Here is a 243,793-nt window from a genome sequence, read left to right as displayed (position 1 = left end):
CAGGTACCATATACACACACATGTATAAATCAGCAATGTACAGCAAACTTGTACACATTATAAAATAGAAAACACTATTCAGAACATGACCTACCCCTTGCATCACATTTCATACTGGGGAGACCTGACGTTCGCGATCTCCCCCATCTGCAAGCGGGGCCAATCACAACACGCCTTATTGTCATCGGAATTGAACCACCCAATAAGAATGCTTGAACATTAAATACACCTTTCTTTCGAGGCAAGTGGAAACATAACCACCCTGTTACAGTGGCAACCCGAATCTCACGATTTATAGCTGGCTAAACTAACATCCTTCCTAGACGCGGTTATCTAGGGAAGTGACCGTTTGGAGTTTTAATTAATCGAAGGACGACTAGTGCCCAGTGGCCTCGATAACGAGCACAGCAGTGGAGGATATCTTGAAAAGGTTAGCACCGGAATACAGTGGCCAACACACACACTAGCTGGGGGGCTAAGTCAGCACAAGACAAGGAAGCCCGATGTCCTCCAATAAAGGGGATAGGTAGCGGAGAGCTGTCACTGTGGCCGGCCCGTTCATTTGGCAGAATTAGGCGGCAAATTGACGAGGGTGGCATTTTCTGAGCCAAACTCACCAAGTCCGGTCTGGTTAACAACACATAAAACATAATTCTGCTAAAAAACAATGACAATTTCTCTCAACCCAGTGCCTTATGGGCTTTTTATGTGAGTGCTGATGCCGCCCTGTGATAAACAGTTCCCACTTTGTCAAAGGGAGGGGCACAAAATATTTTGCTTGTCCATTCCCAGCTCGCCTCTCCAGGGTGCTGTTGGAGAGACGCATAGTTGGGGCGCTCCACCAAAGTTCGGTCAAAAAATATATATAAAAAATAAATAATGTAGCAGATATAGGATATGGTAGAAATAGTATGTGGCCTTTTCTGTAGCCTACAGGCTGGAGATAAAATGTATGGCAATGTAATGAGACGGACACCTTTTACATCATGCAGGTTTCTCCGATCAAATAGCCAAACTTAAATTACGGCCAATTAAATAAATCATGCGCTGTCATGTCAACGGCGACATATCCTAAAAACAGGACATGGGAAGACGCAATCCGAAAAATGGGAGCAGTCAACTTGCTTGATACTACTAAAATAACTTTGCGAGAAGAAATAATGGACAATGAGTGTCTGGTGTACGGTTTTATATGAACCACGCACACTTCCTCCCACGCTGTCACGTCAACGGCGTGACTATTGTTATTATTACCCGATATAATCAATACTTTCAACCGTACTGACGTCTGAAATGTATGAAGTAGAACTTCTTGCATCACCACTTTCCTAAGAAACCCGATGGAGGATGTTTTTCTTTACCGTTTATTGGCGTGGCTTAGAAGGAAGTAACGCGATCTGGCTTGCCCCTCCCCGCTGAGGTTAACCTCTATTTCGCCTTGACAATACTGCTATATTTTCCAGCTGCAAGGGTGTCCAGAAGGATATTTTCTTCCTTCTCACACCCAATGTATTTGGAGGATCTTGTGAAACAGCTTCTCGCGGTTTCCTATAGCTTTATTGAACTGATGAGTAGGCCTACCAAAGAAACACCTCACAGCTACATAGTTCTCATCGGGCGTGTGTGTATGAATGACTTGACCAGAAGCTCTGAATACGGCGTGACAAGAACAACCTGTTGACCGGTGAGGCATACTTTTTTTTGTCTTACATGCTTTCACTTATTGGTGCCTTGTTGAGTTCCGTTTTGAATGGTCAAGTAAAATAATACATGCAAATGTACTTGTATATTTTACAGGATTGACTTTTATATTTCTGAGGCCGTGTCCGAAATGTATTGTCTACTACTCACTCAAACTACATCGCCAACTGTGCTGTGCCCAGTTTCCCGATAGCGATATCATTTAGGTTTACGAGTGTTTTAACGATGCAGCTTTCCTACAGCAGCCGAAGATGTAGGCCTAACATGCGTTTCTCAAAACACCACGTAGAAAGAACGGTCGCTAGGTGCGTGGTTGGAGCAGATGTCAATAGTGATAGGATCGCAACAAGAGCACTCGTATCCGCTTTCTCAATTTAAATATTTCCTTAACCATATAATTCGTTCACAATACTGACAACTAATCAGCTGCTATAGATTAATAGGCCAACTACGGCTGCAAATAGAGGGGTTTATTCCGTTTGCCCAATGAAAATGCACTAAATCGCCGATTTTGGCACATTGAGGAACTGAGAAGTGGTCTGTGGTCACCACCTGCAGAATCACTCCTTTTTTGGGGGTGTCTTGCTAATTGCCTATAATTTCCACCTTTTGTCTATTCCATTTGCACAACAGCATGTGAAATTTATTGTCAATCAGTGTTGCTTCCTAAGTGGACAGTTTGATTTCACAGAAGTGTGATTGACTTGGAGTTGCATTGTGTTGTTTAAGTGTTCCCTTTATTTTTTTGAGCAGTGTATAACACACATACATGAATTATTAATTTTGTTTGACTGTCCTGACTTGAAGTTTGTTCTATAGAGAGTATTTGACTCTAGCCACAAAATGTAAGGAAAATAGAGGAGGGCGGGGATTGGTGATGTCTGTCTCCTGGCCTCTAGGCCTACACTCCCTGCCCGCCCGCCTGCCTGCCCTCTCCCAACCTGACTCACAGTCCCACCAGAGGACGGGTCCGGGTGGATGGGTAACCACCACCTAGCCCCCTACATATCCAGAGCCCAAACTCAATGTTTTATGCCTTCTACCCGCCTGCCTGTGCCCACTCACACTCCGTGTATGGCCTCTGGCCCGCCTGCGTGCACCTGGTAACCCATAAGTAAAGAAGGAGGATGGTGGAGGAAGACGCCTTCCATCCCCGACAAAAGCTTGGATCGAGGGCTGACTTTCAATAGATCGCAGCGAGTGAGCTGCTCTGCTATGTACGAAACCTTAACCCAGAATCAGGTAGTCTACGAGTGATTTAGCACCAGGTTCCCTACAAACATGTGGTGCGCATCAGGAGAGGGGCAGCAACTCATCCGGCCGCACCCCAACTCTGTCACGAACGGCTCTACTCACCTGCCAAAAGAGGCAGACTATCCTGGGCCAACCGAAGATCCGCGGCGCTAAGGTATCGTTACGTTTAGGGGAGATTCTGACTTAGACTTAGGCTGCTTCTGTCCGTTTTATGGGTCCACAGAAACTCAATGGGTGTTGATGGTACTACCCACATCAGATGTAGGCCTCCCTCCCCAGACAAGCTGGAGATACCTCTCCTCACTTCGTAGGGCATGAGCCAGATCCATGCGTTGCCCTGTCACTGCGGGGACAATGGGTTTAGTCTCCACCTCGAGTCTAGTGAGCGTAGAGGAGACCTCCCCAAATACAATGTGTGGTGTCCCACACAGGCAAGCCTGAGGCCTGGTAGTGTCAGCTAATGGTAAGACACATGTCATCTCCACTACATGCTCCAAGGAGCGTGGAGGAGAGCTCCCACATAGAATGTGTAAAGTCCCGCACCCCGGTGAACCTGAGACCTGGCAGTGTCCATACCCGCTAGGCACATTCCATCTCCATTTAGTGCTCCACTGTTAGCGGGTCCAGCCAAAGCCAGCTTTCGATTCAAACCTTCGGTTTAGAGTTGGCTAAGTTTTTATTTATTTTTATTTAACCTTTTATTTAACTAGGAAAGTCGTGTTCAAACGTTTCACCACATAGTACACTTTCATCAGCCGTCTCCCAGGACTTAATTCTTCTAGCTGCAGCCCGGTGTCGGTACACTTATGACAACAGCCAGCTCAAGTGCAGGGCGTGAAATTCAAAAGATATTTTTTTGAAATATTTAACTTTCACACATTAACAAGTCCAATACAGCAAATGAAAGGTACACATCTTGTGAATCCAGCCAACATGTCCGATTTTTAAAATGTTTTACAGCGAAAACAGCACGTATATTTATGTTAGCTCACCACCAAATACAAAAAAGCATTTTTCACAGCACAGGTAGCATGCACAAAACCAACCAAACTAACCAAGAACCAACCAAACTAACCAACAAACAACTTCATCAGATGACAGTCTTATAACATGTTATTCAATAAATCTGTTTTGTTCGAAAAATGTGCATATTTCAGGTATAAATCATAGTTTACATTGCAGCTACAATCAGAAATTGCACCGAAAGCAGCCAGAATAATTAGACACCAACGTCAAATACCTAAATACTCATCATAAAACATTTCTGAGAAATACATAGTGTACAGCAAATGAAAGACAAGCATCTTGTGAATCCAGCCAATATTTCCGATTTCTTAAGTGTTTTACAGCGAAAACACAATATAGCGTTATATTAGCTTACCACAATAGCCAGAAACACAAGCCATTTACCCGCAGCAAAAGTTAGCGATCGTAACAAACCAGCAAAATATATATAATTTTTGACTAGCCTTGATAAGCTTCATCAGATGACAGTCCTATAACATCAGATTATACAATACACTTCTTTTTTGTTCGAAAATGTGCATATTTAGAGCTGAAATACGTGGTTATACATTGTGCTAACGTAGCATCTTTTTCCTAGAATGTCCGGATATTTTTATGACACTCACCTATTCTGACCAAATAACTATTCATATACTTTACTAAAAAATACATGTTGTATAGGAAATGATAGATACATTAGTTCTTAATGAAATCGCCGTGTTAGAATTCTAAAAATAACTTCATTACCACATCCAGCTTACGTTATAACGAGAGAGAGCCCAAACCTGGGCGCAAAATAATTGTCAACATATTCCGACAGATATATGAAATATCATCATAAAATGGGTCCTACTTTTGATGATCTTCCATCAGAATGTTGTACAAGGGTGTCCTTTGTCCAGAACAATCGTTGTTTGGTTTTAGAACGGCCTTCTTCCCTCTCAAATTAGCAAGCTAACTAGCCAAGTGGCGCGTAGCTCTCCATCTTCACCATACCCAGAGAACGCAAGACGCCTAAACTCCCGAAAATATTTCAATAATCTGATGAAACTATATTGAAAAAACAACATACTTTACGATGATATGATCACATTTATCAAATAAAATCAAAGCCGGAGATATAACACGTCTATAACGATTGCTTTTCAGAAGCCATTACCGGTGACCTCTATGCGCTTCCTGGACAGAGGAATTCTGGGGTCATGTCATTCCAAGAGCTCTCTTTTCACCATAGAAACACCTAGAAACCCCATTTCACCTCTCACAGCCTTTGGGACATCTAGTGGAAGGCGTATGAAGTGCATGTATACTCATACATATCAAGCACATTTATAGGCAGATCCTAGAACAGAGCATCGATTTCAGATTTTTCACTTTCTGACAGGAAGTTTGCTGCAAAAGGAGTTCTGTTTTACTCACAGATATAATTCAAACGGTTTTAGAAACTAGAGTGTTTTCTATCCAATAGTAATAATAATATGCATATTGTACGAGCAAAAATTGAGTACGAGGCCGTTTGAAATGGGCACCTTTTATCCGGCTACTCAATACTGCCTCTGCAGCCATAAGAAGTTTTAACCCCCACAGCCAAAGCCAGGGATGCGTTCGAACCATTATTCTCAGATTTACAAGAGCAGAAAATCATTGAGTCTGGTGGAACCGCCCTCACATTTTCATGCTTGACCGAAAGCCCTATATTCCAGGACCGACTGCCACCTTCCGTAAACAATCAACAGCCGTCACCATCTGCAGCTAACTCCTGTTTGGTTTGCATCGTTAGCGACACCTGAAAACAGGTGACATACAGGGAGGGATTGGAAGAGAATGAGGTAGCCCTCTAGCAGTTATCTCCCTTACCCCCTGTACTAACATGCTAGAGACAGTATGTATCCTAGCTGTTGGAGAGACTCCCTCAAACAAGTGACACACAGAGTAGAGGTTGGAAGAGCCCTCCAAGGGCTACGGTACTATTTATCCCGAAGTTATGGATCTGACTTTGCTGTCTTCCCTTACCTCCCCTGTCTTAACCTATCCGAGGTAGTCACTCTCAGCCGGACCAGGGTTTCGTTCGACCTGAAGGCACCTTTTGCTCCAGTTTGTTGTTATGTTAGGGCCACCTGCAAGCAGGTGACACAATGTATGGTTTGGGGTCGCCCGTATTCAACTTCACATTATTTTGAGAAGCAATGTCCTGGGCTAAGGACTCCATAAGAGTCATAGTTACTCCTGCTGTTTACCCGCGCTTCATTGAATTTCTTCACTTTGACATTTAGAGCACTGGGCAGAAATCACATTGCGTCAACACCCACCTTGGACCTTCGATGCTTTGTTTTAATTAAACAGTCGGATTCCCCTGGTCCGTAACAGTCCTAGGTCAGCTGCTATGCGCCGCGCGAACGGGGCCGGCGTGTGCCATAGCTGGGGAGATCCACGAGAAGGGGCAGGGCGCGTGTCCAGAGTCGCCGCCAACCGCCAGACCCCACCGGTCCGCCGACGGACACCACCCTGACAAACCGATGCACACAGCCCCTTGCGAGACCACGAGATTGGCCGCACAACGAACTTCCAATGGTGGCGAAGGAGTGACCCCTTCGGGCGAACCCATTCCAGGGCGCCCTGCCCTTCACAAAGAAAAGAGAACTCTCCCCGGGGCTCCCGCCAGCTTCTCCGGGATCGGTTGCGTTTCTGCACTGGACACCTCACGGCGCCCGTCTCCGCCAGTCCGTGGACATTCTGAAAGTAGTTTGAGGTCAGTAGGTCACATGACCAAGGAGCTATTGAAATTCGAATGTTAAAAAAAAAAAAAATTGTACTTTGGTTACGCTCCCTAATTCAACTAGGAAAACAAAATGCTGCTTTCTTCTCCACATGTTTATTATCTTTGTAAAGCGAATTCAAATCGTGAAAATAAGTCCTGTGCAATGTTGTGCGCAATTTTTCCAACATCATGACACTTATTTGGAGTCTGTGGCTCAAGTGGTTTGAGGGCTATTAAGATTTGAAAGCGTGAATATCCGTCGACTAGCCAACCTGAAACTGTCTTTACCTCTTTGTTTGAAAAGTACAGAAGTACATTCATTTCCAATGGAACGCTGCTTTTGCCTTGCAACATTGCGTTGCAGAGGCAGTTGCAGTGCGTTCTGTGTAGTGCATACGTTGGATTTATCGAACATATGCCTCAACTGTATGCTTGACAGAAGTGGTATCAGAAGGTGAAATGTTGAACAAATATCCAGATATCTGCCAACCATTTTGCGAAACAACACTGTCGGTGTGATCGATGTGTACGTGTCTTATACCACTGTTTGCCCTCCTGTGTCACTTACACCTCTGCTAAACATAGAAGGAAGATGTTTATCTGTCTCTGACCTCCGAAAACTTCATTGTTGAATATAAAGCCTAAAAAGTTTGCAATGTTATAAACAAGCGAAGCAAGGATGCATTTAAAAAAACAAAGTAAAACCAAGATGTATGAATTATATGATAGCTAGTTAGATTATTAGGCTAAATATTGACATCACTTTCATGTATGTTCAATCGATAGACCTACCTAGTATTAAGCCATTAGGCTACATCAGTTGCTTCAATATTTGTATTTATTAGGCCAGCTATAGGCTACTATTATCTAAAAGCGCACACATTTCACAGTAGCCTAACCGATAATCTACAGGGCAACATATTAGATCTATGGCAACGTCGCTTCACTTGCTACTTCATGGTTAGTTATTTTAATTGTAGAATCTGTAGGCCTACTTGACGCTCAATTCCCGCCTTTCATTAGGCTACAATGATTTGAGCAATTGCGAAATAACCTGTTTTTAGGTCACATTGATATTTTCTATAGCAAAAGAGGGAACGAGCGACTCCGGCTTTACTTGTTTTTGGTCAAAGTTTACACACACTGAATTATGCACAATTTTACATACTCAAACATTGTATACACAATAGTATGGAAAATACGTAACACGTGGCAAACACACCGTATAATACAAACACTTAAATGCATAATAGGCTACACAACATTTATTCTCTTGATGGGAAAACTGTATTGTGTAAAAAAATACTTTTTGAATAGCCATAGATCATTTAAGAGCTACAGCGAGCTCTTTAGCCTATATTCTAGAATAATTTTCAGCAAAAGAAAATATCAATGTGACCTAAAACCGGGCCTAGGTTGGTAAAGCAAGAGGGTATGAGATCACTTTTTTTTTAAGTATACCTCACCCACCATTGTCAAAAAAATATATCCAACAGGTTGTGCTGAAATAAACTTGAACACAATCCTGAGGTAGCCAGGTAGATGTTTCCTCATTGTTTCTATTTCCAATCAGAATTTGCACACAAGGTCCAACTGAAATTTGACCTCCGCTTTTAACCTAACCCCTCCAAAATATGTATGTAGTGTGTGTGTGTTTTGGAGAGGTGTGGGGGGGCTGCCACACTGGGTGCCTGGGGAGCTGTTGTCGTGGGGAGTTAAGTGCCTTGCTTAAGGGCACAATGGCATCTAGGATTTGATACCAGCAACCCTCCGGTTGCCAGCTCACTTACTGCCAGAACCGTCAGACACTGAATTCGTCCAGGATTGCCTATAACTGCTAGGCTACCTGCCGCTCCTGGGTATTAGCTCTTTATCGCTTTTGAGAGAGTTGTCTTTCGGGACAGGATGAGGGCAAATATATTAAGTGTTAAATATAATATACGTGTTTAATCTGCACCAGCTTATTTTCTTTTACTTTGTCTGTACACAAGCTGTTTAACAATTAAACAAAATTCTTAATTTAGTTGCATTTCTTTGTGTGAATGTAATAATGTTTTTATTTTGCTCTTTACAGGAGCCAAAATGCTGTCTAGTACATTCCTTACTGGACCTTTGCGTATCATCTTGGTGGGGATCCTTGGTCTAGGAGGATTTCTGACGCTGTTTGTAATGTACTATCAATCAGCTCCATCTCAGATCTGCCCTCCCCAACCTGCTTTGCCACGTCATTACTCAAAGCCACCTGAGAACAGTTCCTTGTCTAAGAAGCAGCCAGAACCAGACAAGCCCATCATGCTGTTGTGGTTCTGGCCTGAAAGCCGCAGGTTTGATTTTAGCGATTGCACCACTTTCTTCAACATTGATGGCTGCCAACTGACAGATGACCGGTCTCTGTACAACAAGGCAGACGGGGTGCTCATCTTTCACAAATCCATCAACCACGATTTATCCAACTTGCCTCCATCACCTCGACCACCATTCCAGAAGTGGATCTGGTACCATGTGGAATCACCTACAAACACAATTAGGATACCTGGTCTAGAGAACCTTTTCAACTTGACCTTGAGTTATAGGGAAGACGCAGACATCCCTGTACGTTGGCGCTTAACTGCAAGGAAAGGCCAGGGTGAGGACTTTGTGCTGCCCAAGAAGGATAAATTAGTTTGCTGGATTGTGAGTAACAATAACCCTGCAACTGGAACAGCAGTAAGGGATAACTATTACAGAGAACTTGTCAAACATATTAAGGTGGATCTCTTTGGAAAAGCCTTTGCAAGATTCTTGAGATATGAGGACTACTACTCAACACTCTCCAGCTGTAAGTTCTACCTCTCCTTTGAGAACTCAGTCCACAGAGACTACATCACTGAGAAGCTTAACGGACCACTTGCAGCAGGAACTGTGCCAGTAGTATTGGGCCCACCGAGACAGAACTATGAGGACTTTGTCCCGGGAGATTCCTTCATCCATGTTAATGACTTTCCCAATGCAAAAGCCCTGGCTGAATTCCTCCTGAAGTTGGACAAGGATGAGGAGGCATATCTTCGCTACTTTCAGTGGCATAAACACTTTTCAGCTCAGCGACATCTGGTTCAACTGAGTCAAGAGTTCATCCAAGCTATTTGTTATGCCTGTGACCATGTAGGAAAACATAAGGAGTACAGGGTTGTTCACGATATTTACAAATGGCATTTTGGTTAATCAGTCACTTACACCGTCTTCCGTGTATGTCTATTACCACCATATTATCCTGTCAATGTACCATGTTCCAAGGTGGAATTTGGTCACAACCAGCAACCCACCATAGCAATGTTCTCACAGTGCCTTTATGACCTATTATCTGTGTACACACTACCTGTAGGAGAAGTGTACCTGGATGTCGACCGGTTGTAGCTAGGTTAAGTGCCCGTTGTAAAACTATGACACCCGGAACCATTCAAAATCTTATGCAACAACAACCTCTGCGTTCTTTCCTGTTTGAAATACTACTTGATTGTTTTATATCTTTTACATGTTTTTTTTGAGCTGAAATAATTATGTAATAAAGTGATCAATGCAATTAAAATTGTCCATGAAATGAGACAGTTACACATCATAGAGACTTGAAACTGAGTCTGGCTTGAAGAGCAGCTGCAGTGTACTGTAAAACATCCTATAAATGCTATGCCTCTTTTTCTAGGTTGTGAAGGTTGGTACCCCTGGAGGGAAATGGTGTTTGTGTTAAATGTAATATATATATATATATCATTTATTTTAACTAGGCAAGTCAGTTAAGAACACATTCTTATTTACAATGACTGCCTTCTGGGGAACAGTGGGTTAACTGCCTTGTTCAGGGGCAGAACAACAGATTTTTACCTTGTCAGCTCGGGGATTCGATCCAGCAACCTTTCGGTTACTGAAGGTGTTTTTATCTCAATGTCTTGTAATTTCTGGTTAACAATTTACCTTTTACAGCAGTAGGCTAAATCAGGGTCAAAGAGTGATTATTGGTAGTCTTAAACAAATCTACTTTGAAACAAAAGTATATACACCTCACATGGTTATGGGCTTTAAAATATTAATATCATTCCACCCATGAGGGAAATTTGGCCATTTGACTGCAGGAAAGGCCTTGCTGTGATTTGTTTCTATTAGAATGTTTTCATAAAAAAATAAACAGCGTCTTAGCAAAGAGCAGTGATGTAAAGTACTTAAGTAGAAATACTTTAAAGTACTACTTAAATCGTTTTGGGGGGGTATCTGTACTTTACTATTTATATTTTTGACTACTTTTACTTCACTACATTCCTAAAGAAAATAATGTACTTTTTTCCCCCCCTGAAACTCAAAAGTACTCGTTGCATTTTGAATGGCTAGCATGACAGAAATGGTCCAGTTCACGCACTTATCAAGAGAACATCCCTGGTCATCCCTAAATTATGTCTGTGTTGGAGTGTGCCCCTGGTTATTCATAAATTTAAAAAATAAATGGTGAATTTTAAAAAATGGTGCCATCTGATTTGTTTAATATAGGGAATTTGAAATGATTTATACATTTACTTTCAATATTTAAGTATTTTAGCAATTACATTTACTTTTGATACTTAAGTATATTTAAAACCAAATACTTTCATATTTTTACTCAAGTAGTATTTCACTGGGTGACTTTTACTTGAGTAATTTTTTATTAAGGTATCTTTACTTTGACTCAAGTATGACTATTTGGAACTTTTTCCACCACTGGCAAAGAGCAATTTCTCAATAAGTAATTTTGCTGGGAGTGGGGAAGGCAAAACTGAAAACTATCTGCTATTGGCAGAGCGGGTTGGAACCCTTGGAACCCATTATACGTGCCCCCAACCGATTTGTATTTTTTTCAGTTTATTTGCATTTGTCTTATTTTTTTAAACTTATTTTGTACATAATGTTGGCGCTACCGTCTCTTATGACCGAAAATAACTTCGGGACATCAGGACTGCGATTACTCACCACGGACAGGCAGAATCCTTTTTTTCCTTTAACGAATCTGACGATGCCGACGCGAACGAAATACTGCTTTCTTGGGGACAGGCCCAGATCCCCGTGATTTGCGTGAAGAGGCGGAGAAAAAGGGCCCGGGCTGCCTTCTGAGAATTCATAGGCGATCAAATAAACCCCCACTTCCTTCCATTCTACTAGCAAACGTGCAATCTTTGGACAATAAAATAGATGACCTATGCGGAAGATTAAACTACAAACAGGACATTCAAAACTGTAATATCTTAGAGTTTTCATCTGTATTTTTTTGTAGATGTTTTACATACCACCACAGTCAGAGGCTGGCACTAAAACAGCATTGAATGAGCTGTATTCCACCATAAGCAAACAAGAAAACGCTCACCCAGAGGCGGCGCTCCTAGTAGCCGGGGACAATAATGAAGGGAAACTTAAATCCGTTTTACAAAATTTCTATCCGCATGTTAAATGTGCAACCAGAGGGGAAAAAAACTCTGGACCACCTTTAGTACACACACAGAGATGCATACAAAGCTCTCCCTCGCCCTCCATTTGGCAAATCTGACCATAATTCTATCCTCCTGATTCCTTCAAGCAGGAAGCACCAGTGACTAGATCAATAAAAAAAGTGGTCAGATGAAGCAGATGCTAAGCTACATAACTGTTTTGCTAGCACAGACTGGAATATGTTCCAGGATTCCTCCGATGGCATTGAGGAGTACACCACATCAATCATTGGCTTCATCAATAAGTGCATTGATGACGTCGTCCCCACAGTGACCGTATGTACATACCCCAACCAGAAGCAATGGATTACAGGCAACATCCGCACTGAGCTAAAGGGTAGAGCTGCCGTATTCAAGGAGCGGGACTCTAACCCGGAAGCTATAAGAAATCCCGCTATGCCCTCCGACGAACACTCAAACAGGCAGAGGGTCAATACAGGACTAAGATCAAATCTTACCACATCGGCTCTGATGCTCATCGGATGTGGCAGAGCTTGCAAACCATTACAGACTACAAATGGAAGCACAGCCACGAGCTGCCCAGTGACATGAGCCTACCAGACGAGCTAAACTAATTCTATGCTCGTTTCGAGGCAAATGACACTGAAACATGCATGAGAGCACCAGCTGTTCTGGAAGACTGCGTGATCACACTCCGCAGCCGATGTAAAACCTTTAAACAGGTCAACGTTCACAAGGCCGCAGGGCCAGACGGACTACCAGGACGTGTACTACGAGCATGCGCTTACCAACTAGCAAGTGTCTTTACTGACATTTTCAACCTCTCCCTGTCTGAGTCTGTAATACCAACATGTTGTAAGCAGACCACCATAGTGCCAGTGCCCAAGAACACTAAGGTAACCTGCCTAAACGACTACCTACCCGTAGCACTCACGTCTGTTGCCATGAAGTGCTTTGAAAGGCTGGTCATGGCTCACATCAACACTATTATCCCAGAAACCCTAGACCCAATCCAATTTGCATACCGCCCCAACAGATCCACAGATGATGCAATCGCTATTGCATTCCACACTGCCCTTTCCCACCTGGACAAAAGGAACACCTATGTGAGAATGCGATTCATTGACAACAGCTCAGCGTTCAACACCACAGTGCCCTCAAAGCTCATCAATAAGCTAAGGACCCTGGAACTCAACACCTCCCTCTGCAACTGGATCCTGGACATCCTGACGGGCCGCCCCCAGGTGGTAAGGCTAGGTAACAATACATCCGCCACGCTGATCCTCAACACGGGCCCCTCCTGTACTCCCTGTTCACTCATGACTGCACGGCCGGGCACGACTCCAACACCATCATTAAGTTTGCCGATGACACAACAGTGGTAGGGCTGATCACGGACAACGACGAGACAGTCTACAGGGAGGAGGTCAGAGATCTGGCCATGTGGTGCCAGGACAACAAGCTCTCCCTCAACGTGATCAAGACAAAGCAGATGATTGTGGACTACAGGAAAAAGAGGACCGAGCACTCCCCAATTATCATCGACAGGGCTGCAGTGGAGCAGGTTGAGAGCTTCAAGTTCCTTGGTGTCCACATAACTAACATGGTCCAAACGCACCAAAACATTCGTGAAGCGGGCACAACAAAACCTTTTACCCCTCAGGAGACTGAAAAGATTTGGCATGGGTCCTCAGATCCTAAAAATGTTCTACAGCTGCACCATCGAGAGCATCCTGACTGGTTGCATCACCGCCTGGTATGGCAACTGCTCGGCCTCCGACCGCAAGGCACTACAGAGGGTAGTGTGAACAGCCCAGTACATCACTGGGGCCAAGCTTCCTGCCATCCAGGACCTCTATACCAGGCTGTGTCAGAGGAAGGCCCTAAAAATTGTCAGACTCCAGCCACCCTTGTCATAGACTGTTCTCTCTGCTACCGCTCGGCAAGCAGTACCGGAGCACCAAGTCTAGGTCCAAGAGGCTTCTAAACAGCTTCTACCCCCAAGCCGTAAGACTCCTGAACACCTAATCAAATGGCTACCCAGACTATTTGCATTGCCCCCCCCCCCCCCCCCTTTACACGCTGCTTCTCTTTGTTGTTATCATCTATGCATAGTCACTTTAATAACTTTACCTACATGTACATATTACATCAAATAACTGGTGCCCCCGCACATTGATTCTGTACCGGTACCCCCCTGTATATAGTCTCGCTATTGCTATTTTACTGCTGCTCTTTAATTACTTGTTACTTTTTATTTCTTATTCTTATCCTATTTTTTTAACTGCATTGTTGGTTAGGGGCTCGTAAGTAAGTATTTCTCTGTAAGGTCTACACTACACCTGTTGAATTCGGCGCATATGACTAATACAATTTTATTTGATTCTTATTGGTCTTAACTAATTTACCACCTTGTGATGTCACCAGGCAGACAAACTCCATCCCACCAAAACAGGCTGATATTTCAGGCGGTCTTTTCAAACAGCTCTTACACTGAAAGGGCTTTATCATGGTCTAAATGTCAGTATCATTTCATGAAAATAAAGGAGAGCCGCACACTAGGAGCTCAGATGCAAAAATGCAATGTCCAACGTTTTGACAGCCAAGCTGTTTTCATCAGGCTATGATCAAACACTGCGCTATGACTCGTTTATATAGTGTCAAAAGACACAGGTGTCTGTAATCATGGCCAAGTGTGGCCTAATATCATTGGTTAATTATCAAATATTAAAATGGCATACAAAGAACAGCATACAAAAAAACAAATGGATAGCATACGATCGTAGATTCATTTTAGACTACACAAGCTTACAAACAATTACAATGGCAAAGTCACAATCACAAGAATGGCTTCAGATCAAAGTCTACGTTGAGACCAAAGGGAACAAGGATCTTTAAGTTAAAGATCCAGGCAGCCTCTCGTTTTAACAATAAATGATCAAGGTCACCCCCTCTCCTAGGGAGGGTGACATGTTCGATGCCAATATAACGCAGAGACGAAATCGAGTGGTTTGCTTCCAAAAAGTGTGCCGCAACTGGGTAAGTCAAGTTTTTGCACCTAATGGTGCTACGATGCTCTGAGATACGTACTTTTAATTCACGCTTTGTTTTACCCACATAATTTTTACCACAATGACAAGTTATAAGATAAATAACTGCCTTAGTGGAGCACGTGATAACACCTTTGATTGGGATCTGTTTCCCTGTTTGTGGGTGTTTGAAGGATCTACATTTATAAGTGCCATTGCATTGAGCACAGCCATTACTTGTAATTTCCATCCAGTAGGGGCGCAAATAGAGGTTGTTCAGGAATATCTTGGGGTGGTAAATCAGAGTGTACCAATTGGTCTCTGAGGCACTTATAAATGTAGATCCTTCAAACAGTAATTTATTTCACCTAACCAGGTAGGCCAGTTGAGAACAAGTTCTCATTTACAACTGCGACATGGCCAGATAAAGCAAAGCAGTGCGACACTAACAACAACACAGTTACACATGGAATAAACAAACATACAGTCAATAACACAATAGAAAAAGTCTATATACAGTGTGTACAAATTAGGTAAGATTAGGGAGGTAAGGCAATAAATAGGCCGTAGTGGCGAAGTAATTACAATTTAGCAATTAAACACTGGAGTGATAGATGTGCAGAAGATGAATGTGCAAGTAGGGATACTGGGGTGCAAAGGAGCAAAATAATAATAATAATATGGGGATGAGGTAGTTGATAGAATGTCTCCAGAACTGGTTTGACAACAACATTATTTGAGTTAAACAATTATTGAATAATGATGGACAACTATATGATTATCCAGAATTTATTAGAACACACAATGTTACAATGTGAGTATCAAATTGTTGTTAGAGCTGTCCCTGAAGGTGCTATTCTTCTTTTAGGAGAATATAACAGTACTCCAAGTGCAACTGTTGAGGATTTTGTAGCCTCAATACAACTAGAAGGAATTTACATTTTAAACTATAAATGTAATAACATGTATATAAGGAAACTATGTCAATATGTTACTATTCCCTCTGCTAAAATGTACTGGAATGCAGCCCTAGGACAAGTGAACTGGAATGCAGCCCTAGGACAAGTGAACTGGAATGCAGCCCTAGGACAAGTGAACTGGAATGCAGCCCTAGGACAAGTGAACTGGAATGCAGCCCTAGGACAAGTGAACTGGAATGCAGCCCTAGGACAAGTGAACTGGAATGCAGCCCTAGGACAAGTGAACTGGAATGCAGCCCTAGGACAAGTGAACTGGAACAAAGTTTCGTTGTTATCTGGTAAATATTGTATATCTAATAAGGTGAAAGAAGTATCATACAAACTCATTCATAGAATCTACCCTGCAAAGACCTTTATTATACAAAGATTTAAAATAGCTATTGATAACAAATGTGTATTTTATGATTGTGACCCAGAGACTCTTGACCATTTATTTTGGGACTGCTCTTATGTCAGAAGATTTTGGAGTGAGTTAGAAAATGTCATTTTAAAAGAAATGACTATTAATGTTAATTTGAAAGACTCTGATATTATGTTTTATTTTGAACCAAATGATATGGACCCTGATTTAACTTTCATTGTTAATTTGTTTATCTTTCATGGAAGATTCTTTGTCCATAAAAGGAAGTGGGCAGAGAACAAACCCCTCTTCACATTATTTAAGATAGAATTGAAATATTATTTTGAAATGATCAGTAAATGTAAAAACAAAAAAGCAATAAGCACCATAAAAGTATTTAACAAATTGAAAATGAATCTTGATATATAATACCCCTGTCTGTTAGGTTTATGTACTCTTGTTTGTATATTTCTGTTTTTTTTTGTATTTGTTGTGTTCAAAATAAAAATAAATATTTAAAAAAGTTGAAGAAAGAATGTCTGTTACTTCCTGATGTTGCACACAGCGTTCAGCCAGGGTAAACAGACTGCTACAACCTGATTGGCTGAACGTGAGGCAGTAACATTAGCCAGTGTACTCTAGCATGGTGGTGTAAATTGTTTTATTAAGACAGTACTCATATTTGTACTTTTTTTTGATGTAAAAATTTATGAAAACAAATTAACTTTTTTGTGGCGCAGTCCGCTAATAACAATGGTCTCATAGTTGGTTGTGAGTTTTAATCCCACATGGGCTGCATATCTTTTTTTTCTTCTTTTAACCCTTTATTTACAATATTCATCCCGTGCAAACACGCTGTTTTAATTCTGAAAAGTGAAAACATACCTGTGAGAAGGGTCGCCCTGGTAGTAGCTTTTTTATACAGTACTTAAAACCAATTTATGCTTTAATTAGACCATTGGAAAAAACACTGCAATGCGGGTTGGATTGAATTTCTAGGCGATGATTGCACTTCTCTTCCTAACAAAATACCGCAAAATATTTTGGGGAAGCGCCCAGCAAGTGGGAATAGATGTCAGGAACTCGGCGCCATATCACTGTGAGCTAACTGTTCAGAGCCATAATTGCATGCGATGCACATCATTTTATTATCAGAATATGCCAGTGGACGTCTGGTAAGTATTGCTTTAGTGAGAAAGTGTTTCATCTACATTTACCCACCGCAAAATGAATATTTTTGCACAATTTCTTCCACCCACAACATCTCACCTGAATGCATTTTTTTATACATTTGAAGGGGTTGGGCAAAGGCTGAAATTGGGGTTGAGGGTTAGTTACCGTTTTTAAGAAGAGAGATTATCGAAATAGGCGGGGTTTATGGTTTTTATGTACGAGCCGGACGCGGGGGGACAAGAGTGAGAGACGCAATGACAAACGACGTAAAAGGATAATAGCGCCGTCCAACGGTTGGTTGGGCCAAGTAAAGGTATATAGTCAGAGACCCCCGGAAAGTTCTAGTAGGCCCCTCTGGAATCCTATAGGTCCCTTCGTTGATTGCTGATCTAAAATACTTGGAGAATCTCTTGAAGAAAAACTGAAGTTCCTTCAGGAAAAATAAAGGTATTCTATTAAATAGGTTTACGCTACCTTCTCTGCCAAATGATAATTGCGTCGGAACTTCCAACACTGTAGCTACTGAATGTATCCCAGGTATCTGTCATTCTCAACTTGAATTTAAACCAAATTCATGATATTCTCCTCGCTCAACACTTCTGACCGTGGAGCTTTTTATACACACATTTATAGTTAAATATATCCAGTGTTCTAGGATACAATTTCTCACAGTAGGACAGTAGACTGGCTTCCATGCCCCCAACGGTTTAACGGCGCGGCGTAGTACAGTCCGTCCCTCCGTCTGACTCGCAGTTTTGCCGCATCGTTTCTTACAAGCAGGTCCCACGATTATCTTTCTCCGCTCTGTAACTCTCCTACTACACACGTTTCAACAGCAGGAAACAGCCTCCCAATCCTGTCTCAGACTATTGAAGACGGAGAAAAATGCGGTGACGAGGAAAGCTGAAAAAACAGCTACAACAGTATTTATCGGGCGGTAGGCTACGTGGTCGTGGGAATATATATCAAGGTGGGTGGTTGATTACAAGATAATACAGTGTTTGTGTTTGCCTGATTCCAATAGCTCGCAAGGTGATTTTTTGTGTGCAGCGAATAGACACTGAGATAGTATGTGTATTTCTTGTCTTGTTATTGTATCCCTCTCGAGTGTCTAGTCTGCCTTTACAGAACCGAGTCTATGCCATTGGTAACTGGTGATACTGTATATCACAGGGATTATTTTATTCAGGATCCGCTGTGTAATGTCTGTAAATGTTCAGAGTTTTGCATTAGCCTTATTACCATGCCTTACAAGTATTAGACACTAGTATTCAGAAGGTATTTTTTTCTGCAAGAACACACACACACACACACACACACACATCAGTCCAGAAAACTAAGCAGCTGCCTTTCCATTGATCAGGCTGTCCTAATCAATTTAACAACCTATTAATTCCACATTAAACCCTGGGGACTGTCAGGTTTTCTCTCTCTCATCGCCTACTTGTGTTATTAATCTAATGCTACACTGGACATGGGGAGTCAGGCATGATGATGGTGAACATCCTGCAGGGATATGCACATATAGCAGCAGTCATCCCTGCTCAATTACCTTGCAGCATTTTAAGTATGAGTCATTGCTCCCATCACTTGAGAAAAAAAAAGAAAAACATTGTTTTCCACTGTAGTCAGGGTACCCACACTATTAAAGGGGAATTTAGTAGTGTTAACCATATTTGTATTAAAATATTAATGGTCTGAGCTTTCTCTGTACTTCTAGGTGTATTATGCCCTATCCAATCTGTGGTGGACCTAAGAGAGAGCACCAGAGGGGAGAGTGAGGGGTGCTGGGAAGCACACTCACACTGCTTCCTCCTTGCACCTGCTGCATCATGGGTAACGTCGGTGGAAAGGACGGCCATGGCCCTACAGGTTCCCTACATGAACGTACACATACACACACACCGGTTACATAATTAGTCTCACACATGAATGCTTGCCTTACAGTCATTGTCACATTTCATTATATTAGACTTTCTGACAGTAACTATGTTTAGAACATTCTGTTCCTGATTCCCACAGACACAGGACGTTGTGTTCCTGATTAAATGACTTCATTACCCCTTAACTGCTTTCTCCAACATTCCAATGTGTGTTTGTGTGAGTGAATGAAAGAGCATCTGTCTACAATATTTCCTTTCATGCTGTTTGTACGCTTATACAATTTGTGAATTATCTTCATCCATCCTCTTCTCGATCTGTCTAGCTGGGTTTCTCAGTTCTTTTCTGTTGTTATTGCTGGCTAGATGTTGAACGTCATGCATCCTACCTGCATCGTCTTCTCTTTTTCTGACACGCATCCCTCTCCTATCCACCTGTTTAAAACCCTGGCCATTCCTATCCTTTCTAGCTGTTTTCAGTATGCAGGAAACAGACTCAGAGTGGGGTGAGAATATCTCACTGGATAGTGTGTGTGCACCGCTAGTCACATGCAACACATCTGATAGCGTAATGAGGAGTCTGCAGAATTCTGCTGCCCAATGCAAGGACAGGGGGAGGGGGAACATGAGACGCTATAGGCTGGCCAAGCACACATCTTTATGGACCTGTGTGTGTGTCTGTGTGAATGCGCACTAGAGAATAAACATAGTGTATGGGTTTCCCATGTTAATCAATTGGCTGCTAGCAGGAAATTGATGCTGCATCTAGATTCAGTGAGGTAGTTTGTCTCTCTATATGGCCACTCAGAGATGAGTGTATGTGTATGTCTATGTGCCAAGGCGTTGACAGGCTCTGCAGTGTCCGTCAGCAGCCATCCTCCCAGAGGCGCAGCCAACTGGCATCCTCCCAGAGGCGCAGCCAACTGGCATCTTCCCAGAGGCGCAGCCAACTGGCATCTTCCCAGAGGCGCAGCCAACTGGCATCCTCCAAGGGGCGCAGCCAACTGGCATCCTCCAAGGGGCGCAGCCAACTGGCATCCTCCAAGGGGCGCAGCCAACTGGCATCCTCCAAGGGGCGCAGCCAACTGGCATCCTCCAAGGGGCGCAGCCAACTGGCATCCTCCAAGGGGCGCAGCCAACTGGCATCGTCCAAGGGGCGCAGCCAACTGTGGTCTTCTTCTGTATTGTTTTTATAGATAGTTAAATAGCTTAGGACAGCAGTTCTCTCTCGCTTTTCTGTTCATCTTCATCTCTCCTCTTCCCTCCATCTCTTCCTTACCCTATATCATCTTTCTCTAATCCTTCCCTCTTTCTCTCCACTCCCTTGGTCTCTCTCCAGGGTCTCATTTAGATCTGTTCCAAACTCCTCCCTCTTCCCTCTCTGATTCTGACCTGGCTCCAGCCGCGGCTCAGCTGCTGCAGCAGGGGACACCGTCCTCCGGGGCCACCCGGGGCATCGTCTGCCAGGGTGGAGCCTCCCCCATTTCCAAATGGAGACACACACTGTCCGTCCCCCCAGAATGTGCCGTGATTAGCGTGGAAAGCAGTGTGTCTCCGCAGGGGACTGGGATTGAGATGGAAGGTGGAAGGCAGACAGTACGGTGCTCTAACAGCCACACCAGCAGCCCTGTGTCTCCAGGCCAGCAGCCTCAGTTTGAGGGTAGCCCTTTGGAGCATAGCTGGCAGGAGCGGGACAGTGGGATGGAGCCCCATGCAAGGCCAGAGCGAGCTGGGGAGGAGATGGCCCTGGCACTGTTTAGCCTTTTGGAACATCACAGGTCTGCACTGGAGCTCAGTCCGGGCCTGGACGCACCAGCAGGAGCAGCCGGTAAGGACTCTGCATCTGTGTGGCCATAGCAACCCAATCGGTTCATAATAGTTTATGTTTGTCTTTTCTCTACTGAACAGAGTGTGCGTGCAGGTTCTTACAGTATGAACAGTGCCTTCAGAAAGTATTCATACCCCTCGTCTTATTCCACATTTTGTTAAAGCCGAATTGAAATTGATTTTAAAAAAAAGATATATATAATCCAACTACACACAGTATCCCATAATGACAAAGGGAAAACATGTTTTTAGAAAGGTTTGCAAATGTATTGAAAATTAAATGCAGAAATAGCTAATCACCCCCTGAGTCAACTTTGTATAAACACGTTTGGCAGCTATTTACAGCTGTGAGTCGTTCTGGGTAAGTCTCTAAGAGCTTTCCACACCTGGATTGTGCAACATTTGCCCATTTATTATTTTCAAAGTTCTTTAAGCTCTGTCAAATTGGTTGTTGATCAATGCTAGACATCCATTTTCAGGTCTTGCATGGATTTTAAAGTATACTGAACACAAATATAAATGCTAAATGTTGTGTTGGTTCCATGTTTCATGAGCTGAAATATAAGATCCCAGAAATGTTCCATATGCACAAAAAGTGTATTTCTCTCAGAAACATGGGAACAGCTCTGGTGGACATTCCTGCATTCATCATGCCAATTGCATGCTCCCTCTAAACTTAAGACATCTGTGGCATTGTGTTGTGTGACAAAACTGCACATTTTAAAGTGGCCTTTTATTGTCCCCAGCACAAGGTGAATCTGTGTAATGATCATGCTGTTTAATCAGCTTCTTGGCATGCCAGACCTGTCAGGTGGATGGATTATCTTTGCAAAGGAAAAATGCTCACAAACAGGGATGTAAACAAATTTGTGCACAAAATTTGAGAGGAAGAAGCATTTTGTATGTATGGAACATTTCTGGGATCTTTTATTTCAGCTCATAAAATATGGGACCAACACTTTACATGTTGCCTTTATATTTTTGTTCAGTGTACAATGTTGTTGAACCAACCTCAGTTTTCTCCTATCACAGCCATTAAAGTCTGTAACTGTTTTAAAGTCACCATTGGCCTCCCTGAAATCCACGAGCAGTTTCCTTCCTCTCTGGCAACTGAGTTAAGGATGCCTGTATCTTTGTAGTAACTGGGTGTATTGATACACCATCCAAAGTGTAATTAATAACTTCACCATGCTCAAAGGGATATTCGATGTCTGCCTTTTATTTTTACCCATCTACCAATAGGTGCCCTTTGAGAGTCATTGGAAAACCTCCCTGGTCTTTGTGGTTGAATCTGTGTTTGAAATTCCCTGCTCCACTGAGGGACCTTACAGATAATTGTATGTGTGGGGTACAGAGATGTAGTCATTCAAAAATAATGTTAACCACTGTTATTGCACACAGAGTGAGTCCATGCAACTTATGTGACTTGTTAAGCACATTTCTACTCCTGAACGTATTTATGCTGACCATAAAAATTGAATACTTATTGAATACTTATTGACTCAATACATTTCAGCTCTTCATTTTTTTTATTCATTTGTAAAAATGTCATAAAACATAATTCAACCTTGACATTTTGGGGTATTGTGTGTAGGCCAGTGACAACACATCTTCATTTAATCCCTTTTGAATTCAAGAGTCAAGGGGTGTCAATACATCCTTAAGTTTACTGTATGTTTGTGTGTCAGAGCTGCTGAGGCTGTTGCTGGTGGAGAGAGAGGAGCTGGTCGAGGAGGTGCGCAATTTGAAGGACACACTGAGGGTGAGGCAGACGTTCCTCCTTCTCTTCCCAACTGCATTCCCTACCTCTCTCCCACTGCATTCCCTCCCTCTCTCTCGGTCACGGCCGACGGGAATAGAGGAGGACATTTTAAGACCACACACAAATCCATCCCTATTACTTTGATGTGGATCGCTTTTTCCCTTCTCTACCCTGTACTGTACTATGTGAGATATTTTAGACTTCACACTGTTTATCACTGGCTCATGTAGACTAGTTGTTGCACCATGTTTGCAGATGGTGGAGGCCAACAGCCATACATATTCTGTAACAGAACATCTTAGGAAAAAAAGTCAAAGCCCCATCACATTTTTGAACCACTGATAAGGTTGCTTAGGTTAGCAGGAATATTGAGAAACCCTGCCTTCCACAAACCCTGCAACTAGCCTGAACATTGCACTTACTGCCTGAATGAAATGGAAATATTTGTGCTAACCTAAGCACGCTTATCAGTGGTTAAAAATGTGATGCACTTTGACTTTATTTCTAAGATGTTCTGTTAGAGAATATGTATCGCTATTGGCCTCCATCTGCAAACATGGTACAACAACTAGTCTACATGAGCCAGTGATGAGCAGTGTGAAGGCCCTGCCATATGGAAGTTTGTCCCTCTATCTCTATATTACTGTTAACTGTACACAAGGAACATTGCAGGCATTCCTGGCATATCTTGTTTATGCGTTCACCTGAATTGGGTTGGCTAGTTTAGCTAAAACAGACTCTGAACTTGGTAACCTATTGATCTTTTTTTTTTACTTGACTAAAGCAAAGTCCCTGCTTGTCAGACATGTTTTCTGTAGACTGTATCAACAGCACTATAGATTTTCTGAGACAGTGACAGATGTATGCATGTCTTTCTGCTGGCCTGGATGTAAACTGATACATCTACTTCTCACCTGCGAGTTCCCCTGTCTCTTCTTTATGATTATGTTTTTCTGATGCAATGAGTTAACGCACTCTCTTATATTCTGATGTATGGTTCTGGTTTGAGTGTACAGGATCTTTAACTCTCTTTCTCTCTCTCTCTGGCAGACTGAGCGAGCTGAGTGGCTCCAGTTCCAGTGTGATCTACAGGTGGCAGTGTCTGTGGCCGACCGGCTGCGCGTGGAAGCGGAAGAGACTCTAGGCACGCTCAGAGAGAGCCATGGGAATGTGGCGGGCCAGCTGGACCAGGCCCAGTGCAGACAGCAGGACACGGACAGGGAGCTGGAGAGCCTGAGAGCTGAACACAGAGAGGCCTGTCACAGATTGTCTGCTCTCACCATGGAGCACCAACAGACTAGGGCTGAGCTGGACACACGGAGACACACGCTCAGGGAGAGCGAGAGGGACTCACTGAGGGAAAGAGAGAAGGACTCACACAGAGAGATAGAGGGAAGAGACACGGAGGAGAGGCCGGAGGGAGAAGACACTAGTGAAGACATAAGCACGATGGAGGCACTGGATGGGAAGAAAAGAGAGGATTCAGAAAGAGAAGTGGAAGGAGAGAAAAGGGTGAAGAGTGAGGGAGAGGATGTTAACATGGGAGGGCAGTTTCCAAAGGAGCTTGTTAGAGGAGGGGAGAACTTGCTCAAAGTGAAGGGGGTGGCGGCGGCATACCTACGGAATTTGGCAGCTGGGGAGAAGGGGTGTGGCTTGAGAGATTCACCGAGGATTGTGGTGATGTCAGAGCGTTCCAGGTGAGTGCCTCAACATGCATTTTAGGGGTGGACCATCTGTTTGTTGTTATCTGGAGCATGTAAGCTAGCCAGCCTGTGTCTCTAGGAGCAACCTTTGACCTTGTTGCGCAAGGCCATGCTATAGACACACATATCCTACATTTTTCTGTGGCAACTAACTGTGGCCTATCTTATCTGTTCCAGGAGCCTCTCTCGACTTCCCCTGCCCACTGACTCTCTCCCTGCACAGAATGGTAGCTCCCAGACCACTACCAGTACAACACTGCCTCTCTGCAAGGTAACACTAATATTCAACCAACAAGTTTGTTTTTGAAATGCTATCAGAAAGCCTGAACTTGAAATTCAAGGGTCCATTTTGGGATCAGTCATGCATGTATGCAGTATGTCCTGTCTGTCTCTTCTCTCTATCTCTTACTAGAAAGAAGAGCCAGCCAAAGGGAAAAGGATGGACCGCATACTGCAACGACAGGACAGCTGGTCCAGCTTCTATACAAGTGTGTGTCAATTCATTAACTACAGTGCCTTCAGAATGTATTCATACCCCTTGACTTATTCCACATTTAGTTGTTACAGCCTGAATTAAAAAAAAAAAAATCTCAACCATCTTTTTTTAGAAATGTTTGCAAATGTATTGAAAATGAAATACAGAAATATCTCATTTATATACACTACCGTTCAAAAGTTTGGGGTCACTTAGAAATGTCCTTGTTTTTGAAAGAAAAGCTCATTTTTGGACCATTCAAATAACATCAAACTGATCAGAAATACAGTTTGGATATTGTTAATGTTGTAAATGACTATTGTAGCTGGAAACGGCTGATTTTTAATGGAATATCTACATAGACGTACAGAGGCCCATTATCAGCAACCATCACTCCTGTGTTCCAATAGCACGTTGTTTTAGCTAATCCAAGTTTATGATTTTAAAAGGCTAATTGATCATTAGAAAACCCTTTTGCAATTATGTTAGCACAGCTGAAAACTGTTGTCCTGATTAAAGAAGCAATAAAACTGGCCTTTAGATTAGTTGAGTATCTGGAGGATCAGCATTTGTGGGTTTGATTACAGGCTCAATATGGCCAGAAACAAATAACTTCTGATACTCGTCAGTCTATTCTTGTTCTGAGAAATGAAGGTTATTCCATGCGAAAAATTGGCAAGAAACTGAAGATCTTGTACAACGCTGTGTACTTCTCCCTTCACAGAACAGCGCAAACTGGCTCTAACCAGAATAGAAATTAGGAGCGGGAGGCCCGGTGCACAACTGAGCAAGAGGACAAGTACATTAGTGTCTAGTTTGAGAAACGGATGCCTCACAAGTCCTCAACTGGCAGCTTCATTAAATAGTACCCGCAAAACACCAGTCTCAATGTCAACAGTGAAGAGGTGACTCTGGGATGCTGGCCTTCGAGGCAGAGTTGCAAAGAAAAAGCCATATCTCAGACTGGCCAATAAAAATAAAAGATTAAGATGGGCTAAATAACAGACATCGGACAGAGGAACTCTGCCTAGAAGGCCAGCATCCGGGATGCTGGCCTCTTGCTCAGTTGTGCACTGGGGCCTCCCACTCCTAATTTCTATTCTGGTTAGAGCCAGTTTGTTAAAGACTCCGAGCATAAGGCAAAAGATTTTGATATAATGAGACAAATTTAAGCTTGAATGCAAAGCGATATGTCTGGAGAAAACCAGGCACAGCTCATCACCTGTCTAACATCATCCCTGCCGTGGAGACTGGTAAGGATAGAGGGAACAATGAATGGATCCAAATACAGGCAAATCCTAGATGAGAACCTGCTTCAGAGTGCAAATAACTTTACATCTTTGCCCCAGTCTATGTTCCAACAGGACAATGACCCAAAGCATACAGCCAAAGAAATGCTGGAATGTCTTCAGAACAAGAATGTCAAAGTCCTTGAGTGGCCCAGCGAAAGCCCAGACTTGAATCCCATTGAAAATCTGTGGAAAGACTTGAAGATAGCTGTTCACCGCTCCCCATATAATTTACCAGAACTAAAAAAAATCTGCACACAAGAATGGGAGAAAATCCCCAAATCCAGATGTGCAAATCTGATCCAGACATACCCAAGATGACTCAAAGCTGTAATCGCCACCAAAAGTGCTTCTACAAAGTATTGACTCAAAGGTGTAAATACTTATGGGTGGCAGATAGCCTAGCGGTTAAGAGCGTTGGGCCAGTAACCGAAAGGTACCCGAGCCAACTAGGTGAAGAATCTGTTTATGTGCCCTTGAGCGAGGCACTTAACCCAAATTGCGCCTGTAAGTCACTCTGGATAAGTGTCTGCTAAATCCCTAAAATGTAAATGAGGTATTTATTTTTCAATACATTTGCATTATGGTGTATTGTGTGGAGATAAAAAAAAAAATACTTAATCCATTTTGAATTACGGCTGTAACACAACAAAATAAGACAAGGGGTATGAATACTTTCTGAAGGCACTGTATATGAGTTAATCCACAACTGCTTTCTTTTTACCTAGACAGTTGTACAATGAATGCAATCAACTGAAATGTGTCTTCCGCATTAAAGTTACCGTGCTCTTGACTAATTGCTCATGTCTGGCAGAAAAACAGGAGGAGGACCAGAACGCAGACCCATTGTTCAGGTGAGTAGACAGGCCCTCTAGAGATACTTAAGAAATATGCCCAAATAAAGCCTTCTATCTACATAACGTTTGTCTGCTATCCACCTTCCAGACCTCAGGATGGTTTCAGCATGCTGCTGCGACGTCATGGAGGCTCCAGGCGGAACTCACTCCTGCGTTGGTGTCAAAGCCGCACCCAGGGCTATAAGGTCAGAAGTGGCAAGGTTTTCTAGAATAACTCAAGCTTAACATTCATATTTTTAAAACATCGTTCTGTATTCTGACCCATACAAACCTTAGATTTATTTTTTTAATTTTTTTACAGAATATTGAGATCACCAACTTCAGTAGCAGTTGGGAGGATGGTCTGGCTTTCTGTGCTGTGTACCACACCTATCTGCCCACACACATCCCCTACAGTAGTCTCAGCACAGGAGACAAGGTAAGAGGAATGCATACCCATTCACATACAGCACATATTGTTATATTGACCCTACAGTTAAGTCCTAAACTTGTTCTGTGCAGAGCGAGAACCTGGATCTAGCCTTCCAGACAGGGGAGAGTGTTGGAATCCCAGCCACTTTGGTGAGACCCACATTTAAACTAACTGGGCTAACTACTGGGAATTTCACCTGCATATTACTCGTACTAACACGTCACCATGAACATGGAACACAGCTGTTGGGAAAATACGGTAGGGAGCTTGACTTGTGACTAAAATGTAAGGTGTCACTGATGTTTGCATTTGTGATTGGGGCCTTGCGTAGTACTCCTCAGTGGGCACCTTTGCATGAGAATAGAGTTTGTCCATGATGGAGAGTATGGAGTTATTATTCTTCAACATAGTGTTTGTGTTTGCTTGACAGACCGTGGAGGAGATGCTGAGACCAGGTGGGCCCGACTGGCAGAGGGTCCTGGGGTATGTTGAAAACATGTTTCGTCACTTTGAGATGTAAGGTAATTTCCCTTCTGGGTTCCATACCAAACACTACGTCTAACTGGTCTGCCACCACCAGTCTGCTTATTTTTGTTGCATCATGAACTGGACTCTGAGTGATATACCACTAGGGGGATTAGGACTACTGTTGGAACGGAATTCTGCTTCAGCCTCACTCTTTGTGAAAAGAGGCTCCTGCTGCTGGCCATTGGTTGTAGGTGCACTGTGGATGGAGCTACTGTGAACTGGGTCGATCTTGATTTCAGAAAGCGCTGACCATGGGGGTTTTGGGCTGAGAGCTGTTTTTTTTTGGTAAATACAAAGTGATTGCACTGAATGAGGAGCCATTGGAAATGACCACAAGGAGCACCATAAATTAGGAAATTGTGGATATGGGAAGGATGTTACTATTTGCACCAGGAAAAATTAACAATGACTTCAAGTTCATCACTTAGGGTTCTACTGCTGTTCACTCTGTTGTGCACTTATTTGGATGCCTTTAAATTTTTATCAACAATATGAAGTCTGTCACAAGTTTTTAACTGGAAGATTTGAATGTTATAGACACGCTCTCCCCATGTATCTGATTTTATACCCTTAGAAAACTCTATCCCGTTGTGATATTAATGTAGCCAGAAGTAGTATTTTAATGTCTGTATACACCCCAATTCAAAGCAGAAAAAAGGTCCGGACAACTTGAATGAGTTCATTCAATGGCATTGTGTGCATCACAAATGCGATCAACCAAGAGTGACTGCCTTTGAAAAATGTGTGTACTGTGCTGTCTAGCTAGTAATATTTTTAATGTATGTTTTGTTTGTAAAAAAATTTAAGTAAATGTTTTAAATGTAGTATGCAAACAGAAGTGCCATAGGGTGGACTATCCAACAGAGGGACTTGTCTCCTGTTATGGAGTATGGGAATGAACTGTGTCATGAGGTTTTGTCTGATAATAGGAGCAACAATGAGGCCATATAAGTACTGGATCCTACAATGTTTGCTTGTCTTTGTGATTGAGGGAGAATGTGAGAAATAAGAGTGATGTATTGTATGTGTCTCAAGTATAAATTGAGACACAGGGGCCCTCCCTAAACAGTTTTACTGTGACAATGGTAATGTACGAGAATGATAAATGACTAACAGTTGCCAAAGCGTTACTGCCATAATAAAGGTTGTTTTAATCTGTTTGTGTTGCTGTTATCTTTAATAAAAATCTCAAATTTGAGTTTTATATTAATACAATTTATCTAGCTGTGACAACTGAGATTGACATTTTATACAATAGCAGTATTGTACTTGATTGCACGTACTTGATGAAAGTACAGTAACATTTTGTAGATGTCCCTTCTGGAAAAACAAGGCGGTCCACAATAAAATAGTTTGCTAGGAGGCTGGGATTGCACCACCTATGGGTGGAGTGGACAGGGGAGGCAGGAGAAGAGACCCCAGTTTGACTGATATGGCTGCTATCTCTGCATCCTGAGTTTCATACATCTTCACCAGACGGGCAAATTTAAGAACACCTGAAAAATAGCTAAAACAAGCAATGACTACTATGATTGACCACCATGATTTCACAAATACACTGAACAAATATATAAATGCAACATGTAAAGAGTTGGTTTCATGAGCTGAAATAAAAGATCCCAGAAATGTTCCATACGCACAAAAAGCTTATTTCTCTCAGTATGACACAAATTTTACACCCCTCTTAGTGAGCATTTCTCCTTTGCCAAGATAATCCATCCACCTGACAGGTGTGGCATATCAAGAAGCAGATTAAATGGCATCATCATTACACAGGTGCACCTTGTGCTGGGGACAAAAGGACACTCTAAAATGAGCAGTTGTCACACAACACAATGCCACAAGTTGAGGGCAATTGACATGCTGACTGCAGGAATTTCCACCTGCGCATACTCAAACATGTCACCCATTGAGCATGTTTTCATACTCTGGATTGACGTGTTAGTGTGTTCCCGCAAATACCCAGCATCTTCGCACAGCCATTGAAGAGGAGTGGGACAACATTTCACAGGTCACAATCAACAGCCTTATCAACTCAAGGCGAAGGAGGTGTCGAGCTGCATGACGCAAATGGTGGTCACACCAGATATTTACCGGTTTTCTGATCCACGACCCCTACCATTTTTTAAGAAGATATCTGTGACCAACATATGAAATCCATAGATTAGGGCCTTATGAATATATTTCAATTGACTGATTTCCTTATATGAATTAACTCAGTAAATCATAGAAATTGCTGCATTTATATTTTTTTCCAGTATAGGTCAAACTGAACATGACGCAAAAAGATAGCATTCAGTCTTCACACAAAACAATGCCACTGACAAGTGACAATAGATTGTCTATCTCTACCCTTTCATTCTGTATGGAACTGGTTTCACAAAGTGGCTTCCCTCACCCTCTCCCTCATTGAAGCCATAAACCTTGATGACCTCCTGTTGGATCTGGGTGGCCATGGGGAGCACCAGCTATCGCATCTTGACCATGTTGTTGGCGCTCTCCCGTGCCTCCTCCATCCGCGCTGAATTCTCTGGCACAGAGAAGGCTTGGATGACCTCACTCAGCACCACTGCAACACAAGCAGTTTGAAGAGATCTGTGCCACTACTGGGCATTAGTAATAAGACAAAAGTATGTGACAACTGTTCTTACATCTGGCCTGCTCAACAGTGAGGGTGGGTTGCTGGGCTGGGGCTGTCCATTCTGTGTCAGGAAAAAATTGGGATATTAGAGAGAATATTGCAAAGAATAATGTGAATCAGATTAAAATACTTAGCTAGCTGACTTCTGCTTTTTTATGTAGTGTGTCAGTGACTCTAATACTTTCCTGTGTCCATTTCTTATACAAACATAAAGGGACATATCTAAAAGGGCATATTGATCTAGCTATATATTTACCTTTATTCGATTAATCCAGAACTATGGATGGAGAATTTTGACATGAGTAGGATTGTAGCTAAATTAGCTAGCTAGCTGAGCAGAGATAACTACTGTACACGTTGAATTATAATCTATAATGCTCTGGAATGCGCAATTAAATACCTAAATAATCAGTCAATTGTACATTTGGTTACTTACAACATATAAATTGAATAAAGACAAACCGTCTACCAAGAAAAGCAAGTTTGGCTTGTCAACCGGATGATGGGGTTGACGATTTACGACCCAATCTACGTCGTTACGTACGCCTAGCTGAACCGGAAAGTAAACAAACTGAAGTGAAACAGATTTGTTAAGGAAAATCTTTTCATACTTCCTGTGACAGTGAATTCAATTATTACCATAACACTATTTAGACAAGATTTCCGCGGTTGAGAAGACGCGATTTCACTCGAACAATCTTTTTGGGACCTCTCAAAAAAATCTAGCGAACTGTCGTGCACGCGTTGCCACGCATTATTTCATTGCTGCATGACTCAGAATCTGTACACATATGGAGCAAAAGCTTGCGGAGTTCAGGGCCCGAAGAAGGGCTGATGTGGCCGCTAGGAAGAGCGAATCTTTTCAAAAACAACCCATAAACTCATCGGACAATGGCAGCACTTTGAAGTTGGACAGTTGCCAGTCATCAACAGCTGATCCAGACACACAGGAGTTGACAGATAGTCCAATCTCTGCTGTCCATCAGGCTACAAGGACTAAACATTGGGGGGTAGGCTAAAAATCTACTCAAAATACTAGGGGCTGGTTACCCTACACTGTTTAGGCCTAGTCCTGGACTAATAAACACTTTCTTTGGAGACTCATTGACCATGCTTGTTAAAGGTTGATTCCATTTTGTCAATGTTAGCTACTGTAACTTCATTTAACCCCCCCCCCCCCCCATTTTTTTAGGATGACTGGCTGCTGGAGAGCACTCTGGGTCAATGGCTTGGTTCAAAGCGACTGGCTTTCACAAATCTGACTTTGCTGAAGGTGTTGCTTTGGCTGGTTCTACTTGGGCTGTTCGCGGAACTGGAATTCGGGTTGCCTTTCTTCCTAATCTCCCTCTTCTACTGGCTGTATGAGGGGCTGCGGAGCCCAACTGCACGCCAACCTGGAGAAATGAGTGCTTACTCAGTGTTCAACCCAGACTGTCAGCCTCTCCTGGGTGCACTTACAGCTGAGCAGCTAGAGGGAGAGATGGGCTACAGACCACTGGCCAACAGATGAAACCCTTCAAGACACTCAAACAACTGACTTTAATCTGAAATGGAATAGCTACTGTACTTTAAGCTTCCCATTGTACTAAAAAGGAACTGGCAACGTATTTCTTTGAATGAAGCACATTGCTGGTATTGATTTTGAAGTCAAATGGAGCCTATTCCATACTACAAGATCATTCACCACAAGTGCATATTGATGATGCTGGGAAAGCACCATCCGCTTGTAAAATTGTATTACTGTAGTAGGACCTGCTTTTTACTATTTTGGTCTTAAAACATGTAATAGTCATCTGTATGCAGATGACACTTATGTATGCCATTGCAAACTGTTGACCAGGCTAGAGCTGCAATGTGACTTTGTTGCCTTACATAAAGCCCTGGTTGGTTTAAAACTTGTACTTAATGTGGGCAAGACTAAATATGTGTTCTCTAATTCTAGCAAAAAAAAATCAGATGAACTACATATTTATTCATTGGATTGTTCTCCCATTGATCGGGTTCCTGCCTATAAATATCTGGGCATTCGGATTGACAAAGATCTAATGTAAAAAAATATATTTATAAACTTATGGGTGAGCTAATTAAAAAGCTGAGATTTAAAGTGGGCTTTTTTTTTTTGAAATACAGTGCATTTCAGAAAGTATTCAGACCCCTTGACTTTTTCCACATTTTGTTATGTTACAGCCTTAACTAAATCCCCCCCCCCCTCCAACTACACACAATACCCCATAATGACAAAGCAAAAACTGTTACTTTTACAAATTTTTACAAAATAAAAAATGATCAGATTTACACAAGTATTCAGACCCTTTACTCTGTACTTTATTGAAGCACCTTTGGCAGCGATTACAGCCTTGAGTCTTCTTGGGTATGAGGCTACAAGCTTGGCACACCTGTATTTGGGGAGTTAATCCCATTCTTCTCTGCAGATCCTATCAAGCTCTGTCAGGTTAGATGGTTGCTGCACAACTATTTTCAGGTCTCTAAAGAGATGTTAGATCGGGTTCAAGTCCGGGCTCTGGCTGGGCCACTCAAGGACATTCAGAGACTTGTCCTGAAGCCACTCCTGCATTGTCAAATCTAATTTTATTGGTCAAATATTTAGCAGGTGTTGCGAAATGCTTGTGTTCCTAGCTCCAACAGTGCAGTAGTATCTAACAATTCACAACAATACACACATGTAAAAGAATGGAATTAAGAAATATATAAATATTAGATTGAGCAATGTCGGAGTGGCATTGACTAAAATACAGTAGAATAGAAAACAGTATATTATCTTCAAAGCGGGCAAAGAAGGTGTTTAGCTTGTCCGGAAGCAAGACGTCGGTGTCCGTGACGTGACTGGTTTTGCCTTTGTAGTCCGTGATTGTCTGTATCCCGAGAGAGACATGTTTCTGTGAAACAGAGTATGCCACAATCCCTGATGTCTCTCTAGGAGGAAATCCTTGCCCTGAGCTTGTCTACTTTATTATCCAGAGACTGAACATTAGCGAGTAATATACTCGGAAGCGTGGATGATGTGCATGTCTCCTGAGTCGGACTAGAAGTCCATTCCGAATACCTCTTCTCCACCGGCGGGGTTTTGGAGCAATTACTCTGGGGGGGTATGAACAAAGGATCCAATTCTGGAAAGTCGTATTCCTGGTCGTAATGCTGGTGAGTTACCACCGCTCTGATATCCAAAAGTTATTTCCGGCTGTCTGTAATAACACAAACATTTTCTGGGCTAATAATGTAAGAAATAACACAAAATAACAAAATACTGCAAAGTTGCTTAGGAGCTAGAAGCAGAGCTGCTATATCTGTCGGCGCCATCTGTCTTGGCTGTGTGCTTAGGGTCGTTGTCCTTTTAGACAAAGGTTCACCTTCCGGGGTCCGGAGCGTTCTGGAGCAGGTTTTCATCAAGATTACTCTGTACTTTGAACCATTCATCTTTCCCTTGATCCTGACTAGTCTCCCAGACCTGCCGCTGAAAAAAATCCCCACAGCATGATGCTGCCACCACCATGCTTCAACGTAGGGATGGTGCCAGGTTTCCTCCAGACATGACGCTTGGCATTCAGGCCAAAGAGTTCAATCTTGGTTTCATCAGACCAGAGAATCTTGTTTCTCATGGTCTGAGAGTCCTTTAGAAGCCTTTTGGCTAACTCCAATCAGGCTGTCATGTGCCTTTTACTGAGGAGTGGCTTCCGTTTGGCCACTCTACCAAAAAGGCCTGATTGGTGGAGTGCTGCAGAGATGGTTATCCCATCTCCACAGAGGAACTCTAGAGCTCTGTCAGAGTGACCATCGGGTTCTTGGTCACCTCCCTGACCAAGGCCCTTCTCCCCCGATTGATCAGTTTGGCCGTGCTGCCAGCTCAAGGGAGAGTCTTGGTGGTTCCAAACTTCTTCCATTTAAGAATGATGGAGGCCACTATGTTCTTAGGGACCTTCAATGCTGCAGACATTTTTTGGTACCCTTCCCCAGATCTGTGCCTCAACACAATCCTGTCTCGGAGCTCTACAGACAATTCCTTTGACCTTATGGCTTGGTTTTTGCTCGGACATGCACTGTCAACTGTGGGACCTTTATATAGACAGGTGTGTGGCTTTCCAAATCATGTCCAATCAACTGAATTTACCACAGGTGGACTCAAGGATGATCAATGGAAACAGGATGCACCTGAGCTCAATTTTGAGTCTCACAGCAAAGGGTCTGAATACTTATGTTAATAAGGTATTTGTTTATTTTTAATACATTTGCAAAAATTTCGAAAAACCTGTTTTCGCTTTGTCATTATGGGGTATTGTGTGTAGATTGATGAGGAAAAAATGCCATTTAGTCCCTTTTAGAATAAAGCTGTAAAACGAGCTTTTTGGTCTTAATTTAAGGTTAGGCATAAGGTTAGCAGTGGTTAAAGTTTGTAACTAGTGACGACCCTGAGTTATCGGTTGAGTCAAGTTTATTTCCCTGCGCTTTACGACACAACAGACGTCATTACTTACGCCCGAACCGGAACAGGAAGTAAACAACCCGGGGTTAGTTATAAATACCTTTGCCGAAGTAGAACAACATATTTTAAGATCTGTTTAACGGATTTCTCACATCACTCTTTGTGACAGTGAAACTTTGAATTATATCAATGCATTGAAAGCACCTTATATAACATTTCCGCTTTTGATTAGATTACGTTTCACACAATCGAGAGGCAATTTGCTAGAACAAAGTGACGTCTCAAATCAGTCTAGCTAGCTAGTTCGCTAGCTATCAGTGCTTGATACCGGTCGTGCACAGTGCATACATTGTCACACAGTCTTTCATTTCTGCATGAGTATGAATCAGAAGTTGTTAGCATTAGCAAAAGCTTGCAAAGTTCAGAGCCCCGTACAAGGGCTTGTGAGATGCAGCCCATAACAACACCTGGCAGTGGAAGCACTTTGAAGTCAGCCAGTTGGGAGTCAACAGCTGATAAAGACGCACAGGAGTTGACAAAATATCAGATGCCTGCTGTACCTCAGGCTACAGGGACTTTACAGTGTGGGGTAGGCTAAACACAAAAAAACGACAACTTCAGGCACTGAGGTAGCGTCATGGCATAGATCGTTTATTTCAATTCCACCCCTCAATGTTAGCTAACTCGTGATTCTCTTCACTTTTTTAGGATGACTGTCTGCTGGACTGCATTCTGGGTCGAAGGCTTGGTTCAAGGCAACTTGGTTTTGCAAACCGGACTTTGCTGAAGGTGTTGCTTTGGCTGGTTCTGCTTGGGCTGTTCGCTGAGCTGGCCTTCGGGTTGCCTTTCTTCCTAATCTCCCTCTTCTACTGGCTCTACCAGGGGCTGCGGAGCCCAGCTAAACGTCAACCTGGAGAACTGAGCGCTTACTCAGTATTCAACCCTGACTGTCAGCCTCTCATGGGCACCCTCACAGCAGAGCAGTTGGACTGTGAAATGGGAATACTTCAGCTAACCATGTAAAGGAATAGCTACAGATTGTAACACCAGATAATGTGATTTAAAACCCCCAAATTGGTATCCATTATACTGGGAGTTACAGGTTGGTACTATTTGGTGTTACACTGAATTTTCAACCAACCTTTGATGCTGCCTTCGGCCTCGATTCGTGGAAACGGGAGTCTCATAAAATGACCTTGTCTAGTTGCAGGGTGTCCGTTTGAATTTCTAAAATACTTGTATTGTTTTGCTCTATGAAGTAATCCAACAATGTGTACGCCGCCATCTTGTCTATTTCAAGTTCTCTCATTGATCAAGACCGGCGTCTGTCATGACATGCAGCACTTTGGGGTGGATCAATGAGAGAAGACTTGAAATAGACAAGATGACAACATACACATATAGTTGGATTACTTAATGGAGCAAAAAAATATTTATTTTAATAACAGTGCATTTTCTTAACTCAAAGGGACCCCACCCCCTGCAACTGGACAAGGACATTTTGACTCTTCCACGAATCGAGGACAAATACAGTATCGCCAAGCTAAATTGGTCTTAAATTCTGTGCTACACCAAACAGTACCTAACCTGTAACTCCCAGTATAATGGATACTACATTTTTTGGGTTAAATCACATTTTCTGGTGTTATAATATGTAGCTAGTTAAGGAACTTTTTGAAATGTGAGCGAGTTGTGATTTTTCTGTTAAAATTATCTTATGATGCTTGGATGCACCTCAACTCTTTCAATGAACGAAACACTAGTATTGGTTGTGATTTAAAACTGCTTGTTAATTCCATAAAAATGTCTACATCTCACTAGTTGGATTTTTTTATATTTTATTTGTGTTACTTGAGTGAAACCACACAGGGTTACACAAACACCCAAAAAATACTGAGAAGTTGTCCATCATTTGATGTCACAGAGCAAGGCAACACCACGTAAGATCCAGTGATCGGGTGACTGCACCGTGCGTATCACAACCCCTGTGATGTAGGTGAGGTCTGTGCGCCGAGGCTTCTTGTAGACGGGGCAGATGTAGAACTTGGGGTCCTTGGGGGCGGTGGAGTTGATGGCGAACATGTGAATAACAGGCAGGGGGCAGAACAACACCTTGGGAGTGGCTTCGATGAGACGGCAGTTCCTTCTGTCCCAGCCGGCCCCGTCCAGGTACAAACCGTAGACGTAGACCCCCTCCTGAGAGACAGAGAATGATGGATGGTAAAGAGGGAAAGCTGTATCTTGTACATGTGTTGTCAATGATAGTATTTTGCATGAGGCTACTTACAGCAGGAGAAGCAGTGATCTCCTCCTTGCTCTGCTTCAGCACATCATTATGCAGGGTGACTGTGTCCAGAGCCCAGCCCTTGTGAGCCCTGGTTACCTCCTGCCTCATGGCAGTCAGGAAACCTATAGCCATACAGAGGGTGCAAACATAAAGAGATAGGATTATAATGACATATCTAACAAATGTAATCGATGAAGACATGACAAGCTAATTTATGCTGAACTGTATTTTGAATATTACAAGTAAATTGAACTTACCCTGCAAGTTTGATCAGTTAGCCTAATTCACGGTTTGAACGAGACTCACCCTGAGGGTTGAAGAAGCCAGTCATCCAGAAGGTCTTGGGTCTGCCTTCAAACACCCAGCTGTAGAACTGTGTGTTCCTCTCCAGCAGCTCGGTGAACCAGAAGCCCAGAGTGGACGACTCCCACGAGATCTTCTTCCACATGTTGGGGATGCGTGCATCAAACATGTTGTCCAGGGCGTCACGCAGGTTCTAGGAGGTAAAACATGAATATGACATTGAATATTTAAGCATCAAAATAACACACAATTTCATACATTGTTATTACAGATTTATAAGCTATAAACCTCTAAATATTAATTTGAAATATAACACAATTAAAGTGTTAACATGTAATATAGTCGTAATACATTATAGTGGTCATTCTAGCCAGCTCTCTTACTTCGCTCATGATGATGGTACCGTCGATGGCGAGTTTGAGGTCGACCAGACTGGTGCGCACCACTCCGATGATCCGCTGCATGCGATCCACCTCTTGGCGTAGGAAGATGTTCATGGAGTTCAAGGCACCCATCTTCACCAGCCTGGCTTTCACCTACAGTACACATCACAATATAAGTTGTTGTGTGAGCATACAGTGTATTCGCTCATTACAGCCAAGGGCTGGTTTCCCAAAAGCATCTTAAGGCTAAGTCCATCATTAGAACCATATGGGGTGTTCAGTAAGTGGAAAACATTTTGAAACAGGGAGTTATTACTGTAATTTGTACAATGAGAACATAGATTTGTATTATTCGTTGCAAAACATTTTGCTACATTGTGTTCCTGTCCTTCATAAACAGAGTGAGCACTGACCTCATGGGGTACGTAGTTGGGGGGCAACTTCTCCAGCATGTCCTCTGCCAGTCTGTAGACAATGGACTCTCTGGTCTCCCCTGCTCCTCCTCCACTTTCCTTGGGCTGGATGTTGGTGATGGTGTCCAGCACCTCAGCAGACGTGTTGGTCTGATATCTGAACAAGAATCAGTATATAATATGAATGTATTCATATTGAGTATTAAGACTAACACACAGCATAGAAATGATAAGAGAGAAGCGTTGTGATGATCAACGGTGTCTTACGTAATGTCTGCGTTGGGATGCAGACCAAAGACCTGAGGTGTGTCCAGTGCAGGCAGGGTGGCGATGTACTCCATGTACTGCTCCACTGTCTTACACACAGGCACTTTGTATCCAGTGTAGAAGCAGAACGTCGGCTCAAAGATCTTGTCATTGAACCACACCTGTTGGGGAACACATGATGCTTAGAACACAAAGTCTGTGCTTCCCACATGATTACCCACATGTACAACAGATTTATCAAGACAGTTGCGTTAACTGAAAAGGAAAATGTCATTACCCGAGAGAAACAGTTGAGCAGCCGCTTGTCGTAGTCATCAGTGACCCTTCCTCCATACTGCACCTCCCCTAACATGTAACGCACCGTGACCCATGAGACACCCTGGAGAAAAACGTTACGTGTAGGTCTGTGAGCACACTATAGTCACTGTAGCTTCAGATAGACCTAGACTATTTTGATAGTACCTTCTTGGGGCTGCATTCATCCAAGTGGTTCTGGACAAACTGCACACTGGCTGTGAAGTCGGCCGAGTTGAACTCATACGGGATGTTCCAACCCAGGGGCCCGAATTTACGACGTTCCTACAACAGAGTAACAGACCAGGCAAAATCAGTAAATTACATTAAATACAGTATATATCTTGAAATATGAATGTATCAAGACAGTGGGCTGAGTCTGTACCTGCACCACAGTGTGTAGGAAGGCTACGTTGTAAAGCATGGGTTTCCACATGGGCAGGTTGCAGATTTCCAGCTGATCCTGAGAGATTCCGGCAAACGTACGCTTCAAGCCAGCCCGCACCCCCTGGGGGGGATCATTGGTGAACTTGATAGAGGACTGGAAGAAAGAAAATAATCATGTCAGTAAATATTTATTCTTAGACATAAGGGATGTGATTAGGACAATATAGCAATTCTGGATTTTGGCTAGGGGATAGGTCCGTTTCACATGGAGAATGTAATATTGTTGGGGAGATTACTGGTCTTGTCTGTGTAGGTGTATACAGGGCCTTTACCTGTAACAAGGTGATGGAGAAGCGGTCGTGGGGCTCGGTGGTGATCCACACTCTGAAGCTGTCGTGCATGGTCTCCACTGTGGTGACGGTCTCCAGCAGCTCATCCATGAACTCCAGGCCCAGATGGCAGTTCTGGAGCAGGACCCAGCCACCCTTGTGTGTACACACACAAACACTTTTAGCTATGTGAAAACATTTGTATATGCTGTATACTACATTTATTTACAAAGAGTTGAATGTCAGAAGCCCTCACTTGTGTCATTGACATCTGTAAGAGCCTTCTTGCATGGATCTCCTGACCTTGGCCCATTGATATCGCTCTGAACTCTGCAACAAATAAACACAATATCACAATGACAGTATTGTCAGTGACTTGTTAGTGATTCATTCAGGGTGATAGGCATAGGGCTAACCTAGCCGGAGTTTCTTGGCCAGAGCGTCGATCTGGTTGGTGGGATCAGAGCCCATAGAGAGGAAGCAGATGAGGGGGGTGCGGGTGTCGCTCTCCTCCCAGGTACTCTCCAGGTTCAGGATGACAGGCTCAGCGAACCTCATGCCCATCGAGTCTCCAACGTACTTCCTGGCCTGGGACAGGGTGCGGTCAGGGCACCATGATCTGTGAGGAGAGTACAACCAAACCTGGGTTCGAACCTGAATGCGCTAGCCACAACCTCAAGAGAGATCTGTTTATAACAGGCTTGTAAGAGGCCTACAAAGGACTTAGTAAAAAAAAAAATACGTGTAAAATATTGATGTTGAGAAGCAGGAGCTCACCTGATGAGCAGTAGTTTATGGAAGACATCCAAGGAGTCGTTGTATCCATCAGGAATCACACCATCCTCAGGGTTGTCCATGTCAAACCACACCTTCCAGCCCTTCTCATTACGAGACACCTATAAGATGAATAGAGAAGTAAAGTCAATGCAGTGTACTCCTCAGACAAAGCTGTGACCATTGCTAATGATAGAATTAATAAAGGGTACTGTAGTGTTCAGCCCCACCTGGTTCATGATCTCAGTGAACTGTGACAGTTTGCTGAGTTCCACCAAGTTGAGCCAGGTCAGATCCAGGATCCAACGGAACGGCTTGGAAGGACACGCCTTCAGGTCTAAAGCAGCACCCCCTATAACACACAGAGAACATTACATATGTACTACTACTAAACCATTACTTTTTTCCTACACTGCTACCTATACAGAGATCTGTTAACTAGGATCAGTAGTGAGGATCTGATACCTTTGATGAGGATCTGGAACTCGTTCTGCTTGACGTTGTTCTTCTGCAGGTCGATCTTGAGCGCCAACAGCAGGGTGAAGATGAACTTGTGGTTTTCGTAAAGCCCTCGGACCGTGTAGCGGAACACCTCGAAGGACAGGTACTCGATGATGTTAGCAATACGCTTCTGAGTGAGAGGAGACTTGTCTGACCTGCATGAGGAAAAAACAAACAATAAAAGGTTCAAATCTAGAGGTTGTTCTTTTATACATTTATAAACGCTGTTGTGTATTTAGATTTAGGCCTATGCCATTTGTCAGGCTCATCTTTTTCCGTTTGTATGGACCAAGGGTCTCTAACAGGTCGATCACAAGCTACCAGTAGCTCCCAGCCCACCTATGAGTAGCTCGGCAAACAATTCTGAAAGTACAAGCAATTTTCGAGTGTTCCACCACAAACGGTCATAAAAAAAATAGCACAAATATCAGACAGTAGCTGGGAGCTTGCGGTGCCTATCTAATCAACGCAGCATTGTCATTATCCCACCCTTGGTTAACCACTATTGGCTAAAAAGCCAAACCTAACACAATATCTGCCAATTACTTTCAGCAATACTGCCACTGTCTGTCTGTGTGATGTGTGCATATGTCAATCACTCCGTGTGTTGCCAGTTGATGTGATAACCGTCTTCTGGGTTGACTGAAATACTTTCCCCAAAACATTCTCAATTAAATGCTAACTGCAAAGTAGGCTTACCTGGCAGAAGTACACTGAGTATACAAAACATTAAGAACACCTGCTCTTTCCACGACATAGACTGATCATGTGAAAGTTATGATCCCTTATTGATGTCACTTGCTAAATCCACTTCAATCAGTATAAATGAAGGGGAGGAGACAAGTTAAAGAAGGATTTTTGAGACAATTGAGACATGGATTGTGTATGTGTGTCATTTAGAGGGTGAATGGGCAAGACAAAAGATTTAAGTGCCTTTGAACTGAGTATGGTAGTAGGTGCCAGGTGGACCGGTTTGTGTCAAACCTGCATGAACAAGTGTAATTTTTGAAAGTGAAAAACAAAACAAAATCAAAAACCAGGAAAAAATTTAACTGATAACATAATTTGGGGAAAGAAAAGCAGAGTTGCTTATGAACCCTTATTTTACCAGGTATATTGGGAGAAAACATAGTGCACTGCTTTCTCTTGTACACTAAGGACCTGGGAAAGAGTTACAGGGGAGAGGAGAAGAGAAGAATGTGCCTATTTGAAAGCTAGAAGAAAAAGAGTAGCTCGCGACATGTTTTATTTCTTAAAAGTAGCTCTCTTGCTAGAAAAGGTTGGAGACCCCTGGTATGGACTGATATAATGTGAGTGTACACAAACTTGATCAAAAAAATTATTAAAGGGTAAACAAGTGGGTGAATTTGCTATGTGTTCTGTGTACTGAGGGATTTGATCAGGAAAATTTGGATTTTGGGATAGGTCCATTTCTAATATATTTGTATGAAGGATAAATATCTGAAAAGCAGGAATTCCTGATTAATCAGGAAAAATCCCATCCCTGGTACTGACTTGGCCATTGAGAGGTCAAAGATCTTGAGGAACTGTGCCAGGGAGGTCTGGTACATGACGTTGACCATGCTCATCTCAGTGATGAGGAAGTAGAGGATGCTGCCACGCGAGGCAGCCGGCCGGTACTCCTCTGAAGCCGTGTTGATCTTCACCTCCGTCTCGGCTGCCACGTGCAGCTTCTCGCTCACCTCGGCCGCCGTCAGCTTGGTTACCGACAGGATGCCAATCATGGACTCGTCATCCACCAGGGAACCTTGACACACACAGATGCACGCATGCACCCACACATAGACAGAAACACACAGAAAGACACATAAACACAGACAGACACCACACACACAAACATGCAGATTGAGCAGTCTGAGTATCTGAAACATTACCCAAACATCAGATGTAACACTTAATATGATTTGTTTATCCTAGGAGTCAATACCCTTGGTGGAGCTGAGCTTGTACAGCAGGTTATCCTCCAACTCCTTCATCTTCCTCTTATTGGCCGTCACATCCTCCATTAGCTTGACTCTCTCTGCCTCCAGCTCCTGTTACAGTACCATCAGAGCATCCATGTAACGTATTGCCGACAACACCAAAACCAATGCCTCTGAAGTCCTGAGGGAAAATGTTCACATAGGTTTTACAAAGGGGTTATGAATGGTTTATAAAGTGTTAATGAAGGCTTACGTATTTCTCGGTGAGGATGACTCGGCCCAGCAGCTGGTTCTCCAGACCCTTCATGGTGACAGTGAAGTCTATAATGGAGGTCTTGGCGCTGACCTCGGGCGTGTACGCCGGGTTAGGCAGCTTGGTGGTGATGTAGAGCTGGAAGCCATCCATCACGTCGGTCTCCTTGTCTCCCACTTTCACCTACAACCAATGAGCACAGGTTTGAATGGGAGCTTAATTTCCCAATTAGCTTGGCATCCAAACGGATTTCGCTACATTTCATGGTGAACTGATCTGAGAGCTGTGGTATGTACCTTATAGGTGGAGCCGGACTTGATGAAGTTTTTCTCCAGCACGTTGTCCAGGGCGGGGTCCAGATCCTCTCGGACGTCCTCGATGAGCAGCGGTCGTCCCATCGACAGACTGTCCTCCAGGTGGGTACGGAAGTACTTGTGGTTGAGGGACGTGACCTGCAAGAGATATCATGGTCGTGTTCAGTAGGGGAAAACAAAATGGTGTGTTCCTATTGGATACATTCATGTAGTACCTCCCAGTTTCATTCTGTTTTAAAACACTTTCTACCTACTAAACATGGCCAGTCATGAGTTCTTGGGAATAAAATGGGTTTGTTTGTAAGAGTGTGAATGTGAGAAGTGAGTGGCTTACCTGCAGATCATTGGCTTTTTCTTTCTTTTTAATCCACGCCTTGCCCTGGGTCTGAGGGTCGATGAGGAGAGGGAACCTCGTAGCCTTGGTCACGATGATGCCGTTCTGCACTGACAAGTCGTCTCCAGGCAGTCCCTGTAGGTTCCACTCGCTTATCTGACACACAGAAAAGGAAAGGATGTTTCAGTGTGGTGCTTTGGGGCATAACAAAACACATTTCGTACAACTTCTAGTTCAGTGAAATGGATACTAAGAACCACTTTGGAAATAATTAATATTAATATTTTAACGTGTTATCCTCTGGGATTCAAATGCAAATTTTGTCGATGCCTGTTTTGTTTGCAACTCAAAAGGAAAATTAAATTCACTACTGCGTTCATGATCTTTTCTTACAGTAGGGGGGTCCACCAGCATAGAGATAATATTGAGGTTATCAGTGAAAGGGATTTTCCTCTTGCGGAGCTCTGCTTCCCAGATGTCCTTTAGGAGCATGTTGCGGAAGTTCTGGTTGAAGGGTCCACAGTACGACAGGAAGCCAGTGAGCTGGAGGACATCCCCTACGAGTCTATCCAAGAGACGACAACAGATGGTCAAGGGTCACATTGAAAAGCCTCTGATGGAAAGAACTGAGCATTGATATTGTCTGTAGTTTATTGTATTACATTGCATGAAATCTTTGTACATAGTAACAATGACTTCAGTCAAAACACTGAAAGTAAAGAAACTTGATGCTATCCCTCTCTTATCTGTAACCTGCCTGTTGATCTGTGATTTAAACTGTTTGCTCTGCTCTGTCCAGCGCACTTTCTCTCCACTAAGCCCATCAATGAGTGCTGACGCTGCCACCATTTTATTCCTGCACATCTCTGCATCGTCCAGCAAATCCTGTAAAGCATCACAAAATCAACTATTTGAACTACATTCTATTCTGCTATTCTATCTATATATTTATATTTATTTTGCAATATTCCTAATTTAAGAATACATTATTTTTTAAGGATTGGACCTCACCTGTTTCTCTTTCATAGCAGCATCGAACTTGGCCTGTACTTTGTCCAACTCGGCCTGTTTCTCATCCAGCTGAGACTGAGCACTTGCTAGCTCGGAATTGGCTATTGACAGTCTGCCCTCTTGAATAATCAAGTTAGCCTGTCCACACACGTGGAGAAAAACTACTGTTCACAATGCTTATCAAAAGGAAAAGGGGGATACCTAGTCAGTTGTACAACTGAATGAATTCAACTGAAATGTGTCTTCCACATTTAACCCAACCCCTCTGAATCAGAAAGGTGCGGGTGTCACGGCCGTGAAAAGAAGAGGACCAAGGTGCAGCGTGGTGAACGTACATACTTTTAATAGTAGATGTCGCCAACAAAACAATAAACAATACCAAAACAAACCGTGACGCTTAAGGCTAAGTGCCATCAAACAACGTTAACTTCCCACAAAGACAGGTGGAAAAAAGAGATACCTGAGTATGGTTCTCAATCAGAGACAATGATAAACAGCTGCCTCTGATTGAGAACCACACCCGGCCAAACACAAAGAAATAGAAAACATAGAAATAAAGAATGCCCACCCTAGTCACGTGACAGCGGGGGACTGCCTTAATCGACATCCGTCATCGGTGCCCAGTGAACAGTGGGTTAAACTGCCTAGCTCAGTGGCAGAACGACAGATTTTTACCTTGTCAGCTCGGGGATTCAATCCAGCAGGTCCATTTCGGTTACTGGCCCAACACTCCAATATATCGGATCACACACACACACAAATAGTGTTCCCATGCTACTTCATGGAGGGTAGAATCATTCAGCTTATGTTCCCCGTACCTTGAGTGGCAGCACTTCCTTGTTGATGCCGAAGAAGGTGGCCATGGCGGAGGTCCAGGAGAGCAGGCCTGCCACGTTGCCGCACACTTTCTTGGCACACTCAAACGTGTAGTCCTCCATCTGGAAGTAGGGCTGCAGTAGCTCCACCATCTCCTCGTTGATGCTGTCCTTGGGGAACTGCTGCAGTGACGCCATGAAACCACTGGCGCTCATCAGCTACAAAGGCAAATTTAAAGAAAATACAGAAGGCCGGCAATTGAAGTAACACAAAGGACACAGCTCATAAGCTAAAGCACATAGAGGGGGAGGGGGGCTTTGGCCAAAACCAAGACATTAGCTACAACAAACCAAACCAAGAAATGAGCTACAACAAACCAAACCAAGAAATGAACTACAACAAACCAAACCAAGAAATGAGCTACAACAAACCAAACCAATACATTAGCTACAACAAACCAAACAATGGCATTAGCTACAACAAACCAAACCAATACATTAGCTACAACAAACCAAACCAATACATTAGCTACAACAAACCAAACAAGGGCATTAGCTACAACAAACCAAACCAAGACATTAGCTACAACAAACCAAACCAAGAAATGAGCTACAACAAACCAAACCAAGAAATGAGCTACAACAAACCAAACCAATACATTAGCTACAACAAACCAAACCAATACATTAGCTACAACAAACCAAACCAATACATTAGCTACAACAAACCAAACCAGGGCATTAGCTACAACAAACCAAACCGAGACATTAGCTACAACAAATCAAAGCAAGACATTAGCTACAACAAACCAAACCAATACAATAGCTACTACAAACCAAACCAATACATTAGCTACAACAAACCAAACCAAGACAGCTCTAATAAACCAAACCAAGACGGCTACAACAAACCAAACCAAGACATTAGCTACAACAAACCAAACAATTAGCTACAACAAATCAAATCAATATACAGAGACGGGACTGGGAATGTAAATGTAACGTCTGAGTGATTATCTGATGGTTTGATGTGGTGTATAGTGTAAAATCTTGGTAAAAATAATATTCTTCTCCGAGGACAATATATCAAGGCCTCTTCTATTCTATTTTGTTGTACTATTATAACCAGAGTCATACATAGAGAGATGTAGAGATCTATGAGTCTGGTAGAGTCTAGAATGGAGGCTTTCTGACCTTGAGTGCCTCTCCCCAGGAGGGCTTGTGGCAGGGCCTCTCTGGGTCCATGGTGATGGTGTCCAGCTTCTTCTGGAAGAGCAGCACACAGCAGTCCATGATCCTCATGATGAGGTGGGGAGGTTTGGCCAGCTTCCTCACCGTGGCTACGTCAGCCGCTTTAATGGTCTAAGGAGAATATATAACAGAGTTGAGATCATTAGGGAATGTAACAGAAAACATTTTGCAAAAGGAAAAAGGTTGCGGTAGTACTATCCCTATTTCAGTCCTTTTTCTTCTGTTTTGTTACCTACTGAACATGACCCGAAATGACAAGAAACAATTTCAAATGGCCCAAAATATATATATTTTTTGTTTTTCAAATGGATCTTTTCATGTACAGTAAGACTCACATTCAGAGCGGCCTCTGCCTCCTCTAAAGCCGGTTTAGCTGCTTTCAGCTTGACCTCTGCAAAGGCTTTCTCCTTCTCAATGCCCTCCACAATCTTCAGGGCTCTGTCCTTTACAATCTGGACCTCAGCCTTTACGATGGTGGCTGCTTCAGCGCTTACTGTCACCTCTGCCAGCACCTGTACAGACAAGACAACAAATCAGCAGGCAAACTTTACATGCATGTATTCTGTGAATGGATGTGAAAGGGTGATTCCTACATAGAAATATAATGAAATTCTATTTTTATGGTTTCTATTTTATTTCCCATTTACCTTGTCTGCTTTGATGGAGGCTAGAGCCAGCTCTTTCTCCTTAACAACCAGGTCTTTGGACAGCTGAGCCACAGACTCGCTAGCCTCCAACAGTTTGGTCAGACCTGCAATACAAAGCATTTACACAACACTGCAATCTGACAAGAAATCCCAACATTTATTTTCTTTACAATATAATAAGCAGTTAGTTCGAAGTTCATCATTATGCCTTAGCTAGTAGCCACTCAATTGGATTTCCATACCAACATTCATGCGCTCAGCCAGTGTGTTGATAAAGTTGTAATTTTCACTGTATACCGTCTTGTATCCATTGATGAAAGACAGGTAGGATTTAGGGGTCACATGAGTTCTTCTTCGGAACCTGGGGTGGAAAAATTAAAACACACACGGCGGTTATTCCGGCAGGCTTGGGTATAAGAAATGGATGCCATTTATCTGGCATGTACATTCTTGTCATTTATAAATATAAATGTGGATTTAAGACTAGATTTGCATTTGAGTTCCCAACTTCAGTCAACTACAATACCTGTCAAAGTAGCTCTCGCAGGTGACGGACACTTTATCATGGTATATGCCCATGGTCTGTACCACCGCGGCTTTGACCTCGGGGGAGCACACCATGTGGAAGTCAGAGAGGAAGTACTGGGACACGGCCACTAAAGCCTCGCTGGGCCAGGGAGTGAACCAGTCCATAGTACAGCCTGAGATCAGACCTGGGAACTTCAGGGAGCGCGAACGGAACTTCTCACCAACCTGTCAGGGGAAATAAAGGGATGGATGGATGAATACGAACAAATGTAATTTCACTCTGCCCTCAACGGCTGATGCCAGCAAACCTCTCTATGGAACTACTCTGGAATACTACATAACAAACTCCTGAATTCTTGAGAGACAATCATGGAGGTGGTGTTTTTATGTTTCCGGTATTACTAAATCATACCGGAGAGAAGCAAAGAACCACGTGCAGGTTCTTCCTGGCTCGGGAGATAAAGTAGTCGTACAGGTTGTCGAAGGTGGGCGGGACGCGAGGCAACTCTTTCTTCATTACACCAATGAGGTTCTGAGTGATCTCGTCCAGCTCGTCACGAGCAAACAGGTTGGACACCTGCACACAACAAGCATAATAATTAAGAATGAAGAATTGCACATTTTCTTTTACTAGAGTAGCTTTAGAATAATGATAGATAACATTAGAGTAACTTGATTACAGGGGAAAATAATAAAGGAAAATATATTTCAAAAATATATGTATATATACAGTACCAGTCAAACGTTTGGACACCTACTCATTCCAAGGGTTTTTTCTTATTTATTTTTTTACTATTTTCTACATTGTAGAATAATGGTGAAGACATCAACACAATGAAATAACACATATGGAACCATATAGTAACCAAAAAAATGTTAAACAAATCAAAATGTATTTTAGATTCTTCAAAGTAGCCACCCTTTGCCTTGATAACAGCTTTGAACACTCTTGGCATTCTCTCAACCAGCTTCATGTGGAATGCTTTTCCAACAGTCTTGAAGGAGTTCCCACATATGCTGAGCACTTGTTGGCTGCTTTTCCTTCACTCTGCGGTCCAACTCATCCCAAACCATCTCAATTTGGTTGAGGTCGGGTGATTGTCGAGGCCAGGTCATCTGATGAAGCACTCCATCACTCTCCTTCTTGGTCAAATAGCCCTTACGCAGCCTGAAGGTGTGTTGGGTCATTGTCCTGTTGAAAAACAAATTATAGTCCCACTAAGCGCAAACCAGATGGGATGGAATATCGCTGCAGAATGCTGTGGTAGCCATGCTTGTTAAGTTTGCCTTGAATTCTAAATAATTCACTGACAGTGTCACCAGCAAAGCACCCCCACACCCCCACACTACCTCCTCCATGCGGAAATCATCCGTTCACCTACTCTGCGTCTCACAAAGTCACAGCGGTTGGAACCAAAAGTCTCAAATTTGGACTCATCAGACCAAAGCACATATTTCCACCGGTCTAATGTCCATTGCTTGTGTTTCTTGGCCCAAGCAAGTCTCTTCTTCTTATTGGTGTCCTTTAGTAGTGGTTTATTTGCAGCAATTCGACCATGAACGCCTGATTCATGCAGTCTCCTCTGCACAGTTGATGTTGAGATGTGTCTGTTACTTGAGCTCTGTGAAGCATTTATTTGGGCTGCAATTTCTGAGGCTAGTAACTCTAATGAACTTATCCTCTGCAGCAGAGGTAACTCTGGGTCTTCCTTTCCTGTGGCAATCCTCATGAGAGCCAGTTTCATCATAGCGCTTGATGGTTTCTGCGACTGCACTTGAAGAAACTTTAAATGTTTTTGACATTTTCCGGATTGACTGACCTTCATGTCTTTTCTCTCTTTTCTCTTTTCTCTCACATTAACAAGGCACACCTGTTAATTGAAATTCATTGCTTGTGCTTCTACACCTGCATTGCTTGCTGTTTGGGGTTTTAGGCTGGGTTTCTGTACAGCACTTTGTGACATCAGCTGATGTAAGAAGGGCTTTATAAATACCTTTGATTGATTGATTCCAGGTGACTACCTCATGAAGCTGGTTGAGAGAATGCCAAGAGTGTGCAAAGCTGTCATCAAGGCAAAGGGTGGCTACTTTGAAGAATCTCAAATATAAAATATAGTTTGATTTGTTTAACACTTTTTTGGTTACTACATGATTCCATATGTGTTATTTCATAGTGTTGATGTCTTCACTATTATTCTGCAATGTAGAAAATATAAAAATAAAGAACAACCCTGGAATGAGTAGGTGTGTCCAAACTTTTGACTGGTATTGTATATATACTGTATATATTTACCCCAAAATATATGGGGGATTGGAAATGATGCAGACAATTACATTGATGGAAGCTACAATCTATCTGCATTATTAAAGCTGATCTACCCCCTAAGAAATTGCAAAAAAATAAAAATAAATTGATCACCTCCCCAGATGAGAGCACGTTATTGAGGTACTCCAGGAAGGCCTCATCCTTGATCTCGTTGTCTGTGAAGATAAAGGTGATGCCTTTGCCGTCTGCCCCGGCTGTTCTGTAAAGGACCTTCAGGTCGTCCATCAGGTTGCTGATGTTGTACGTCCTAGTAGGAAACAGGGGCATTAGGGACCAATTCTCAGCTGGACTCCCATTATCTCCTTAGTATATGGAGCATCAATTAATTACTATTATACTTCAGACAGGAATATAAATACATGTTCAATACCATACAGCCGGTTTTGAGACTGACTTGCCTAATTTAAATGCCTGTGCAACCAGAGGGAAAATAACTCTGGAGCACCTATACTCCACACATAGAGATGCATACAAAGCTCTCCCTCGCCCTCCATTTTGAAAATCTGACCATAATTCTATCCTCCTGTTACCTGCTTACAAGCAAAAATTAAAGCAGGAAGCACCAGTGACTAGATCAATAAAAAAGTGGTCAGATGAAGCAGATGCTAAACCTCAGGACTGTTTTGCTAGCACAGACTGGAATATGTTCTGGGATTCCTCCAATGGCATTGAAGAGTACACCACATCTGTCATTGGCTTCATCAATAAGTGCATCGATGACGTCGTCCCCGCAGTGACCATACGTACATACCCCAACCAGAAACCATGAATTACAGGCAGCATCCGCACTGAGCTAAAGGCTAGAGCTGCCCCTTTCAAGGAGCGGGACTCTAACCCGGAAGCTTATAAGAAATCCCGCTATGCTCTCCGACGAACCATCAAACAGGCAAAGCGTCAATACAGGACTAAGATTGAGTCGTACTACATCGGCTCTGACGCTCGTCGGATGTGGCAGGGCCTGCAAACCATTACAGACTACAAAGGGAAGCACAGCCGAGAGCTGCCCAGTGACACGAGCCTACTGGACGAGCTAAACTACTTCTATGCTCGGTTCGAGGCAAATAACACTGAAACATACATGAGAGCACCAGCTGTATCGGGAAGACTGTGTGATCACGCTCTCCGCAGCCGATGTGAGTAAGACCTTTAGACAGGTCAACATTCACAAGGCCGCATGGTGTCTTCACTGACATTTTCAACCTCTCCCTGTCTGAGTCTGTAATACCAACATGTTTCAAGCAGACCACCATAGTTCCTGTGCAAAAGAACACTAAGGTAACCTGCCTAAATGACTACTGACCCGTAGCACTCACGTCTGTAGCCATGAAGTGCTTTGAAAGGCTGGTCATGGCTCACATCAACACCATCATGCCAGAAACCCTAGACCCACTCCAATTTGCATACCGCCCCAACAGATCCACAGATGATACAGTCTCTATTGCACTCCACACTGCCCTTTCCCACCTGGACAAAAGGAACACCTATGTGAGAATGCTATTCATTGACTACTGCTCAGCGTTCAACACCATTGTGCCCTCAAAGCTCATCAATAAGCTAAGGACCCTGGGACTAAACACCTCCCTCTGCAACTGGATCCTGGACTTCCTGACAGGCTGCCCCCAGCTGGTAAGGGTAGGTAACAACACATCCGCCACGCTGATCCCCAACACAGGGGCCCCTCAGGGGTGTGTGCTCAGCCCCCTCCTGTACTCCCTGTTCACTCATGACTGCAGTGCCAGGCACGACTCCAACACCATCATTAAATTTGGCGATGACACAACAGTGGTAGGCCTGATCACCAACAACAACGAGACAGCTTATAGGGAGGAGGTCAGGGACAACAACCTCTCCCTCAACGTGATCAAGACAAAGGAGATGATTGTGGACTACAGGAAAAAGAGGACCTTCTCATCGTCGGGGTTGCAGTGGAGCAGGTTGAGAGCTTCAAGTTCCTTGGTGTCCACATCACCAACAAACTAACATGGTCCAAGCACACCATGACAGTCGTGAATCGGGCACGACAAAACCTATTCCCCCTCAGGAGACTGAAAAGATTTGGCATGACTGGTTGCATCACTGCCTGGTATGGCAACTCCTCGGCCTCAGACCGCAAGGCACTACAGAGGGTAGTGCGAATGGCCCAGTACATCACTGGGGCCAAGCTTCCTGCCATCCATGTTGTCATCTATGCATAGTCACTTTAATTAACTCTACCTACATGTACCTACTACCTCAACTAACCGGTGCCCCTGCACATTGACTCTGTAACCAGCACCACCCTGTATATATTGTTTTTTTTACTGCTCCTCTTTAATTACTTATTGCTTTTATCTCTTATTCTTATCCATATTTTTTTTAACTGCACTGTCGGTTAGGGGCTCGTAAGTAAGCATTTCACTGTAAGGTCTACCTACACCTGTTTTATTTGGGCACATGTGACTAATAAAATTTGATTTGATTTGCATAACACTAATTGCTGCCCTTACTATGCTACTTTCATATTTTCCAAATCCTTTGCTCACATAGAATTAGGAATTAGAATAAAATGTATTTCACAAAAAATCCTGCATAAGTAAAAACAGGAAAGGCATCACCTATGCCTCTAATGTCATTCATTCCAATTAGACTGGTTTGGATTTCCTTTACCACAATGAAGGCAATTATAATTTTATTCTGGAACTTTGAGGTTTTATGACATTGCCCCTTTAGTAATATAATAGGATCTCTATGATCCATCGTGACCTACTTTACCTAACTGTTATTGACAAACAACCACATAACCCCTCGTACTTACCTGGTCAGGGTGATCTGGAATATACTGTATCCGGCTATAAAGGAAGCCAGTCGGGTGAGACTCTGTTTTCCTGATCCTCCCACTCCCACTAGCAAAGCGTTGCCGCAGTCTGTCCGGATGATACGTGAGATCTGTGGGGGGACCACAGGATAGATAAAGATTCTCACCTTATCTAAAGATGTTGTTACAAAACCTTATTTTAATTAAACAAATGTTCGAAAAACAGATGACAGAGTAATATTGAGTGATTATGAATAACATGGCAGTCAGGATGTTAGTTTAACCTTGATGAGATGAGTCATGGCATCTGTAAAGAACACAAGGTCCAGACTGGCCCCTCTAACATTCTCATTGTACTGGCTCTGATAGATAATCAGCTTCTCACACAGGAACTCAAAACTGGGCACCTAATGATGAAACATTACTTTGGTTAGATACACATTTTGCAAATGGATGAAATCTAAACCTTCAGGGGTTGCTTCCCGAAACACCGATTATGCCTAGTACTGGACTGAAAAGCATGCAGGAAATACTGTATATTTTCAGTCCAGGATTTGGCTTAATCTGTGTCCAGGAAACCAGCCCTTATGTCTAGTTTGAACAACATAAGACTACAATGTGCCTTGGCTCTTTACCAGTTCGTAAACTTTGGGGGCGTCCAAACAGATGTCATCTGCCTCATCTCCCGTGGGCTCGAGAGCCTCTCTCAGAAAGTCCACAAAGTAGGGGTCAGGGTGGAGGTCAGGGACCAGGCTGGGGTCCACGTGATCCTGGATCACCCTGGATATGGCCTTCTCAAACCACACCTTGTCCTCAAAGCAGACAAACCTGCAGCACAGGGACACAATGACCACCATTGGTTTCATTCTCATGGACTGTCAGTCATCCATCTATGAATTTGAGAATGGTTACGTCCAGGGGTGCAGTGCTTTCGTCCGCCAATTCTCACAAAAGTGCTTGTTTACTAAAGTTAGATCTCAAATTAGTAACCAAATATAATTGCAGAGTATAATGTTACAGTTAGACCAAAACACCACCTAATATCTTATGAGATTTTTGGATGATTAGCTGAATGGTAAAGAAATGTTTATCATTCGGCCAAACTCAACAGCTCACCAATAAACACATATATAAAAACAATATCTAAAGAAATCCACTCACACTCACTCCTAGAGTATACAATAAAGTATAAGCAGATCCTGTGCAAGTCAATGGAGAGTGAGGCCTGTTCGCCACTGACTTGCACAGGGCTTTACAGCGCAACCATTTCACTCGCATATGCGCCTAAACATTTTGCTGTGCGACCTGGAATTTTAATTTAGAATCACCTTGAAAAATGAAAGACTCTATCTTTATTACCTGAAATATTTTTTACATTTTGCTCCTTGTAAAAAAGGTCAGCATGCAGCTCTGTTGCATTGGATTTGCTTATACTGTATAATATGCTCTAGGAGTTACTGTTGTTATATATATATATAATAATATATAATATATATATTGGTCCAGACAATGACTAAGATTTTTGAACATGTTTAAGATCTGAGAAAGAGTTTTGGACCACTCTTATCAATGCGGAGCTGCTTTAACTTAGCACATTAGTGGGTTTTCGAGCATGAACTGCAACATTTCAATCGGGTTTAGGTCTGGACTTTGACTAGGCCATTCAAAAACGTTAAATGTGTTGCTTTTCAGACATTCTGATCTTGACTTGCTTGACTTTATGGATGAGATGGGTCCCGTTATGTCGGGCGAAAACCAAACACTGCATTCCGCAGTAAGATCCTCATACCAACGGTCAAGCATGGTGGTGGTAATGTGATGGTTTGGGGATGCTTTGCTGCCTCAGGACCTGGACGACTTGCCATCATTGAAGGAACCATGAATTATTCAGGAGAATGTCAGGCCATCCGTCTGTGAGCTGAAGCGCAGCTGGGTCATGCAGCAAGACAATGATCCAAAACACACAAGCAAGTCTACATCAGAATGGCAGAAAAAACACAAATGTAAAGTCCAAACCTACAGTTGAAGTCGGAAGTTTACATACACCTTAACCAAATACATTTAAACTCATTTTTTCACAATTCCTGACATTTAATCCTAGTAAAAATTGTCTTAGGATCACCACTTTATTTTAAGAATGTGAAATGTCAGAATAATAGGAGAGAGAATGATTTATTTCAGCTTTTATTTCTTTAATCACATTCCCAGTGGGTCAGAAGTTAACATGCACTCAATTAGTATTTGGTAGCATTGCCTTTAAAATGTTTAACTTGGGTCAAACGTTTCGGGTAGCCTTCTACAAGCTTCCCACAATAAGTTGGGTGAATTTTGGCCCATTCCTCCTGACAGAGCTGGTGTAACTGTCAGGTTTGTAGGCCTCCTTGCTCGCACATACTTTTTCAGCTCTGCCCACACATTTTCTATAGGATTGAGGTCAGGGCTTTGTGATGGTCACTCCAATACCTTGACTTTGTTGTCCTTAAGCCATTTTGCCACAACTTTGGAAGTATGCTTGGGGTCATTATACATTTGGAAGACCCATTTGCAACCAAGCTTTAACTTCCTGACTGATGTCTTGAGATGTTGCTTCAATATATCCACATAATTATCCTGCCTCATGATGGCTTCTATTTTGTGAAGTGCACCAGTCCCTCCTGCAGCAAAGCACCCCCACAACATGATGCTGCCATCCCAGTGCTTCACGGTTGGGATGGTGTTCTTCGGCTTGCAAGCCTCCCCCTATTTCCTCAAACATAACGATGGTCATTACGGCCAAACAGTTCTATTTTTGTTTCATCAGACCAGAGGACATTTCTCCAAAAAGTACGATCTTTGTCCCCATGTGCAGTTGCAAACCGTAGTCTGGCATTTTATAATGGCGGTTTTGGAGCAGTGGCTTCTTCCTTGCTGAGCGGCCTTTCAGGTTATTTCGATATAGGACTCATTTTACTGTGGATATATATACTTTTGTACCTGTTTCCTCCAGCATCTTCACAAGGTGCTTTCTGTTGTTCTGGGATTGATTTGCACTTTTCGCACCAAAGTACGTTCATCTCTAGGAGACAGAATGCGTCTCCTTCCTGAGCGGTATGATGGCTGCGTGGTCCCATGGTGTTTATACTTGCGTACTATTGTTTGTACAGATGAACGTGGTACCTTCAGGTGTTTGGAAATTGCTCCCAAGGATGAACCAGACTTGTTTTTCTGAGGTTTTGGCTGATTTCTTTTGATTTTCCCATGATGTCAAGCAAAGAGGCCCTGAGTTTTAAGGTAGGCCTTGAAATACACCCACAGGTACACCTCCAATTGACTCAAATTATGTCAATTAGCCTAACAGAAGCTTCTAAAGCCAAGACATAATTTTCTGGAATTTTCCAAGCTGTTTAAAGGCACAGTCAACTTAGTGTATGTAAACTTCTGACCCACTGTGATTGTGATACAATGAATTATAAGTGAAATAATGTGTCTGTAAACAATTGTTGGAAATGCACAAAGTAGATGTCCTAACCGACTATACTATAGTTTGTTAACAAGAAATGTGTGAAGTGGTTGAAAAACTCGTTTCAATGACTCCAACCTAAGTGTATGTAAACTTCCGACTTCAACTGTAAACCCGATTGAGATGTTGTGGCAGGACCTGAAACGAGCAGTTAATGCTCAAAAACCCCAAAATGTCATTGAGATAAAGCAGTCCTGCATGGAAGAGTGGGCCAAAATTCCTCAGAGTAACTGATCAACAACTACAGGAAGTATTTGGTTGTCATGGCAGCTAAAGATGGCACAACCAGTGGCACCACATGTACGGCGTCATGTGGGCGCCTGACTTGCCTAGTTAAATAAAGGTTAAATAAAAAAACGCTTTTCAAAAAGGGGCATTGGATTTTGCATAACTTTGTTCATTAAAACAATTGAATCCATCCATCTGACAGTTGTGGCATATTGTCACGCCCTGACCTTAGAGAGCCTTTTTATGTCTCTATTTGGTTTGGTCAGGGTGTGATTTGTTGGGCATTCTATGTTCTTTATTTCTACGTTTTGGCCAGGTATGGTTCTCAATCAGGGACAGCTGTCTATCGTTGTCTCTGATTGGGAATCATACTTAGGCAGCCTTTTTTCCTTTGGTGTTTGTGGGTAGTTATCTTTGTTAGTGGCACTAATGCCATGTTAAGCTTCATGGTCGTTTCTTTGTTTTCTTGGCGACATTTACTATAATAAAAGAAAATGTACGCTCACGACGCTACACCGTGGTCTCCTTCCGACGGCCGTCACACATATCAAGAAGCTGATTAAACAGCATGATCATAACACAGGTGCCCTTTGTGCTTGGGACAATAAAATGGCACTCTAAAATGTGCAGTTTTGTCACACAACAATGCCACAGATGTATCAAGTTTTGAGGAAGTGTGCAATTGGCATGCTGACTGCAGGAATGTCCACCAAAGCAGTTTCTAGAGAATTTAATGTTAATCTCTCTACCATAAGCCGCCTCCAACATCGTATTAGAGAATTTGGCATCCAACCGCAATCACAACCGCAGACCACATGTATGGCGTTGTGTGGGCGAGCGGTTTGCTGATGTCAACGTTGTGAACATGGTGGCGGTGGTGTTATGGTATGGGCAGGCATAAGCTATGGACAACGAACACAATTGCATTTTATCAATGGCAATTTGAATGCACTGAAATACCGTGACGAGATCCTGAAGCCCATTGTGAGGCCCATTTTTTTGTTGCTGTGACCAACAGATGCACATCTGTATTCCCAGTCATGTGAAATCCATAGATTAAGTTTATAGATACAATTTATTTTAATTGACTGATTTCCTCATATGAACTTTAACTCAATAAAATCTTAGAAATTGTTGCATGTTGTGTTTATACTTTTGTTAGTATAATATGTGTAAAAAAAATATGCACAAATACAGAGAAACAGAAAGAGGGCAAATACTTTTTCACAGTACTGTATATAATGGTCCAGGCAATATATATACAAAACATTATTAAGATCTGATCATTTGAACATGTATTCACATGACTTGATTCATGAAATAACAGTAACCCCATGTGTCCAATGACTAAATATAGTACAATATCAAAAACTCACACTGTCGACTGACGCTTTCGCAGATTTGACACATTTCTTCAGATTCGTCCATCAGTAAGCTCAGAGAACAAGTATAACAGAGTATTTTTTTCCTTTATGGACATCAATGGGTTAAAAATAGAACCATTTCTTAAGACATTATGTGTAGGTATAGGCAGACGTTGCATTTGGAGGGTGAATATAATGCATATGCTTTAATGATATTCAACAGGCTACATCAATTTGTGCAAACTCTGATTGAGAAATTATGCAGTAAACTTTTTTTTTGGTGCTCCTGCAGCTAAAAAAATTACACTACATCAATGTTTACGTAATTTCTCCAGACCCATCCCTCAGCTTTAGAGGAAACCAAGTGGCAGGGCTGCCACTGGGTTGAAAAAATTATTAAGGATTATGACTTTATCACTGTGAATGCAAAGTGTTCTGTTCATAACAGGGACCCCATTCATTCCAGTACTGTACCTGTCTGCGATCACCCTGGTGCATTCACACTTGAACAGCGCCAGCAAGGTGGGGATATCATCACACTCATCTGCCTTGATGATGAGCATGCCCTGCCAGATCCTTGACAAGTCTCTCAAGTTGAAGATGTAGTGGAACTTTGAGGGCGTGGGCAGCATTTTCACCTGAAAGGTCATAGTACAGGGATACATTAACATTTAGGAACTTCAGAGATGTTGTTCATGCACTGACTGATTAAATACTAGTCTGGTCCCAGATCTGTTTGTGCTGTATAGCCAATTGACCCTTCGCTAAGCCCCGCCACAGAATTTTGGCCAACCAATTGCAGTGCTCCATTGGATAGCAACTGTCGCTTACCATGCTCGAGACCAACCAGCCTTGGACAATCTCTAGATTCAAATGCATGGAAGCCAATAAGGGCAGTGGCAAAAACAGAGAGTTTATCAAAAAAATGATTGTTGAAATGGCTAAATAATTGAACAGTGCACAAGGGCTAGAGTATGTATGTTAGCTAGCTAAGTTAACTATATTATTAATATAACTCTCATCTGCTGTCAACATCAAGATACATTTGAGAGCACTAATTAGCTCCAAAAGTGGTTAGTAGCTTGACTAAATACTAAAAACATTTGTCATAAGAAACTAGCTCCCTGGTATACAGAAAATACCCGAGCTCTGAAGCAAGCTTCCAGAAAATTGGAACGGAAATGGCGCCACACCAAACTGGAAGTCTTCTGACTAGCTTGGAAAGACAGTACCTTACAGTATCGAAGAGCCCTCACTGCTGCTCGATCATCCTATTTTTCCAACTTAATTGAGGAAAATAAGAACAATCCAAAATGTCTTTTTGATACTGTTGCAAAGCTAACTAAAAAGCAGCATTCCCCAAGAGAGGATGGCTTTCACTTCAGCAGTAATAAATTCATGAACTTCTTTGAGGAAAAGATCATGATCATTAGAAAGCAAATTACAGACTCCTCTTTAAATCTGAGTATTCCTCCAAAGCTCAGTTGTCCTGAGTCTGCACAACTCTGCCAGGACCTAGGATCAAGGGAGACACTCAAGTGTTTTAGTACTAAATCTCTTGACACAACGATGAAAATAATCATGGCCTCTAAACCTTCAAGCTGCATACTGGACCCTATTCCAACTAAACAACTGAAAGAGCTGCATCCTGTGCTTGGCCCTCCTATGTTGATCATAATAAACGGCTCTCTATCCACCGGATGTGTACCAAACTCACTAAAAGTGGCAGTAATAAAGCCTCTCTTGAAAAAGCCAAACCTTGACCCAGAAAATATTAAAAACTATCGGCCTATATCCCATTCCTCTCAAAAAATGTTGAAAAAGCTGTTGCGCAGAAACTCACTGCCTTCCTGAAGACAAACAATGTATACGAAATGCTTCAGTCTGGTTTTAGACCCCATCATAGCACCGAGACTGCACTTGTGAAGGTGGTAAATGACCTTTTAATGGCGTCAGACCGAGGCTCTGCATCTGTCCTCGTGCTCCTAGACCTTAGTGCTGCTTTTGATACCATTGATCACCACATTCTTTTGGAGATTGGAAAACCAAATTGGTCTACACAGACAAGTTATAGCCTGGTTTAGATCTTATCTGTCGGAAAGATATCAGTTTGTCTCTGTGAATGGTTTGTCCTCTGACAAATCAACTGTAAACTTCGGTGTACCCTCAAGGTTTCGTTTTAGGACCACTATTGTTTTCACTATATATTTTACCTCTTGGGGATGTCATTCGGAAACATAATGTTAACTTTCACTGCTATGTGGATGACACACAGCTGTACATTTCGATGAAACATGGTAAAGCCCCAAAATTGTCCTCACTGGAAGCCTGTGTTTCAGATATAAGGAAGTGGATGGCTGCAAACTTTCTACTTTTAAACTCGGACAAAACAGAGATGCTTGTTCTAGGTCCCAAGAAACAAAGAGATCTTCTGTTGAATCTGACAATTAATCTTGATGATTGTACAGTCGTCTCAAATAAAACTGTGAAGGACCTCGGCGTTACTCTGGACCCTGATCTCTCTTTTGACGAACATATCAAGACTGTTTCAAGGACAGCTTTTTTCCATCTACGTAACATTGCAAAAATCAGACATTTTCTGTCCAAAAATGATGCAGAAAAATTAATCCATGCTTTTGTCACTTCTAGGTTAGACTACTACAATGCTCTACTTTCCGGCTACCCGGATAAAGCACTAAATAAACTTCAGTTAGTGCTAAATACGGCTGCTAGAATCCTGACTAGAACCAAAAAATGTTGGCCTCCCTACACTGGCTTCCTGTTAAGGCAAGGGCTGATTTCAAGGTTTTACTGCTAACCTACAAAGAATTACATGGGCTTGCTCCTACCTATCTTTCCGATTTGGTCCTGCCGTACATACTTACACGTACGCTACACTCACAAGACGCAGGCCTCCTAATTGTCCCTAGAATTTCTAAGCAAACAGCTGGAGGCAGGGCTTTCTCCTATAGAGCTCCATTTTTATGGAATGGTCTGCCTACCCATGTGAGAGACGCAGACTCGGTCTCAACCTTTAAGTCTTTATTGAAGACTCATCTCTTCAGTAGGTCCTATGATTGAGTGTAGTCTGGCCCAGGAATGTGAAGGTGAACGGAAAGGCACTGGAGCAACGAACTACCCTTGCTGTCTCTGCCTGGCCGGTTCCCCTCGCTCCACTGGGATTCTCTGCCTCTAACCCTATTACAGGGGCTGAGTCACTGGCCTACTGGTGCTCTTCCATGCTGTCCCTAGGAGGGGCGCGTCACTTGAGTGGGTTGAGTCACTGACGTGGTCTTCCTGTCTGGGTTGGCGCCCCCCCTTGGGTTGTGCCGTGACGGAGATCTTTGTGAGCTATACTCGGCCTTGTCTCAGGATGGTAAGTTGGTGGTTGAAGATATCCCTCTAGTGGTGTTGGGGCTGTGCTTTGGCAAAGTGGGTGGGGTTATATCCTGCCTGTTTGGCCCTGTCCGGGGGTATCATCGGATGGGGCCACAGTGTCTCCTGACCCCTCCTGTCTCAGCCTCCAGTATTTATGCTGTAGTAGTTTATGTGTCGGGGGGCTAGGTTTAGTCTGTTATATCTGGAGTATTTCTCCTGTCTTATCCGGTGTCCTGTGTGAACTTAAGTATGCTCTCTCTAATTCTCTCTTTCTTTCTCTCGGAGGACCTGAGCCCTAGGACCATGCCTCAGGACTACCTGGCATGATGACTCCTTGCTGTCCCCAGTCCACCTGGCCGTGCTGACCTGTTGCACCCTCGACAACCACTGTGATTACTATTATTTGACCATGCTGGTCATTTATGAACATTCGAACATGTTATAATCTCCACCCGGCACAGCCAGAAGAGGACTGGCCACCCCTCATAGCCTGGTTCCTCTCTAGGTTTCTTCCTAGGTTTTGGCCTTTCTAGGGAGTTTTTCCTAGCCACCGTGCTTCTACACCTGCATTGCTTGCTGTTTGGGGTTTTAGGCTGGGTTTCTGTACAGCACTTTGAGATATCAGCTGATGTAAGAAGGGCGATATAAATACATTTGATTTGATTTGACTGCATGCTGATAGTGCATAGTCAGAGCCATCTTGTGGCTAGCCACACTACAAACGTAATTTTACCAGGTTCCCGTGAAGCAATTGTAATGACATTCCGCCACCACATACCTGAGCAAGTGGTAGTATGTGTTTAAATTCATTGTCTATTAAAAACACATTCTGAGATCATTTTCTCCAGTGGTTTGAGTGGGGAATTGGGCTTCACAGGAAAATCTTGTCCGAGGTTGCAACGGTAACCAAGGAGGCGGGGCTTAGCGAAGGGTCACTTACTATGGTCGTTAGTATGTCGAACATCACAAATAGATCTGGGACCAGGTTAAATATATTCAGTAAAGCATTAATTCTGATCTTGGGACAGTGCTTACCTTGGTCCACTGCCACAGGATCCTACCAGCGGAGACCAGATATTTCACTGTCTCAGAAATCTCAGACTTGAACTCCCTGCATTCGTGGAAGTATCCACAGCCCATGATACCTGTGGGAATAGAGACACATAATGTACTCTTTTGTGTGTGTGTGTGTTGATGGGTTCGGATTTCTAAACTTTAAATATTGTTAGTCATCAGTTATACTTGAGACATGAGGGGTGCCATAGTCTAGGGTCTACACCAGAAGTTAATGGTTATCTGTAGGAGGAATGGATATCGTGGATGTAATTAAGCTTGGAATGTACTGAGTGAAGGAAAGATAATCACATGTGGCAGGCACTGATAAGGATTGAGAGATGTGGATTAGTGAGGAAGGGGGTCGAGGTCAGGTGACCTTACGGGAGAAGGAACAGTTTGTGGCCCGTATCACTTAACTTCCTGCCTAGTAATAAAGATGTAATGTTTAGAGAGGAGACTCCACCCAAATTGGGTGGAAATATGTCTTTGCCTTATGCAGCTGTATGACCCAATGGGGCAATAAACTTGGTTTGAGCTTTATTACGCGCCTGAAATTCTATAAGGTTCATTTAGAACCTAACAGTGTGATATTGCATAATTTGATTGCTGCATCACAGCCAGTCAGTTAGTAATTCAGAGGTGAGTAGCCTACCAAAGATCTTGTCAATGGAGGTGTTGGATGGCAGGGTACAGTTGAACACGGTAAACTGTCTCTTCAGTCTCTGGGGGATGTCGTTCCTGCCTCCCCCAGGGTGAATCATAGCAGCTAGCATCTGCATGTCCACAATGGTGGTGAAGTCTCCTGGTTTGTCCAGACTGTACATGCCAGTCATCTCCATCATCTGACGGACTATCTCGTTGGTGATCTGTGTGCAGAATAAACAAACACAAACAAGGGAATCAGTTATTCTGCAAACCATTGTAAATGCCTGTTGTCACTTTGAATTGTGATTACAATTTTTTTCTATTGTGTGACACCGCAATTTCTTTTGTGTGCAACCAAATCATGGGCCAGTCCCTTTAACTGAAAAGTTAGTGGCATCAGTACCACTAGGGGAAAAAGTTAGTCCAGAGCCCTGCTTCAGTGATGGCTATATGGCAGTGATGGAAAAAGTACCCAATTGTCATACTTGAATAAAAGTATAGATACCTTAATAGAAAGTTACTCAAGTAAAAGTGAAAGTCAGCCAGTAAAATACTACTTGAGTAAAAGTCTAAAGGTATTGGGTTTGAAATATACTTAAGTATCAAAAGTAAATGTAATTGAAAAAATATACTTAAGTATTAAAAGTAATAATTTTAAATGTCTTATATTAAGCAAAGCAGACAGGACCATTTTCTTGTTTTTAAAATGTATGGATTGCCAGGGGTTCACTCCAACACTCAGACATTATTTACAAAAGATGCATTTGTGTTTAGTGAGTCCGCCAGACCAGAGGCAGTAGGGATGAACAAGTGTTATCTTGATAAGTGCGTGAATTTAACCATTTTCCTGTCCTGCTAAGCATTCAAAATGTAACGAGTACTTTTGGTTGTCAGGGCAAATTTATGGAGTAAAAAGTAAAATATTTTCTTTAGGAATGTAGTGGAGTAAAAGTTAAAGTTGTCAAAAATATAAATAGTAAAGTACATTTACCCCAAAAAACTACTTAAGTAGTACTTCAAAGTATTTTTAATTAAGTACTTTACACCACTGCTATATGGATGGGTTGAATTGAAATGCTATGACTACAGTACCTGGTCGCCCCACTCATTGACAATGGGCATGTTGATGTCATCCACAAAGATGGTCATTCTGCGTCCTCCAGGAGGTCCGTAGGTGCTACCCATTCGCTTCTCAATGTAGCTCTCCACTGTGCGCTGTGATACATACAACACTTTATTACTACTCAGCAGAAACACTATAAAGTGATTCCTCACGAAACTAGGACAAAAAATACGATGATTTGGGGGATTTTCATGCAATTTTATCCATAGAATGGTCCTTTGGAGGAATGATTGTTATATATTTGGTATTGTATCCAAAAGCTTAATTGAGAAGTAATTGATCAAAGTTGGCATATTTCTAACATTTTGGCCTTACTCAGGCCTCCTTTAATTTAAGACTACATTGTTTCATCTGTATGTGCTACATAGCAAAAATTGGTGTCATATGAAGCTTTACCGCTTGCTCTGTAATGAGTAGTATTTTTTGTTTTCATATATTGTTGAACATAATATGCTCTACACGGACATATAAAAGTTCCTTTTAGAGTTATGATCCAATTTGTGAGCATTACCAAGAGTGAATGTGAAAATGTATTCAAAATAGTCACCCTCTGCTGGTGATTTGCAGGATGTGCAATGATATAAGTAAGAGAAGGACTATGCCAATTTGTCTGTTTGTTTTAAAGTTATGGCCCATTTTATAAAGAGATCCCACTCTGGAACTTTGATATTCCCATAGTAGAGTATATTATGTTCAACAATATATTTAAAAAAATGCCAAATCAAACATTTAGTTTTTTCGACATGTTTATATTTTTCAATATTCATAAATTAATGTAAAAATATATATATATCAAATCCAAATACTACTCATATTACAGAACGAGCGGTAGAGCTTCATATGACACCAAATATTATGGAGTCTTAAAGGAGGCCTGGGTAAGGCCAAAATGTAATAAATATGCCAATTTTCATTATTTTTCAATTATGCTTTTATTATGCTTTTAGATACAAATGTCAAATATATGTAAACAATCCTTCCTCCAAATTTGTTGAGAAATAGCACTGAATCATCGTCTCTATGTAATGTAAGCTATGTAATACTGTATTATATGGTGTAATGTATACTGGGTAATGTATATAATGTATACATATCTCACCTGAAACATTGTAGGCTCAGTAGCAGAAGAAAAGTTCAGTGATTTGGACAGGTCTGTCTCAGGGTCGTACTTGTTGGTGTAGCCTTTAATCATCACTGTCTTGGCAGTTCCTTGTTCACCGATAAGCAACACAGCCTGTCAAAAGTGAAGGGGAAAAAAATACGTATGATTACACCAACATGTTATCGAGATGACTTAACCCAATTGACCCAATGTGTCTGTGTGTGTGCGTACAGTACCTTGCGCTGTTTTGCAATAGTCTCCAAAAGGTAACTGGTTCTGGTGTTGTCCACATTGGGAACCAGGATGGCGGCGTAATCTGGCACGTAGTCAGTGGGATAGATGTACTCCACCACATAGTTATTCCAATGGTCCCAGTCACCTGAAACAGAAACGCCTGCATCATATACAGAGCCCTGCCCACATACAGTACGGTACTACTGTGCAGCAACCAAGACACATAGGGATCCAGGGAAAACAGTCCCAGTGGGCCAAAACAGTGCAATGATGTCATTATGACTCTTTTTTGACGTCATGGTCAGGTTGTATAAAGGGTTGTAAAAGGAATTTTGTCAACATATTTTTACGATTTCTGACCTTTTGGGCTATGTATAAACGTACCGTTCTGGTTGACCATATATTCGAAGATGGTCTCTCCGGGCTGTGTTTTGGGAATGTCCACCTTGCTCTCGTGGGCCCTGATGAAGGCCTCCAGCTTTTCCCTGTCCTCCAGCTCCAGCAGGGCTCCCACGCTCCACATCAGGCAGAAAACAAAGAGGCGCTCAAGCTGCATGCTGCTGACCAGGCCCCCCGCCTCCTTGGTGGGGATCAGGCCCTCCAGCAGGTTCACTGACTGAACACATACAGTCACAGACATAGGGTTAGTTTTCATATGTAGTAATATGTATATAAAAAAGGGAAAATGCAAAATTCTTTATCTCAAGAGACTCTTGAATAGCACTTAGAATGCATGCCCAAAACCAAGGCTTCATTCTAAGTGATATGCTAGTGTCGATATTGGAACAAAGTGATGGTTAAATTAAGGTTACAAAATACTGAAGGCATTTAATTCATACCTGCATGATATAATTGCACTCCAAAAGCTCCATTTTGGGCTTGAGGCTTTGCTTCAAGTACACGTAGGCATCCTCAAAGACTTTGTCGTACAGACTCATGATATTGTCTGCCTCCACTGCACTGCGTTTGTAAGCCCATCCCTACAACATACAGAACATTATACTTAGTCATAACTAGGTCATCATGAGGATTAAGCACATTAGGGGAATCCGAAGCTTTTTTTTACTGCGGTAATGTGAAGTTACCCCACCCTGACACTCTGTCTATAACACAAAGCATATTGCCATTTGGCACATATCTGATATTGAACACAATGGCCAATTAGAAAGGTTTGTTCACAATTTCACTGGATTATTGAAGAAAGTCTTACACTATCCACACAGAGTATATTAATATGGAACACTTTGACCGTAACATGGATGGTTTGTGTTATTGCATAAGCCCTGTACCTGCAGTATAGGCCTCCAGCTGAGAGCCGAGGAGCTCATAAAGACCATGCCCACGCGGGATACGGTGGCCGGGGAGGCGTTGTCCATGTTGTGCACCTCAAACACCAGCTTACAGGCCGGGGACATGACGATCCTATCACCGTTGGCCAGGGTCAGGGTCTTGTTGTCATCCAGAACAGAGTTGAGGTTCTCAATCCAGATGGCGTCCACAGGGCCGTCCAGGACTATCCAGATGTTCTCTCCTACAACAAAAAGGGGTGAGTTTCCCCAAAACATAATATTTAACATGGTACTTAGTTTGTTCACCCACAGAAGATTGACAAGCCAACATAAATGTTTCTAATTGTTACTCTCTTGGAAGCTCTGTGGCGGGGTCGTCGAGAGAAAACCCTTATTCAGAGGTTGGACAATTTGAACACTGCTTCATCTAACAATGTTCTCACAGATGGTAAAACCATATCAATATTGTATCCCAAGGTGCATTCAGAGTCAGACAGTTGTACCCTTCTTGGTTTTTAGAGTCTTCCTCCACAGCGTGGAGAAGATGCCGTCAGTCCAGTCGTTAGTGGCGGCGTCCAAACGCCCGAACATCTGGGGGGCCGTGATGGCCTTGGGGTTCATCCTCATCTCCCTGTGGGGCGTTCCGCACTCGCTCAAGGCTCGCATCAGGATGTTGATGACTGCGGTCTTCCCGGCCCCACTGGGGCCGAGTGTCATCAGGCCGTGACGCACACGCGACGATTCGTAAAGCTGACACACACAACAGCACATTTTTATTTCAGCCTCTTTGGAGGGTAACTTTATTACTGTAATTTTTTTATATTTTAAATCAATCATTTAAACATACATTCACTTTGTGTTCATATACTGTATATCTTTGGTTATACAACAGTGCATTCAGCACTTGTGACTAAACACAGAAGTAAAAGTGTCACCTGAACAAGTTTGAGGTTCCACGAAGGGTGGTTGACGAGGCCTGCCAACTCCACCTGGTTGGCCACGGCAACCTGCAGCTCAGCGTAGGTGCTCCCGTCCAGCTGGATCCCCGGGAACAGATCACTGATCAGACTGAGGAAGAGAGGCTCGTCCTCATCCACCTGGCAGGGAGAAGCACCAAAGAGACAAAATATGTTTGCATCCGCATGCTAAAAACATGTTAGCATTAGCATGCTAAAAACATACTAATGAGGATCAATAGTTTTGCTGATGTCTCTTTTCATACCAGTTTGGAGAGGTTCATGTCACGCAGAACTCTCATCACAATGCTGGACTCGGTGTCTTGAGGTCGGGCTCTCTTATTGGCCCCCAGGGTTCTCAACACAGACAGGATGTTCCTCAGACCAAAGTCATAGTGGACCTGATAGGATGGATTGACTGTCAGTCTCAGTGTAGCAGTTAATTTATTCTTGTTCTTTCAAAGGCCAGTACAGACAGGAATGACTGCCTCTGCATTCACCTGCTTTGTCAGTTGCTCCTCGCACAGTTTGTAGAGCACAAAGAACTTCTGTGCCAAGACAACGTTTTCAATGAAACCGCAGCTGGCCAATTTCACCCTCATGATGATCTGGAAAACAATGAGGAACACATTGTTGACCGACAGCTAAGACACAGTAGGTTGCAATCCCATATGGTTAAAGGAACTCTTTGCACAGTATGGTAGTTGACTGGAGGGAAGGGAACTCAACCCACCTGTCTGTCCGGCACCATCATGGACACAGTCCTGAACTGAACTTTCAGGTTCTCTGGCAACTCCTGACGCCCAGCATAACCAGGGTTCTATGAAATAACAAGAAAACATGTTGGTATTCAAAAGCTTTATACATGCTGCTTGTCAAAGTGCTTGTACTCAGTGACTAATGGCAAAGCTTTGTTGTCTTGCCTCCTACACACCATGGTGATAAACAGCCCAAATTCTGGGTTCAGACTGACTAAGTCTCCATCGGTGAAGATGAATTGTGTTTTGCGGTCTTTACGGGATGAGAGAACAATGTAGATCTGCTGTGCAGCTACAGACAGCACAGGCAAGTCAATTCTGTTGAACTCGTCAAAGCAGCCCCAGGAGCCAGACTGGGCAAGACCTGGAAGTAAGCAGAAGACCGACATTAACAACTGACATTAGGCCAGGTGTTCCCAAACTTTTTCACTCGGGGCCCCCCTTCCAGCATTGGGGAACATCCCGTGCCCCTACTGCGCACGCACGTGCCACGTCTACTTCTATGGGAACAAGCACTGTTCATGACAAACTGTTCACACCCCATTGTTGGTGGAGAGAATTTTGCAGGTTTAAAGCTTATTTCCTGCAATTCTACACATTTTGTCATGGGGTGCAAAGAAAACTTTGTGTATTCATGTGATATTTGAGTGACAAAAAAATTACAACAATATCTATGGGCTAAAAACCTTTATTAAAAAAACAGCTGACATGGGCTAGTTGATTTGGACATTTCTGGAAAAGTTATAAATATCTCTCGAAAGTATGCAATGACTAACGTGACAAGAGGAACTGATTATGCACTACACGATTTCGACTATTACAACTTTCAAGAGTAAGTTTAAAGCCGGACTGAGTTCCTTTAAAAAAAACTAAAATAATAATTTGGGTGGGGGACCCGCCCCCTGCCGACCCCTCACCCCCCCCCCCCCCCCCCCCCCATGGGGCGTACCCCACAGTTTGAGAACCACTGCATTGGACAATTGACTACTAACATTAGCATCCCAAAATGATAGCTAGCCCATAGAGAAAAGAGGGCACACCTCCAATTGTTGCCATTGAGTTCACAATGAAATCAACTCAATTGCATTGATTGTTCACCTTTGTAGATTCTACCAAGTCCTCTGAAGTCCATCTGGTCAGAGCAGTTGAAGACCACCACGTATTTCCCCAGGCAGCGGCCCATGTCTTTAGTGGTTTCAGTCTTCCCTGTACCGGCTGGCCCGGCTGGGGCGCCGCCCATGCTCATGCCCAGAGCCTGAGACAGTGTGATGTAGCACCTATAAATGGATGGTTTGACATCATGGTTATTCAACATTTCACTAAGGAAAGATCTTCACCACACACACACACACACACACACACACACACACACACACACACACACACACACACACACACACACACACACACACACACACACACACACACACGCACACACACACACACACACACACACACACACACACACACACACACACACACACACACACACACAATCTTCTCTTGCCTGTCAGTTAAAGGGGTGATGACCAGACGGTCAGTGCAACCCAGGAATTCATTTTGGTAAACAAAATCCACGTCGGTAATGGACACTAAGACATGATCCAAGTCCTCCTTGAAGTAGAACCTGCTCTGCTTCAGCCACTCAAAGTCAGTGGTTGACTTGATGTGCATTTTGACCTGATAAGGAATAGCAAAGAATTAAAATATTTTGTGTTTGAACACAAAACCCAAAATATAAATGTTCTAAAATGTAACTTATAGACATAAGAATGTTGTTTTATTTTTCAGCGACTCACTAGGTCATCAAATATGTCCCTTTGGTGCACATGGATTGTGACCAGTGTCTCGAACTTGATACGATCAAATTTGGTCAGGTCATGGGTGGTCTGTGAAATCAGTGTGTTGAGCAGATCCAGGAACTTCTGGTTGGTAGTTGGCATGATCTTCTTGTCGTCTTTGGCGTTGCGCAGCGCCTCCTCCGAGTCCCGTGTCCACAGCATCTGGATGCCAAGCAGGCCCACCTGAGAAAACAAAGATATCAATGATACACTTATTATAATTACATATATTTTTGACAACTGATATGATTCAACAATTGATCCTGAGTTGACAATTGATCCTACAATTGATCCTAGATGGATATTCTTCATCATTCTGGTTCATATAATTGGATTTCTAGGTTGATCTCCCTACCTGTGCTTGGAACTGGTTGAGGAAGGTGAGGAGCTGAAAGCCTGAGTCGTTGATCTGGAGATCAGCAGCCTTGATGACAGAGTGTAGAGAGGACTGTTGCTGCATCTGCAGCTCTCCCAGCCACAGCTCCACAGGCCCCCTTGCCATCACTGGGTGGTCCAGCTGCAAACGCATGGACAGACACGTGAGCTGTCATTCACACACACAGACACACGCACACAAATGCATATGCACGCACGCACGCAAACACACAGAGGGTGGCGAAAGGTTCCAGTCGAATCCTGGAGCTGAAAAGGGGAAACAATATGTTGATGTGCCCTTGAGCAAGGCACTTAACCGTAATTGCTCCAGGGTTTCTGTTGATAATGGCTGGCCCTTGCTCCACGCTCTGAGGGAGTTGGGATATGCAAAAAACAGATTTCCAATTCACACCTGTGAAATAGGACAAATATAAGCACCTACCAAATAATATTACCCACCCACCCACCCACCCACCCACCCACACACACACACACACACACACACACACACACACACACACACACACACACACACACACACACACACACACACACACACACACACAATCATAGTGAGTATTGCATTTGATCATACTGATAATGTTGCATACCGGCACTTTCTCTCCCTCTTGTGAAATGACAGCCAAAATCTTGTCATAATCTTTGGCGTGGAATTCCACTTCGTTGACATTGTCAAACACACCAAGGAGATGAGGCTGGAAAAGAGAGTTTCCCTTATCTGAGTCATTGTGCATCTCTTTTTATTTAGACAAATCTCTGCTGTTCTAAGAGCTGTTGTTACCTGAATTGTGTGTGGATCGCTAGCTTGTCCCAGGATTTCCAAAAGGGAGGGATCAGACACAAAGAAGAACCTGGGGAACTGGAGCCTCTTTTTCTCCAGGTACCTGTTGAGGCCAAGTAACGTTGTCAGTTGAAAGAGTAAGCTGCTAATGCTAAACAGTCTTTATCCGTACCCAGTGAGAGACTTCTGGCAAAGCTCCAGCTGCTCCTGGAGGTGAGGCAGCAGCTGACCCATGGTCTCGTCTCCCACGCAGCACTGCACCACGTTGGGGATCTCATGGGCACGCTGCATGATCTTGATCCACGACTTATCAATGTTCTGGAAGCGCTTGGCTTCCTAAAGCGAGAGAAAATGTCAGAATCAGAATGAGAAACAGAAAATTAGAGTATATTGGCATGCAACACATGATTGCTGGGAAAATTAATTAATGTTGAAGACATACAGTCGTGGCCAAAAGATTTGAGAATGACACAAATATTAATTTTCACAAAGTCTGCTGCCTCAGTTATGATGGGAATTTGCATATACTCCAGAAAGTTATGAAGAGTGATCAGATGAATTGCAATTAATTGCAAAGTCCCTCTTTGCCATGCAAATGAACTGAATCTCCAAAAAACATTTCCACTGCATTTCAGCCCTGCCACAAAAGGACCAGCTGACATCATGTCAGTGATTCTCTTGTTAACACAGGTGTGATTGTTGACGAGGAAAAGGCTGGAGATCACTCTGTCATGCTGATTGAGTTCGAATAACAGACTGGAAGCTTCAAAAGGAGGGTGGTGCTTGGAATCATTGTTCTTCCTCTGTCAACCATGGTTACCTGCAAGGAAACACGTGCCGTCATCATTGCTTTGCACAAAAAGGGCTTCACAGGCAAGGATATTGCTGCCAGTAAGATCGCACCTAAATCAACCATTTATCGGATCATCAAGAACTTCAAGGAGAGCGGTTCAATTGTTGTGAAGAAGGCTTCAGGGTGCCCAGGAAAGTCCAGCAAGCGCAAGAACCGTCTCCTAAAGTTGATTCAGCTGCGGGATGGGGGCACCACCAGTATAGAGATTGCTCAGGAATGGCAGTAGGCAGGTGTGAGTGCATCTGCACGCACAGTGAGGCGAATACTTTTGGAGGATGGCCTGGTGTCAAGTAGGGCAGCAAAGAAGCCACTTCTCTCCAGGAAAAACATCAGGGACAGACTAATATTCTGCAAAAGGTACAGGGATTGGACTGCTGAGGACTGGGGTAAAGTCATTTTCTCTGATGAATCCCCTTTCCGATTGTTTGGGGCATCCAGAAAAAAGCTTGTCCGGAGAAAACAAGGTGAGCGCTACCATCAGTCCTGTGTCATGCCAACAGTAAAGCATCCTGAGACCATTCATGTGTGGGGATTGCTTCTCAGCCAAGGGAGTGGGCTCACTCACAATTTTGCCTAAGAGAGCAACTTCTCCCAACCATCCAGGAACAGTTTGGTTACAATCAATGCCTTTTCCAGCATGATGGAGCACCTTGCCATAAGGCAAAAGTGATAACTAAGTGGCTCGGGGAACAAAACATAGATATTTTGGGTCCATGGCCAGGAAGCTCCCCAGACCTTAATACCATTGAGAACTTGTGGTCAATCCTCAAGAGGCGGGTGGACAACAACCACAAATTCCGACAAACTCCAAGCATTGATTATGCAAGAATGGGCTGCCATCAGTCAGGATGTGGCCCAGAAGTTAATTGACAGCATGCCAAGGTGGATTGCAGAGGTCTTGAAAAAGAAGGGTCAACACTGCAAATATTGACTCTTTGCATCAACTTCATGTAATTGTCAATAAAAGCCATTGACACTTATGAAATGCTTGTAATTATACTTCAGTATTCCATAGTAACATCTGACAAAAATATCTAAAGACATTGAAGCAGCAAACTTTGTGAAAATTTAAATTTGTGTCATTCTCAAAACTTTTGGCCACGACTGTACAGTACCAGTCAAAATTTGGACATACCTACTCATTCAAGGGTTGTTCTTTAATCTTACTATTTTCCACATTCTAGAATAATAGCAAAGACCTCAAAACTATGAAAAAACACATATGGAATCATGTAGTAACCAAAAAACTGTTAAACAAATCAAACTATATTTTATATTTGAGATTCTTCAAAGTAGCCACCCTTTGCCTTGATGACAGCTTTGCACACTCTTGGCATTCTCTCAACCAGCTTCATGAGGTAGTCACCTGGAATGCATTTCAATTAACAGGCGTGCCTTGTTAATGTGTTTGAGCCAATCAGTTGTGTTGTGACAAGGTAGGGGCGGTATACAGAAGACAGTCCTATTTAGTAAAAGACCAAGTCCATATTATAGCAAGAACAGCTCAAATAAGCAAAGAGAAAAGACATGAATGTCAGTCAATCCGGAAAATTTCAAGAACTTTTAAAGTTCCTTCAAGTGCAGTCGCAAAAACCATCAAGCGCTATGATGAAACTGGATCTCATGAGGACCGCCACAGGAAAGGAAGACCCAGAGTTACTTCTGCTGAAGAGGATAAGTTCATTAGAGTTAACTGCACCTGAGATAGCAGCCCAAATAAATGCTTCACAGAGTTCAAGTAACAGACACATCTCAACATCAACTGTTCAGAGGAGACTGCGTGAATCTGGCCTTCATGGTCGAATTGCTGCAAATAAACCACTACTAAAGGACACAAATAAGAAGAAGAGACTTGCTTGGGCCAAGAAACACGAGAAATGGACATTAGACCGGAGGAAATATGTGCTTTGGTCTGATGAGTCCAAATGTGCGATTTTTGGTTCCAACCGCTGTGTCTTTGTGAGACGCAGAGTAGGTGAACAGATGATCTCTGCATGTGTGGTTCCCACCGTGAAGCATGGAGGAGGAGGTGTGTTGGGGTGCTTTGCTGGTGACATGGTCAGTGATTTATTTAGAATTCAAGGCAAACTTAACCAGCATGGCTACCACAGCATTCTGCAGTGACTCGCCATCCCATCTGGTTTGCGCTTAGTGGGACTATAATTATTTTTTCAACAGGACAATGACCCAAAACACATTTCCAGGCTGTGTAAGGCCTATTTGACCAAGAAGGAAGGAGAGTGATGGTGCTGCATCAGATGAGATGGTTTGGGATGAGTTGGACCGCAGAGTGAAGGAAAAGCAGCCAACAAGTGCTCAGCATATGTGGGAACTCCTTAGAGACTGTTGGAAAAGCATTCCTCATGAAGCTGGTTGAGAGACTGCCAAGATTCTGCAAAGCTGTCATCAAGGCAAAGGGTGGCTACTTTGAAGAATCTAAAATCTAAAATATATTTTGATTTGCGTAACACTTTTTTGGTTACTACATGATTCCATATGTGTTATTTCATAGTTTTAATGTCTTCACTATTATTCTACAATGTAGAAAATAGTAAAAAATAAAGAAAAACCCTTTAAAGAGTAGGTGTGTCCAAGCTTTTGAATGTATGTTTGAATATTGTGCAATATTCCTTATGTTTTGTTAGACAAGAGCTGAGTTAATACAGTGTGGAGATCTTTTATATGATCAAGATGCATAAATCAAATGTTTTGCTAATATGCAGATGGGCAGTTGTGCAGTACCTGTGGCAGTTGTTTGGCAATGTCACCTCCCACGAACACAGCCTCCAAATACACCCACAGGTTCTGGACGATAAGCCACTGCTCAATAATGTCAGATGAAGTAGACAGCTTGAAGACCCAGTTCTGAATGTCTTTCTTGAATGGAGCATTGTATCTATGCAAAGATATAAGGGCAAGGTAAGATTCTGGCAGCATTACCATTCTACCAACAACAAAACCTGACTTTGATCAACTGAAGGTCATTATCTATAGCCAAGTCAGTTGTTCATACCTGTTGCTCAGCAATGATCCCAGCAGCATCAAACTGTCCTCCATGGTAGCGACTATCTCAGAGGTCTCTGTACCTTTCAGCATCAGCTCTCCTCGGCCCTTGAAGGTCATGAAACTCAGAGACTGACTGGACCATACATCCACCACCTGGGCCAGCTTGGCCTCGATGTCCTTCTCCTTGACCGCCGAGATGCAGATATCCTGAGGTGGCACAACAAGACATGACAGTTAACATGTCAAACAGTGGGGAAGACCACTACAGAAACACTACATCAAAGATTAAATCATGCTTTAAGCCTGTAAATAACAAATATAAGCAAACATGCATCATCATGGATTTTCCTGTAATAAATATTTAACTGAATTGTTTATTATAACACTAACCTCGATGTCCTCCTTGTATTTCAACAGGTTTGCCTCCATGATGTTCTGCAGGGCGAAAGTGTCTGACTCCACCTCAAACTTTTTGCCCGTCAGACCAGTGATGCGGTCCCAGTGCCTCTGCTTCATGGCCTTGTTGGCCATCATCTCCAGCAGGGGGCAGGACTCGCTGAAGTCGTCGATCCTCTTCTTCAGGTCCAAAAATGCCTGCCAGTCCTTCAGGCCTTTGGGCAGCTTCTTACACCTAGTGGACAAACGATCTATTACATCTCAACAATAGTAGACAAAAAAAAAAAAACAGAGGGAAACAGGAAGGTACTGTCCAATAAAACACACTCATTTTCATTTTGCACCCTAATGAATACAGAAAGGAAACAACAAGGTCATTCTGAATCAGCAGAAATATAACACGACAGCAAAAGTACAGTACCTATTCTGGAAGTCCAAAAGCTCTGCATTGATCGCCTCAATGTCCACCTCTGTCCACAGAATGTCGTAGTATCCACTAATTTTGGCCATCACTGTGTCATAGAGTCCATACAACTTCTGGAGTAAACTCAGCTCTTTTCTATGGTGAAAAAAGAAATAGGATCATCTTTATCGTGTCATCTATCTACACTGTTGATGAAACAAGGAGTGTTGAACATCATAGACATTCATTATTTCAGTGATATCATTGTTCTACAAGTTGCAACCAATGATGTATTGTATATAAACCTAGATTACCTATAAGTATGTCTGTATATGTGGTGTACTGTATATACACTCAGTGTCCAGTTTATTAGGTACACCACCCAGTTTACGAAAATGGTTAGCTCCAGACAGTGAGTCACGTGGCCGTGGTGTGCTAGATACAGCAGGCAGAGATCCATTGAGGCATTCAGTTACTGTTCGATTGAACATTGAGAGTGGTATGATCGTCTGTGCCAGGCACGCCAGTTCTAGTATCTCAGAAACATCCGGCCTCCTTGGTTTTTCACACACGACAGTGTCTAGGGTTTACAGAGAATGGTGCGACAAACTAAAAACATCCAATCAGCGGCAGTCCTGTGGGCGAAAACAGCTTGTTGATGAGAGTTCGAAGAAGAATGGCAAGAATTGTGTAAGCTAACAGGTGGGCGCAGTACAACAGTGGTGTGCAGAACGGGATCTCGGAATGCAAAACTCGGTCCTTGTCACGGATGGGCTATTGCAGCAGACGACCACACCGGATTCAACTCATATCAGCTAAAAACAAGAAGTGGCTCCAGTGGGCACGAGATCACCAACACTGGACAATTGAGGAGTGGAAAAACATTGCCGAGTCTAAAGAATCCTGGTTCCTGTTGCGTCATGCTGATGGCAGAGTCAAAATTTGGCGTAAGTAGCATGAGTCCATGGAGTCCATGGCCCCATCCTGTCTACGGTACTGGCTGGTAGCGGTGGTGTAACGGTGTGGGGAATGTTTTCCTCCTGTCACAAGTTAGTTACCTTGATACAAATTGAGGAACATTTCCATGCTCTGATGAATTCAAGCTGTTCTGGAGGCAAAGGGGGGTCTGACCCAGTACTAAATGGGTGTACCTAATAAACTAACCACTGAGTGTAAGTCTATGGTGAATAACATCCATTACAGTGTACCGTGTTTTTTGCAGAGCCTCATAATCTGTGACTGGTAAACCAAAGAGCTGCTCTCCTGACGAGTAGGTGATAAATTTCCTCCACAGGTCGTCAAATCTGGCCTGAAAATATGGAGGAAAAACACCATGACGCATGCAACACATCTGTGAAGATTACTTGCTGTAAAACCCTTTTGTGTGTGTCTATACGCGTCATGTGAAAGACGTGTGTGTGTGATGTAGTGATATGTGTGTAAGTGTTACCTGGCAGATTTGCAGCCTGGTGCTGGCCTCGTTGGGAATTATCCCAGGCACCATTGGGCCTTCCTGCAACAAACAATGACCCCAAGAATGACCTACAGTGCATTCGGAAATTATTCAGACCCCTTTACTTTTTCAGCATTTTGTTACGTTATAGCCTTATTCTAAAATGTATTAAATGAACATTTTCCTCATCAATCTACACGCAATATCCCATAATGGCAAAGCATAAACTGGTTTTTCAATTTATTTATTTTTTTATTAACAATGAAAAACAGAAATACCATATTTACATAAGTATTCAGACCCTTTGCTATGAGACTCGAAATTGAACTCAGATGCATCCTGTTTCCATTGATCATCCTTGAGATGTTTCTACAACTTGATTGGATGGTTGTCCTTCTGGGTGGTTATCCCATCTCCACAGAGGAACTCTGGAGCTCTGTCAGAGTGACCATCGGGTTCTTGGTCACCTCCCTGACCAAGGCCCTTCGCCCCCGATTTCTCAGTTTGGCCGGGCGGCCAGCACTTGGTGGTTCCAAACTTCTTCCATTTAAGAATGATGGAGGCCACTGTGTTCTTGGAGACCTTCAATGCTGCAGATATGTTTTGGTACCCTTCCCCAGATCTGTGCTTCAACACAATTCTGTCCTTCAACGTCATGGCTTGACATGCACTGTCAACTGTGGGACCTTATTTAGACAGGTGTGTGCCTCCAAATCATGTCCAAACAATTAAATTTACCATAGGTGGACATCAAGTTGTAGAAACATCTCAAGGATGATCAATGGAAACAGGATGCACCTGAGCTCAATTTCAAGTCTCATAGTAAAGGGTCTGAATACTTATGTAAATAAGGTATTTCCGTTTTTTATTTTTAATACATCTGCTAAAATAAAAAAATTAAAAAAATATTTCATTCCATTTTAGAATAAGGCTGTAACATAAGAAAATGTGGGAAAAGGGAAGGGGTCTGAATACTTTCCGAATGCACTGTATGGTAACTGAAGTAAATAAATACAATACAATGTGTGTATTTCTTCTTTACCAGTTCATACTGGTCTGTAAACATCACAACATCCTTTTGGAAAACGGTGACTGATTCCAACAGGTTCCGTTTGAACTTGGGCTGCACACGAACCAGCTCGTCTTGCACTGATCTCTGGGGAAGCAAAATTGTTATTTTGACGCCATAATACCGTAGGTAATTCGTCAAACATCTACAACTGAGTTGCAAACATGAGTTATTCCATAGGATAAATGTATAGTAGTTAACCATTACAACGGACCGCTTTGGACTGCAGTTTGATGAAGGAGTATCTGAGAGTATCCACCCCCTCCGCTTCCTCTTTGGTCACCTCCACTTCAAATCTATTCAGAATCCCATAGGCTTCCTAGCAGACATCACAGATAGTATGAGAAAAGTACTTAACAAATGTGCCTGTGAAATCTTCTACCATTGCAATCCACAAATCACAAGCCATAGTTTGACTTATACCTCAATGGGTCCCAGGGTCATGTCTATCTTGATCTCAGAGTCTCGTATTTTGGACAGGGCTTCCATGGCGAAACGCACATCCTCCAGGTCTGCGATAGGCCTGGAGAGCTTTTTCAGGTGTTCTCCAGTGAAAGTCATGATCTCCATCATTTTCTTTTTGTACTGCTCATTCAGGTACTTGCACAAGAGCTTCTTCCAGGCCTTTGCCTCGACTGTCAGAGACATCTTCAGCGGAGCTACGAGAAAGGGAAATGATCACAAAATAAATAGCTAGCTAATTATTTGTGGTTTACAAAGTATCAAAGACTTGTGAAGCATTTACAGTATGTAGGCCTTATAAAGGGCTTATGAAGGTTTCATTAAGCCTTCATAAGTTAAAGGCCTAGTTCGTAAACGCCATACCTGTTGACATTTCAATGCACCCCAAAATAATGGTAGGCTTGATTTCATCAATCTCCTGTTCGAATGCCACATAGTGCAGAATTTCAGACTTGATCTGAGTCAGGTAGGGGTTGTTGTCCATGAACTCCTATTCAGAGAATAGTTCAGACTCCATAGGTTAGAGAGAAGGAAAAAAAACACCAAAAAACAGTTGCACCGAATATGGGCGGCAGGTAGCCTAGCGATTATAGTGTTGGGCCAGTATCCGAAAGGTTACTTGTTCGAATTCCCAAATCTGTCTATGTGCCCTTGAGCAAGTCACTTAACCCTAATTACTCCAGGGTCTACGTTGATAATGGCTGACCCTGGCCGTGACCCCAATCTCTGAAGGTGTCTCAGAGGAAGTTGGGATATACAAAAAAAATAATAATACGTTTCCAGTTCACACATGCGTATAATACAAACTTGCACATGTGTGAAATAGGACAAATATCAGCACCCACCAAAATATTATATTACATGCCAACTTACTTAGTAGTAAACAAGCAAATAGTAACTAGAAAAAAAGTTTGTAACTTGCACTGACACACCTTGACCTTAATCTGTCTGTCCTCGGCCCAGACCACCTTGAAGGGATGGAACTGCTTGAGAACATCACTGGCCGGTTTCCTCAGAGAGTTGACTGCTGATGTGAGGAGGACCACCAGCTTACAAATGTCCTTGTGTTCAGCTACGCTCTGATAGAAGTTCTTCAGCTTCCCTGCTGAGAAAACAACTCAAGTTAAATACTCATTCATGTCATCAATACTCATTGTGTAATCAATGTCAACACAATTCAAAGAACTCTGCAAAATAGAGTATTTGATTTCCTGGGAAGTTGTATGATTCCTAATTCTAACAGTGAATTTTCCCAAGTGGAGAAATGTACAATATGTGTTTAGTGGTAAGATAAGATGGTGGCTGATTCTTACTGCCAGACTTGCGCTTGTCTTCATGGTGGTGCTCCTGTCCCCAACGGGCCACTCCCCGGCTCACCTCCAGCACCAGGTGGACCAGTCGGTTGATGGCCTGCTGGATGTCATCCAAACTGGGCACCATCACCTGGTGCAAAATGTAAAAATGTAATTATATAACATTGATTTGGGACCTTGTTATTTCAAATTGAATCTAAAATGAACTTACCACGTTGGGTATGGTCAGGTGGACTTCGGATTTGATAAAAGTCACCAGCTCCTCTGTGCTTGGTTGTGATTGGCTGAAACGTCCCTTTCTTGCTGACAAGCTGAACAGAGAAGTAAGACTCTTTAAAAATCTTTACACTCCAAATTAGAATATCAGGCCAACATTTTGCACTATACGGCTGCAATGCATCTCTTTCAGCTAAACCAAGGGATAATACTCTATATGACAACTCATGCATACTTACGTTGCAACGAAGATTCTTCTTTTCAAAGTGTCCAGAGATAACCTTGTTGCTTTGACCAAGGCGTCAAGTAGCTTTGTGCTGAACCAGGCGTACATCTCTTTGCACTCCTAGGATCAGGATTGTTGCTTAAAGCATTGAAGTGTCCTGTTCTCACAAATGTACAGTATATTTTGGTGGAGTCAGTGCAGGAAGATACTTACCTTCTCAAAGTCATCTTCTTTCTCAGATTCTTTGTCATCACTATGATCATCATCAATGGAGGTGTTAACTTCTTCTGAGAATGCCACATTCTTCCGCTCTGGAATACAAAATGAGTTACATTTAAATTTGATGAGGATGTTTATATATGAGTATGTTGATGGGATGAGATGTTAAAGAGTTTCTGGTTCTTTACAGGGTTTTTCATGAAATACCTTTAACAATTGGTACTTCCACAGGTTTCTTGACTTCTTTTGACTCGTAAATAGTATTGAATATCTCAATCAGCTCCTTCACTGCCTCTTCAACATGTCTGCTTTTGTGGTCCAAAATGTCTGCCCACTCCTTTGACTGGTTCTACAAAACAGAGTCATAGCAATTTCATGGTAAGAATAAGAAATCTGACAAGCAGGTAGTGCTTAGGGGGCGGTCATAGCAACTGATTAAAGCTGTAATTAACGATTAGGAATTATAAAACCTTGTCTTATTTATTCAATATTTATGTTATAATAACAGCAAAGTAACAACTGTTTTTAAAAACCTGCAATAATGTTGAAAGTCCAATAAACTAAAGTAAACTGTACACTGAGGTCTCCCCATTGCATTTACATAATTTGAGTGCCTTGCTCCAAGACCACATCGGCAGATTGTTCACCAAGTCGGCTAGGGGATTCGAACCAGTAACCTTTCGGTTACGGGCCCAATGCTCATAAATGCTAGGCTACCTGCCGCCCATTAGATGGGCATACCTCGTTGGTTCTGATGAGGACTTGCAGTGACGAGGGCCTGTCCTCTGGGAGATCGATCAGCACAGTCTCTGAGATGTCTTGAACGACGGCATCAATGTGCATCTCACAGATGTCTCGCACCTGAAGATAAACACAAAGCAGAGCGCACGACTCAGCAACAAGTATTAAATTTGAACTAAATGCTCCACAATGATTACAGCAGTATTTTCAGTGTACCTTCTTTAGGAGATGGTTAAGTTCAGACATGGCGGTGTCAACATTATGAAAGAAGTTGTCCAAGATGAGAGATGACCAGTTGAGTAACACCAAGCCATGGCGAAGCACAGACTCGACCTAAAGTGACCACAAACAACAGAAATGACTTTATGAGGTAATACTAGCTAGTCTCCAAACAGTGCCATTTCTCCTTCAAGGGATCATACTGTATTTTAGACCATTTTAACTTTCTTACATTTTTTATCTTGGATGCCATCAGGTTGTAGAAAACTGCAGGTATTTTCTCACAGGTGGCCTCGTAGTTGCACAGTAAAGTCTGCAATAATAAATCTGGGCAATATGGTTAATCAATTAATTTAATGTCTGTGACTCTGCATTGTCTAGGATATTACCTCCAGTCGAAGTTTGTTGGCTTTCATCGACCACTCTGTCTTGACCAGACGCAGAGCCTGATCAGGAACCTCCAGACCCATCTTCAGCATGCACTTTGTCTCTCGCACTATCTCCGTGATTTTGGGATCGAAGTTGACAAGTAGTTTTCCTGTGTCCATGTGGCGGACTAATAAGGTTGCTTGTAAAGCTGTTATCAAAGAAGGGGAAAGACATGCATATTTTGTGAAATATGAGAAAAATAAATGAATTCAGATCAGATCAGATAAATGGATAGGCTACTGACCGTATTGGAGCTGTGAGACCTCCCTCATCCAGGCTCTGTGATAGAGAAGCTCAAACTCCACAAACACAGCTGCAGTCCGGTTGTACATTCTCACCACGTCCTTTCCCTCTGGACTCGACAGGATCTCTGAGTTTTTCTATAGAAAGTGTTCACAGTTAGTGTTGTTTCTCAGTAGATTAAATTCTTAGTAGATTTCTGAAACTGTAAGAGAAATCTTACAGGTCATGTTGTGAAGTTTGAACCTACCTCGATGTAGTGTATGGGTTCCTGTATGCTCCTGTAGAGCTGTCTGATCCAGAGGACTTTGCCTGCTATAGGGGGCATGTTCCTTGCCAATGGAGGGTCCTCTCTGTGAATCTGGTAGAGCTGCATGGATAAAGAAAAACTGTGCTCAAGTCTGATCCATAATGCGTCTGTGCCTATAGACTATCTGACCATTTTTAGGACTAAGGATTACATTTATAAACATACCTTCTTGACAGACTCCAGCTCTGAGACGTAGTGCTGAAGAATAAGCCCAACTGTGCTTGAGACTTCTGTCTTTAGACAGGGCATGTTCAGCTTCTGAAATCTACAGACAATAACAAATATATGTCAAAGTAACATTTCCATAGTTGGTTCTGAAAATGTTAAATATACCAGCATGCTAATTCCATTTGTGAGGTAGACTACTCTTACATGGCTCTACCCAAAGAATATAAGAGTGGTGCTGGTATATACTTTATTTGCTATCATGTAAGGCTCTAGATTGCAGGGAATGGCGGTTACAGGTGTTAAAAAAACTCAAAAATATCTGAGTCGAAAGTAGGGCACTGACTGCCCCCTAAAATCCTGGGGAGAACCCGGTCTTATTTTTAGTAAAATTGTTTGAGTGATATTTTCTACCTTTTCAGAAAAAACAAGGCATGCTGAGACGAGAGGATTTTGGAGAAACAGGAATTCATGAACATCTGGAGCTGGTTCTAAAGAAGATAAAGGACGACAACATCATAGAATTAGGAATTAGAACTCTGACAACATGTTGAGCTGTGAGCTTTTCTTTGCCTACAAACAAAACAAAGCAGTTTAGACTCATCTACTCAAACCAAGTTGAATAAAACATGCCTCGAGGTTGCTTATCTGAACCATGAACTCTGCAAAGTCCACCTCAAACTCTGCTTTTCTGGGGGCCAGGATGTCATACTGCTTCTTCTTCATGGTCAAGTAGATGTTCTGGAACTTGGAAGCCAGAGTGTCTATACCCTCAATGGTGGACTGTCCCAGGACAGAGAAGGTCTTTACTGCTGTGATCATCCGAGTGATCTGAAAACAAGAAAGAAATGAATCTCAAATGTATAGCAGCAGGCCTTCTGTTTTTTTATGGAAAAGGTTGGCTGCATTAATGAGGTACACACCTTCTCCAGTCTCTTGCAGAAACCCTCAAACTTGCCAAAGATGTACATCTCTGACACCTCAAAGGGTTTCTCCCCAGGCCTCTCCAGGGTTTGTTTCTTTGTCTTGTGGAAGCAGGACTGATACTCCCGGAACAAGTAGATACAGTCCTATGAACCCCCAAAAATGGTCAAAACTCAAACCTAGTGTAAATCAGGGGTAGAATTGACCATATTTTTGATGCCATCATCAATCACCTGTATCTTTTTGATGATGTCTTGTGTATCCTGTTCCCAAATTCCGGAGGTGCCGTTGTCAGTAATGTATGCTCTACATGCTGTAACCATCTGATTTGTGACCTGAGTGACAAATATTACAACAACCAAGCTTTAAATACATGTGCTCCAATTCAATTCCATGTCAGTTCCCATAGTTGATAAAGCCAAGTGGGTAATTTGTTTAAGAATTAATAATTCCATTAACTTTTTTATTATCTCTGATGGAATACAGAGAAAGTACTTACTTTGATAAAGAGTGAAGTCATTCGTTCAGATGTATTGTAATATTGTGAGACACTGTGGATCATTCGAATGGCATTGATAAGGTTCTGAATGCTCTTGGCCATGGTGACCTGAAATCAAACATGTTCACTTGTGAAATCAATTAGAATAAAACCTTTCAAATCAGAATAATGAAGACTAATTAATCATCTTATTTACCGGGTCACAGTTGTAGAGAGGTTGGCAGACTTTTTCGAGGGTGTACAGGAATTTCACATTATCCTTTGCCTCGTTGGCACAGTCGGTTATTCTGGCATCCAGCTCTCTCCACAACTAAAGTAAATAATAAGTACCAACAACAGGAACATGTCAACATTTTGTTGGAGCATGTAATGGTAAACATTTCATTTTCATTGCCACTTCAGGAAGACAGCCAAGTGATGATAGTACCTTTAGAGTCTTGGAGCGGTTGATATTGAGTACATTGACCACGGCCTTGCACTCGGGGCCCTTGATGTGCTCAATGATAGAGTTGAACTTGGCCGACATTCTCTTCCAGTGCTCTAACTCAGTCAAAGGTCCTGAGGCATCAGCTTCTTTCCTCATTTGATCACTCTCTGTAAGGACCTGGGGGTCATAGAAATAAAGTTGAAGAACAGAAGACTTGAAGTACTATGGATCGGTAAGTACATTTTTTCACATTTGTGCTGTGTTACAGTATGTGTAGGTTCATAGTACATAGACAGTCATACTATGTCGTACCTGCTCAATCTGTTTGTACCACATCATCAACGCTTCCTCGAGTTGATGCACCATGTCAACATCTGCTGCTGCTGCTTTTACGTCTTCAAAGGATACCAGCCTGGAGAATTCAATGTTTGAGGCCGTCTTCAGTTGAACAGTGCCTTCAATGCATGCTTGCATTCCTGCAGTACATCATACAAATCAAAGTGTTGCCTACGTTTAACAAACTGACTCAACTTGTCAGCTCAAAATCATGCAGAAAATAATAATTGAATGATGCTGTAGGCCTACTACACTACCGTTCAAAAGTTTGGGGTCACTTAGAAATGTCCTTGTTTTTGAAAGGAAAGCTAACTTTTTGTCTATTAAAATAACATCAAATTGATCAGAAACACAGTGTAGACATTGTTAATGTTGTAAATAACTATTGAAGCTGGAAATGGCAGATGTTTAGCTACATAGGCGTACCGAGGCCCATTATCAGCAACCATCACTCCTGTGTTCCAATGGCATGTTGTTTTAGCTAATCCAAGTTTATGATTTTAAAAGGCTAACTGACCATTAGAAAACCCTTTTGCAATAATGTTAGCACAGCTGAAAACTGTTGTTCTGATTAAAGAAGCAATAAAACTGGCCTTCTTTAGACTAGTTGAGTATCTGGAGCATCAGCATTTGTGGGTTCGATTACAGGCTCAAAATGGCCAGAAACAAAGTACTTTCTTCTGAAACTCATCAGTCTATTGTTGTTCTCAGAAATTAAGGCTATTCCATGTGAGAAATTGCCGAGAAACTGAAGATCTCGTATAACGCTGTGTACTACTCCCTTCACAGAATAGAGCAAACTGGCTCTAACCAGAATAGAAAGGAGTGGGAGACCCCGGTGCACAACTGAGTAAGAGGACAAGTACATTAGAGTGTCTAGTTTCAGAAACAGACGCCTCACAAGTCCTCAACTGGCAGCTTCATTAAATAGTACCCGCAAAACACCAGTCTCAACGTCAACAGTGAAGAGGCGACTCTGGGATGCTGGCCTTCTAGGCAGAGTTCCTCTGTCCGATGTCTGTTCTTTTGCCCATCTTAATCTTTTCTACTTACTATTTAATGAAGCTGCCAGTTGAGGACTTCTATTCTGGTTAGTGCCAGTTTGTGCTGTTCTGTGAAGGGAGTTGTACACAGTGTTGTACGAGATCTTCAGTTTCTTGGCAATTTCTTGGTTGCTGATAATGGGCCTCTGTACGACTATGTAGATATTACATAAAAAAATCTGCCGTTTCCAGCTACAATAGTCATTTACAACATTAACAATGTCTACACTGTATTTCTGATCAATTTGTTGTTATTTTAATGGACAAAAAAATGTGCTTTTCTTTCAAAGACAAGGACATTTCTAAGTGACCCCAAACTTTTGAACAGTAGTGTGTGTGCACAATTTTGTTTTATTATTGTAACTCTCTCACCATCTAGGAAATGAATATAACGGGTGATTGTGTCTTTGAAGTTTTGTTTATCCTTCTCTCCATGTTTCGACTGATTCAAGGCACCCCAGTTTTCTGTTGCACAGACAGCTGGCATCATAATCTTTGACAACAGATTCCTGGTGCCTTTTAATAGACCCTCAGCGGCATCCAGCATAGAAAAATAAATCTCCTACAAAAAGAAAGGGAATGGAAATTGACCAAACATTAACAGTCAGAAAACTCATGATTAGAGCATTCTTATGTATTCAATATGGACCTATTATGAGGCTATCATAGATTATATGTACAAAATACAAAATCTTAGTCCTTCAGTTCAGAAGTCTCTACCTTCTGTAGATTTTCCATAGAATATCTCACCTCATGTATGTTTTTTATATTGACAGGAACGTCAATTTTAGTTCGTACAAAGAATGGGCACAATCCTGTCAGACATGTCTCAGACAAATTGGCTAAAAATAGTCTCATTATTATGGCTCCTTTTGCAGTTCCAGGAAAGGTGCGTCCACACTCTAAAAGAAAATAAAATTGAATTGAACTTGCGCCATTTAAAAGGTCTGGGTCAGAGTGAAAGGTGACATAAACAGACAATAAAATGTTCCATATCTATTTCACAAAAATCTATGAATAACAATAATGTCTTGGTGCCACTGTGGCTCTATAGTACGCATTTTATGTAATGAAGAAATACAGAGGTAATCATCCTTCATTCACCTATTCCTGGGACTTCTGTCTCTTGGTAGACAAATGCGATGGTTTTACTTCCTCCTTTGGCAAAAAAATCATCAAATGGTGCCAACTGTGGGGGGGAAGCAGAGTGTCTACAAGATATCTCAGATCTTTGTTGTTCATCAAGCAGGTAAAGGTTAAAGAATTTGACCAGACAACAACAATTCATAGGGAACCTCAACAGCTTGTTGGGATTCATATCAATTACAGTTCTACTCACAGAAGGAGCATCTAAAACAAACTCTTCTACTGCTTGTAGTTCGAGGGAGAGCCTGTCAGCCAAGATCTCAAAGATGTATTTGTGCCCAGGGGTAAGTAGCTTCTTTCGAGCTTCTCTTGATTCCTTGTACCTGGCCTGAAAGAACAAAGCCTCAACGTTACTCTAAATGGGGTGGTGTACTGTGCACATCAGGCAAACAGAGTGTAAGGTGGGACTGTAGCAGCCCACAGTAAAACAATGTATTATACTATGAAGTGATAGCAGCTACAATTGTGACTTTGTGAGCGCATAGGCCTGGGCAGCTGAACCGTCATTGAACAAGTTCTCATCACTTCTTGTTCTCAACTCTAATTCCTCCATGACTATTCATCCAACAGACCTGCTTCTCCTTCATGGTCTCCTGCACAGCCTGGACACAACTACCAGATCGATGGAACTTGCTGCCCCGCCGGCCTCCAGCACCTCGATCTGTGGGCACGTTGTCAGCCATGGGGCTAGGGTCACCTGTGCTATCTGGGTGACTGGTTCCACTCATCTTTTCATCTGCAAGAATGTGATTCAGGAGTCAGGAAAACATAGTAAATCAACAAAATCAGGATTTTGGCTAGAGGATAGGTCTGTTGCTTTATTTGAATGGATGATAAATGTCAGAAAATAAGAAATTCCAGATTAATCAGGAGAAATCCCATCCCTGCACTTGAGGACTACCTTTAGATTGTTGGTAATAATAACGTTAATTTAACTAGCTTTATTGAACGATAGGGGTCACTGGTAATGTTAGTGTCTATGATTTACATATACACTAGATCACAAATAGGGGGCGCTGTGTTGTAGCCACCATGCCTCCATCTTGGCACTCCCCACAAATGTAAAAAATATTTTTGGACGCTATAGAAATTAATTGATTGTCTACATTTATTTTTGTCACATTTATTCTATTACAGAAACCTTCATGCATACTTTTAAATTACACTGCATTCGGAAAGTATTCAGACCCCTTGACTTTTTCCACATGTTGTTACATTTTAGTCAGTTACGTTACAGCCTTGTTCTAAAATTGATTAAATCCTTTTTTTCCACAATAACGCACAATACCCCATAACGACAAAGCAAAAACAGATTTTTTTTAAATGTTTGCAAATTTATACAAAATAAACTGAAATATCACATTTACATAAGTATTCTGGGTTGGCGCCCCCCCTTGGTTTGTGCTGTGGTGGAGATCTTTGTGGGCTATACTCGGCCTTGTCTCAGGATGGTAAGTTGGTGGTTGAAGTTATCCCTCTAGTGGTGTGGGGGCTGTGCTTTGGCAAAGTGGGTGGGGTTATATCCTTCCTGTTTGGCCCTGTCCGGGGGTATCATCGGATGGGGCCACAGTGTCTCCTGACCCCTCCTGTCTCAGCCTCCAGTATTTATGCTGCAGTAGTTTATGTGTCGGGGGGCTAGGGTCAGTTGGTTATATCTGGAGTACTTCTCCTGTCTTATCCAGTGTCCTGTGTGAATTTAAGTATGCTCTCTCTAATTCTCTCCTTCTCTCTTTCTTTCTCTCTCTCGGAGGACCTGAGCCCTAGGACCATGCGTCAGGACTACCGGGCATGATGACTCCTTGCTGTCCCCAGTCCACCTGGCCTTGCTGCTGTTCCAGTTTCAACTGTTCTGCCTGCGGCTATGGAACCCTGACCTGTCCACCGGACGTGCTACCTGTCCCAGACCTGCTGTTTTCAACTCTCTAGAGACCGCAGGAGCGGTAGAGATACTCTTAATGATCGGCTATGAAAAGCCAACTGACATTTACTCCTGATTATTATTTGACCATGCTGGTCATTTATGAACATTTGAACATCTTGGCCATGTTCTGTTATAATCTCCACCCGGCACAGCCAGAAGAGGACTGGCCACCCCTCATAGCCTGGTTCCTCTCTAGGTTTCTTCCTAGGTTTTGGCCTTTCTAGGGAGTTTTTCCTAGCCGCCGTGCTTCTACACCTGCATTGCTTGCTGTTTGGGGTTTTAGGCTGGGTTTCTGTACAGCACTTCAAGATATTAGCTGATGTACGAAGGGCTATATAAAATAAACTTGATTTGATTTGATATTCAGACCCTTTACTCAGTAGTTTGTTGAAACACCTTTGGCAGCCTCGAGTCTTCTTGGGTATGAAACTATAAGCTTGGTACACCTGTATTTGGGGAGTTTCTCCCATTCTTCTTTGCAGATCCTCTCAAGCTCTGTCAGGTTGAATGGGGAGCGTCGCTGCACAGCTATTTTCAGGTCTCTCCAGAGATGTTAGATCGGGTTTAAGTCCAGACTCTGGCTGGGCTACTCAAGGACATTCAGAGACTTGTCCACGAAGCCACTCCTGCGTTGTCTTGGCTGTATGCTTAGGGTTGTTGTCCTGTTGGAAGGTGAACCTTTGCCACAGTCTGAGGGCCTGAGCGCTCTGGATCAGGTTTTCATCAAGGATCTCTCTGTACTTTGCTCCGTTCATCTTTCCCTCAATCCTGACTAGTCTTCCATGCCTGCCGCTGAAAAACATCCCCACAGCATGATGCTGTCACCACCATGCTTCACTGTAGGGATGGTGCCAGGTTTCCTCCAGACGTGAGGCTTGGCATTTAGGCCAAAGAGTTCAATCTTGGTTTTATCAGACCAGAGAATCTTGTTTCTCATGGTCTGAGAGTCTTTAGGGGCCTTTTGGCAAACTCCAAGCGGGCTGTCATGTGCCTTTTACTGAGGAGTGGCTTCCGTCTGGCCACTCTACCATAAAGGTCTGATTGTTGGAGTGCCGCACAGATGTTTGTCCTTCTGGAAGGTTCTCCCATCTCCACAGAGGAACTCTGGGGCTCTGTCAGAGTGACCATCGGATTCTTAGTCACCTCCCTGACCGAGGCCCTTCTCCCCTGAATGTTCAGTTTGGTTGGGCGGTCCAAACTTCTTCCATTTAAGAATGATGGAGGCAACTGTGTTCTTGGGGACCTTCAATGCTGCAGACATTTTTTGGTACGCTTCCCCAGATCTGTGCTTCGACACAATCCTGTCTCTGAGCTCTACAGAAAATCCCTTCGACCTCATGTCTTGGTTTTTGCTCTGACATGCACTGTCAACTGTGGGGCCTTATATAGACAGGTGTGTGCCTTTCCAAATCATGTCCAGTCAATTGAATTTACCACAGGTGGACTCCAATCAAGCTGTAGAAACATCTCAAGGATGATCAATGGAAACAGGATGCACCTGAGCTCAATTTTGAGTCTCATAGCAAAGGGTCTGAATACTTACGTAAATAAGGTATTTCTGTTTTTATGTTTAATACATTTGCAAAAAAAAAAAAAAAAATTGTTTTTGCTTCATCATTATGAGGTATTGTGTGTAGATTTATGAGGACTTTTTTGTATTTAATCCATTTTAGAATAAGGCTGTAACGTAACAAAATGTGGAAAAAGCCAAAGGGTCTGAATACTTTCCGAATGCACTGTATATTATGTGAGCAAAACATACAAATAAAAAAATAAAAATAAACATTTTCCTTTAAATTACTAATGTTAAGCTACTGTCTTATGTAAAAACATGTAATTTTGTCCTTTAATTGAAATACTGAATAATTCCTTTAATTCATATGGCGTACTTCTAATGGGGAGTGTCAATATTGCCAACAGGGGGTTTCAAAGCCTCTCAATAGACAATACATACTGTAGCATCAGCAATCCAGGGTTCATATATAGCTATCTAAAAGTAATTGGTTAGTGTCTAAATGTTATTATAAACTGGGTGGTTCGAGCCCTGAATGCTGATTGGCTGACAGTCGTGGTATGTCAGACTGTATACCAGGGGTATGACAAAACATTTATTTTTACTGCTCTAAATATGTTGGTAACCAGTTTATAATAGCAATGAGGCACCTCTTTGTGGTATATTGTCAATATACCACGGCTAAGGGCTGTGTCCAAGCACTCCGCATTGCGTCGTGTATGGAACAGTCATTAGCCGTAGTATATTGGCCATATACCACACCCACTTCGGCCTTATTGCTTATGTAGAGTATCAAAAGCTAGCTTGCGAAGATTATGTAACATTAACGTTAGAGAACATTGTTATTTAGCTAACGTTAGCTAGACGTAAACTATCTAGCGTAGCTAAGTTACAGTAACTTAACAAAAAAAATAAAAAGCCTACTGTAGCTAGCTAATGTTAGCTAGCTTTTTTTTCAAAATAAATCCACCAGTAAGAACAGTTAATTTTTTGCACATAACGATAGCTAGCTAGCTAGTTAGAGCAAGCTAACGTTAACGTTATCTATGTAACGTTAGCTAGATAAAGGTATCTAACGTTAGCTAGGTAATGCGTAAAACAATTACCAACAATACAGTAGCTAGCCAACGTTTGTTAACGTTAGCATAACGATCAGGTTGCACCATTAACACCGGTATGTAGCGTTATCTGTTTGGCCAATTTACGGGCTGTTGTTTTAATATTCTAACTAAGATAATTAAAATATCATTATAATTACCGTTTAGCCCGTTTCAGCAGGTTGACTCCATTATTTCAAACAAATTTTCAAAATCCAACTGCCACTCTCTCGAGCTACAGCTAGCCTAAAGCTAAAGGCTCGCTCGCTCGCGAACGAACATGCATGATACAACCGTCTCGAGCAGTAATCCGTCGGGCACTTGGACCCATACTTTCCTGCTACTGCTAACTGTGATTGCATAACATTTCCTGGTATTCCAGGATTTCCATTTACAACCAGTCCTGAGCTGTAACATCTACAGTAGACACTAGTAAGTGCCATTCTCTTCTTTCAGGGAGATAACGTTAGCTAGCTATAGCTATAAGTGCATTGGTAATCTTCAGGGAAAATAGTGTCTTCAATGCTGTTATGTTATTATTTGCTCAATTGAGATTGCTTTCGATATTAGCTAGATACGATTAGCTAGCTTGCTAACCAGCACTGCTGGGGCTGCAGACTTGTGCCACTTGTTAGTTAGCTAGTAGTCTAATGGATGGGGAATAGAAGTTAGAGAATAGACTGATTTGCTTCAAAATATCAGCAGGTTTCAAGCAGTGGCACTATAATACACACACCACTAGCTAGTAACCTTTGGCAGTTGGGTACTCTGTGGAATCATGGACATATACTCAGTTTCAACAACTGCATAAATGAGCCTTACGCCTGGCACACTGCTTGTTACTGTAGCTCAGGGGTAGGCAACCCTGTCCCTGGAGTGCGGCAGATACTGCAGGATTTTGTTCCAACTAGGCACCACACCTGACCAACTGAGCTAATTGATCAGTTCAATGATTGCTTAAATTCAAAACACCTGGTCTTCCAGGACGGTTAAATCAAAAACATGAAGTGCTTGCGGCACTCCAGGATCAGGGTGTAGCTACTTAATTTTGTGTGTGTGTGTGTGTGTGTGTGTGTGTGTGTGTGTGTGTGTGTGTGTGTGTGTGTGTGTGTGTGTGTGTGTGTGGACAGATAGTCTATAAGTGCCTAAAGGTATGCTTTAGCCCAAGTAATGGTGAAAGTACAAATACTGTCCTTTTTCCTACTACAGGTAGAGGGTGTGTTGATTCATTCAGTTGACTAAAGTGAGTGATCATATAGATCTATACGCCTTGAGGGTACATAGTATATATATTTTTTTCTCTCTGAGCTGTACACTTTTGTATCTCTCCTTCCATCAGCAATGTCGGGAAATCCAGCAGTGGTGATGTGTTTGGTGGCTTCGGCTTACGCAGTGGCAGAGAAGGCAGGAGCCATCATACGGAGGGTTCTTCACAGCGGAGAGCTGGGAATCGTGGAAAAGGTTGGACTTACTGAACGGAGAGTGGGGCAAAGTGCTAAATTGAGGGAGATTGAATGTTGTTTATAAATGATCTCTCACTCTCTCTTATGTGGACAGACGGGGGCTAACGATCTACAGACACTGGCAGACAGGCTGGTCCAGCAGAGCATATGTGCCTCCCTATCCAAAAGCTTCCCCAAAATCACCATCATCGGAGAGGAGGTGGGTGTGTGCAACATCAGGTATTGAGCTTAAGGGTTGCACTATTGTCTGGGGCAAGTGAACTCAGCAGTCAGGCAAGTTGAGGTTGCCCAAGGTGATTATTTTAAAAAAATGTAACAACAAAACTGCAAAGATTTCCAGTAAGCCTAAAACGGATCTTTCTGGTTCATCCCTATTGTTTAAGTGAAAGATGGACAATGTATGGCAGCTGGGTAAATTGTGGTTGCCCCATTTAGATAGGTTACTATATATTTTTTTCTAACATTGGGGCTACACTGGAAGTGTAAATTCTAGTCAGTGGGAGCAGAGCACTAGCCGCTATGTCCTATTGCTCTCAGGCGTCACTATGTCCTATTGCTCTCAGGCGTCACTATGTCCTATTGCTCTTAGGCGTGAGCTGCGCTTAGAATTCTTGAAAATAGAACCAGAACTTACTTTTACACTGGAGCAGCGCAAGCCTTTCAAGGAGCTGGCACGCTTACGCCCAGTTTTCTCTGAAATTAATTGGAGCGTCTCACATTCTGCAAAAGTTATGCGTCCGATGTAGCAGACCAGTAGAACCGATTTTTATGCTTCCCCCTGTTGTTTAAGTGCCCGACAAGTTATCGCAGTTTTGCGTGTAAACAAATGTTTTTTTTACATTTTCAGGAAAGTGACTAATCTTTGGGCAACCTAAAAATACAGCTGACTTGTCCGATTGGCAAGTGCTTTTCAGGCCTTAATGTAAATCCATGCAACTTGCATGAATAGGATCTGTCCTAATGTTACTGACCAATTAATGTTGATGTAAAGATTAGAGTACACAACACGTTGCACAACATCCCTGTCTTAACAGTGAACATCTCTCACATCAGGATCTGCCAGAGGAGGCTGTCAGAGGACCTGATTGAGAGCAGTCAGTCTGAAGAAATCCTACAAAAGTCCTGTCCATTGGAATACAGTGCCCTGAAAGAGGAGGAGGTGAGACACAGGGACTTTAGAGCTGAAACCTACTGTACTGATTTGGATCATTTTCTGGGTACTGACTTATCATTCCAGCTGTGTTTCTGTGTTTGAATGTCCCGGTGTCTGAATTTTAGCTGGTTGTGTGGGTCGACCCCCTTGATGGCACTAAAGAATACACTGAAGGTAAACTTACTACGGCGTTATTATTTTGCCAGTCTTTCGTTTAGATCACTCATTACAGGCTTCCAACACACACCCTCGATTACTACCAGGTATTTCAGTGTCAGACTCTTCTCTTACACTTCCTGTTAGACCTATGCATTGTCCTCTTTGACAAAAACATGGGGAACATTTAATTCAGTCATCTCCTAATCATCAGTGCCGATTCCCTTTTTCACTCTCTCGCCTGTCATCCCTGCTGAGCAGCGGCCAAGTGTCTTTACCTGCCAGATCAGGTCCAGATGTGTCATACGGGGTCGGACGCCCAGCTTCTCAGCACGACTCTCCGTATGTTGACAGAGGGAGGGTATTGAGACTGGGAGGGACAAGGGCAGAATAGGTGGATAAAGGAGGAATGCTTGGACTTCCCTATCCTTTTTTTCTTTGCTATTATACTACCCTTACATCACTTGTTTGTTCTTCATGCTGGAAAACTACTACAGTATGTCTACTAGATATACAGTATGATGTCAATACTTGTGTGAAGTCCACTGCTTGTGTTCCCTTCAACTAACATGTCATCTGATCTCAGGACTTCTTGATCACATGACTGTACTGATCGCCATTGCGGGGGTCATCAACCAGCCCTTCTTCAATTACCAGGTACCAGCAAGTGATCGACGACAAATAATCTTTCTGCCTTATACCCTCTCACCTATCAGGGCACGTTGCGTAGGGAGAAAACATTGTAGAAATAGGGAGGTAACAGATTTTTCATTTTCAGTTGCAAAACATTGTGCCCTATTGAACACGACCTTGGTCCGTGAGTGTGTAATGTCCTGTGTTTTGTATCCACAGTTGGGGACGGAGACAGCAGACATGGGGAGAACTCTGTGGGGAATGCCAGGACTGGGCGCCTTCGGGTTCGAGCTACAGGAGGTTCCGGATGGCCGACGCATAGTCACCACGACCCGTTCCCACAGCAACAAACTTGTCACAGACACCGTGGATGCCATGGAACCTCATGATGTGATTTGGCGGAGAGTTGGCGGAGCAGGAAATAAGGTGAAATATACAGGGATGAGAAGGTATGGTGGGGGTACATAGGTAAACATCAATAACATTTCTTATTTCTCTGAACCCTTTCTTTGTGTAGATTGTTCAGCTTGTGGAGGGGAAGGCCTCAGCCTATGTCTTTGCCTGTCTAGGAACTAAAAAGTAGGACACGTGTGCCCCTGAAGCCATCCTGCATGCAGTAGGAGGTAAGCAACATCCTTCTTCTTGATCATCCTGAAAGTACCTCTAATGAGTAATGAAAAAATAATAATGGTGTCTTTTTTTCTGTCTGTCCCTCTGCAGGTAAGCTGACAGACATGCATAGCAGTGCGTTGTGTTACGATGCTAATGTTAAGCACATGAATTCTGCTGGGGTGCTGGCCACTCTACGCAACCCCACCAGTAAAGTGCCCCAGTCAGTCCTGCAGGCCCTCAAGCCCTGATTGATACATAATTTACAACTCTGTTATTGTCCAAAAACCCTGCCAAATGATAAAATTCTAGCATCTTTAGTCATGAATGGAATATTTTAATTTCCATAATTACTTGTATAAAATTATCTACGTTGTACCCCAAAGTAATTCATGAGCCATAAACAATAACTAGTAATGCTGTATACTTACAGTTCAAATCTCACCTTTCTGGTAAGGTGCTACCTGTCCCAGACCTGCTGTTTTCAACTCTCTAGAGACCGCAGGAGCGGTAGAGATACTCTTAATGATCGGCTATGAAAAGCCAACTGACATTTACTCCTGATTATTAATGAACATTTGAACATCTTGGCCATGTTCTGTTATAATCTCCAGCCAGAAGAGGACTGGCCACCCCTCATAGCCTGGTTCCTCTCTAGGTTTTGGCCTTTCTAGGAAGTTTTTCCTAGCCGCTGTGCTTCTACACCGGCATTGCTTGCTGTTTGGGGTTTTAGGCTGGGTTTCTGTACAGCACTTCGAGATATTAGCTGATGTAAGAAGGGCTATATAAAATAAACTTGATTTGATGAAGTGTAGTCACTTGAGGACACAAGCACATAGTACAAATAAAATGAAATATTTTGTATTACCTATTCAAAACTATGAAGGCTTGAAATAACGTGCTTTCTAAATATAGTATAACCACAAAATGGCCAACAAAAGTGAAATCTTATAGTATGTGTCTGACCTGATCGCTGTGAACATCTGAGCGCTAGCTTGGCTTCCTGAACGCGTTTGGAACTCACCTTTCATCTCAAATGAATGTCAGTCTGAGTTTTGTTTAAATTCAATGTATTATTTTAATGGCTATAAATCAATCTGTGCTATAGTGATAAAACCACTCTCCTGCTACGTTATCTAAGGATTGCAGGCATGTGGCTGTGAATTAAGGTTCAGCCAGGAGTTGGACAGTCGGAAGAGGGAATTAAATGCTAGGAGGAACATCCCAGCTCCAAGTGGTTCAGATTTCACATTCTACTTTACACAGGCTCAGAAAATATACTACTGTCTTTGGGAACCAGGACTATTGCTCAATGCAAGCCATTTAGAGCTACGGCAGTGAAAATGTCAGAACAAGAACCACGCAGGTCCCCTAAACAGGGGACATTACATCTGAGATCATAAAAAAACTTTTTTTACTGTATAGATACTTTAGATACACTTCTGGTATAAAGAATCACATTTGTACAAAATATTTCTAAACAGCCCAGACTGATTCATTACCCAAATGAATGGCACAATAATCATGACATAGTAGGCCAAGGGTGCCTTCAAAACATATGAAACGCATGTCCAAATTATTTGATAAAACTGCTGATCTACATTTACAATTGGTTGACGGATATGTAATTATTACTTTTCTGATGGACAGTGGAACACTAGGCCCTCCCACACTGCTCCCATTGAGTAGCTGCGTTTTTTTTTTAAGGCAGCCCAAAGAATAATGACAGACACGAGAGGCAGGGTCAACGGCACTGTTCCATTTATTCCATTCAAAGAGTCAAATAAATTTTACAAATCTCTAAACTGTTTAAAACACTGAGTTTCCAACTTGAAGAGACTGATAGATCAGAACAAGGCAAAAGGCGAGATATCGCCAAACTCAAGCCTAAAATATTATTTGAATATTCCTTAGTAAGCTCATTAGTTGGATGACAATCCTGAACCAGATATTGGAATCATCTTCCCAGAAAAGGTACACGTACTGTATTCACGTTCTGATGCCTTGCTGGTAGTTGACATCGTCAGCCTCTTTCGGCTGTCCTAAGTTCTACCACTAGGGGGCAGCAATGTCTAAGTAAGTGATCCCGCTCCAAAGTGCCATCTCGGCCTCACCCCGAGCTTGGTAATAAGCGTGTGATGTAATATGCCATGTTTACAAGAACTGCAGGGGCAATGGGGGATGCTGAAAACAGCTTGTAATCGTCTAGTGGGGCCAACTGGCCGTGTTTATGAGAAAAAGAATATTCAACACCAATAGAAATCAGGTGCCTTTGACTCAACTTTCCAAGCCACCACCATCTATGCATTCTCACAGGCACACAGTTAAAGCAATGTCCATAAACAGTCTTCAGCAATTGAAGCAGGTTCAGTGGATACGAGGAGAGGGCTGGTGTGGTGGTGGAAAAGATTGATTCAAAACCAACAGGCATTTTAAACACCCATTTGTTGTGAACCCTTTGAGTTGAGGACACATGACCTTAACTGTACTAGTTGTTAACTGTTAACATGTATACACAGTTAAAATGTACAGAATGTGTATACAATACATGCCCAGTGTGTATATACCGTCATTTTGTATGGTTCTGATAATATGCATTTGTACAAGTACTTTCAAAGTTGTTAATAGTTCATTAGTGTCTCCATAAAGAGAGAAATTTGAGTCCCAACGGGGTGAAAATGACTTTCTCCAAACTCATTAAGAGGCAAAACCATTCCACTCAGTTACTGTAGCCAAAACGGCCAATGTTATTAGTAATATTGTGAGAAGGTTACACATTAGCAGGGTAAATTGTGAGACTGGGTGGAGAGGATCTCACGTTATTGATCTTGAAGAGTCAAGGCTGGGGTAAAGAACCCAACTCACTCGCGCACACACTCAAATCAAATTCAATACTTTTTCTATACCTGAAGGCAGAAAAGCATCCCTTCAGAATGCATTGCCCCTTTCCACAAAAGGTGTGTATCGTATTTCTGCACCTTAGCAACCCATTTCATAGCATTGAAAAACCACATGTCACTTATATTATTAATAAAAATACCAACAAACAAGCAAAGAAAAAAAAAATACGTTCACAGGAAAGATTTAATATTTTACACATGAAATAGGTGAGTGGGGGTCAGGGGGGCTAGAGCACTTCCCATAGATGGGAGGGAGGGGACAGGACGTTGAAGGGGGCAATAGAGGAAATGGTGCAAGGAGGAGGCGAGATGGAGGCCAGGCGCTCACCTCTTCTTTGGGGCTTGGGCAGTACGAGGCGGGGTTACAGGGCGTCCCGTGTTCACTCCCCCATACTGGTACTTAGCTTTTTTCTCTGACGGCTTCAAAATCTGAGAGAGAAAGTATTAATACTTAGTGTGTTAACAGCACTGGGAGACTCATCCACAGTAAGTGAGTGTGTGCGTGCGCGTTTGTTCTCACCTGAAAGGAACACATGAGGGACTCGTCCACGCTCATCATGCCCCCAGCGTTGTCAAACTCCCCGCAGTAGTTGGGAGCTGAGAACAGCGTCACCAGCTGCCGTTTGGCAAAGAACTCGTAGCCGTCCTCAACAACCTTCAGGTACAGAACACTTTTAAGTTAACGAACATCCTTTAGAGTTTCATCCTAATGAACATAGCCCTCAGTATCTCATGCATCCTAATGAACAGTGGTGTAAAAATACTTTAAAAGTACTACTTTAGTCTAGGGTATTTTTTACAACTTGACTACATTCCTAAAGAAAAGTTAATAATTTATCTCCATACATTTTCCCTGACACCCAAAAAGTACTCGTTACATTTTGAATGATTGCTTTTCCTGCTAAAGTCGAATTCACACACTTAAAGATAACATCCCTACTGCCTCTGATCTGGCGGACTCACTAAACACATGCTTCGTTTGTAAATTATGACAGTGTTGGAGCATGACCCTTGCTATCCGTAAATGAAGGAAATTATGCAGTCTGGTTTGCTTAATATAAGGAATTAGACAATATTTACAACCAAATACTTTTACACTGACTTCAGTATTTTACTGGGTGACTTACTTGAGTCACTCTCTATTAAGGTAGCTTTACTTTTACCACCACTGCTAATGAACCAATAGCCCTCAGTATCTCATACATCCTAATGAACCAATAGCCCTCAGTATTAGGGCCGGGACAATAACAGTATCAATACTTGTTAGTATCATTGAAAGGAACCACACGAAACAAATTTAACTTCTTTAGGAAAACAGCCCAAATGTTGGAAACAAACACCATTATGTTGTCATCCAGTAGGGATGCACAATTTGAATAAAATAACAAATTACGATTTTTGGGTCCGGATATTGCAATTGTGATTTTCAAACACTTGCTAATTTCATAAGACATGGTTAAAACAAGTGTCCAAGTAGAGAAGATCACTTCTAAATGTATATCATATGAATACATTCTGTGCTAACTGAATATAAAACCAAATCCCCCCCAAAATTGTTGAACAGTGTTATAGGGTACATATGATAGACAGGATTATTTCACCTACATATTAACAAACACATGAACATGACCAATAGTGTGCTATAATGCAGCACTATTTAATTAATGACCAACATTGAGCCCCTATTTTCTATACTACATTACCAAAAGTATGGATACCTGCTCGTCAAACATCTCATTCCAAAATCATGGGCATTAATATGGAGTTGGTCCCCCCTTTGCTGCTATAACAGCCTCCACTCTTCTGGGAAGGCTTTCCACTAGATGTTAGAACTTGCTTTCATTCAACCACAATAGCATTAGTGAGGTCAGGCACTGATGTTGGGCAAATAGGCCTGGCTTGCAGTAGGCAGTCCAATTCATCCCAAAGGTGTCGATGGAGTTGAGGTCACGGCTCTGTGCAGGCCAGTTAAGTTCTTCCACACCGATCTCGACAAACCATTTCTGTATGGACCCTGTTTTGTGCACTGGGGCATTGTCATGCTGAAACAGGTAAGGGCCTTCCCCAAACTGTTGCCACAAAGTTGGAAGCACAGAATCATCTAGAATGTCATTGTATGCTGTAGCGTTAAGAATTCCCTTAATTGGAAGTAAGGGGCCAAGCCCGAACCATGACAAACAGTCCCAGATCTAACTTTGCACTATGCATTCGGGCAGGTAGCGTTCTCCCGACAAACCCAGGTTTGTCCATCGGACTGCCAGATGAAGCGTAATTCATCACTGCTCCAGAGTCCAATGGCGGTGAGCTTTACACCACTCCAGCCGACGCTTGACATTGCGCATGGTGATTTTAAACTTGTGTGCAGCTGCTCGGCCATGGAAATCCACTACATGAAGCTCCCGACGATCAGTTATTGTGCTGACGTTGCTTCCAGAGGCAGTTTGGAACTCGGTAGTAGGGTTGCAAAGGGTCGGAAACTTTTTCTAGATATTTTCCATGGGAAGTTAAGCCCGGGAATTTGGGGAATTTTGTTTAAAATTGTCAAACGTTAGCTTATAACAGTGAACCTTTTTTGTGGGATACACAAGGAAATTCTAGGTCTTGTGGCATATTTTGGTTAACTTTTTATGGCTGCAGGGGCAGTATTGAGTAGCTCTGTTTAAGGTGCCCATTTCAAACGGCCTCGTACTCAATTCTTGCTCGTACAATATGCATATTATTGTTATTATTGGATAGAAAACACTCTCTAGTTTCTATAGCCGTTTGAATTATGTCTCTGAGTGGAACAGAACTCATTCTACAGCACTTTTCCTGATATGGAGTGAGATTTCAGAAATCTTGGCCCCTGCTCCCAGGTCAGTTCATAAGTCCCTGTGAATGCTATGATGCTACAAACACTGCCTACGCCTTCCTCTAGATGTCAGTAAGAGGTGACAATTTGAATGGAGTCGATTGCGCAATCAGGGCCTGTATAAAAGGCCAAAGACCGGATGTACCGTTCTTTTCCTGCTGCGCCTGACGCACGATGTACGTTGGACCTGCTCTCTTTCCAAGCTTGGGTTTAGCCAGTAATATTTCGCCGGTCATGTTTTTACTCGTTATAGGTGTTAAAAACATCATAAGGTAGTTAATTTAAACCGTTTTATAGCAATTTATATCCGTTTAGTGCGATTTTGAGGCATTGCTTTGTGTTGCACTTTGAAGCGCCGGGCACATTTCGGGGTCCCGGTCGAACGTTAGTGGGCATTTCGACGGACAAGAGGACATCTTTCGACCAAAAGAAGATTAGACCCAAGAAAGGATACATTGCCCAAGATTCTGATGGAAGATCACCTCATAGTAAGAAATATTTAAGATGATAAATCGTTGTTCTGTCGAAAATTTTTAAACGCATATTCCGCCATTTTCTTTGGTATAGCTTCGCTTGGCGAACCCTGTATTGCACAGTAAGGATAATTTTAGAAATGTAATTCAGCGATTGCATTAAGAACTAATTTGTCTTTCGATAGCTGTCCAACATATTTTTTTAGTCAAGTTTATGAATAGTTATGCATGAGACAAGATCACTGTTAAAGATGGCGCCCGACATTTTCAGGCTAGTTTTGCTAGTATTGTCATTGTATAACCACGTTTTTTTGTGGCTAAATATGCACATTTTCGAACAAACTCTATATGTATGTTGTAATATGATGTTACAGGAGTGTCATCGGAAGAATTGAGAAGGTTAGTGAAAAAATTAATATATTTTGGCGATGATTACGTTATCGCTCTCTTTGGCTTGAATCAATGCTCGGGTAACGTTTGCACATGTGGTATGCTAATATAACGATTTATTGTGTTTTCGCTGTAAAACACTTAGAACATCTGAAATATTGTCTGAATTCACAAGATCTGTGTCTTTCCATTGCTGTGAGCTGTGTATTTTTAAGAAATGTTTTATGATTAGTAATTAGGTAATTCTCGTTGCTCTCTGTATTTATTCTAGTCGAGTTGTGATGGTGGGTGCAATTGTAAACTATGATTTATACCTGAAATATGCACATTTTTCTAACAAAACCTATCCTATACAATAAATATGTTATCAGACTGTCATCTGATGAGGTTTTTTCTTGGTTAGTGGCTATCAATATCTTTATTTGGCCGAATTGGTGATAGCACCTGATGGAGTAAGAAACTGATGGAGTTAGAAAAGTGGTGTCTTTTGCTAACGTGGTTAGCTAATAGATTTACATATTTTGTCTTCCCTGTAAAACATTTTAAAAATCTGAAATGGTGGCTTTATTCACAAGATCTGTATCTTCCATTTGGTGTCTTGGACTTGTTAATGTGTGAAAGTTAAATATTTTAAAAAAATATTTTTTTGAATTTCGCGCCCTGCACTTTGAGCTGGATGTTGTCATAGGTGTACCGACCTCGGGCTTGCAGCCATAAGAGGTTTTAAACTATCCCCAATTCAATGGAATTGCAACCCTCTGCATGCATAGTGCATTCGTCCATCACATGTGCAATGCACTCTTCCATCACACATACAGCTGATTCAAGATCTTGCACACTAATGAGATGCTATTGAGCCCACACTACTACACTGTCTGAGCCAAGGAGTACAGTCGTGGCCAAAAGTTTAGAGAATGACACAAATATTAATTTCCACACAGTCTGCTGCCTCAGTTTGTATGATGGCAATTTGCATATACTCCAGAATGTTATGAAGAGTGATCAGATGAATTGCAATTAATTGCAAAGTCCCTCTTCGCCATGCAAATGAACTGAATCCCCAAAAAAACATTTCCACTGCATTTCAGCCCTGCCACAAAAGGACCAGCTGACATGTCAGTGATTATCTTGTTAAAACCTGTTTGAGATAGGGGGCAGCATTTTCCCTTTTGCATGAAATGCGTGCCCAGAGTAAACTGCCTGCTACTCTGTCCCAGATGCTAATATATGCATATTATTAGTAGTATTGTATTAAAAAAAACACTCTGAAGTTTCTACAACTGTGAATGATGTCTGAGTATAACAGAACTGATTTGGCAGGCGAAAACCTGAGAAAAATCCAGTCGAGAAGTCGTTTTTTGGGGGGGGGTTTCTATTCAATGCCATTACAGTATCCATTGACTTAGGACTCAAATTGCAGTTCATATGCCTTCCACTAGATGTCAACAGTCTTTAGAAATTGTTTCAGGCTTGTATTCTGAAAAATGAGGAAGTAAGAGCAGTCTGAATGAGTGGACCCTAAAGTGTCACAGAGCTTTTTTATGCGCACGACCGAGAGAGTGCCTTTCTTGTTGACCTTTTATATTGACAACGTTATTGTCCGGTTGAAATATTATCGATTATTTAGGCTAAAAACAACCTGAGGATTATTGAATATAAACATCGTTTGACATGTTTCTATGAACTTTACGGATACAATTTGGATTTTGTCTTCCTGTTTTGACTGCGTTTGAGCCTGTGGATTACTGAAGAAAACGCGAACAAAACGGAGGTTTTTGGATATAAAGAGACTATCGAACAAAAGGAACATTTGAGTAAATGAATGTCTGCTGAGTGCAACCATATGAAGATCATCAAAAGGTAAGGGATTCATTTTATCTCTATTTCTGACGTGTGTAACTCTTCTACTTGGCTGATTACTGTTTGTAATGATTTGTCTGCTGGGCTATGTTCTCAAATAATCGTAAGGTATGCTTTCGCCGTAAAGCATTTTTAAAAAATCTGACACCGTGGTTGGATTCACAAGAAGTTAATCTTTAAACCTATGTAAAATATGTTTTGTTTTCTGAATTTTTATAATGAGTATTTCTGTATTTGAATTTGGCGCCCAGCAGTTTCACTGGCTGTTGAAGAGGTGGGACACTAACGTCTCACGTACCCTAGAGAAGTTATTATACTATTTATCTGTACATGGAATTGTATTTTTTTAACTTTTTTTTCTAATCTTTACAGGAAAATGCCACAGGCACTATCTGATGTGTGGAGACATTTCACTGCAGCTAATGTAGAAGGAAAAGCTGTGTACATTTGCAAATACTGTGCCAAATCATGTGTGAAGAATGCAATAAAGATGCAGAATCATCTGGCCAAGTGCATAAAGTTCCCTCAGCGCTCACAACAAGCAACCTCTGACAAATGTCCCTCTACTTCTATTCAAGGTGAAAATGATGAATCAGACACCTTATTGATAGCAACAGCTCATGGTCCTTCTGGAATCAGAAGTTTTTTTGACTTAATGGAGGAACGTAGTCAGAGAAATTATGATTAATGTCTTGCTCGAGCTGTGTATGCAACTTGTTTGGGAACACACGCACCAAAGCACGCAACAGGCTGACCAATACAAGGGTTGAAAAATTGGTGGCCATCCGGACAAATATGGCTTTTTGAGCCTGACAACAAGCCATCCTCAACAAGGTTGGAAAGTGACAGTGAAGATGAGGCCTCAGAGTCTGATGTTCAAGAGGTGGACATTGAGGAGGTCCAGGGAGAAGACATGGAAGCCTGAGAGGAAGACAACCAAAGCTTTAGTTTAGACTATCATTTTACAGATTTTGGGAGATGCGATGTATCATTGGGGATCATTCAATATTCCCTTAATTTTGTTGTTTAGTGAAATCATCCCATGTGAAGAGTCAACTCATTTAAAGTTAAAAAATAATTAGTTACGAATTTATTTCTAATGGAAGGATTTAATCATTAGCAATTATGTCTACTTATGATAAGGTAAATGGTTTACGTTTCCATATGGTAAATATATCCAATGCAAAAAACATCTACATTTAAATGGTATTAATATTAATTTGCATATTTTCATTAATTCACATATATTCCCACGAAAAGTTTCCATCTCTGAATATTCCCCAAAATGTGCAACCCTACTCGGTAGTGAGCGTTGGAACCGTGAGTTTGTGGTGCCTACCATTTCGCGGCTGAGCTGTTGTTGCTCCTAGATGTTTCCACTTCACAATAACAGTGCTTACAGTTGACCGGGGCAGCTCTAGAACTGACTGACCTACGACGGTGCCACGTTGAAACTCACTGAGCTCTTCAGTAAGGCCATTCTACTGCCAATGTTTGTCTATGGAGATTGCATGGCTGTGTGCTGGATTTTATACATCTGTCAGCAGCAGGTGTGGCTAAAATAGCCGAATCCACATACTTTTGTATGTATGTATCTATATATACACACAAAAGTGTGTGTATATATATATATATATATATTTACCATTATGAGTAATTAAATAAGCTAAGTTAGTTATTTATTCAGGCAGCCATAGGCTGCAGATAGAATAGGAAGCTTATGATTGAGTAATTATGTACCCTGAACAAAAATATAAACGCAACATGTAAAGTGCTAGTCCCATGTTTCATGAGCTGAAATAAGAGCCCAGAAATGTTCCAAACACAAAAAGCTTAAAGGTAATAACATGTTGTGCACAAATGTGTTTACATCACTGTTAATGAGCATTTTATCCTTTGTCAAGATAATCTATCCACTTGACAGGTGTGGCATATCAAGAAGCTGATTAAACAGCATGAACATTGCACAGGTGCACCTTGTGCTGGGGACAATTAAAGGCCACTAAAATGTGCAGTTGTCACAACATAATGCCACAGAATGTCTCAAGTTGAGGGATATTGCAATTGGCATGCTGACTGCAGGAATGTCCACCAGAGCTGTTGCCAGAGAATGTAATGGTAATTTCTCTACCATAAGCCACCTGTGCAATGTACAACGTCATTTTAGAGAATTTGGCAGTACATCCAACCGACCTCACAACCGCAGACCACATGTAACCATGTCAGCCCAGGACCTCCACATGTCTGTAATAAAACCCTTTTGTGGCGAAAAACTAATACTGACTGGCTGGGCCTGGCTCCCCAGTGGGTCAGCCTGGCTCCAGGCTCAACCATGGATGCGCCCCTGCCCAGTCATGTGAAATCCATAGATTAAGGCCTAATAAATGTATTTCAATTGACTGATTTCCTTATATGAACTGTATGTCATGTTGCTTCTTGCTGTCGCCACAACTCTGAGGCACTTTTTGCACAACACTTGCATTTGGTTGACATTGATTTGCCTGTCGCTGAAATACTTCCAAATCACTGAAGATGTGCACTTTGGCACCAAATCAACATTCAGTAGCACTAGCAGGACTAATTTTTCTGACACACTAAGGTCAAGCCACAGAGTTTCTAAACATCCTACTGTACTATCTTTGGTGAAGCCCTTTTCTCTTCTCATCACCATCTAACTGCGCGCCCGAAACAGGGATGCTTGTGATTCGCCTGCATGTGCACGCCATGCAGAGTGAGAGAGCCCGCTTGTGATTGGTCAGCATCCTTTGTGCATGTAGAGTGAATGCGCATCTCATTGGAGGAGGTAAACAATGTAGTTTGTTGTATTAATGAAGTTTCAAAGAAAGGAGAAAAATCACAGCCTCTTGCGATATGGATATTGCATGTCAATATCGCACTCGCGATTTTAATTTGATTAAATCGTGCAGCCCTATCATCCAGAGTCACATTTATTCTCCCAGTTTCAGCACACGTTTTACATACAGCAGGTTTTTAAAGGTCTTCTTCCTGTTGCGATACTGGTATCATCACAGCCCTACATTGGGTCAGTATAAAGGCTCTACCTGGTGGGCTCTGCAGATGAGGTCCAGGTCATGGCGGTTGAGGAACTTGCTGACCACGTCAGCCCCAAAGGTGAAGGAGACACCCCGGTCGTTTTCCCCCCAACCCTGCACGTCTTTGTCTGGATCTGACCACAGCAGGTCACACAGCAGGCCTAGCACAGAGAAAGCGCGGTCAGCACAGTCAGAGCCAGTCACAAATACATCACAAAACATGTAACACCCCCCCCCCCGACACACACGTTAACACACCTGTGTCAGGGACATCAGTGGGCCTCATGATGCGTCGGATTTGCTCCATGGACTGCAGATCAGGAGAGAGACCTGAGGAAAAGGGATGATTGTTAATGAATAATATTCAAAAATAATAATAGGGATTGAATTGATAGAAATGCCCCCATGCATACTACCTCCATGGCAGCAGAAGATCTTCTCATCGATTATAGCGGCAATGGGCAAACAGTTGAAGCAATCTGTGAATGTCTTCCACAGCTTTATGTTGAATCTGCGTTTGCCTGGGGAACACATTGAAAGGACATGGAATTATGCTAAGAATTTGTAGAGATCACAAAAGCAATACTATTATGGATCCTCCATCCTCACTGAGAAAGATAAGTGATTCAGCATGTGTGTGTGTGTGTGACACTGCTTCTGGTCTTACACTCGTCATAGAAACCGTAGATGCGGTTGATGGAGGCACATTCGTGGTTTCCTCTGAGCAGGAAGAAGTTCTCGGGGTATTTGATCTTGTAGGCCAGCAGTAGGCAGATGGTTTCCAGGGACTGCTTGCCTCGGTCCACGTAATCCCCCAGGAACAGGTAGTTAGCCTCCGGCGGGAAGCCCCCGTACTCAAAGAGCCGCAGCAGGTCTGTGTACTGGCCATGGATATCACCTAGAGAGAGAGAGCAGAGGTGTTTGTGAGACGACCATTATTTGATGTACCCTTTATTTAACCAGGGAAGTCACATTGAGATTGACACAGCCTTTCTTTTTTAAAGTGCGCCCTGGACACCTGGAAGGAGTGAAGAAGAGAGTGAGTGACTAGACTTGAGCCAGATTGTGTCCTTGCTGGAAGGGAGATGGCCCCATCCGGCAGAGCCGCAGACCCTCGAGGGAGACATCATTTATATCCTCCTGCTCTACTTACTGAGCTAGGCCTTTGTCTCTCCAATGTGTTATCCTATCCTCTCCTTTCTCTCTGACATTTTGGCTTAAAGACAACTGTGTGTGGTAAGGATAGTGCCAGGACCATAAAAATGTATAGAATGGTATGGATAGTGCCAGGACACCAGTGAATTTATAGGTATCTGTGGTTTTATTTGCCTGAAGATTTCTATGAGGACAGGTATGGGTACCTGTATATAGCTTCATAATTTTGTATTTTATTCCATGCGTTTTCATTTCCTTATTTTTAACTCTCATTGGGAAAGAGCTCCTAAGTAAGCATTTCACGGTGAAGTCTACACCTGCTATATTCGGCACATGACAATTAAATGTGATTTGATTTAGGTAGGCTTCTGCATGCCTTTTTCTTGGCCATATAAAATCACTCACCTTAGGCCTATGTCAGCTTTTTATATTTTTCTAACCCTGGTATGACTCATTTCTCATATGCTATTTCTAAGATACACAGAGAGCGAGAGAGAGCGCGAGACAGAGAGCGCGAAACAGAGAAAGAGAGACAGAGAGAGAGAGCGTGCTCCAGAGTAAGGATAGAGCAAGCGGGAGAACTATTTGTACTGACCACAGATTTTGAGCGGCGCCTCCAGCTCCAGTAGGATGGGCTGGCTGAGGAAGATCTCCCGGGACTTGATGCACAACCCCCGCACCTCCGCCTCCGTCATCTGGACTATCTTCCCTGGACGGCATCCTCGCACTTGACAAAAAGATAGGGCAATCAATCATCACAACCATGAGTCATGACCCTGCCCTCCATTGTAATCATGCCGACTGTGTTTCATATGCTTTTTATGGTCTTCAAATCAGTGCAGAAAATGAAACCACCGTGTAAGTCCTAAAAGAAGAAACAAAAGTCAGACCAAATCCTTTTGAGATCGTTGCAAAACCTCACATTTCAATGTCATAAAAATAGCAATGTAATTTCATTCAGATCATCAGATGGCATAGATATACACTTTGACCAATAATAATTACACTGTTGAAACAAAAACACCTTCCAAGGCCCTAACCGATTTCTAATAGGATGACGACTACTGCATACCTAATGGACATTTAGAAAAGGCCTTCTGCTTGACTTCACAAATGACAGAGGATTGCAGGTCACAGCCATTTGACTTTCATTAACAGTAATCGATTGGCTAATGGTTTTAAGGGAGTCACCGAGTCAACCTCCCGGCTAGGACGTGGATGACATGGAGTTGGGATTTTTTTTTTTAAGGCTTGCCATTTCGGGTTCAGCAATGTGCTGGCAACATGAAAGGAGAGAGAGCGAGACAGCAAGTGATTGTCACTGCTGCTGTGTACAGTGTTCCAAGTGGGGATAAAGTGTCTTGAAAGCATGTTATGTATAATTTGATGGTAAAATGCTTTTTATTCATTCATAGTGTGTATTATTTTGGCTAATAAATACAGATGAGGTTGACTGTATTTTTTGTAAGTTTCAAGTTAATGTCACGTGCACAAGTATAGTGAAATGCCTTTTCTTGCACGCTCTATACCCAGCAATGCAGTAATCAATATCAATGTAGTACTACAAAATAACAACGGAAGGACAAAAAACACGAGAAATAAAAATAAGAACACGAGAAAGTAAGAAGCTATATACAGGGTCAGTTCCAATACCTTATTTATACTGAACAAAATTGTTAAAATGCAACATGCAACCATTAACGGTTTCACTGAGTTACAGTTCATATAAGGAAATACGCCCACCCACTTGGGAGCCAGGACGACCCATCTCTAAAACGAAGTTGAGGCAGCTTATGGTAGAGAAATGAACATTCAATTCTCTGGCAACAGCTCTGGTGGACATTCCTGCAGTCATCATGCCAATTGCACACCCTCTCATAACTTGAGACATCTGTGGCATTGTGTTGTGTGACAAAACTGCACATTTTAGAGTGGCCTTTTATTGTTTCCAGCACAAGACGCATCCGTGCAATGATCATGCTGTTTAATCAGCTTCCTGATATGCCACACCTGTCAGGTGGATGGATTACCTTGGCAAAGGTGAAATGCTCACTAACAGGGATGTGCACAAAATATGAGAGTAATAAACTTTTTGTACGTATGGAACATTTGCAATTTTTTTATTATAGCTAATGAAACATGGGACCAACACTACATGTTGCCTTCACATTTTTGTTCAGTGTAAAATGTGCTGGGCTATTGGAGTGATAGAGATATACTACATGGACAAAAGTAAATGGACACCCTTTCAAATGAGTGGATTCAGCTATTTTAGCCACACTCGTTGACAGGTATAAAATCCAGCACACAGCCATGCAATTTCCATAGACAAACATTGGCAGTAGAATGGCCAGTACTGAAGAGCTCAGTGACTTTCAACGTGGCACTGTCATTGGATGCCACCTTTCTAACAAGTCAGTTCAGCACTGGTCAACTGTAAGTGCTGTTACTGTGAAGTGGAAACGTCTTGGAGCAACAACGTATCAGCCACAAACTGGTAGGCCACACAAGCTCACAGAACGGGACCGCCGAGTTCTGAAGCACATAGTGCGTAAAAATTGTTTGTCCTTGGTTGCAACACTGACTATTGTGTTCCAAACTGCCTCTAGAAGCAACATCAGCACAACAACGGTTAGTCGGGAGTTTCATAAAATGGGTTTCCATGGCCGAGCAGCCGCACACAAGCCTAAGATCACCACTCACAATGCAAAGCATCGGCTGGAGTGGTGTAAAGCTTGACACCATTGGAATCTGGAAACACATTCTCTGGGGTGATTAAACACGCTTCACCATCTGGTAGTCCAATGGCGTTTACCTGGGTTTGGCGGATGCCAGGAGAACGCTACCTGCCCCAATGCATAATGCCAACTAGAGGTTGACCAACTAGAGGTTGGCATGGCCGATTAATTATGGCCGATTTCAAGTTCATATAACAATGGGCAATCGGCATTTTTGGACGCCGATTACATTGCAATCCACAAGGAAGCTGCGTGGCAGGCTGACCACCTGTTACGCGAGTGCAGCAAGGAGCCACGGTAGGTTGCTAGCATTAAACTTATCTTATAAAAAACAAAAACAAAAATCAATCTTCACATAATCACTAGTTAACCTAGTAACATCATCAACCATGTGTAGTTAACTAGCTTGTCCTGTGTTGCATATAATCAATACAGTGGCTGTTGATATATCATCGAATCACAGCCTACTTCAACTTCGCCAAACGGGTGATGATTTAAAAGCACAATCTTTGCACAAATGTACCTAACCATAAACAATCAATGCCTTTCTTAAAATCAATACACAGAAGTATATATTTTTAAACATGCATACTTAGTTTAAAAAAATTCATGTTAGCAGGCAATATCAACCAGGAAAATTGTGTCACTTCTCTTGCATTCAGTGCAAGCAGAGTCAGGGTATATGCAACAGTTTGGGCCGCCTGGCATTTGCGAACTAATTTTCCAGAATTTTAAATAATTATGACATAACATTGAAGGTTGTGCAATGTAACAGCAATATTTAGACATAGGGCTGCCACCCGTTCGATGAAATACGGAACGGTTCCGTATTTCACTGAAAGAATAAATGTTTTGTTTTCGAAATTATAGTTTCCGGATTTGACCATATTAAGGACCAAAGGCTCGTATTTCTGTGTTTATTATAATTAAGGTCTATGATTTGATATTTGTTAGAGCAGTCTGAGTGGTGGTAGGTAGCAGCAGGCTCGTAAGCATTCATTCAAACAGCACTGCGTTTACCAGCAGCTCTTAGCAATGCTTGAAGCACAGCGCTGTTTATGACATCAAGCCTATCAACTCCTGAGATTAGGCTGGCAATACTAAAGTGCATATTAGAACATCCAATAATCAAAGGTATATGAAATACAATTGATATAGAGAGAAATAGTCGACGCGTCATAATTCCTATAACTACAACCTAAAAAACTTCTTAAAACCTGTTTGGGATAGGGGGCGGTATTTTCACGTCCGGATGAAAAGTGTGCCCAAAGTAAACTGCCTGCTACTCAGGCCCAGAAGCTAGGATATGCATACAATTGGTAGATTTGGATAGAAAACACTCTAAAGTTTCTAGAACTGTTATGTCTGTGAGTATAACAGAACTTATTTGGCAGGTGAAACCCCAAGGTCAAACCATCCAGGATCAACCTTTTTTGAGGTGACCATCTTTTCAATTGGTTTTCTATGGGAATCTAGATTTCTGTGGGACTTGGTTGCAGTTCCTAGGGCTTCCACTATATGTCAACAGTCTTTAGAAATTGGTTGATGTTTTTCTTTTGAGTAATGAAGAAGTATGGCTATTCAGAACGAGGGTCGAGTCTAGTGTACTGTTGTGTTTGGGGCGCACAACCTAGCGCTCGCTCCACTTTCATTTTATCCGCTATTGAACACGGTTTATTCAGTCTTAATTTTTTTTGATTATTTACATTTTAAAATATCTAAAGTTGTATTAGGAAAGTTGTTTGAAATGTTTGGACCAAGATTACAGGTAAATTATTAGAAAATGTGTAGTCATGTTGGGCGAGTTGGAACCGGTGTTTTTCTGAATAAAACGAAGCGAAATAAATTGACATTTTGGGGATATAACGACGGAATTAATCGAACAAAAGGACCATTGTGATGTTTATGGGACATATTGGAGTGCCAACAGAAGAAGATCTTCAAAGGTAAGGCATGAATTAAATCGTTATTTGTGAGTTTTGTGTCGCGCCTGGCGGGTTGAAATAGGATTGTCATGTGTTTGTTTGATGGGGTGCTGTCCTCAGATAGTAGCATGGTTTGCTATAGCCGTAAAACCTTTTTGAAATCTGACACAGTGGCTGGATTAACAAGAAGTTAAGTTTTAATTTGGTGTATTGTGATTGTATGAAAGTTAAATATTTCTAATAACTTTTTGAATTTCGCGCTCTGCAATTTCACTGGATGTTGTCGAAACTTTCCGCTAGCGGAACCCCCAGCCGTAACAGGTTAACTGGGAATATTGAAGAACTGGGAATATTGAACCACCAGCTTTCATATGTTCTGAGCAAGGAACTTAAAACGTTAGCTTTTTTACATGGCACATATTTTACTTTCTTCTCCAACACTGTTTTTGCATTATTTAAACCAAATTGAGCATGTTTCATTATTTATTTGAGACTAAATAGATTTTATGTATTATATTAAGTTAAAATAAGTGTCCATTGTTCATTTAGTATTGTTGTAATTGTCATTATTACACACACACAAATATATATAAATCGTTCGATTAATCGGTATCGGCTTTTTTTGGTCCCAATAAATCGCTATCGAAAAATCATAAATCAGTCGACCTCTAGTGCCAACTGTAAAGTTTGAGTTGTCATTCAGATCAGTAGATCGGAATAGGGCTTGCAGGCCAGAAGATGCTAAAGCATGAGGTAGGGCTGACAGTGAGAACTTCTGAAGAGAAGAATCAACAACCTCTACATAATAAAAACAGGTAATTTTTTTTAACCTTTATTTAACAAAGTAGGCTAGTTGAGAACAAGTTCTCATTTACCACTGTGACCTGGCCAAGATAAAGCAAAGCAGTGCGACACAAACACAGAGTTACACATGGAATAAACAAACATACAATCAATAATACAATAGAACAAGTCTATATCCAGTGTGTACAAATGAGGATGGATAAGGGAGGTAAGGCAATAAATAGACCATAGTGGCAAAATAATTGCAATATAGCAATTAAACACTGGAGTGATAGATGTGCAGAAGATGTGTGCAAGTAGAGATACTGGGGGTGCAAAGGAGCAAAATAAATAACAGTATGGGGATGAGGTAGTTGAATGGGCTATTTACAGATGTGCTATGTACAGGTGCAGTGATCTGTGAGCTGCTCTGACAGCTGGTGCTTAAAGTTAGTGAGGGAGATATGAGTCTCCAGCTTCAGTGATTTTTGCAGTTCGTTCCAGTCATTGGCAGCAGAGAACTGGAAGGAAAGGCGGCCGGAGGAGGAGTTGGCTTTGGGGGTGACCAGTGAAATATACCTGCTGGGGCGCGTGATATGGGTGGGTGCTGCTATATGGTGACCAGTGATCTGAGAAGTCAAAGACTTATAGATGACCTGGAGCCAGTGGGTTTGGCAACGAATATGAAACGAGGGCCAGCCAACGAGAGCATACAGGTCGCAGTGGTGGGTAGTATATGGGGCTTTGGTGACAAAACAGATGGCACTGTGATAGATTGCATCCAATTTGCTGAGTGTTGGACGCTATTCTGTAAATGACATCGCCGAATTAATGTATCGGAAAGATAGTCAGTTTTACGAGGGTATGTTTGGCAGCATGAGTGAAGGATGCTTTGTTGCAAAATAGGAAGCCGATTCTAATTTTTGATTGGAAATGCTTAATTTAATGCGAGTCTGGAAGGAGAGTTTACAGTCTAACCAGACACCTAGGTATTTGTAGTTGTCCACATATTCCAAGTCAGAACCGTCCAGAGTAGTGACGCTAGACAGGCAGGCAGGTGCGGGCAGCGATCGGTTGAAGAGCATGCATTTAGTTTTACTTGCATTTAAGAGCAGTTGGAGGCCACAGAAGGAGAGTTGTATGGCATTGAATCTCATCTGGCGGTTGGTTAACACAGTGTCCAAAGAAGGGCCAGAAGTATACAGAATGGTGTCGTCTGCGGAGAGGTGGATCAGAGAATCACCAGCAGCAAGCGCGATTAGCATTGATGTATACAGAGAAAAGAGTCGGCCCGAGAATTGAACCCTGTGGCACCCCCATAGAGACTGCCAGAGATCCGGACAACAGGCCCTCGGATTTGACACACTAAACTCTATCAGAGAAGTAGTTGGTGAATCAGTCATTTGAGAAACCAAGGCTGTTGAGTCTGCCGATAAGAATGTGGTGATTGACAGTCGAAAACCTTGGCCAGGTCGATGAATACAGCTGCACAGTATTGTCTCTTATTGATGGCGGCTATGATATTGTTTAGGACCTTGGGCGTGGCTGAGGTGCACCCATGACCAGCTTGGATAGCAGATTGCACAGCGGAGAAGAGACGGTGGAATTCTAAATGGTCGGTGATGTGTTTAACTTGACTTTCGAAGACCTTAGAAAGGCAGGGTAGGATAGATAGGTCTGTAGCAGTTTGGGTCTAGAGTGTCTCCCCCTTTGAAAAGGTGGATGACCGCGGTAGCTTTCTAATCTTTGGGGATCTCAGACGATACGAAAGAGATGTTGAACAGGCTAGTAATAGGCGTTGCAACAATTTCTGAGGATAATTTTAGAAAGAGAGGGTCCAGATGGTCTAGCCCGGCTGATTTGTAGGGGTCCAGATTTGAGCTCTTTCAAAACATCAGCTATCTGGATTTGGGTGAAGGAGAAATGGGGGAGGCTTGGGCGAGTTGCTGTGGGGGGTGCAGAGCATTTGACCAGGGTAGGGGTAGCCAGGTAGAAAGCATGGCCAGCAGTAGAAAAATGCTTATTGAAATTCTCAATTATAGTGGATTTATCAGTGGTGACAGTGTTTCCTAGCCTCAGTGGGGAGCTGGGAGGAAGTACTCTTATTCTCCATGGACTTTACAGTGTCGCAGAACGTTTTGGAGTTTGTGCTACAGGATGCAAATTTGTGAGTTGCTTTGTGAGGTTTTAAAGGTCACAGTTAGCCATTGTTATGTAAATACAAGCTAAACACTACCAGTGGCCTTGCTTTGGCCCCAAGTGAGAGCAAGGTCCACAGGAACCATGGGTTCCGGCCCATGTAGATGGAAACAGAAAAGTCTGAGCCTTTTGGGTTAAACACCAGGGTAAATCCTGAATGGAAATGCGCCATAATTTCATTGTCACACCCCATCATTCACTCCTTAACATCACCTTGATTGTTTCGAAATGTATTCATTATGAGAAAAGAAACCAAGACTATGAAGAATGTTTGGGAAATTATCATCTTGAGAATTTTCCATAGGTGATTTCTGCCCAGAAATAAAACGCTCGGGTACATATCCAACATTGAGAGCGGTTACTGTAGAGTCAGACTACTGATGCGAAACTGAATAGCCACCAAGAGGACAGTTAAAATGAATGTTAGGGCTGTTTGAGTTGACGTTCACCAGGTTTTTTTGTGTACTTGCTATACATACGACTACAGACATTCTTAGCTACTTCACCAACAACCGAATAGCCCCTAGGCGTGTATTGAAAACCAATGTTAATGTAATGTTATTAGTTAGCTTGCAGTCAACACGGACAGGGGGGTGTGTTACCGCTGGCAAACCAAGCTGTCCGCTCGCAAAATCCCCTCTCTCATCAAGGTGTAAAAACTCACATTAACTCGCTAACAGTCGGTAGCTAGCCACTAAAATGTATACAAAAAAACAGCATCATCACTGTTCTGTGCTAGGCAAAAAATATAACTAACTAACTTTAGATAATTGTCAACATCTATTTAACTAGTTAGCTAACTTAGTTGGCTAGCTAGTTTGGTAAGCTAGTTAACGTTGTCAATGGCTTGCATGACAGCGCAACACAAATCAAACGTCATTTTGAAAATAAATGTGTTTTCTCTTCGACATGTCTAGTCAGCTAGCTAGGTTGGCTAAATAGCTAGTTGCTGTTAAAATTGTAGCTAGCTCACCCTAGATAGGGTAACTAGCTAATGCTAGCCACTGACACTGTACTTTGTTGAACCACCTTCCTCTGACGGGCTAACGTTAGCTAGCTATCTCGCAAACTCAACTGGCCAATGCCAAATATAAGGGTACATTCGTTTTTTGCCACCTGAAAATAAAATGACATCATGTTATACGTGTAAGTACTGTCTCCAGCATATAACCGCAGGGTTAATTGCCAAATAACATGATATATCATACCTTCAAGCAATCGGGAGATGATGCTGTCAACGTTGAGCTCGCTTTCCGCCATTTTCTTCAAAAAACTGAAAACCACTACGCAGAGAGAACTATCTCGTACTCACCACCCGGGGGCGTGGTTTACTACTGTACAGTACAAACTATTTATTTTATTTTTTATTTCACCTTTATTTAACCAGGTAGGCCAGTTGAGAACAAGTTCTCATTTACAACTGCGACCTGGCCAAGATAGAGCAAAGCAATGCGACACAAACAACACAGAGTTACACATGGGATAAACAAACAGACAGTCAATAACACAATAGAAAAGTATATATACAGTGTGTGCAAATGTAGAAAGATTAGGGAGGTAAGGCAAAAAAAAGGCCATAGTGGCAAAATAACTACAATTTAGCAATTAAACACTGGAGTGATAGCTGTGCAGAAGATGTATGTGCAAGTAGAGACACTAGGGTGCAAAGGAGAAAAAATAAATAACTATATGTGGATGAGGGTAGTTGGGTGGGCTATTTACAGATGGGCTATGTACGGGTGCAATGATGCTTAATGTTAGTGAGGGAGATATGAGTCTCCAGCTTCAGTGATTTTTGCAGTTCGTTCCAGTCATTGGCAGCAGAGAACTGGAAGGAAAGGCGGCCAAATGAGGTGTTGGCTTTGGGGCTGGTCAGTGAAATATACCTGCTGGAGCTCGTGCTACGGGTGGGTGCTGCTATGGTGACCAGTGAGCTGAGATAAGGCGGGGCTTTACCTAGCAAAGACTTATAGATGACCTGGAGCCAGTGGGTTTGGCGATGAATATGAAGTGAGGGCCAGCCAACGAGAGCTAACAGGTCACAGTGGTGGGTAGTATATGGGGCTTTGGTGGCAAAATGAATGGCACTGTGATAGACTACATCCAATTTGCTGAGTAGAGTGTTGGAGGCTATTTTGTAAATGACATCGCCGAAGTCAAGATTCGGTAGAATAGTCAGTTTTACGAGGGTATGTTTGGCAGCATGAGTGAAGGATGATATTCTAAGTCAGAACCGTCCAGAATAGTGATGCTAGACGGGCGGGCGGGTGTGGGCAGCGATCGGTTGAAGAGCATGCATTTAGTTTTACTTGCATTTAAGAGCAGTTGGAGGCCAAGGAAGGCGAGTTGTATGGCATTGAAGCTCGTCTGGAGGTTGGTTAACACAGTGTCCAAAGAAGGGCCAGAAGAATACCGAATGGTGTCGTCTGCGTAGAGGTGGATCAGAGAATCACCAGCAGCAAGAGCGACATCATTGATGTATACAGAGAAGAGTGTTGGCCCGAGAATTGAACCCTGTGGCACCCCATAGAGACTGCCAGAGGTCCGGACAAAAGGCCCTCCGATTTGACACACTGAACTCTATCTGAGCAGTTGTTGGTGAACCAGGCGAAGCAGTCATTTGAGAAACCAAGGCTGTTGAGTCTGCCGATAAGAATGTGGTGATTGACAGAGTCGAAAGCCTTGGCCAGGTCGATGAATACGGCTGCACAGTATTGTATTTTATCGATGGCGGCTATGATATCGTTTAGGATCTTGAGCATGCTAAGGTGCACCCATGACCAGCTCGGAAAGCAGATTGCATAGCGGAGAAGGTACGGTGGGATTCGAAATGGTCGGTAATCTGTTTGTTAACTTGGCTTTCGAAGACTTTAGACTGTCAGGGAGGATAGATATAGGTCTGTAACAGTTTGGGTCTAGAGTGTGTGTCCCTTTGAAGAGGGGGATGACCGCGGCAGCTTTCTAATCTTTAGGGATCTCAAACGATATGAAAGAGAGGTTGAACAGGCTAGTAATAGGGGTTGCAACAATTTGGGCAGATAATTTTAGAGAGAGAGGGTCCAGATTGTCTAGTCCAGCTGATTTGTAGGGGTCCAGATTTGCAGCTCTTTCAGAACATCAGCTATCTGGATTTGGGTGAAGGAGAAATGGGGGAGGCTTGGGCAAGTTGCTGTGGGGGGTGCAGAGCTGTTGACTGGGGTAGGGGTAGCCAGGTGGAAAGCATGGCCAGCCGTAGAAAAATGCTTATTGAAATTCTCAATTATCACAGATTTATCTGTGGTGACAGTGTTTCCTAGCCTCAGTGCAGTGGGCAGCTGGGAGGAGGTGCTCTTATTCTTCATGGACTTTACAGTGTCCCAGAACTTTTTGGAGTTTGTGCTACAGGATGCACATTTTTGTTTGAAAAAGCTAGCCTTTGCTTTCCTAACTGCCCGTGTATATTGGTTCCTAACTTCCCTGAAAAGTTGCATATCGCAGGGGCTATTCGATGCTAATGCAGTACGCCACGGCTACACCGTTTATTTAGGTTCAGTCAGGGGTTCTGTCTTTTGGCGAAGATTTGTAACCACTAACCAGCTAACTAGATTTGGTATTTTGTATGTGATCGAACAAAGCCTTTTGCTGGTTGCTTTACCTTTTATGGAAGCTGACCTGCTTGATGACACAGTAAATTCAAAGATAACAACACAATTCGGTGATATAACCAGTCCATTACTTTTATTGTGACCCTCATATCACTACCACAGATACTGATAACTTTCCCTTTTGTATGTGGCTCTGTCAAATATTAAAATGGTGAGACCACTGAGGTATAATAAGAACGGGTGAGACTACTTGTGTCCCCTCAATGAAATAACCACCCTTGCCCCCTCCATGACAATGGTTTGTTCCCATTTCTATTGCAATGCGCTTGGTTTACGTTGACCTATTCATCCTGGTAATTTGTAGGGGTTCACCTGATGCAATTGAAATACCCGATGACATAGTTACTGAAAATGTATTGGTTTTGTTTAATACTAAGCTATTGTCCATGTCACGTAAATGATTTTTTGCTGTATTTTCAGACTCAGACTTATGGAATAGAATCTCTACAAGAAAGTATTGATTTATCGGTTGCTGAATGGAATGTTCATCAACAATGTTTATTGTTTAAATACAAAGGAATATGGTACATTCTTAGGAAATGCAAGGTGTACAAATCACACCTTATTCATAGGAAGAAAATATGCCATAACCAGTGTGTATTTACAAAACAATTAGCAAATCTATTACATACTTTATATAAAATATTTTTGTTTGATGCAATGCTATACACACGAGTGTGTGTGTGTGTGTGTGTGTGTGTGTGTGTGTGTGTGTGTGTGTGTGTGTGTGTGTGTGTGTGTGTGTGTGTGTGTGTGTGTGTGTGTGTGTGTGTGTGTGTGTATGCATGTGTGTGTGCGTTTGTGCATGTGTATTCAAGCCTTTGTGACCATCTCCAAACTCCCTCTCAGAATATCATTAGAAACCAGTTCCTTTCATCTCAATCAATCCCTCTACCATTTTCCTCTTACTCTGCCGTTCTCTGCAGGACATAAATAGCCAGGTGACTCCCCAGCCGATCAGTAACCCGGTGATACCAAGCACCACGGGCACCCACACAGGCATGGACGAGTCACACTGGGCCACAGGGCTTTGGGTGGTGGTGCCAGGGTTTGGGACAGGTGAGGTGGGGGTTACAGGTGGGCTTGGGAGGCTATTGACCTTAGTGAAGATGAAGGGTTGATCCTAAAGAAGAGAGCAAATGTCAGATTAAGGGAAACTAACATGAGAATAGATCTTGTTCTGCTACATTGTAAGAAGTAGCTTTCAGTAGGTGATATGACTGCTGCTCAACCAACACACTCAACAACCCACACGCACTGTCGAGTCAGCCAATGCAACGACTGACTTACTGATTGTCATTTCAGCAAACACCTGACCAAAGTTTTCCATAATAAAGGTTGTGTTCATGTTAACATACCTCAAAAGGACAGTTGATTTTGGTGCGGTCGTATGTGAAGTTGTTGTAGACTTGCTTCCTGCCCACCGGCTCCAACTGTAAAAACAAAACATTACCGCTGTCAGGCCACAAACCTACATAAACATGAAATACTATGGCCATAGCTCATGTGTTGTAACCTACATAAACATGAAATACTATGGCCATAGCTCATGTGTTGTAACCTACATAAACATGAAATACTATGGCCATAGCTCAGGTGTTGTAACCTACATAAACATGAAATACTATGGCCATAGCTCATGTGTTGTAACCTACATAAACATGAAATACTATGGCCATAGCTCATGTGTTGTAACCTACATAAACATGAAATACTATGGCCATAGCTCATGTGTTGTAACCTACATAAACATGAAATACTATGGCCATAGCTCAGGTGTTGTAACCTACATAAACATGAAATACTATGGCCATAGCTCATGTGTTGTAACCTACATAAACATGAAATACTATGGCCATCGCTCATGTGTTGTAACCTACATAACCATGAAATACTATGGCCATAGCTCATGTGTTGTAACCTACATAAACATGAAATACTATGGCCATAGCTCATGTGTTGTAACCTACATAAACATGAAATACTATGGCCATAGCTCAGGTGTTGTAACCTACATAAACATGAAATACTATGGCCATAGCGCATGTGTTGTGAGTTATGTCTCAGAGTGCACTCTATGCAGCCTGGTCCCAGATCTGTGGGTGCTGTCTTGACAACGACCATAGGAGTTGGTAATGCAACAAGTGTTGAATTTCATGTTGTATAATTACACAAAATGTGATTAGTTCCATACCTGATATTTTGCATTCCACCACAAACAGATCTGGGACTGGACTACTCTCTAAGTGACTGTCCTCACCATGTTGTTCCAGAGAGCGATGGCCATCTCAGCGTGTGCTCGCTCACTGATGTGGAAACAGTCCACCGAGAAGAAACTCAAGTCAGGCTTCCCATCCTGTGGAGACAAGAGAACAGTGTCAATGTGTGTGTGTGTGTGTGTGTGTGTGTGTGTGTGTGTGTGTGTGTGTGTGTGTGTGTGTGTGTGTGTGTGTGTGTGTGTGTGTGTGTGTGTGTGTCTGTGTCTGTGTGTGTCTGTGCTTGCATGCAGTTAAACCACACTCACCCCAATGAAAGGGACAAAGGCGTTTCGGAAGTAGGGTTGTACGACGACAGTGAAGTCCTCTCGCCCATCATAGTGCCCCCCAGAGACCAGTCGCTCAGTCTCCATCTGGACAGAAGCACAGAGAAAGTAGAGAGAACAAAGAGAGAATGTTAAGTATTGTAGAGTTATGTTGGATTGATCTGATCACATTGAATGCCTGTATATTTACCTGTAGAACTCATGTATCTGTGAGTAACACACTTTACTCCACACATTGGAACATTGGCCAAGACCTTCCATACCAGTAACACATGACAATTCCTTATAGAGTTAAAATCCCAGTTGTTCAGAATGGTAGTTCAGACCCAGTTGAAGCTGCTGAGGGGAGGATGGCTCATAATAAGTGCTGGAACGGAGTAAATGGAATGGCATCAAACACATGGAAACCATGTGTTTGATGTATTTAATACCATTCCACTCCAGCCATTACCAGTTCTGTCTTACTATCCAGGTCTGTACCCAAACAATTTGAGCTTCTACTTTTAAAAATCCACCTTTCCAGAAACAAGTCTCTCACCGTTGCCGCTTGCTATAGACCACCCTCTGCTCCCAGCTGTGCCCTGGACACCATATAGTGAATTGATTGCCCCCATCTATCTTCAGAGCTTGTGCTGCTAGGTGACCTAAACTGGGACATGCTTAACACCCCAGCCATCCTACAATCTAAGCTTGATGCCCTCAATCTCACACAAATGATCAATGAACCCACCAGGTACAACCCCAAACCCGTAAACACGGGCACCCTCATAGATATCATCCTAACCAACTTGCCCTCCAAATACACCTCTGCTGTTTTCAACCAAGATCTCAGCGATCACTGCCTCATTGCCTGCATCCGTAATGGGTCTACGGTCAAACGACCACCCCTCATCACTGTCAAACGCTCCCTAAAACAGCAGGCCTTTCTAATCGACCTGGCCCGGGTATCCTGGAAGGATATTGACCTCATCCCGTCAGTAGAGGATGCCTGGTTATTCTTTAAAAGTATCTTCCTCACCATCTTAAAATAGCATGCCTCATTCAATTTTTTTTAAACCAGGGACAGATATAGCCCTTTATTCTCTCCAGACCTGACTGCCCTTGACCAGCACAAAAACATCCTGTGGCGTTCTGCATTAGCATCGAATAGCCCCCGTGATATGCAACTTTTCAGGGAAGTTAGGAACCAATATACACAGGCAGTTAGGAAAGCTAAGGCTAGCTTTTTCAAGCAGAAATTTGCATCCTGTAGCACAAACTCCAAAACGTTCTGGGACACTGTAAAGTCCATGGAGAATAAGAGCACATCCTCCCAGCTGCCCACTGCACTGAGGCTAGGAAACACTGTCACCACCGATAAATCCACTATAATTGAGAATTTCAATAAACATTTTTCTACTGCTGGCCATGCTTTCCACCTGGCTACCCCTATCCTGGTCAAATGCCCTGCACCCCCCACAGCAACTCGCCCAAGCCTCCCCCATTTCTCCTTCACCCAAATCCAGATAGCTGATGTTCTGAAAGAGCTGCAAAATCTGGACCCCTACAAATCAGCTGGATTAGACAATCTGGACCCTCTCTTTCTAAAATGATCTGCCAAAATTGTTGCAACGCCTACTACTAGCCTGTTCAACCTCTCTTTCGTATCGTCTGAGATTCCCAAAGATTGGAAAGCTGCCGCGGTCATCCCCTCTTCAAAGGGGGACACACTCTAGACCCACACTGCTATAGACCTATATCTATCCTACCTTGCCTTTCTAAGGTCTTCGAAAGCCAAGTTAACAAACAGATCACCGACCATTTCGAATCCCACCGTACCTTCTCCGCTATGCAATCTGGTTTCCGAGCTGGTCATGGGTGCACCTCAGCCACGCCCAAGGTCCTAAACAATATCATAACCGCCATCAATAAGAGACCTTACTGTGTAGCCGTATTCATCGACCTGGCCAAGGCTTTCGACTCTGTCAATCACCACATTCTTATCGGCAGACTCAACAGCCTTGGTTTCTCAAATGATTGCCTCGCCTGGTTCACCAACTACTTCTCTGATAGAGTTCAGTGTGTCAAATCGGAGGGGGGATCTCTGGATCTCTGGCAGTCTCTATGGGGGTGCCACAGGGTTCAATTCTCGGGCCGACTCTCTTCTCTGTATACATCAATGATGTCGCTCTTGCTGCTGGTGATTCTCTGATCCACCTCTACGCAGATGACACCATTCTGTATACCTCTGGCCCTTCTTTGGACACTGTGTTAACTAACCTCCAGGCGAGCTTCAATGCCATGCAACTCTCCTTCCGTGGCCTCCAACTGCTCTTAAATGCAAGTAAAACTAAACGCATGCTATTCAACCGATCGCTGCCCGCACCTGCCCGCCCGTCCAGCATCACTACTCTGGACGGTTCTGACTTAGAATATGTGGACAACTACAAATACCTAGGTGTCTGGTTAGACTGTAAACTATCCTTCCAGACTCACGTTAAGCATCTCCAATCCAAAATGAAATCTAGAATCGGCTTCCTATTTCGCAACAAAGCATCCTTCACTCATGCTGCCAAACATACCCTCGTAAAACTGACTATCTTACCGATCCTCGACTTTGGCGATGTCATTTACAAAATAGCCTCTAACACTCTACTCAACAAATTGGATAGAGTCTATCACAGTGCCATCCGTTTTATCACCAAAGCCCCATATACTACCCACCACTGTGACCTGTACGCTCTCGTTGGCTGGCCCTCGCTTCATACTCGCCGCCAAACCCACTGGCTGCAGGTCCTCTACAAGTCTCTGCTAGGTAAAGCCCCGCCTTATCGCAGCTCACTGGTCACCATAGCAGCACCCACGCGTAGCACGCGCTCCAGCAGGTATATCTCACTGGTCGTCCCCAAAGCCAACACCTCCTTTGGCCGCCTTTCCTTCCAGTTCTCTGCTGCCAATGACTGGAACGAACTGCAAAAATCACTGAAGCTGGAGATTCATATCTCCCTCACTAGCGTTAAGCACCAGCTGTCAGAACATCTCACAGATCACTGCACCTGTACATAGCCCATCTGTAAATAGCCCATCCAACTACCTCATCCCCATACTGTATTTATTTATTTATCTTGCTCCTTTGCACCCCAGTATCTCTACTTGCACATACATCTTCTGCACATCTCCAATTACAGTGTTTAATTGCTATATTGTAATTACTTCGCCACCATGGCCTATTTATTGCCTTACCTCCCTTATCCTGCCTCATTTGCACACACTGTATATAGACTTTTTCTACTGTATTATTGACTGTTTATTCCATGTGTAACTCTGTGTTGTTGTATGTGTCAAACTGCTTTGCTTTATCTTGGCCAGGTCGCAGTGGTAAATGAGATCTTGTTCTCAACTAGCCTACCTGGTTAAATAAAGGTGATATATATATATATATATTTAATGAGCCCGTCCTCCCCAATTAAGGTGCCACCACCCTGTTCTGCACTTACCTGGTATTCCTGGTTGATCCGATTGTGTTCAGACCCTGTTCTGCACTTACCTGGTATTCCTGGTTGATCCGATTGACCTCTGTAAGCCCAGGAGAGTTCTCTTCAGGGTTGAAAAAGCAGGGGCAAGCATTTCTGTGCATAACAAAGACACTCGAATGGAAAACATTCACTAACGCTGTGAATATACACATTCTACAGGCATATGATGCAGTGGGTGTAGCTATCGTCTTCGTAGGGAAATGTGGAGTTTTCATACAAACCTCTGCATGAGGGTGCAGACCAGAGCGTCCTTAGTCACTCTCCTCAATGGATCCATCTCCAGAACCTCGACAACATTGACCATTAACCTCGGTACCTTAGAGAGAGATGGAGGGAGATGGCATGATATTTGGCTTAAGATCTTAAAATTCTGAAAATGATTCTGAAAAGCAAGCCTTCCATCACTAACCTCTTTGTACAGCATGTCCAAGCTCAACATCAGATTCTCACTGTAGTTCTTGGGTGTAAGGTTGTTCTGTGTAAAGTAGAGCATAAAAAACACTTTAACACTATTTTTGGACACTACCACTATTAAAATTATAATAATTGTCCACGGTATGTTTGACTTTAAGATAAGAATACATACCTGGTCCATGCAATAATCACAAAGATCTCTGGCACCAACGAATAAGGTCACTAGCTTCCAATCATGTTCAAAATGCACCTTCTGTGTGCGTGTAAAGAGGGAGACAATGACAAGAGAGACATACTGTAGCTATAGATGATCATACCCTCATAATACAACAATATGTCATTATTCTTAGAAACTGAGTCCAGTATAACTATTCAACACAGTGATAGAGTCATGGAAGAGGTGTGCATCCCAAACGGCACCCTGTCCCCTATGTAGTGCACTACTTTTGACCAGGGCCCATAGAGCTCTGGTCAAAAGTAGTGCACTATGTAGGGAATAGTTGCCAATGGGACATAGACCAGTCTCACCTCGTCATCTTTCATGGCCTTGATGAGAGCTTGGACTTGGGCTGGGATCTCACTAGAAGAGACAAAGAAATGTTTGTTAAAACATAGTGTTTATTATGCCTTTGTTCAAATGAGAAGACAGGACAGGAGAAACTGATGGGGAGGTGATGATACTTAAAAAAGAGGATTGGAAATAGTGTTACTGGAAAAAGAGGACAGTGAGTGGATGAGGGCACAGAGAGGTCTAAACTTATCTCTCTACTCACAAGGCCTTGGCTCCAGGCACCGCCATGTTGAAGCCACTATTCTGCAGGAAGCCCTGACCCTTGGAGAAGCCATAGAGAGAAGGGTTGAATTTCTTCAGGATGTCTGAGAGAGAGAGAGAGAGAGAGAGAGAGAGAGAAAAAAAAGTAGAGATGGAAAATAAGCAGACATTTCATTATCAAATGGTCCATTTTAGCTTTATTACAGAGAGAGCGCTGCCAGCTGGATAAACCATGTTTCCTCTATGCAAGGTGGCTGCAGTCCAGAGGAATGTCATGAGATCATATGCTGAGACTGCCATCTTGTGGATGTATCTGTAAATGCTGAAAATCTACTGTCACAAAATCATTTGCACTGGGTATTCATTCACAGGAGGTTGCTGAGGGGAGAACAGCTCTTAATAAAGTCCAGAACGGAGCAAATGGAATGGCATCAAACACCTCGAAACCATGTATTTGATACCATTCCACTAATTCCGCTCCAATCATTAACATGAGCCCATTCTCCCCAATTAAGGTGCCACCAACCTCCTATGTATTCATTGCAGCCTTTCTCCAACAATGTTACAGAAATAGTCATATGTGAAGTTATGGCTCATTTGGATAATTTTAATGGACAGATAAGATGAGCCAATAGGATGAGAGAGACAAGAGAAAACAGTGACTCACTTGGTAGTGTGGTGACAGTGTTCAAGGCCTGGTCTCCTCCGATGCTGCAGAAATACACACACATTTAGTCCATTTCCCTGTTGACCAGTGTTCAAACAATCTGGCAGTATCAATGTGCTCTGCAAGTGGTCCATAACATGTATGCTATGCATTTGGACTATGTTGGTGCATGATTTATTACAGAATGTATGTACAGTATTTTGAGTCTCATAGCAAAGGGTCTGAATATTTATGTAAATAAGGTTTTATGTCTAAAACCCTGTTTTTGCTTTGTCATTATGGGGATTTATGTGTGTAGATTTATGAGGGGGAAAAAACAATTTAATAACAACATTTGGAAAAAGTCAAGGGGTCTGGATACTTTCGGAATACACTGTACCTCCATGACACTCCTTTATACTGCGTGTTGAGCTGCAACACGTTCTTTGCCTTGGCTCCAACTGCTGCCTGCAAACAAATGACAACAAAGGCACATGAACAACCCACCATGTAAAGAATATGTCCTCTCAGCACAAAGGATAATATAAAAGTCTGACAGGCAAGTTTTGTTCTACACGCACACATGCACGGATGCAGGCACATGCATACACACACTTACAGTGTTTGAGTCTCCCAGTGCTGCCACCACCTTGATGTCTCCTGGTCGCAGCTTATGAACTGGGGACAGAGGCACAGATTGATCAATAAACACAAATACACTCCACTTCCCATAGTCCATAATGTTACAACATAGTTATCATACACTGCTATAATTTGTTGGGTTTTGACACCTATCTCAGACATGTAGTGTGATTGGACACCTATCTCAGACATATAGTGTGATTGGACACCTATCTCAGACATATAGTGTGATTGGACACCTATCTCAGACATATAGTGTGATTGGACACCTATCTCAGGCATGTAGTGTGATTGGACACCTATCTCAGGCATGTAGTGTGATTGGACACCTATCTCAGGCATGTAGTGTGATTGGACACCTATCTCAGACATATAGTGTGATTGGACACCTATCTCAGGCATGTAGTGTGATTGGACACCTATCTCAGGCATGTAGTGTGATTGGACACCTATCTCAGACATGTAGTGTGAATGGACACCTATCTCAGACATATAGTGTGATTGGACACCTATCTCAGACATGTAGTGTTTATGTATAGAGGCTGCTGTCTTATACATAGACTTGAAATCACTGGCCACTAATAAACAGAACACTAGTCACTTTAATTATGTTTAAATATCTTGCACTTCTCATCTCATATGGATATACTGTATTCTATACTATTCTAATGTATCTTAGTCTATGCCGCTATGACATTGCTCATCTATATATTTATATATTCTTGATAACATTCCTTTACTTTGTGTGTATTGGGTATATGTTGTGAAATTGTTAGATATTACTTGTTACATACAGTTGAAGTCTGAAGTTTACATACACCTTAGCCAAATACATTTAAACTCAGTTTTTCCACAATTCCTGACATTTAATCCCAATAAAAATTCCCTGTTTTAGGTCAGTTAGGATCACCACTTTATTTTAAGAATGTAAAATGTCAGAATAATAGTAGAGAAAATTATTTATTTCAGCTTTTATTTCTTTCATCACATTTCCAGTGGGTCAGAAGTTTACATACACTCAATTTGTATTTGGTGCATTGCCTTTAAATTATTTAACTTGGGTCAAACGTTTAGAGTAGCCTTCCACAAGCTTCCCACAATAAGTTGAGTGAATTTTGGCCCATTCCTCCTGACAGAGCTGGTGTAACTGTCAGGTTGGTAGGCCTCCTTGCTCGCACACGCTTTTTCAGTTCTGCCCACAAATTTTCTACAGGATTGAGGTCAGGGCTTTGTGATGGCCACTCCAATGCCTTGACTTTGTTGTCCTTAAGCCATTTTGCCACAACTTTGGAAGTATGCTTGGGGTCATTGTCCATTTGGAAGACCCGTTTGCAACCAAGCTTTAACTTCCTGACTGATGTCTTGAGATGTTGCTTCAATATATCCACATAATTTTCCATCCTCATGAAGCCATCTATTTTGTGAAGTGCACTAGTCCCTCCTGCAGCAAAGCACCTTCACAACTTGATGCTGCCACCCCAGTGCTTCATGGTTGGGATGGTGTTCTTCAGCTTGCAAGCTTCCCCCTTTTTCCTTCAAACATAACGATGGTCATTACGGCCAAACAGTTCTATTTTTGTTTCATCAGACCAGAGGACATTTCTCCAAAAAGTATGATCTTTGTCCCCATGTGCAGTTGCAAACCATAGTCAGGCTTTTTTATGGCGGTTTTGGAGCAGTGGCTTCTTCCTTGCTGAGCGGCCTTTCAGGTTATGTCAATATAGGACTCGTTTTACTGTGGATATAGATAATTTTGTACCTGTTTCCTCCAGCATCTTCACAAGGTCCTTTGCTGTTGTTCTGGGATTGATTTGCACTTTTCGCAAAGTGAAATAATCTGTAAACAATTATTGGCAAAATGACTTGTGTCATGCACAAAGTAGATGTCCTAACCGACTTGCCAAAACTATAGTTTGTTAACAAGAAATTTGTGGAGTGGTTGAAAAACGAGTTTTAATGACTCCAACCTAAGTGTATGTAAACTTCCGACTTCAACTGTATTACTGCACTGTCGGAGCTAGAAACACAAGCATTTCGCTAAACCCGCAATAATCATGTGTATGTGACCAATACAATTTGATTTGATTGGTCTGGTAAGGGGGTTGGACAGATGTCATGCAACCAGGTCATTGACCTTCCCTTAGCTATGCACTTCCTCTTATGAAACCTTGTCATCTCTTAACACACTCACTCTCACCTGATGTAGGCACAGAGGTGGATGGAGCCAGGGCCACACAAGAGAAGTCACTTCCCCAGTTCTGGGAGAGACGACAGACAGACAGGCAAACCGACAGGCAGACAGACAGGGAGACAGACAGACAGACAGATCAAAGTGAGACAGTATTTTAACACATTTCCTTCATAAATGCAACCATACCTAAATTAATGATGAACACAGTTCAATGCCACCATACCTAAATTAATGATGAACACAGTTCTTTAATAACTGCTGTCATTATCCATTATCACTTGAAAGTATTAGCCTGGTCCACCTTATCAACACATGTTTTACTAGAAGTCACAAAGATTTGAACCTGGGTGGGTGGCCTACCGTGATTGGTGGAGGTGTTGGGGAGGGTTCCTCATAGGTGTAATTGCTGTTGACATAGGTCCGCACGAATGGTGAGGTCTTGGGGGAAGACAGAGATACATTTGAATAAGCTAAACATATAGTACTATCAACACTTTATATTCATTAACTGGCATATGTTCTTATCGCACTCTTCTTTGTAAAATCTCATAAGAGTGACCAAAATATAGTCAGTTAAGTTAATGGCATGAAGTGATGTGAAGACGACACAGTACTTCTGTAGTTGCTACAATTGTAAACATGTGGAGCCATAAGACTGTACCTTAGAGGGGCATTTCACAGGGATACCATCATCAAAGTACAGTTTGACAGTCTTCTTGCCCAGAGGCTCCAGCTAAGGGAAAACCAAGAGCAAGAAGGATGATTGGGAGGCCCTGGTGCACAACTGAGCAAGCGCACAAGGACATTAGAGTGTTTAGTTTGAGAAACAGACGCCTCACAAGTCCTCAACTGACAGCTTCATTAAATAGTACCTGCATAGTACCTGCAAAACACCAGTCTCAATGTCAACAGTGAAGAGGCGACTTCATATATTGTGACAGTGTCAAGAACTACAGGAAACGTATGATCTCTGTAATTGCAAACAAAGGTTTCTGTACCAAATATTAAGTTCTGCTTTTCTGATGTATCAAATACTTATGTCATGCAATAAAATGCAAATTAATTACTTAAAAATCATACAATGTGATTTTCTGGATTTTTGTTTTAGATTCTGTCTCTGACAGTTGAAGTGTACCTATGATAAAAATTACAGACCTCTACATGCTTTGTAAGTAGGAAAACCTGCAAAATCGGCAGTGTATCAAATACTTGTTCTCCCCACTGTATATGACATGTCACATGTATTTATGACATGTCAGGCTCTATATAATCTATCGATGGATATATTGTGACAGTGTTATTGAGTCTCACCATGTTATTCCAGAGAGCGCGGGCTATCAGAGTATGGGTCTTCTGACTGAGATGGAAGCAGTCAGGACTGAAGTAAGTACGGTCTGGACGTCCGTCCTGTGGGTGAGACAGAGTGGACAGTTTGAGTGTGTGTGTGAATGTGTGTGGAACTATGAAAGGGCATTGGAATCACACAGATTGATCAGTTAATCTATTGTTGATTCACAGTCAAGAGGAGTGACAATGCAGTGTGCCTAACCTCTGTCTGGGGAACGATGATGTCTCGTAGGAAAGGCTGCAGGACCACCGTGAAGTTGTTATGGGTGTCGTATCGTCCTGACTCCACAAGCTCATGCAGTCCACGCTGAAAGAGGTTAGTTTGTTTTTGTTATTGGTAATTAATCATCACGCACCATAGTATTTACCATAGAGTCAAGTATAATAGTGTGGTCCCACATGCACTGCAGAATTAGTCTTTGCCATACCTGATAATCTCTGTTCAGACCATTGAGTTGACGAAGTGCTTCAGAACCCTCCTTTGGCGAGATGACACAGGGACACAGAATACTGAAGGAGAGACACAAGATCAGGTGTTATTGATCTTCATTTCAGAGATCAGGTGTTATTGATCTTCATTTCAGAGATCCATTGGCACATTTCCCTGCATATGTCAAACATATGAAAGTGGTGGCTTGATGAGGAGGATTATAGATAGGCTGCATCTAGATCCAAAGTGTGCACTTGCACATTCCCCATCATGGATTTTACAATGGTGAAAACTCCTTCCAGCAAATGCTCTAGTTAGATTCTCCACCTGCAGGGACGGACACTTACTTGACAAGCCAGGTAGGGCACTTGAGATCTGCATTTAAGTCTGTGTGCATCTGTCTCAGGACGGGGATGTAGAGTGGCTCCACCAGATTGACCAGGACTCTAGGGACCTTAGGGGGGGAGACAGAGAGAGAGACCGAGAGAGAGAGAGAGAGAGAAAGTTTTTAAAATTGAAAAAAGTAATTGAAAACAGAGGAAAGCTTGTGTTATCTGATCTGTAAATGTAAGAAGGTGGAAAAGGGACAAATTCAGAGAAAAAACTGTGACACGCCTACAGCTCCTACCTGTTTATGAAGGTAATCCAGAGACTCACGAATGTGTCGCACATAGTTCTCAGTGGAGTAAAACAGCTGTGGGACAATAACAGGTAGTGACAGTCAGAGCAATGGAACATGCACATCCAGTACAGTATCACTGCAGACGGAGTTGTTAGAGAAGGTCATGATACAGAATGGTGTCGCATTGTATTGTAACGTATACACATCGTATTGGTACTCACAGAGCTGTAGCAGTAGTCACACATGTCATTGCCTCCAATGAACAAAGTGATCACTTTCCAGTCTTCTTGGAAATTAACAAGCTGTGTAAGAGGACATGTTCAGATAATATGAACTTGTGTATTATATCAATCTATGTGTGGTAGACAGTAGTGTTAAGTACAAATACTTTAAAGTACTACTTAATTCGTTCTTTGGGGTATCTGTACTTTACTTGACTATTTATTTATTTAACTTTTATTTCACTACATTCCTAAAGAAAATAATATACTTTTTACTCTATACACACCCAAAATTACTCATTACAATGTTGAATGCTTAGGAGGACAGGAAAATGGTCCAATTCACACACTTATCAAGAGAACACGTGGTCATCCCAACTACCTCTGATCTGGCAGACTCACGAAACACAAATGCATTGTTTGTAAATCATGTTTGAGTGTTGCAATGTACCCCTGGCTATCCGTAAATTTAAAAAACAAGAAAATGTATTTATACTTTTACTTTAGATACTTAAGTATATTTTAGTAATTACATTTACTTTTGAAGTATAATTAGAACCAAATACTTTTAGACTTTTACTCAGGTAGTATTTTACTGGATGACTTTCACTTTTACTTGAGTACATTTCTATTAAGGTATGTATACTTTTACTCAAGTATGACAATTGGGTACTTTTTCCACCAAGATTCAAATATAATTCAGGATAGTCTCTAACCGAGTCATTCTTCATCCTGGCAACCAATGCTCGCACTTGTTCTGGTATGTCTCTTCAAAACAAACACAGACAATCCAACATCACCATTCAGCAAATAAAAACAAAAAAAACTATTCAGTATAAAACCTATTCAGTACATATTCAGTAAAACCAATTCAGTAAAATATAGTCAGTCAGTGAGGCAGGTATGTCTGGATAGAAAATGATCAAATGGATGGGTGATGAGACTTACTTGGCTTTTCCACCGGCCACAGCCTGGTTGAGGAAGGCCTGAGGGGTGTGCTCTTTGCCTTTACCAACTGAGAAGCCGGTCAGGGAGGGGTTAAACTCACGCAGGATATCTGAGCAGCAACACAAAAGAAAACGACACATCATTCCAACCTGGACACATTGATCTGGGTAGCCCACATTGAACCACCATAACCAGAAGCCATGGATTACAGGCAACATCCGCACTGAGATAAAGGGTAGAGCTGCCGCTTTCAAATAGCGGGACTCTAACCCGGAAGCTTATAAGAAATCCTGCTATGCCCTCCGACGAACCATCAAACACGCAAAGTGTCAATTCAGGACTAAGATCAAATTGTATTACACCGGCTCTGACGCTCGTCCCTATGTGGCAGGGCTTGCAAACTGTTACAGACTACAAAGGGAAGCACAGCCACGAGCTGCCCAGTGACATGAACCTACCAGACGAGCTAAATTACTTCTATGCTCGAATCGAGGCAAGTAACACTGAAACATGCATGAGAGCACCAGCCGTTCCAGACGACTGTGTGATCATGCTCTCCGTAGCCGATGTAAGTAAGATCTTTCAACAGGTCAACATTCACATTCGCAGGGCCAAACGGATTACCAGGGCGTGTACTCCGAGCATGCGCTGACCAACTGGCAAGTGTCTTCACTGACATTTTCAACCTGTCCCTGACTGAGTTTGTAATACCAACATGTTTCAAGTAGATCACCATAGTCCCTGTGCCCAAGAACCCTAAGGTAACCTGCCTAAATGACTACCGACCCGTAGCACTCACGTCTGTAGCCATGAAGTGCTTTGAAAGGCTGGTCATGGCTCACATCAACACCATTATCCTAGACCCACTCCAATTTGCATACCGCATCAACAGCTGCACCATCGAGAGCATCCTGACTGGTTGCATCACTGCCTGGTATAGCAACTGCTCGGCCTCCGACCGCAAGGCACTACAGAGGATAGTGTGTACGGCCCAGTACATCACTGGGGCCAAGCTTCCTGCCATCCAGGACCTCTATGTCAGGGGGTGTCAGAGGAAGGCCATAAAAATTGTCCAAGACTCCAGCCACCCTAGTCGTAGACTATTCTCTCTGCTACCACACAGCAAGCGGTACCGGAACGCCAAGTCGAGGTCCAAAAGGCTTCTTAACAGCTTCTACCCCCAAGCCATATGACTCCTGAACAGTTAATCAAAGGGCTACCCAGACCCCTCTTTTAAGCTGCTTCTACTCTCTGTTTATAATCTATGCATAGTCACTTTACCTACATGTACAGTACATATTAACACAATTACCTCAACTAACCGGGCCCCCGCACATTGACTCTGTACCGGTTCCCCCTGTATATAGCCTCGCTTGTTATTTTAATGCTGCTGTTTAATTATTTGTTACTTTTATTTTTTTAAATTTACTTAACACTTTTTATCTATTTCTATTAACTTCTTAAAGCATGTTTGGTTAAGGGCTTGTAAGTAAGCATTTCACTATAAGATCTACACATGTTGTATTTGGCGCATGTGACAAATAAAATGTGATTTGATTTGATAATGATTGTAACGGCTGTCTAATGCCTCCTCCTCATCAGAGTAAGGGTCGGACCAAAACGCAGCGTTGAATGAAGACATAATGAAATTTATTTACAGACAAGACGGACACGAAAAACACTTGGAAAATTACAAAACAACAAACGACGTAGACAGACCTGAACTTGAGAACTTACATATACACGAAGAACGCACGAACAGGTACAGACTACACAAACGAACGAAAACACGAAACAGTCCCGTGTGGTGCATACAGACACAGACACAGGAACAATCACCCACAAACAAACAGTGAGAACAGCCTACCTTAATATGGTTCTCAATCAGAGGAAACGTCAAACACCTGCCCCTAATTGAGAACCATATCAGGCAACACATTTAACCCAACATAGAAACACATAACATAGAATGCCCACCCCAACTCACACCCTGACCAACTAAACACATACAAAAACAAGGAAAACAGGTCAGGAACGTGACAATGATACACATAGGAGAACGGTATTTTACTTACTTAATGTACATGTGTAAATGTGAATTCCAGCATTTTATCAATATTTTGGCTACATTTTGGTAACATTTTGGCAACAATTTGGGTACATGAGCAGCCTGATAACTAAAACAAGATGACAGCGTTAAAAGAAAAGGAGACTCACTGGGAAGAGTGGTGACAGTGGTGAGGTTCTCGTCACCACCGACACTGAGAAACACAAAGACAGAATATAGACTGGTTAGGGATGCCAACCATATAGATTAGTGTTCACCTCTCCCAGGTAACACACAGCACAGAAAGATGAACTGACATTGACACTCCACTCTGTACAATTGTTTTATTACAGGGGTGATAAGGACCCACCTCCATGATAAACCCCGGTACTGCGTCGTAACATCCAGTAAGTTGTTAACACTGGATCCCGATCCGACACCGTTGCCCGCCTGCCGACCAGTCAAAGAGAGTGTTATAGATTATAGCAATAGCATGAGTTTAATAATACAGATAGAAATCACACATGATAAGTGACAGCCCTACAACTGGGTAATGTAGATTAGCTCACAGTATGTAAAGTAACTCAATCATGTACTACTACAGAAAAAAGGTAAACAAGGAGTAGGTGACTTACTGTCAGAGAGTCTCCCACTGCAGCTACGACTTTGATATCGCCAGGCCGAAGGGCGTGAACTGTGAATGCATAGAAGATGGATCAGGTGATGAGAATGGCGTAAGGCAAACTTTATCCAGGTAGCCCTATCAGAAACCTGTTGACACCTACCTGTCCTTTCTCGAAAAGTTGAATGTTCCATAACTCAGTAATATCAGGGTACACTGCCTCTATTTCAACAAATAACTCTAAAAGCTGTATACTGTATATTGAGAGGATTCATCTTACCTGAGGTGGGTGGGGAGTTGGAAGGGCTATGGTCCTCGCAGGGCATATGAGTGCCCATGATCTGATGACAAGACACGCAGAGCACATCCAGAGTCATTACCATGTATAATGTGTACACAGACACCACAATGTGCAGGGCCCTACAGTACATCAGCCGTGATCAACAGGCCTGACAACAATAACTCACAGGGTCGAAAAGAGGAGAGAGCTCATTGGTGTGATCTGAGGGAGAGTTCCGCTCTGTTCTCAAGAAAGGCCAGTCCTATTGGAGAGACGGGGGGAGAGAGAAAGCGTGAGACAGAGAGAGATAAAGAGAGACAGAGAGGAGGACAGATGAATGTATAAAGGGTGGAAGATGAGGATCAGTAGGGTTAAATCATATCATTGACTGGGTGGTTCGAGCCCTGAATTCTGATTGGCTGACAGCCATGGTATATCAGACGGGTATGACAAAACATGTATTTTTACTGCTCTAATTATGTTTGTAAACAGTTTATAATAGCAATAAGGCACCCCGGGGGTTTGTGGTATATGGCCAATATACCACGGCTAAGGGCTGTGTCCAGGCACTCCACGTTGCGCCTATATTGGCCAAATATCACACCCCCTCGGTCTTATTGCTTAATCATACTATATTGTGTGTTGAGATGTTCATCTAGAGTAGCTCGCTGTAATGGGATTATTTAAGATGAATAAAGTTCATATTTAATTTAGAGTGATCAACACAATGTTTAGCATATTTAGAATTTCTGTAATACACATACTTGCCAGGGATCTATTTGTAAAACTCAAGGTGCAGGTTGATGGTCACTAGACTTGTTATGAATTATTGTCATATCTGATGATAGTGGTTGACGCCCGACTGGAGGTACAAAGACCAAGAACACACTGATTATTCAGTGTTGTATCGATGGCATTCTATGAACACTTTATGATTCTGTAGCAGCTGACAAAGTCACTATCTCTCAGGCTGGTGTTTATAGAACATCTGATTTGGATACAAAAGGCCCGTCTCCAAGAGGCCAGTTAGACATTTTCTCTGCATGTGTCTCCCTGTTACAACGTGTAATAAACGGGATAGATTTTTGATTGACTTGACCAATGATTGATCTCCTTTTTGTTCACCTGGAAATTCCTATTACACTCAGGTTTACACTCATATACTGTATGTACATTATATTCTATTAATCCCACAAATGTACTGTACGTGACAGATTTCAGGACTGGGTTCAAATAGTATTTGTTTTCTTTCAAATACTTTAGCTGCAGTTCATTGAGCTTGTCTGGTCCAATGGAACCAATGCATCTTCCCCAAGTGCAAACCCCGCTCATCTGGCAGTCGACAGGCCCAATTAAACGCTGAAAGTATTTGAAAGAAAAACAACCCCAGGTCAGGTATGTGTTGGAGGCTTGCCGCGCTCTCTCACCTCACTGGGGCATGGCACCGAGATGATCATATCATTGTTCTCCATGTTCTGCTGGCCTATGGTGGGCTGCAGCTGAAAAACAGAATTTAAAAAACAGAGTAAATTCTCCTTTGTTTGTCTCGACTAGGACTGAGAGCAGAGACAATGCGTGTGTTAGCAGCATGGGTAGTATATGGTGTGACTCACCAAGTTGGCCCACATCTGTACGGCTAGTTTGTCTGTGTGTAATGCACCCGCTCTGGGGGCAGCGCTCTGTACATAGATGAACATTTGTGTTACACACACACACACACACACACACATCAATAACAATTCAGCTCTGCATCACACAGTGAGAGTCACATTAATGTATAAAAAATTGGGGGAAGCTTCAATGGCTTGTCACTCACAATAAAGGAGGCTGGGTCTGCTGTGATGAAGGGGACATCCTGCAGTAGGACAGTGAAGTCATCTTTGTTGCTGTACCACTGCTTCTCCACCAGGTGTCCGTCAAGGGACTCCTACTGACCACCATGAAAAAGAGTTAGTAAAAAATTAACTATATACAATACACCTATTTAGCTGAAATGTTGGTCCACTAAATCCACAGCAAGGAGAGATGAGTGTGCAACTTTATTTTTCACTTGTATAGTCCCCTGTAATACAACCTCTTCTGTTCATATGTTGTTTATTCTATTTTGCAGTATGTCCTGTAAGGAGTTTTTATGATACCATTGTGTTTGGTTGAAATCAGACAATAAAATGCAATCTAATCTTATCTTATTTATATGGGGACAACAATATAAACAGGACATAGGTCAGGGATCGTCAACTAGATTCACCCGCGGGCCGATTTTTTTATAAGAGGATGGTTGGTGGGCCAGAACATCGTTACAAATCATTTGTAGACTGCAATTTGATTGCAAGAATCACAAACAGATATAATATTTGACAAAAACATGATAATTTCAAACCTTGCTTACATTTGTATACGATCACGTGTCTCTCTATTATGCGTGGGAATACTTGGGAACAGATTTCCAAAATTAAATTAACTGGTAGGTTTTTTTTGTCCGACAATTTAGGGGTGGGGGAATAAAAACACAGTGGGGCCAAATTCGGCCCGTGGGCCGCCAGTTGGGGAACCCTGACATAGATGTTGGGGAGATAGGGGAGATCACATTGATGTAAGTTATGGATGTAAGACATTGATGATGTAAAACATAGATGTAAGACATTGATGATGTAAGACATTGATGATGTAAGACATTAATAATGTAAGACATTGATGATGTAAGACATTGATGATGTAAGACATTGATGATGTAAGACATTGGCGATGCAAGACATTGATGATGCAAGACATTGATGATGCAAGACATTGAACCTGCAGGACTTGAGTGAGCATGGCCCTCAGCAGTCTGAGCTCCCATTCATGTCTTTCCTCCATACATTGACACTTCCTGTCAATAGACATATAAGCAATCAAACCAAACATCTACCAGCTAGTCACTATAGATTCACAGAATCGTTTAAAAATCCAGAAAATCTAATCTAATTATATTCGTTATGTACACAGTTTACAGCAGGTATAAAATATGCAGTGAAATGCTTGTGTGCTAGTACCCTTAACATAACAGTACAATAATCAATATAATTATTGCACTGCAATCAGTCAAATAAAATTAAAATAATAAACTCAGGGAATGAGTGCACTGACTGATTAAGAAGATATGCTATTGGTGGAGAGTATCACCTGTTCTGATGAACATATTCTCCATCCCACACTGCAACATTGACAATGGTCTGCTTCATCTGCAAATACATTATGAACAATCTTAATGATCATCTAAATTCATGTGCTGTAGCATCGCTAAGAGTGTCACACAAGTGTCCAAAACGCACCTGTGACTGCAGCACCTGCAGAGCAAGATCCACCTCCTGGACAGCAGCTGTGACAGTCTCGCTGAGCTGTATAGACACAAACACACAACACTCACTCAAAGGAACGTAGCTAAAAACACTGTAGTGTCATGAAATGCAGACTTTCACTTAAATCCAGGCGTGTGAGGTGAGTGTTTGGCTAATGACCTGGTCATGACATAAACAGAGCTCATCCACCTGGACGAATAGCATCACCAGCTTCCAGTCTGCGTCTAGATCAACGGCCTATTGGAGAGAAGTACAAGACACAGTCAGAGATGAAAACCAGTACAGGGAGGCTGTTAGGACAATGTGTTGGGTTATGTAGAAGGAGAGATACTAGAATACCTGGTTCCTCCTGAGGGTGAGAGACAGTTCCTTTGCCTGCTCCACAAGAGCTCTGCAAATGAATTAAACATTGTCTGAAATGCCATTTTTTCTTTATTTCATGCTCTCACAGGGAGCTGAGTGTAGCTGTGGTTTACCTGTGCTGTGATGATTCAGAATACAGGTTTGTCTGACCAGGAAGACTACTGGTCATTGCAGGGTTAAACATGGTCAGCAGCTCTGAAGTGACAGAGAGAGGGGAGGAAGTTGCTTGATTATTAGTGAAATCAACATTGCATATGCACATTACTTAGCACATTAGTATGGGGTGAAAAAAGCACTATTAGAAATGGCTAACAGGTCTTTACTATCAACTAACTCTGACACAAAGGTAGAGTTAGTTGGTTCCTTATACAATAAAATAAATGGATGCACATGCAATCTGTTTGATGAGACAAGTATGGCATCTAGGGCTTTCTTTGTACTAACACACAGTAAGTACCATGTGAGTTGAGAGTACAGTATAATGCTCTATCGCTTTCATCTTTATTAATGTCCTTTTTCGATTGTGTGAGAGGTACAATAGTCTTTATCTCTTCCGTGTGAAATGCTTTCTGTGGAAATTGTTGGCAGCAAAGTTGCAATTTGGTGATTCTATCTTGGCTTATTGTTAGTGGTATCAGGGTTGGTCCTGATATCAGACCAATAACGATATCACACAGTAGTGGGAGGTTAACTTATATTAACCTCTTTTAAAACCAATTACTCTCAATGATACTAATTGATACTGCAGTAATCTACAATAACCTATTAGACATGGAAGACTGTTAAATAGTTACAGTAAGTTTTATAAGAGCAGGCCTGACAATCCCATTATCTCAAGTAGGTAACTAAACTGATTTAATTTCCCTCCAAATGTACACTCTTTTCAATGCTTTTATCCTTTTCAAGCACAATCTTATCTTCAAAAATGGTTAAAAGGCCTAAATTATGTCTGGTCATAGATTATCTGGATGAAATTAAATAAACGTTCAACTTACAGTTGAAGTGGGAAGTTTACATAGACTTAGGTTGGAGTCATTAAAACTCGTTTTTCAACCACTCCACAAATTTCTTGTTAACAAACTATAGTTTTGGCAAGTCGGTTAGGACATCTACTTTGTGCATGACACAAGTCATTTTTCCAACAATTGTTTATAGACAGATTTATTTCACTTAATTCACTGTATCACAATTCCAGTGGGTCAGAAGTTTACATACACTAAATTGACTGTGCCTTTAAACAGCTTGGAAAATTCCAGAAAATTATGTCATGGCTTTAGAAGCTTCTGATAGGCTAATTGACATAATTTGAGTCAATTGGAGGTGTACCTGTGGATGTATTTCAAGGCCTACCTTCAAACTCAGTGCCTCTTTGCTTGACATCATGGGAAAATCAAAAGAAACCTTCCAAGACCTCAGAAAAATAATTGTAGACCTCCACAAGTCTGATTCATTATTGGGAGCAATTTCCAAATGCCTGAAGGTACCACGTTCATCTGTACAAAAATTAGTACGCAAGTATAAACACCATGGGACCACGCAGCCGTCATACCGCTCAGGAAGGAGACGCATTCTGTCTCCTAGAGATGAACGTACTCTGGTGCAAAAAGTGCAAATCAATCCCAGAACAACAGCAAAGGACCTTGTGAAGATGCTGGAGGAAACAGGTACAAAAGTATCTATATCCACAGTAAAACGAGTCCTATATCGACATCATTTGAAAGGCCGCTCACCAAGGAAGAAGCCACTGCTTCAAAACCGTCATTAAAAAAAGCCAGACTATGGTTTGCAACTGTACATGGGGACAAAGATCATACTTTTGGGGGAAATGTCCTCTGGTCTGATGAAACAAAAATAAAACTGTTTGGCCATGATGACCATCGTTATGTTTGGAGGAAAAAGGGGGAGGCTTGCAAGCCGAAGATCATGGCAGCATCATGTTGTGTGGGCGCTTTGCTGCAGGAGGGACTAGTGCACTTCACAAAATAGATGGCTTCATGAGGATGGAAAATGATGTGGATATATTGAAGCAACATCTCAAGACATCAGTCAGGAAGTTAAATCTTGGTTGCAAATGGTTCTTCAAATGGACAATGACTCAAAGCATACTTCCAAAGTTGTGGCAAAATGGCTTAAGGACAACAAAGTCAAGGTATTGGAGTGGCCATCACAAAGCCCTGACCTCAATCCTAATTTGTGGGCAGAACTGAAAAAGTGTGTGTGAGCAAGGAGGCCTACAAACCAGACTCCGTTACACCAGCTCTGTCAGGAGGAATGGGCCAAAATTCGCCCAACTTGTTGTGGGAAGCTTGTGGAAGGCTACTCTAAACGTTTGACCCAAGTTAAACAATTTAAAGGCAATGCAACCAAATACTAATTGAGTGTATGTAAACTTCTGACCCACTGGGAATGTGATGAATGAAACAAAAGCTGAAATAAATCCTTCTCTCTACTATTATTCTGACATTTCACATTCTTAAAATAAAGTGGTGATCCTAACTGACCTAAGACAGGGAATTTTTACTTGGATTAAATGTCAGGAATTGTGAAAAACTGAGTTTAAATGTATTTGGCTAAAGGTGTATGTAAACTTCTGACTTCAACTGTATATATATATACACATGATGAGGGTCAGATTGCAAATGGAGGAAATTTGGCATGGGGAGGAGGAGGATCTGTCAGCAGACCAACATGTCTTATCAACCAATCTTATCTCTTATCAACCAATCTTATCAACCAATCAAAGTGTGTTTTATTGAGATTTTATTTGACAGAGACTATCATTTTAGTGCTTAAGGTCACAGGAAATTGGCTACGTGGTAGGATTCTTTAGAATTTGTCAGCTATTTTTGTGTGTGTACTTGTGTGCGTGTCTGTGTCTGTCTGCCTGTCTGTCTGTGTTAATAGCCTGCGTTTGTTGTCTTCTGGTTCAGATAACTGATTTGATACATCAAGGAGCCCCTCAAACCCCCCAAGAATAGCAGGCTTACCATGAAGTCTCAATAACACTCTGGACAGCTCACTGCTTCAAGGAGAGAGAAAAACAGAAGTCTGGAAAACCTTTCTGTGTTCACATTGAATCAGTGTGGTTTTATGTTTTATATAACCTTTATTTAACTAGGCAAGTCAGTTAAGAACACATTCTTATTTACAATGACAGCCTACCCCGGCCAAACCCGGACGACACTGGGCCAATTGTACACCGCGCTATGGGACTACAAATCACGGCCGGATGTGATAGAACCTGGATTCGAACCAGGGACTGTAGTGACACTTCTTGCACGGAGATGCGGTGCCTTAGACCGCTGCACAACTTGGGAGCCCTGGTAGTGTCCCCTTATCTATCAAGGTTAGAGAAATTGATGTGTTGCTTACCTTTGTGTGTGGGGCAGTCCAATGGCCGAGAGCACAGCCACATCTGAGGGTCTGACACTGTGAGCTGGAGAGAAAGGAGTGAAATTAGGAGACCGCTAAAGACCGCATTGGTTGATCGTTCAGAACAGCCAACTCAACTCAAAAAGGACTAAAGAGACTGAAGATAGATCTCTATATTCTAGGTGTCCAGATATAGAGCTGAATTAACCCAGACAGATCTCTATATTCTAGACGTCCACACATAGAACTGAATGAACCCAGATAGATCATGCCGGCTACAAGACCAAACCATATGGTTCTTAGATCAGTTAAGATGTACTTTACATCCTCAGCAGTCAAGCCATTGTATATCACTAATGACTGATTGTTAGTGAACACTCACCTGAGGACGGAAGGGACTCGGAGAGAGAGGTGTGGGTGCAAGGCATTGCAGAGGCTGGGAATAACAGAGGAGACATTACAGGTCACATACTATAGAGCAGGGTTCCACAATTATGAATGAACTCTCAAAAATTATTCAAACATTTTGCTCAAAACTTGGGCGACCAAATAAAGTCACCTGTGGGACCGAATTTGGCCCGAGAGCGACTTTCTTTGGTCTCCCAAGTTTTCTGAGCAAAATGTTTTAATAATTTTTGTTGTTGGACATAAAAGACTGGAAAATCACCATAAAATCTGCTCAAAGTGATTAAAATAAGTATTCCCACACTTAAATAGAAAGACGTGATCATATCCCAATGTAATCAAAGTTTGAAATTATTCTGTTTTTGTCAAATACTATATCCGTTTTGGATTCTAGCGGTCAATTTGCAGTGTACAAATTATTTATAACTATGTTTTTGCCCCTCGACCATCGGCTCAAGGAAAAATCGCCACACGTCTGAATGTAATTGGGGACCCCTGCTTTAGAGATTAATAAAGTATCTATTTATTCTCTCTCTATGTTACAAATACTGCCACAATGCATTCACGAATATGAGTTTAACACTGTAGTTTTTCAAAAATTTGCTCGATGAGTGTTATCTTCTTAGAAAAGAGAAACAGTTTTTAACAGAACACATTCAACAGGAATCCTCCCCTATGATGTTGTCATACAGTAGAAACAAGAGAGTTCATTGCCCCCTATGATGTTGCCATACAGCAGAAACAAGAGTTCATTGCCCCCTATGATGTTGCTATACAGTAGAAACAAGAGAGGGTTTAATTGACAAGGTCCCTAAGATATTACTTTATGACAATAATCACTACAGGAATACAACTTGACTCTACTTGCAAATGTTCTTCAATATCATTCCTGCAAACCTAAGACAAAAATACACTGATATTCTTCACTTTACCCAGTTACTTTTATATGTAAAATAATCAGATCATTTTAATAGGCTATATAGAAACCTGTTGCCGTGGGGAACCCCAGCAAAGCTATAACCAGTAATGGAAGCATCCTTCGTCTGTCAATGTTTGTCCTCATATAGCCACCAGTTGTCTTCTGTCTGTCTGTCTTTCTGTTTGACTGTCTGTCTGTTTGTCTAACAGCTCCGCTGTCTTGGCGTATTGTCCATTACCGTCTTGCTTTCCTCTACCTTGCTGTTTGATGTGATTTACAGATATACCTGTCCATGGTAAAGCCCACACATCATGTATATGCATAGTGGGAGGGGTTGGGCTCACGTTCAAGGGAATGGATGGAAGAAAATGAAAGCACGGACGAGAGAGAGAGAGAGAGAGAGCGAGCGAGAGAGAGGAGATAAAAGATGGGGGTTGCTTTTATGTTTGAGATTTATTTAATCACTGCACTACCTTTCATAAAACTGACTGAAAATCATTGTTAACAACATATCATGCCATGTGACGAGCCAATATTGGGGGTTAGGCTAAATATATAAGTGGGGTGAGTTGCTTATTGGTATTGTGAGAAAGTGTGTTTTGTGACATAATGTATCACCTAGAAAAGTTGAGCTGACACAGCACCAGCAGAGGGATGGAATTTGTAAGAGTTGAAGCTCAATTCAATTAATTCTGCATTTCGATATTTATACACTAGCTCTTTTCCCTATGGTCAAATAAAATCACATGCTTGGAATACATACTGATAAAGCCTACAACAGTAACTACTACCAGTTAGACTCCCCCACAGGTATGCTTCCGGTTCTCACAATAAGAAGTGTGTGTACTCGGGCAGTAGTTTGAAAACAAAGACAATGCGTAACCATTGGTGTGCCCCACTTTTACATGAACAATTTCCAATGTCGTATTATTATTTTTTACTTCAGAGCATCCTATTTGTATTTATCCATCTATTCTACACCTTTAACTGCTTTGACAATGGTTTTATACAATAGATGCAAATCACAATCACAATCTTGTATTATGCGTTGTGTAAAATGTTTAAATGCAATCTCTCCAGGAAAAGCTTCCTTGGTAATAGATTGCTAGTGATTGCTAGTGATATAACTAACAGAGATATTTGAAATGCGTGATATCCTTGACTTCCTGCTACAAGGACAGGGAGATTAACCTATAATGACTACCTGTTACAAAACATACTGTATTTCAAACTGTATGAAAATGAATATGTAAATAAGAAGTTGTATTAATTCCTGGATTATGAGTGCAGGCATTGAATAGCTGGCTGATGAAATAGCTACACTACATCAAAAGTATGTGGACACCTGCTCATCGAACATCTCATTCCAAAATCATGGGTATTAGTATGGAGTTGGTCCTCCCTTTGCTACTATAACAGCCTCCACTCTTCTGGGAAGGCTTTCCACTAAATGTTGGAACATTGCTGCGGGGACTTGCTTCCATTCAGCCACAAGAACATTAGTGAGGTTAGGCACTGATGTTGGGCGATTAGGCCTGGCTCGCAGTCGGCGTTCCAATTCATCCCAAAGGTGTTCGTTGTGGTTCAGGTCAGAGCTCTGTGCAGGCCAGTCAAGTTCTTCCACCCCGATCTCAACAAACCCTTTCTGTATGGAACTCGTTTTGTGCACGGGGGAATTGTCATGCTGAAACAGGAAAGGGTCTTCCCCAAACTGTTGCCACAAAGTTGGAAGCACAGAATCCTCTAGAATGTCATTGCATGCTGTAGCGTTAAGATTTCCATTCACTGGAACTAATGTGCCTAGCCCGAACCATGAAAAACAGCCCCAGACCATTATTCCACCTACACCAAACTTTACAGTTGGCACTATGCATTCGAGCAGGTAGCAACAAACCCGGATTCATCCATTCACTCCAGAGAACAGGCTTCCACTCCACTTCCACTATTTATGGAGATTGCATGGCTGAAATAGCCGGATTCACTAATTTGAAGGGGTGTCCACATAGTTTTGTATATATAGTGTATCGTGCAAGAGCAATTTAAAGAGCACGGTTTCATAGTTTCATCATAAATTGGTAATATGAATGGGTAATCATTTGATGGTGATATGAATGTACGCACATTTAATTTCTTTATAGATTGTCCTCAGGGCACATCTCTTGGCCAGCCATATGTGCCTGATGTTTCATAACAGTGACAGTGTGTCGTTAAATTGCTTGATAATTTATCTTCATGATCTGTCTCTATTGATTACAGAGGTTAGGGACTGCCAGAAGGAAAGGTGAGGGAGATATATTATACTTGATTACAATATGTATATAACCTGTTATCTGTTTCATCTATCAAAAAGGATTAACAGATTACTGAACTGAGATGTATGAAATTGCTTGACTGGACTGTACAATCATGCACCACAACAACTGAGATCCAGTCCATTATGTTTCTTGATTCACCGTACTGTAAATGTAATGTAGATCTGAAATCCTGTTTATGTATTTACGTTAATAGTCTTTTTGATAATAGTTTGGAGTTGAAGTTGGAGGACAGTGTGAGTGGTTGTTCCTGTATAGAGTACCACAGTATGAGTCATAATACTCATATAACCTAGCGGTCAAACAAGTAAATGGTTCCAATCGTTTTTCTAACATAAATTTTTCCCATAGGGGATTATAGAAACACTTCAAATAAGGGCTGCTTCACATAGGCTTACCCTGGCGTGGCGTTTTGATAACCGTGTAAATCTCTCGGACAAGGTGACTTTAATCAATATATTTGACTATATTTACCCCCCCCCCCCCCCCCCCCCGCCCAGCAATGAAATAATAATTAGCTGCTAATGTGGCTATCATAAAGAACTACAAATGCCATGATGATCTGGACGAGACTGCTGAATCGAGGCAAAGGTAAGAATCTCTGGATTAACTATCTAATGTTTGCTAAATTTAGTAATGAATAAATTGGCACAATTTCTTGTGCAAGTTTTAAATTGACACAATACTTGTTAGCAAACGTGTCAGCTAGAGATGACGTGCAGGAGCTTGCAGGGATTTCTAGTCTTCTATGGTGTCTACTTTGATGCTAATAAGCATTTTCGAATCTGAGAGTCAATAGAGCCGAATATATTGATTAAGTCACCTTGTCTGAGAGAGATTTACATGGTTATCAAAACATCACACCAGAATAAGCCTACATGAAACCCAGCCCCTATTTTAAGTGTTTCTGAAATTCTCTATGGGAAAAATGATTGGTGGAAAAACGATTGGAACCATTTCCCTGTTGATCGCTAGGTTTTCTGGGTATTATGACACCTCTATTGATAGACATAAGATGGTCAGGACATGTGAACACCTGGATGTGTCTCTCTGTCCTTATTGTTCTGTGGCAGTAGTACAGGAAATCAATCATTCTATCAATCTGAGACATGATTGCTACAGTGGCCTGGACTCAAGTGAGGTGTGCCCCAATTCCCATAAAACCTTACCATATAGAATAAAGAGTGCTGATTTCGGATCAGTTTGAACTATATCACCACTCCTAATCTGAGACACTTGACACAATGATCACTATCTCACTTCAATTCTGATAACTTCAGAGATAAGTCTTGCCACAATATCTATCTTTGTTATCTATCTCCCAAGGACACACAATTCTCATGACACTGTCCATTCAAGCACTCTTGTCTAGCTATCATCTTCATTAGGAGCCCTGCTTATCTTTGGCTTTACAGTATGTGCAGCTCAAGATGCCAGTAGACTCTCTTTGTAATCTCATGCCCAACGACAAAGGTCGCGTTTGACGAGTTGATCCAACAGACCTTCACATGTCCAATAATTTTTTTATTTAACCTTTATTTAACTCAGTTAGTAAGTTAACTCAGTAAGTTAAGAAGAAATTCTTATTTACAATGACGGCCTACGGCCAAACCCAGATGACGCTGGGACAATTGTGCACCGCCCTATGGGACTCCCAATCACGGCCGGATGTGATACAGCCTGGATTCGAACCAGGGACTGTAGTGACGCCTCTTGCACTGAGACGCAGTGCCTTAGACCGCTGCGCCACTCAGGAGCCCAAATTGCCCTGCGTTGTTTGAGCACAGAAAGTATTTTGATGCAAACTTTGCTACCTGACCGTCAGTAGGCTATGTTGCTAGACAGCCTACCTGGGTTCTGATCCAGGAGTTTCTCATACTGCTGTTTAATTATTTGTTACTTTTATCTATTTTTTACTTAACACTTATTTTTTTCTTAACTTCTTAAAGCATTGTTGGTTAAGGGCTTGTAAGTAAGCATTTCACTGTAAGGTCTACACCTGTTGCATGTGACAAATAACATTTGATTTGACTAGCTGATATCCTACACATCACAATGTACAATAAAGCCTGAGTTTAGCTTCATCATTTCATCGGGGTCACATGTACCGGATGTTGATACAGTCTGCGGAACAGCTGTGAAAGAATAAACAAAGCTGACGCGTCGATGACAAAAAGAAGGGGGAAATACAACGAAGCAGGTTTTAACATTCGTGTCCACACAGAACTCTGAAAATCACAGGTTCACGGTGAGAAGAAGTTGGGTATGCGATGTGTCTTCGACATCAACATACATGATGGCTTTGTAATATAAGGTTAGCTATCACACATTATAGACATAATAGATTCATACCATGCGCTTGTACTGGAGTCAAACAGGCTTCCTGTTTAGATTAAGCCACTGTAGTCGGCGCGAGATATGGCTCGGGAAAAGTACCACAGTCCAGAGGTGAGAAATGCGTTGTACTTAGAATTGTCCCATTATACCAACTGTTACACCAAGGACTGCTGGTTTTTAAATTGGAGAAATACATTTTCTTTAGAAAATGTGGTGTGTTTCCTAACTTATCTTGAACTATTTATAGTTGTGAAATAAATGAGTGGCAGTGACTGCAGAATTAATGGTCAGAGGTGGGTAGTAACTCGTTACAAGTAATGCGTTACATGTACTTAGATACATTTGAGGAACTAGTACTTTTCTTTTACTCATGTCATTTCTGAAGGAAATAACTTTTTACTTGTTAAATTTTACCAAATAATTTCAGTTCAATATATTTATATTATCATTGTTGTCAGATGAAAATCACATTGAATGTGAGGTTCTTATTTTTTTTATTAATCGATACAATTGGTTCCCCTTTACGTATGTCTGTATGAACATTTCACAACCCCTTGACCAATGAAATGTATTTAAAATAACGTAATCAAGTCCATTGGCTCTCATTGTCGTCAAACCCCCTTTAATTACCATCTGCCTTTCTAATATTATATATTTCTGGAGTAAAATAAGTATTTCTCGGATATACTTTTGCTGTTGAAATTGTGTTTTGATGTGAGTGCAAATGAAATGGCTAGGAACTAGCTAGTAAGCACATGTCATATACTGAAAAATCTCAGTAAGCTTTATGTGCCATATTTGTTTATTTTATTTACAGCGTGTAGCGACAGAACCGAGGGGGAAGAATGAAGTGGAAAGGAACGGTTCGGAAAAGGATGACATTGGACATGAGTCTCTTTTTCCTAACGTAGTTAAGCCAAAATCACACCCGTTATTGAGGGGCGTTCTACGACGCTCCCATTGGCTAGCTAGCGTTGTCTCACTCACAGGCGATTAGCGCAGTGGCGTTCCAATTTAAGAATGTAAAGTGTAATTTAACAATTAGCTGCCTACCGTAATGCTGGCCTATTATTATCATGTTTGGTAACGTTTGCCCATGTTTTTTTTTATTCAGAGTTTCAATGAGTTGTGTAATAAATACCATTTAAAATAACACAAGCATATTGCTATTACATTGTTATAACTAACTTCTTTCTAAGCAGGGTTTCTCACACACTTATAAACAGATACAGAGACAGACACACACACACCCAAGGACAGAGGGCTGACGTAAACCTTTCATAAACACTGATAAGGAAAGGCTTTGATCAAAAGAGTGCTTGGGTCCGCATTTCACGAAATAATGAGACACACACACATAACCAAGGACAGAGGGCTGACTACGCACACACAAAATCTCCTGCTTAGCTGAACATTTGATAACAAAGAACTTTTGCTATAAGACTCAGAAGGATGACGCCCAGCTCATCAGGACCAATCTGAGAAGACAACAACCTGTCCAGAACCAACCAAAGGACCAGAACTTCCAGACTCAACCTACTTTCTGTGTTGTATAAAATGTCTATGCATTTCTGTTATCTGGGCTTTTTTTGGAGGTTCTCTATGAGCCGAAGGAACGAGACCGTATACGCTTGTACCAGATATCTTCACTCTGAATAAAACTGTCACTTGTCATACAATTTACCACCTTGTCCGAATCGATCCTTGACCGGCTCACCCTTCTCAATATCCAATTATCAACAAAAACATGGTAAGCAGAGGATGGTTATCTAGATACCCGGTCCAGAGTGGTTGATGTGGATGTGAGGGGGCGAGTTGGTGGAAGGACGGTTCGCGGAGGACAGGTGAAATCTTTGGGGGGAGGTCAACAATTCTGCTCAGCTCGGGGAACTGATCTTCTGGTCGACCAATAAACAAGGTAAGCAAGACCTGTTAAATCAAACTTTGCATATTGTCGTATAGTCTATCCAAATTTTGATCAGTACTACCGAGTGTGAGTATGGATTCTTGAGTAAATTTACATATATAAATGACATGTGAACGACAGTGAAGTGAACATATGTGGGAATAATTTGTAAGTATTAAAAGTGCTATTCATATAGTTCGGCTGTGACCGATGAGGAATAGGCTTAATTTGTGTTAAAAGTGCTATTCATATAGTTCGGCTGTGACCGATGAGGAATAGGCTTAATTTGTGTTAAAAGTGCTATTCATATAGTTCGGCTGTGACCGATGAGGAATAGGCTTAATTTGTGTTAAAAGTGCTATTCATATAGTTCGGCTGTGACCGATGAGGAATAGGCTTAATTTGTGTTAAAAGTGCTATTCATATAGTTCGGCTGTGACCGATGAGGAATAGGCTTAATTTGTGTTAAAAGTGCTATTCATATAGTTCGGCTGTGACCGATGAGGAATAGGCTTAATTTGTGTTAAAAGTGCTATTCATATAGTTCGGCTGTGACCGATGAGGAATAGGCTTAATTTGTGATAAAAAGAACTATTCGTATAGTCCGGCTGTGTCCGGTGAGGAATATAGTAAGCACTATTCAATAGTCCGGCTATTCAGTCGGTGAAGGGTAGGCTTAAAATTGGGATAGGGATTATTCAATAGTCCGGCTATTCAGCCGGTGAAGGATAGGCTTGTTCCATCCCCATCCATATAGTCCGGCTGTGACCGGTGAGGAGTGGGGTAAAGTTTGTCAAGACCTATTCATATAGTCCGGCTGTGACCGGTGAGGAGTAGGCTAGACTTATTCAATAGTCCGGGCGATTGTCCGGTGAAGAATAGTCTATTTGTGTTTGTAGGCGCCAGGTTGAAAAATGTTCAATGTTTAAGTGTAATGTTTCCAATGTCTAAAGTCTAAGTGTTCAACGTCTAAAGGGTAATGTTCATAGTGGGAAAAATGTAAATGTTTAATGTATACATGTAAAAAATTATTGGTGTTGGTTTAAACTGAGAAAGAATATTATTAGGACTGAGAAATTTTGCACGTTCCACAACGCCTGATAAACAAACGATACATAGAAAAATTAAATTCCGAGTGTACGAGGGAGGAGCTCTGAGTTAAGGCAGAGTACTTGTCTCCAGGGATACATTGCTGGATTTTATCCAGTGACGGGCTAAGTACAGTCGGATAGTCAAACATATACACTGATATACGCACACACATTACCAAAACTATTCTGTAATAAATTCCACTGCATTAAAATAAAATATGACGACCCCAAATACTCCAAAGCTAAAATTTAACGATTTTCTAGATCAGAAAGTACAGGACAGGTCAGGGGGAAAAGAACAGTGGAAGTCGATAAGGAAGGTTTGGGAAGGGTTGAAGTTGAAGATAGACACAGGTAGGTTATCTAGGAGGGGGGCCGCCAAGCAGGGTCCAACTGAGTACGATGGAAGGCGGACTGAGAGAGGCAGTGCAGGAAGCTAGAGACAGGGAGGTAGAAAAGAATAAAAGTCATTTGTTTAAGAAGAAAAGGACCACCAAGAGAGGGAGGTCATATGCCCGCTCTTGATGTACACCAGATAGGTATGACTGATTATGTAAGGAAACTGACGGAACTCTCTGTAGCACTCTCTACCCAGGTTCGCAAGGTCCGAGAGGGGAAGCTGCCAGGAGGCACGCCACCACGGAATGTAAAATGGTGACTGGGTGGGGTAAGAGTCCACAAGAGAAAGTGGCTGGAACCCAGGTGGACTGAACTGTACGAAGTGAAGGAGGTTACTTCACACTCAGTTCAGGTCAAAGGTAAATCAGGCGCACCTTGGCACCACCTCACACATTGCACTCTAGCTCCAATTCCTTACAGAAGTCAGAGCCGATTTGAGCGGCCTAAATTCGATTCCAAATTAAGACACTCCTGACTCAGGTGATGCGGCATCAAACTTCGCCTCCCCTGAAAAAGGAACCTCTCCCAGTTAGAGGGATATCTCCCTCCCTGGGCGAGATTAGGGATATCTGGCCCCTTATTTGTGATATTCCTCCACACACTCATAACTCTTAGAATAGTTGGGGGTGGAGAGCTGTACAGAGAATGGACAGAAGATGGCAGTATTGCAGCACTCAACGGTCTCCCAGCAAACGGGAGCCTGTTTGAGTGCTGGTGACAGAAAAAACTTAGAACCAATTCGGAGTAGAGAGAATACATTTAATAATTTATTTAGATTAAATTTACAGACTAATGATAGGGCATGGAAATAAAAGTGATAGAGAGCTTATTAGTAAAGAAAGGAATTTATATGGTTAGCATTTGTTTTGGCCATAAGAAGATAGAGATAGGTTTATTAAGGTTATGTAAGGACTTTAGAGATTGACACTATAAGACATGTTGTTAATTTTAAATCCATGATTTTAGATAAAGTCAAAACAGTGAGACACTTAGTTAATGTTTGGGACCAAGCTACAGACAGATAAGGGAAAGGGCAGACAGAGTGGCCCTCCCCGCACTGCTGAGACCTTGAAGGTTTGAGAGCAGAGAAGGGAGTTTTGGAAGGGGCGCCAGGACAGAGATAACAGAATGGGTAGATAACAGTTACTGAATGGAGACAAAAGGGAGAATTGGACATGTGGAAAATGAAAGGGGCGGTCTTACATAATAATGTAGAACATAAGAATATTTTACTAAGTCATTATTTAGAATAGGTAAGGTTGATACCTGGGCAGAGCCAGGTATCAAACGGGGGAGGGGTACATTGTGGTCTAGGATAGGATGGGGCCTATTGGATAATAAACTAATTTAAAAAAAATTCTAGCTAAAAAATAGGCATAGAAGTTAAATATATAATCAGATAGAACAAATGACAAACTGTTTATTAACCAAACCTGTATGTCCAAGATTTTATGCATTACAGGTGAATTAAAGGAGAAGGTGATTCACCCGACCTGGGGGCATATCGCACTTGGAGGGTGAGACACACTGACACTGTCGAATGATCACAGAGTTAAGGAGAAGAACCGTTACTAATAGAGTTCGGGGATCAACTCCTTAATGAAGAATTCCCTGCCCCCGACCTTTCCTCACTGTGTTTGTTCATAGAAGTGAAAGTGTTGCTTGATCTCTGGCTGATGATGTGTTCTCTGGGAGAGGAGGGGGCTTTACAGGATTGCTTGTAGTCCTGAGTTGTCTGTTTAGGATACGATGGGGATGTTACCATCGCAGTGCTGCCAGAACCGCCACCAGTTCCGACAGACCAGGTTCAGCCGGCCTCCTCCACCACTTCAAGACCAAGTCCTACGCCATCACCTGAACTCTACAATCTGGTATAGAAGTCCGTCCCCAGAAGACACCATGGGGGTTAAGGCATATGGGGGATATTACAGCTGTAACACTGGTACAGGTAGAGGTATGGACTATGGGAGGTTCCCTACTGCTGCCTGCATCACTAATGTCACTATTAACTAGAGGTGTTGCTGATGTATGGTGGATGTGTGGACCTGCCAGGCGGTTGACCCCATTTTGAAAGGAGATTATCAGGGAACATGTGTTTTGGCCAGTCTGATAAACACCATTGCCTATTATTGAGGTTACAGCTAACCAACTTTTGGGAGCTGCACATGACAGAGGCTTGGGACCAATCCAGGAGACGGCAGAATCGTGACGCTCCTTGGTCCGAGGGTACAGATAACATTCACACCAACCTGTTGGGGGTCCCAATAGGGGTCCCCCACGAATTCCAGACATTAAACAGGAAAGATGGCCTGTGGCATCTGATGCCCATCATTGGCCCAGCTATTGTTGATGCTAAACAAAATGCCTGGGTCAATTATATCTACTATAATTAATAATGATTTGTTAAATACACCCACACAGCACTTACAGGGATGGCTGAACAATTGGATGCTACCTCTCAAACCAGTAGACAAAATAGACTAGCACTGGACATGATTCTGGCCGACCAGGCAGGTGTATGTAACAATACTAGTCCGGATGGGAGCATTTCAAAAGCTCTGAGTGGGTTGGCAAGGTTATCAGTGGAGGTGGGGGGTCTTGCAGGTGTGGAGGAGAGTGGACTGGTCCCTTGGCTGGGTGGTTGGTTTGGTAAGTGCACTGCAGTGATGATTACTGGATTTCTGACACTAGTTGTTGTTTTTCATTTCTGTGCTGCCTGTATCATACCTTGTTTGAAGAAGTCTGTTACAGATGTGGCAAGGGCCTCTGGTATGATGCCGCTGCTTGATGCTCCAGTAGGAGAGGCTGATACGGAATCAAGCTTTCGCAGGAGAGTGGGCCTGACAGAGGAAGACCCTTGGTTCGCTGTAGTTGATGTTGTCGAATGAATAAAAAAGTGATGTTTGTCCTCCCTGTTGTGAAGGTTTGAAGTTCCCGGGTGGCGACGAGCCCACCTGGTACAGGTTGTATAGAGGGATGGACCTGAGGGTTTAACATATTCTCGTTTTTTGGTTACTAATGTGTGATTGGCCACTCCAGGTGTAGTTATTGGAGTGGTCTCCTTTTGGTCCTTGCTCATCCTTATTGGTGACTGAGGAGGCTGGAAAGGCCACCCACCAGAGCTGTGTGGTATGTATGGGGGCCCGTCCACTCCTTCGCATTGTACCGGCTACCCTACCTGACGTATGTCTTCTTCCTGTTATGAAACATGACAACCCAACTGCCAACTGCTCCGTAGGGGACAAGTTTTACCCTATTGTTAAAAGTACTAGAAAGGGCCCGATGTTTTCTTCTCGGGTTGCCAGGGCTAATTTTACTTGTATAAATATGTCCCTTGGCCCTCCAATGCTGGGAGCACTACCTTATGAATGGTGCAATAACACCTATAATCCTAATGCCCCTTTCCAACCTGTGTCTAGAGCTGATGTCTGGTGGTGGTGTGGAGGAAATCATCTATATGACCGCCTGCCAGGGAATGCCACTGGTCTTTGTGCTCTTGTCTCTCTGCTTCTTCCTGTTTCAGTGTATCCTATGGAAGTAAAGGACCTGATGGCCCGTGTAGAGAGGGACGGGGATTTATCCCGGTCCAAAAGATCAACAGGAGTGGATCCTGGAGACCCCACCTATATTGACGCCATAGGAGTCCCTAGGGGGGTGCCAGATAAGTATAAACTCGTAGACCAGGTTGCAGCGGGTTTTGAATCATCATTTTGCTGGTGGTGTACAGTTAATAAAAATGTGGACCGAATCAATTACATTAATTTTAATGTCCAGAAACTGGACAATTGGACTCAACAAGGCTTCGAGGCGGTCCATGGCCAATTGGAAGCTACTTCCCTGATGGCATTCCAAAATAGAATCGCGGTGGATATGTTGTTGGCTGAACGCGGAGGTGTTTGTGCCATGTTCGGAGAGCAATGTTGTACTTTCATTCCCAATAACACAGCAACTGATGGTAGTCTTACTGTTGCCTTAGAAGGTCTTCGTACACTTAATGAGAAGATGAAGCACCACTCCGGGGTTGACACCTCTATGTGGGACTCTTGGATGGATGCGTTTGGGAAATATAAGATGCTTGTTTCCTCCATACTGGTATCTATATCTGTCTTCACTGCGATACTGGTGCTTTGTGGATGCTGCTGCATTCCATGTATTCGAACGCTGACCACTAGGATCATAACTACTGCTATTGATCCCAACCAGGCAGAGAAGGGACAGATGTTTCCTATGCTTGCCCTGGAGGATGCTGAGCCAGGCTATTGGACTGATGACTAATTAAACGCCATTCATAGTTTATGTCACGTCTCTTTGGAGACGTGAAGAGAGGGAATTAAAACTTTCTCTCTGAGAAAGTTTCCCTGGTTGTTTACTTTTGCTTTTCTTACTCTTACCTAGTTTATGTCACGTCTCTTAGGAGACGTGAAGAGAGGGCATATGAAACTTTCTCTTCAAGAAAGTTTCTGCATATACTACTCCTGCTTGATCCCATGTTTATGTCACGTCTCTTAGGAGACGTGAAGAGAGGGAATCAAAACTTTTTCTTCTGGAAAAAGTTTCCCTTCTTGTGCCCGGATTCGTTTAAAGTTTATGTCACGTCTCTTGTGAGACGTGAAGAGAGGGAATCAAAACTTTATCTTCTGATAAAGTTTACTCTAATTTTGCCATTTATAGCTTTTGTCCTAGCTTTTGTCACGTCTCTTATGAGACGTGAAGAGGGGGATTTGTAATAAATACCATTTAAAATAACACAAGCATATTGCTATTACATTGTTATAACTAACTTCTTTCTAAGCAGGGTTTCTCACACACTTATAAACAGATACAGAGACAGACACACACACACCCAAGGACAGAGGGCTGACGTAAACCTTTCATAAACACTGATAAGGAAAGGCTTTGATCAAAAGAGTGCTTGGGTCCGCATTTCACGAAATAATGAGACACACACACATAACCAAGGACAGAGGGCTGACTACGCACACACAAAATCTCCTGCTTAGCTGAACATTTGATAACAAAGAACTTTTGCTATAAGACTCAGAAGGATGACGCCCAGCTCATCAGGACCAATCTGAGAAGACAACAACCTGTCCAGAACCAACCAAAGGACCAGAACTTCCAGACTCAACCTACTTTCTGTGTTGTATAAAATGTCTATGCATTTCTGTTATCTGGGCTTTTTTTGGAGGTTCTCTATGAGCCGAAGGAACGAGACCGTATACGCTTGTACCAGATATCTTCACTCTGAATAAAACTGTCACTTGTCATACAATTTACCACCTTGTCCGAATCGATCCTTGACCGGCTCACCCTTCTCAATATCCAATTATCAACAGTTGTAAAATGTCTCAACTCTGTTGAATTCCCGCAATTGAAGGTCAGCTAAATTTACCTAGACTACTTAATCTTAAGGATCCGACTGAAATTTCGCACTACGTGATATTCACTTCCGGACTTGGGGAGCGTGCATCTTTTTCCCAACACAGTTAAGCCAAAACCACGCCCCGTTTTTCAAGTATGTATTCTACAACGCTGTGAGTGCTCCAAGTCCGGAAGTGAATATCACGAAATTGTGAAATTTCAGCCACTGATTAATAACATTTGCCCTTTAATTTCAAGATTTTAAAAATATAATAACATGTCGTTGGACAGAGCTAACCATTAATGTCCCTTAAACGCTCAAAGACAGATTCAGTGGCTGTAAAATAGTGTAATGAAACAGGCAGGGAGCAGGTCTCGAACCCTCGACCTCCTAGCCCGAGGTCCGGCGCGCTATCGACTGTGCCGCAAAAGCATGCTCGAGCGGCAGAGTCGATTTCCGCGCTTATAAACCCAGGGTCGTTACACTACTCCCTCCTTTCAAAGAGCGCGTCCTCGCGCTAGCTTGCGACTTTACGTCTTACAGGAACGCGCTCACCGGCCAAGCACACGCACTGTCGTGGATGCGAGGTCCGATCCCACTTCTGACACCAATGTAATGAAACAGGCAGGGAGCAGGTCTCGAACCCTCGACCTCCTAGCCCGAGGTCCGGCGCGCTATCGACTGTGCCGCAAAAGCATGCTCGAGCGGCAGAGTCGATTTCCGCGCTTATAAACCCAGGGTCGTTACAATAGTATTCGACTGAATGATTAGCTAATAAATGAGAAATTATGAATAATAAGCATAATTACACTTTCCATCCTTACCTTGGAAGACCACTGTCTCTGTGCTGATCGCCTGTGAGCGAGACAACGCTAGCTAGCCAATGGGAGCGTAGTAGAACAAAAGATGAGTTAACTATGGCAATTGATACAGTATCTGCACAGTTTGATTATTTATTACTTACATGATTCTTACCTTGATGTTTAATTCCATGCTGAAATTTGTCTGATTTGCATACTAGTAACAGGATTGATAGTGAAATGTCAATATTGATTGTTGGTTGACTGTTGAAATACTTACCTGATCCTTGTGGATATTTTATTCTTAATAAAAAAAAATCAACATCACAATTGGTTTAAATCTTCTTAGTACGCATTCACCATCACAAGTAATTGAAATTCATTTTCATTAATGCTATTGAAATTGTGAAATTATTCCAATGTCTTAAGTACTATTTTATGAAATTGAGGTCATTGATAAAGTCAACTTTGAATAAGACTGTAATTTAAACTGTACAGCCTACCTGTGCTGAGGATATCTGAAAGATAATGCTGTTAGGCTTAAATAATACATGCATGTCTATTCATTTGCAGTAAGTTATAAAAAAATGTTAGCTGTCGCTCACAATTTACCATAGGATGTAAAACATGACCAAACTACATTTGTAACTAGTACTTGATTCATTTTCTGACTGGATACTTTTTTACTCTTACTTGAGTAGTTTCCAGTGATGTAAAGTACTTACATAGTACTTTAAAGTTTTTATTGAAGTATTTATATTCTTGACAACTTTTACCCCACTACATTCCTGCAGAAAATGAATTGCTTTTTACTCCATATATTTTCCCTGACACTCGCTATATTTTGAATGCTTAGCAGTTCGGGAAAATGGTTCAATTCATGCACTTATCAAGAGAACATCCGTTGTCATTCCTACTGCTTCTGATCTGGCGGACTCACTAAACACACATGCTTCATTTGTAAATAATGTCAGTGTTGGAATGTGCCCCTGGCTATCTGTAAAATAAATACATTAAAACAAGAAAATGGTGCTTTCTGGTTTGCTTAATATAAGGAATTTGAAATGATTTATACTTTTGATACTTAAGTATATTTTAGCAATTACATTTACTTTTGATACTTAAATATATTTAAAACCAAGTACTTTTAGACTTAAGTAGTATTTTACTGGGTGACTTGAGTCACTTTCTAATAAGGCATCTTTACTTTTACTCAAGTATGACAATTTGGGTACTTTTTCCACCACTGTTAGTTTCTTTAGGCTGCTTTTACTTGAGTAAATTACAATGTAAGTAACAGTACTTTTACTTAATTACAGCTTTTCAGTACTTTACCCACCTCTGGTAATGGTATTGACTGTTTATAGTTGAAAAGGTAGATAGATGGAAAGATTTGGTTTGTTGATTAATTGGGTAGAATAGCCTGAACATGTGAAAGTTGGTTTAGTGTCTATAGTCTGGATAGTTGGTGTTACTGTTGGTGGGTTATTTTATGCTAATTTGTCTCTGTAGATATAGTTTAAGTTTTAATAATTTTAAGTTAGGATAGCCTGAATGTTTAAGGTTTGTCTTCTAAATGAATTGTCCAATGAGCAGGGTCATTTTGAATAGATACCTCCTGTATTCCTATGGTTCTCATTGAAACCCATGATATTTTATGCTAATTAAACATCGTTGTAGTTGGAAAAAGTACAGGACGTATCGCCCCCATCTACCGTCAACCAATCATTTCAATGTGGAGCTATACGGAACCCTCCGCATTGTTACAAAATTTGGGAGGCGCACGGTGATGCGGTACAGAGCTTGTTTTTGGCCTCCGGAGACATCGCAATTGCGTCACACCCTTTGTACGGAGCCTCCGGCCCGCTACCCCAGATCACGCATAAATTGGCTTTTACCCCCAAGGAGTTGTCTACATCAGCCAATGAAGACAACCGTTCACTATGAAACAGAACAGAAGAGACACTTCTTAATTCTTACCATCTGTCATCCATTACTATGATGTGTTGACCTAAATGAGTTGGCAGCCATGTTGATCTCAATAGGCTCATACTATAACACTTGTAAACAAACAAAGAAATCACTAACTGGGCAGTATATACGCATCTTTATGTAGCTGTCTTACGTGAACCAGGCCCTTAATCAATAAACAGTTGCAAAACAAGTTTCTATTGGACAAATTCAGGTAGGTCGCTCCCTGTTTCGTTTGCTTCCTTTTAAGAAACATTTTGCAACAGAGTCGGCGTAGTGAATACACGCCCCTGTTTCACTTCCTATGAGCCATCCCCACCTCACTGCTCTCCTCTCTCTGTTCAGCTGCTGTGTGTGAATGAGTGTCTTACATGACTTTCCATTTTTTCTATATTGATTTTCTTTTTCTTCCTTTCCTGAAGGTTGGTCTCTGCTGACAACACCGCTATGGGAAGGATCTTCCTGGACCACATTGGTGGGACATGCCTGTTCTCCTGTGCCACTTGTGACACCATCCTGACCAACCGCTCAGAGCTCATCTCCACAAGCTTCACCGGCACCACGGTGAGCCCGGTGATAGTCTACTACTCCTACTACAGTAGGTACGCTACATGATCAAATATATGTGGACACCTGCTCGTCGAACATCTCATTCCAAAATCATGGGCATTAATATGGAGTTGGTCCCCCCTTTTCTGCTATAATAGGCTCCATTCTTCTGGTAAGGCTTTCCACTAGATGTTGGAACATTTCTGCGGGGACTTGCCATTCAGCCACAAGAACATTAGTGAGGTCAGGCACTGATGTTGGGCGATTTGGCCTAGCTCGCAGTCTGAATTCCAATTAATCCAAAAGGTTTAAGATGGGGTTGAGGTCAGGGCTCGTGCAGCCCAGTCAAGTTCTTCCACACCGATCGACAAACCATTTCTGTATGGACCTCACTTTGTCCACGGGGCATTGTCATGCTGAAACAGGAAAGGGCCTTACCCAAACTGTTGCCGCAAAGTTGGAAGCACAGAATCTGCTACAATGTCAATGTATGCTGTAGCGTTAAGATTTCCCTTCACCAGAACTAAGGGTCCTAGCCCAAAGAATGAAAAACAGCCCCAGACCATTATTCCTCCTCCACCAAACTTTACAGTTGGCACTATGCATTGGGGCAGGTAGCGTTCTCCTGGCATCCGCCAAACCCAGATTCGTCCGTCGGACTGCCAGATGGCGAAGTGTGATTCATCACTCCAGAGAACGCATTTCCACTGCTCCAGAGTCCAATGGTGGTGAGCTTTACAACACTCCAGCCGACGCTTGGAATTGTTCATGGTGATCTTAGGCTTGTGTGCGGCTGCATGGCCATGGAAACCCATTTAATGACACTCCCGACGAACAGTTCTTGTGCTAACATTGCTTCCAGAGGTAGTTGGAACTCGGTATTGAGTGTTGCAACCAAGCACAGACGATTTTTGCGCTTCAGCACTCGGCGGTCCCATTCTGTGAGCTTGTGGGGCCTAATACTTCGCGGCTGAGCCATTGTTGCTCCTAGACGTTTCCACTTCAAAATAACAGCACTTACAGTTGACCGGGGCAGTAGCAAGGCAGAAATTTGACAACCTGACTTGTTGGAAAGGTGGCATCCTTTGATGGTGCCACGTTGAGTCACTGAGCTCTTCAGTAAGGCCATTCTACTGCCAATGTAGGTCTATGGAGATTGCATGGCTGTGTGCTCAATTTTATACACCTGTCAGCAACGGTGTGGCTTAATTAGCAGAATCCACTCATTTGAAGGGGTGTCCACACACAGTGCATTTGGAAAGTATTCAGACCCCTCCACTTTTTCCACATTTTCTTATTACTTATTCTAAAATGATTGAGGAAAAAAAAAACTATCTACACACAATAACCCATAATGACAAAGCGTAAACAAACTTTTTGCTAAACTATGAAAAATAAAAACATACCTTAGTTACTTAAGTATTCAGACCCTTTGCTATGAGACTCGAAATTGAACTCAAGTGCGTCCTGTTTCTATTGATCATCCTTGAGATGTTTCTACAATTTGGAGTCCACCTGTGGTAAATTCAATTGATTGGACATGATTTGGAAAGGCACACACCTGTCTATATAAAGGTCCCACAGTTGACAGTGCATGTCAGAGCAAAAACCAAGCCATGAGGTCGAAGGATTTGTCTGTAGAGCTCAGAGACAGGATTGTGTCGAGGCACAGATATTGGTAACCGTGCCAAAAAATGTCTGCAGCATTGAAGGTCACCAAGAACACGGTGGCCTCGACCCTCTTAAATGTTAACGTTTGGAACCACCAAGACTCTTCCTAAAGCTGGCCGCCCGGCCAAACTGAGCAATCGGGTGAGAAGGGCCTTGGTTAGGGAGGTGACCAAGAACCCAATAGTCACTGACAGAGCTCCAGAGTTGCTCTGTGGGAATGGGATAACCTTCTAGAAGGACAACCATCTCGGCAGCACTCCACAATTCAGGCCTTTATGGTAGAGTGTCCAGACGGAAGCCACTCCTCAGTAAAATGCACATGACAGCCTGCTTGGAGTTTACCAAAAGGCACCTAAAGGACTCAGACCATGAGAAACAAGATTCTCTGGTCTGATGAAAACAAGATCGAACTCTTTGGCCTGAATGCCAAGTGTCACGTCTGGAGGAAACCTGGTGCCATCCCTATGGTGAAGCATGGTGGTGGTAGCATCATGCTGTGGGGATGTTTTTCAGCGGCAGGGACAGGGAGACTAGTCAGGATCGAGGGAAATATGAACGGAGCAAAGTACAGAGATCCTTGATGAAAACCTGCTCCAGAGTGCTCAGGACCTCAGACTGGGGTGAAGGTTCACCTTCCAACAGGACAACGACACTATGCACACAGCCAAGACAACGCAGGAGTGGCTTCAGGACAAGTCTTAATGTCCTTGAGTTGCCCAGCCAGAGCCTGGACTTGAACCCGATCTAACATCTCTGGAGAGACCTGAAAATAGCTGTGCAGCAACGCTCCCCATCCAACCTGACAGCACTTGAGAGGATCTGCAGAGAAGAATGGGAGAAACTCCACAAATACAGGTGTGCCAAGCTTGTAGCATCATACCCAAGAAGATTCAAGGCTGTAATCGCTGCCAAAGGTGACTCAACAAAGTACTGAGTAAAGGGTTTGAATACTTAGGTAAATGTGATATCATTTTTTTGTATACATGAGCAAAAATACAAAATAAACAGTTTTTGCTTTGTCATTATGGGGTATTGTGTGTGTATATTGATGATGGGAAAACAGGCGGGAAAGGCGGGAAAAAAACAATTTGAATCAATTTTAGAATAAGGCTGTAATGTAACAATGTGGAAAAAGTCAAGAGGTTTGAAAACTTTCTGAATGCACTGTACTTTTGTATGTTTTCATTTAAAAAAAAAACATTTCAGTCATTTAGCAGAAATTCTTATCCAGAGCGACTTACAGTTCCTCTTAAGATAGCTAGGTGGGACAACCACATATCACAGTCATAGAAAGTAAGGAGTGGGGGTCACATGCAAGTTAAGTTGTTATTATTATTTCTTCAGGGGGGTCAAGGTGAGTAGGAAGATTATTTAAGATATGGTTTGAAGAGGTAGGGTTTCAGATGTTTTAGGAAGATGGGCAGGGACTCTGCTGTCCTAGCTTCAGGGGGAAGCTGGTTCCACTATTGGGGTACCATGAGACCTGAAGTGGCAGAACTGAGTGTTGGGGTGTAGGGTCTGAGAATAGCCTGAAGGTAGGGAGGAGCAGATCCTGTTGCTGTTCCGTAGGTAAGCACCATGGTCTTGTAGTGGATGCCAGCTTTGACTGGAAGCCAGTGGAGTGTGTGGTGAAGCGGGGTGACATGAGAGAACTTGGGAAGGTTGAAACCAGGTGGGCTGCAGCATTCTGGATAAGTTGCAGGGGTTTGATGGCACAAACGGGGAGCCCAGCCAACCGCGAGTTGCAGTAGTCCAGGCGGGGGAGGACAAGTGCCTGATTTAGGACCTGCAACATTTCCTGTGTGAGGTAATCTACTGATTTTGTAGAGCATAAACCTGCAGGGGCGGGTCACTGTTTTGATGTTTGCAGAGAACGTCAGGGTGTTGTCCAGGGTCACGCCAAGGTTCTTTGCACTTTGGGAAGGCGACACTGGAGTTGTCAACCAGGATGGAGAGGTCATAGCAATGATAGTAGAGACCATGTGTGGATATGACGGAGCCGAGTGACTTAGTGTATTTAGAGGAGAGGGCCTAGAACTGAGCCCTGGAGGACACCAGTAGTGAGAGTACGTGGTGCAGACACAGATCCTCTCAATGTCAACTGGTAGGAGTGGCCTGCCAGGTAGGAGTGGCCTGCCAGGTAGGATGCAATCCAAGAGTGTGCAGAGCCTGAGACTCCCAGCCCTGAGAAGGTAGAGAGGAGGATCTGATGGTTCATGGTGTTTAAGGCAGCGGATAGATCTAGGAGGATGAGAACAAAGGGAGAACCTGGATCAGGTTGTCAGTCAACCTACCAGGGTAGTTAAACAGCACAGGAATTAAATGATCAAACATGTATTGATCACATTTTTACTAACGCTGCAGATATTTCCTTTAAAAGCAGTATCCAAATCCATAGGATCTAGTGATCACAATATAATAGCCAAACCAAAGTTCCAAAGGCTGGGCCTAATATAGTGTATAAGAGGTCATACAATAAGTTTTGGAGTGATTCATATGTTGTTGATGTAAAGAATATTTGCTGGTCTGTGGTGTGTAATGAGGAGCAACCAGGCGCTGCACTTGACACATTTATGAAACTACTTATTCCAGGTACTAATAAGCAATGACCCATTAAGAAAATGACTGTAAAAACTGTTAAATCCCCTTGGATTGATGAGGAATTGAAAAATTGTATAGTTGCGAGGGATGAGGCAAAAGTTATGGCAATTAAGTCTGTCAGCCCAACTAATTGGCAAGCGTACTGCAAATTAAGAAATCATGTGACTAAACTAAATAAACTACACTATGAAACAAATGATGTAAAGAATGATAGTAAAAAGTTTTGGGGCACCTAAAAAGCCAACTCGGCTCCTCCATTTATTGAATCAGATGGCTCATTCATCACAAAGCCCACTGATATTGCAAACTACTTTGCTTATCTTGCCAATGAAAAAGTAATTAAACTTAGGGATGACATGCAAGCAACAAACGCTGACACTACACATCCAAGTATATTGGACCAAATTATGAAAGACAAGAATTGTACTTTTGAATTCCGTAAAGTCAGTGTGGAAGAGGTGAAAAAATTGTCTATTAACAATGACAAGCCACCGGGTTCTGACAATCTAGATAAATTACTGAGGATAATAGGAGACGATATTGCCACTCCTATTTGCCACATCTTCAATTTAAGCCTACTAGAGAGTGTGTGTGCCCTCAGGCCTGGAGGGAAGTTAGTCATTCTGCTACCCAAGAATAGTAAAGCCCCCTTTACTGGCTCAAATAGCTGACCAATCAGCCTGTTACCAACCCTTAGTAAACTTCTGGAAAAAATTGTGTTTGACCAGATACAATGCTATTTTACAGTAAACAAATTGACAACTGAATTTCAGCATGCTTATAGGGAAGGACACTCAACAAGCATAGCACTTAAACAAATGACTGATGATTGGCTGATAAAAATGATTGTGGGGGCTGTCTTGTTAGACTTCAGTGCAGCTTTTGACATTATTGATCATAGTCTGCTGCTGGAAAAAATGTGTTATGGCTTTTACACCCCCTTTAGACAATCTCCATTGCACTCCACACTGCCCTTTCCCACCTGGACAAAAGGAACACTTATGTGAGAATGCTATTCATTGACTACAGCTCAGCGTTCAACACCATAGTACCCTCAAAGCTCATCACTAAGCTAAGGATCCTGGGACTAAACACCTCCCTCTGCAACTGGATCCTGAAAATTAAGGCAGTTTATTCCATTTTAAAACATTACATTCACAGATTTCACAACACACTGTATCCTCAGGCCCCTACTCCACCACTACCACATATCTACAGTACTAAATCCATGTGTATATATATATTGCATATGTTATGTGTGTGTATGCATGTCTGTGCCAATGTTTGTTTTGCTTCACAGTCCCCGCTGTTCCATAAGGTGTCTTTTAAATCTAATTTTACTGCTTGCGTCAGTTACTTGATGTGGAATAGAGTTCCATGTAGTCATGGCTCTATGTAGTACTGTGTGCCTCCCATAGTCTGTTCTGGACTTGGGGACAGTGAAGAGACCTCTTGTGGCATGTCTTGTGGGGTATGCATAATGTGTCCGAGCTGTGTGCCAGTAGTTTAGACAGACAGCTCGGTGCATTCAACCTGTCATAAATAAAAGTGGTAATGAAGTCAATCTCTCCTCCACTTTCAGCCAGGCGAGATTGACATGCATATTATTAATATTAGCTCTCTGTGTACATCCAAGGTCCAGCCGTGCTGCCCTGTTCTGAGCCAATAGCAATTTTCCTAAGTCTAATTTTGTGACAACTGAACAGTAGTCAAGGTGTGACAAAACTAGGGCCTGTAGGACCTGCCTTGTTGATAGTGTTGTTAAGGCAGAGCATCGCTTTATTATAGACTTCTCCCCATCTTAGATACAACTGTAACAATATGTTTTGACCATGACGGATTACAATCTAGTGTTACTCCAAGCAGTTTAGTCACCTCAACTTGCTTATTTCCACATTATTTATCACAAGATTTAGTTGAGGTTTAGGATTTAGAGACTATTTTGTTCCAAATACAATGCTTTTAGTTTTAGAAATATTTAGGGCTAACTTATTCCTTGCCACCCTCTCAAACTAACTCCAGCTCCTTGTTGAGTGTTGCAGTCATTTCAGTCGCTGTAGTAGCGTTGAGTCATCCGCATGCATAGAAAGTCTGGCTTTACTCAGTCAGTGGCATGTCGTTAGTAAAAATTGAAAAAAGCAAGGGGCCTAAACAGCTATCCTGGGGAATTCCTGATTCGGAAGTCTACATACACCTTTAGCCAAATACATTTAAACTCAGTTTTTCACAATTCCTGACATATAATCCCAGTAAAAATTCCCTGTCTTAGGTCAGTTAGGATCACCACTTTATTTTAAGAATGTGAAATGTCAGAATAATAGTAGAGAGAATGATTTCTTTCAGATTTTATTTCATCACATTCCCAGTGGGTCAGAAGTTTACATATACTCAATTAGTATTTGATAGCATTGCCTTTAAATTGTTTAACTTGGGTCAAACGTTTAGAGTAGCCTTCCACAAGCTTCCCACAACAAGTTGGGTGAATTTTGGCCCATTCCTCCTGACAGAGCTGGTGTAACGGAGTCAGGTTTGTAGGCCTCCTTGCTCGCGCACACTTTTTTCAGTTCTGCCCGCAAATTTTGTAGTGGATTGAGGTCAGGGCTTTGTGAGTTATTTTTCAATACCTTGACTTTGTTGTCCTTAAGCCATTTTGCCACAACTTTGGAAGTATGCTTGGGGTCATTGTCCATTTGGAAGACCCATTGGGAATCAAGCTTTAACTTTCTGACTGATGTCTTGAGACGTTGCTTCAATATTTCCAGTTTTCCATCCTAATGATGCCATCTATTTAGTGAAGTACACCAGTCCCTCCTGCAGCAAAGCACCCCCACAGCATGATGCTGCCACCCCTGTGCTTCACGGTTGGGATGGTGTTCTTCAGCTTGCAAGCATCCCCCTTTTTTCTCCAAACATAACGATGGTCATTATGGCCAAACAGTTCTATTTTTGTTGCATTAGACCAGAGGACATTTCTCCAAAAAGTATGATTTTTGTCCCCATGTGCAGTTTCAAACCTTAGTCTGTCTCTTTTTATGGCGGTTTTGGAGCAGTGGCTTCTTCCTTGCAGGTTATGTCGACATAGGGCTCATTTTACTGTGGATATAGATACTTTTGTACCCGTTTCCTCCAGCATCTTCACGGGGTCCTTTGCTGTTGTTCTGGGATTGATTTGCACTTGAAATACATCCACAGGTACACCTGCAATTGACTCAATGTCAATTAGCCTATCAGAAGCTTCTAAAGCCATGACACCATTTTGTGGAATTTTCCAAGCTGTTTAAAAGGTACAGTCAATTTAGTGTATGTAAACTTCTGACCCACTGGAATTATGATACAGTGATTTAGAAGTGAAATAATCTGTAAACAATTGTTGGAATAATTACTTGTGTCATGCAAAGTTGATGTCCTAACCGATTTGCCAAAACTATAGTATGTTAACAAGAAATTTGTGGAGTGGTTGAATAACGAGTTAACGATTCTAAGTGTATGTAAACTTTCAACTTCAACTCTATGTACTGCAGACATTGGACCTCTTCTACTTGACAGTAGTACAACAAAAAGCTCAGTAAAGAAAGTACATTCTAATACATACTGTAAGGGGAAACAAAGTAAATGTTTAATGTATTACTGTATGTATGAAATTAGGAGCTATACTACTTTAACATGTTTATCTTGTATATTGTTACTGTAATGTATGCACTGAAAAGACAACCACCACATGGTGGAAGAACACATATTTAAAAATGAAAAGGAGGCTGTCATTGTTCAAATGGTAGTTGAAAATAATGCCATAAGAATGTGGGAAATCCAGTAACGGATGATTGAAAACCCTGCTGTTTTGCATAACATCAGAGTGACCGGATCAACCATAGCCCGCATTCTTAAACACCATCTCCGGATGAAGCAAATCTACAGAGTCCCATTTGAAAGGAATTCTCAAAGAGTGAAGGATAAAACAGTACGAGTAATGTACTAGTATTACACTTTTGAAACAGACTCAATGATGTTGCCAGGGAACTTTACTATACAGTATTTACTCTCATTTCAGAGAATCATGAAGTTGGATGCAAGTCCCATCCCCCAGGAACTCATATTCATAGATTCATTTAGCAAAGACTAGTAGGAGAGGAAGGAACATCATTGGTCAGCACGGGGAAATGATACCATATGCACAGTTATGAGCCACAATGGAGTCCTCCACCGCCATGACAACCTTGGACCATACAACACTGCCCATCTCTACATTTCCTGAACACCTTAATCTTTTTCAGACAGAGCAGACGGTCAGGTGATCCTGAGCAGCAATTGTTCTAATTTGGGACAATGTGAGTTTCCATCAGGCTGCTCAGGCTCGCAACTGATTCCATGACCATACCAGGTTTACAATTCTCAATCCCATTGCGTTGTTTTCAGCATGGTGGTGGTATGATCACAAACCCCATGAACATATGGCCCTTCTATGCAATGGAAGCTGCCTGTGGTGACATTTCAGCAGAGTCCTGTCAGGAGTGGCCTCGTCATGCCATTAGATATCCAATTTAATTGCTGTGTTTCATTAAGCAAGATGGGGTTTGGGCACCTGAGATGTAATGAGATGTTCAGCGAGCAGGTGTCCAACTTCACCTTTTGTTGCCCCACTTCTCTGCTCAATAGAGGACATTAATACGGGGAAAGGTATTTGGCAATCCTCAAAACAAGGGCTAGAGTAAGTTAACACAAAGCAGAAGGGTATGGGCACAGATGCAATCATATGATATTTATTGTTCGTTTATCAGTCAAAAGTATTTCTACTTTTCACACAAGTTGTATATGTAAAGTGTCAATTTGAGCTTTTTCCCCCCCATTACGGCCAGTCGACAGAATCAGGTTTGCACTTCACGTTTGATGGACTCCTTATAAAGTTGACCCTTATTTTCCCATTATAATTCAACTTTAAAGATCACACAGACTACCTGCTCCTCTAATCCAGTTTAATCATCCTCAGCAAAAAGGCCAAATACAATAAGAGAAAACGAAATTATTTTTTATACATTTAACTAAATATGCAGCGCTATGCTAGTGTGTAAGTAAATCAAAACCATATGGTTAAATACAATTTCTTTTAAGATACAGAAAGATATTAATTTCTTCCATTAGCACTCGAGAGAACAGGTCGCAAAATATCAAAATAAAACCAGCCACGATAGTACGCTCCTTTTTTGTTGTTGACCACTACACATCACTCCCTCCATCCTTCAAATCATTCCTCGCACCAGAAGGGGACCAGTGAGAGTCAAAGGAAGCAGAGGAGAGGGGGATGAAGTGAGTGAAGAATGAGATGAGCATTGGGACCAGCAGTCAAGTAGTGTGACTAGGGTAGTAGGAGAACGATATGGAACAGACTAGCAGTATACTACTTAGAATGAACCAACGTATCAGGCATGCATTCTAAGTGGTATTCTAGTATGGCCATATGAACAGAGCCATGGTTCAATAGTCCAAGGAGTCAGGGATTTTGTATGTACAGAAGAGGGAGTAGAGTGCATTACAAAACAAAGAGCAGGAACAGCAACACTCATTCAAAGGGCAGCAGGCAGAGAAGAGCTTCTGCTTGTGTCTCCCCAGTCCATTTGTTCAGACTGATCCAACAGAGGAGCGGAGGAGGAGGCTGGCTGCAGTACAAAGGTTAGTGGTCTGGTTTGGATTCAAACCACTCTGGCAGAGACTCATAGGAACAAACACGGCCACACAACAACTGACCCAGGACCTGGGGGACAATGTCCTTACTCGACACATACAAGCCAATTCAATCCAATGCCATGCAGAGCCATTGGGCAAGGAAAAGAGAAAATAAGGTGGGGGAGTTAAAGGTCGATATCCCACCCTCCTACAACCTGAGGAGTGGTCAAGGGACAGACAGGTCTATGTTCCGTTCCTTAGTGACCATTGACATAGTGAAAACCTGCTTACAAAGACAACCAAGGAGCCGGTAAGGAGAGAGAGGTCAGTTTCATATAGAAAGTACTGTTGCAGACAGTCTTCTTTTGTGATCGGTGAAGCAGAGGGAAAAGAATGTTGCGCTATGGTGGCGCTGCTGTGTGCTAAAAAAAATTATAATCTGACCGTTCTTTCTTTACAGGGTCCTTGTTGAATCTGAAGACTGGGCAAGTTAAGGCTGTGAAAATGAACATGCGATAGTGACAGTGTGGCTCCAGAAGTTGCCGTGGTGACAGTGTCCAAGTCAGAGTCCAAACTGTCAAGACTAACAGGAGTGGATCAACAATACTCAGATCCAGAATGGTGGGGCAAATTGTGAGTCTATTTCAACCATGCTCGCTCGCTCTCCCTTCTCCCCCCGCTCACTTTCCCTTCTCCCCACTCCCTCCCTCGCTCCTTTCCCCCTCTTGAAGTGCATCGTGTGGAGACGGGCGGTCAACGGGGGCAACTCAGGAGCACTCTTCTCCAATGCGCTGGCACGAGCGGCCCACCTTGCGGTCCAGCTTCACCATCTTGAGGACGGCCTCCTCGCGCCCACGGCCCAGGTGGTCGAACAGGCAGTCGTGCTGCTCAGGTAGACGGTGCAGCATGCAGAACACGTAGCCTAGGAAAGGAAGAAAGACAGAAGGAGAACAAGAGAATGTTAAAATGACTGAAGTCGCAGTTAGGAGACATGAAAACCAAGGGCAGATGTGTTTGTGTCGTTCCCATGCCATACTTACCGCAGCGACAGGAGCCCAGTTCCTGCTGTACCAGCTCCAGTTTGGTTTGGCAGCGATAGCAGCGCCGGCGGTTTTTCTGCTTGGGCCCTGGGCTAGGCTCCTCGCTAACCACCTCCCCCTCCTCAGAGTCTCCCCGTGCTTGTTTCTCCGGTGACGCCTCGCTCTCCGGCCCTGAAGCTGAAAAAACAGAAGGTTACACGGTGTCAGAGTCCAACGTACAGTATTGCACAAACACAGGGAGCAGGAGCAAGGCTGTACCTGATTCGCAAGGACGTTTTTTGGGCGTACAGAGGGTGCCTTGAGCTGTTTCTGTGCATGATAATAGTTCTGTGGAGAGAGAGAGAAAAAAGAAAGTATAAGACAGGAAACATTCCTCATTGATCAAGAGCCCAGATGTGTGTCACCTAGACCAAGAAGCAGGGAATTAGATACAGCTTTGGAGACAAGACCTTGTGGCAATGTTATGTAGTAAGATAAGCTCAAGTAACATCAAAATCCATATAAAAATCCTGACATGCCAAGTCTGTTTATATCAACATGAAGGTAACAAAGAAAAACACAAGATACTGCAATTGGTTTAAAACTGGGGACCTTAAATGAAATCCTGGGAGAAGCAAGCAGATCTTAACAGATTGTCAGTGCAACCATGTTGCCCCACTATGCATCCTATCTAGGCCAGGCTGAGTGCATGCATTGCCAGCAGAGTGAGACACACACAGAACCACTCCTCCAGAGGCAGAAATAGAAGCAAGCTGTCAGTCCAACCTTACAGACCTCTACCAACACAGATCATGAAATGCATACAGTATATACACTGAGTGTACAAAACATTAAGAACTGCTCTTTCCATGACAGACACCGGGTGAAAGCTATGATCCTTTATTGAGGTCACATGTTAAGTCTACGTCAAGCAATGTAGATGAAGGGGAGGAGACCAGTTAAAGAAAGATTTTTAAGCCGAGACATGGATTGTATGTGTGCCATTCAGAGGGTGAACGGACAAGACAAAATATTTAAGTGCCTTTGAACTGTGTGTGCCAGGTGCACTGGTTTGTGTCAAGAACTGCAAAGCTGCTGGGTTATTCCACCCTTAACAGTTTCCAGTGTGTATCAAGAATGGTCCACCACCTAAAGGACATCCAGCCAACTTAACTATGGGAAGCATTGGAGTCAACATGTGCCAGCATCCCGGTGGAACTCTTTAGACAACTTGTAGTCCATGCCCAACAAATTGAGGTTGTTCTGAGGGCAAACTCAATATTAGGAGGGCGTTCCTAATGTTTTGTACACTAAGTGTACATTGAAAGCAGGTGCTTCCACACAGGTGTGGTTACTGAGTTAAGAAATTAGCATCCCATAATTGTTTTTTATTTTACCAGGTAAGTTGACAACACATTTTCATTTACAGCAACAACCTGGGGAATAGCTACCGGGGAGAGGGGGGGCGAAGGAGTCAATTGGAAGCTGGGGATGATTAGGTGGCCATCAAATCAAATGTATTTATATAGCCCCTCTTACATCAGCTGATATCTCAAAGTGCTGTACAGAAACCCAGCCTAAAACCCCAAACAGCAAGCAATGCCGGTGTAGAAGCACAGTGGCTAGGAAAAACTCACTAGAAAGGCCAAAACCTAGGAAGAAACCTAGAGAGGAACCAGGCTATAAGGGGTGACCAGTCCTCTTCTGGCTGTGCCGGGTGGAGATTATAACAGAACATGGCCAAGATGTTCAAATGTTCATAAATGACCAGCATGGTCAAATAATAATAATCACATGATTATTGATTACCATGATGGTATGAGGGCTAAATTGGGAATTTAGCCAGAACACCCGGGTTAACACTCGTACAGTAAGTGCCATGTTCCGGGATTCATCCAATGGCATTTATTTGATTTAACTAGGCAAGTCAGTTAAGAACAAATTCTTATTTACAATGACGGCCTACCCCAGCCAAACCCTAACACTGGGCCAATTGTGCACCGCCCTATGGGACTCCCAATCACAGCCAGCTGCGATAAAGCCTGGGATCGAACCAGGGTCTGTAGTGAATGACTCCAGCACTGAGATGCAGTGCCTTAGACCGCTGCACCACTCAGGAGTCCATTGAGGAGTATACCACCGGTCACATCAATAAAGTGCATCGACGACGTCGTCCCCACAGTGACCGTACGTACTAGAGGTCGACCGATTATGATTTTTCAACGCCGATACCGATTATTGGGGGACCAAAAAAAGACGATACCGATTAAAAATCGGCCAACTTTCATTTTAATTGTAATAATGACAATTACAACAAAATTGAATGAACACTTATTTTAACTTAATACACTGCTCAAAAAAATAAAGGGAACACTTAAACAACACAATGTAACTCCAAGTCAATCACACTTCTGTGAAATCAAACTGTCCACTTAGGAAGCAACACTGATTGACAATAAATTTCACATGCTGTTGTGCAAATGGAATAGACAAAAGGTGGAAATTATAGGCAATTAGTAAGACACCCCCAAAAAAGGAATGGTTCTGCAGGTGGTGACCACACACCACTTCTCAGTTCCTATGCTTCCTGGCTGATGTTTTGGTCACTTTTGAATGCTGGCGGTGCTTTCACTCTAGTGGTAGCATGAGACGGAGTCTACAACCCACACAAGTGGCTCAGGTAGTGCAGTTCATCCAGGATGGCACATCAATGCGAGCTGTGGCAAAAAGGTTGGTTGTGTCCAGAGCATGGAGGCACTACCAGGAGACAGGCCAGTACATCAGGAGACGTGGAGGAGGCCGTAGGAGGGCAATAACCCAGCAGCAGGACCGCTACCTCCGCCTTTGTGCAAGGAGGTGCACTGCCAGAGCCCTGCAAAATGACCTCCAGCAGGCCACAAATGTGCATTGTGCAAGAGAAATTGTGTAATTTCTCTTGCGTCCATTGCACGCAGAGTCAGGGTATATGCAGCAGTTTGGGCCGCCTGGCTCGTTGCGAACTGTGGGAAGACCATTTCTTCCTAACAAAGGCCGTAATTAATTTGCCAGAATTTTACATAATTATGACATAACATTGAAGGCTGTGCAATGTAACAGCAATATTTAGACTTAGGGTTGCCACGTTCAATAAAATACGGAATGGTTACGTATTTAACTGAAAGAATCAATGTTTTGTTTGAAATGATAGTTTCCGGATTTGACCATATTAATGACATACGGCTCATATTTCTGTGTGTTTATTACATTATAATTAAGTCTGATTTGATAGAGCAGTCTGACTGCGGGGTGGGAGGCAGCAGGCTCGTAAGCATTCATTCAAACAGCACTGCGTTTGCCAGCAGCTCTTTGCAATGCTTGAAGCACAGCGCTGTTTATGACTTCAAGCCTATCAACTCCCGAGATTAGGCTGGCAATACTAAAGTGCCTATTAGAACATCTAATAGTCAAAGGTATATGAAATACAAATGCTAGAGAGAGAAATAGTCGACACGTCATAATACCTATAATAACTACAACCTAAAACTTCTTAACTGGGAATATTGAAGACTCATGTTAAAAGGAACCACCAGCTTTCATATGTTTTCATGTTCTGAGCAAGGAACTTAAACGATAGCTTTTTACATGGCACATTTTGCACTTTTACCTTCTCCAACACTTTGTTTTTGCATTATTTAAACCAAACTGATTTTATTTATCTATTATATTAAGTTAAAATAAGTGTTCATTGAGTATTGTTGTAATTCCCCAAAAATACAAAATAAAATTAATATAAAAATCAGCTGATTAATCGGTATAGTCTTTTTTTGGTCCTCCAATAAATCGGTATTGGTGTTAAAATCATAATCCGTCGACCTCTACCCTAGACCCACTCCAATTCACATACCGCTCCAACAGATCACGCAATCTCAATCGCACTCAACACCGCCCTTTCCCACCTAGACAAAAGGAACACCTATGTGAGAATGCTATTCATTGACTACAGCTCAGCATTCAACACCATAGTGCCCTCAAAGGTAATCACTAAACTAAGGACCCTGGGAATAACACCTCCCTCTGCCATTGGATCCTGGACTTCCTGACGAGCCCCTAGGTGTTAAGGGTAGGCAACAACACACCTGGCACGCTGATCCTCAACACTGGGGCCCCTCAGGGGTACGTGCTTAGTCCCCTCCTGTACTCCGTTCACCCACGACTGCATGGCCCAGCACAACTCCAACACCATCATTAAGTTTGCTGACAACCCAACAGTGGTAGTCCTGATCACCAACGAGAGCCTATAGGGAGGTCAGAGACCTGGCAGTGTGGTGCCAGGACAACAACCTCTCCCTCTATGCGAACAAGACAAAGAAGCTGATCGTGGTCTACAGGAAAAGGAGGGAAACTGCTTGGCATCGACCGTAGGGCGCTACAGAGTGTAGTACGAATGGATCGGTATATCACTGTGGCCAAGCTTCCTGCCATCTAGAACCTATATACTAGGCAGTGTCAGATGAAGGCCCAAAGTAATTGCCAAAGACTCCAATCATTCAAGTCAGACTGTTCTCTCTGCTACTGCACCGCAAGCGGTACCGGAGCACCAGGTCTAGGTCCAAAAGGCTCCTTAACAGCTTCTACCCACAAGCCTGCTGAACAATGAATCAAATGGCCACCCAGACTATTTACATAGACACCCCCTCAACGCTCCTTTGTTTTTACACTGCTGCTACTCGCTGTTTATTATCTATGCATAGTCACTTTACCCCTACCTACATGTACAAATTACCTCAACTAACCTGTACCCCCACACATTGACTTGGTACCGGTACCCCCTGTATAAATCCTCGTTATTGTTGTGTAATCTTGTTACTTTTAGATTTGATTTATTTAGCAAATATTTTTTTGAACTGCATTGTTGGTTAAAGGGCTTCTCAGTAAGAATTTCACGGTAAGGTCTACACCTGTTGTATCCGACGCATGTGACAAAAACAATTTGATCTTTAGTGACTACAACGTCCCATCCGAAAGACAGCACCCTACACAGGGTAATGTCCCCAATCACTGCCCTGGGGCAATGGGATTCTTAATTTACACCACATCCAGCAGCATCTGGTCTTCTAGCCAGGGACTGACCAGGACTAACACTGCACAGCTTCAGAGGCAAGCCAGCAGTGGGATGCAGGGTGGTATCATGCATAAAAATGGTCAGTTGACCATTATCTTGGCTAGAAGAGATCTCAGTGACTTTGAAAGAGATATTTCAATAAGGGCATAGGGGGTTTGAAGGGTGGGTGTGTGTCAGTCAACTCAATTTAAGTATTCAAATAAGTTCATATTAATACTATTCAAAACTTTCTCCAAATAATTGTTTCCAAATATCCCTAGGACCAAACAGACCTAGGTTCAAATCTGAGTATTTAAAAATACACTTAAGTATTTCCTAATACATTTCCAAATATTCAACTACTTGTATTTTCAAATAAAAAAATATTTAAATACTTTCTTCAAAATCTATGTGAAAGTAATTGAAATACCATAAATAGTACCCAGGTCAGATTGAATGACTGAAAATGAACTCAGCTATAGTAATTCATTCAAAGGTTTCAGAAAGTGCAACATCTCAAAACTCTTAAGTTGTGGGCCCTTCATCTTACCATCCTGTGTATTGGATAACATGGGGACAGGGTCTTCGGTTGATGCAGATGGCTGCTCGGAGCTAGTGAGTGGCGACGACAATAGGGATTGGCTACTTTTGCTGCTGCTACTCATCTCGCTATTGAAGACAGCCGATTGGGTACTCCCAGTGCTCGGGCTGGGTTTTGGGGCACAGTCCTCATCCGTCTGCTTCTTCTCGATATCTGAAAGACAGATGAAATATAATGCTTTTTAGTGCCCCAAGCACCACATACATCGGCTCTTGACAGACCAGCTGCTTCAATACATCAACACCACCATGCCGGAAACCCTAGACCCACTCCAATTCGCATACAGATGACACAATCGCACTCCACACTGCCCTTTCCCACCTGGACAAAAGGAACACCTATGTGAGAATGCTGTTCATTGACTACAGCTCAGCGTTCAACATCATAGTACCCACGAAGCGCATCACTAAGGACCCTGGGACTAAACACCTCCCACTGCAACTGGATCCTGGACTTCCTGATTGGCTGCCCCCCAGGTGGTAAGGGTAGACAACAACACCTGCCATGCTGATCCTCAATACTGGGGCCCCTCAGGGGTGTGTGCTTAGTCCCCTCCTGTACTCCCCATTCACCCACGACTGCATGGCCAAGCACGACTCCAACACCATCAAGTTTGCTGACAACAACAGTGGTAGGCCTGATTACCGACAACGATGAGACAGCCTATAGGGAGGTCAGAGACCTGGCACTGCGGTGCCAGGACAACAACCTCTCTCTCAATGTGAGCAAGACAAAGGAGCTGATCGTGGACTATAGGAAAAGGAGGGCCGAAGAGGCCCCCATTAACATTGACGGGGATTAAGTGGAACGGGTTTGAGAGCTTAAAGTTCCTTGGTGTACACATCACCAACTAACTATCATGGTCCAAACGCACCAAGACAGTCGTGAAGAGGGCACACCTTTTCTCCCTCAAGAGACTGAAAAGATTTGGCATGGGTCCCCAGATCCTCAAAGTTCTACAGCTGCACCATCAAGAGCATCCTGACCGGTTGCGTCACCACCTGGCATGGTAACTGCTCGGCATCTGACCGTAAGGCGCTCCAGAGGGTAGTGCGTACGGCTCAGAACATCACTGGGGCCAAGCTTCCTGCCATCCAAGATCTATATACTAGGCGGTGTAAGAGGAAGACCCAAAGTAATTGTCAAAGACTCCAGTCACCCAAGTCAGACTGCTCTCTGCTACCGCACGGCAAGCGGTACCAGAGCGCCAAGTCTAGGACCAAAAGGCTCCTTGACAGCTTCTACCCCCAAGCTATAAGACTGCTGATCAATTAATCAAATGGCCACCCGGACTAATTCCATTAACCCCCACCCCCTCGTTTTATACACTACTGCTACTCGTTTATTATCTATGCAGTCACTTGACAAATTACCTATACTAACCTGTACCCCTTGTATATAGCCTTGTAATTGTTAAGGAATGTTAATGTGTTAACTTTTAGATTTGATTAAATTGTTTTACTTTATTTAGTAAATATTTTCTTAGCTCTATTTCTTGAACTGCATTGTTGGTTAAAGGCTTGTAAGTAAGCATTTCACAGTAAGGTCTACACCTGTTGTACTCGGCACGTGACAAAACATTTGATTTGGCGCACACAAACATACACGTGGGGGCATGCATCACCACCCCCCCACCCCCAAGATGCCAATCATAAACTCAAAATGACCATATTTTAGGCTACCAGAGTCCATCAACTCCCCATACCATGAGGGCAGCACAAGCTTAAAAAGCAGCGGGGTCATCTCATAATCCTCCATAGAACTCATTTCTGCTGTCTCTGTGCTCTTGTGTATCAAATCTATTCTAAGCAATGCTGCCCCCTTAGGTGCCGTCTTCACCGAGCTCACTCGTTTCCATGGACACTGCCAGAGTTCCACGCCTCCCAAAAAGGACTACAGAAGCCAGTCACAAAACTTCAGTCACAATCTCAATTTTAGAGCTGCAATCATTTACCACAGCAGGCTTGAGAGTCAACACCCTGACATACAGGCATGCATGATGATAGACCTGGGTGAATATTTTCCCTGACACCCATCTTACTCATTCTTGAGAGATCGCCATTATGCCAGTAAGAAGTCCATCTGGAAATAGGTTTATGGCCCGTTCTGGATTCTGAAAATAGCCTAATATTTTTTTTTACAGCATGTCTATGGAATATTTCACAGGGATTTTTATACCATAAGGGGAAACACTTTACTTCTACAAAATATGTCTAACGAACTAAGTTGGCTAATCGAAAGTGTTAAAACCAGCAGAGACATCACACGAGGCAGAAATCTGCACACCCCCTCCTGATGTCTCAGGTACACACAGAGCTCTGCCACATAACAGAAACCCATTGTCCACACATATGGGAAGGCTTACCAGCAAAACATTTTGAGCAGAGGTTCATGGTTTTACTGGACCTGGGGAGAGATAAAAATAAAAATCAGTCACAGAAAGATGGTACCAAGCCCACTAAACAATTTGTCAACGCAATCTGCCCCTCTTATTTGCAGCTAAACAAATAAAAACATGCATGACTATTTCAATTCCTCTCAGGACACTCAAACATGACCCATTTTTTTGTACCCAGACAGTCTGATGGACCTACGAGGTTGCCATAGCTACAGAGTGAGTGAAAACAAGCTGATGGCAGGGGTGACAGATGACAGAAAGTCATGGCAGGGAAGAAGAGAAGGGGGAAACAAACAAAGGCTATGGGGGAGGGGAATGTAAAGGGCGTCACAAACCGTTCAAAAGGGAAGGAGCACAAGGTAGTAATAAAGTGGATCTTTTTTACAGCAACAAATGAGTGACAGGTAGACCAACATCCCTTTGATCTTATCCCTCATTGGTTAAGAAGCTAATCAATCCAGGCTAAGCAGATGTGCGGCGAGGCCATCCTGACAGGCTTTGACTTTTAGGACAACTGACCAACAGCCAGTGAGGGGTCATTACTGACTGGAGTAGGCTAGTCAACAACATGGATAGGGCCAACATCGTTGTGGATCAATCACATTTTTGCAATACTGTATACATTACAAGATGCTTTGGTCAGAAATAGGCTAGACACAATCTAGACCTATATAGAAAACCAAACGTCAAAGCAGACAGGTTCTCTCCTCTCACAATCCTAATCATGTAGAATAGTCCAACGCAACACATGGCAGACTAAACTCCATGATACATACATGCAAACAAACCAAACCCTTCCATGTAACATCAAAAACATGTATTTTTTTGTTGAGTTGAACATCTTCCACTAAACATGCAGCATTTTCAGGCTTTCCTTTGAATCCCTCCCTCAATGACATCATGTTTCCAGAGGTTGGCTAATGGTTGTTCTCATTCTGGACGTCTCTGACACTCACAATGCTGGAACGTTTCTGTTTAGGGCTCTGTGATCACTGTCAATATGGGAGAGGCTGGAACTCTAAGGTATTCATCCCATTGTGCCCTTTGGAGGGAACGTGACCAATGCAGTGTTCCAATTGACTTGGGATACATTTAGGACTCATCCTACCATGACCTTAACAGCAACTTCCCCACATGCATCACATGTCATTCAGCGGTACAGTGTCTAGGCCCATACCTAGAAAAGCCTCCATCATAGAAGTGAGTTCCGACCGGCCCCATGCTAGCTTAATCCTTGAATCCTTTCACTACATTGAAGACTTGTCTGCCTACCCACTTTCAGTTTACGCATCATAACCGAATGCCTCGTCTTCCTAAGGGCTTCCGCTGAGCTAACATGTTGATCAAAACATAATAACAGTCTAGAATGGTCTGTCCAATGGACAGTGTCCATAGAAATCTATGGGCCTGTCATTATCAAAGACTGTCCTTCGCACTCAGTCACAATTTTATGCACCATGTAAGAACTGACCAAAAACAGAAAGGCACTGCAAATTCATCCCGGATTTCTTGAAACTAGCCAACTTCTAAATGCTAAGCCTATATCCTGCAGTGTTGAGATAGACACCACTCCCAATGTTTAATGAGGCATAGCCTGCCATGACAGACAGCCCTAGTCAACAGCAATACTCAAACTGAACAGGATGTGTTCATGGCTCTGGCTGTAAGCAGGCATACTCTAAAAAGAGATATAGGTCTAACACACAAGGGAAGGGCTACAAGGAAAGAACGCCTGAGAGGCCTTCAGAGGGGAAAACTGACAAGCTTCAGACACCTCAAACCGGGTGTGGACTGTAGGAGCAGTAAACAGGCTGCCGATTGCGTCACCTGACGTTGACAGATGTGAGCAAACTGAATTACTCACATGTAGCCTAAGCAAAGTTTCCAACAACCGGATGTCCCGGTTCAGGGATACAACCATTTTCAACCTAGCTTCCTTTTCCAATGAAAAACAGCAGACCACTAGGCTACCTGCCCTGAAGAGCCTCAGTGTGACTAGTAGAGTGCATGGGCCAAAAAAGATGGGCAGGGTTTTGGTAATAAAATTCCCCATACAGGATTAACTGCCCAGTTCAAACAAATCAACCATTTTTTATTCCTAGCACAGGCTATAATCTTTGCTTGGTCCCTCTATTTCACAAAGGAGACTGGAATGTGAGGGGGGAACGTGCTTAAACTCGATGATTGTGGTTACACTATAATGACAGTCGGGAGAACATTGGATAAAGTGTCCAACGTTTCATCTTCAGTTAGGATATCACAGCTATATGACTGGCTACATTTCCATTTAAGGAGACATAGCTAGCCGAACTATACCGAGTAATAGCCTAGACCACATCAGATTCTAACCAGAAAACGTAAAACATTCAAAACCACAGTTGTAAAATCATGCTCTGGAGATTTCACGCTTTGATAGAACTACACTCACGGACAGAGGGGAGATCTATAAAAACATTCAGATCAGTTGTGTAGCTAGCTCGGCTATCAACTTATCCCCAACCCCCACCCGGTCTGCCCAACAATGGATTTAGTCTAGGCGACATTAACTACCATCCCCACATTAACCAATATCCACAACAAATAATACATGATGTGCGACATCTTACCCCCAAAATCCACAGGGACACCGAGTTGGTAAAGGTTTGCTGCGCTCACTACCAGTATCCCCCATGTCTTCAATAAAATGATGGTACGCAAGGCTGGGGAGGAGACAGGGGCCTTGTCTTTGTCAAGGATCTTCAGCCAACTCAAATCTATGATATCCGCTTCTATAAATAGTCCTCGGTCAATTTGGACAAAGAAGGTGGATGGCTTTGCCGACACGAGCGGCCACAGGGATCCAAATAGTCATAAACTGCTCAGTTTGGATTAATTGAGCATTCAAGTGTTCACACCGGACTCAACGCAATCAGCTGGAGCTCGGCTACTACGAATAGCCAGAGGGGGTGTCAGTGCTTTATCCAACCTGTAACATGAACCACACAAATACAACATTACAATAAATATTTCCAACAATCTCAATATTATCACACGTATTCGACACAGCGTATAAGCAGTTACCTCGTTATCATTCCACTATAGTACACCGTGTGCTGCGTCCCTCTCCGCGGGACCACCCTATTTATCTTGACTGTGGGGGCAGTCTGGCCTCAAATACGATACGTATTATACAGCGGGCCGACATGTACAAAGTAATCAGATCAGGAAACTACGGGTACCTGACCCTCATTATGGCTCACATTTAGAATAAAACGTGCACTGTGCCCTATCAATAGAATCAAAATGGCGTGCATTGAACACAATCCCCAGTGTTTCAGATTCCTGCGTAACGAGGTCAATGAACTATATAGGAACCAACTGGGACGAGAGGCATTAGGTCGAAAATAAAAGGGGGATGTGGGTGAGCTAACGAATGTATGCTCGCCGACACACAAGCAACTATTTAGATTTATGCATTTTAAACACATGTAATATAAAACAGTTTATTTATTTCACGGTTTAAATTGAACAATAAGTATTACAAAGTGCGATATTTAATATGTCCCAACCCCCTTGGTCTGTTTGGGACAACCCAAAACATCGATCAGCTTTGAAGCAGGAGGATCACAAAATCCATTCCACGTCAGAGTAGTAATTACACAACACACATTATTCGAAGTATATAAAAAAAATATTGTGAAAGTTGTAATTGCAGTGCTTGAAATGCATTCTTCAGAGAAAGTGTTGGAATCTATTCACTCCAATGATGTGTGTATATATAAATAAGGGATGGGAAACTAGTCCTCTGGGCCTGATTGGTGACACACTTTTACCCCAGGTAACACACCGGACTCCAATAATCAACTAATCATGGTCTTCAGTTTAGAACATACTTAGTTTAATCAGGTGTGTTAGCAATAAGGCTGGAGAAAATGTGTGACACCAATTAAGCCCCAGAGAACTGGAATTTCCCATCCCTGATATAATTAATTGATTCCCTCCCAGTTGTAGTCAAACCTCTCCTTGGGGACCCCAGCCTTTCCATGCGTTCGATCTATTCCACAGCTAGTACAACTGATTCAATTTGCCAACTAATCATCATGCTCTTGACTAGGTCAATCAGGTGAGCTAGTTCAGGCCTGCAACTAAATTGTGAAACCTCTTGGGGTTCCCCGAGGAGAGGTTTGAGAAACACTGGTCTAACTCCTCCCTCGAGAGAGTTGGACAGCTTTCTGATAATATTAGTGTCGTGTAAAACATGTCAAAATACAAAGACATCAGTCATGATGACAAGTTTAATACAGCATTGTTTAAAAGCTTGATTGCCAGCTGGTAGGGTGTCATGAGGATGGATGTCCAAGGCTGCATTCAACACCTGTATTAATCAGCAATGTTAAAAACATTTGGTCTTTCAAGTTTGAGGGTTGCTAAAGCGAATTACTGCAAAATAAGTCGTAGGACATAATGCCGTTTCCATACATTTGGGCCACTAACATTTGCCATACGCAGTATTTGAAAAAAAACTTTCTTGGTGCCCACTAGAGTAGTGCAAACTTTGACTTTACAAATCAATCACCATTATTTGAACAGTGAAACATTGAGGCATTTCTGCTGAATCTCTATCAACATCTACAAAAGAGACCTCTTTTGAAAAGAAATACCACTGTATGGTTATGGCAGTGATATAGAATAACACACAAGCAACCGCCAGCAATGATGATATAGTACATTGACAGTAATGACGTTATTATACTAAGAAAATACAACAAAATGCAATCAAAACTATTCAGGAACGAGAATGGAAAATATAGATATGAGAAAGGTAATCTGCTTTCTACTAACAGTAATTTACTTTAAGTCAATGTTCATCCCTCGTGCAATAGCAGCAATGTGAAAATATCAAAAAGATTGGTCAAATCTACACGAAAGCTACCAAAATAGCAAAGGAGATACGAAAAGATAAGATAAGAGATAAGAAAAGAGGAAAGAGCCATATTTAGAGCCAGGAAACTAAAGAAACTAAAGGTGAGGGAGGATAGGAAGCATAGCATTGATAAATCGTTGAGCCAAAATAAAACCACAAACAAAATCATAGACAAGTGAGAGGTAAACACAAGCAGCAATTGAAATGTTCCTCAAAAGGTCAGGATAATAAAATGACAAAAACAAATCCATTCATGGAAATAGCTATTACCAGCACTGTACAGTTTTCCTGTGTTAGTAGCCCTAGACAACTTTCTTACAGTAAATATGGGGAACAATAAAGTGACAAATATAGTTAGACTCTGCAAATAAACCATAAATATTGCTTAGGAATATACCAAACAATTTGAAGCAAGACATTGAAGTGCTGCTCAGCCATACTACTGTAAGCCAAGACAGTAATAGTCTTTTAGCCCAAGGGGGAGAGAAGCGAATTAATTCGGCAAATAAAAACCATAGGTGAACATGTTCATTCTAGTTAACCAACAAGTGCAAATAAACTACTTAAAAAGCATAGAAATTATGACAAATGTCAAAATATAATTTTTGGACATTCAAGTAAAAACTTGTTCCAATTGTGATTGTTCATTTTTTTTAAATGAGAAGAAAAACATTAAGGTGATATTATTGCCAACATCACTGCTGTATTGCATTGGTTAATCTTTGGACAAGCAGTACTGCTTCAACCTCCACTGTCTGGATAGCACCTGGCCCATAGGCTTTGAAAAGTTCTAATTGAGTACCCTTAAACTGGCTACAAATTTTTGCCAATATCTTCATGGAAAATGCATGGACAAATTTACTCCATAGCCTTTTTTTCCCAACATTGCCTATCATTTCAGACAGGGAGGACTGTATGAGCGCCCTAAAAACATGTTCATCATTGCAATAGAAACCAATCTTTTATCAAAATGGATAGTATGCTTAGCAGCATTTTAGCAGTGCATCCTGTGTAATAGATAAAGGTTGTGCAAAATGGTGGCCTTGAGGGTTTCTCCTTTTCTCTCAGAGGTGGGGTTGTGAGGAGGTGGAGGATGAGGAGGGCAGGGAGGGGAGCAGGCTGTGGGTACGGGAGGGCCGAACAGGTCTGGGGTTCTGGGACGTGGAACTGGACTCCTGCCCAGGACTACCCTCTTTCACCTCCGCGTCAGACTGGGCCGGACACTCAAAGTGGACACAATGGAACACCTGAAAAACAAAGCCAAACGGAGAATGAGGAAAGGCTATAAACACAAAAATGACGGCAGATAAAAAAATGACGTCATTTTTGCAATCCTCTCACCTCATTTGCGGAGTTGTGAGTTCCTACGATGCGGATAAAAGAGGCAGGCTGCTTGTCGAATTTGAGCGTCTGCCACGACCTGTTGAAGAAAAACAAGACTTAAAAGATCTCAAAATGGACAGATTTGTACAAAGATTATCTGAAGAGTATGGGAAAGGGTGACTGGGAGTCTTACCGACATGGCACCTTGGTGCGGTCCACCACCTTTGTCCACTCCTGCTGATTGGTGGAGACCTCAATGTAGTAACTGTAGGATCGCTCATCACAGTCCCACAGTAGTAGTCTGTCCAGATGGAAGAAAAAACTTCTTTTTTTTTAGCAACTGTGCAGACAGATTCAAAAACTCAGCAACAGTGAAAACACACACACACACAAATAAAAACACGTGTACGTACACACACACACCTTAAGGAGCCTATAGAGTAAGGCTGAGCCAGTTGGATGACGATGGCCCCAGAGCCCAGCTGGTGACAGGTGTAGCCAGAGTCCCAGTCGTAGTTGCGGGTGTCCCCGTTGAGCAGGGCGTTTCTGCTCCGACTCACCCCCTCGATGACACTGGAACAGGCCGCGATGGTAGCCATGTTCTCATTGGGGACTGCAGACATGAAAGTGATGGGAGAGAATTGTGCGACAGGAGTTTTGAAATATTTGTTAAATCAGAGCAATTTAAATATGTATAAATGTAGTCTAAAATGTTGATCAATGTATTTTATAAATCATATACAGTGCATTCATTAAGTATTCAGACCCCCTGACTTTCACACTTGGTTACGTTAGTCTTATTCTAAAATGGATTCATTTGTTTCCCCCCCCCCCTCAGTCTACACACAATACCCCGTAATGACAAAGCAAAAACAAATGTAGAAATTTTAGCAAATTTATTAAAAAAATATAAAAAAATGAATATTCAGACACTTTACTTTGTTGAAGCATCTCTGGCAGAGATTACCACCGCGAGTCTTCTTGGGTATGACGCAACAAGCTTGGCACACCTGCATTTGGGGAGTTTCTCCCATTCTTCTCTGCAAATCCTCTTACATGCTGACCAGACCGGACACGTCGCGTGCGCGAGCGTCGCAAAATACATTTAGAAATCCATGTTATTCAATTATTGCGCGCGCGCCAACGAGCGTCTGCGATGCCAAAGGCTAAAATAGAACTCTGTTCTATTTCTGACGCAGATCGCGCTGAAAGTCCTGCCTCTCCCATCTCCTCATTGGTTTATAGAAGCAGGTACCCACGTGCCATCTCCTCATTGGTTATACCCACGTGGGTGATTGAAAGACGAACTGTTTTGCCAGTCGTCGTGGTAATACTATGAAAGTTTAGATGCCGATCACCATATAAGTTCAAAGATGAAAAAGCCTGGAAGGAGGAGAGATGACTAGAAATGATTCGGTTGGCCGTTTTATGTGTGGATTAATTGTCGGAGTAGAGGACCTGCATTTCAGGTAAAATAACTCAATGTTTTTTCCCAGGACAAATTAGCTAGCAACAGCAAGTTAGCTAAATAGGACAAATTAGCTAGCAAGTGCAAGCTAACTAGCTAAATTGCCATACATGTTTAATGCTTTTCGACCTGGCCCCAAATTAATGTCATTGGTTCAGAGTTTGTTTTGATATTTTAACTTGCGTGTCGTGATCGCGTTTGGTGTAGGGGGACAAAACAAATATATGCACGATAGCGCAGCCGGTTTGGGTTCCATGTTAGGCTCTGTCAGGTTGGATGGGGAGTCCGGGCTCTGGCTGGGCCACTCAAGGACATTCAGAGACTTGTCCCCGGAGCCACTCCTGCGGCGTCTTGGCTGTGTACTTAGGGTTGTTGCCCTGTTGGAAGGTGAACCTTCGCCCCAGTCTGACGCCCTGAGCGCTCTGGAGCAGGTTTTCATAAAGGATCTCGCTCTACTTTGCTCCGTTCATCTTTGCCTCAATCCTGACTAGTCTTCCAGTCAATGTCGCTGAAAAACATCCCCACAGCATGATGCTGCCACCACCATGCTTCACCGTAGTGATGGTGCCAGGTTTCCTCCAGACGTGAGGCTTGGCATTCAGACAAAATAGTTCAATCTTGGTTTTATCAGAGCAGAAAATCTTGTTTCTCATGGTCGGAGAGTCTTTAGGGGCCTTTTGGCAAACTCCAAGCGAGCGGCCTTGTGCCTTTCACTGAGGAGTGGCTTCCATCTGGTCACTCTACCATGAAGGCCAGATTTCTGGAGTGCTGCAGAGATGGTTGTCCTTCTGGAAGGTTATACCATCTCCACAGAGAAACTCTGGAGCTCTGTCAGTGACCACCGGGGTCTTGGTCACCTCCCGGACCAAGGCCCTTTTCCCCTGATTGTTCAGTTTGGCCGGGCGGCCAGCTCTAGGAAGAGTCTTGGTGGTTCCAAACTTCTTCCATTTAAGAATGATGGAGGCCACTGTGTCCTTGGGGACGTTCAATGCTACAGAAATGTTTTAGTACCCTTCCCCAGATCTGTGCCTCGACAATCCTGTCTCGGAGCTCTACGGACAATTCCTTCGACCTCATGGCTTGGTTTTTGTTCTGACATGCACTGTCAATTGTGGGACCTTATACATACAGGTGTGTGCCTTTCCAAATCATGTTTAATCAATTGAATTTGCCACAGGTGAACTCCAATCAAGTTGAAGAAACATCTCAAGGATGATGAATGGAAACAAGATGCACCTGAGCTCAATCTCGAGTCTTATAGCAAAGGGTCTGAATCCTTAAGTAAATAAGGGATCTGTTTTTTGTTTATAAATTTGCAAAAAAAAAAGTTAAAGACTTTTTTTTTTTTTTTGGGGTGGATCAGCTTAATATTGCGGAAAGAATGTTAGTTAAAGAAGTTAAAGCCTTTAATTGCTTTGTCATTATGTGGTATTGTGTGTAGACTGCTTGAGGATTTTTAATTATTTAATAAATTTTAGAATAAGGCTGTAACGTAACAAAATGTACAAAAAGTCAAGGGGTCTGAAAACTTTCTGAAGGCACTGTATAACACTGGTATTCTGGTTGATATTCTTGCCTTACCGAGAAGACCTTTTTCCAGAGTGAATGAGCGGTGTGTGAACATACACTCCAAACTCACTAGATGGAAGACTTTGTTGACAGAGTTATGCGTCCCTACAATGCGCACGTACCTGGGACACAAGGACACAATCACGCCTATGTTGTGGAACCAAAAGTCTAAATTGGTGCCAACCCTAAGAAAACCATAGGTAAAGATTTACCTGGCTACACATGGTGTAAAGAAGAGGTTCTGCCAAGAGCGACACAGATACTTGGAATGGTCTACAACACGCATCCAATCCAGCTCATCCATGGACACTTCAATATAGTAAGAATAAGACCTGCTCAAATACAGAGAGAGGGTAATGGGCCATACATATCGCAGTGACCAAAGGGCAATTCCACATTAACAGAGTGATACTAGGACTCAGATTTTTCACCAAACAGTGCAGATGCAAAGTTTGGTAACAGAATGACGGCACAAAAAGCACAAACCATCATTCTGTTACCAAACTTCGCAACTGCACTGTTTTTGTAAAATTTTCTGTGGAGATTGTTAAAAGTAGTCATTATGCAAAGTGTTGTATGATTTGTTAAACTCCGCAATCATTGGTTTTTGTTTATGTTTTACATTTTTGTCATTTAGCAGATGCTCTTTTCCAAAATGACTTACAGTAGTGAGCACATACTTTTTCTGTCTGACATACAGCATCACTCTGTCAGCGTGGAATTGCCCCAAAGCAATGTTGAAGAGTATCTCTATCTTTATGACAGTAATGTGATATCTCTCTCTCTCGCACACACACACGCACAGAATATAAAGAGACACGCGCACACACGCAATTCAGACGCAAACAGAATGCACATACTCCCACTGACAAATAAAACTATTAGTTGCTGACTACTAGAAGAGGACCAGCAGAGACTGAGACCCACTGAGGATGCCGCGGTAGTTGAGGTCCATGTCACGGCTCTCTGATCCTAGTGGTCTGTTCTCCTGGTCCTGCTACAGCCTGGTGGTCTACCGTTCATCACTCTGTTAACGTGGAATTGCCCCAAAGCAATGTTGAAGAGTATCTCTATCTTTATGACAGTAATGTGATATGAACATTACTTCAATATATAAAACACTATGAAAACATTGCTCATCAGTTGAGCGAAACCTTCAGAGAGAAAGGAATGTGCGTGATTGATTACAAGACAGTAAAACTGATCAAAATCACTGATCTGTAAATCACTTTGCATCCCAAAGAACTTATGTCATAAAGATAAGTGATTGTGCTTTGCTCAAACGGATCCCCTAAAACACACTGGATGTCTCTCTCACCGGCTGTCTCTGTCCCAGAGCAGGATGCGGATATGGTTGAGGATGTAGGCCTGACCCAGCTTAATCTGGAGGCCAGCGCAGCCATCCTCCTCTATGGGGTGTCTTGAAAAGCCGTGGTCCAAGTCGTAGTTCTGGGTGTCTCCGTCCAGCAGCGCTGACTTCAGCTCTCCCTTCACCACCTGGGCCCCGTACTTCATAGTGGCAATATTCTCCTCTGGGACTGTAACACAAAGGCATCACATTGAATACATACAGTTGAAGTCAGAAGTTTACATACACCTTAGCCAAATAAATTTAAACTCAGTTTTTCACAATTCCTGACATTTAATCCTAGTAACAAGTCTCTGTTTTAGGTCAGTTAGGATCACCACTTTATTTTAAGAATGTGAAATGTCAGAATAATAGTAGAGAGAATGATTTATTTCAGCTTTTATTTCTTTCATCACATTCCTAGTGGGTCAGAAGTTAACATACACTCAATTAGTATTTGGTAGCATTGCCTTTAAATTGTTTAACTTGGGTCAAATGTTTTGGGTAGCCTTCTACAAGCTTCCCACAATAAGATGGGTGAATTTTGGCCCATTTCTCCTGACAGAGCTGGTGTAACTGAGTCAGGTTTGTAGGCCTCCTTGCTCACGCACGCTTTTTCAGTTCTGCCCACAAATTTTCTATGGGATTGAGGTCAGGGCTTTGTGATGGTCACTCCAATACCTTGACTTTGTTGTCCTTAAGTCATTTTGCCACAACTTTGGAAGTATGCTTTGAGTCACTGTCTATTTGGAAGACCCATTTGCGACCAAACTTTAACTTCCTGACTGAGGTCTTGAGATGTTGCTTCAATATATCCACATAATTTTCCATCCTCATGAAGCCATCTATTTTGTGAAGTGCACCAGTCCCTCCTGCAGCAAAGCACCCCCACAACATGATGCTGCCACCCCCGTGCTTCACAGTTGGGATGGTTTTCTTTGGCTTGCAAGCCTCCCCCTTTTTCCTACAAACATAACGATGGTCATTATGGCCAAACAGTTCTATGTTTGTTTCATCAGACCAGAGGACATTTCTCCAAAAAGTACGATCTTTGTCCCCATGTGCAGTTGCAAACCGTAGTCTGGCATTTTATGGCGGTTTTGGATCAATGGCTTCTTCCTTGCTGAGCGGCCTTTCAGGTTATGTCGATATAGGACTCATTTTACTGTGGATGTGGATATAGATACTTTTGTACCTGTTTCCTCCAGCATCTTCACAAGGTCCTTTGCTGTTGTTCTGGGATTGATTTGCACTTTTCGCACCAAAGTACGTTCATCTCTAGGAGACAGAACGAGTCTCCTTCCTGAGCGGTATGACGGCTGCGTGGTCCCATGGTGTTTATACTTGCGTACTATTGTTTGTACAGATGAACATGGTACCGTCAGGCGTTTGGAAATTGCTCCCAAGGATGAACCAGACTTGTGGAGGTCTACTTTTTTAAAATCTGAGGTCTTGGCTGATTTCTTTTGATTTTCCCATGATGTCAAGCAAAGAGGCACCGAGTTTGAAGGTAGGCCTTGAAATACATCCACAGGTACACCTCCAATTGACTCAAATGATGTAAATTAGCCTATCAGAAACTTCTAAAGTCATGGCATCATTTTCCAAGCTGTTTAAAGGTACAGTCAACTTACTGTATGTTAACTTCTGACCCACTCAAATTGTGATACAGTGAAATATAAATGAAACTACTTTGTGTCATGCACAAAGTAGATGTCCTAACCGACTTGCCAAAACTATAGTTTGTTATTAACAAGAAATTTGTGGAGTGGTTGAAAAAGGAGTTTTAATGACTCCAACCTAAGTCTATGTAAACTTCCGACTTCAACTGTGTCTCTCTCACACACACACACACACACACACACACACACACACACACACACACACACACACACACACACACACACACACACAAAGAGAATGCACACACTCCCACTGACAAATAAAACTATTAGTTGCTGACTACTAGAAGAGGACCAGCAGAGACTGAGACCCACTGAGGATGCCGCGGTAGTTGAGGTCCATGTCACGGCTCTCTGAGCGCGTCTTGATGGCGTCCAGCAGGTCGTCTGGGCTGAGAAGTCCCGAGGGACGCACCACGTTTAGCATCTCCATCAGACTCATGAGCGGCAGCCGCACGGCTGACATCACTTCCTGCGTGGCGCCACCCTCGCCGGTCTGCCGGCACCAGCGACACAGCGCCTGGAAGATCTCCTTCTCGCTCGCTGCAAATGAGTCCCTCCGTACCACAGTCAGCAGAGCAGTCTGCACAGAGAGGATAGAAGCAGATTCAGTTCAGACTACTTCCTTTGATTCAGTCATCTGGGTTTTGTTCATTGGGGCACACAATGAAAATCGTTTGAAAACATTTTGCAACTGATTTTTTTAAATAGCAAGTCCAGGTAGTCCCCTTCCTGTTTCGATCCATGTTCTTCTATTAGTTTTTAATGAACGTGAACCTTCCTCCTCACCTTGGACAACGTGAGGAAGCCGTCCGAGGCCAGGACCTCCGGGGCATGCCGGTCCATGTAGGCGCAGCATGCTTCACTGAGCGCACCCAGAGAGTACAGGCTGGCCACGTCAAACACCAAACACACGTTGTGCGTGTGCAGGATGGTGCGCAGGAACTCAGAGGTGGAGTCCTCTAGTGGTTGGAGGCCGTAGCGGTGGGCCAGACCCAGGAAGTCCAGCAGCACCTCCTCGCGGGCTGAGCTGAGGCTAGCCCGGCCCGTGTAAAGGTAGTGGAGGAGCATGGAGAAAGCGTCGGCTCGGGTCTCCTCCAGTGTCACCTCCGCCTGCGGCTGGGACTCCTTCATCCCTCCATACAGCAGAGCTCTGGGGAAAAGGTTGTTAGACATTTCATAGACTGTTACCCAGTCTTCATTGTACACTATTACCTAAAATAATTTTAAGGTTATATTTAATCGCCAACTGTCCGACAGAGACAGTCATCTGACATTTCATGGGAAGCCAAGGACCTCATGCATTGCAAAGAAGAAAAAGAAAAAAGCATTCAAACAGGTGTACCTGAAGTAGTGACATCGTGCTGCCAAAATGACCCTATGGGCCGGGAAGCGTTTCTCCTCCACAATGAAGGTGACATCACTGTACTCTTCACCTGGAACCAAGGCCCCCAGCTGCTCTGATAGCAGGTGGATGTGGTCAATCTCTGACACAGAGGCCAGTGGACGCAAAGGATTGCTGTTGTTACTCATTGTGATTTGACTGGAGGCGTCTCACTAACATCTGACACAAGAGGAGAAAACATAGTTTGACAACCTGGGGTGTATTAACTACGCTTCTGTTGCAAAACATTTTGCAACAGATACAGTTTACTACAAAATGTGGAAAACGCAAACAAATGTTTCTATTTGACAAATTCAAACCCTCCCATAGAGAATGAGAGGCCTCAAAGTGACCAAGACAGTTTTAGCATGGGCAGCACCATTGAGGACTTTCACCATTTTTAAGTTGTCAAATGGTGTCCTGGGATTTTCTATGGGTTAAGGAAGGATCACATGATTACATCTGGGTCATCAGGCAATTGAATCATACTTGTGAGCAAACGTTCCATAACTGCAGGGGGCTAACCTTGGCTTTATACCTGTAGACATAACTAGCTGTGTAACGTTATCTACTGTGTAATGCAACAATGATATTGTCCATTTAATAGGTAGCTAGATAATTAAGCAATATGGCCTATATGCTACGGCTAAAGGCTGTTCTTACCCACGACGCACCTCAGAGTGCCCGGATACAGCCCTTACTGTTGGACATTGGCCATATTTCCACCACAAACCCCCGAGGTGCCTTATAGCTATTAATAAACTGGTTACCAACGTAATTATACCAGTAAATAGTAGTTTTTTTCTGTTCATAGGTACCCATTGGGGCGGCAGGTAGCCTAGTGGTTAGAGTGTTGGACTAGTAACCGAAAGATTGCAAGATCGAATCACCGAGCTGACAAGGTAAAAATCTGTCCTTCTGCCCCTGAACAAGGCAGTTAACCCACTGTTCCTAGGCCGTCATTGAAAATAAGAATTTATTCACAACTGACTTGCCTAGTTAAATAAAGATACAATAAATTGTTTAAGGTCTGATATATCACGGCTTTCAGCCAATACGCATTCAGGGCTCGAACCACAAGGTTTATAACCATACCAATAATCTAGCGAATCAATCAAAAAATGTCAGATAGCTGTATGACGCAGTCAAAGAAGCAAACGCTTGGTTTTCACTTTCACCTGTGTGACATACCAGCGCAATACGCGTAGCTAGCTATCCCCTTTCGTTCTCCCTTCCACGAGAACAATTTCTTGAAGTTCTTTTCCCCTTTATTCAATCAAAATCGTGGGAATTAATGGCAAGTTTGCGTAAAAAATTAAATAATATGCAATCGGACTGAAAAATTCCACCATCACAAACACAAATGGATTGGGTCACACCCGGATGTTGTTTGGGTGGGAAAAGCGGTAATGTTCAAAGAAAAAACAGCGCCCCTTGTGTATAGGAATAGGACAAGCCGTGTACATGCAGGTGGCGAATCTGACACTTGCAAAAATGATCAACAATATTCAAATGTATAACCACGATAACAAATTCCTGTAAATCTATACAAGAACAGCAGTGCGGCTTGGCAGGGTCATGTTTCGGAGGACGCATGGCTCTCGACCAGCGATGGGGCAAAACCGTAACTACCAATTGGGTATCATGAAATTAGGGAGAAAAAGGGGTTACAAGTACAACAATAAATGTATATACACTACCGTTCAAACGTTTGGGGTCACTTAGAAATGTCATTGCTTTTGAAAGAAAAGCACATTTTTTGTCCATTAAAATAACATCAAATTGATCAGAAATACAGTGTAGACATTGTTAATGTTGTAAATAACTATTGTTGCTGGAAATGGCAGATTTTTTGGGGAATATCTACATAGGCGTACAGAGGCCCATTATCAGCAACCATCACTCCTGTGTTCCAATGGCATGTTGTGTTAGCTAATCCAAGTTTATAATTTTAAAAGGCTAATTGATCATTAGAAAACACTTTTTGCAATTATGTTAGCACAGCTGAAAACTGTTCTTCTGATTAAAGACGAAATAAAACTGGCCTTCTTTAGACTAGTTGAGTATCTGGAGCATCAGCATTTGTGGGTTCGATTACAGGCTCAAAATGGCCAGAAACAAATAACTTTCTTCTGAAACTTGTCAGTCTATTCTTGTTCTGAGAAATGAAGGCTATTCCATGTGAGAAATTGCCAAGAAACTGAAGATCTTGTACAACGCTGTATACTACTCCCTTCACAGAACAGCGCAAACTGGCTCTAACCAGAATAGAAAGAGGAGCGGGAGGCCCCGGTGCACAACTGAGCAAGAGGACAAGTACATTAGTGTCTAGTTTGAGAAACAGACGCCTCACAAGTCCTCAACTGGCAGCTTCATTAAATAGTACCCGCAAAACACCAGTCTCAACGTCAACAGTGAAGAGGCGACTCCGGGATGTTGGCCTTCTAGGCAGAGTTCCTCTGTCCAGTGTCTGTGTTCTTTTGCCCATCTTATTCTCTTCTTTTTATTGGCCAGTCTGAGATATGGCTTTTTCTTTGCAACTCTGCCTAGAGGGCCAGCAGCACGGAGTCACCAATTCACTGGAATACAGGAGTGATGTTTGCTGATAATGGGCCTCTGTATGCCTATGTAGATATTCCATAAAAAATCTGCTGTTTCCAGCTACAATAGTCATTTACAACATTAACAATGTCTACACTGTATTTCTGATCAATTTTATGTTATTTTAATGGACAAAAATGGTGCTTTCTTTCAAAAACAAGGACATTTCTAAGTGACCCCAAACTTTTGAACAGTATTGTGTGTGTGTGTGTATATATGTATATATATAAGACCTACTGATGCTATGGTTACTTCTTTCAGCAGCTATGGTTTTCTGCAAGCCTTATTTTCCACAGTCACTCATATTTTACTGTGGAAATGGTGCTGACGAGACAACCTTGGTTATCTGTTTGTTGTTAAATCCAAGGGGATTACTGCTCCAAATTCTAATGTTCAGCCAAATAAATAGGCTGAGTGGTCTCGTTGGTTAAACCTTTACAATTTGAATAGAAAGACAGAGGAATTGAAAATACGAGGATGATCCACATCTGTTTATTGCAAATATGTTGACCAGGCTGATATTATCCCAATCTCAGTCAGACCACATTAGGAGCAGTTATTTACCCTGGTCATCTTCATTGTCAGTTTGTCCCATCCAAACATCTCAAATCAAATTTTATTGGTCACATACACATTTTTACCAGATGTTATTGCAGTGTTGTCTCTTTATATTACGGCTATCCCATCCTTTGTCTTGAGTGTCCATAGTACCGCGGGAACCTACATGTGATCCCAATCGTAAGCAAAAACTCCATCTTCACTTCTTAATTTCCTCACATAACCCCCTTTGTTACCTTATTCAGTTTCACTCTTATTTTTATGTCACATCCTTTTTCCAGAACCCAGTAAGTTTGTGCTGGCCCAGTTTGCCTCCCTATGATGTTAAGGAGAACATGTTGTTTGGGCTCAAAATTTCAATCCAGTATCCATCAGGATCCTGTATGAAGGCCACTCCCTTCATTTTACCTGTGTGGAAAAATACAATAGAATGTTACATTTACAAATTGAGAAAATACAAATGAAACAGCCTGATACAGATGACTAGTCAACTGTAATGTACTCTATACACAAATTTGTTTTTCACAGAGACCCTAAACATAAACACAAAATAATGTGAGAGAGGGAAAAGAAGAGGGAAAAATATACCATCATCCGGTTTCTTAACAAATGTTACTCCTTGTTCTTCAAATACTTTGCAGGCTGCATAAACATCAGGTACAGCAATGCCGATGTGCCCTGCATGATAGAGAAAGTGGAGTGGGACAATTTAAATAATGTGGAATTGTCTCATGGTTGAAAAACACAACGGCTGTACCACATTCAAATGTTGAATTAAAAGATCATATCGTTTTCTCACCAAAACCCCTCGGTTCAGAGTTTCCGTTGTGAAGAGATAATTTTTCATCTGACTCAGAGCCCCAGTTGCTTATAGAGAACAGAGAAGTGAGAAGAGAGAAGAGTCAAGTGAGAAATACAGTATATCATCTTCACCATCATGGTATTGTAACAGGGTAGGAACCATAGTTTCGGTCCATGTTTCTGAGGAGAAAGTAATTAGTGAAGAACATTAAACAGGAATAAGAGAGAAATATTGATGCCGTCTTTTCTAGACACCAAATCCGCCATGGTTCGTTGGACAAAGCCTATGAGGAAAATTAATGGGTTAAGGTTTTTTGGATAAATGCCGAAAATAAGGTCCGTGGAGATCTTATACGTTTTGTTCTATGAGATAATCTTCATCAGCTAATGTCATTTTGTTGTGAATTTCGAAGAATGTATGTAATACAAAAAAACATGAATCACATGAAGCACCCCTTCTTAAACCTGCTCAGATGAGAGCTTTGTCAAAAATGTTCTATTATAAGATAGTCAAGTGACCGCTCTAACAATGGAAATACATGTCCAAAAAGATAGATAGCAGGCTGGAGGAGGCGAGATGGGGTAGGACCATTCTAGCCAGGGCCATCATTCACCCCAGCAGGTAGTCTAGTGGTTAGAGCGTTGGGTCAGTAACCGAAAGGTTGCTGGATCGAATCCCTGAGCTGACAAGGTAAAAAATCTGTTGTTCTACCCCTGGACAAGGCAGTTAACCCACCGTTCCCCGGTAGGCCAGCATTGTAAATAAAATGTTGCTCTTAACTGACTTGCCTGGTTAAATAAAAACATTACAAATATTTGAATTAACTACATGTACAACTCTGATATAAAGTAGTATTGTTGCCGAAATGCCACATGCGTCCACTTATATCAGTACATTCGTAACAACCTATCCATCACGAAACTTGTATTCGATCAAATAAGCCTCAGGTAGCAAATTAGCAATTACATTGTTTCCCAAATTGGTTGTCATACAAAAATTCCTCACTTTGTGGTCTTACTTTCATTTTCAAATTTTTGGGCGGAGTAAACCCTCTCGCTTTGCTTCTTCCTCTCTGGCTTTGTCCTGAATGTCCAGTGTAGAGTCTGTGCAAGTCTTTGTGAGCACAACCATTATATGAAAAAATATATATAATTTTTTTATTTCACCTTTATTTAACCAGGTAGGCAAGTTGAGAACAAGTTCTCATTTACAATGAGAAGATAAAGCAAAGCAGTTCGACACATACAACAACACAGAGTTACACATGGAGTAAAACAAACATACAGTCAATAATACAGTAGAAAAATAAGTCTATATACAATGTGAGCAAGTGAGGTGAGATAAGGGAGGTAAAGGCAAAAAAAAGGCTATGGTGGTGAAGTAAATACAATATAGCAAGTAAAACACTGGAATGGTTGATTTGCAGTGAAAGAATGTGCAAAGTAGAGATATAAATAATGGGGTGCAAAGGAGCTAAATAAATAAATAAATACAGTAGGGAAAGAGGTAGTTGTTTGTGCTAAATTATAGATGGGCTATGTACAGGTGCAGTAACCTGTGAGCTGCTCTGACAGCTGGTGCTTAAAGCTAGTGAGGGAGATAAGTGTTTCCAGTTTCAGTGATTTTTGTAGTTCGTTCCAGTCATTGGCAGCAGAAAACTGGAAGGAGAGGCGGCCAAAGGAGGAATTGATTTTGGGGGTGACCAGAGAGATATACCTGCTGGAGCGCGTGCTACAGGTGGGTGCTGCTATGGTCACCAGCGAGCTGAGATAAGGGGGGACTTTACCTAGCAGGGTCTTGTAGATGACCTGGAGCCAGTGGGTTTGGCGACGAGTATGAAGCGAGGGCCAGCCAACGAGAGCGTACAGGTTGCAGTGGTGGGTAGTATATGGGGCTTTGGTGACAAAACGGATGGCACTGTGATAGACTGCATCCAATTTATTGAGTAGGGTATTGGAGGCTATTTTGTAAATGACATCACCGAAGTCAAAGATTGGTAGGATGGTCAGTTTTACAAGGGTATGTTTGGCAGCATGAGTGAAGGATGTTTTGTTGCGAAATAGGAAGCCAATTCTAGATTTAACTTTGGATTGGAGATGTTTGATGTGAGTCTGGAAGGAGAGTTTACAGTCTAACCAGACACCTAGGTATTTGTAGTTGTCCACATATTCTAAGTCAGAGCCGTCCAGAGTAGTGATGTTGGACAGGCGGGCAGGTGCAGGCAGCGATCGGTTGAAGAGCATGCATTTAGTTTTACTTGTATTTAAGAGCAATTGGAGGCCACGGAAGGAGAGTTGCATGGCATTGAAGCTCGCCTGGAGGGTTGTTAACACAGTGTCCAAAGAAGGGCCAGAAGTATACAGAATGGTGTCGTCTGCGTAGAGGTGGATCAGAGACTCACCAGCAGCAAGAGCGACATCATTGATGTATACAGAGAAGAGAGTCGGTCCAAGAATTGAACCCTGTGGCACCACCATAGAGACTGCCAGAGGCCCGGACAACAGACCCTCCGATTTGACACACTGAACTCTATCAGAGAAGTAGTTGGTGAACCAGGCGAGGCAATCATTTGAGAAACCAAGGCTGTCGAGTGTGCCGATGAGGATGTGGTGATTGACAGAGTAGAAAGCCTTGGCCAGGTCAATGAATACGGCTGCACAGTATTGTTTCTTATCGATGGCGGTTAAGATATTGTTTAGGACCTTGAGCGTGGCTGAGGTGCACCCATGACCAGCTCTGAAACCAGATTGCATAGCGGAGAAGGTATGGTGGGATTCGAAATGGTCGGTAATCTGTTTGTTGACTTGGCTTTCGAAGACCTTAGAAAGGCAGGGTAGGATAGATATAGGTCTGTAGCAGTTTGGGTCAAGAGTGTCCCCCCCTTTGAAGAGGGGGATGACCGCAGCTGCTTTCCAATCTTTGGGAATCTCAGACGACATGCAGCCTTGAGAAATGTTTGGGCTATGGTGTAATAAGATTTGTTTGTTTCCCTATCAGTTTTTATTTATTTGTCACGCCCTGACCATAGAGAGCCTTTTTATTCTCTATTTTGGTTAGGTCGGGGTGTGACTAGGGTGGGTAATCGAGGTTGTTTTATTTCTATGTTGGCCTGGTATGGTTCCCAATCTGAGGCAGCTGTTAAGCGTTGTCTCTGATTGGGGATCATATTTAGGCAGCCATTTCCCCACTGTTTTTTTGTGGGATCTTGTTTTTGTGTTGTTGCCTGCGAGCACTCCAGAACATCACGTTTCGTTTGTTCTTTATTGTTTTTGTGCGTTTCATTGAATAAACATGTGGAACCCATATCGCACTGCGCTTTGGTCTGAGTATGCTTACGGCGATCGTGACATTATTTATATAAGTTTGATCAAGTTTTGCCAATGCAGTAATGTCTTTTGTTTTCAGTTGTTCAGTATTCCATGTGTTTTGGCCCTTTTATGTGAACTCGGTCAAGTCTCTGAAAGCACTGTTGTAGGCCTACTTCAACACGTGTCATGGCTATCTGTTAGTGATGGGTCGTTCGCTAACGAGCCGGCTCTTGAAGGTGAATGTTGGGAGCCGGCTCACATATCAGAAGAGCCAAATCTATTTATAAAAATAAAATAAAAATTAAGATATGAATAATCAAAAGATTTAAATGAATATAATTAACTAATTCAAAGAACAAAAAAGATATATAAAATAGGCCTAAATGCTCAAGTGCACACACATTTGTTTTGACTGTCTGCTCAGACTAACAGCTTCACCTGTTGTTCCTGTCAATCAGACACGCAGTGTCAACCAATGAACCAAAGATGCGTGAGGGAGGGCGGAGCCAACTCACAGTCACACACTTAGCAGCCGAGGAGACAGAGGAAGGACAGCTGTGAAAACAACAGCTGGAAAATGAGTCGGAAGCACAGTAGCATTTGCATGCATTTTAATAACGTAGACAATGTTAGAGCACTGTAGAATTTGCCAAAACAAAATCTCATATAAAGCCGGTTCTACGCACAACCTACACCTATCATGACACAAGGCGAGACCCAGATGCAGACACAGGACGCAGATGGTTGGAGTCTTACAATATGTATTAATCCAATAGGGGAAGGCAAGAGGATGGTCGTGGACAGGCAAAAGGGTCAAAACCAGTTCAGAGTCCAAAAGGTACCGAAGGGCAGGCAGAATCAAGGTTAGGCCAGGCAGGATGATAAGGCAGGCGGGAAAGAAGTCCAGAGTCAGGCAGGGGTCAAAACCGGGAGGACTATCAAAAAGAGAATAGCAAAAGGATTACGGAAAAAACACGCTGGTTGACTTGACTAACATACAAGATGAACTGGCACAGAGAGACAGGAAACAGAGATAAATACACTGGGGAAAATAAGTGACACCTGGAGGGGGTGGAGACAATAACGAGGACAGGTGAAACTGATCAGGGTGTGACAACACCGCATATGCGAACTGTGCACCCAACTGTGAAGCTAGCTGTAGCGGAGCTTCGAGAAACTAGCGGGCCTGCTAGTGATAGTGGTGGAGCCAGCACCTTCACACGTGGAGATGTATCCACTCAGTCAAGTAGGCCAACTCCGCGACCCACAGCAACGCAGTCTTCTATGGACCAGTTTATGCCAAAGTCTATGTCTGTAGCAAAACAAGGCCAAATTGATATTGCATTGGCTAAAATGATTGCCACCGATTTCCAGCCATTTTCGATCGTGGAGGACAGAGGTTTTAGAAATGATAGCAATAGTCTAAATCCAATGTACACAATTCCAAGCAGGAACACCCTTTCAAAAGTACTTATTCCACAACTATACGAGAGCTCACAGGCTTCAGTGCGGGAAAGAGTCCAAAAAACTACTGCAGTTTGCCTTACCACTGACTGCTGGACATCAAGGGTAACCACTTCTTACATGTCAGTTACATGTCACTTCATTGAAGATTTTTCGATGTCTAGCTGTCTTCTGGACTGCTTTCAGTTCAGCGACAGACACACCTCAGAGAACTTGGCAGAGGAACTGCTGAGAGTGGCAGAGAATGGCACGTAGATGGAAAAGTGGTCTGTTGTGTTAGCGACAATGCAGCTAACATAACCAAAGTCATGAACATTTTAAAATGGACCCATCATCCATGTCTTGCCCACACAATCAACCTCATTGTAAGAGATGCTCTGAAGGTGATGAAGCCCACTGTGGACAAAGTGAAAGCAGCTGTGGAATGCTTCCACCTGAGCACAGTAGGTGCTGAAAAACGAAAGTCTACACAACGCCAGATGGGGATGCCTGAGCTGAGGCCTAAACAATCAAGACTGCACTACAAGGTGGAATTCAACATTTTATATGTTGAAGCGGTTTCTTGAGTCAAAGGATGCCATCATCTCTACCCTGGCCATTGTCAATGCACCTGTTGATGCTCTGACCCAATAGGAATGGGAGGTGGTGGAGGACGTGTGCAGAGTCCTGGAACCCTTTGAGCAGGTCACTGTGGAGATCAGTGAAGAGAGGTACATAAGCAGTTATTACTACATCATTATTTAATCCAGTATTATATATGTATATGAGCAGTAGATGAGAATGTAGTATCAGTAGACAAAACACGAACCTGAACTATTAAGTTACTGTTATTTTCAGCTATGTGACAGCCTCAAAAATGATACTCCTGTGTGAGGGTCTGCAGCGAAACACAGCCAGCCGCCAGAGTGAAGCAAATGTAACCATAGGACATGTGACAGAGTTGATGGGCACTCTATATTCATCAATGGACAGAAAGTTCCACAGAATGGAATATAATCACGTCCTATCAGAAACCACTGCACTTGACCCCAGGTTTAAAAAGTTAGCCTTCAGTGATGCCAGAGCGATTGATGAGGCTCTTCAAAGAATAACCTCAGTAGCAGGGAGGGACAGCCCCAGCAGTCAGCTGGCTCAGGCACCAGAGCAACAGGAAGAAGAGGGATCAGATGGAGCAGAAGCACCAGCAGTAGTGCCACAAACGTCTGCTGTTTGGATGCTGTTTGACGAGAGAGCAACTGGGGATGCAGCACAAACGAATCCCTCAGCAGACGCCATAATGGAGGTCCGATCCTATTTGGAGGAGCCCCTGGTGGAAGAACAAGGCCTCTGTCTACCCACGGCTTACTAAAGTCATGACAGGGAGACTCTGCATGGTGGCCACATCCGTTCCCTCTGAGAGGGTCTTCTCGAAAACGGGACAAATAATTATTGAGAGAAGAAACCGCATCAGCCCCTCGAAAGTGAGGCAGCTTGCATTTCTGAATACAAAATCTATCATAAAAGATAAATATGGTCAGCATTGCTGTGTGCTGCTGGTTATAACATGGCAATAAAGAGAGAGCAAAGAGGGACCAGTTTAATGTTTTAAGTGGGATGCTGCAGTTTTGCACATTGTTATTTATTTGTCTTTGATATGGTGCAATATTCTATTATTATGTTGTTCAGATTGTACTCGTTTTGAATTGTTACATTTATATGCACTTTGTTTATATACATTAAAAAGTTATACTTTAAATGCACATGTTTACTAGCATTCTTTTTCATAACAAACCAATGCATTTTTAAATACATTGTGGTTAAGTTTGAGTATGATTTCATTTAATAATTTAATTAGAATTGTTTTAACACCAATCATAATCAAACTATCGCAAACTGTTTGACTTGAAAAAATACAAAACATATTTTTTTTAAAGAGCAGTCTGAGAACCAAAAGAGACGTCTCTTTTTGGTGAGCTGAGCCGAAAGAGTCGGAATGCCCATCACTACTATCTGTCCGGTAGGAGTAATGTATTTGACAGTAACGTTATACCTGTTTCAAACAAGCAAACTTCTATACTTTTTCATATGTTATAGCTAATTTTCCCCCAACATCGGACACTCTCTAGCGGTTGGAGGACTAAATCACCTCGAGCTCAACATTTAAATGAACGATACCCTTCTAGCTAACTGAAGACACCCTTGTAGTTAACTGACCACCGATTTTTATTGCAATTTATGTAAGTTAGGTTTTGAGAGTTTTCAAAAAAGTAATATGTATACACATTTTGTGGGACACGCTGTATATCGTAAAATTCGAATGCGCGACAGACAACACGTCATTCATTAATATCCAATTTTTTACCTCTGAAATATAGCTAACGGATTTGCTAATGTTGTTGCTAGCTTGGTTGCTAAATGTTGATAGAACCGCTAAGTAAGCAAAAAGGAAAGACATTCTAAGCTTTAGATAATACATATCACGAAAACAACTGAAAGTTGTCAAGCTTTACCGTATGAAAGTTAGAGTCCTCTGACGGGGGCGTTTTGTACAATCTGCAAAAATGTATTTTGAACTTTGAACCATGAACTTTTTGACACTTATCACTGTAGGCTATGTTTCATCTTACAACAGCTAACGTTACATAGAGGTAGTATTTAGTCAAGTGTTATAATGTATGCATCAATATTAAACTAATTGGGACAATTCTCATTACAGATATCATCAAATAAAAAACGTGGGTACACTTTCAGTTATTGTGAAAACGTTCATCACCTTTCAATTGCCTTAACTTTGAATTGTAAATGTTTATACATATTCAGATTGAGTTATCTTTCTAAAATGTGTATAGTATGCCAAGTTATTTAGCTACATGTATTTACCACCACAGCATGGAGAAAGTCAAGAGGAAACAGTGGAGTGAGGTGGACATGTTCCATGCAGTGGAGGACTGCGGGGCAGGGATGGCTATCCGCCAGGCTGCCAATGTTAGGCATCTTTTGTTTTTAGGAGATTACCACGTGTATGCACATTTCATCTGCTAGTAACAGTTTTATTCTCTTATCTACCAAGGTGCATGGTGTACCTCGGTAGACCTGGGCGGACAGGCTGAGCGGCCGGTTGACCCATGGTTGTCGCAGTGGACCACCCACATCGCTTGCATCAGAGAATGAAAATTCTCTGGTGCAGTACTGTATCTACCAAAAAACAAAACAAACATTTTCATTCTGGTTGGATAATTTTCTATTCTATTCAAATTTTTGTGACAAGATAGGGATGGAGATCGAGATTTAATTGTTTTGTTTGTTTTCATATAAAATTATTTATGCGCTCCAGCAGGTATATCTCTCTGGTCACCCCCAAAACCAATTCCTCCTTTGGCCGCCTCTCCTTCCAGTTCTCTGCTGCCAATGACTGGAACGAACTACAAAAATCTCTGAAACTGGAAACACTTATCTCCCTCACTAGCTTTAAGCACCAGCTGTCAGAGAAGCTCACAGATTACTGCACCTGTACATAGCCCATCTATAATTTAGCCCAAACAACTACCTCTTCCCCTACTGTATTTATTTATTTATTTATTTTGCTCCTTTCCACCCCATTATTTATATTTCTACTTTGCACATTCTTCCACTGCAAATCTACCATTCCAGTGTTTTACTTGCTATATTGTATTTACTTCGCCACCATGGCCTTTACCTTCCTTATTTCACCTCATTTGCTCACATTGTATATAGACTTATTTTTCTACTGCATTATTGACTGTATGTTTGTTTTACTCCATGTGTAACTGAGTGTTGTTGTATGTGTCGAACTGTTTTGCTTTATCTTGGCCAGGTCGCAATTGTAAATGAGAACTTGTTCTCAACTTGCCTACCTGGTTAAATAAAGGTTAAATATTTTAATTTTTTGAACATGTCAAAAATATATATTTATTCAACCCATCTTCCTTTACTTTCCAAGTGCATCTCTGCAACACAAACTCCAACATTGTTTTAATTGTTTGTCAATGCACATGACTGAAATTAAAGTTTTATTTTATGTAAATTATTCATACTCATTTATATTTTAATATTAAACTGTTATCTACTTTCTCAAAACATAAGACTCATCTGTAAAACAAATTATGAGACATTATTTGGTTACAACACTGAATCTGTTGGTGAATGACAATTATTTTAAGAGTCCACAGGAGGGTGCACCGGGCTACGCAATGAAAAGTTGACAGGCAAGTCTTTTTTTTTCACAGGAAGGCTAGCCAACTATCTAGTAAACACTTTGGATACGAGGTTGGTGTCTCATTTTTTAACATTTTTTTTTAGGATATATCTTGTAATTAAACCAAATAGTAAGGTGGCCAATAACTGGGGACCTGTCACGGCCGTTTAAAGGAGTGGCCCCAGGCGCAGCGTTTTGAGCGTACATACTTTATTTAACGATGTCGCCATCAAAACGATAAATATCCAAACGACACGTGAAGCCAACATAGTGCATCCAGGCAACTAAACATGGACAACTACCCACAAAACCAACATGGAAAATGGCAACCTGAATAGGCTCCCCAATCAGAGACAACGATAAACAGCTGTCTCTGATTGGGAACCCATTCAGGCCACCATAAACCTACATACCCCTAGACAATACAAAATCCCCATAGATAACCAAAAAACTCTAGACAAGACAAAAAAACCCTAGACAATACAAAAACTAAACAAACCACCCTTGTCACACCCTGACCTAAACAAAATAATAAAGAAAGCAAATATAACTAAAGTCAGGGCGTGACAGGACCGTATGCCAATAGTACGGAACTTATGTTTTTTGATAACCCACTTATCAAAAAGCTGATAGCATGTTTGACATTTCAGTGGAAATACTACTAATTGATAACCCGTTGGCTAACATTTTTACAACACCAATAATCACAAAACATTGATGGCTTGATCACAAGATAACACTGTTGAAGGTAATATATGCCGATAACACGGGGTGCTAAGCTATCTGCCTTCGACTGTTCCCTATAAATGGGCCTAGAACCTGTCGTTTGATTAGAACAATTATTTATTTGATTTAATCATGTAATATTAGGCTACTGATTATTTCTCAGTATCAACTTGCGAGCTACTCGTTGACAGCACACAAACTACTTATAGCTTGCTATCGACCTGTTGGGTACCCCTGGGTTAGATGTAATGGGATTATTTCATCGACCTGTTGGGTACTCCTGGGTTAGATGTAACAGGATTATTTCATCGACCTGTTGGAGACCCCTGGTTAGATGTTACAGGATCATCTCATCGACCTGTTGGAGACCCCTGGTTAGATGTTACAGGATCATCTCATCAACCTGTTGGAGACCACTGGGTTAGATGTTACAGGATCATACCATCGACCTGTTGGAGACCACTGGGTTAGATGTTACAGGATCATCTCATCGACCTGTTGGAGACCCCTGGTTAGATGTTACAGGATCATCTCATCGACCTGTTGGAGACCCCTGGTTAGATGTTACAGGATAATTTCATCAACCTGTTGGAGACCCCTGGTTAGATGTTACAGGATCATCTCATCGACCTGTTGGAGACCCCTGGTTAGATGTTACAGGATCATCTCATTAACCTGTTGGAGACCCCTGGTTAGATGTTACAGGATCATCTCATCAACCTGTTGGAGACCCCTGGTTAGATGTTACAGGATCATCTCATCGACCTGTTGGAGACCACTGGGTTAGATGTTACAGGATCATCTCATCGACCTGTTGGAGACCCCTGGTTAGATGTTACTGGATCATCTTCTATTATATTCCATGTTTACAGGGCACTTCATAGCTCGACTAGCAGATCTGGAATCTATGTGCTTGTGTGTGCTAAGGTTTTAAGTGGGGTGCCTACTGTGTGAGTTCGATGGTGGCTCGTCGAGAGAAAGTCCATGCTGTCCTCTCCTTTACATCTGTAGGGATCTCCTTCTTTTCCTCATAACCCAGGAAGTAGAGTGTGAAGAGCATTGATGGGAAGTCTATCTTCTGCAGCAACCTGAGGCAAATAGGAATCACAATTGGGGTGTATTCATTATGCCGATTCTCTTGCAAAACGTTTAGCAATAGAAACCATTTACTACAAATGGAAAACGTTTTGCAACGAAAATGAAACTTTCTTTTAGACAAATTCAGTTAGGTCCTTCCTCGTTCCAATCACAGAGTGAGACATCTTCTAGAGGGGTAGGGTACTAGGCCTGAAACCCCTTTGTGTGTGTGTGTGAGAGAGCAGTATGGGACTCACGTCATGCCCATGATGCGAGTGTAGAAGTCTAAAGACTTGAGAGGGTCTTTTACCCTCAGCATGGTTTGCTGCATCATGTAGTCCTGGGGAGAGACAGGGGGAAACACACAGACACAGAGAGAGAGAGAGAGGGGGAGACAGGTGGGGAGAGAGGGACAGGGGGAGAGACAGAGAGAGTGACGGGGAGATAGAGAGAGACAGAGTGAACGAGAGAGAGGGGGAGAGACAGAGAGGGGCGAGAGAGAAACGGTTGGACAGGTGGAGAGAGAGGACAGGTGGGGAGAGAGGGGGGGAGAGAGAGAAACGGGGGGACAGGTGGAGAGAGAGGACAGGTGGGGAGAGGGGGGGGGGGGGAGAGTGTGTGTGTGTGTGACGGGGTGAGACAGAGGGGGGAAAGGGACGGGGGAAAGAGAGAGGGACAGGGGGAGACAAGTGTGGAGAGAGGGAGAGGGACATGGGGAGAGAGAGACAGAGAATGACGGGGAAAGATTGTGAGACAGAGAGAGACAGAGAGTGAGAGAGAGAGAAATGGGGGGACAGGTGGAAAGAGAGGGACAGGGGGAGAGAGAGATAGGGACAAGGGGAGAGAGAGACAGAGAGAGTGATGGGGAGAGACAGAGTGAGCAAGAGAGGGGGTAGAGAGAGAGAGGGTGGCGAGAGAGAGAGAGCGCAACACAATTAGACCCAACCAAATCATGAGAAAACAAAAAGAGAATTCCTTGACACATTGGAAAGAATTAACAAAAAACAGAGCAAACTAGAATGCTTTTTGGCCCCAAACAGAGAGTACACAGTGGCAGAATACCTGACCATTGTGACTGACCCACAATTAAGGAAATCTTTGACTATGTACAGACTCAGTGAGCATAGCCTTGCTATTGAGAAAGGCCGCCAAAGGCAGACCTGACTCTCAAGAGAAGACAGGCTATGTGCATACTGCCCACAAAATGAGGTGGAAACTGAGCTGCACTTCCTAACCTCCTGCCAAATATATATTAGAGACACATATTTCCCTCAGATTACACAGACCTACAAAGGATTTGAAAACAAATCCAATTTTGATAAACTCCCATGTCTATTGGGTGAAATACCACAGTGTGCCATCACAGCAGCAAGATGTGTGACCTGTTGCCACAAAAAAAGGGCAACCAGTGAAGAACAAACACCATTGTAAATACAACCTATATTTATGTTTATTTATTTTCCATTTCGTACTTTAACTATTTGCACATCATTACAACACTATATATACATAATATGACATTTGAAATGTGTTTATTCTTTTGGAACTTTTGTAAGTAATGTTTACTGTAAATTTTTTATTGTTTATTTTGATTTTGTTTATTATCTATTTCACTTGCTTTGGCAATGCAAACATACGTTTCCCATGCCTATAAAGCCCTTAAATTGAAATTGAACTGAAATTGAATTAGAGAGAAAGAGAGGTCAATTGCAAAATATGTTTTTACCCTGTCCTCCTCAGCTATGTTCTCAGTTTACAACTCTAGAAGATAAGTTAGAACTCAAACTAGAGGCAACACATTACTCTGTATAAATAATGGCATTCTAAGGCCTGGAACTAGGACTACTAGTAAACACTTTCCTATGGTATTTGCTAAAGGAGCACAGGGCTTGGCTATGTAGCCTACAACTAACATAGCTGAGGGGGACTCTTGCTCAACAACAGGTTTGCTGAGACAGACTGTCAAGCAAGTAAAATAGGCCTACTGTAAATAAGTGATACATTAATGCTAGCTTACATATTCTATTTAATGTGCGCTCCATCCGTGTGGCACTCACCTGGGTGATAGGTTCCCCTTCTTTGCATGCTGCGGACGCAGCCTCATCTGTGAGTCCTTTGTCTGTCATTTTGTGTTGAAAGACCCAATTGACAGCAGGGGAATTCACAGGCTGTTTGAGTAGCTTGGGAAAGGTGCTCCTAAAGCCGACTGGCAAGTCGAGACAGTTCACAGCGAAGCATGACACTCCCTAACGTTGGCAGGTAGGAGGGGTTCACAAAAATGTTGAAACGAAAGCACCAGAGTTGTGTAAAACGAATGCGTGTCAAGTAAGTGTGCATTGCAATGGAGGTTACAACTGGCAGAAAGTCTAATCGGTTTCATACTTTATACAGTGCATTCGGAAAGTATTCAGACCCCTTGACTTTTTCCACATTTTGTTACATTACAGCCTTATTCTAAAATTGATTAAATAAATAAAAAATCCTCATCAATCCACAAACACCTTGTTTTCGCTTTATTATAGGGTATTTAGAAATTGTGCAAATATATAAAAAATGTAAAACAGAAATACCTTATTTAAATAAGTATTCAGACCCTTTGCTATGAGACTCGAAATTGAGCTCAGGTGCATCCTGTTCCATTGATCATCCTTGAGATGTTTCTACAACTTGATTGGAGTCCACCTGTGGTAAATTCAATTGACTGGACATGATTTGGAAAGAAACACACCTGTCTATATAAGGTCCCACAGTTGACAGTGCATGTCAGAGCAAAAACCAAGCCATGAGGTCGACGGAATTGTCCATAGAGCTCCGAGACAGGATTGTGTCGAGGCACAGATCTGAGGAAGGGTACCAAACTGAGCAATCAAGGGAGTAGGGCCTTGGTCAGGGAGGTGACCAATAACCTGATGGTCACTCACAGAGCTCCAGACTTTCTCTGTGGAGATGGGGAATCTTCCAGAAGGACACCCATCTGCAGCACTCCACCAATCAGGCCTGTGGTATGGTGGCCAGACGGAAGCCATTCCTCAGTAAAAGGCACATGACAGCCTGCTTGGAGTTTGCCAAAAGGCACCTAAAGTACTCTCAGACCATGAGAAATTATGAATCTGATGAACCCAAGATTGAACTCTTTGGCCTGAATGCCACGTGTCACGTCTGGAGGAAACCTGGCACCATCCCTACGGTGAAGCATGGTGGTGTCAGCATCATGCTGTGCGAATGTTTTTCAGTGACAAGGACTGGGAGACTAGTCAGGATCGAGGGAAAGATGAACAGAGCAAAGTACAGAGATCCTTGATGAAAACCTGCTCTAGAGCACTCAGGACCTCAGACTGGGGCAAAGGTTCACCTTCCAACAGGACAACAACCCTAAGCACACAGTCAAGACAAGGCAGAAGTGGCTTCGGGACAAGTCTCTGAATGTCCTTGAGTGGCCCAGCCAGAGCCCGGACTTGAACCCGATCGAATATCTCTGGAGAGACCTGAAAATAGTTGTGCAACGACGCTACCCATCCAACCTGACAGAGCTTGAGAGGATCTGCAGAGAAGAATGGGAGAAACTCCCCAAATACACGTGTGCCAAGCTTGTAGCGTCACACCCAAGAAGACTCAAGGCTGTAATCGCTGCCAAAGATGCTTCAACAAAGTACTGAGTAAAGGGTCTGAATACTTATGTAAATGTGATATTTCCATTTTGTTATTTAAATTTGCAAACATTACTAAAAAAACGTTTTTACTTTGCCATTATGGGGTCTTGTATGTAGATTAATGAGGGGAAAAAATTATTTAATCCAATTTATAATAAGGCTGTAACGTAACAAAACGTGAAAAAAGTCAAGGGGTCTGAATACTTCCCAATTGCACTGTATGTACTGTCAATGTGACTGTAAATTCCTGATGTCTAACCTTTTTACTTCTCTTTCTCTCACATACTCTCTCTCTCTTGCATTCTCTCTGTAAATCATTACTGTAGACAGTCAGACAAATTAATGTTCTGGTGCAGACTATCTTGACTTTTTATGAAAATACAATCTGCTACAAGCTGCAATTTGCTACAGTATTTCACGTTTCTGGGTGCAGTTCTATAAAAAATGGACCAGTGGTACAACAGGTTTATTATCTCATAGCTGACTCAAACTGATGAGTTTATCCTTTATGCACAGCAAGGGTGTGGGAATCAGGAACTATGAAAATGTTTTTTGCAAATGAGCAGTTGACTATTTCCCTTGTAATACATGCTCATTTGTCAGGTCCCCCCAAGAAAATGTATAGGCCTAACATAATAACACAGAATATAACCTATAATTATTTTAATGCTCAGAGAACTGTATTGTGAGACGATTCGGGGAGCCATTTATAGCTGGGTGACGTAATGTGTTTAAGTTACACCTCTCTCCTCTGTTGGCAGTATATTTTTGTATTTTTTTTATTGGGAACAGGTAGAAAAAAACAGAAATAAACAAAATACAAAGGTGAAACTACGAAATAATAATAAAACAACATTTGTAAACAAACTCTGTAGTTACTGTATAACAACAATACCAACAGTTCAAACACAAAATGCTAATTCAAAAACAATAGGACGTGGACAACAAACAAATAATTTTACCTATTCACCAATATATAATTAGTCTTAGTCAATACAGTATATTACATTGATTTTAATTTCCACAAATGTACTGACAGATCGCAACGTACACTCGTTATTATTCTTCAATAAATCAACATATCCCAAAATATTTTTTTGTTTTCAGTAATTACTGTATTACAAAACATCATATCAGAGGACGTAATAGATAGACCAAAACATGTACACTGTATTTCAACCTTTTCTCTATTGCAGTCAAGCAATCTGAGGGAGAGGCATGGTCAATTACCTAACACACTTTCTTAGAATAAGCCCCTTCTCTTCTCATTAGAAGGGAAGTCTTAGCCTTAAGAGTCCTCCTAATCCATAATCCCTTTCTATGCTCAGTCCTCACCCTCTAATTCGCTTGGTAGATTCTGCCCTGGCAGACTGCCATGCACTACTGCTCAGGATCCAAATCAGTATCAACAGCACTTGGATCTGATTGGTTGTCCCCTTCCATCACAAGACCATTGACCATCCTATAAGACAACAGGAAAAGGAGAGGCTTTAGTTGTGGATGTAGTCGTGGATTATGGGGTAGCGGACCAGGTAGCTGGGAGATGCAGTGGGGAAGGAGAGCTAATCTACCCAGGATTAGGCCAAACAGGTGGTTTGTCTCAGGGTAAATCTGGAGGCAGTACGTAGGGTAAGTGAGTGATGGTGATGTAAACACTGATAACAAGGTATTGGGTTCAAATATAGAATTTAAAGTTGTTGTTGTGCTCAAGTTTATGCTAATGACCTAACAGACAACATGTTCTTGCAATTTGCAGTCCTCAGTCCCCCCATGTTTAATTACTCACACTCAAGAAGGGTAAATGTACCAATAAAATACATTGTTGACGTTGATCGTCTGCTGTAACATTAGGCTAAATTTATAGCACCTCATCTAATGCTGAGAAGTGTCACTTCAGTTTTTTACAGTAAGAAGTGTCCACATTCCTGTGATACTCTCTCCCCCTCTGGCCTACTGTGTTTATATATATATATATATTTTTTTACATCTAAGTCAATTAGCAGACGCTCTTATCCAGAGCGACTTAAATTAACAATTAGGGTTTAGTGCCTTGCTCAAGGGCACATCGACCAAATTTGATTTAAAAACATTTTTTATCACCTGGTCAGGTCAGGAATTCGAACCAGCGACCTTTCTGTTACTGGCTCAACGCTCTCAACTGCTAGGTTAACATCCAATCTCGATAATCAGCACTCTGCTTTGAAGATTGTGTTCCCCAATACTTGACCATTGACTAACTTGTTAAGCACACGTTTGTTATGCAGACTTTGGAATTTACTGTGACATGACGATTATTAACCCACATAGACAAAGTTGATGTATCTGAAAAAATCAGATGATCACACCCACTACCTGGAAAACTGATCCATCAAAATGCCACTGGACTTGTTTCGCTCTAGTTGCCATTGAATACACCAGTTACCACACCTATGAAGAATCCTCAGGCGTCTGTAGGAATTGAAAGAAGCTTGAAAATTGTGCAGGCTGCCATATGTGTAAGCTGTGTCACGTATTTGTTGTTCTACTTATTTTGTTTTGCCTCTAAGTTAAATCTCAGGTCACATCTGTTCATCAAAATGGTTAGGGCTACTAAAGTGTACATATGTTTAATGTTACGGAATGGCTCTTGTATCAAGTAAACACTTCTAGCTAGGTTGTTGTGATTATTTATAGTTGAGAAATGTAGAATAAACGTTTGTTTGCGCTATGCTCTTTTGACAAGTTGTTTATTACTTTAACAGTTTGAGATGACTTTACATTTTTAAAAAATAGTTATATAAATCCAAAATAAAGTGTGTAGGTGTCTTTTCATTTGAATATTGAGCATTTAAATTCCTGAATGGTAATTCTAAATTGTTGCTCAAATTAATCTACCAACTGTGGATTCACATTCTGTTTTAGGATGATGTTCTAAACTGAAGGTGATAGCATAGAGATAGATAGAGGACTACTCTCTGTATCTGTGCCATTATAGTGTCTGTGACAGCATGGGCAGCGCCATTGAGGCTATCTCCATTTTGAAATAGTACATTTTCTTCTTCACGATAAGCTGATCTCTCCTGATGACCCAATTGGACATGACTCCAACAGGGTCACCATGATGGATCAGCCAATGAAGTTGGAAGTCCCACCCAGTTGACTACATTAAAATGGTGGAAGCCCTCAATGGCGTTGGCCATGCTAATACGGCCTTTTGGCCGCTAGATGCCTCTATCATTGTCTATGGGTGATAGCTAGGTCTGTTAGCGTCACAGACTACTGGTGGGCATGGCTTGAGCCTTGCTACAGTACATACACCCACCCATTGAGTGACAGCTGATGGAATCAGATACCATCTACATGGCGTCAAAAGTATTGACCTTTGGAAGAAGTCAAGCAAAACAAACAAGCTCATAGTTTCACAGTTGTTGTTATAGTATTTGTCTCCTAATTTAGAAAACGTCTTGTGTTTTTATCTCTCACCTTTTAAGAAATGTGCTGTATAAATAAAGTTTGATTTGAGCATAGATACTGTAGTTCATTGAGATATTATCAAGTTGAATTTCTACTTTTGTAGGTTAACTAATGTATCTTTATTTATTTATTTTTCTATTCACTATTCTCTGACATTTTTTGTTTGGCTACTTTCTAACACATGATCATAATTCTGCATTTACATTAATTTGGAAGCCTTTGGTCTAATATCCACTAAACTGGTAGCTAGACAAAGGGAGTAAAGGGAAACACTCACCTATCACTGCTTTTGGACATATTTGGCTCACTTCCTCGTGTCCGGCCCCGTGGTGTGCCTGGGTTGGACAAATCCTGTTGTTGTGTTGTCAGGCTGGGTCTCTGGTCAGACTGGCTGCGCCGACTGACAGTCTGGGACCCGCGTGTGGACAGCCTTCCCCGGGAGGGCTCACCATAGGGTCTGGGGAGCGTAGAGCTATAGTGGGGGGTCCAGCTCTGGGAGTTGGTTTGGCTATTTTGACAGAACACAGATCGAGCATCGTTGAAGGACACTGAGGGTGACATGTCTTCACCACTGTCCTCCTTGCTCCATCTCAAGACCCGGGGAGAGGGTGGACGTGAGGGTGGATTAGGCTGTGCGAAAGCAGGGGGGCTTGGTAGTCTGTGGTGTGTAGAGGGACAAGAGGGTGGTAGACGAACTCTGGAGACTGGTGGGACGGTCGGTGGCATGCTGGTGGGGTAATACTCCCCCTCATAGGGGTTGCTGCTTCCATGCCTGAGACTCACCCCAGCTCTAAGGGGTCCTCGAACCCCCTGGTCAGGTTTGTTTGCAGCGGATTCAGCTGCGTTGCGAAGGTGGATGATCTTGCGGGCCTTATGGTAGAGAGAGGCGGCCTGCTCATTCTCTTGGTCACCTTCAGATGCTGGCTGCTGTCCACCCCTCGTCTCGGGATCCTGTCTGATTGGTCCGACACTTCCACGGTTGGGCAGCACCGTCATGTTCTGCAACGAGGCCCTCAGGCGCTGAGAGGCGGTGCTCCTTTGGCGTGGCACAGGGTGGCCCCTACTGTCGGTGTCCTCCTCTTCCCCTTCCTCATCATCCGGGTTTTCCTCATTGCTCTCATAGGAATTGTCCATCAGAACCTCAGGGGGGGGGGGGGGCAGGTTGTCATCATCCAGGCCCTCCCCGCCTTCCGCTGCCCAGATGTTCTTATTGTTGTTACCATTGACAATGTCCTCTCCACTTCCAATGTCGGGTAAGAGGGGAGTTCCACTGCTCCTAGACCCCCTAAGGTGTGCACTAGGGAGACTTTGGCCTGGTCTGCCGTCCACCCCACCACTGAATGTGTTTATGAGTCTTTTGACGGAGTTGCGACCAGGGGGTTGTGGTGCTATCGCTGGTAGTGAATTTGGTGCTTGGTTTGCCTTTGTGGACCCTTTGAGTCCATATCTAGCAACCCTCTGCCCCCCTGAAGAGTATCTTCTCAGAGAGTTGTTTCCCTTCCGTCGGTCCAGGTCTTTCTGTTGCAGCTCCTGAACATGTAGAGATTCTATGGACAGTGACCGTGGTGGTCTCACCGGCCTGCCCAAGGGGGCAGCTGTCTGGGGTCGTTTGGGTGGCTGCCCTTTGCTGTGCTTGGTGTTCTGTATGGGGTCTGGCGGGGATGAGTTGGACCGCACCCTCCCTGACCTCTCTTCCTCTTCATCCTCCTCATCTTCATTATCATCATCCTCTTCCTCATTTTCTTCCCCCTCCTCACCTTCGTTAAGGCATACCTGGTCAGGTGAATGGCTTGGGGGTGTGGGGCGTGCACTGCCACCGGACCCAGAACTCCCCCATTGACGACGGTGGCGCTCTGATCCCATCAGTGACTCGTTCTCTCCCCCGATGCCACTGTCCTCGCTGTGCAGGGACAAGTCATCGAGGTTGCACTTGGCAGCTGCCTCCACTCGCGCCAGCACCTGGGTCAGACGCTCCTCTACTGCCCGCTTGGCCTGCAGCCTCTCTCCCAGTAGTCTAGATAGCGAGGCGAAGAAGTCTGCCGCCTCTTCCAGAGCGGTGTCTCCCAGGCCTTGGATCGAGCTCCCCACCAGCTTCATCTTTTCAGTAGAATGCTGGAGCAGCAGCTGCAGCAGGTCTGGGGGGGTTTCTGATGGGTCAGCATTGGGCTTGGAGGGGGTGGGAGCTGGGTCCCTTATCTCGGATGGCCAGGCCATGTGGTTGCCATGCTCCTTCAGCATCAGCTCCCCTTCCTCAGCCATTTCCTCCAGGGCCTGGTTGACCTCCTCGAAGCGCATCACAATGGCTGTCATCATGGGCTGCAGGGAGAGCTGGGTCTGGGCGGCCTGGTCCAGCAGCCCCAGCAGGGTCTCACACTTGGAGATGTTGGGGTTCAGGTATTCGTAGGCGGCCTGGTGAGCTCTCACCATGTGCATGGGAAGGTCCACCTTCCCCTGGATGATTGAGGTGTTTGTCTCCTTTTCTTTTCGGCAGCCTCGTTTGACGCCCTTATTCTTCCTTCGCTTCTTGACCTTTTTTGCCTGCTTTTCCGGTAACTCCTCACTCTGTGTGTTTCTCACCTGTGATGTCATTTTGACCTCTATTTGAGAGACGGCCCCTAGGTTTGACACAACGGCTGTGTTGGGGGCCATGTCCGCCACTGTTCCCAGGGCGCCCATAGGATTTTCCTCTTCAGCTGATAGTGGGAGTTCCTCCACTTCTTCGTCAATATCCGTATTGTTAATATCTTGGTTTTCTCCCTCAACAGGCTTGATGTTACCCACCTCTGGTGGTACTGGCAGCAGAGCCTTGTGTACCCCATCTGGGATCCCTGGGAAGAGATGACCTTTGGATGGGGAACAACCCATTTTTTATGTCCAGACGTTGAAAAAGACTTTAGATTAAAAATGTCAGTTTGTGATGTGATTTCAATAAAGAGATACACAACCAAATATTTAGCCTAGTAAGTGTGGATAGACCTGCTCATCCATCGGTGCTTCTGTCTGATTACCGTTGAAAACTTGGGTGTTCAGCAGGGTGCATACCTTACGAAAACTCGGCAACAATTCAGCCTCTAAATCAATCTTCTTTACTGGGTTCTTGAATAGATGGATCATACCGACTTTCTTACGGGGTTCGTAGATGAGGCTTCTTGAAGCTACGAGGTCCTACCCAAGTAACAGAGCCAGAGAGACTGAGTAGCTGAAAGGATCACATAGGATTGGAGGACTCTTCTTCTCTCTCCTTTAGCATGCACAGATGGTCAAATTAAGTGAATGATGCGCACACACACACGCACACACACAGACACATAAGACTTTAAGCTCATCAAGGTAATCAGGGCCCACATCGTCAGGGCCCTGTGTCTTTTTTAGCCTTGTCTAACGATTGTTTACAGGCAAGATGTAGGTAATATCAAAGACAGGAAGCTACCTGTGTTCCCTAGTTCAGTTACTTTGCTTTTGTTTCCCAATTATCAATTTATTATCCATATACCATGCTTTCCTCCTGGAGTCCTGTAAAGGTTGCCTTGTCATAGGTTTCTCTATGTACACATCTATGTTATGTTACTTACATTTTGATTTACTGAATTGAAAAACTAATTGAATAGGACTGCTATAAAGTCATCTAAAAGTTCTAAGTTAATTTTGATAATACATCAAACCAACTGATCAAGCCAAGTGTCTATACTTGAATGCAATACATTTTCAGAGTTTAAGATGACATGTATAAGTCTATGATCAGCAGACAGAAGTCATAACATACAGGTATATAACAGTATGTTTATAAATACAGTATGTTAAAGTTTCTCAGACAGATTCACATCATTGAGAATACTCATTATTGAGATTACAATGATACTTTACACAGACTGAAGTCAATGAACCACAACAGCTATCTTTCTGCTTAGTTGGGCATACTGTATTTTATCAGTGCCTAATATACTGATAACAAAGCATACAAAAAACCTGCTTGGATCATATATGTTTCAACATACTGTATGTCATACATTGGGCATATCAAGGCCTCTGTCATACATTGGGCAAATCAAGACCTCTGTCATACACGGGGCATATCAAGACCTCTGTCATACACGCGGCATATCAAGACCTCTGTCTTTCACTGGGCATATCAAGGCCTCTGTCAGATATTGGGCATACCAAGGCCTCTGTCAGATATTGGGCATACCAAGGCCTCTGTCATACATTGGGCATATCATTGTAATTACAATGATACTCTACACAGACTGAAGTAAATGAACCATAACAAATTATCATTCTGCTTAGTTGGGCATACTGTATTTTCTCAGTGCCTAATATACTGATAATAAAGCATACAAAAAAACATGCTTGGATCATATATGTTTCGACATATTGTATTTCATACACTGGCATATCAAGGCCTTTGGGTATATACCAAGGCATTCAATCAGGCCATACATTTGGGCATATGACAGGGCATTTGATCGGGTGATACATTTGGGCGTATGACAGTGCTAGGGTTGAAAAGGGAGGGTATATTACTGGAAGCTTTATACGTTTACCAGTAAACTACCAGCATTTTGATATCTTTCATGGATTTTATGTAATCTATCTCAAGACATCTAGTGGCCCTTTTGGGTACTTCCAGGTGTCTATGTCCAGGTGTCTAATTCTGGCTGGCCCTCTGTGTGGCCTTATTATGTCAAATATATGAAATAATTCAATAAGATGACTTTAAAATAGAATGACAGCTGTAAAAATAAATCTTAAATATAAACCATCAACTCAGTGAATACCATTGGTGTTTAGTATGAGGGTTCCAGCATGAAATATAATTTCCATTATTTTTCACACTTATTTATTATTATGTCAACATGTATTCATTGTCAATGGTTTGATGTTAAACTGGTGGCAGTTGTTGAAAAAGTCAATAGTTGTAAGAGTTATAGAGTTAATTGAAAATAATGTAATTGTTGATTAGATGCTTTTTTCATTAATTAGGCTATTTTCTCTTGAACCATATGGTCTATCTACTAGAAACCCATGGACAGTATAGGCACAGATATAACAAATTAATACTATACACTGAGTATACAAAACATTAAGATCACCTGGAAAGTAACATTTTCCACATTTTGTTACGTTTAAACCTTATTCTAAATTTGATTAAATAACAAATGTTACTCATAAATCTACACACAATACCCCATAATGACAAAGCGGAAACAAGAAAAATAAAAAAGCAAAAACCAAGCCATGAGGTCAAAGGAATTTCCCACAGCAGAATGTCATGAAAAGTGGTGCGAGTAAGGGAAGTAGAAAAGTTCCCCATATGCCCCACCAGAGTACTCACTCCTACCGGTGAGCCTGGTCTTTTACCGAGCACGAGGACACAAAATGACCAAAAGTCCCGCAATACAGACAGCTCCTTGTGCTGATCCGGTGTTGCTATTCTGCTGGCGACAGTCCAGCCCTGCCTAGTTGCACGGGCTCGGGAAACAGTGCCTCGGCCCTCCCCGGTGACTCTCGAGGAACGTCGTGAAATCTTGGGTGCTCTCGGCCACGGGACCGTCGGGGACTTCCGGGATGACTCGGAGGCGAGGTGGAATCCCTGGACGTGCGAGTTGTTGTGTCTTTGGCTATGCCAGATTAAGTGATATGACATGCTATTCTATAAAATAATTTCTCTGTAATTAATATTACCTGATTAAGCTAATCAGGTAAATGTAATTAACTAGAAAGTCGGGGCACCACGAAAGAATGTTAATAGAGCTGTTGTCTTCCGAATAAACTCTTAAAGACCAGGTAATATTTTACCTCAATAGCAGTCAATATTTAATTGTAACCTTATTTAGTCTCATCTGAAAGTGGAAAAATCTTGGTTATCTTCACGAACCCTGGCTAACAAGTTGAATCAGCAATACAAAATTTGGTGTAATTATTTATTTACTAAATACCTAAATAATCACACAGAATTACATCTACACAGAATGGATCATACGTTGATTACAAAACGTCCCTGGCGGATGGAACAGATATGACGGCTGGTTACACAAAGAAAGGGGGTTGGGTTTTGAATGAAAGAGCGGGAAGACTGAGGAACAAAAAGATTTTGTGTCTCTATCGGGCCGTAGGTAGCTACTCTATCGTAAATACAGAATCTTATGCATTCTAAATAACCGCCCATTTGGAAAAGGAAAATGCAATAAATATTTACTCTGAGCTGCGCTTCGATCGGTTGGTCGTAGATGGAAGGCCGGCTTGTCTTTTGAAGAATGTCTGGTGCTCCAAAGAGAAAACAAGACACTCACAGCCAAGGTAAAAATACACGATTCCAACATGGATTGTCTACTCAGGGAAAACAGGGTGATGAAGGATTCGCTACTAGACATACAAAGTCGTAGCATGCGTGAAAATCTAAATTTTTCTGGGATTCCTGAGGGCGCATCCAATAATCCAGAGGGCGCGATCGGAGAATTCATGAAATCCACATTGAAACTTCCTATAGAGACTGTAAACAAGGTGGCTTTCCGCCGAGTACACAGACTTGGAGCTCGGAGCGACAAGACCAAGGGTCCCCGACCGATCATTGCAAAATTTGAACACTACCAACAAAAGAAGCTGATCAAAAGCAGAGGAAGGGAGCTTAAAGGGTCCAAATTCGGTCTCAATGACCAGGGAGGTAAACAAACGTCATAAGAGACTGTATCTGGTTCAAAGACAACAAAGGATGGATGGTAGGCGTGCCTTTATCATTGTGGACAAACTCTTTATAGATGGACAGCTATTCCGAGACAGCTCCATAACACCGTGGCTGTACTAAATTCTACAGGGACTTCAGGTTACGAAAAAAAGAAGGTATGGGAACTGTTTAAAATATCAGAACATTATGAAGTGGATATGAACACACACGTACTCAACTACATGCTTGCTTACACATACGACCTTACACACACACACACACACACACACACACACACACACACACACACACACACACACACACACACACACACACACACACACACACACACACACACACACACACACCTGATCTCGCTGTCACGCCCTGACCGTAGATTGCTTTGTATGTTTCTGTTTTTTGTTTGGTCAGGGTGTGATGTGGGTGGGCATTCTATGTTTGTATGTCTAGGTTTTGTATTTCTATGTTTGGCCTGGTATGGTTCCCAATCAGAGGCAGCTGTCTATTGTTGTCTCTGATTGAGAACCATACTTAGGTAGCCTGTTTTCCCACTGTTAGTTGTGGGTGGTTATTTTCTGTTTAGTGTTTGTAGCACCTTGCAGAACTCGCTCTCTTCTCTCATTCTCATTCTCTCTTTTCTCTTCTCTCTTCTCTCCCTCTCTCTTTATTGTCGAGAACTGTTTTATCATTTAATGTGTTTATTGTTTATCTATATTTTTTATGTATTTGTCTACAAGTTTATATATGTTTACAACAACCAAGGGGAAGATATCAAAATAGGGGCATTGGGGAATAATAATATATTGTACGGAATACATTTGTACTGTAGTGAAGACGTCTCTAGAGTAATGCAAGGTCTCTTTCATGATCATGTGAAATGTCAATTGCTATGGAAATGCTGGGATGTGTTTTTCAATTATGTTAAAGGTAATTATGATGCAACTATGATGGTGATACGAAATGGATTACAATTATGAATATTAAGGCTATGCGCACTACATGTTACACACATAGACACTCAACATGCAAAAAGGCAGAGTTATTATTTATATGGACATCACACATTATAGTCTTACTCTTATACAGACATCGTACACACTCTCATTATATCATATCCAATATCATACACATCAACTTACTCAGATTTGTTACACACATAACTTATCTCAATTTTCTAACATCTGTGGCATTGGCTCACAGGCAAACAGGCAAGGGAATTAAAAAAATATTGCTAGAACCTATTTCTTGAATTCTAAATATCAGACATTTGAAAGCTCTAATTTTGACCGTCATAATACCTCTGATGGCAGTAACTTTACAAGCCCTAATTATGGTCAATTTAGCCTAAGAATAGTATTACAACAAATATTATGGCTGAAATCAAATGTGCTGGTTGATAAAATACCTGTATTTATGGGAAAGATGTTTGAAAAGGGTATTTTGTTCTTAAATTATATTGTAAATTGTAATGGTAGAGTTATGTCCTTCATGTAGATTCTATTCGATTAGATAGATTGAAATTGTACGTTAAACATCATAGCATAGTTGAAAGATATGTGTTGCGTAGAAACACGAAGTGGGTGGCCAGCAGAGATAGATGGGATGGCCTGAGGGAAGCTGAGGGTTGGTATGTGGAATTGGAGACAAGAGAGAGTGGAGCTGCTGTGTGAGAGAATGATGGTCAAAAGATAAAGGAGAAAAAATAAGTCAAAATAAAACATAACAAAAGTACATTTGAATGACACTAAGTGGCAGTGTTTTTACAACTAATGCTGGTTTGCCTGAGGCTGATGCCGTGCAGGTGTTTGTACACATGCATATACACACACTCTCATTCAAATAAACACATACAAGAACACACACATACATGTAATAGTGCCAGACATCCACACACATATACAGTTGGCATTGCTGTTATGATTTCAGTTGTCCTTGATGTCCTTTGTTTTACATTTATTTTATTTTATTTTTTGCATTGTTGTTGGCTGTTTTCTTCTGTCTTTCCCTTTTTTCTTTCAGTTCATTATTTTGGTTGTTGGTGCATTGGGGGGTTCTTGGGGGTGGGGAATGGAATTAATTGTATTTCTTTTTTTCTTCCAGGGGGTTGGGGGGGACTGTGGGAGGGGTCTCGAATGGTTGAGGGACAGCTATTGGGGAACTGTGGGGGGATCTTGGAGTGTTCGGTCTTCACAAGATTGTCATCATGAAAAAGGAAAATATGACATATATTTTATATCACTATCATGCACACTGACACATAAGGATGGCTCTGTTGTGGAAAGACTGATACATGTTTGATAGTGTCTTGATGCTGTATTGTTTGTCCTTCATGTTCTAATACTTTAATGTTACCCCTTCCTTGTGTTTTTTGTAATAAATAATTATTTAAAAAAATATTTTTTTAAAGAATGTCTGGTGTTAAAACGGGTACTTGGTAGTACCGTCGTCGTGTGGGAGAACAGATACTCTGTCCGTCCTCTCCTAGCCCACATCTACAGTTGCTGCGCTAACGCAACGGCTAGGAGGTATCACTTCTTTAGTGAATAAAAGTTCAAAGTTCATACCAAGTTGCCATACTTTAAGCTCATGCTATATTCTGGCTGGTATAGTCGAAATTCATCCTTTCGGCGTGTGGATCGTCATCTTCACGTTGAAATTCGATGCTAATTTCGTTAGGTTCTTGTCGTTCAACCAGAGCTCACGCTGAGGTTGGCTTAGTTCTGTAGGTAACCTTGTCCTTTTTAACACAGGGACCGCAAGTCCTCACATCCTTGGAACAGGAAGTTGAATTTTCGTCACGGGTTTATATAGTGGTGAAAGAAGGGCATGTTTCATAGTTTACAACCAGTGTCTGTTCACTTGGGCGGGGCCTCTGAGTGAGCAAAGTTTCTCTATGACAAACCGTTCTCTCATTTAAGAAGCTAAAATTACATTTTATCTTTTCACAAATAGTTTCATATTTAAACATTTAAATTGCACAACAATTCCATGTGAATCTGATAACTAGAATGTGTTTATGTCCAAGATACAGTTTATGTCATCCTATCATCAGTAATAATGTCTCAGACGCTAACTGATCTGACATCATATTCATTAAGTACCAGTGCATATTTTCAACTGGTTGGATTACCGAAATATGGTTCAGTTTCCCACCTTTTGATGTTACCAGATTCTCTATGTTAACAAAGGGATTTTCAATAGTCACATCGGTAGAGTAGAGAGAGGAAAAAGGGGAAAGGTATTTATGGGGGTCATAAACCTCCCCCAACAGGCCAACGTCATGACAGAGTGAAATCGAATTTCCTCTCCATCCGTTGTTCCAGCAATCGCCCATCGATGTGGATGGTCAAAGCGATGAAGGAGTCAAAATCTGTGGGTAACTCCTGAGCCGCAAGCTCGTCCTTAACCTCCTCCTAGACGCTGTGCAGGTACATGTCGAACAGTGCTTCCGGGTTCCACACACTCTCCGCTGCCAACGTACGGAAATCCACCGCATAGTCGGCCGCAGTGCGGGCGTTCTCTTGGAGCTGGATTAGCTTTCGGGCAGCTTCTCTCCCAGAGAACGGGGCATCAAAGACCTTCCTCACGTCTCCTACGAACCCCTCCAGGCTCGTGCATACAGCTGGTTGCTGTTCCCATACGGCGGTAGCCCAGGTGAGAGTCCTTCCAGACATCAGCGTGATGAGGTTGGCTATTTTGGAGCGATCCTATGGGAAGGAGGAGGGCTGAAGCTAGAAAATGAGGGCACACCAAGCTAAAAGCACCCAACAGGTGCTCAGTTCTCCGTTAAAGCATTTTGGAGGAGGCAACCGGGGCTCCCGAGAAGGTGGAGTGGCCGGTGGGATGGCGCTGCTAACCGCCGAGTTGCTGAGGGGCGGTGGGGTTACCACCATGGCAGGCTGCCACCGAGATGACACGCATAACTTTTCCAGCAGCATGTCCAACGCCCGGTCATGGCGCTCAGCCAATGTTTGGACCCCCTCCATCAGTCCACGAAGCAATTCCTCGTGCCTATCAGTGGAGGCTCCTTGGGAGGAGATGGCGTTGCGCAGCTGGTCCGGGTCTGCTGGGTCAGTCATGGCCAGTTCGTACTATCAAGTATGAAGGTAAGACCCAGATGCAGACCACGTCGAATAAACAATAGTTTAATATTCCAACAGGGGCAGGCAATAGACAGGACAAGGCAGGCAGGGGTCAGTAAACCAGAGGTGGGGCAACAGTACCGGGCGGCAGGCAGGGTCAGGGTAAGGCAGAGGTTGGTAATCCAGAGGGGGGCGACACCTGGTGGGGGATGGAGACAATGACAAAGACAGGTGAAACAGATCAGGGTGTGACAATAAGGCTGTAATGTAACAAAATGTGGAAAAAGTCAAGGGGTCTGAATACTTTCTGAATGCACTGTAGACTGACCAGGTGAATCCAGGTGAAAGCTATGATCCCGTATTGATGTCACTTGTTAAATCCACTACAATCAGCATAGATGAAGGGGAGGAGACAGGTTAAAGAAGGATGTTTAATCCTTGAGACAATTGAGACATGGATTGTGTATGTGTGCCGTTTAGAGGGTGAATGGGCAAGACAAAATGGTATACACAGTGTATATCAATATTTTTTATATTTTGTTATTCAAGTATAAATTACCAAAGTGACGATAGATTGTCATAGATTTTCTGTTAATCAACAAAAATGACCAAAGAATCCGGTGACATTGGTAAATTACCGGTAGCTTTGCAACCCTAGTCAGGGCTAAGAGGCGAGGGTAATCAAACTAAGTGCCCAGTCTGAGCTCATAGACAACTGTCTCCAAGCAGTTAGTGTCCCACTGTAATCCCTGCCAACCCCGGTCAGTCAGGTGTACAACACAGACTTAGAGAAATGACCTGTTTGTACCTCTCTGTTAGGGGAGCAGATCAAGCTTAGCCTGTGCCATGCCTGTTGTTGTAACTTGCGTTATATATTTTCATTGATCTTTTCCATCACTTCCTTGTTATGGGAGTTTTCATGATTTATGTTAGATTTGTGTTATTTCCTTAACATCTTAGCATGGCTCCATCAACCCGTAAGAAGTAACTGCATCTGAAATAGCATTGTTCTTATAAATATAATGACTTGTATGTAGATAACTACCTATTTATTGTCTTTATGTTGTCTTCTGGGAACTACAGTATGTGCTCCCAGTCAGTGTGCTGTTATAATTTGGAGTTTAGGTTAGGACGATTTGTATTCAGCACGTCTTTCCCTGTTTCGACAGCAGTGACTGGTGCTTGTGTAAGCTATGCTGTATGGCTATTCTCAGCAGTTTTTCATCCTGATCTGTGCTTGGCCAACCATTCTGTGTGTAAAGCTTTGGCTGCACCACATGCCTGGTCAACCAATACAATTAGCCTGATGTATTAATGGAGTCTAAGAACAGAGAGGCAGAGATGAATGTTTTTGATACAGGTGGAGGTGTCCATTATATAATAGCATACTTGTTTTTCTGTTGTATTTGAGGCTCAATCAGGTAGAAGTGTGACTTTTTTACTAAGCGAATTACACCATAGAATGAAGCAAGTAGGTCTCCAAAATTAAGGAAAATAACCATGACTTTATTGAATAAGTATTTTGATTTGACAGATACCCAGTTACCTGTTTACAATACAGATGTTCATATAAGGGGGAATCCTGATGTGTTCTTTTTCCATAAGAGTTAATGCACTGGCACAGGTCAGTCATCTTACGAAGAAAAGTTTCTTAACTCTTTTCAAGAGAAACAGAAAATTCAAAGAAGCAATACAAACAATATCCATGGCCCCCCTAAACAAAAGGCAACACCACCCTCTACTTACAATCAAAATGAATATACAGTATAATGCTGATTATAAAAACGTTTATTGGTAGCTATCACTATTGTATTTGAATGCTCACTTTATGAAGCCTTTATAAGATGTTATCCTTTTAAAGTAGGTGCAACAGAAAGAACACCTCTAACCTCTCACCTCTGGCTGAGTGGGCCCAATGGCCCTCACCAAGGGCGGTCTAGAGTTGAGGTGGAGCTATGAGGGGGGAATGGCCTTCTGATCTTAGTGCTGAGTGACTCCAAAGTCCCTGGAGCTATTACCCAACTCCTGTCCTGCAGACTTAGTGGAAAAGACCCCCTGAAAATCCTCTAATCTTCCCTCCCTCCGACCCGGTGCATGGTAGATCTACCTCATAGCCCCTGGGGAGGAAGTGTCAGAAGATGATGCCGTAGTTGGAGACTAGAATAGCAGAGGCCTTTCTGGGTGGTGGCGCTTGTTCACTCCTGAAGATGTATAGTAGTTGGGGATGAAACCCACCCACCCACAAGCTACATTAGCATGCTAAAGATAATATAGCCCAGGGCTTTCCAACCCTGTTCCTGGAGAGCTACCCTCCTGGAGGTGTACTCTCCAGCCCTGTACCTGGAAAGCTACCCTCCTGGAGGTGTACTCTGCAACCCTGTACCCGGAGAGCTACCCTCCTGGAGGTGTACTCTCCAACTCTCTTCCTGGAGAGCTACCCTCCTGGAGGTGTACTCTCCAACCCTGTTTCTGGAGAGCTACCCTCCTGGAGGTGTACTCTCCAACCCTGTTCCTGGAGAGCTACCCTCCTGGTGGTGTACTCTCCAACCCTGTTGGAGGCACACATCACACTGGAGCTGGATTTGCATGCTCTGTGGGGATGTTGTGTGGCCTACCTTGGGAGATTCAAAGATTGGCCAGAGGGTGCAAATGATACCCTGGACAGCAGTGAGGAGTATGATGATTAGTGGAGGCTTGTAAAGCTTATGCAGGCGCTCCTCTTTTGCAGGATCAAAGGCTAGAAAGGCCAGAAATATATATGCCAAGGCCTTGATTAGAGAGCAGGAGACACAGTGTGAAGCCCAGGCCCTGCAGGGTCTGGTGAGCCCGACAAAGTTGGAGGCTTGGTTTGCCTAAACTCTTAGAAAAAAAAGGTGCTATTTAGAACCTAAAAGGGTTCTTTGGCTGTCCCCATAGGATAATCCTTAGAAAAGCCCTTTTTGGTTCCAGGTAGAACCCAAGATTCTGAGCTTCTAAACTGGGGAATGTGGGAGTGGGGGATAGATAGAAAATCCTTCAAAGCTTTGCAGCAATAACAACCATGGCAAGATGTGCATAGAGCCATGGCTTCGGGAAGATGTTTAGGGGTGGGGGTACTGAGAATTGTGTTCTCCCTGCTTGGCTGACAACTATTTTTGTCCACTCATACAGGAGTAATAAAGGCTCAGTGCACAAATAGATTTTTTATTAAAAAATATATAAAAATAATCTGATTTATCAGGGGGGGGGGTGCTGCAGCACCCTCAGCACCCCTTCTTCCCACGGCTATGCATAGAGCACATTTTTTTTGTTTTAAATGGTAATACGGCAATTGTTTTATTTTGCTCTTACCATGTTGTTGCGTAGAAAGCCAATTATTTATTTTATGCGTCAACCCAAATTATTTTTAGCTGATGTGTGAAATCTCCCCCTTATTTTTTTTCTCCATATTTTTCCCACATTATCAGATCATAACCATCCGCAAAGTCAGCACATTTGTCGAAGGAGAAAGATTCATTGTCAAGTTCAAAACGTACGTTTTTTTCAAAAGCTACAAGGAATAAGAAAATATAATTGGTTTTAGGTGAAAATACATCTTGCTTAAAATTATGTTTGATCTTGACAACACTCAATTATCAGAAAGTAAATGACATTACATTTTTTATTTTTTTATTTGAATGTTTTTAATCATGGGGAAAAGTTCTGTCCTGGTGTCATTGCACTTGAGCAGCTCCCTCAGGGCGTAAACTATGACATACACAGACACTCACTCTGTGTAAGCTTCAGTTGTGTCCACTGCATGGACCAGGAAGTCATCATCAGCCTGCTGAGGGTCAGGCAGACTGATTTTCTGCAGCACCTCCTTGATGCGCCTCTTGCTGTGCTCGTTGTCCAGGTAGTGTGGCAACATCTCCTGATAGGCCATGCACATCCTCTTTGTCTTTGCATCCAGCAGGAAGTTAGGAGATTTCTAATCAATGGAAGATGGAATAAAAAATGAAAGGAGAAGGACAGGTTGCAACGACCAAGAACCAACCACCTGCTACTTAATGTACTGAATGGAGTTGTTATTGAAGGATGACTGTAGGATGAAAAATCACATGCACTGCAGCCTCAGTTAGCCTAGCTAGCTAACATTAGCTAGCTTAACTAGCTTCTCCCGGTTTGATGCAGTCTAAGGCAGGTACTACGTAATCATATTTGATGAAGGGACCAAATATGGGCCCGTGAAGACCTCTACTACAGTGTATTGCCAAACTTCCATACCATACATCTCTCTCTCTCTCTCTCTCTTTTTCTCTCTCTCTACTGTGTGCTCAATCCACCTCTGTACTCTCTCCATCTGCCCTCTTCTGTCACTTTCTCTGTGTCTTGTCTGTATCTTGTATGTTACTGTCTGTGTCTTGTCTGTTGCCATCTCAGGTTCCTGTTTGTTACTGTCTCCTATGTCTATCCTCTTCTGTTATGGCTTGTTCTATTCTTCTGGTGTCTCTCTCCATCATATCCTATTCTTCTGCTCCGCTCTCTGTTTATTGTCTGGTGTGTCTCTTTGTGATCTAAAATGGTCAAGGGGATACTGTGGTAGCTTAACTTGTAATGGGCCTGTGTCTGGGTCATCTAAATGACTCAATCAGTGCATGGGCCATATTGAAAAAAACACCAAGAATTTGCAGGCCATACGTAGCCTATTATGTTTGTTTAAAACAAAATAATTGCATACAACTGTGACCCAAACTGGCCATTGTTTTATTAGAAAAAATATGGCGCTTTATATTGTCCACTTACAGTGAGGAGAACAATTATTTGATACACTGCCGATTTTGCAGGTTTTCCTACTTACAAAGCATGGAGAGGTCTGTAATTTTTATCATAGGTACACTTCAACTGTGAGAGACGGAATCTAAAACAAAAATCCAGAAAATCACATTGTATGATTTTTAAGTAATTCATTTGCATTTTATTGCATGACATAAGTATTTGATCACCTACCATTCAGTAAGAATTCCGGCTCTCACAGAACTGTTAGTTTTTCTTTAAGAAGCCCTCCTGTTCTCCACTCATTACCTGTATTAACTGCACCTGTTTGAACTCGTTACCTGTATAAAAGACACCTGTCCACACACTCAATCAAACAGACTCCAACCTCTCCACAATGGCCAAGACCAGAGAGCTGTGTAAGGACATCAGGGATAAAATTGTAGACCTGCACAAGGCTGGGATGGGCTACAGGACAATAGGCAAGCAGCTTGGTGAGAAGGCAACAGCTGTTGGTGCAATTATTAGAAAATGGAAGAAGTTCAAGATGACGGTCAATCACCCTCGGTCTGGGGCTCCATGCAAGATCTCACCTCGTGGGGCATCAATGATCATGAGGAAGGTGAGGGATCAGCCCAGAACTACATGGCAGGACCTGGTCAGTGACCTGAAGAGAGCTGGGACCACAGTCTCAAAGAAAACCATTAGTAACACACTACGCCGTCATGGATTAAAATCCTGCAGCGCACGCAAGGTCCACCTGCTCAAGCCAGCGCATATCCAGGCCCGTCTGAAGTTTGCCAATGACCATCTGGATGATCCAGAGGAGGAATGGGAGAAGGTCATGTGGTCTGATGAGACAAAAATAGAGCTTTTTGGTCTAAACTCCACTCGCCGTGTTTGGAGGAAGAAGAAGGATGAGTACAACCCCAAGAACACCATCCCAACCGTGAAGCATGGAGGTGGAAACATCATTCTTTGGGGATGCTTTTCTGCAAAGGGGACAGGACGACTGCACCGTATTGAGGGGAGGATGGATGGGGCCATGTATCGCGAGATCTTGGCCAACAACCTCCTTCCCTCAGTAAGAGCATTAAAGATGGGTCGTGGCTGGGTCTTCCAGCATGACAACGACCCTGAAACACACAGCCAGGGCAACTAAGGAGTGGCTCCGTAAGAAGCATCTCAAGGTCCTGGAGTGGCCTAGCCAGTCTCCAGACCTGAACCCAATAGAAAATCTTTGGAGGGAGCTGAAAGTCCGTATTGCCCAGCGACAGCCCCGAAACCTGAAGGATCTGGAGAAGGTCTGTATGGAGGAGTGGGCCAAAATCCCTGCTGCAGTGTGTGCAAACCTGGTCAAGAACTACAGGAAACGTATGATCTCTGTAATTGCAAACAAAGGTTTCTGTACCAAATATTAAGTTCTGATTTTCTGATGTATCAAATACTTATGTCATGCAATAAAATGCTAATTAATTACTTAAAAATCATACAATGTGACTTTCTGGATTTTTGTTTTAGATTCGGTCTCTCATAGTTGAAGTGTACCTATGATAAAAAAATACAGACCTCTACATGCTTTGTAAGTAGGAAAACCTGCAAAATTGGCAGTGTATCAAATACTTGTATCAGTTATCCTGCCAGAGCTTTTGTGCAGAATCCACTGTTCCACTGTTTCAGGTGCAACATTTATGGTCATGTTGCAGCAGTGTGAAGGAGGGAGATTCTAAGATGTGGGAAGTGTGCAGGAGGGCATGGGACAGATGATTGTGGAGTTTCAGAGGATAAAGATGTATCTGTCAATTGTAGGGGTGCTCATGTTGCTGGGGATCAGAAGTGTCCGGTGCGAGAGAGGCAGATTAAAGTGTCCAGAGTCAGAGTAGTGCAGAGGGTGTTATATGCTGAGGCAGTGAAGAAAGTGGAGGAGGGGGGTCAAGGGTGAGGGATGCTGAGAGCATCTCTGTGAGCAATAGATCTGTTCCAGTACAGAAGAATAGGGTAATGAGTGAGTTATGCTTCAGTAAGGTTGGCTTCTTAGCATTCATAGCAATGGTTATCAACTGTACCGCAGAAATGGAAAGTAAATCACAGAAAATATATGTTGTGGTGGAAGCCACAGGGAGGTATTTTGGGTATATGACTCCAGAAGAGTTACAGGGTGTGTTGAGTGGTGGTGTCCCGTCCTCCCAGGCCGTTGGCATGGTGCAGGAGCAGATAGGGTCAAAGTAGTGGAATGGGGTAGTGGGTTTTTAATGAGTGTACGTGGCAGCTGCAGAGAAGTACCTGGGTGTATGAGATTTTACTGCAGAAGAGTTCATGGGGTGGTGATTTATATAAAATAGTGGTATATAGGTGTAGGGTTAGTTGGTAGTGAATTTTTTACATTTACTTTAGGAACAGGAATAAGGAAGATAATTTAATGTATGTAGGTGTCACGAATCCCGCCGAAGATGGTGCCTCTTCCTGTTCGGGCGGCGCTCGGCGGTCGTCGTCACCGGCCTACTAGCTGCCATCGATTCTCTTCTTTTTGTTTCTGTTAGTTTGGGCTGATTGGGTGCACCTGTTTTGAGTTTAGTTTTGTGGGTAGGCTATTTAAGGGCAGTAGGCCCGCTGGCTTTTGTGCGGGCTTGTTAATCTGTTTGTGGTGTTTGTATTTCGTGTGGATTCTGTCCTTGTTTATTGTGGACTGGATGTTGACGCGCCTTTTTGTTGTGTGGCGTAGCCGTCTCGTTTATATTCTATTTTGGAATATTAAAGTATATCCACTTGCTCGAAACTACCCTGCTCTCTGCGCCTGACTCCTTCATTCACCATTGGAAACGTAACAGTAGGATGTGACTGGCCTCACACTTTAGAGCAGTAGGTGGTGGTGTATGCACCTTTAAGTTGGACGCGATCCGCCAACCAAAGGATCAGGCTTGGTGTTGATCTTTTATTCTCTGACAACGACAGGAAAAACTTCCATGACCAAACATTGTGCTGCCCTAACACGGAACCCATACCGGCTTCGCGCGTGCGCCATCGTGCATACATTTATTTTGTCCCCCCACACCAAATGAGATCACGACACGCAGGTTAAAATATCAAAACAAACTCTGAACCAATTACATTAATTTGGGGACAGGTCGAAAAGCATTAAACATTTATGGCAATTTAGCTAGCTAGCTTGCACTTGCTAGCTAATTTGTTCTATTTAGATATCTTGCTGTTGCTAGTTAATTTGTCCTGGGAAAAAACATTGAGTTGCTATTTTACCTGAAATGCACAAGGTCCTCTACTCCGACAATTAATCCACACATAAAACGGTCAACCGAATCGTTTCTAGTCATCTCTCCTCCTTCCAGGCCTTTTCTTCTCTGGACTTTATATTGAGATTGGCAACTTCCATAAATTAGGTGCATTACCCCCACTGACCTCGTTTGTCTTTCAGTCACCCACATGGGTATAACCAATGAGGAGATGGCACATGGGTACCTGGTTCTATAAACCAATGAGGAGATGGGAGAGGCGGGACTTGCAGCGCGATCTGCATCACAAATAGAACTGACTTCAATTTTAGCCCTTGGCAACGCAGACACGTTGGCGTGCGCGAGCAGTGTGGGTGCAATAATTGAATAATATAGATTTCAAAATGTATTTTGCAATGCTCGTGCACGCGACGCGAGCGGTGTAGTCAGTCTGTAATAGGCCAGACTCATCTCTTCCACATGGGTACAATAGAGAAGGCTATATAACAATAATCTCATGAATTACATAACAATGTAATGCAAATGCAATTGACATTATGAATGAGAAATGTACAGTATAGCCTATAGATTCCAAAGAAGAAGACAATAAATACAGTTAGAAATAACGTGACTTACCTGAAATCAGTGGAGTTTACACTCTTAGAAACAAAGGTGCTATCAAGAACCTAAAAGGGTTCTTCGGCTGTCCCGTAGGAGAACCCTTTGAACAACCCTTTTTGGTTCAAGGTAGAACCCTTTTGAGTTCCATGTAGAACCATTTCCAGAGAGGGATCTAAATGGAACCCAAAAGAGTTCTACCTTGAACCAAAAACGGTTCTCCTATGGGGACAGCTGAGGAACCCTTTTGGACCCCATTTTTCTAAGATTGTACTGGAGAACGAATGAGAGACTTTCTGTGTAATACTATTTTCATTCATCGGCGCTGCAAGCGGAGCGAGAGAGACCACAATTTTTTTGCTGCGGCAAGCAATATTAGCGAGCTTGCCAATGGCGCTGGGACCATAGAGCCTTCGGCTACAGAGCGGCGAGTCAGCAGCAGCACGGGATCGGGACCAGCAATGTCAAGGATCGTGACATTGAATAGCGCAGGAAGTTGCAGCTGGAGGAAAGCGGACATTGAACTACAGCAAAGGGAAGTAAAAACTGTCACTGTTGGACTTAGACTCAACGTCATTCATAGAACAGGATAGTGGCAGTGTGAATGGACAGAGATGGTGTGAAGTTGGCAACAAATAACAATTAGCCACAGTAGCAGACAGTGTGAATTAAGCAAATACAGCTATTCTGGAAACTCATGAGCTGGAGCATATCGCTAACTCTGACTAGAGATGCGGATTACTAACTCATTGAAGCTGAAGATCATTAGTTTGGTAACGGATATGAAAGAAGCGGACTTGAGATTGTTTCACAGTGACTCTAAAAGAAAGAACATGATTCTTTCATGGAAGAAAGGAGTTCTATGATGGGAGACATTGACAATGAAGATAGTTTAGGCTTGAGTCGCTGGTTTATTTTGTTAAACGGGACTGAGTTGAAACAAAATCAACTTCATTTTATTTTATTTACTATTTTGTTTGTGACATACTTTCAAGTTATCTGATAATCAGAGGTTGATTATCTACAATGTCATGGATTGGGTGACTGTTTGGATATTCCACCAACTAGTGTTGAACTATTTTGCTATTAGTTATTGAGGGTTACTGAGTGTGAGAAATACTTTGCTACGCCTTGTTGAGTACTGTACAGTATGTGCTTTTGTGAAATTACTGTTTCTTTTTGAGTCTTTAATGCTGATGGTTGGAGAAATCAGTCCACTGCTCATTTTCATTGAGTGTTATCAGTCTGAATATACAGTATATCAGTGTTTGATTGTATACATTGACTATTGAGGCACCATACTGTTGCTTTTGTTTTGGTGCGTTGACTATCAAGACTATACCACTACTCCTAGTGGATGAACATTGTTTATGTGACACATTCTATAATACTAAAGGAAGAATATAAGAGACTGAGACACTTTATGTGAATGGGTTGAATTAAACCAAACAACAATAAACATTTATCTGGACTCACCATGTGGATTGGTTAATAGAGACCATACCATTGCGCGCTTACATATATAGCATTTTAACATATTAAAACAAAATAAGAAATACTTAAAATATATTGTAGTTGTTGCCAGCCTAGGCTACTGTAATAGGCCGACACGTTTCTCCTTTGCATGGTGTTTAATTGCAGTTTTTTTTTTTTTTGTTATTTCTTGTTAATCTTTAAAAACCGAGCTAGGACTGTGGCATGTGTCTGTACTCCACTACTCTCTGTAAACGGGACACATGAAAGCGTTTAATTCACTGTCCACCAGGCTGTAATTTCATAAATGTAGAGGACTCAACTGTTGACTCATTTATACTGTCTTGTGTGTCCTATTGTCCTTTAGTAGTAATTTATAACCTCGCGTGAATCCGTTATATTATAACTTTTTGATGACTAAGATGACATTTTCTGTAGGCTACAGCAATGATCCGTTGGAACCCAGACTTGGCATGGACATTTAGCCTACGACATGTTGTGAGAGTTCAGTGACCAGCCGGAGGAAGACGACACGACAGCACCCTCCTCAGGGGATAGGTACTCAGTGTAAAGCCAATTCGTACCCAGCTGGGCCAACTAATTGCTTTGTGTCTTCCTCTATATAGGTGTGCCAGGAGAGGAGCTGGGGATGGATTTGGAGTAGAGACAGGGACCTGTGAGGATGTTGGTTTTGCCTACCTCAGAGAAAGCTTCTGTGACTGGGCACCTTGTCTCTCCGTTAACCTAGGCAGGCTTTAGGTAGAGAGAAGCGTTCCTCCTGTAACTGTTATGTGTAGACGATAGTCTAAGACAGGAGTAGCCGTTTGTTATTTTGCTTTCCAATTTGGCCACAGCCTTTTGGTCAACCGCTTAGTTTATTTGTTTTGTTACACTGGTGTTTCAACGTTGGACTTCCCTGTACTGGAGTTATTTTGTCAGGCAAAAGAAGACCTGTTTAGGAGACTATACAAAAGAAAAGGAACCACAACCGCTGCCTCTGGTCTCATTTTATGCCCCCTGCCTGTGTTGGGGTGCTTCGGACTAGCTGATCCGTTCACATTGTTTAAACATTTGGTTTGGTAGAAGATTCTGTCAGTGCAATTACAGATTATATGATACAGCTTCCTGGCTTGTGTGTGGGTGTGTGGCAATGCGCTGCCATTTGGCTTGAAGCACGTTGGCAGTGCTTCCTGTGACATTTAGTGCAGCTCATCACGGCGGTAAGGAAGCGTGTCAAAATGAATTGACCACCCAAATCATTGTACGGGCCGACTAGAAATGTGTCAAGGGCCAGATTCAGCCTGCAGGCCTGGTGTTGCCACGTGACCTAAGTCATCCTCTTTCCTCCAGTTGCCTCTGGCTGCTGCTGTTCTTAGTGCTCCTCCTTGGCTCATCTGCAAGGTGCAACATTTAATTTGTTTTAAAGGGTTAATGCACTTCCTGATTTAGCCTTGTTTTAGATTTGGTTCATTAAGAAATGAAAGTGGCCATGATTGAATTGAAATGTGAGTTTGTTTTGGGGTGTGATTTGATGTGTGTTTGCAGGTGAGAAGAGTTAGCCAAATTATTTAAACATTTAGCTTCAGCTGGCTGGTGGGCAACCTGACTTTGGATTGGCTAGTTCTGGGGCCGTCAAACTTTACAACGTAAATTAGACTATTTCCATCGAGGAGCAGATCAACCTACACCTTCGTGTTCATGAGTTTCTTCCGTTATTGGTGACATTAGTTTGTAGATCCAACAGTTTTGTGAGAAGACCTCTTTGAAGTCAGGATGTCCGCGACAGAGTTCAGACAACTGCTGGAAAACGTGTGGATGTCAGAGCCTAACAACCGATGCTGTCGTGTTCGTGAGTCATACCATAACCCCACATTATAAGACCTCTGATTCCTTTCATTAAGTCAGTTCTACCACCTCAACATTTCCCATTTTTAAACAGGGTTAAATATCAAGTTGTAGTAAAGTTCCGCATCCTTCCACAGTGGGGCACTGTCAGAAGATGTGTGCTTCAGTCAGAAAAACGTTCACTCACCTTTTCTGTCTCAGCTAGCTAGCCAGCCAGTAGCTACCGACGTGGCTCGCCAGTCAAGCTAGCTACAGAAACGAAACCTGTCAAATACACTCGCAGGAAATCAACACTTCCTAATATCAGGACTTATATTCATATCCTTAGCTTGGCCATTCACTAAATATACTGTTAAATAACTCTGACACCCAGTAGCTTAAGTATGCTGAGTGCTTATGCTAGCTTATTAGCATTAGCCAGCCCTTATGCTGAGGGAGACTGGCTAGTTAGTTACCACCACCCCTGCACAAACCTGTGGCCAACTCTGCTACTGCACTGACTTTCTGCCCTCCACCTCATTCACTGCTGTCTGCTCATGCTCAAAGTGCTTGCTTTTTTTGCCTCTCTTTTTGAAAAAGTTCCCAAATTCCATAATTGCTCTGTGCTATGCTGCGTACTCTGGCTGAGTGTCGTGGTTATTTCCTGTATTACTAAATGGAAAGAGTTTACAAACCACACAAGTCAGAGTTTTATTTTACATTCCATCTTTAATTATATGAGCTTCACCATAGCCCTTTTGACTCTCAGATCAATTCAGTGTCTATAAATGAATTCTCTGAGTCCCTTACAAAAGAATAGTTAGTATCTTTTATAGCCAAGATACACCCCTCAACTCACATGACAAACCACAGATCTTAGGCCTTTTACCTGAAAGAGGAGTATCCCATAGCCAGATAGCAGTAGCTATAAATTATCCTTCAGTTTGGTCTCTTTAGATGAGATTCTAATCTCGTTCTTGGTACCACTTAGGACCAAAACATTACCTAATCCAATGGCATATATCAATTGTCAGTTCTAGATACTCCCATCTCAAATACACCCCCTCCTGGACAAGCTCAGAAAGGGGAGTGATTCTCTAGGTCATATACCAGGTCAAGATTCATACAACATCAGAGGAGTAATACAATGATTCCAGACACTGCCATACTCCTCCCCCCAATGGGAAAAGAAGGGAGTGACTAGCGTACAGACATAGTGGAGCCCTTCTCCCTTTCTGATATTCTGCATAATGAAAATTGTTACCTAACTAATTCTGATTCAGCTACGACAGTGACCAGTGTTTTGCTGAGTGATTACATTGACGTCTAACCGGTGGTGTAGGGTTGGGGTCAAGAGATGTGAGTGGTCCACTGCATTGTGAAATCTCGACCAATCACAGCAAGCACTGTCACCCCAGGGTCTTCTTGCAGTTTCTGCTATATTGCATTGTATATTTCTGTCATAAATATTCAGTTAAACAATTGTTTTAAATGTGTGGTTATGGTATCTCATATCAGCCTGAAATGAATTCATAAAATACATTAAAAAAAATATATATATTTATTTTACCATCAAAAGATTTGGGGCTGGCGCCCCAGAAACCCAGGCCTAATGACGCCACTGATCAGTCAGTTTCCCATCCATTGATACTGTAGAGCGCTGGATTTCCTAGTTTACTCTATTGATAAGCAGACATTTTGTCAGGAGATCCTAGATTTTGGAAATACAGTATATGCAGCTACCTATCCGTCAGGCTCGTGGTTGTGTCAGACTCTGCCTTGTTGTTTATTGGCTAGTTTGAAGGAGAAACTAGGAAGCATGTATTTAGTTGTCTCTTGTCAACATGCTGCTGCTTAAGTTTACTCATATCAAAAGTTGGAGTTGTAGGTACTCTCAAAATATAAAATGAGGCTCTAAACTTGTTGAGCAAATAATATTTCTGCAACGGTAGTTGGAGCTGGATTTTCAAGCTGCCAGTGTGATCAACAGCATCACATGACAGATCTAACACAGTTCCACCTCCGACACCGATAAAACAACCGGTATGTGGGTGTTGACCATAGTTCATCTAATAGAATCGAGCCCTAACCCTTTATCAGATGGTGTTTTTTCTTCTTTGCATGGATGTTCTATGCTTGGATTCTGTTGTCATTCACTCAGAATCAGTCAATTGCCATAATCACTCATTACCTTGGGCCACTAGGGGCTGTGTGTTTCAAATTTGTCATTAATAAAAAATAATATATATTTCAATCAATTATTTGAATTTTGATTGTAGGTCAATTATTCTTCACATTCATTAACTAAAATATGTGGCTCTGAGTAAATTGCAATACGTGATGTATTTAATTCTAATCAGGTACTAAACTCAACAAACTGAGCAACGTCCCTTTCTCAGGACCCTGTCTTTCAAAGGTAATTCGTAAAAATCTAAGTAACTTCACAGATCTTCATTGTAAAGGGTTTAAAACACTGTTTCCCATGCTTGTTCAGTGAACCATAAACAATTAATGAACATGCACCTGTGGAACGGTCGTTAAGACACTAACAGCTTACAGACGGTAGGCAATTAAGGTCACAATTATGACAACTTAGGACACTAAAGAGGCCTTTCTACTGACTCTGGAAAACCACCAAAAGAAAGATGCACAGGGTCCCTGCTCATCTGCATGAATGTGCCTTAGGCATGCTGCAAGGAGGCATGAGGACCGCAGATGTACAGGATCGGTATATCTGAACATCACACCTGCGGGACAGGTACAGGATGGCAACAACAACTGTCCGTTTTACACCAGGAACGCACAATCCCTCCATCAGTGCTCAGACTGTCTGCAATAGGCTGAGAGAGGCTGGACTGAGGGCTTGTAGGCCTGTTGTAAGGCAGGTCCTCACCAGACATCACTGGCAACAACGTCGCCTATGGTCACAAACCCACTGTCGCTGGACCAGACAGGTGTCGTGTCTTTGACTATGCCAGATTGGTTGCTATGACATGCTATTCTATAAAATAATTTCTCCGTAATTAATATTACCTGATTGAACTAATCACGTAAATATTAATTAACTAGAGAGGGACACCACGAAAGAATATTTATAGAGCTGTTATCTTTAGAATAAACTCTTAAAGATTTAGTAATATTTTACTAAATAGCAGTCACATTAATCGTCATTTTATTCAGTCTCATCTGAAAGTTGTAAGTCCTTGATTATCTGCAAGAATCCTGGCTAACAAGTTGAATCAGCAATACAAATTTGGGTTTAATTATTTATTTACTAAATACCTAACTAATCACACAGAAACACACATACACAATTAAATCATAACTTGATCACAAATTA

General features: G+C 42.5%; 12 protein-coding genes and 1 long non-coding RNA gene across 18 annotated transcripts; 5 read left to right on the top strand and 8 right to left on the bottom strand.

Moving 5' to 3' along the window:
• The first annotated feature begins 1,479 nt into the window (after nucleotides 1-1,479).
• LOC120019502 (4-galactosyl-N-acetylglucosaminide 3-alpha-L-fucosyltransferase 9-like) lies at nucleotides 1,480-10,437 on the top strand. Its single transcript, XM_038962799.1, has 2 exons — nucleotides 1,480-1,684; nucleotides 8,793-10,437. Exon 2 carries the CDS (start codon nucleotides 8,801-8,803, stop codon nucleotides 9,917-9,919), a length of 1,119 nt encoding a protein of 372 aa, XP_038818727.1. The 5' UTR covers nucleotides 1,480-1,684; nucleotides 8,793-8,800; the 3' UTR covers nucleotides 9,920-10,437.
• A 7,504-nt stretch (nucleotides 10,438-17,941) lies between these two features.
• Nucleotides 17,942-29,577, top strand: LOC120019166 (cytospin-A-like). Of its 4 annotated transcripts, none has more exons than XM_038962462.1 (13): nucleotides 17,942-18,131; nucleotides 18,521-18,654; nucleotides 19,405-19,556; nucleotides 20,904-21,392; nucleotides 23,080-23,153; nucleotides 24,204-24,850; nucleotides 25,034-25,127; nucleotides 25,269-25,344; nucleotides 27,399-27,474; nucleotides 27,566-27,662; nucleotides 27,779-27,895; nucleotides 27,979-28,147; nucleotides 28,320-29,577. In XM_038962462.1, the coding sequence occupies exons 3-13, from the start codon at nucleotides 19,517-19,519 to the stop codon at nucleotides 28,379-28,381; spliced, it is 1,941 nt and encodes a 646-aa protein (XP_038818390.1). In that variant the 5' UTR covers nucleotides 17,942-18,131; nucleotides 18,521-18,654; nucleotides 19,405-19,516; the 3' UTR covers nucleotides 28,382-29,577. The 4 variants fall into 4 exon arrangements, with proteins under 4 accessions (XP_038818390.1, XP_038818389.1, XP_038818391.1 ...); XM_038962461.1 differs by having other exon boundaries at nucleotides 19,405-19,571; XM_038962463.1 differs by having other exon boundaries at nucleotides 17,944-18,131; nucleotides 19,405-19,571; nucleotides 27,435-27,474.
• Nucleotides 29,578-30,641: 1,064 nt separating this feature from the next.
• Nucleotides 30,642-31,570, bottom strand: LOC120019169. The gene is made up of 2 exons (XR_005472297.1): nucleotides 31,315-31,570; nucleotides 30,642-31,119 (listed from the first exon to the last, which is right to left on the bottom strand). It is a non-coding gene; the product is annotated as an uncharacterized LOC120019169 (long non-coding RNA).
• Nucleotides 31,571-31,619: 49 nt separating this feature from the next.
• On the top strand, nucleotides 31,620-33,201 carry LOC120019168 (SAYSvFN domain-containing protein 1-like). Its single transcript, XM_038962465.1, has 2 exons — nucleotides 31,620-32,068; nucleotides 32,251-33,201. Exons 1-2 carry the CDS (start codon nucleotides 31,850-31,852, stop codon nucleotides 32,566-32,568), a joined length of 537 nt encoding a protein of 178 aa, XP_038818393.1. The 5' UTR covers nucleotides 31,620-31,849; the 3' UTR covers nucleotides 32,569-33,201.
• Nucleotides 33,202-35,587: 2,386 nt separating this feature from the next.
• LOC120019165 (SAYSvFN domain-containing protein 1-like) lies at nucleotides 35,588-37,313 on the top strand. Its single transcript, XM_038962460.1, has 2 exons — nucleotides 35,588-36,085; nucleotides 36,205-37,313. The coding sequence occupies exons 1-2, from the start codon at nucleotides 35,945-35,947 to the stop codon at nucleotides 36,517-36,519; spliced, it is 456 nt and encodes a 151-aa protein (XP_038818388.1). The 5' UTR covers nucleotides 35,588-35,944; the 3' UTR covers nucleotides 36,520-37,313.
• On the bottom strand, nucleotides 37,056-89,123 carry LOC120019386 (dynein heavy chain 8, axonemal-like). Its single transcript, XM_038962674.1, is given in 92 exon segments — nucleotides 37,056-37,692; nucleotides 37,784-37,905; nucleotides 38,090-38,279; nucleotides 38,470-38,622; nucleotides 38,883-39,039; nucleotides 39,150-39,310; nucleotides 39,427-39,528; nucleotides 39,612-39,728; nucleotides 39,829-39,984; nucleotides 40,163-40,315; nucleotides 40,416-40,489; nucleotides 40,576-40,778; nucleotides 40,937-41,055; nucleotides 41,164-41,285; nucleotides 41,399-41,589; nucleotides 42,950-43,202; nucleotides 43,383-43,488; nucleotides 43,631-43,813; nucleotides 43,927-44,082; nucleotides 44,279-44,434; nucleotides 44,672-44,843; nucleotides 45,036-45,163; nucleotides 45,290-45,427; nucleotides 46,108-46,323; nucleotides 47,299-47,466; nucleotides 47,691-47,867; nucleotides 48,003-48,106; nucleotides 48,245-48,363; nucleotides 48,529-48,755; nucleotides 48,943-49,107; nucleotides 50,950-51,103; nucleotides 53,651-53,781; nucleotides 53,935-54,057; nucleotides 54,286-54,478; nucleotides 59,216-59,379; nucleotides 63,155-63,264; nucleotides 63,828-64,041; nucleotides 64,913-65,035; nucleotides 66,043-66,177; nucleotides 66,282-66,424; nucleotides 66,664-66,895; nucleotides 67,119-67,259; nucleotides 67,569-67,810; nucleotides 68,072-68,318; nucleotides 68,504-68,665; nucleotides 68,791-68,925; nucleotides 69,025-69,132; nucleotides 69,258-69,344; nucleotides 69,459-69,646; nucleotides 70,381-70,559; nucleotides 70,790-70,962; nucleotides 71,082-71,306; nucleotides 71,479-71,640; nucleotides 72,110-72,214; nucleotides 72,301-72,403; nucleotides 72,473-72,636; nucleotides 75,896-76,049; nucleotides 76,167-76,366; nucleotides 76,550-76,790; nucleotides 76,977-77,114; nucleotides 78,167-78,267; nucleotides 78,409-78,471; nucleotides 79,454-79,567; nucleotides 79,695-79,799; nucleotides 79,904-80,139; nucleotides 80,306-80,432; nucleotides 80,875-81,178; nucleotides 81,264-81,385; nucleotides 81,467-81,566; nucleotides 81,711-81,817; nucleotides 81,911-82,008; nucleotides 82,124-82,265; nucleotides 82,658-82,777; nucleotides 82,874-82,990; nucleotides 83,109-83,189; nucleotides 83,266-83,453; nucleotides 83,550-83,685; nucleotides 83,796-83,915; nucleotides 84,021-84,120; nucleotides 84,435-84,511; nucleotides 84,654-84,851; nucleotides 84,944-85,090; nucleotides 85,178-85,279; nucleotides 85,444-85,551; nucleotides 85,640-85,753; nucleotides 85,871-86,047; nucleotides 86,183-86,346; nucleotides 87,622-87,811; nucleotides 88,000-88,151; nucleotides 88,354-88,438; nucleotides 88,589-88,723; nucleotides 88,968-89,123. Coding segments are annotated over 92 exon segments (13,938 nt in total). The 3' UTR covers nucleotides 37,056-37,404.
• Nucleotides 89,124-93,287: 4,164 nt separating this feature from the next.
• On the top strand, nucleotides 93,288-105,836 carry LOC120019164 (3'(2'),5'-bisphosphate nucleotidase 1-like). 2 transcript variants are annotated; one of them, XM_038962459.1, is made up of 9 exons: nucleotides 93,288-93,358; nucleotides 94,266-94,387; nucleotides 94,484-94,608; nucleotides 95,443-95,548; nucleotides 95,668-95,716; nucleotides 96,285-96,355; nucleotides 96,551-96,757; nucleotides 96,849-96,954; nucleotides 105,787-105,836. In XM_038962459.1, exons 2-8 carry the CDS (start codon nucleotides 94,268-94,270, stop codon nucleotides 96,912-96,914), a joined length of 744 nt encoding a protein of 247 aa, XP_038818387.1. In that variant the 5' UTR covers nucleotides 93,288-93,358; nucleotides 94,266-94,267; the 3' UTR covers nucleotides 96,915-96,954; nucleotides 105,787-105,836. The 2 variants fall into 2 exon arrangements, with proteins under 2 accessions (XP_038818387.1, XP_038818386.1); XM_038962458.1 differs by lacking the exon at nucleotides 105,787-105,836 and adding an exon at nucleotides 97,052-97,426.
• On the bottom strand, nucleotides 98,680-118,540 carry LOC120019163 (serine/threonine-protein phosphatase PP1-beta catalytic subunit-like). The gene is made up of 8 exons (XM_038962457.1): nucleotides 118,476-118,540; nucleotides 110,218-110,349; nucleotides 109,135-109,365; nucleotides 108,884-108,988; nucleotides 108,726-108,797; nucleotides 108,477-108,628; nucleotides 100,361-100,495; nucleotides 98,680-100,269 (listed from the first exon to the last, which is right to left on the bottom strand). The coding sequence occupies exons 1-8, from the start codon at nucleotides 118,525-118,527 to the stop codon at nucleotides 100,165-100,167; spliced, it is 984 nt and encodes a 327-aa protein (XP_038818385.1). The 5' UTR covers nucleotides 118,528-118,540; the 3' UTR covers nucleotides 98,680-100,164.
• A 3,115-nt stretch (nucleotides 118,541-121,655) lies between these two features.
• plb1 (phospholipase B1) lies at nucleotides 121,656-146,802 on the bottom strand. Of its 2 annotated transcripts, none has more exons than XM_038962780.1 (42): nucleotides 146,616-146,802; nucleotides 145,606-145,659; nucleotides 145,224-145,287; nucleotides 144,839-144,873; nucleotides 141,965-142,046; nucleotides 141,828-141,879; nucleotides 141,648-141,725; nucleotides 141,462-141,527; nucleotides 141,313-141,371; nucleotides 140,944-141,019; nucleotides 139,967-140,077; nucleotides 139,764-139,829; nucleotides 139,578-139,649; nucleotides 138,338-138,412; nucleotides 138,151-138,211; nucleotides 137,884-137,942; nucleotides 137,619-137,698; nucleotides 137,419-137,462; nucleotides 135,202-135,310; nucleotides 134,970-135,021; nucleotides 134,254-134,334; nucleotides 134,039-134,104; nucleotides 133,758-133,864; nucleotides 133,409-133,490; nucleotides 133,183-133,287; nucleotides 132,945-133,040; nucleotides 132,295-132,366; nucleotides 131,994-132,071; nucleotides 131,640-131,700; nucleotides 129,420-129,478; nucleotides 129,201-129,268; nucleotides 128,822-128,865; nucleotides 128,156-128,258; nucleotides 127,911-127,962; nucleotides 127,555-127,635; nucleotides 127,378-127,443; nucleotides 127,190-127,284; nucleotides 126,980-127,061; nucleotides 123,436-123,540; nucleotides 123,172-123,267; nucleotides 122,270-122,344; nucleotides 121,656-122,034 (listed from the first exon to the last, which is right to left on the bottom strand). In XM_038962780.1, exons 1-42 carry the CDS (start codon nucleotides 146,689-146,691, stop codon nucleotides 121,768-121,770), a joined length of 3,312 nt encoding a protein of 1,103 aa, XP_038818708.1. In that variant the 5' UTR covers nucleotides 146,692-146,802; the 3' UTR covers nucleotides 121,656-121,767. The 2 variants fall into 2 exon arrangements, with proteins under 2 accessions (XP_038818708.1, XP_038818709.1); XM_038962781.1 differs by having other exon boundaries at nucleotides 144,839-144,870.
• A 25,700-nt stretch (nucleotides 146,803-172,502) lies between these two features.
• LOC120019162 (AN1-type zinc finger protein 3-like) lies at nucleotides 172,503-185,622 on the bottom strand. The gene is made up of 7 exons (XM_038962456.1): nucleotides 185,363-185,622; nucleotides 184,909-185,267; nucleotides 182,270-182,310; nucleotides 179,854-180,057; nucleotides 174,503-174,571; nucleotides 174,245-174,421; nucleotides 172,503-174,126 (listed from the first exon to the last, which is right to left on the bottom strand). The coding sequence occupies exons 2-7, from the start codon at nucleotides 184,971-184,973 to the stop codon at nucleotides 173,972-173,974; spliced, it is 711 nt and encodes a 236-aa protein (XP_038818384.1). The 5' UTR covers nucleotides 184,974-185,267; nucleotides 185,363-185,622; the 3' UTR covers nucleotides 172,503-173,971.
• A 148-nt stretch (nucleotides 185,623-185,770) lies between these two features.
• On the bottom strand, nucleotides 185,771-197,363 carry LOC120019161 (BTB/POZ domain-containing protein 9-like). The gene is made up of 11 exons (XM_038962454.1): nucleotides 197,171-197,363; nucleotides 195,941-196,159; nucleotides 195,385-195,748; nucleotides 194,911-195,178; nucleotides 192,884-193,103; nucleotides 191,778-191,897; nucleotides 191,578-191,687; nucleotides 188,952-189,141; nucleotides 188,722-188,829; nucleotides 188,547-188,625; nucleotides 185,771-188,452 (listed from the first exon to the last, which is right to left on the bottom strand). Exons 2-11 carry the CDS (start codon nucleotides 196,126-196,128, stop codon nucleotides 188,270-188,272), a joined length of 1,830 nt encoding a protein of 609 aa, XP_038818382.1. The 5' UTR covers nucleotides 196,129-196,159; nucleotides 197,171-197,363; the 3' UTR covers nucleotides 185,771-188,269.
• Nucleotides 197,364-199,029: 1,666 nt separating this feature from the next.
• On the bottom strand, nucleotides 199,030-212,836 carry LOC120019479 (lactoylglutathione lyase-like). Its single transcript, XM_038962778.1, has 6 exons — nucleotides 212,768-212,836; nucleotides 210,968-211,050; nucleotides 210,581-210,721; nucleotides 199,938-200,005; nucleotides 199,727-199,816; nucleotides 199,030-199,546 (listed from the first exon to the last, which is right to left on the bottom strand). The coding sequence occupies exons 1-6, from the start codon at nucleotides 212,834-212,836 to the stop codon at nucleotides 199,455-199,457; spliced, it is 543 nt and encodes a 180-aa protein (XP_038818706.1). The 3' UTR covers nucleotides 199,030-199,454.
• A 2,293-nt stretch (nucleotides 212,837-215,129) lies between these two features.
• Nucleotides 215,130-220,934, bottom strand: LOC120019499 (photoreceptor cilium actin regulator-like). The gene is made up of 2 exons (XM_038962797.1): nucleotides 218,091-220,934; nucleotides 215,130-215,822 (listed from the first exon to the last, which is right to left on the bottom strand). The coding sequence occupies exons 1-2, from the start codon at nucleotides 220,676-220,678 to the stop codon at nucleotides 215,741-215,743; spliced, it is 2,670 nt and encodes an 889-aa protein (XP_038818725.1). The 5' UTR covers nucleotides 220,679-220,934; the 3' UTR covers nucleotides 215,130-215,740.
• Nucleotides 220,935-243,793: the final 22,859 nt, after the last annotated feature.

The sequence above is a fragment of the Salvelinus namaycush genome, chromosome 24 (genome assembly GCF_016432855.1).
Source record: "Salvelinus namaycush isolate Seneca chromosome 24, SaNama_1.0, whole genome shotgun sequence".
Classification (NCBI taxonomy): domain Eukaryota; kingdom Metazoa; phylum Chordata; class Actinopteri; order Salmoniformes; family Salmonidae; genus Salvelinus; species Salvelinus namaycush.
This window is presented reverse-complemented; position numbering and strand designations above follow the sequence as displayed.

Coding starts and splice junctions, on each gene's coding strand:
- LOC120019502 (XM_038962799.1), top strand. CDS start 8,801: ATGCTGTCTAGTACATTCCTTACTGGACCTTTGCGTATCATCTTGGTG.
- LOC120019479 (XM_038962778.1), bottom strand. CDS start 212,836: ATGACAGACAAAGGACTCACAGATGAGGCTGCGTCCGCAGCATGCAAA. Junction 211,051..212,767: donor AAGGGGAACCTATCACCCAG/GTGAGTGCCACA, acceptor GTCTCTCCCCAG/GACTACATGATGCAGCAAAC. Junction 210,722..210,967: donor ACTCGCATCATGGGCATGAC/GTGAGTCCCATA, acceptor TATTTGCCTCAG/GTTGCTGCAGAAGATAGACT.
- LOC120019164 (XM_038962459.1), top strand. CDS start 94,268: ATGTCGGGAAATCCAGCAGTGGTGATGTGTTTGGTGGCTTCGGCTTAC. Junction 95,717..96,284: donor CACTAAAGAATACACTGAAG/GTAAACTTACTA, acceptor ATCTGATCTCAG/GACTTCTTGATCACATGACT. Junction 96,356..96,550: donor AGCCCTTCTTCAATTACCAG/GTACCAGCAAGT, acceptor TTGTATCCACAG/TTGGGGACGGAGACAGCAGA.
- LOC120019499 (XM_038962797.1), bottom strand. CDS start 220,678: ATGGGTTGTTCCCCATCCAAAGGTCATCTCTTCCCAGGGATCCCAGAT. Junction 215,823..218,090: donor ATGTCCAAAAGCAGTGATAG/GTGAGTGTTTCC, acceptor GTTGTCTTATAG/GATGGTCAATGGTCTTGTGA.
- LOC120019165 (XM_038962460.1), top strand. CDS start 35,945: ATGCAGCCCATAACAACACCTGGCAGTGGAAGCACTTTGAAGTCAGCC. Junction 36,086..36,204: donor CAGGGACTTTACAGTGTGGG/GTAGGCTAAACA, acceptor TCACTTTTTTAG/GATGACTGTCTGCTGGACTG.
- LOC120019162 (XM_038962456.1), bottom strand. CDS start 184,973: ATGGGGGATACTGGTAGTGAGCGCAGCAAACCTTTACCAACTCGGTGT. Junction 174,572..179,853: donor GTTATCCAATACACAGGATG/GTAAGATGAAGG, acceptor CTCTCTCCACAG/AACTATTATCATGCACAGAA. Junction 174,127..174,244: donor ACTGGGCTCCTGTCGCTGCG/GTAAGTATGGCA, acceptor TTCCTTTCCTAG/GCTACGTGTTCTGCATGCTG.
- LOC120019168 (XM_038962465.1), top strand. CDS start 31,850: ATGGAGCAAAAGCTTGCGGAGTTCAGGGCCCGAAGAAGGGCTGATGTG. Junction 32,069..32,250: donor CAAGGACTAAACATTGGGGG/GTAGGCTAAAAA, acceptor CCATTTTTTTAG/GATGACTGGCTGCTGGAGAG.
- LOC120019166 (XM_038962461.1), top strand. CDS start 19,517: ATGGGTAACGTCGGTGGAAAGGACGGCCATGGCCCTACAGGTTCCCTA. Junction 25,345..27,398: donor CTGGTCCAGCTTCTATACAA/GTGTGTGTCAAT, acceptor TCCGCATTAAAG/TTACCGTGCTCTTGACTAAT. Junction 27,896..27,978: donor GTCTCAGCACAGGAGACAAG/GTAAGAGGAATG, acceptor TGTTCTGTGCAG/AGCGAGAACCTGGATCTAGC.
- LOC120019161 (XM_038962454.1), bottom strand. CDS start 196,128: ATGAGTAACAACAGCAATCCTTTGCGTCCACTGGCCTCTGTGTCAGAG. Junction 191,898..192,883: donor CTCTGGGACAGAGACAGCCG/GTGAGAGAGACA, acceptor GTATTTGAGCAG/GTCTTATTCTTACTATATTG. Junction 188,453..188,546: donor CTCACAACTCCGCAAATGAG/GTGAGAGGATTG, acceptor TTTGTTTTTCAG/GTGTTCCATTGTGTCCACTT.
- plb1 (XM_038962780.1), bottom strand. CDS start 146,691: ATGAGGACAAACATTGACAGACGAAGGATGCTTCCATTACTGGTTATA. Junction 138,413..139,577: donor CGGTGCCATGCCCCAGTGAG/GTGAGAGAGCGC, acceptor TCTCTCCAATAG/GACTGGCCTTTCTTGAGAAC. Junction 135,022..135,201: donor GTGGCCGGTGGAAAAGCCAA/GTAAGTCTCATC, acceptor TTTGTTTTGAAG/AGACATACCAGAACAAGTGC.
- LOC120019163 (XM_038962457.1), bottom strand. CDS start 118,527: ATGGCGGAAAGCGAGCTCAACGTTGACAGCATCATCTCCCGATTGCTT. Junction 110,350..118,475: donor CATCTCCCGATTGCTTGAAG/GTATGATATATC, acceptor CTTTTTGTCAAG/TGCGAGGATGCCGTCCAGGG. Junction 100,496..108,476: donor TCATCTGCAGAGCCCACCAG/GTAGAGCCTTTA, acceptor CTGTACCTGAAG/GTTGTTGAGGACGGCTACGA.